Here is a 288,358-nt window from a genome sequence, read left to right as displayed (position 1 = left end):
TGAGGCATGAGAATCGCTTGAACCTGGGAGGCGGAGGTTGCAGTGAGCCGAGATGACGCCACTCCACTCCAGTCTGGGTGACAGAGCACTGTCTCAAAACAAACAAACAAGAAGTCTAAGCAACTGAGCATTTTGGGAGTTGGATGGGAGAAGATAGCTAGGAATGTGTACCAACATCTCGTGTGCTGACTTTCACTTAACTCCCCTACTTTTACTATGATACTTGGAACTTTGTCTCTAGTTCAGAGACTTTCTTTTACCTTTTCCAGAGAATTAGCCTTTTTTTTTTTTGTTTTTGGTTCTGGTATAGGTAGGGGCAGTATATGGGGTTCTAACCTCTATTTTATTTTATTTATTTTATTTTATATTTTATTTTATTTTATTTATTTTAATCTTATCTTATTTTTTTTTACCACTTCCCAGATACCCACTTCTTTAAATGACTTTAGTTGGTGCTCCTCTTTTCAGTCTCACTTATCTCACCTTATCTCTCTTTTCTTTCTTTTTTTTTTTTTTCGGAATTTTGCTCTTGTTGCCCAGGCTGCTGGAGTGCCATGGCACAATCTTGGTTGGCTCACTGCAACCTCTGCCTCCCAGATTCAAATGATTCTCCTGCCTCAGCCTCCCAAGTAGCTGGGCGTTACAGGTGTGCACCACCATGCCCAGCTAATTTTGTAGTTTAGTAGAGACAGGGTTTCTCCACGTTGGACAGGCTGGTCTCGAACTCTTGGCCTCCCAAAGTGTTGGAATTACAGGTGTGAGCCACTGCACCTGGACCTTATCTCTATTTCTAGAGCTATTTAATGCCACCAATTTCTGAGACTCTTAGAGGTACTGGAGTACAGAGTGGATTGCTTTTCGGCTTTTTCTATTGTTGTCTTAGGATTTAGATAGCTTTTTAATTTTTGCTAATATATTTGTCATTCATGTTGCTTTTTTGTTTTCAGAATTCAGTTAATATTTTTTCTTCTCTCGTTCATTTTGACTTTGTAGGTTCATGCCATTTGTAAAACCCTCTTGTCTTTTTATTGGAATTTTGAACAGGAGTTAAATGTCTGTTTTTGATCTACCATCTTTAAACCAAAATCTCAGCTATTTAATTTCAGCATGAAGAATTGCATTAAAAACAGAGCAGTGAATCATTTTTTGAATAATAATGCTGAATTTTATTTTTAAAAATTATCCTAGCCTAAAATGTTTAGGATCATCATAGCATTAAGAGAGATTTATATTTGGTAAGAAATCAAAAGCATCATCAATTTTCATGCTTAAAAGTATTTAGGATCATGATAGCATTAAGAAAGATTTATATTTGGTAAAAAATCAAAAGCATGGTCAGTTTTCTAGTGGAAATTTTTCATGGCACTATAAATCTTTAGTAACAAGATTTTCTATGTTTAGTGTTTGTATCTCTTTTTTTTTTTAAAGCAGTTTATAAGAAGGATGAAAAGCTGCCATAGGGCTGTGCACAGTGGCTCACAGCTGTAATCCAAACACTTTGGGAGGCTGAGATGGAATACTTGAGCCCAGGGATTCGAGACCCGCCTAGGCAATGTAGTGAGACCCCATTTCTATAAAAAAATTTAAAAATTAACTGGGTGGAGTGACATGTGCCTGTAGTTCCAGCTACTCAGGAGGCTGCAGTGTGCAGTAGAAGGGTCACATGAGCCAGGAGGTTGAGGTTGTGGTAAGCTATGATAGCGCCACTTCACTCCAGCCTGGGTAACAGAGCAAGACCCTATCTGTCAAAACAAAAACAAAACAAAACCAAAAAACACAAAACCCCAGAAAACTGTCATAGGAGGCCTAACCTTCAAACCATAGGATTCGAAACTGCTAACCATCTTCTGTGTTTTTTTCCTTTTTGTTCACTTTTTAGTCTTTCACTGAAATGAAATAATCAGTAGGTAGAGAAAGTGATCCACTTGATGAAGATTCATGCCTTTTTAAAAGCAAGTGTTACATAGAAGGAAAGGTAGAAGATAACTGACCCTGGGAAGGTGGGGAAGACATAATGAAAATGTGGGCTTTCAGTTATTGGTGGTATAGCATTTTTTTAAAGTAATTTTTATCCTTGAGGAATGAAGATTGATTTGACATAGTATCTAATATTTGTTTATTTACCTTCCTTTAGGGAGATGCACTTATTTACATGGAACCAGAGAAACAAGTGATGTCCAGGTCGTCAGATGAATGTGTCGTGGCTCTGTGTGACCAGTGGTTAGTCTCTTTTATAGCAAGAAAATTCCCCTAGTCAGTGTACTCATCTTTGACTTAAAAAAAAAAAAAATCAATTTGTTCACTTGTAGGTACTTAGATTATGGAGAAGAGAATTGGAAGAAACAGACATCTCAGTGCTTGAAGAACCTGGAAACGTAAGATGGGAGAAAGTGATGAGGGAGGAAAAAGGAGATGAAAAATGTGGAAAAAATAAAGTTGAAATGCAACAAAAAAGTGAACCAATAAAGATACACTTTGTCTTTTGCTGTTTTCTAGATTCTGTGAGGAGACCAGGAGGAATTTTGAAGCCACCTTAGATTGGCTACAAGAACATGCTTGCTCAAGAACTTATGGTCTAGGTGAACAAACTTGACATTTTTCTGTTTGGATAACTTTGCCAGTTACAAGGAAATATACGTTTTTACCCCCCCCCCCCCCCCTCAATTCTAGTGTTTTCTGAATTGAAAGCAACAAGTTTTCTTTGGATGGTCAGGAAAACCTAGGATATAGTCCACTATCATCTACTATGTGGTAGAAATATGCCTTCTCTAATCTGTATAGAGTTTATGGTGTGTCTTTTTTATAGAGAGACTCCAAGCTTCAACCATTTGTCTTTTTTTTTTTTTTCTTTTTTTGAGACAGAGTCTTGCTCTGTTGCCTAGGCTAGAGTGCAGTGGCGCGATCTCGGCTCACTGCAACCTCTGCCTCCTGGGTTCAAGTGATTCTCCTGCCTCAGCCTCCCGAGTAGCTGGGATTACAGGCAACTACCACCATGCCTGGCTAATTTTTTTTGTACTTTTAGTAGAGACAGGGTTTTACCATGTTGGCCGGTTTGGTCTTGAACTCCTGACCTCAGGGGACCCACCCACCTCGGCCCCCCAGAGTGCTGGGTTTACAGGCTTGAGCCACCGTGCCTGGCCCATTTTGTCTTTTATCTACCATTTTATTTTTATTAATTATTCAAGAATAATTTAAGAACTTCCTAAATAAGTAGCTTTGTAAATGCTATAGCCCTCTTCTTAAAAATGTGGATTCTATAGATGAAATGTCTCTTAGGTTCCTCATGTGTTACTTTTTATTTTTCAGGCACTCACCTGCCTTGGGATGAGCAGTGGCTGATTGAATCACTTTCTGACTCCACTATTTACATGGCATTTTACACAGTCGCACACCTATTGCAGGGGGGTAACTTGCATGGACAGGCAGAGTCTCCGCTGGGCATTAGGTTGGTAAACAGATAAGGGAAAGGAGCATAATTTGTCAGTAAGAGTTGTGATATTTGATTTACATATTGAAATGTTTTAATAAGATTTATGTAGCAGAATTTTGTCATGATGTTTTTGCTTTTTTACTGTTGAACTGGGAAAAATTAATAGATGGCCCCTTACTATCATCATCTATTCTTCATTCTTGTGGAAGCTGTTGTCCTTGTTTGTTCCTGTAACTACATTAAGAAAGAGATTCCTAATCCATCAATACCTGAAGAGATTCAGGTATTGATTCTTCCAAAGAAATTACATATATGTATATATAATAGTTTGTTTTATTTATTTTTAATACAGACCACAACAGATGACCAAGGAAGTTTGGGATTATGTTTTCTTCAAGGAGGCTCCATTTCCTAAGACTCAGATCCCAAAGGAAAAATTAGATCAGTTAAAGCAGGAGTTTGAGTTCTGGTATCCTGTTGATCTTCGCGTCTCTGGCAAGGATCTTGTTCCAAATCATCTTTCATATTACCTTTATAATCATGTGGCTATGTGGCCGGAACAAAGGTGAATGATAAAATAGGTGTGGACTAGATTTATTGATTGTCAATAGTGGTGTTTTGTGGCTTCAAATATCTAAGAAATTATCGCGGACGGGATAGTATAGATTTGCCAGTTATGTTCTTTTTCTTATCTTAAATATGTACTAAAACAGAAAGGCCACCCCCTATCTGTTGCATCCAGAAATCCACATACCTACCCCAAGCACCAAAGCATGTCATATTTCAGGTGCATTGCTGGTCTGCTAGTAATTCATTTGACCTGTTAAATGCAGGAATTATTCTAGAACATTAGAATTGGAAAGAACTTTCTCTTTAGAGCAGAGAGCCCCAAGGTTCCAGCATTAGTTTTAGTAACATTCTGACTAGAGTCTGTTTCTTCAGAGGAATCCTTCTGTCCTTTTCCCTCTTTACCCAGACGTGTCTACTTTTCTCTCTAGTCCCTCAAGTAGCTGAGGAAACAAACCTCTTAGTCTGTTCAAATTTTATTTCATAAAACCAAAACAATTTCTTATGCCTTCTTGTATTTAGAATAAAATTACATTTTTTTTCCTCAAGAATAAAATGAAGATTTTGAAGTAAAGAAATAAAATAATTTTTTTTTTGAGACAGAGTCCAGACTGGAGTGCAGTGGCATGATCTCGGCTTGCTGCATCCTCTGCCTCCCGGGTTCAAGCAATTCTCCTGTCTCAGCCTCCCGAGTATTTTTTATTTTTTATTTTTTTGAGACAGAGTTTTGCTCTTGTTGCCCAGGCTGGAGTGCAATGGTGTGATCTCAGCTCACTGCAACCTCCGCCTCCCGGGTTCAAGCGATTCTCCTGCCTCAGCCTCCCAAGTAGCTGGGATTACAGGCATGCACCACTATGCCTGGCTAATGTAGTATTTTTAGTAGAGATGGGGTTTTACCATGTTAGCCAGGCTGGTCTTGAACTCCTGACCTCAGGCGATCCACCCACCTTGGCCTCCCAAAGTGCTGAGATTACAGGCATGAGCCACTGTGCCCAGCCCAGAGGAATAAAATAAATTTAATGCCGTTCATACACTACTTGTCATCCAGTGTTATTACTTACCTTATTTATTTATTTATTTATTTTTCGACAGATTCTCACTCTGTTATTTGGGCTGGAGTGCAGTGGCACGATCTTGGCTCACTGCAGCCTCGACCTCGCGGACTCAAGTGATCCTCACACTTCAGCCTTCCGAATAGCTGGGACTAGCCACATGTCACCTTGCCTGGATAGTTTTGTTTATTTTTTTATAGAGACGAGGTCTCACTTTGTTGCCCAGGCTGGTCTCAAACTCCTGGACTCAAGTGGTCCTCCTGTCTCAGCCTCCCAAAGTACTTGGATTTCAGGTGTGAGCCACCGTGCCTGGCCCTACTATTTTTCTCTATTGTTTACAATGCATTTTTAGGCAAATTGGATATCTCAGAAGTATTCTTTACCAATAAGTTGAGTCTTCATTCCTTTGCACCAATTTTTTTCACATTTGTTAGGTTTTTAAAAATTACAGATAAGTGATGACATCAAGAGCTTATGCCAGGTACTTTTTAAATCACTTTTAATAACTTTTTATGACAGCTTTTCGAGGAAGGTCTTTAATATCCATGTCTATAGGCAGGGAACTATACTGAGGAATAAAGAGGAACAAATCATAACCCAAAGCTACCCAGCTAATGAATGTTAGTACAAGTATGCAAACCCAGAGAGATTGGCTCCAGAACTCTTGCTCTCAACCCCCCATATGATCTCATTGCTAGAATGAATGAATGGCATGTACATAGTTTGAAAATTTAAAGAGTACATAAAGGCAAAAAGTTAAAAGTGAACTTTTACCCTTGCCTGCACACTACTCTATTTCCCAAAACTCATCATGATACTATTGGTTTCTTGTGATTTTATATACCAGCATCTGATATCTCTATTTATTTGTTAATATATACAAAGGTACCACATTGTTTACACTGTTCTGTCTTATGTTTTCACACACACACGCGCGCGCGCGCACACACACACACACACACACACATATATATATATATGTATATTTTTGAGATGGAGTCTTGCTTTGTCACCCAGGCTGGAGTGCAGTGACGCGATCTTGGCTCACCGCAACCTCTGCCTCCGAGGTTCAAGCAACTGTCCACCTCAGCCTCCTCAGCAGCTGGGATCACAGGCGCCCGCCACCACACCCGGCTAATTTTTGTATTTTTAGTAGAGATGGGGCTTCACCATCCTGGCTAGGCTGGTCTTGAACTCCTGGCCTTGTGATCCTCCCGCCTTGGCCTCCCAAAGTGCTGGGATTACAGGCGTGAGCCACCGTGCCCGGCCTTCACATATATTTTTAAGATCTTTTTATATCCATACTTGTAGCCCCACCTAAGTAGTTACATCATTGTATACGTGTATCCTAGTTTATGTAGCCAGTCCTTTGCTTTGTTTTCATTTCCCATTACAAAAAGGACTACAGTATATATCCTTGCACTTTTATCTCAGCAAACCTTTATGAGTGTATTAGCTTTTACCTCAAAATTTTAAGCCAGAACTATCATCTTTGTTTCTTATTTTCTGTCTTTAAACATTTATCTGTGAAGTGACAAATGGCCTACAGCTGTGAGAGCAAATGGACATCTCCTCCTGAATTCTGAGAAGGTAAGGCTTATTGCATCTTGAAAGTTTAAAATTCTGCGGAAGGCTTTTCAGATTTAGGGTATTGCACTTTTTTTTTAATGTGTGTAAGAAATAATGTGTCCAGATGTGGTGCCTTGTGTCTGTAGTCCCAGAGCTTTGGGAGGCCAAGATGGGAGGATCACTTGAGGCCAGGAGTTCAAGACCAGCCTGGACAACATAGTGAGACCCCATCTCTACCAAAAATTTAGTAAATAAATAAGAAATAATATGAATTAATCAGAGTTGAAAACCTTCTAATTAGCATATTTAGGACTAAGCATAAATTAATTTTTATCTTTAAAATTGAGCAAGGGGAGTAGATAGTATTAATTGAAGGGAGAGATAGGGAAAAGTTACCTATTTGTAACATTTGTATTTAGAGTGGCAAAAGGTGACACAAATTGTGACTGAAGTAAAGAGAGAAAAAGACAGACACAAGGACAGGAATCATAAAGAGCTTAGCATTGTGACCCAGAAGAGTTTTCTTTTCCTTTTTTTTTTTTTTTGTGATGGAGTCTCACTCTTTTGCCCAGGCTGCAGTGCAGTGGCACGATCTTGGCTTACTGCAACCTTCACCTCCCAGATTCAAGCGATTCACTTACCTCAGCCTCCTGAGTAGCTGGGATTACAGACCTATGCCACCATGCCCAGCTAACTTTTGTTTTTTTCCGGAGAGATGGGGTTTTGCCATGTTGGCCAGGCAGGTCTCGAACTCCTGACCTCAAGTGATCCACCCGCCTCGGCTTCCCAAAGTGCTGGGATTACAGGCATGAGCCTTTGTACCCAACCGGTTTTTAATTTTTATTTTTAAACAAATCCACTTTTATTTATTGACTTTTCGTTAGTTTAAATCCTTGAGGGGTATAGCATCACTCAGATTCTGTGTCCAATACCTTTAGCAGGAAGATCATTTAGGAATTTGGCATGAACCATGCTACTGTTCCCGTGGGGCCCAAGTTACCTTTCCCCAGATTATTCTGGTTTTGTTTGGTTTGCTGCCAGGAGTCACTGTCTTGTTCTTTGCTTTGTATACATAAGCCCATCTCTTGCCCAAATAGAATTCTATTTCATCTTGAGCATAAATACCTTCTTTTTTTTTTTTTTTTTTTTTTTTTGAGATAGAGTCTCGCACTGTTGTCCAGGCTGGTATGCAATGATGCGACCTCAGCTGGCTGCAGCCTCCACCTCCCGGATTTAAGTGATTCTCCTGCCTCAGCCTCCCGAGTAGCTAGGATTACAGTTGCCTGCCACCATGCTCGGCTAATTTTTTTGTATTTTTAGTAGAGACGGGGTTTCACTATGTTGGCCAGGCTGGTCTTGAACTCCTGACCTCATGATCCACCTACCTCAGCCTCTCAAAGTGCTGGGATTGCAGGTGTGAACCACCACACCCAGCTGACACCTTCAATTTTAGGAAGAGCTGTGTGTTCTGGAGACACTGCTCATAGCCAGCTAAAATGGCCTTGGACCATAGCCTTCCAGCCATATTTCCTTTTAGAAGTCCTGCTCCCAGCAGGCCTCCATAGGATCCAAGATGACAGAAAGAGCTATTTTTTTAAGTTGAGAAAATGGCTCGGTGCTTTTTGTTTTATACTGTGACTGGCCACTAAATTAGTAGAATGATAGAATTTTGGAGTCTGTAAGATTTTTAGGTGTCACTTAATGCTCCTTCCTAAGCAGTATAGTAGTCCTCTCCATGCTTCTACTGTTACTATCCCTACTGTTACTGTTAATGATATGGGTGATTTTTTTTTTAAAACAGACTACATAGGACTTTATCTTATTAATCAATATCCTCAACATGAGGTTATGCAAACTTGACAGACCCCTCACTTGCCCCTATCATACTTCTGTGCAAATTAGAGAAGGGCACCCCTCCTTGACTTAAAAAAAAAAAAGGTACAAAATTATTTATTCCTTATTAATAAAAATGGTAACAAATTAGGATTTGTTACAACCAGTGAATTTTACTGTAACCAACAGAATAGCAATGACAGTATTAGTTGTATAAGTATCTACGTCATAATGAAAATAGTTGTAGGGGGCTGGGCACGGTGACTCACACCTATAATCCCAGCAATTTGGGAGGCCAAGGCGGGTGGATCACTTGAGTTCAGGAGTTCAAGACCAGCCTGGCCAACTTGATGAAACTCCATCTCTACTAAAAATACAAAAAATTAGCCGGGCCTGGTGGCAGGCACCTGTAATCCCAGCTACAGGCTGAGGCAGGAGAATTGCTTGAACCCGAGAGGCAGAGGTTGCATTGAGCCGAGAACGTGCCATTGCACTCAGGCCTGCGTGACAAGAGTGAAACTCCATCTCAAAAAAAAAAAAAAAAAGAAAAAAGACAATAGTAGATTTAAACAAAGGGTGGATGATATAAATTGCATTATGTAACATCAGACTTAGCCTGTGCCCTAATATTGAAAGGTAATAAAAAAAAATTACTTTAAGATAATCTGTGGCTGGGTGCTATGGCTGACACCTGTAATTCCAGCACTTTGGGATGCCAGGGCGGGCAGATCATGAGGTCAGGAGTTCGAGACCAGCCTGACCAACATGGTGAAACCCCGTCCCGACTAACAGTACAAAATTTAGATGGGAATGATGGTGCGTGCCTGTAATCCCAGCTACTCAGGAGGTTGAGGTAGGAGAATCCCTTGAACCAGGGAGGTGGAGGTTGCAGTGAGCCAAGATTACACCACTGCACTCCAGCCTGGGTAACAGAGCAAGACACTATCTCAAAAAAAAAAAAAAAAAAAAAAAAAAAAAGGTAATCTGTATATTAGACAGAAAAACTGCTGTTTAGAAGCACAGGTGATTTTAATAGATTTTGTTAGATCAACAAGGAACTTTTGATTATTGAACTAGTTTCTTCTTTGTAAGTCAGAGAGGAGCAATACATTTATTCTTGTTAGAACTTGACATTTTCTTTGGTCTGTCTGAATGTTGTACTATCCTGATTTTATTAGAACAAGATATGTATTGCCATGTAGTATAATAGAAAACTGGTATAATCATTTCCTTTTGATATCAGCATAGTTATACTAATGACATACAGTTTTAAAACAATAAAGATTGCTAGGCTGTGAGTGGTGCTTCTTCAGATGCATTGCCCTAAGACAGAGCACAACTTGAACAACCAATTATTGTGACCCTAATGATAGGAGGGTTCCTAAAATCATAATTCCAACCCATGAGCGGATCCGTTCCATTTCTGAATGATTCTAATTGCCGTAAAGCTCTTTCTTAAGTAACCAGCTGGTGTTCCAGAGTTAGAGCGGAATCATTACACATATCTAACCCAATTACCAGGAGACAGTGTAGGCTGAATCAGTGGACTGAGTGTAAGTCTGGAGGTCCTCTCCTAGCTGCGTCACTGAGCTGAGTAACCCAAACAAGCCACTTTATTGGGTGAAATTCAGTTTTCACCTCTCTAAAATTAGTGTAATATGTCTTTTCCTTTCCATATTTCGAATTCCTTTTTGTTTTTATCTGGTCATGGCCAACCTAGTTAATTTATTTGACTGATTTGGTTTATTTTATTTATATTACTACTATTAATGCTTGATCACTGACTCTCTATTTCAGATGTCCAAATCCACAGGCAACTTCCTCACTTTGACCCAAGCTATTGATAAGTTTTCAGCAGATGGTGAGTAAACATTTTTCTTATTGCTGTTCCATAGGGTCCAGTTCTCCTTAGATTATAGAAGACACGTTAAAATTGGTGTTTTAATTTTAACTTTCTGTTTTGCTTTTAACAAAATTTTAAAATATTAATGTTTCCTTTGTTGGAGAGCAACATGATATTTAATATATAAGAATTGCTGACATGATGTGTTCAGGAACAAATCAAGCTGAAGTTACTTTGAGTCTTCTTTTAATGAACTCATTATCATTGCTAAGATTCAAGACTTGTTTTGTAGAGATGTTGAGTATGGGCCAGGCATGGTGGCTCATGCCTGTAATCCCAGGACTTTGGGAGGCTGAGGTGGGTGGATTACCTGAGGTCAGGAGTTCAAGATCAGCCTGGCCAACATGGTGAAACCCTGTCTCAACTAAAAAAAAAAAAAAAAATAGCTGGGCCTGGTGGCGGGTGCCTGTAATCCAGGCTACTTTGGAAGGCTGAAGCAGGCTGAGGCAGGAGAATCACTTGAACCCGGGAGGTGGAGGTTGCAGTGGGCCGAGATCACACCACTCCAGCTTGGTCAACAAGAGTGAAACTCTGTCTCAAAAAAAAAAGAAAAAAAAAAAAAAGTTGAGTATGTAGGAAGCTTTTCCAAGATATTTCCTCTGTATTTGGTATTCCATTCTTATTAACTGAGACAGAGTCTCGTTTTGTCACCCAGGCTGGAGTACAGTGGCATGATCTTGGCTCACTGCAACCTCCATCTCCGGGGTTCAAGCAATTCTCATGCCCCAGCCTCTCAAACAGCTGGGATTACAGGCATGTGCCTGCACGCTTGGCTAATTTTTGTATTTTTAGTAGAGATGGGGTTTTGCCATGTTGAGCAGGCTGGTCTTGAACTCCTGGCCTCAAGTGATCCATCCTCCTTGGCCTTCCAAAGTGCTGACATTACAGGCATGAGCCACCGTGCCTGTCCTGTATTTAGTATTCCTAAAGGTGTCTTGAACCTGGGAACATTGATTTTTTCAGAAAATTGTTTTTTTGTCTGGCCTCAGTCCTATTACATTTTATTATTATTGTGTCAAGAGAAGAGATGCACTATCCTGAAAGAACCATTCATTTCTTATATAATTAGTCATTGGTCTTCATGGTACTTCTTTTTATTGGTCATGGCTAACTCAGTTTGTGTTCTCAGTATTTTGATTGGACACCAAAGTCAAAGAGAGAACTGTATCCAAATAATAGAGTTAGTCTGTTTCTTACAAGTTATATAAGCAATTATAAAACCACTTTATGTATATATTAGGATTGAATAAATAAGTAAACAGGTAGATAATGAGAACCTCTGCCTCATGGAGCTCACTATCAGAAAAAGAAGCTATTAAGTAAGTAAAGAGAATATGCTAGAATGAGCCCAATCATGGAGTCAGATTGGATTTGGTGATAAAAGTATGAGCTCATGATTGTTATTTTGTGTATAGATATATAGATATAAAAATAAACAGCCGGGCATGGTGGCTCACACCTGTAATCCTAGCACTTTGGGAGGCTGAGGCGAGCGGATTACCTGAGGTCTGGAGTTTGAGACCAACCTGACCAAAATGGAGAAACCCTGTCTCTACTAAAAATACAAAATTAGCTGGGTATGGTAGTGCTTGCCTATAATCCTAGCTACTCAGGAGGCTGAGGCAGGAGAATTGCTTGAATCCGGGAGGTGGAGGTTGCACTGAGCTGAGATTGTGCCATTGCATTACAGTCTGGGCAACAAGAGCGAAACTCCATCTCAAACAAACAAACAAAAAACTATACATATGTGTATGTATGGGTTAGTATACAAATATGAACTGTTAAGTGGAAAAGGCAAAGTGTAGAACCTGAATGCTTTGATTGGACACCAAAGCTAAAGACAGAAAGAACTACATAATGAGTTCCCTCTTTTTTTTTTTTTTTTTTCCAACAATATAGTGTTCCATTATAGGGATATCCTACAGTTTAATTGATGGACATTTAGGTTTTTTTTTTTTCAATATTTTAGAATGGAAGATTTTGGTAGTACTGAGAGATGAGAATTGAAAAAGTAAAGTTTTATTAGTAGTAAACTTGTAAGAACCTAGTTTCACAACTGAGAAAAATTCATATGTGTTTGTACACATAAGGCACCAGTGTGTATTCTCATGCATTAAAATATATTTTGCTACCTCTAAATGAGGCTGAGATGTTGATAAGAAAACCACAAAGAAACGTGTATCTTTATCCCCAGTTTATCATTTTCTATCTCTGCCTCATTAAAGATCACTTTATCTCATTAACTCAACATGACTAAGAAGAAACACATATTGGTGCTTAGTGGATGCAAATCAATATGAATGGCTCGAATATTTTAACATCACTTTTAGGGATGCTACTTTTTGGTGATTTTAATTTTTGTTGTTGATCCAGGACAGTCCTTTAAAGCATTTGTTAATTTATATATGGGCTTTGCAAGGTACCCAGCTGCACACAAAGGACACAATTGATACTCAGTAACCATATTTTTAATTCATTGACTTTTTTTTCTTCTTCCAGGAATGCGTTTGGCTCTGGCTGATGCTGGTGACACTGTAGAAGATGCCAACTTTGTGGAAGCCATGGCAGATGCAGGTATTCTCCGTCTGTACACCTGGGTAGAATGGGTGAAAGAAATGGTTGCCAACTGGGACAGCCTAAGAAGTGGTCCTGCCAATACTTTCAATGATAGAGTTTTTGCCAGGTAATCTCTAGATCCCAATCATTTTGTGTTTTAGGGTTACTTAGTCGTGGTGCATTTTTAAGTTTTCTTTTTCTTTTTTTAATAAAATAAACTAATGATAATAATAGCTAGTATTCATTGAAGGCTTACTTGTGCCAAGTACTATGCTGAGTATTTTGTGTCCATTATCTGACTTTAGCCTCAAAGCAACCTTATATAATACAGGTATTACTAGCTCTATTTTATAAATAAAGAAACTGAAGCTTAGAACAATTAAGTATTTCCTTAAATGCCTTAAAAAGCCAGTAGTTGCAAACTTGGGATATGAACTTGCTTCCGTCTGTCTTGAAAGTCTGTTCTCATAACCATTTTACCATGTTGTCTTGTTTAGGGCAAAATGGTTAAAGGAAAAGTAGATTAAAAGAAAAGGATAAATATCTTTGGAGTCATCCTACGCGCTGGTATTACAAAGATGAATAAGACATGATCCTTCCTTATTGTCTCGCAAGAGAGACAAGCACCCAGTTTTTAAGTACAATAATAGAGATAAGGAGAATTCAGAGATATCATGTGACTTCTGGGTTTCTTTCTTTTTTTTTTTCTTTTTCCGATACAGAGTCTCGCACTGTCACCCAGGCTGGAGTGCAGTGGCACAATCTTGGCTTACTGCAACTTCTACTTCCCAGTTTCAAGCTATTCTTCTGCCCCAGCCTCCCGACTAGCTGGGATTACAGGTGCCCGCCACCATGTCTGGCTAATTTTTTTGTATTTTTAGTAGAGACAGGGTTTCACTATGTTGGCCAGGCTGGTCTCGAACTCCTGACCTTGTGATCCACCTGCCTCGGTCTCCCAAAATGCTGGGATTACAGGCGTGAGCACCACGTCCGGCCAAATTCTGGGTTTCTTGAAAAATAAACAAGTGTTTTCAGGGAGAGGAGAAAGTGTGGATAAGCCATGGAAAGGGTCTGATATTTATTTGAAGTACATTATCTGATGGGCAGAGGTAGGAGATGAAACAGGTTGGGGCTAGATTAGGCCAAATTAAGAAGGACCTGGATTGGTATGAGAAAATTTTTTTCTAATGTCCAGTATTAGTTATTGTAAATGCAATAATTAAAACCTAGCTATGGCCAGGCACTGTGGCTCATGCGTGTAAACCAGGCACTTTGAAAGGCTGAGGTGGGAGGATTGCTTGAGCCCAGGAGTTTGAGACCAGCCTGGGCAACAAAGTGAGATCCCATCTCTACAAAAAAAAAGAAATTAACTGGGTGAGGTGGCTTGCGCCTATAGTCCTAGTGCTTGAGAGGCTGAGGAGAGAAGATCCTTTGAGCCTAGGCATTCGAGGCTACAGTGAGTTGTGATCATACCACTGCATTCTAACCTAGGTGACAGAGACAGGACTTGTCTCAAAAACAAAACAAAATAAAACAAAAAAAATCTAAAACTTAGCTACAATATTAGTTAAGCTATTTTCATATTACATTTTGGGCTTTATAAGAATAAAGTGTCCATCAAGAAATTTCTAAACAAGCATCACTTATTATGTCGTAAACAGGAGCCCTAAGCAGTGTCAGATGACAGTACTTAAGGATGGATACACAATAGAGAGACTGCAGTAGTTTGTTTTAAGGAACACAAAGGTGGTGTTGTGTTGAGCAGTTTTAAATGTTTCGGGCATTGTTCTCATTTTACTGCTTAAATAAGCAGTAAATTTGTATATGCAGCAGTTTTTTATAGCTATGTATAAGTGCCTTTAAACTCCATAACCTTTTTTTTCCCCCTATTCAATAGTGAATTGAATGCAGGAATTATAAAAACAGATCAAAACTATGAAAAGATGATGTTTAAAGAAGCTTTGAAAACAGGGTTTTTTGAGTTTCAGGTAGGCTGTTGATTCTTTTGGTAGCTATAAAACATGTCAGTGTGAACATTATGTATTTTCCCCCTTTTTTCTTCCTGCTGTAGCACAATTACTCGCCTAAGTATAGACTGAAAATCCTGCCAGAAAAATTTTAAAGTCTTCAATAAATTGTGATTTTAAGTTATTTTCTTTGGTATTTTTCTATTATGTCCATTCAATTTAAATAATTCTGCTCCTAGTTAAGCTATGAGCATTCATATAAAGGAGATTAAAACTAAAATTCAGCTATACTTTCCAGGAAAACATTTCAAAATTGATAAAAACGAAGGCAAAATTGTGATTAATTGCTATTAGTTTGAGAGCAAGTGTTTTCTGAGGTTTTCCACAAGGTGTCAGTATTTCCTTAAGTTTGGCATTTAAAGTGCTTAAAGTAAAAATGCAGCTTTACGCAATGAGCTATGTAAAATATCACATTGAGATTTATGTAACTTGGTTTTCAGAGATGTGGTTAAATAAGGATAAATGGCTGAGCATAGCAATGTGTTGTATTTATAGTCTTTTTTCATATTTAATATCCTATATGCTGCTAAGAGCAGTCACCCTTAATATACAGTTAAAGTTGTTCAACTTTTATGTCTCAGTTACAAACTGTCTGTAAAAAAATTCTTTTTTTTTTGAGAATTATTAGTATAAAACTACCATGTACTTTGGACAAAGATAAATACTTGCAGATTCTTAAAGTAAAACCTTTACAGTAATTTGTTATGGATTTTTAAAAGACTAGAAACTTAAAAATGTATTAAAACCAAGATACTGAAATTTTTTCCTTTATTTTTATTTTAAAGAAGGTGAGGGAAATGGTAAATAATTTCAAATTTTATAGGCCGCAAAAGATAAGTACCGTGAATTGGCTGTGGAAGGGATGCACAGAGAACTTGTGTTCCGGTTTATTGAAGTTCAGACACTTCTCCTCGCTCCATTCTGTCCACATTTGTGTGAGCACATCTGGACACTCCTGGGAAAGGTACCTTTATGCATTTAAAATGTTTTAAGTGGTTTTTATTTTGGCTTCATTAAATAAGTGTTGTGCTAATATTGTTACTTAAGAGAGAAAGTCTGAAAGTGAGTAATTCAAGAGTGATGCTGGATTCAGCATCATAATTATGACAGGTTAAACCAGAGTTATCTCCTATTCAGATGGATATATGTGCCCTTATTTATATATACACAGTGTATACATATTTTTAAAAGGTGAAAATATTGAGAAAGATATAAACAATTTTTATGAGCTCCTTATAAGCAGAGATATAGGTGTATATTTGCATAAGTATTCTTGTTTTATATAAAACTTCTGGCATACATAGGACTTAATATTCAGGGATATTAGCATTCTTACTATGAATATAAATTCAGTTATTTCTCCTAGGCTTGCAGATAAATAGTTTGGCTGGTTTAATAACTCCTTTCCAACCATATTAGCTAGGCTCTTTTGTATTTTTAAATGCATGAACAATACAGAAATGTGCTCATGATCTATATACCAAATAGCCATACTTGAATACTGGATGTATTAACAGGATAAAAACTGAGTGTATGCGTAATTTATATTATAATGATTAAATTTAGGCAAATTAGCGTTACATAATTTTCTTTGAAAGTGAGCATATGTGTGTGGGTATTAATACGCTTGTACAAATGGATGCTAATTAAGAATGTAGAGTCAGACTTCACAGCTTGAATTCTAGGGAACATTAGATCAGGGGCTGTGGAAGTGTGTTATGTGTAGTCAAGTTTGAACTCTGAGCACACAATTACAGATGGTATCCTTGGTATGAAACTATAATTAAGAACCATAAAATAGTTACATTGTCTAATCTCACTGAACTTTCTTTGTTTTTCTTTTTTTAAAAGCCTGACTCAATTATGAATGCTTCATGGCCTGTGGCAGGTCCTGTGGATGAAGTTTTAATACACTCCTCACAGTATCTCATGGAAGTAACACATGACCTTAGACTACGACTCAAGAACTATATGATGCCAGCAAAAGGGAAGGTAAAGTCTTTTTTTTTTTTTTAAAGATTATTCCTTAAAAGTTATTGATCATATAACAATTAACAGTAATGAAAGTTAAAAAGATTTTCATTAATGGTGAAGACCATGGTGGTGTATATTGGGGGAGGGTTCTTCTCATTTTTGGTTTATATAAAAGCTATTGAATGTTTTTCCTTTCTTTTACCATGTAGAAGACTGACAAACAACCCCTGCAGAAGCCCTCACATTGCACCATCTATGTGGCAAAGAACTATCCACCTTGGCAACATACCACCCTGTCTGTTCTACGTAAACACTTTGAGGTGATGCTCTCAGTAGACTTTCCCCCCGATGGTGTTGTATGCTCCCTATGTTGTTTTTGTTTTTAGGATGTTGGCAATGTCTGGGAGAAGAAATATAGGCAGCTTTGTGTCATTCCCTCTAGGCAGAGAGCATCCTTTTGTTATTCTTGGTGACTCTTAAATGGATGCTGAGGAAAAAGCTGCTGTTTTTCTCTCATTTTTGAAACATTTATACAAAAATACATTGGATCTAGTTGAATGTAATCAAAAGAATTGGGGGTTTTCATATGTGTAGTTGAAATAATGAAATGAAAGGACAGAGTTTGCCTTTGGAATTTGTTATAACTTGAGCAGTGGGAGTCATTCATTAAATTTATTCATTCATTAAATTATTTCAAACCATAACCTCATTATTGTTTGGAAAAAAGTGAAGCTTTGTTCTTGAGTACCTTAAATGTTGTTTGGTTTGATAATTACCTATAGAAATGTAGAACTTGAAGACATTTTTGGCTGTGCCAGATAATGATAAATCCATTTAAAGGGAACTCAATAACTTAGATCTAAGTTTTCCTGAAAGAAAAAAATCTATTTTTCCTCTGCATTCAAAATGTAGAAACAAAGTGTGTTTGTGGACTTGGGCTTTTTTGCTTAGGTTATTAAAACAGTTATTGCTAGATGCAGACTACTAAGGTGCACTTAAAAAAGAGAGACAAAATATGGATTGTGGTCAAAATGTAAAGAAGAAACATAAAGGAAAAATTCTTAGCTTTGATATTCTAGACTGTTATTGGAATTTTGCCTGAATACTTTTCAGAGTTATTTAAGAAATGCTAAGAAAAACTGCTTTTACATTTGTAAAATTTCAGAGAGAAGAGCAAATGTTTTTGTATTCCTTGTGAGTCTATTTTATGGAAAACTACTTCCACCTTTGATTGTGTATGTTAGAAATAGAAGGTGGCCTTTAGAATCTGCTTGCAGATTTTGAATTAAGGTAAATAAAAGATAAAAGCTACTTTGGTTGGCAGAAAAGTGAAACTACCTCAGTGGATTATATATTCATACCAGTAATTTCAAGGAAGCAATGGAAGAACCCAAATATAATATGTAATGTCTTAGGTATTAAAAAATGCATCACCTCTGTTCTTTTTGAAGTTGTATTTTTGCTTAGTATTCATTGACTAGATAATTGAAAACAGTGGTATCTTTTGGCATTAGCAGCTTTCTTTTAGATTTTTGTATGTTTTCATCCACAAGAATGAAAAGAATGTTCATTTATAATCACGAAGAGTGTTCTTATGTTGAATGTGGCACCTTTTTGGTGACATAAGGCAAAGGAGTGTTTCCCACCCTTTTTCTTTTTTATGTGTTTCAGAGGAATACATTAACAAGTAGAATATCTTTTCCCATGTACTTTAGTAAAATTTGGAATTGAAAATAGATTTTTTGAAATTGTGTTATGTGTTCCTTTTCGTTTAGATTCATTCCCAACCCTTCCTTTTACAATAAGGAGAAAATAAGTCGCCCAAAACTTTGAAAAGACCACTTGCTTTGTTTCTCACTCTGTTGAGGGGACCATTAATATCTGTAGAAAGAAATGAATTTAGATTCATTTAAAGCACACTTGGATTGTACTCATTAGTGACATATGATATAGATATTTATTTTTGAGTAGATAGAAATGATTCTGTTTTTAACAGGGCAATAGCTAGGGATTCTTTTCACAAGTGTAACAATTTCTTTCTAGTGTCCAAAAGCAGACATTATATAAACTTGTATAATAGTTGTGTAATTTTTTATTTTAATATGACTAATGAAATGCTTTTAGAAATTTGAAAACAAGTTTTTATGAGACCATTTAGTTTCTGAACAGGAGAAATATTCAACACAAATCACTTTTTTTCCTCCTCTGAACTAAAAAGTATGTGTCATCAGTTTATAGAGAATAGGAGACTTCCTTCTGCATTGTTCATTCACCTTTCACTTCTCCATGATGCTAGGGCTGGACACTTTTCTGCTTTTCTCTAAGGATCAGTAGAGGCCACCATTCTATGCCTGGCAGACTATAGTCAAATCTACTATTCTGTCTTATTCTTGAGACTTTTTTTTCTACATTACTCTCCCTCCTTTCTTTTTTTAGGCCAATAATGGAAAACTGCCTGACAACAAAGTCATTGCTAGTGAACTAGGCAGTATGCCAGAACTGAAGAAATACATGAAGAAAGTCATGCCATTTGTTGCCATGATTAAGGTAAGCTATGGACCTTATGCAGCTGTGACCACATGAGTAATGGTTAGATAGGACAATAGAAGGATGGATAGGAAAGCCTTGGACATAGTCTCCTGCCAGAAATCTGCTGAAATAGCACTTTTCAATCAATGGCTGTGAGAAATGATCTATCAGATTTTGGGTTTACTTGTGGAATCACTGAGTATGTGAAAAATATGTATTGTGGAAGAAAAATTGGTTTAGAATTGCTGCACTGAACTGTTCCCTTCATATTCTACCTTCCCTTCTTTCAAGTTTGGGAAAGAAACATACTCTTTTGGCTTACATTAGGCTTATAGAGGCTTGCATTTCCTAGACCCTATTCCTGGAACCAGGATTCAATATTTGTATAGGTACAGCTTAACAGGATAAACACTGGTTTTAGTGGTTGGACCAGGGTTTCTCAGCATAGCTCTATTGGTATTTTGGGCTCGATAGTTCTTGTGGGACACTTTAACGGCATCCCTGGCTTCTACCCATTAGAAGCCAGTAGAACTACCTTTCCCGCTAGTTACGACAATGAAAAATATCTCCAGACATTGCCAAATGTCCGCTGGGGGCAGAATCACCTTCCACTTCTTGCCATTGAGAATTACTGGGTTAGACTCTTAGTTTTCTTCATATACATAGCTGATGTATTGTTGGATTTCTTGACAAAAAGAAACCGAAAGAAGGCTTATATTGCTTAAGATCTCAGACTATGAGGCCAGAAAAATCTTGGTTGAAATTCTGTGTATCTGTCATTTCTTAGTTTTGAGACCTTGGTCAAATAACTTTAATTTTTTGGGCCATAGGATTTTTCATCCATAAATGAGGATACTATAGAACCTAACTTTTTAGGAGTGCTGCGTAGTATACCTAACACACCTAAGTAGCACCAGTCAAGAAGTAGGCTTGGTAAATGTTGTTTGAAAATGCAAATTAGTATCTTCCAGCCTACTAAGCATATCGTGGTTATTCTTTTACTGCCCTTTAATTCTTGTGTCTTCTTGGCTGCAGATGCCTGATGGAGACCAGACCTCTTAACTTTTCCAATACTATAATAGATTGGTATTCTTGGAAAAGGTTTTTAATTCTCTTAGACCAAAGTCACTGTTTGATCCTCAGGGTATTTTAGGTTTCAGAAGTAATTTAGGATCCTGGATTGACCTACACCAATCAAGTTGTAATATAAGTGCTGGTATGTTCATAGTTCATTGGTTCCCCATTGGCTAGTGTCATTGGTCATAATGCCAAATCACTGTCAACATGTGGATCCAACAAAATATTCCATTGGTGTTTGCAGAGGCCATTAATTTTGATGACATGTTTTAAGAGAATCCAGGGAAACCTATTCAAAAAGTAGTTACGTGTATATATATAGCGAGAGACAGAGAGCGTGTGTGTGTGTGCGTGTGTATAAAATGATATTAGATTCAAAAGTTGGCTTCTTTAGGATCTCATTTAAATGTGAAGAACCATCATCAGACTGTTTGAGTGGTGATATATTTTTAAAATTATGTTGGTGATTTGCCAAGCAAATTAGTGGTTTTGCAAACTTTGAAAGGGATTAATAAATCTGGGAATAAGAAAATGACTTTCTAGCACTTTTCATGGGAAAAAGAAATAGAACTTGCATAGTAAGCTAAAACAGTGAGTAGCAGGAATAATGTCAGGTCACTTTCATTAAGTATAACGTGTTCTAGGTAGTTGTATCTATGCATATGTACTTGGATCTCTAGGATTCTATTTTGTGCAGCAAATATCGACTATCCAAGAAAATTAAGAAATTATTTTTTACATGCCATGTTTGAGTACTCATGTAGTATGAGTTTTTTTTCTTTAAACTTTGCAGAAATATCTTTGGGGATTTTTTGTTTGGATATTATTAATTCATTATTCTCTGAAACAGCTGTAAGAAGGTGGTATCTCAGAAAATTAAAATTTTGGTTTTTTTGGTAACTTAAAGGGATATTTTCATACATTTGGTTGATTCTCTGTCAAGTGAATTCTTTGGGCTTGCAAATTAAGTCAGTCTAAATAAACAATCATAAAACCATATTTACTTTATAAATCTGAAAACCTTGTGTCTTCCCATCTTTTCATTGCTGCCATAATCTTATAATACTTTAAATGATAACTATTTGGAGCTAGTAAATTTCATTAACAAGCAAATGTAGGTAAAGGAAATCATGAGTCCAAGGCCTTTCCTTTAACTCCTGAAATCTGAGATTTTATCAACTAAGAGAAGAATGATTACTTTGAAGGAAGTATGTTTTCCAACATGTTCTTACTGTGATTTTGTTTTTCCATACCATTTTGGCTATTAGGAAAACCTGGAGAAGATGGGGCCTCGTATACTGGATTTGCAATTAGAATTTGATGAAAAGGCTGTGCTTATGGAGAATATAGTCTACCTGACTAATTCCCTTGAGGTAAGAGGTCCAGGGATTGTAATAACTATTTAACAGTAGTTAAACCATAATCCAGCTCTTTTATTTTACAATAAATCTTTTTATAAACTTCATCTTCTGTGTTTAGTATCTTTGTTAAATATGTCAGTCAGAAATATTTTTGGAGAGAAAAAAAATGGGTGAGTATAAAAGTTGCAGGAAAAAAAGATCTGTCATCTTATTTTATCAATTCTCAATTTACATATGATCAATTATACATTAAAAAACTGTATGTCTGGATATGATACTGCAAATTTTTTTTTTTAATTATACTTTAAGTTCTTGGGTACATGTGCACAACGTGCAGGTGTGTTACATATGTATACATGTGCCATGTTGGTGTGCTGCACCCATTAACTCGTCATTTACATTAGGTGTATCTCCTAATGCTATCCCTTCCTCCTCCCCCTCCCCACAATAGGCCCCAGTGTGTGATGTTCCCCTTCCTGTGTCCAAGTGATGTCATTGTTCAATTCCCACCTATGAGTGAGAACATGCAGTGTTTGGTTTTCTGTTCTTGCGATAGTTTGCTGAGAATGATGGTTTCCAGCTGCATCCATGTCCCTACAAAGGACATGAACTCATCCTTTTTTATGGCTGCATAGTATTCCATGGTGTATATGTGCCACATTTTCTTAATCCAGTCTGTCACTGGTGGACATTTGGGTTGATTCCAAGAAGTCTTTGCTATTGTGAATAGTGCCGCAATAAACATATGTGTGCATGTGTCTTTATAGCAGCAAATTATTTATACTTTATTTATACTTTATACTGCAAATTATTTATACTTTATACTGCAAGTTATTTTTAAGAGACCTTATATTTAAATGCTTTCCAAACCTCTTATGTTATGGAGTACTCTGAATTGGTGCTTTTTTCCCCCCTCCCTTTTGATTTGCAGAATTGGATTAATTATAATGTCTGGTTCATGATATATTATGATTGTTCCATATCTTCCCATGTTTTTTTTCTCTCCCAATTTATAATAAAATGAACATTCATGAATCTACTACCCAATCCAAGAACTAGAACCGTACCAGTAGCTTTTACATATCTGTGACTTTCTCCCCATCCAATCTTTGTGCCCCAGTCACAACTTTATATATAGATTGTAAATAAGCTGGTCTCAGACAACTTAGGCCAAAGGAAAAGCCATTTGCTCTAGAAAACTGTTAGAGCACTCAAAAAGTGGTCCTAGTAATAATGAAGACACTCAAGTAAAAAAAAATACAGGTTTGGAGTTTAAGTAAAATTGTTTTGTGAAATATGGAGATGGAAGAAAGTTGTTTCTAATTAAGTATTTTATTTTAAATGAGTTAATGAAATTAATAAACATTAAATGACATCCATTTTATATATATCTAAATATTCATATATATTCATGTAGGTCAAAAAACTTCCTGGATCTTTTCACTTGGACCATGCGGACACATCTTATGTTTAGGGTCATCTTATGTTCAGACATATGCACTGTGCTATATTTCTGAGCTTTTCTTCCATTTATTTAAGTGGAAGCCTTTTATTCTCAAATGATAGATATCTGAACTTCAATTTGTCTTAAGTGGAAGCCTCTTATGCTGATTTTCATTTTGTTTTATATGGCAGATAGATGCCAGATTTCATTATAGAAAATGATAAACATGACTATATAAATAACAATACTATGAGACATCTAAAATGAATATTAAATAACTGATTACAGATTTCATTTAATATTTATATGGAAAATAATAAAATTGCACAGACCATTTCATGTTAACTGGAGAACCTAGTTTTGTTCTTGGTGAAATGAGGTGGTGATTAATTTGAATCACATTAAGTGATACTAATAACTTCCATTTTTTCCCCTCTATTTAGCTAGAGCACATAGAAGTCAAGTTTGCCTCCGAAGCAGAAGATAAAATCAGGGAAGACTGCTGTCCTGGGAAACCACTTACTGTTTTTAGAATAGAAGTAAGTTGCAGGAATCTCACTGAATCATTGCATTTTAAAACTAGAAGAGACCTAGAGATCATTACATCTAAATCCACATTTAAAAAATAGAACCAAGTAAGGTCCAGAGATATTAAGTGGTTGGTTTGTTGTAGACCCCATTGTTTGCTAGAAATGGGGATGTACCTGAAATGCCCCAATTCCTTTGTTCAGTGCAATACTTACTTTTTCCTCACTTTACTGTTACAGGAACTATCAGATGTTATTTGTGGGTTTTAAAAATAAAAAGTATGATTTTCAGTATCTGGTTTTTATTTAAAAATACTGGAAATGTAGAACCTTTTTAGACAGTTAAAAGGAGCTTTTAAACCTCAGATGAGTCTTGGTTTGATTGTTATTCAAGGCTGTTTTGTTTTTGGTATAAACTGGATTGATGCATCATCTTAAGTTATGCTGCAATAGCTTTTTTTAACCCCTTAGTTTTGGGCCATTATTGGTGAAGACAAAAAGGTTTTGGAGATTCTGGGGTTTTTTTGTTTTTATTTTTTTGAGACGGAGTCTCGCTCTGTCGCCCAGACTGGAGTGCAGTGGCACAATCTCAGCTCACTGCAAGCTCCGTCTCCCGGGTTCATGCCATTCTCCTGCCTCAGCCTCCCGAGTAGCTGGGACTACAGGTGCCCACCACCATGCCTGGCTAATTTTTTGCATTTTTAGTAGAGATGGGGTTTCACTGTGTTAGCCAGGATGATCTCGATCTCCTGACCTCATGATCCACCCTCCTTGGCCTCCCAAAGTGCTGGGATTACAGGCTTGAGCCACTGCGCCTGGCCTTTTTTTTTTTTAAGTTCTGGGATACATGTGCAGAACGTGCAGGTTTGTTATATAGGTATACATGTACCATGGTGGATTGCTGCACCCATCTACCTGTCATCTAAATTAGGTATTTCTCTTAACGCTATCCCTCCCCTTGCCCACCCCACCCCAACAGGCCCTGGTGTGTGATATTCTGCTCCCTATGTCCATGTGTTCTCATTGTTCAACTCCCACTTATGAGTGAGAACATGCGGTGTTTGGTTTTCTGTTCCTGTGTTAGTTTGTGGAGAATGATGGTTTCCAGCTTCATCCAAGTCCCTACAAAGGACATAACTCATCATTTTTTATGCCTGCATAGTATTGCATGGTGTATATGTGCCACATTGTCTTTATCCAGTCTATCATTGATGAGCATTTGAGTTGGTTCCAAGTCTTTGCTATTGTGACCCATGCTGCAATAGACATATGTGTGCATGTGTCTTTATAGTAGAATGATTTATAATCCTTTGGGTATATACCCAGTAATGGGATTGCTGGGTCAGATGGTATTTCTGGATCTAGATCCTTGAGGAAGGAGATTCTGTTTTTTCAGTCTCAAAGAATCCATTCAGATTGGCAGCATTTGGCAAAGTCCAGGGGACTGCAGTTGGGAGAGTCTATAAACTGCCCTCCTTGTCTTGATAAGCAGAGGACTTAGATATGTTTTGTTACTTCTGCCACATTTGAAAACCCAGCAAACAGAAAAGGCCTAGTTTGAAAGAATAAGGAAATCATGATCATGGATACCTCCTGAATTCAGCGTCATGTAAGGAGTACACTCATTGCATTAAGATGTGGTAGCTTTTAATAGTTCAGTCGTTTGAGCCATGAAGATAGGTATATGAAAATGTTCCTTATACAAATATATTTATTTCAAGTCATTTTCAGGTATTCCATTAAGATACTATGTATTTAAGTCTTTCACAAGACTCATTTGACTTTTTTCCACTTAAAAATAATAAACAGGGTTTTGGACTATGTAGCTTCTATAAGTACAACATAGAATTATGTTTAATCCTGACCTTGCCCTTTACTAGCTGTGTGACCTTGTGCTGATTTTTAATCTTTCTGGTTCTCAGCTTCTCATTTGTGAAAAAGGGTCAAAAGAACGACTTCAGGGATCTAGAACTAACGTCGATAAAGTGCTTAGTACAATGCCTAATACATAGTAGAGATTCAGTGAATGATGGTGGTTGTGGAAGAGAAAATGTAGTTATTGTTAGTGTCCATCATCAGTGTTGATATATATAGTCATAGTCATCTTTACCTAGGCATTTGGTTATAAGCATGAGCTTGTACAGCTTTTCTTTTGTATTTGAGTATGCCTTAGTCATGATTTTAAAATACCACAATTAGATCCATCTTTCATTGGGCATTGAAAACGTAGCAGAGATTCCTCCTCCCTCAGCAGTATTCAAGTTAAACTATTATTTTCTTGTTGTTTTCCTAGCCTGGTGTGTCCGTTTCTCTAGTGAATCCCCAGCCATCCAATGGCCATTTCTCAACCAAAATTGAAATCAGGCAAGGAGATAACTGTGATTCCATAATCAGGCGTTTAATGAAAATGAACCGAGGAATTAAAGGTAAGTTGTTCCCCCAAACTCCTATTTGTCAGTAGCTTGTAGATTTGGTGAGTTTTAAGTAGAAAGGAAAAAGAAAAGAAACAGGCTTGCTTATGGACAGCTGTGTATTATTATGGAAAAAGTATTGGGTTCAGAATCAAGAAAACTATTCTTTTTGGGACTCTGTGGCTAGGTAACTTAGTGACTTTGCCATGTCACTTAAGCTTAAAACTGATTTTTCGTTTACTCATGTGAGGACAATAGAGGGATTAGATATTTTTCCATCTTTCTTTCTAGCTCTAAAACTGTAATGAGTGATTTCTGTCTCAGAGATACTCAGAATCAAGGAACACATACCCTTAATATTCTAAACTAACCTGTCCAGCAGGTCTGTTCCTTGAGAAGGAAGAGAAACAGAGTAAAAGTTATTGAGTGTCTTCCATGTGTTAACCATTTAGTCCTTTTACAATTCTATAATGTAGAGAGTGTTCTTATTATTTCCCTTTTACAGATGGTGAAATGGAGGCTAAAAAGGCTAAGTAACTTGCAAAGTTTGTTTAGTAAGTAAACTCTAGAGCTGGAATTCAAACAGGTCTGTTTGCCTCCAAAGCTCATATTCTTTCTTCTAAACAATGTGACTCCAGGTAAAATATGTCAGTAATCTTAACTTACTATCAAGAATAAGTCTGCATCTTTTGTGATTAGATTCAATGTAATAATTTATGGCTTTTCTTTTCATCATCCAGCTAGGTCCTACAGTGAGCAGAGTGTGAAGGGAGATAGTGTGTCTTATTTTTCTTCTGAGCTACACAACAAATTAATGTTGTGATTCTCTATTTTGTATTATCTGTCTTTTTTCTTTTTGATAGCAATCAAAAGTTGATTGGCCACTTTCCATCACTACAAAAATTTTCTAAAAAGATTTATAAATCCCAAACAACCACCTAATTTATGGAACTATATTAGGGTAGTAACATTAATTAAAATAGGAGACTTGAAATAGCTCTTTGGAATTAATTCTGTCATATATTTTGTGTTCTCTTGAAGTTGTTTCCCTTCTATGGACACTTATTGAGACACTACTATATGTAGTGTTTGTAGAGACAACTGTGTATGTAGAGACTCCTTTGTATATACTGGGGCTTTGGGGAGTCCACAGAGTTCTGTTCATGAGGAGCTGCATCTAGTAGAGGAGTAGGGAACATACACTATTGAAGTGTATGATAATGTAAGGAGAAATTGCTGAGTGTAGTAAGAAAGGTACAGGTAAAATGTATAGAACAGAGGAACGTGAGATTATTTCCACTTGCAGTGATCAGGGATTAATTTATGGAGAAAGTATTGTTTGGATGGGGCCTTGAACGTTATACCCATGAAGGTAAGGGGAAAGGGTATACTAGGAGGGAAATACCAGTTTATTTTGTTTCCCTCTGTACGGAGCATCAGCAGCAAGAGTATACTAGGGTTAGGGATGTTGTTGTTTATAGACATGTGTTTTAAATTGTGGTAAAATATACCTAACATAACATTTACTATTTTAGTCATTTTTATGTGTACAGTTCAGGAGGCTTGAATACATTCACATTGTTGTGAAACCATCACCACCATCCATCTCTACAACTTCTTTTTTTTTTTTTTAATTATGCTTTAAATTCTAGGGTACATGTGCACAATGTGCAGGTTTGTTACATATGTATACATGTGCCATGTTGGTGTGCTGCACCCATCAACTCGTCAGCACCCATCAACTTGTCATTTACATCAGGTATAACTCCCAGTGCCATCCCTCCCCCCTCCCCCCTCCCCACAATAGGCCCCGGTGTGTGATGTTCCCCTTCCCGTGTCCAAGTGATCTCATTGTTCAATTCCCACCTATGAGTGAGAACATGCGGTGTTTGGTTTTCTGTTCTTGCGATAGTTTGCTGAGAATGATGGTCTCCAGCTGCGTCCATGTCCCTATAAAGGACATGAACTCATCCCTTTTTATGGCTGCATAGTATTCCATGGTGTATATGTGCCACATTTTCTTAATCCAGTCTGTCACTGATGGACATTTGGGTTGATTCCAAGTCTTTGCTATTGTGAATAGTGCCACAATAAACATACATGTGCATGTGTCTTTATAGCAGCATGATTTATAATCGTTTGGGTATAAACCCAGTAATGGGATGGCTGGGTCATATGGTATTTCTAGTTCTAGATCCTTGAGGAATCACCATACTCTTTTCCACAATGGTTGAACTAGTTTACAGTCCCACCAACAGTGTGAAAGTGTTCCTATTTCTCCACATCCTCTCCAGCACCTGTTGTTTCCTGACTTTTTAATGATTGCCATTCTAACTGGTGTGAGATGGTATCTCATTGTGGTTTTGATTTGCATTTCTCTGATGGCCAGTGATGATGAGCATTTTTTCATGTGTCTGTTGGCTGTATGAATGTCTTCTTTTGAGAAATGTCTGTTCATATCCTTTGCCCAGTTTATCATCATCCCAAATTGAAACCCTGTACCCATTAAATAGTAACTCCCATTCTCCTTCCCTCCAGTCCCTGGTAATCACTGCTCTGCTTTCTTTTTTTCTTTTAAGTTTTCTTTTTGACACATAAATGTACATATTTATGAGTACAGTGTGTGGTTTGGTACATATTTACAATGTGTAATTATCAAATTAGGATAAATAACATATCTATCACCTCATTTATCATTTCTTTGTGGTGAGAACATTCAACAGCTCCTCTTATAGCTATTTTGAAATGTACCATATATTATTATGAACTGTAGTCATCTACGGTATAATGGAACAGTATAACTTATTCCTTCCATTTAATTATAACTTTGTACCTGTTGACCAACCTCCTTCCAGTCCCCTCTCTTCCATCCTTCCCAGCCTCTGATAACCATGATTCTACTCTCTACTTCAATGAGATCAACTTTTTTAGATTCCACATGTGAGTGAGATCATGCGATATTTGTCATTCTGTGCCTGTCTTACTTCACTTAATATAATGTCTTCCAGCCTCATCCATGTTGTCACAAATGACAGGACTTCATTCTTTTTTATGTCTGCATAATATTTCATTGTATACCACATTTTCTCTTTTCATTCATCCGTTGATGGACCCTTAGGTTGATTGCATATCTTGGCTATTGTGAATAGTGCTGCAATAAACATGGGAGTGTAGATATCTCTTCAACATACTGATTTCATTTCTTCATTTCTTACTGGATATATGTCCAGTAGTGGGATTGCTCCATCATGTGGTGGTTCTATTTTTAATACTTTGAGGAACCCGTATATGTGTTTTTTATAATGGCTATACAAATTTATATTCACACCACACTGTTCTACTTCCTACCCCTATATATTTGACTGTTCTCAGTACCTCATATAATTGGAATCACACAATATTTTTCCTTTTGTGTCTAGCTTATTTCACTTAGCAAAATATCTTCAGGTTTCATCATGTTGTTATATGCATTTATTATGTCCTCTCAGTGAACTGGGTACCATAGAATGATAGCTTCATCCTCAGAGCTTACAGGCCACAAAAAGCAGAAAGAGCATGGTAGTGGCTTTTAAAGAAAATAGATATTTGTGTGAACCCGCTGGATAGGATTGTATTTATTTACTTATTTTGATATAGAGTCTCCCTTTGTCACCCGGGCTGGAGTGCAGCGGCACAATCTCAGCTCACTGCAACCTCCATCTCTCAGATTCAAGCAATTCTTCTGCCTCAGCCTCCTGAGTAGCTGGGATTATAGGCATGAGCTACCACACCCGGCTAGTTTTTCTGTTTTTAGTAGAGACAGGGCTTCGCCATGTTAGCCAGGCTAGTCTCGAGCTCCTGGCCTCAAGTGATCTGCCTGTCTCGGCCTCCCAAAGTGCTGGGATCACAGGCGTGAGACGCCAGCTCTGCCTGGATAGGATTATTATGATGTTATAACACATGAAAGGATGTATTTCTGTATTGAATATTGTATTATGTTAAATCTACCTCTATTTCAAATGTACTCAAATATAGCACTGACTAGGTTCTGCAGAATTGTACTGAAATGTATTTCCTATTTCTTGTCTTTTCTCATTGAGCCTTTGGCATAATTCTTATCTCCTTTGTCTTACTAGCTGTGAAAAATATTATCTAAAGTGTCTTAAGTTTGATGTTAGTAGCTGCTGTAAATTTTAGAAAATAGAAACATTAGAGGGAGTTTGAAATTGCTATTCCTATAAGTATCTGCAGAAGAGATCTAACCTTGATATTTTACCAAAAGCCCTCAGGATGCCTTGATATCTAAAGGGCCTGAGTATATTGAGTATATGAGATGGAAGAGGAGTTAAATTCAGTAACATAGTTATTGGTCTGTTTGCTGCACTAGACAGCAAATTGGCCAATTAGTGCTAATTGTATTGAGGGTGATTATGATCTGGGTCTGGGAGGAACTGGACTAAAACTATCATTTCATTCCACAAAGGCCACTGAGTGAACTATTTGATGATAATAAATTTGAATCACTCACAACTCATGTCATATATAAACTAATAACTTGGAAGTGAAAGCCTTCATTTCTCATTATCAGTCCCTAGGGACTTAGAGTCACTCTCATCTTTTCTCTAAGAGCCTTAAATCTTACGTAGTTGCAGACTTAAATTTCAACAGTTTCAATGGTAAGAGAAGTCTGAGATAAAAGACAGTTAAACCACTAAGAAAGCTCTACGAATCTGTGGACAGTAATGAACTACATGGTGAAACATCAAAGCAAATATGTTTTGTCACTTAGAAGCCTGAATGAGTATTAAGGTTTTTTTGAACTAGTTTGATTCAGAATTGCTTGGAATGATGAGGGAGGTCTGTTTTAGCGAGAAAGAGAGTGTGTGTGTGAGAGAGAGAGAGGCAGAGGCAGATCTGCAGTAAAAGGCCTTATGCATAAAATCTGGCAGAACTTGTCACTGCGTCTATAGCAAAATATTGGTACCACTGAAGTTGAATTGCAATAGCTGTTAAAATGAATTGTATTCTTCCCCAAAATAAGATCGTAGCTGTCATGAAGATTGCGCCTGCTCCCTTCCCATTTTAATTTTCAGGGCTTGTACTGTGTCTTGGAATAGATTGTATAGTCTCTGCAGAAACTCTCCAAAGACTCTTATACAGGGTTTGCTTTTGTGGTAGTCGCAGGTAATTGTTCTATAAGCCCCTTCTCTAAACTTGCAATCCTTCGGTCTTTGTTTCCCAAAGAGAACATAATGCATGGATAACTTGTATTCTTGGCATAGCCGCCAGCTGCATTAACGTCTTCTTTTATCTCTTATCCTTCTTATGCTAAGCTTTGTACTCTCAAGTCAACATGAGGGAGTGTAGCTCAGGTGTGTTTCAGAAAGAGGTGGGAGGTAATTCAGAAAATATCTTCTATTTCTATGGATCAGGTTAATTATAACTAGCCATACTACACTTAGAATGAGATATAAACCCAGAATCAGCATTTGTAGTCATTTCTGGCGTTTTTCTGCCATGTGAAATAAAACCATTTGATGTTGGGAAATCTCAGAATTGCTGAAATAAATATACTTCTTTTGGGCTCAGTTGTTGGTAGGATTGTTGAATTATAAAGTTGTTCAAGGGACAGGTGTTTTTTTTTTTTGGTCAGGCGCTATTTTATCAGCTTGCGTAAGAGCAGATTAGGAAAATCTCAAGCAGGGTGGGTATTAGAGCTCATCCTAAAGCTTAAAATCCTGAAAGCTTAAATTTCTGTCCTTTCTCTGCCTTGTACCTGCTCTCCTTGTCTCATCAACTTGTTAATATAAATACTTTCATCTTTTGAGCAAATGAGAAACTGTTTTGAGCAAATGAGAAACTGGTAATGCCATTTCTTAGAGTAGTCATTATTTATCCAAAAGTATCTCCGAGAAAAGCTACAATTCTTGCAGGTTTAGTGTATTCCAGGGAGCTCGAGAAAGGGATAAGTTTTAGATTTTTCGATACTCTGTACAATGGTTAATTGAAGCATATAAAAATGATTTGAGAGACCAAATAGGATAATGCTAAAAAATACACACAATTCTTTCTCTCTCTTAGGTTATAATTCCAGGAGATGTCAGAATCTCTGACACTTTAACCTGGGTAAAAGCTGAAAGGGGATGAAGATTTGCTACATTTTAGCTTTGCTCCTGAGATTTTTTTTTTTTTTTTGAGATAGAATCTCACTTTGTTGTCCATGCTGGCGTGCAATGGTGCGATCTTGGCTCACTGCAACCTCTGCCTTCTAGGTTCAAGCGATTCTCCTGTCTCAGCCTCCCGAGCAGCTGGGATTACAGGCGCCTGCCACCAGGCCCAGCTAATTTTTTTGTGTTTTTAGTAGAGACAGCATTTCGCCATGTTGGTCAGGCTGGTCTTGAACTCCTGACCTTAAGTGATTCACCCGCCTCAGCCTTCCAAAGTGCTGGGATTACAGGTGTGAACCACCATGCCTGGCGTGGCTTTTATTTAATAATCTGAAGAAAATATTTTTGATTAGATATAACAACCAGTGTGTTTAAAAAGTGAGTTCTCAGACTGCTTCCAGGGTTTGAGTCAGTGACTGTAATTAAATGCTTATATTGATAATTTATTTTGTTGTAGACCTTTCCAAAGTGAAACTGATGAGATTTGATGATCCACTGTTGGGGCCTCGACGAGTTCCTGTCCTGGGAAAAGAGCACACCGAGAAGACCCCGATTTCTGAGCATGCTGTTTTCAATGTGGACCTCATGAGCAAGAAAATTCATCTGACTGAGAATGGCATAAGGGTGGATATTGGCGATACGATAATCTATCTGGTTCATTAAACTCATGCACATTGGAGATTTATCCTGGTTTCTTAGGAATACTACTACTATGATTGTGTCTACTCATTGGCGATCAGGACCTTAGGCTGGACCTAAATAGATTGATTTCATTTCTAACCATCCAATTCTGCATGTAATCATAATTCTATCAAGTCATCTTTGATTACTGGACCTAATAAATTTTTTTCCCTTCTTTGGGTGTCTAAGAGAAATGGTTTTTGCCAAACTCTTCTTAAAAAAACAAATTGTTGCTGTTTCCTAGAAGTTTCTAGTTTTTAAGATGAACATGGAAGTGTTAGTATGCTTCTTTTCTGAGGTGTACTTTATACTGTTTATGAAGGCTGAAGTGTACCTAACAACTTTTTATAGTATATTGATTTATGGAGTTCGCTGTATTTTTTTAAAAAAAGAAAAATAGTAAATTAGCTTTTTTTTTTTAAAATGAGAACTTTCGTGATGATTTAAAAGAACAAACGAGAATATTTTGACTTGACTTCAATTACTAAGTATTTTGTATAAAGAACAAATAGGTCCTGCATTTTATAAGACTTTTTAAAGCTTTAATATATTCAACTAAGGACCAATAATGGCTTCTTCAAGGCTAATATCAGTAGTTTATAAGCAGTGTATTTCACCTACACTAAATTTGGGCATTTTAAAAGAAGATTCCCCCGCCCCTGCCCCCCGCCCTGAAATCTGCATTTACTAAATTTGTCTTGAGTCCAGTTGTGTTTAAAGGTCATGCTGGTCGGGTGCGGTGGCTCATGTCTATAATCCCAGCACTTTGGGAGGCCGAGGTGGGCAGTCATCTGAGGTCAGGAGTTTGAAAACAGCCTGACCAACATGGTGAAACCCCATCTCTACTAAAAATACAAAAATTAGCTTGGCATGGTGGCGGGCACCTGTACTTTGGAGGCTGAGGCAGGAGAATTGCTTGAACCTGAAAGACAGAGGTTGCAGTGAGCTGAGACCATGCCATTGCACTCCAGCCTAGGCAACAAGAGCGAAACTCTGTCTCAATCAATCAATCAGTCGATAAAATAGAGGTCATGCTGACCGTATTACAGATTTATACTTTTATTCTTGATGGAATGTTTTTTAATATTTGCTTCATCTGTCTTCATATGAGGAAAAAATGTAAGGCATTGACTAACAGGAGAAACATTTCTAATTTTGATGGGTTTAATATGGAGAAAGAACAATTTTGTTAACCCAAAGGAACCTGAATTCTAACTTTGAGGTTATGTAAATAGTTTATTGAGCTTCCTTATTTTGCTCTCCACAATTAGAGGCCACTAGGTCCATGCTTTATCACAGATTTATTGAAGCAAATCATAGGATGTTAAAACTGCAAATCCTTAGAAATCATTAAGTGCAAATAATCACTTATCTACTAGGGACAGGCAGTATAGCATAGTGGGGTAAGAACGCATGCTCTGAAATCAGACTAGGTAGGTTAGATTTCCAGTTCTTTTTGCTGCTAGGGTGCTCTTGGCCAATTACTCAGAGCTGCAGTTCTTCATCTATAAAATGGAACTAATACTGGTACCTTGTAGGCTTATCGTGAGATGTTTAGATGAACTGATCTAGGAAAATCATAACACAGTGCCTGCCAAGTAGTAAGTCTTTAGTGAATGTTACTGTTGAAGAAGTTGGTGATAGATACCAAGGTATATTGGCTTCAGATTACTGTAGTCTGTAATCATGTTCTTTGTATTGGTTGCTTTGGGGCAACTGATTCTTTCTTTGCACTCCTCTAGATTCTTTTGCTGTCCTTTCTGATCTGCAAAGCCTTAATTATTTCTGAAATTAAGTAATTAGCTTTCTGTTGCCTAAACACAAACCTATTTATGTTTAACTTAGGAAAGCTAAACTATATGTGCTTGGCCAGAAAAAAAAAAAAAAAAGAGAGAAAGGAAAATAATACTGTGATTGTGTTTATTTTATGAGTCTATTAACCTGTACTGTTTTGGTTTTTCAGTCTCAATTTCTGTGTGTCTCTCTTAGAATAAGCTTCTTGCCAGGCTGAATATGCTTCTCATGTGTAGAGATACAAATGTTTTGTATAAGGAGTCGTCTAAGCATAAGCCCATTACTTCATCTAGTACTCAACAGAAGAAACAGCAGTTAGTTGAAATGCTGAAGGAAAAACAGGCTACACTGGGCTTGTTCTATTATTAGCAATAATATAATTGGGTATATAATAATAATAATGTTATTATATATAACTTAGTATGTTAGTGCCTTCCTAGAGGATTTTAACTCTTCTTAAGTTTTGAAATATAATGCACATACACAAAAAGTGAGCAAAAAATATATAATACACACACACAAAAAATGAACTCCCTTTCTCCCCCCACCTCCAAAAAAAGAATTTATTAGTAAAGCAAACACTTGCACAGTCACCAAACAGTTGAAGAATGGCACAGTGCCAGCACCATGGAGGTGTGCCTTTTGCCTCCTCTGGTCACTAGAGATAAGCTTTCTGGACCAGTATATGTCAGTTTTTATAAATGCTGCATTTGAGCTTGAAAAAAAATATGTATTTTGTAAATGCAAAGTTCTGTATGTATCCATTAGGTCAGAGTTGTGGATTGAATTGTTCAAACCTATACCCCTACTGTTTCCTCTGTTTCTGTTTTTGAGAGGTATACCAAAATCTCTCATGACCATGAATTTACTTATATCTTCTTATAATTCTGACGGTTTTTGTTTTATATATTTTGAGGCTGTTTTGTTAGGTACATATAAATTTAGATTGTATTCCTTCTGGTAAGTTGAACTTTTTCGAGTTAGAAAGTGTTTCTTTCTTTTTTTTTTTTTTTTTTTGAGACAGGGTCTTGCTCTGTTGCCCAGGCTAGAGTACAGTGGCACGATCTTGGCTCATTGCAACCTCTGCCTCCCAGGTTCAAGCAATTCTTCTGCCTCAGCCTCCCAAGTAGGTGGCATTACAGGTGCACACCACCACGCCTGGCTAGTTTTTGTATTTTTAGTAGAGACAGGGTTTCACCATTTTGACCAGGCTGGTCTCGAACTCCTGACCTCGTGATCCACCTGCCTTGGCTTCCCAAGGTGCTGGGATTAAGGCATGAGCCACCGCACCCGGCCATTTCTCTTTATTTTTTTATTTTTATTTTTATTTTTTATTTATTTTTTGTTTTGAGACGGAGTCTCGCTCTGTTGCCCAGGCTGGAGTGCAGTGGCCGGATCTCAGCTCACTGCAAGCTCCGTCTCCCAGGTTTACGCCATTCTCCTGCCTCAGCCTCCCAAGCAGCTGGGACTACAGGCGCCCGCCACCTCTCCCGGCTAGTGTTTTGTATTTTTTTAGTAGAGACGGGGTTTCACTGTGTTAGCCAGGATGGTCTCGATCTCCTGACCTCGTGATCCACCCATCTCGGCCTCTCAAAGTGATGGGATTACAGGCTTGAGCCACCGCGCCCAGCCTTCTCTTTATTTTTAATTAATTTTTTTTTGCCTAAAGGCCACTTTGCCTAACAATGTAGTAATACCAGCTATCTTTTGGTTAATGTCCATGCAGACTATCTTTTCCATTGCTTTACTTTTAACCTTCAGTAGTTTTATTTCCTTTTAACACTTCATTTCCACAAATTTTAAGCCTACAGAAAAGTGGAAAGAATTGGCCAGTAAACATCCATGCACTTTTCACCTAGATTTACCAGTTGTTAATATTGTGTCATGTTTACTTTATCTCTCTAAATATCTATTTTTAAAATAAACTTTTAATTTTGGAATAGTTTTGGACTTACAAAAAAGTTGCATCTTTAATATGGAGAGATCCTGTACATCTTTTACCCAGTTTCTCCTGTTAACATCTTACCTAACCTTGGTTTAGTTGTTAAAACTAAGTAATTAATATGAGTACATTATGATTAACTAAATTGTATACTTTGTTTGGATTTCACCAGTTTTTCTACTAATTTTTTTTTACTATTATGGGATCCTATCCAGGATAACACTTTGCATTTAGAATATACTTTTTAAAAATTCAGAACCATTTGACAGTAAGTTACAGACACCATGACGCTTAATTTTCTCATAGGTTATCACGCAACTCCTGAGAACTTGGACATTCTCCTATATAATCACCGTGTTGTTATTGTCCCCAAGAAATTTAACATGATACAATAATATCAGGTAATAAGCTTTTCTAATAAAACTTCTCCTATGTCTCATCAATAATGTGTTCTTTGAAAAACTCCCAGGATTCAATCAAAGATCAAGTATTACATTTTGTGGTTATGTCTGTTAATCTCCTTTAAACTTGATCTTTCATGACAGTGACATCTTTGAAGACATCAAGCTGGTCATTAGCATGATGCCTTACAATCTGGATTTGTGTATTTTCTCATGGTTATAACCAGATTTAAAATTCTTGGCGAGATTACTACATAGGTGATATTTCCCATTGCATCATGTCAGGATTAATATACTGTGGATTTCTTCCATTATTGGTGATGCTAAGTTTGATTAGCATCATATTTCTTTTTTTTTTTTTTTTTTTTTTTTTTTTTTTTGAGACGGAGTTTCGTTCTGTCGCCCGGGCTGGAGTGCAGTGGCCGGATCTCAGCTCACTGCAAGCTCCGCCTCCCGGGTTCACGCCATTCTCCGGCCTCAGCCTCCTGAGTAGCTGGGACTACAGACGCCCGCCACCTCGCCCGGCTAGTTTTTTGTATTTCTTAATAGAGACGGGGTTTCACCATGTTAGCCAGGATGGTCTCGATCTCCTGACCTCGTGATCCGCCCGTCTCGGCCTCCCAAAGTGCTGGGATTACAGGCTTGAGCCACCGCGCCCGGCCTTAGCATCATATTTCTGAGTTGAAAAGCTACTCTTCCTTTTTTGTAATTAAGTAGTCTTTGAGCTGATACTTTGAGACTTATGTGAATATCCTGCTGTTTTGATGTGAATGTTCATGTCCCCCCAGAATTTATATGTTGAAAGTTAATCTTCACGGTGTTGGTATTAAGAGGTGGGGCCTGTAGGAGGTGCTTAGGTCATGAGGGTTGCTTCCTCATGAATGGGATTAGTGCTCTTATAAAAGAGGTTGAGGGAGTCTTGTTGCCTTTATGCCATGTGAGGACACATAGAAGGCACCAACTATGAGGAATGGGCCCTCACCAGAAATTGAATCTGCTGGTGCCTTCCTCTTGGACTTCCTAGCCTCCAAAACTAGCATTACATTTCTGTTGTTTATAAATTACCCAATTTAAGGTATTTTGTTAGAGCAGCCTGAAGGGACTAAGACACTTGTTTATCAGCTAACTTTCACCAAGTGGTAGCATTCATGGATAAGCTGTCAGTTATTGCATTGATGGTTGTAACATGGTGAGTTCTTAAAAATGATAAAATTATTATTTCTTCTACATTTATTAGATATAATTCTTTTGTGGAGAAGATGTTTCCTTTTTGCTGCCAATTTCTTTTCTTTTTCTTTCTTTTTTTTGAGACAGGGTCTGGCTCTGTCACCCAGGCTGGAGTGCAGTGGTGCAATCTCAGCTCATTGCAACCTCTGCCTTCTAGGTTCAAGCCATCCTCCCTCCTCAGCCTTCTGAGTAGCTGGGTCCACAGGTGTGTACCACCACTCCTGGCTAAGTTTTTTGCATTTTTTGTAGAGATGGGGTTTCACCATGTTGCCCAGGCTGATCTTGAACTCCTGAGCTCAAGTGATCTGCCTGCCTGAGCCTCCCAAAGTGCTGGGATTATAGATGTGAACCACTGTGTCCAGCCCCAATATTTTTTCTTTCATCATCATTCTTTTAAAATCACTGTGGACTGATGGATTTATTTTTTTCACGTATGCTATAATCTGTTACCATCATTATTCTTTGAATGCTCAAATTCTTCCAAGTTAACCAATGGAAGCCCCATTCAAACTGGCTTGAATACAGTATTTGTCCTTTTATAACTCCACATTAATTTTGGGGCATTTCTTCGTATAATGGCATAAGAAGTTTCCAATTTGCCTTGTGTTTTCTGTTTCAGAACTAGAAATCAGTCTTTTCTCCAAAGAACCTTGCTTCATTTTAATGCAGAGTGTTATTAAGAAACCAAGATCCAGGCGCTACTAAGGACCTTGTTTTTTAGGCCCTTCCAATAGACAGAGCTAAGAAATGCATACAGTAGTGTTTTTTAAATCATAATTTTATCTAATACCACTGAATTCTCTCTCATCTTTTCCCCTTTACAATTATATTTCCCTTCTCACACAGTAAGAACTCTGGTTCTCAAGAACCTCAATATATTTACTCATTTAGTCTATTAAAAATTTCAGAATTGCCAATCCAATTCTGTTAGCAATAAATAAGTAGAGTACAGTATTTGGTTTTGTTTTGCAAGTCTTTGTGTCCTTAGAACATATCTCTCTAAGGGATATAGTCAGAGCACTATTTAAATAAATATATATATATATATTTTTAATGGTAGAATGATTTTTTTTATTATACTTTAAGTTCTAGGGTACATGCGCACAACGTGCGGGTTTGTTACATATGTATACATGTTTAAATATTTCTTGAATTCTTTTTTGTATGTAGTTGCTTTTTTTTCCTCCCCTCCCTTCCCCTTCCCTCCCCTCCCCTCCCCTCTCCTCTCCTCTTTTTCTTTCTTTTTTTTTTTTTTTTGTGACAGGGTCTCACTCTGTGGTCCAGGCTAGAGTGTAGTCATGCAATCAGAGCTCACTGCAGCCTTGATCTCCCAAGTGATCCTCCTGCCTCAGCTTCCCAAGTAGCTGGAACTACAGGCAGGCAGCACCATGCCTGGCTGGTTTTTTTCTTTAATCAAGAAATGTTTCTTAGATTCTTTCTTGTATGTGCTTTTAATGTAGAATTAAAGCCATTCATTTCTCTTTATATTCAGTTTTATGGTTTGTTTTTTCTTTTTATCTGATTTTTGAATAAATAAAAATACATGATTCAGCCAGATGTGGTGGCTTGTGCTTGTAATCCCAGCCCCTTGGGAGGCTGAGGTGGGAGGCTTCCTTGAAGTCTGGGCAATATAGTGAGACCCTGTCTCTAAAAAAAATTTTTTTTTTTAAAATTAGCCAGGTGTGGTGGTTCATACCTGTAGTCCCAGTTACTTAGGAGGCTTAGGCAGGCAGATAACTTGAGCCTAGGAGTTCAAGACTGCAGTGAGCTCTAATCATGCCACTACACTCCAGCCTGAGTGACAGGGTAAAACCCCATCTCTTGAAAAGAAAGTTCAAAAGTCAAAACCAAGAAAATTCTTACTCTCTGGCACCACATTCCCACTTACTCTATAGCTAACTATTGTCATTGGTTTCTGGAGTATCTTTCCTGTGTTTCTTTTCCCAAAAATAAGTGAATATTTATACTTTAGTTTCTCCTTTCTTATATAAGAAGTAGCATTATATATATATATAAAATATCATGTTTATATATAAATTTATATATAATTTGCTATATATATATTATAATTATTTTCTATCTTGCTTTTTTAGTTAACAACGTAGCCTGGACAGTTTTCTACTTTGGTTCATAGAAATCTTTTTCTTGGCCAGTCATGGTGGCTCATGCCTGTAATCCCAGTACTTTGGGAGGCTGAATGGGGAGGATCACTTGAGCCCAGGAGTTCAAGACTCACCTGGGCAAGACTGCGAAATCGTGTCTCTACGAAAAATCTAAAAATTAGCCAAGTGTGGTGGCATGGGCCTGTAATCCCAGCCTCTTGGGAGGCTGAAGCAGGAGGATCACTTGAACCTAGGAATTCGAGGCAGCAATGAGCTATGATTGTGCTACTGCACTCCAGCCTGGGTGACAAAGTGAGACCCTGTCTCTTTAAAAAGAAAAAATCTTTTTTTCTCTTTTTTCTTCCCTCCTTCCTGTTTTGCCCCTCTTCTTTCCCTCGCTCATGTAATACTATTGTAAAGGTGTACCATAGTTTATTCAACCAGTCTCCATGGATGGACATATAGGTTGTTTCTAAGTTTTTAATATTTTATAGAATTTGTATAGAATGATACAGTGAGTGACCTCATGAATATGTCATTTCACTTTTGTGGAAGTACATCTTCAGAGTAAATTTGTAGAAGTGGGCTTTGGGTCTGAGGGTAAATGCATGTGTAGTTTTGTTAGCACATATATGGTCAAAAGCCACATATTTTTTCTTTGATGGGGGGGCATGTAGCTGGTGGTGCTGAAGGAATAGCAAGGAAGCCACATGAAGAAACAGGTCAAAGTGACTCGCTCAGTATCCTATATATTAGCAGCAGAGTTGAATTAGAGCCCTGGCCTCCATCTTCATTGCAGTACACGTAGACGACTAGGAATTCGTGCATGGAAAACAGGAATGTATTTGACTAAGGCCAGTGTTACCAGGGCCATTAGGAGGTCAGAGAAAGGAGAAGTTTATATGGACCCCACTGGGGTAGAAAATACTTCACCCCAAAATTTACAGCACCAATAAGGTTTGTAATGGCCCTCTGCTGTGTGCATAGAGCTTGTATTAGTGTGTTTTCTTTTCTTTCTTTCTTTTTTTTTTTTTTTTTGAGACAGAGTCTTGCTCTGTCATCCACACTGGAGTGCAGTTGCATGATCTTGGCTCACTGCAACCTCCGCCTCCCGGGTTTAAGTGATCCTCTTGCTTCAGCCTCCCGAGTAGCTGGGATTACAGTGCCTGCCACCACGCCTGGCTAATTTTTGTGTTTTTAAGTAGAGACAGGGTTTCACCATGTTGGCCAGGCTGGTCTCAAACTCCTGACCTCAGATGATCTGCCCGCCTCAGCCTCCCAAAGTGCTGGGATTACAGGTGTGAGCCACTGCGTCTGGCCTAGTATGTTTTTATATTGCTATAAAAAACTACCTCTGAGACTGGGTAATTTATTTAAAGAAGAGTTTTAATTGACTCTTCTCCACAGGCTATACAAGAGGCATGGCTGGGGAGGCCTCAGGAACCTACAATCATGGAGGAAGGGTGAAGGGTAATGTTAAAGATACATTTTGATCACTTCTAGGACCTTCTGATGTAAAGGCGTATTTGTTAAAATCACACCCAGAGCTTTTATTGTAAGGGTACTTTTTTTTTTTTTTTTTACACTTTCAGAACTTTCCAATGTAAACATACATTTTGAGTACTTCTGGAACTTTTCATAGTTAAGGTACATTTTCTATTTTGCAATTAGAAATATGTGGAATAGTTATATTTTGGCACCTTGAGAATATTCAGTTCTCAATCTTTTTTATCTAACGGTTTTAATGCTTCTGAAGTTCCTTCCTGGTAAATTGTTATGTTGGGAAATGGTGATATTCTAATGCTATTATTTCTTTTTCATAAATATTTGGCATTCTTTTGTAAAGCACATGCCTTTTTTATTCTTTTCATTTTATTTTTAAGTGAAAAAGCTGTGTAGCATGTGGATTAGTCACTTCATACAATAGACATTTGATTAGAAAAGTTGGGTGCAAATGAAATGTAAAAATATGGAGTCATAGCTTACATGTACAATGGTGGTTTATTCTTCAAAGGAATCTTACTGTAAATCTTTTTTTTTTTTTTTTGCAAAGCTAGTATCACCTCTTAATGTCTGTTATTTTTATAAACCTGAATTTTCATGTAGGGCACATTTATTCAACAAATTATTGAGAGCTTTTTATGTGCCAGAGACTTTGGTAAGCACTTGGAATAGAGTAGTAAGCAGAAAAAACATACCTGTCCTTAATATAGGGTGCATCCTTACAGTTAAGAAGACAATGAAAGTTGCCCAGGCTGGTCTCCCTTGATTGAAGGCAGTTATGAAACTGTTTCTTGTGAGGAATCTTGATTTGGAAGGTATTATAGGCTTTTCCTAACAAACTGGTTCAAGTAAATGCTTTGAAGTTCAGAACCCTAAACAACCATTCTCTATGGGTCTGATGAAAAGAATATGTGGTATAATTGGCAGTATCCTCCTGATGTCTTTCTAATGTAATGTCGAATTATGATTGCAGATGCCTTTCCTCAACGTGAAATTTTGCCTAATTTTTTGTCTTAGGATATTTCCCAATGTTTCTAGGGTCCACACATCCATAAGACATGTTCTAGAAGCATGATTCAGAGGTGTTGTGAGGACATCACCAGGCAAGCTCTGCTTTGGTTACTAGATTCCATATGGACTGGGTAGGAAAGAAGAAACACCACTTTCCTGGCATTACCAATGAAGTTAATGGAAGAGCAGAGAATTTCTAGAAGTTCTGAAAAGGCTTTGAGGCTTGTGGCAATCTACCATAGCTCAAACTTGAGGAGACCACCTTTCATAAGTTGGATTCAAATACAATACCTTCCCTGAAAGACGTTTTTTTGCTCCACTTTTGGATTGGCTGTGGGACTTGCATTATTTTGCTAAATTGGACCAGCAGTTCTGGGGATGAAGAGAGGTCCCTGCTGCTTCTCAGTCACATGGCATGGCAGAAATCTGCAGCCTTCGGAATCTTCCAAGGAACAGTCAAGTGGCACTTAGCTAGATAAATGTTTACTAGAGGCATCTCTTAAAACAAAGAGTTTTCCACCAAAGATAAGTCTTTTTCTTTTTCTACTTACTCTATAATCCAGCAGTATCTCCCTATAGATTAGTAAGATGAATGTGTCCACAGTTAGGTGTATACCTGTCTTTTAAGAAAAAAGATGTCTGTCAGTTACACTGCTATGACCTCAGGTTCCAGAATATTAAGGGAACATTCTTTCAAGAGATGTTTCACTTTGGACTAATCCTAAGTTTAGAAGCCAGCTTATTGCCGAAGGGAAAAAGGATAGCCCAAGCGACAAGAAAACACTTCTCACTATGAATTGGTTTGGAAGTAACTTCTTCAAGTCTCCTGAGGATCTTTCCTTACTCAATATACACTCACCTCTGTTGTCATGTATGTCATCTGAAGATGAACAATATTTTATTTCCAGCTTGAGGTAGGGAATAGGATGAATTTTTCCCCTAGCTTTTGCTCTTTAGTTGGTCTATCAAATCAACCTCTGCTTACAAGGAGCCAGGGAAAAGAAAACTGGGCTTGGGAAGAAAGTGGTTGATATCTTTTCTCCATGTAAACTTGAAAAAGGGCACCTGATTTGTTCCTTCTGGCCTTTCTTGGCTGGTGACAAGAAAAGGGCTGGCTTGGGTGAAATGGTATTTATTTATTCTTAACTTAAAATGTGGAACCCTGACCAAGCAGAACTTTATTTTTAGAGACTGCCAATCATTTCTACCCGTTTGAAGTAAAAACTCAAGGGTTTTGGCTTCAGCTGAATTGGAAATATTCAAGGAGGCCTAGGTGCAAGGCAAAATGATTTCTCAGTACTTCCAGGTGTGATTACGGAAGAGTGACATGAAACATCAAGGCCGAAGGACCAGGCATGTGGGAGAGGTGGTAGGGCTTGTGCTAGAAGAGGAAGAGGAATTGAGTGAAGTCAAAAAGGGGGAAAAGTATGTATCTCATCTATCAAACTTTAGCAGGAGTTAGCCTCCTACCTCCTGAGTTAAAGCCTCCCTCAGCTTCTGAGGGTTAGGGTCACCAACCATCTTGGTTTGCCTGGAACTGTACTGGTTTTAGCACTAAAAGTTCCCTATCCTGGGAAAACCCTTGGTCCTGGGCCAACTGGAATGATTGGTTACCCTGACTGAATCTTTTTTTTTTTTTTTTTTTTTTAAGAGATGGGGTCTGAGGCCAGGCGCAGTGGCTCATAACCTGTAATCTTAGCACTTTGGGAGGCCGAGGTGGGCAGATCACCTGAGATCAGGAGTTTGAGACCAGCCTGGCCAACGTGGTGAAACCCCGTCTTTACTAAAAATACAAAATTAGCTGGTGTGGTGGTGCATGCCTGTAATCCCAGCTACTAGGGAGGCTGAGGCAGGGGAATCGATTGAACCCTGGAGGTGGAGATTGCAGTGAGCCCAGATTGCACCATGGCACTCCAGCCTGGGCGAAAGAGTGAAACACTGTCTCAGAAAAAGAAAAAAGAGATGGATCTTGCTCATGGGTTTAAGCAATCCTCTCACCTCAGTCTCCCTTGTAGCTGGGATTTTAGGTGTGCACCACCATGCCTGGCCATCACTCTGAATCTTAAGGCATTTGGGTAGCACATATGACAACGGAAAACCTGGTCCAGCTTTCCTTTCTCCTTCCTTTGTTTCTGAGAAAAGTATACAGAGTGCCCTAGAGCATACACAAGATCCTGAAGTTAGAATAATAACAGTGGCCATCAACTTCATGCCTACTACGTGTCAGGTACATGATCTTGTCTAATACTCTGGCAACTGAGGAGCTAGGATATTTTAAATCCAATTTTATGGAGGAGGAGACCAGAGCTGAGGGTTGTGACAAGTTGTGTTTTCTAAGGTCAAACAACTAGAATGTAACTATTTGAACTTTTTTGTGTCTGAAATTAAAATCTTTGCTCTTTCTACTAGATGAAGAACTTGTGAAATTTGATAGGTAAATGAGCATCTTCTCTGGTTTAGCAGAGCTTTGTGGCCATAAGCTTCATCCACTGTTTGCATACTCATTCCTGTTCTTCATGGTAGCATAAGATTCCCTGAGTGTAGAATATAGAAAATCTGTCTAGGAAGCTACAAAAACTACTTGAGTCTGATACCTGTAGCAGCCCCTGAATAATCTTTCAGTTCTTAATGAACTACTGAGTTCCTGGTACATGGAAGATACTCAGTGAAAGGTAGCTATGGTTGTTATTTTAATCACAACACGTGAGCAATCATTTTGAACTGAAATGTCTTAGCCAATGTATGTCAATTCAAACATTTTAATATAAAAATAACCGAAGACTCGGTATTAAGGAAATAAATAATATATTTATCCTTGAGTTCAAAATTAGACAAACAGCCTAGACAATAAAGCAAGACCCTCATCTCTACAAAACATTAAAAAAAATTAGCTGGGGATGGTGGCATGTGCCTGTGGTCCCAGCTAGTTGAGAGGCTGAGGCAGGAAGATCTCTTGAACTCAGGAGTTCGAGGTTGCAGAGAGCCATAATCATGCCGCTGAACTCCAGCCTGGGTGACAGAGCAAGACCCTGTTTCAAAAAAAGAACACACACACACACACACACACACACACACACACACAAAAGGTAAACACAGAAAAAAACCATTTTTTTTTTTTTCCACTAAGGAAAAGCTGTCCTCTTAGTTATTTGATTTGGAATGGATAGAACACAGTCTTCCTTGCTATAATAAATGGTGTCACACACATAATACTGAGTTAGAAGCAAAAAATTCTGTTCTAAGGCTGCAAGCTATAAATGGTTCATTCCTAATCCATGCATTTAGCCCTAAGAAATCCCTCTACTAAAAGATGATTGAAGCTCTTAGCCTAATGATGGAAGCACCAACTTGTGGCCATCACATTGAAAGGTAAATGCCTTTGTATGGAGGCATGCAGAAAGCTAAATTTTAGGCTACGTTCTGCTTGTATTTCATCAATTCATGCCCAAGACCTGTGGCTTTACTAGAGAATGAAACACAGTAAAGTTCACATAAATTTGTAGCTAGCCTTGAGGAGGACTCAAATATAACAGAAGAGACAAGCGAATCTATTTGGTCCAATTCAACAAATACTTACCATGTATCCATGAGGTTTCAGGGTAGTGTGCGGGATACTGGGTATACAGGGAGGAACAGCATATGCCCCCAACCTCAGGGAGCCATATGGAGGGAGAGGAAATAAGACATATAAAAGGCCGGGCGCGGTGGCTCAACCCTGTAATCCCAGCACTTTGGGAGGCCGAGGCGGGTGGATCACGAGGTCAGGAGATCGAGACCATCCTGGCTAACATGGTGAAACCCCGACTCTACTAAAAATACAAAAAACTAGCCGGGCGTGGTGGCGGGCGCCTGTAGTCCCAGCTACTCGGAGGCTGAGGCAGGAGAATGGCGTAAACCCGGGAGGCGGAGCTTGCAGTGAGCCGAGAACGCGCCCCTGCACTCCAGCCTGGGGGGACAAAGGGAGACCCCGTCTCAAAAAAAAAAAAAAAGACATATAAAAGTAGTTTCTTCAGGGCCAATTCAAATCAGCATAGATGTCTTAGTCTATTTCGGTTGAGGTAGCAAAATACCATAGGCTGTGTGGCTTAAACAAAAGAAATAATTTTCTCACAGTTCTGGAGAATGGAAGTCCGAGATTAGAGTGCCAGCACAACTGAACTCTGGTGAGAACTTTCTTCCTGGTTTGCAGTGTGCTCATGTGGCCTTTCCTCTGTACATGCATGTAAAGAGACAGCAATCTCTCTTAAGGCCACTTTCTTTTTTTTTTTTGAGACCGGGTCTTGCTCTGTTGCTTAGACTGGAATGCAGTGGTGCAATCTCGGCTCATTGCACCCTCTTCCTCTCAGGGTCAAGAAATCCTCCTACCTCAGCCTCCCAAGTAGCTGGGACCACAGGTGCATGCCACCATGCCTGGCTAACTTTTTGTATTTTTAGTAGAGATAGGGTTTCACCATGTTGCTCAGGCTGGTCTCGAGCTCCTGAGCTCAAGCAATCCACCTGCCTTAGCCCCCCAAAGTGCTGGGATTATAGGCGTGAGCCACTGTGCCTGGCCTAAGGCCACCAAACTTACTGAATCAGGATCTCACCCCTACAACTTCCCTTAACTTTCATTACTTCCTAAGTGCCGTGTCTCCAAATGCATTCACACTGGGGGCTAGAACTTCAACATACATGCATTTTGGGGAATGCAATGCAGTCTGCAGAAATGGGCCCTAACTTACATCATAACAAACATATTAAAATGTACTCATACATTTGTTATATCCACATATATATATATTTTTCTGTACAATACTTGAAAGAATTTTTATAATTTTGTTTTTGAGATTGTTTGACTATGAATAACTCATTTATTTATGACTAGTTGCTGCTTTGCAACCATTCATATTTGGGAATTTTTGCGAAATGAGAACTTATAAATTGTTTTCAAAATGTTAAATATTTGTATATTCTAAATTTGGCAATTAATAAAATTGACATAATGCTAGGTTTTTGTGTTTAATTGAGCATTAATTTATTTGCAGTTTTTATATTTTGAAGCTAATTTTTTTTCCACGGTAGTTTCTTGAAAAGCTTGTCAGACCGTGAGAACTGTCTACAATGCTTAATGGATAAAAGGGCTGGGGGTATTTCATAGTTCCACTTCACACTTCTAGACAGGTCACTTCCAACCTAACCTCTCTTCCAAGCTCTGGTACATCATTTCCAGGCCTTTGTTAAGTATTGTCTTGATTCTCACTGACATTTAGACTGAATATGTTCCAAACATCCCTACATCGTATTCTCTTCTTCTTTTTTTTTTTTACTTTTTGCCATCTCTCTTGCATTGACATCACCACCTAGCTAGTGGGAGACCACTGCAGTCACCACTACTAGTGTCCAAATCTACTGGTATCAGGTTTCAGAATGGCATGAATGCTTAAAAATTACCTGAAAGCCTTGTTTTATATTGATTTCTGTACCTCATTCTTGGAAATCTGTGCAGTTGGTCTGAGGGAAGGCTTGGGAATTTCTTTTTTTTAACAAGCTAATGTGCTGTCATCTTTGGGAAGGTGTGGACATGATCAGTATTGATGGGATGAAAAAGAGATGTGGATCTTAATAAGATCCACAGTGTAACTTATACTATAATACCATGAAATTCCATTGGCTGTATTGCCAGAAATCTGAGGTAATGGGCTCCACAGCTGTTTCGAAGATGCCCCCAGGGTGTTGTCTTAAGGGTAGTTAGGAGCGTTCTGCTTTGGCCTCCAGGCCATGTGTCCCAGGTGCTGAACTTTGGTGACTATTACTGCAACAACTGTTTTTTTTTTTTTTTTTTTGAGACGGAGTCTTGCTCTGTCGCCCAGGCTGGGGTGCAGTGGCGTGATCTCAGCTCACTGCAACCTCCGCCTCCTGGGTTCACGAAATTCTCCTGCCTCAGCCTCCTGAGTAGCTGGGATTTCAAGTGCACACCACCATGCCCGGCTAATTTTTGTATTTTTAGTAGAGATGGGGTTTCACCATGTTGGTCAGGTGGTCTTGAACTTCTGACCTTGTGATCCGCCCGCCTCTGGCTACCAAAGTGCTGGGATTACAGGCATAAGCCATCGCACCCTACTGCAACAACTGTTATAGGAAGAAATGCTGCTATCTCTTATTTTGTCTCAACTATGAGGCAGGCTCTTTCTTTAATTCTTCTTAGCACATCAGAAATCAGGTGCAAACTCTTAATGAGGTTTGCCGAAAGAGAAGCACAAAACAGAATAATTACCACACTGCACAGGCTCAGACATTCTAGGGCCCTTCTACCCCACTCTTGACCCACCCCTTCTATGAGGCCAGGTGCGATTTACCCTTCACTATGGAAATCAGTCCAGACATGCCCTTGGTTGAAGTTCAGGCAAAACTGATTTTCAGCCCCAGAAAGAGAAGTTTTTCCTTACCTCACTTTTGAAGCCCAGCCACCAGGTTTTCATTTTCTAATTCAGAATGATTGACAATAGGAATATTCATTCCTTTCTGGGAAAATCAACCCAAAGTATACTTTGTGGTACCACTAGGTCAATCATACAGTAATTTGATATCAAGACATATTCTGAAGTCTGGGTTATTCACTTAAATGATACCCATGTCAACTTCAACAGCCTAGTCCAGGTTTCAGTCTGCCCACTCAGTTCAGTTCCTTCTCAGTATCCCTTCAGGAAAGGTTAAAAATCCTTGAGATGCAGCTCACTCAGAGTTACTTTGTCACACATCCCCTGGGCACAGTAAATGAATCAGATATCCTTCAATAGACACAATAATCTCATGAGGTAGTTTTTTCATCAAAATCAATGGAAAGCAGAGAGGTAAAGTCGCTTAACCAAGGTCAAGCCTCCAGGAATGCTGGGATTTGAACTGAGGCCTCGATTCCACATTTGTGAATTTAACTATTTGAAACACTGAGGAAGTAGACTGGACACTGAGCTTGAATTTGCATGTCAGGATTTAGAACAATAATTCTATTAATAGAGATGAGGCAAAAAGCCAGAAGAGAAGGTATGATGGAGGAGGAGAAGGGAGGGAGATGGCAGGGTCTATCTGGGCTATGAATTATGAGCCTCTTGGCATCATTGGGTCCCTATCTCTTCTTTATGGTTCTGACTTGGCTTAATGGTTATTGTTCTGAAACACCTTTGTTTCCAAGTTAATCATCATCCTTGACTCTCCAGGGCCCATGTACCAGCCAGTGCTGTGGTGAAGCAGCCTGTTCGGGGAGCCAGTGGCAGGACGACAATCACAGCAATTGTCCAGACTGGCGGGGGCTGGAGCACCGGTCTCTTCAGTGTCTGCAGAGATAGCAGAATTTGTACGTTTTTCCTCCTCATTTAAGTTCCTCCTTACAATTTTCTTTTCCAAGACATCAGTGAGTGGAAAAGCCACAGCAGGCACAAGGAAAGAAATTAAATGGTTTCAGAATAACTGGACTAATCGTTCAGTGACTCAAACGTACTCCTTGTCTGGAAAAATCTTGCTTTTCAGAGATATGGATGCTTTTATAGAATAAGTGGTGCCTTCAAAGATTTCTAAATGACAGACTCCACTGCTGGCAAAGTGCATAAAATGAGCTTTCTTATCCAGTGCTGGTGGGAGTGTAAATTGGTACAACTCTTCTGGGGGATGGTTTAGCAATCCATATAGAAAGAACTTCAGCTGTTGCACAGCTTTTGACCCAGTAATTACATTTTTAGGAGTCTAAGGAAATAAATCATGTGCAAAGATTTAGCAGGAACATTAAATTTTGCAGCATTAGTTATTACAGCAGAAACCTGGAACAACTTAAATGTCCGACAAGAGGAATCCACACAATGAATTATTATACAGCCACGAAAAGTCATATTGTAGAATAATATTTAATGAGATGAAAAGATGATTTGGATACATTTTTAAGTTAAAGAAACACATTGCAAACCTGTGCACAGTAGATACCATTTTTTTTGGAGAGAGGAAAACATTTTTTAAATGTCTGGAAAAATACAAATACAAATATTTATAGCAGATGTCTCCAGATGGTAGGTTAATGGATAATGTTTATTTCCTTTTTGCTTTTCTTTTTTCAGTTGTCTTGGAAGAATACGTAGTACTCAGATCAACAAGAACAATCACAAAAAGAAACTCCCTTCCTTGACTGAAATCCTTTCAGACACTGGTTAGACACTTTTCAGCTCTAAAGAGGGGCAAATAACACTGTCTTTTGGCTACATGAGCCCCCCCTGGGCTTAGAGTTCAAAGCTCATCAATTCTATTTTTACCTTAGGACATTCTGACCCATCTTTGGTACCACATGTCAGGATCCCCTTCCAGGACCTGATGGTCTTGCCCTAGGGAGCAATTGGATCACAGCTTCTCTCTGGGAGGAGGGAGGGTATGTGTGATGGCTGAGGGTCAGTCTCTTAAGTTCAAAATCCAACAGACTCCGGGTAAAATATTTTTGAAGGATATAGCAGCCTTCTGGGAAGATCTGAATTTGTACTAAAGCCTCACAGGACATACCAACCAGAGAACTCTGAGTAAGTACTCATTCAGCTGAATCTTCCCTGTGACCCACAGCTTGGCAAGTCTCTTCCTGTCACTGCTACCCATATGGATTTCTGACCAGACAATTATGGAAGCTGTTCTCTGGTTCTCTCAGAATTCTTCCTGATTCTCTGCTCTTTTCATGACTTTGGTAGTCACCCAGTACTAAGGTACAGAGAGCATAGAGTAGCCATGCACAAATGTGCAGATCTGGTCCCAGAGTAATAAGTGGACCATTTTCTTTCATAGATTATGGTTGGCGGTTGGGGGAACTTCAGTGCACTTGTAACTAGGGCAAAGCCTGGACTATGGTGTAGTGGTTAGGAGAACAGCTTCGTATCATATACACACCTTGAATCCTAACTCTGGCTCTTACTGGCCATGTAACGTTGAACAAGTCCTTTGGGTCTTCATTTTTCCACCTCTAAAATGAAGATAACAAAGGTGCCTACCTCAAGGGTTACTGTAAAGATGAAAACAGATCATGTATAGAACCCACTCTTAACACTGGTTTTAGGCGTAACTGGATCAGTCAGGGATTTAGGGTTGCAAGCTGTACTAGGTTGAGTAGTGTCACCTTGAAATGCATGTTCACTTGGAACCTCTGAATGTGACTTTATTTGGAAATAGAGTGTTTACAATGTAGTTGAATTAAAGTCAATCCTTATTTATACGAAGAGAGAGATTTGGACACGGACACACAAAGAAGAAGGCCATGTGAAGACAGAGGCAGAGACTGGAGTGACACATCTGCAAGCCAAAGAGCTCCAGCAATTGCCAGCAACCCCCAGAAGCCAGGAAAGAAACAGGGAACAGATTTTCCCTCGGACACCCCAAAAGGAGCGAACTCTGCCAACACTTTGGTTTCACACCTCTAACCTCCAGAATTCTCCCATGAGAGAATAATTCCTGTTGTTTTAAGCCAACCAGTTTGTGGTATTTTGCTACGGCAGCCCTAGGAAATGAATATATAAGCCAACATCGAATTTCATTAGAAGGCCATAGGATAGCTCATAGAATCAGTGAGCCAGCTAAAAGCCAAGCCCAGAAAGGGACAAGACGCATTGTTATCAGGTGCTAGCTGACAGTCCGATCAGCTTTAAATGTTTTTATCTTTGTGTCATCCCCATCTGAGAATTGATGTTTCAGTGGAAGCAGCTCAATTTGCTCAGCTTGGATCATGTGCCTACTTCTTGACCAGGCCAGGGTTCTCTGAATGATAGTCCTACCAAATGGTTCACAATAAGGAAGGGATAATTTCCTAAATTTACTATTGGGGTGCAGCTACCAGGAAAATTCAAAAAAATATCATTACAATGCCCTTAGTAAATCTTAGCTATTAATATTACTGTTATTTAAAAAAATTATCCTTCAGCATTTGTTGAGAGCAAAGAGTGGATGAGTCAGAAGGTTTCTATAAGATGCTGCAGAATGATTTCTACATAATTCTAAGAGCACCTAGAAAAGCTGGTCAAGGAGTTCTCACTTCTCAGCCATACTGTTTGCCTCAAGCATTCTTCACTGTTCACCTCTGCTCTCAACCCGCATCAACGCTCAGGAACACCAACCACACTTCCTGAGGATTCCCTGGTTGTCCACTTGAGAGCCCATTCTAGTGAGAAGGGGAGAAGAAAGGATATGTGGAGAAATACAATATTCTTTACAATTGGCACGAAGGAAAGGCCATGGATAGGGTTCAAGGTGATTTCCAATATTGTGTCGTAATTTTTGTTCCCTAGTTGTGCTTCCATGTTGTGACTGCTCGTAGTGTTTTAAAGTTAATTGTCTTAGAAGAAAACCTAAAGGTAATATATTACTGTGTACACTCATTATCTGCACTGTAATGCCGAGGATGCTGCTGGAGTGTGAGTGCTACAAGTCTTCGATTTCTTCCCCTCCTTATTCAGAAAGACTTTTAACTGGGGATTGTTTTGTCCACAAAGTTTTATTTCGAGTAAATCACTGTGTACATCGTTTTGACAGACTTGGGAACAAAGGGAGATCTTCTCATGACTGTTCCATGCCAGATTCCCATCCTGGGACATTTTTCCTTCAATTGCTGAGAATTATTGCTACAATTTGTCATCCATTAAGCAAAGGGTACATTATGAACAGCAGTGATTTCCATTTCTTTTTGACATTTTGCTTCTTCATTTTATTGTAATTACGTATTTTAAGTGCCTCCTTCTTCCCACCTCTGTGTTTTCATCTGAATTCACACTGCACTGGGATTAGCAAATGGGTGTCTCTGTGTCCTTTGAAGATAGGGTAGCTGAGAGCTCAGATGTGAAGATTAAACTGAAGTGAAATAAGTGGCTGCTAAGTGGCATTGTGAGTAAAAGACTGGGCAGTCCAGCTTTGGGAGTGTTTGTGATATGGCCTCAGAGAAGGTTTATGCGGAAGGTGTAATCAACTCCTAATTCAGCTCATGATTCAACCATGTTTACTGAGTTTCTTCCCATGTATAGGCACAAGGTGGGTGATACAGACATATTAGTGAATAGGTCAGAGACAGTGTCTTAGAGGAGATGGATAATAAACAAATCTATAGGCCGGGCACGGTGGCTTCCCACCTATAATCCCAGCACTTTGGGAGGCCAACGCGGGCAGATTACCTGAGGTCAGGAGTTCGAGACCAACCATAGCCAACATGGTGAAACCCCATCTCTACTAAAAATACAAAATTAGCTGGGCGTGGTGGTACATGCCTGTAATCCTAGCTACATGGGAGGCTGAGGCAGGAGAATCTCTTGAACCCGGGAGGCAGAGGTTGCAGTGAGCTAAGATTGTGTGACTGCACTCCAGCCTGGGCGACAGAGCGAAACTGTCTCAAAACAAAACAAACAAAACAACAACAGCAAAAATCTGTGAACAAAACAATTGCAGTTGTGAGAAATGCCATGAAGAAATTTAACAGAGTGTTATGAAAGGCAATTACAGGAGAATGGGGTAAAGGACAGCCTCTCTGAGGAGCTGACTTAAGCTGTTACCTGAAAGATAGGAAAGAATCAGCCACTCAAACAGCTTCCCTGTAGCGAGCATTGTAAGCACCAGGCAGTAAAGAGACTGATGTGTAGTAGGAATTATCAGATACCCAAGGTGGGAAGAAGAAAGCAAACCAGAATTTTCCCTGGTTTTCTGGAAAAGGAAGGAGTCATGAGAAGATGTTGGACTGGGATTTGTGTCTTCACACCGCATCTCACGTAACCTGTAGACTCCCTGAAAGCAGGGACCACAGTTTTCTTGTTCAATGCTCTGATGCCCAGCAGAGCACTTAGACCATAGGAGACACTTAAACATATTTGCTGAGTAACACGTAAATGAATTTTAACTTGTATTCTCACTTGCTTCTTTGTCGTATTTAATTGAAAAACTCATAGAGCCTCAGAGTTAGAAGGGATCTTGCGAGTCAGCTTGTCTGGTCCCCCATCTGTTTGCCTAAATCCCCTCTGCAACATGCCAAGACCTGACAGCCTTGACTTTCTGAGCACTTCCAGGGAGGAGGGCTCATTTTCTTTGGGCCAAGTTCACCACTTTAAAAAATTATTTTGAATAGACTGCCATGCACATAATGCAGAATTCAAAAGTACCTACCTTTTTCATATATGAAAAGCAAGTAGTACTCCATCCTTGCGCTCTATCCACCTGGTTTTTCTCTCCAGAGTCAAACACCTTTACTTGAGTCCAGATATAGTCTATATACTTATACAGATATAAAAATCTAAAAAGTTAAAATAGATGTTTAATTATAAAAGTATTATATAATCATTATAAAAAAGAAAAACGCAAAAAACTATAAAGGAAATAAACAGCATCCTGTAATCCCAGCTCTTGGAGATAAATATTGTTAATATTTTGGTATCTGTCCTTCTAGATGTTTTGCTTGTGTGTGTGTGTATAATTTATACAAGTGGTAGCACTGTAAACACATACTGTCTAGCACCTTTGGCTTATTTTAATTTAATAATATATCTCACATCACATTCTTCTGAAAGAAGTATAAAAGAAGAAAAACATATCTAGGTGATCAGACCATATCAACATATCTGGAGCTAATTTCTTAAAATTCGGCAAAGATTCAGCTAGGCGCTGTGACTCGGCCAAGTGCTGTAATCCCAGCACTTTGGGAGGCCGAGGCAGGCAGATCACAAGGTCAGGAGTTTGAGACCAACCTGGCCAATATGGTGAAACCCTGTCTCTACTAAAAATACAAAAATTAGCCAGGATTTGTGGCGGGCTTCTGTAATCCCAGCTACCTGGGAGGCTGAGGCAGGAGAATTGCTTGAACCCAGGAGGCGCAGGTTGCAGTGAGCTGAGATTGTGCCACTGCACTCCAGTCTGGGTGACAGAGCGAGATTCTGTCTGGAAAAAAAAAAAAAACCTGCAGAGATTCCATTGTATGAATGTACCATAGCTTATTTATCTGAAAATCTCCATTGATGGACCTTTATGTGGTTTCCAGACTTTGCCATTCAAACCAATGCTATATGACTATCACTGCACGGATGTCATTTTGCATGTGTGTGAGTATGTCTGTTGGATAACCACTAAAGAGTAAACCTGCTGGTCAAATAGTATGTGCAATTTTTTTTTTTTTTTTTTTTTTGAGACGGAGTCTCGCTCTGTCGCCCAGGCTGGAGTGCAGTGGCCGGATCTCAGCTCACTGCAAGCTCCGCCTCCCGGGTCCCCGCCATTCTCCTGCCTCAGCCTCCTGAGTAGCTGGGACTATAGGCGCCTGCCACCGTGCCCGGCTAGTTTTTTGTATTTTTTAGTAGAGACGGGGTTTCACCGTGTTAGCCAGGATGGTCTCGATTTCCTGACCTCGTGATCTGCCCGTCTCGGCCTCCCAAAGTGCTGGTATTACAGGCTTGAGCCACTGCGCCTGGCCTAGTATGTGCTATTTTAAATGTTGATAGACGTTGCCAAATGACTTTCCATTTGGAAGTTGTACTAATTTACACTCCCACCAGCAGTGTATGAATATGACCCATTTCTTTTCTGAGCATCTCATTGTTAGAAAGTTCTGCCTCTTTTGCAATAATTGATCTGAAATGTGCCTCGCTGAAATTTCCACCCACCTTTCCCACTTTTACTCTCTGGGGCTCCACACTCTGGTTTTGTGTAGGTTTCTTTTCTTTCTCTTGACTTTCCTATGAGTTAGAAGGATGAATAATGAGCAATATTCCACACATGTGGGTGGAGCCCATCTCAGAGAACAGGCCTGGATCATTTATACTGTGGGTGCTTACATAACCACCAGGCCTTTAGGTGTAAGAGGAAGAAGCTAAATTTACCCCTTTTGAACCTGAGCTCCTTAAAAAAAAAAGACAAAAACAATTTTTTTCTTTTTTGCTAGTAACAAATGAATACATTTACCTTGCAAAAAACGAAACATTACAGAAAAGGGAAGCATGTCCCTTCTTTTAATTTTATTTATTTATTTATAGAGGTAGGGTGTTGCTTATTGCCCAGGCTGGAGTACAGTGGCATAATTACAGCTCATTATAACCTTGGACTCCTGGGTTCAAGTGATCCTCTTGCCTCAACCTCTAGAGTGACTAGGACTACAGGTGTGTGCCACTATGCCTGGCTAATTTTTAATTTTTAATTTTTTTTTTTTTTCTAGAGATGGAGTCTTGTTATGTTTCCCAGGCTGGTCTCAAACTCCTGGCCTCAAGTGATCCTCCTGCCTTGGCCTCCCAAAGTGTTGAAATCTTAGAGAGTTTCCTTCCTGATCTTTTTCTCTATATTTCTCTATATTTATAATGTAAATGGTATTATGTATTCTGCTGTGCATATCATTATGCAGTTTGATTTTTTTAAACTCAAAATTTGTCTTAGAGATTTAACTCTGTTGGTTCTTTTTTTTTTTTTTTTTCAGTTGCCCAGGCTGGAGTGCAGTGGCACGATCCCGGCTCACTGCAAACGCTGCCTCCCGGGTTCACGCCATTCTCCTGCCTCAGCCTCCCAAGTAGCTGGGACTACAGGTGCCCACCACCACGCCCGGCTATTTTTTTGCATTTTCAGTAGAGACGGGGTTTCACCGTGTTAGCCAGGATGGTCTCAATCTCCTGACCTCGTGATCCGCCCACCTTGGCCTCCCAAAGTGCTGGGATTACAGGCGTGAGCCACCGTGCCCGGCACTCTGTTGGTTCTTAATTGATCTTTTGTATTCCACAGTATGTATTGTTGTACCGTTATAGTTTATTTGTACTTCAGTCTATTAATATACATTCATGTTGTTTTAAATTTAAAGTTACAAGTAATGCTGCAGTGACTTTTCTTGTACCTGTTGTACCTGCCTCTTTGTGAGCATGTATAAGCATTGGTCCAGGGTGGACACTGATAAGTGGAATCACTGGGTCCTAGAGGATGTAACATTTTCATAGATTCAGCAAAAATGCCTTCCAAAGTGACTGTGCTAATTTCTACTTCCATCTGTGTGTGGAGTGCCTATTTCTTCATGACTCCCCACAATATATCATATTAACAATTTTTTTCTTTTTTGAGACAGAGTTTCGTTCTTGCTGCTCAGGCTGGAGTGCAGTGGTGCGATCTCGGCTCACTGCAACCTCCGCCCCTGGGTTCAAGCAATTCTCCTGCATCAGCCTCCTGAGTAGCTGGGATTACAGGCACCTGCCACCACGCCCGGCTAATTTTTTGTATTTTTAGTAGAGACAGGGTTTTGCCATGTTGGGCAGGCTGGTCTTGAACTCCTGACCTCAGGTGATCTGCCCTCCTTGACCATCCAAAGTGCTGGGATTACAGGCGTGAGTTACTGCCCCCGGCCTGACAAATTTTTTAAAATTGGCATTATCATGGATAATAAGTGGTTTCTGGATGTCTTAGTATTCATTTTCAATGACATTGAGCAACCTTTTGCCTTCATTATTGGCAATTTGTATTTGCTTTTCAGTGAGTTACCTACCCATGTCCTATGCCCATTTTCTTCTTTTGTTTAATCTTCTATATGGTGATGTGCAGAAGTAGGTTTTTTTTTTTCTTCTTTTTTGAGACAGGGTCTCATTCTCTTGCCCAGACTGGAGTGCAGTGGCCCGATCTCGGCTCATGGCAACCTCCACCTCTCAAGCTCAAGGGAGTCTTCTGCCTCAGCCTCCCGAGTAGCTGGGATTACAGGCGCACGCCACTACTGCCTGGCTAATTTTTGTATTTTTCGTAGGGATGGGGTTTCACCATGTTGGCCAGGCTGGTCTTGAACTCCTGACCTCAAATGATCCACCCACCTCGGCCTCTCAAAGTGTTAGAATTACAGGCGTGAACCACTGTGTCTGGCCAAGAGTTCTTTATATATTCTAGATACTTATCCTTGGCCTGTGATATGTGTTGCAAAGTCTTTTCCTAGAGAGTCTTTAGAACAAAGGATCCCATCATCCTGATTTTGTGCATCCCTTCTTGGGGTGTGACCTGACAGTGTGTCCATATCCCACTGCATTCCTCACAGTACAGAGTAGCAACACTTGATGAAAGGATCTTTCTTAAAGAAGTTGAGGCCAGGCGCTGTGGCTCAGCCTGTAATCCCGGCACTTCAGGAGGCTGAAGTGGGCGGATCACCTGAGGTCGGGAGTTTGAGACCAGCCTGGCCAACGTGGCGAAACCCTGTCTCTACTAAACATAAAAAATTAGCCGGGCATGGTGGCGAGCACCTGTATTCCCAGCTACTTGGAAGACTGTGGCAGGAGAATTGCTTGAACCCAGGAGGTGGAAGTTGCAGTGAGCCGAGATTGTGCCGTTGAACTCCAACCTGGACGACAGAGGAAGACTTCATCTCAAAAAAAAGAAGTTGCCTGACTTAAGACTACCCCACAGGAATAAATGTAAAGTAGTGATAGGATACTGTCTAGCACACCAATCCACAACCACTGTGGCATAATAGATACATACATAAAACATGAGAACATAAGGCAATATGTATAGTAGTTCAGACTTTGGAACCAGACTACCTGAGTTAAATCTCACCTCTGCCTTTCAAATTGTGTGAATTTGGACAAATTACTTAAATCTTCTGGGCCTCAGTATCCTCATCTGTAAAATGGGGATAAGAAGAGTACCTGTAGGATTGAAGAGTACCTGTAGGATTGTTGCAAAGATTAAATGAGTTAATATGTGCAGAGTGATTTTAACAGGGCTTGGTACATAGTGAACTCTGTATAAATATTAGCTATTATATAATAAAAATTTGTCCTTCATAGTGTTTTTTTAAAATCACATCTGATTTCTGCTTCAAAGTACAGTAATTGAATTTGAGGTATGTTTCTTTCAGCATCTAGTACTACCCCCTAATGAACACTTAGATAACATGATTATATGACAAAAAAGATTAAAACTAAAAACAAAAGCATGTTTTTTTTTAAAAAAAGCATATGAGTCATAAAAATATGGTGCAAGAGTTCAAATGCACTTAAACAATTTCTGTACAAAATACTTACTGAGAATGGTGGGCACTTCTCTTTGCCAGTTAAAGTGGTGCAGCTGAGGCAATCGTGTAAACACTATTTATTAGTCACTTAGTTTGCCAGCTTTACAATTAAGCATGTTTTGATTAATTTTTTTTTATTTACAGGGATTTACACTATTTTGTAATCCACACATAAAGTGAGAGTCAATTGATTTTTATGTGCCATTGATTTCAAAATCCCCTAATTCAAGGTTGCATACAGTGTGAGTACTCTGTACTCTCAGTAAATTTACTGGACCATTTGCTGTCCTCTAAGCTGTTCATACAAGTATCCAGGCTGGGTGGGACCTGCTGATCTACCTGAGATTACTTTTTAAGTGTAGGGTGAAGTATCCCAGTCTTATTTGAGACTGAATTCAGAGTTTGCTTTGGGCCAAGAGATGTCTACAGTGGATGATTTAGTGACTCTCTTGAGACGCCCAAATAGATGAAATAGACATTCTGATCTTTAAAGGCAGGCTGCTTCCTTCCCTGCCCCCACCCCTCATGCCCTTTGTATGCTTGTGCTACTTCATCCACTATTCGAAGTTGAAGTTCAGAGTCCTGGAGGCTTGGAGAGTCTACGATACAGAATTCCTAGCTTTTTGCCTCTTTGTCACTGAATTTGGGAGTGGGACTTTGAAGTGCTCACTGTGGGAGAACAAGGGGTAGCCAGAGGCAGGCCATTGTCAGGAAGCTCTTCAGTGTGCTGGTGTCATGGTATGTGAGACTTTGCGTCTGGTGCACTAAAAGACAATGGTGACTACTTCACACTCACTAGAGTAGCTAAAATAAAAATGACTGACAATAGCAAATGTTGGTGAGGATGTGGAGCAATTAGAACTCTTGGCCAGGAGTGGTGGTTCATGCTTATAATCCCAGTACTTTGGGAAGCCAAAATGGGAGGATTGCTTGAGCCTAGGAGTTCAGGCAACATACGGAGACACCATCTCTACAAAAAATAAGAAAAAAGGTTAGCCAGGTGATATGGTTTGGATCTGTGTCCCCACCAAATCTCATAGGATTGTCATCCCCCATGTTGGAGATGGGGCCTGAGATTACTACATGGTACCAAGGGGGGATGGTGCCAAACCATTAGAAGCTGCCCCTGTGATCCAATCACAGTTGGATCCGTCCCCCATTGGTACCGTATAGTGAGTACGTTCTTATGAGATCTGGTTGTTTAAAAATGTGTAGCACCTCTCCCTTTGCTCTCTTCCTCTTTCCCTGGCCATGTAAGACATGCCTGCTTCTCCTTAGCCTTCTGCCATGTTTGTAAGTTTCCTGAGGCCTCCCCAGAAGCAGAAGCTGCTATGCTTCCTGTACAGCTTGAGAAACCGTAAGGCAATGAAATCTCCTTTCTTCGTAACGTACCCATTCTCAGGTATTTCTTTATAGCAATGCGAGAACAGATTAATACACTGGATGTGGTGGTGCATGCCTGTAGTCCCAATTACTCAGGAGGCTGGGATGGGACGATGAGAGGATCGCTTGAGCCTGGGAGGCTGAGGCTGCAGTGAGCCATGATCATGCCACTGCACCCCAGCCTGGGTGACAGAGTGACACCCTGCCTCAAAATCAATCAATACATAAATAAATAAATAAATAAACAAAATAGAACTCTCACGCATTGCTGATGGGAGTCTAAAATGGTACAAATATTTTGGAGAACTGTCTGTCATTTCTTGTAAAGTTAAACATATATCTACCCCATAACCTAGCAATTCCCCTTCCAGGAACCCACCCAAATGAAAAAAAAACATACGCCTGTGTAAACACTTACAGATGAGTCTTCATAGCAGTCTTATTAATAATAGCAAAAAATGAAATAATCAAATGTTTATCAATGGGAGAATGGAGAAACAATTTGTGGAATATTGATACAATGGAATATGACTCAACTCTAAAAAAAGAGACATTCACACAATAGCATAGATGCATCAAAAACATGATGTTGAATGAAAGAAGTCAGATACAAAAGCAAACATGATTTCATTTATGTGAAGTCCAAGAAGAGGCAAAACTCATCCATAAGAATAGATATTGGAACAATGGTTGCCTCTAGTGGGCAACGGGAGGGTTGGGATTGATTGGAAAGGGACACAGGAGCTCTGGGGTGAGAGCAATGTTCCATACGTTTGGTTACTTGGGTATATGTGATTGTTGACGCTCATCCAACGAACACGTATGGCCTGTGCATTTTCTTATATAAAAATTATGACTCCATAAAATATTTATTTAAAAAATTTTTAGAGATTATGGTTAGCTTGGAATTTTTGAGGTTTCACAGTCCTAATTATTTGCATTCATCAGAGTTGTCATCTTTTACAATGCTAGGTGACATAACATCTTAACTGTATATCAGGGGTTTTTAACCTGTGGTCTGTTAATAATTTTCAATGAATCCATGAACTCCGTGAAATTGAATGCACAATTTTGCATGTCTATGTGCGTGTAGTTTTCTTTTCCCTTGTGGACTGAGTTCATAGCTATCATTGTACTCTCAAAATGGTCTGTGACCCAAAACATATTTAGAATAGAACCCCTGCGTTGGAAGGTTCACGCAGAATGTGTAGAAAACAATATCAGTAAAGATGAGTGAACTAATAAATGACAAATTGTTTCCAGTCGATGTTCAAGGAAACAAGCCCCTAATAGTTTGCAGATTGAAACTGGCAGATGTCAGTGACTCCAAGACACTAACATAAATTTGAATAACTTGGTCTGAGAAATAGAATAAAGCCCTGATAAGAATAGGAGGCAGAGTCAGTGTACTATAAAAAGACCTTTCAATTACACTTATAGAAATAGATGTCTGTTATTCAAGAGTATACCGTGTTTATTTTAAATATTGAAATTAGATAGATGAACATAATGGAAGCAACAGTTATGATTCAACTGTAAAAAAATTATTTGATGCTTTTTCTCTTAACAGGAACAAAACAATTACCATAGTCAATGCTAACAGAATTGTATCAGGTTTAACAAAAGAAGGCAATTTTGATGTGGCTCAGTTATGGCAGTTTTCATACAATGAGTTTTGGGAATTGGTTATTTATTCTCAGTGTCTGATAGTAGGGAGACAGTGCAGCATTAAACTGGTGGCATAAAGTTGTAAATATTCTTTGAGATGTGAAGTTGCTCCAAGAAATCTGAGAACCTTGGCTTTTTTGGATGTGGTTATTGACAGGTTTCTGTGGTCTATTCTGTCCTATGTGTCTTGAGTGTGACATCGCCAGGCATTATGGAGAGTGTCTTTGTTGGCCGTTGTTACCTGGGTCCACCTTTGCACTGAGAATTGGCACCAGAGAGAGACATAAAATACAGGTAAGTGTGTCTGAAGGTATAAGTGAACCTGAATCTGTATGAAAACCTAGATGCCTTCCAAACCTGTGATTGTTCAAATAAAAAAAAGGGTGGGTGAGGATGTCGAAACACACCATGCCTTAGTGGGAAACTTTGAGAAAGGAAATACATTTAAAAATTTTATTCTTTACCAGGAAGTATAAGTTAATTAAAATACCATATTATTTTAGTAGGGATGGGGTTTTGCCACGTTGGCCAGGCTGTTCTCAAAGTCTCAAGTGATCCGCCCACTTCGGCCTCCCAAAGTGCTGGGATTACAGGTGTGAACCACCATGCCTGGCTCAGACTGATACATTTTTAAGTGGGAAAAAAAAAAGTAAAGCACAGAAGTATGGAACTATTTAAAAAGACTTTATATGTGTATGTTTCTGTAGACATAGAATTTATCTGGAAGTGGTTACGAGACACTGGTAACAACGATTACTTCCAGGCAGGCAACTGGATGGCTGGGGACAGCTGGAGAGAGGGACTTATTTTTTACTTCCTGTCCCTTCTTACACTGAAATTTTAGGCCATGTGCACTTATTACCTCCTCCAAAGAAATAAATAATTATACATATTAGGTCCTAAGAGAAAGAACCAAGAAGTTGATAGAGAAATCAGTGGTTTCAATTATAAAGGCCCATATCAGAGGTCCTAAGGGCAGGGCTCTGAATCGCAGGTATTGATTAGCAATTCAGCTGCTTGGCACTTATACAACTTAGTGTCCCTGGGCATTGGCTTAAGGATGTTGGTGAACCTTTGAAGTCGTGGTTGAAGGGCCAGGAGGTAATACTGTACAGGTCCCTGGGGAAGAAAAATGAGCCTGTGTGACTACAACAGAACAGACTCTGGTCTTGCCCTAGGGCACGCTGTGTGAAGACTGGCTGGCGGTGCACTGCTGTTGGCCTTTTTCCATCTGCCAGGTGGCCCGCGAACTCAAGATGAGGACCTCCCAAGTCTATGAAATCTGTGCAGTGCCAATGACTAAGGACACCCTGGTTTGACAGAGCGAGATAACTCTTCTTCCTTACTCCCCAACACCCTCCTTCCAAACGTCTGAGTAGAACAACTGCTTTTTCCTAAGTTTTTACTGAAATGGTATAAAAATAAATGATTTTCCCCCTATTGTCTCTACTGTTCTTCTTTCTCTACACATGTCCCTGTTGATGACTTTATCATTTGTCTGAATTTGCTATTTCAGTCCAGCCATATAAAGCAGATCTAGAGGTGAGTTTTCTTGTTTGTTTATTTTCTGAGACAGAGTCTTGGCTCTGTCACCCAGGCTGGAGTGCAGTGGCACCATCTCGCCTTCAAGCGATTCTCCTGTCTCAGCCTCCTGAGTAGCTGGGATTACAGGCATGCACCAACACACCTGGCTAATTTTTGCATTTTAAGTAGAGACGGGGTTTCAACATGTTGGCCAGGCTGGACTTGAACTCCTGACTTCAGGTGATCCACCCTCCTCAGTCTCTCAAAGTGCTGGGATTACAGACGTGAGCCATTGCGCCCCGCCTAGGGGTGAGTTTTGTGCCTCCCCTCCCCTGCTGGAGTTTTGGAAGCTAACATTTTCCCCTCCAGATTTCTACTGCCATCCTTTCTTTTTTTTTTTTTTTGAGACGGAGTCTCACTCTGTCGCCCAGGCTGGAGTGCAGTGACCGGATCTCAGCTCACTGCAAGCTCCGCCTCCCAGGTTTACGCCATTCTCCTGCCTCAGCCTCCTGAGTAGCTGGGACTACAGGCGCCTGCTACCTCACCCGGCTAGTTTTTTGTGTTTTTTAGTAGAGACAGGGTTTCACCGTGTAGGCCAGGATGGTCTCGATCTCCTGACCTGGTGATCCGCCCGTCTCAGCCTCCCAAAGTGCTGGGATTACAGGCTTGAGCCACCGTGCCCGGCCAACTGCCATCCTTTCACGAGAGATGTCTGAGAAGCTGGAAGAGTTGTTATGTGGCTTTCTTATGTCAAGCCACCTTCCTCAGAGTATCAGGGATGGGGCAGGAGGTGGTTAACTTTAGTTAGCATCTGGACTGGCTGGAAATGTCACTGAAACACATCAGCCATTGTCTTTCCCTTGTCCCAACTCTTCAGGTCTGATTGTTTCAAGGAGAAAGTCTCAGGTTGGTGCCCATCTTGAACACCTCTGTAACACTTAACAAATCTTCAGGCCCCAGGTTCAAAACCTCAGGTAGCAACAGCTGTGGGTGGAATTGTGTTCCCCACCTCCCACTCCTCCACCAAAAGATATGTTGAACTCTTAACCCCTGGTAACTGTGAATATGATTTTATCTGGAAATAGGGTACTTGCCATTGTAACTAGTTTAAAATGAGATCATTAGGGTGGGTCCTAATCGAGTACGACTGGTGTCCTTACAAGAAGAGGGGAAAAGACACAAAGATAGAGACACAGAGGGAAGACACGTATGTGAAGACAAAGGCAAGGATGGGAGCGATGCTGCCACAAGCCCAGGAATGCCTGGGGCTACCAGAGGTTGGAAGAGGCAAGGGAAAATCCTCCCTCAGAGATTTTGGAGGGAGCATGGCCCTGCCAACATCTTGATACTGGACTTCTAGCCTCCAGACCGAGACAGAGTAAGTTTTTGTTGTTTTAAGCTACCCAGTTTGTGATCACTTATTTTAGCAGCCCTAGGAAGCGACCATCTACCATGTTTGGTAGATGTTTTTGTAGGGCAGCAGCACCAAACAGTGCCGAAGAACCTGGGTTCCGCAGCCTGAAACGCCTCCTCTATTTACTAATTATACAACCATAGGCAAACTTGCTAACCTCTCTCTGTTTCGGTTTCCTTATCCGGGAAGTGGGATGGTGATAGTACTGATCTCGTAGGGCATGAAGATTGTAAATCAAGACATTTAGCACATGGCCTGGCAGGTAGGATGGACTCAGTAAATATGTGTGATCACTGTTTTATGGCTACTTTGTATTTGTGGCAAATTATACTAATTTTCCTTTTTTTTTTTTTTTTTTTTGAGATAGAGTCTTGCTCTGTTACCCAGGCTGGAGTGCAGTGGTGTAATCTTGGCTCACTGCAACCTCCACCTCCTGGGTTCAAGTGATTCTTGTGCCTCAGAGTAGCTGGGATTATAGGCATGTGCCCCCACGCCTGGCTAAGTTTTGTGTTTTTAGTACAGACAGGGTTTTGCCATGTTGCCTAGGCTGGTCTTGAACTTCTGGGCTCAAGCCATCCACCTGCCTTGGCCTCCAAAAGTGCTGGGATTACAGGCGTAAGCCACTGCACCCAGCCAAATTATACTAATTCACCATTGGAACATATAGTTTTCCTTTAAATTAAATTCTAGATGAAAGTTGATACTAGAGATGAAGTTGCCCCCACCTCAAAAAAGAAAATTGAATCAATTAAAATAAGAATTTTAAGTAAATAATAACACAGGTGGTAGATGGATATGGTAAACATTGTGAAGGTGGTAAGATACTAATATTAGTAAGCACTTATATGTGCCAGGCACTGTTCAAATCACTCTACGTGTTTTAAGAAATTTATCCTTAACATCCCTCAGAAAGGTGCTATTATACCTCCATTTTCTAGAAAAGGGATCTGAGCCACAGAGAGGTTAAGTAACTTACCCAAGGCTAAACGGCTGGCAACACAGGAAATCAGGCACTTGAGGCTGTGCACCTAACCTTTGCACTCATCAGGCAGAGAAGACTTCCAGCCAAGAGGGCTCTCATGGTTGTACAAACCAGAGTTTGCTCCACAGAAGTGAATTCAGCCTGCTCAGCTTTAAAAGGAAGTGTTACTTGCCTGTTTCTCCACCTACCTCCACTGGAACTAAGCAATTCCCATTTGACAAAGTGATTTCCTCTCCTAACCCTCCCTTTTGGATGTCCAGAACAGCTGCCAGGAGCTAAACCCCTTTGGGAGAAATTAAATGCTCACTGTTGACATTTAATTTATGACAAAGTGTTGCCCTCTCCAAACCAGCTACTGAAAAAAGAAAAAAAAAAAAATCCAGGCCTGAGGAACAACCTATTAAATGAAAATAAAGGTTTTATTGTTTCATGCTAAAAGACGTATTAGGTTTCACACACTTACAGCTGGGAACAATGCACGTTTTTGGCAAAGGAGGCTCGAGCAATCTCTACACGTTCACACGGTTGACCCCTCCCTGCATGAAGAGCAGATGGTGTTTCATGCACAGATTTCTGGCACAGTTCTCCTCTCGTCTGATGTAAAAGGTGTGAGTGGACCTCTAGCCCCCTTTCCCCTTTTGCTTCTTCTGATCAGTCTCGGCGGTAAAGAGAAAATTTAGCACTTCATTAGGGCCACTAACCCAAGTCAATCTCTGGACTCTGAAGCACTGAGTCGACCACAGAATCACAGAACATAAAACAGAATTAACATGTGGATAGTTTTTTGAAAACCGATGGTAGAAAGTGGTCCTGAAGGGAGGTGGCTTAGGGTCATGACTTCTGATGTCTTCTAGAAGAACATGTTAAGTCCAGGAAAAAAGGACTTGAAAAAAAAAATCTGTGCTCCCAGGAGAAACGTTAGCCAATACTAGATATTGAAGTGACACAATAACTCTGACATTAAACATTCCATTAGCACAGTTTTACAAAAAATTCAGAGTGCCACAAATTTGACAGTTACCCAACAGTGAAGACACATTCTGTATGTTTTTCTTCTTACTAGAAAATTCCAGACCGGGCGTGGTGGCTCACACCTGTAATCCCAGTATTTCGGGAGGTCGAGTGGGCAGATCACAAGGTCTGGAGATGGAGACCATCCTGGCTAACACGGTGAAACCCCATCTCTACTAAAAACACAAAAAATTAGCAGGGCGAGGTGGCATGCGCCTGTAATCCCAGCTACTCGGGAGGCTGAAGCAGGATAATCGCTTGAATATGGGAGTCAGAGCTTGCAGTGAGCTGAAATGGCACCACTGCACTCCAGCCTGGGCGACAGAGTGAGACTCCGTCTCAAAAAAATGAAAATTCCTTTTGGTTTTCCAGGATACAAAGTGTGGAACAAATCCCTGATGACTCCATATGGGTAAACAACACCAACACACATGCAACAGACATATTACAGTAATCTATACAGATTATTACAAATTACAAAGCCAGAAAACAAGCCCCTACACCTCTTGGCTTTACAGTGGAATATACTAAGGAAATAAGTTGCCAGCCCTGGAACGCGCTATTTTTTGGGATGAAGATATGAAAATTTTGGAAGTCCTTAAGTGTTCACTGCCCTAAGCAATCATTTTTTTATGTATGCTATATATGTAAGGTTTATTTATATAATATTCCATAATGACTAACACATTATACCCCTTTTATAAACATTATTCACATACATATTAACTCATAGAGATTCTCTTTGGTCTGTTAAAAACACTGTACTTAAAAAAATAAGCAGAGACACAAGAGTCTATAGTTTTTCTGCTTATGTTTCCATGGAGGTGTGAATTTTTCTCTTTATTTTCTCCTTCCTCTTTTTACCCTTAACACCCTTTCCCCTTGACCCGAAGTGTAGTAATAAGAAACAAATAATTCCGGGAGATGAAACTCAGATGTCACCATTAGCAAACTATTCTACTGCACATTTCCGGGTTGGCTCTTTGTGATCATTCAAGCCCATCCTTGCCTCCTCCCTGACATCCCCAACACTTTGTGGTCCTTGATCATTTGGAATCTGTATGCTGTGTTTTAAAAAATATCTGGTTTACTGGCTAAGCAGGTTCGAAGGAAGAGCTAAATCCTTATGAAACCCTCCACTATACCTCGTGGAAAGTTCCCAGAGACTTAAAAAACAGGACGTGTTTTTTAAAAAAATTAGGAGTGGTGGTTTAGGAGTGGTGGTTTCCTATTGTTCAGTTGTAAGGCGGAAGCCAGTGCATGAAGATGGAAATGTGACTAAGAGGGCTTTGAAGACAAGGTGTAAATAGCCAGTGTGCTCAATCACACCTCTTCCCTTCTCACCTGCCACGTAGCAGATAAAGCCAGAACTCTGAGGCTTCTGGTGGTGTATTATCACTTCCTCCTGTGGTTAACCGAGAGAAGGGTGTGGCTAAGAAGTCCAAATTATTCATCGCATTAAAAGATAGCTGCCAGTTTAACCCCTGCATGTGACAGTTTCACGTAGAAGAAAATATTTCTGTAACCTACAGATGCAATCCTTACTCTGATCCTGGTTTGGCTGATGCTGGTTCCTGTTTACAAGCAGGGCTGAATGAAAAACTGAGGATGCTTCAGTGTAAAATTAGGATCTGAACTTTAAAACAACCAACATATCCAGTGATGCTGCACTTGTGTTATTGTCTTTGATAATCAGAGCAGCATGTGCTTTTAAAAATCAAATTCTTATTGATGTCTTAAGAGAGGAGGAGAAGATGAAAATACATGGTTCAAATAACATCAGGGTATTTATGAATTTCATTTATGTGAGCAATGTCTCTTGCAGGTTAGCACAGGTAATTTTAAAATTGTATTTTAGATTATAGCCTTTTTTATTTTAAAAAAAATGTCTTCTAATGGCTTATTCTTTATGATGACTTATTTATGAACATAAAGGATGCATAGTTATAAGTGATATTTATATCTTTCTACTTGAAATAGCCTCTTTGTAAGCATTACAGTTTGGTATCTTTCATATAACATCATGAATTTTTTTCTTGTCTGAGACTCTTTATGTACCAAGTCTTTATTTCCTTGATCACTATGTTCTATTAGAAATCCCTGGGGTCAGAAGGTATCAGGGGGAAAAGAGAGAATGGAAAAGAATGAACATGTGGCAGAGGGCTGCAGGTTGCTTGGTGGGGATTTGGGCTGGGGTGATGGCTAGGGGACATTGTGCTGAAGCATTGGCCTCTTCGGATTGAACACCAAAGAGAATATGATGTCATCTGCTGCATCACTCTAAATCTGATCTGGAGAGACAGGCCAGACCACAGAGCTGGAAGGCATTGGATGTCCTGTCTTGTCATTTGTTAGGTGCCAAGCTGTGAGAAATTAGCAAGATAAAGTTTGGCTTTGACAACAGCAGTGAGTAACAGAGGGATGGGAGTCTGGTGTAACCTGTAGCAGCACATGACTCACTTGCTTTTCTCCATTCTGGCCCACTACCCATTAATACTGTGGGTGAAGACAGATTTGCTCTTCCTCCTATTACTCTGCTGTCTTGGAGGCCAGACTATTGGTATCCCTGTACCATCCCTGATGTTCAAGGAATATCATGCAGTCCACAAACTCTCTATTGAGCAGTTTCCATCCCGGCAGATCGTTTGCTGTCTTCTGCATCCCAGTTGTCAGGAACTCGTCCTGGGAAGATGACCAAAGCAGGCTCTGTAAAGTAAAAAGGATTTCAGAATCTGTTGTGTGCGAATGCAGTTGGGAAGAACTATAATTCTTCAGAATTCTTACACCTTTTGGGCAGAAAGTCATCTTCTCACAGAAGAGATGCTGTGTTCTTCTGAGTGCATCATATCAGGAGGCACACAGTATCTGTTTCCCCATTGCTGGTGATGCTAACTTTGGTGTTTTGGTTAAGGTGATTGTCTACTGTAAAGTTGTGATTTTTTTTTCTTCTTCTGTGACTAATAAGTATCTTGCGAGCAGATATTCTGAGACTTTTCAAGTTTTCATCCACTAGTTTTAATATTCATTCATGGTTATTGCATGAACCAATTATTACTGAGTGGTTGCCAAATGGTTTTTTTTTTTTTTTTAATTCCATAATTCCTTTTACACTTAGAGGTTGGCACTTGACCATAAGGGAGAGCTTTTCCTTCTCCCATATTTATTTATTTATTTATTTATTTATTTATTTATTTATTTATATCAGTATAGGCTCAGGGATTCCTATTTCGTTCTATGGGTTATCATCTGTTACTGCCAAGCCCCCTTCTCCTGCTCTAAACCCTGAATCTGATGATGAAGAAATAACAGACACACACATATTGAGAGACATTCCATAAAACAAATGGCTTATACTACTCAAAATTCCAAGACCATGTAAGAAAATGAATCTTGAGGAACTGTTCCACATTAAAGGAAACTAAAGAGGTATGACAACTACATGCAAGATGTGGTCTTGAAAGGGATCCTAGAAAAGACTTGTGAAATAATTTTTCTATAAGGGAAAATAGGACAATTGAAAAAATAGTAGGGCAATTGAATAAGACCTGTAGACTAGTTAATAGTACTATATCAACATTGATTTCCTGATTTTCCTGGTTTTATTAGGGTTATGTAAGAGCATATCCTTATTTAAAAAAAAATATACACTGAAATGTTTAGGGATAAGTGGGCATTTAGTCTCTAACTTACTCTCAAATGGTCCAGAAAAAATAAAAATGAACCTGGTAAAATGTTAACTTTTGGGGAACCTAGTGGGAGAGTTTACAGGAATTCTTTGCACTATTTTAGCAAACATTTATAACAGTCTGAATTTATTTCAAAAATAAAAAGTTAAAATCCATGAGCCCCCAGAATTTCTCTGAGGTCTCAAATATTGTATTTTGATGACCAAACTCAACCTGCATTCCTATGATCCTCACACATGGAATCAATATCCTTCCCTCCCTGGCCAGTCTCTCACCTCCTTTCTCTTCCTAGGCTGAGGATGCTCCAGAGGAACGTGCAGCCAAACCTGTCTGGCAGTGCCTTGTGAGGTGAGGGCAGGTGGTTTGATTGCACATAACAGGAGGTCGCTCTTTATGACTTTGTTGCATGGCTCTTGGCCCTTCTGAGTACAAATAAAGTCCAAACTAACCATGCTGGAGGAGGAAAGGAGAAAGCTAAAAGGATGATGGGAAATTGGTTCGATAATTTTCTATCTCCTGTCCAATTTTCTTTCATCTAGACCCTGATTTCTTTTCTGTCCAGGGACTCGTGCTGATGTAACAGGCTAGTTTTCTCTTTGGGGAAACTTTAATAATGATCACAGCCTGATTCTTTGTGGGGGTGGTGTGGAACAGTCAGATCTTACAAGCCATTTGTGGAAGTCTTATCACATCAATTTGGGGAGTCTTACCTAAACTCCCAACTTATGAAGGCAGAACTAAGATCTGTGGCTCCAGAGACCCAATGTACCAGAGAAGCCCCAGCTTTCAAGCAGGCAACCACATTTGGGCTCAAAACTGAGTTGCTCTGAGCTCCCAGTACCTGCAAATGCAGTGCAGCACTTCCTCATTAGCTAATGTGCTCCACTCAGCACAACAGCAAGTAAGAGCTGTCAGAGGCTCCAGGTGGCTGCTTTGCATTCAGCGGGAGAAACAGGCATTCTGTGATTACGAGGATGCATTCTGTGTCTCACCATGTCAATAAATTACACAGGATTTGGAGTTATGTTGTCTTCACTACACACCACTGAACATGGGTGGGGGTTTCATTTGGTTATTCACCAATTTTAGCCCTCAAAAGGAAGGCAGTCTGCCTTAGACATACCCTGCCTCTCCTCCCTGTGCCTAGGTTGGTGCCAGTGCTGATACTGGGAGTCCGCCTATGGAGAAGGTTCACCCTGTTAATATCACAATGGGCTCAAAGATGGCCGCTTTGATCTGTACTATCAGTCTTGGTGTCGGCAGCTGTGAGAATGTCCCTTCCAGATTACAGCTTCTGCATTCCAAGCGAGTAGCAGTGGTTTGTTTGCTCTTTTTAACTACCTTTATTGTGATGTAACATTTCTGAGAACAAGTGCAGGGGCAGGGAAGTAATAAGGAAGTTACTGCCAAGGGAAAGCTGGATGCCACATTAATCTGACCTTCCAGGTTGTGCTAAATGATGTAGAAAGAACTTCAACTCCAAGATCAAGTGACATTTTAATAGGCACCCAAAAAATCCCATCAATGGGAGGAGGTGTGACTTTTCCTAGGCTGGCATTGTGCGGTATGAAGTAGCAGCCCTTATTAGCACTGTGTCTACAGGCCAGGGGGTTTGGGATTAGGCAGGTAATAATTCTTTGTTTACTGAGTACTCAGAAGACAAGTCTATTTGAACTAAAAAACAAAAACAAAAACATCACCAAACCCCCCTGATGCCTGGAGATAACTTTTTCATCCAATCTTTTTTAGATGGAATTTCACCCTTGTGCCCCAGGCTGGAGTGCAGTGGCACGATCTTGGTTCACTGCAACCTCTGCCTCCTGGGTAGCTGGGATTACAGGTGCCCGCCACCACGCCCAGCTAATTTTTGTATTTTTAGTAGAGATGGGGTTTCGCCATGTTGACCAGGCTGGTCTTGAACTCCTGACTTCAGGTGATCCGCCTGCCTTGGCCTCCCAAAGTGCTAGTATTATAGGCATGAACCACTGTGTCTGGCCTTTCGCTCCACCTTAACTGAGGTGGAAAGCAGTTAACAGCCACAGACTGGAGCCAGACTGCCTGGGTTTATTTCCAAACCCCACAATTCCTAGCCTTGTGACCTTATGGAAGTTTCTTAATCTCTCTAGGCCTTAGTTTCTACCAGTAACATGGGAGTAGTAATAGTATTTATTTTGTCTGTTTGTGGGAGTTTTAAATAAGTCGATGTTTGATATCAGTAAAGCACATGGAACAGGGTCTGACACATAGCAGGGACTCTATAATTGTTGGCTCAAAATTATTATTATGGATTAAAATACCTCCTGAAGGCTATTTCTTGTGATCCTGCTTCGTAATTATCTCAAAGAACAGAAAACCCTACAGGTAGAAACATGTCATTAAACAGTGGCTGTCACACTTGTTACTAGAATTTCTTCTGTCCTAAAAACCTGTCCCAGTTTCCTAAGTTGAGTTCTGTAAATTTTACATTCCTATCTATCAAAGGATAATAATGGACAGTAACAAAGATAATAATACCTTAGTGTTTATTTTGTATGGTGTTGTGAGATGTCTTCTATTATTATTCCCTTTATATAGATGAGAAAACTGAGACTCAGATAGGTGAAGTGACTTGCCTAAAGTCACACAGCAAGTCACACTTTAGGTACAACTCAGGTGTTCCAAATCTATATCCTGGGCTCTGAAATCCTGTGCCAGAGACAGGCTGGGAGAGTGAGGGGCAGAGAGAAACAGAGAGAGAGAGAGAGAGAGAGAGAGAGAGAGAGGACAGAAGGCTAAAAGGGAGGAAGAGAAGAGACTCACAACTAGTAATAAGTATTTTCTGAATGAGTAAATGGGTGCAGAAATTCAATAACTATACCCTAATGATAACAAAGGAAATGATATTTTATGTCTCATGTATACAATTCCAAACAACCATTTTGGCTGTTTTTTTTTTTTTTTTTTTTTTTTTAAGATGTCAGTTTGCTTTTTGTTTGCTGCATAGTTACTGCTTTAAAGAGCTACGAGGGCCAATTCCTCTAAAAGGTGAGTTCTTAAGATCTCACAGTCCTGAATGCTAGTGCCTAAGCCAAGTCCCTTGTTTTAGAGATTGGGAATGGGGTGGAGAAAAGGGCAGTCATTTGCCTCTCCGTTTGTAATAACTCCAGTAGCATCTTCCCTATGTTCATCCTTCCTATGACAGGCCTTCTTGTCAGGATAAAAGGGAATTCATTTATTCTCCAATTGTTCATTGTATGATCAAAAATGTTTGATAAATGAAAGACTGCTAGTGGCGGTGAAACCCTGTCTCTACTAAAAACACAAAAAATTAGCCAGGTGTGGTGGCGGGTGCCTGTAGTCCCAGCTACTCGGGAGGATGAGGCAGGAGAATGGTGTGAACCTGGGAGGCAGAGCTTGCAGTGAGCCAAGAGCACGTCACTGCACTCCAGCCTGGGTGACAGAGCGAGACTCCGTCTCAAAAAAAAAAAAAAAAAGAATGTTAATGGAACCTACCCCATGGAGAGTTTCCTGGACAGGTTGAGCTTGTTCCTGCTCTTCCCACTATGCTGCATGTCTGGTTCCTTCTTAGTCTTCAGGTCTCAGCTCGAATGTCATCCCTTTGGAGAACCTTCCCTGGCCACCCTACGTAATATAGCTTATGCCCGTCAGCCATTCTTTGTCCCGTCACTTTGTTTCTTTCGTAACATCTGACATGTAGAAATTCTCCTGCTTGTTTACCATTTTACCTTATCCGTGTTGTTCACTGCTGTATCCCAACTGTACGGAACAACAGCTGGCACATGGCCGATAGTAGATGCTCAGTTGATATCGTTGAATGAAAAATGAATAAATGAATGAAGTGACATTGGTTTTTGCCCAGGAAGAAAACATTCTGCGACTTTAAATGGAGATGGAGTGAGAGCAGCACTTGCCTGGAGCCCATAGGTCATAATGGACGCCTAGCGGGGGTTTAATCAGTACACGCATTTTCTGAACTACAGAGTGTGCCAGGGACATTTAATTTCTGTTAATTGGCACCAAGGAGGAGGGGTTGTTATCGAAATCACCAGCCAGCTGGAAGCATGTCCGTGTCAGACCTATCTGCAAATTAGAATGGACATTTCATAAACCGTGTCAACCTTGGGAAGCGGCAAGCGCCCAGAGGGGCAACACCAATATGCTTGCTGGCTGTATCCGGGGGTACACACAGCCCTAAATCTGCAACCTTCAGCAGATGAGGCGGTGAGGTGGTGGGGACCACCAGATGAGAAGAGATTGGCAAGGATTACGGCATAAAATGCATTTTAAAATCGTTGTCATATTGCCCCAGCCCTGGCACCACTGACCAGCTTCTCTGAAAGGTCAGAGAACAAAGAAACTGAGATTTCTCAGCCTTCAGAGCCGGCCCCACCTTTGCTACTGGTTGCCCTGGACAAGTGATGTATCCTCCGAGCTTCAGCTGTTTGATCTATACGTAGGGGAGAATAACACAACTCGTGGGGGCCTTGTGAAGATTAAGTGAGAAAATGAATGTAAATAACGATAATGGTAGTGAACATTACAGTATTTTCTTGTGCTGGGCACTGTGCTAATGACTATTTACATTGTCTCACTTAATCCCCACCAAACCATTAATTGTGCTTTTGCACAATTAATACCTGCATTTTACAAGGGAGGGAAATACAGGTTGGAAAAGTTAAATGCCTTGGCCATGGTGACACAGCAAGGAAACATGGGGCCTGTATTTGGATTCAGGTCATCTGACTCCACTGGGCTCTTAGCAACCCTGTTGTAACAAACCCTCTAAGGGATTCACAAGGTACCTGGCATTTAGCCCACAACTAATGAATGGCAGCTAGTAAGAGATTCTGTTCTTTTTTTTTTTTTTGAGATGGAGCCTCGCTCTGTCGCCAGGCTGAAGTGCAATGGTACAATCTCGGCTCACTGCAACCTCTGCCTCCCGGGTTCACGCCATTCTCTTGCCTCAGCCTCCCAAGTAGCTGGGACTGCAGGCGCCCACCACCCCTGGCTAATTTTTGTATTTTTAGTAGAGATGGGGTTTCACCATACAGGCCACCAAACTCCTAACCTTGTGATCTGCCCGCCTCGGTCTCCCAAAGCGCTGGAATTACAGGTGTGAGCCACCGTGCCTGGCCTGAGATTCCATTCTTATATTTAGCATTCTTCCTGCTCATCCTGCTTTCAAGCCTATGTCATCCTGCAAATTTCTCCAACAGCTACCACTTCTGGGTCCCCTTCTGCATACCAACATCTGGCCTCGCCTCACTCGATTTTCCCAGTCACAGTGTGAAGTGCTGATTATTGCTCCCACTCTTCTGATAAGTAAAGAAAGCTCGGAGAGGTTTGTTAACTTGGTTCAAGGTCAGATAGCTGACACGTGGGGTCAGGATTTGAACCCAGGGATGTATGACTCCAGAGTCCAGGCACTCCCCTCTTCATGTCACATTTCTCTGTGCTGCTCATGTTTCAAAATCTTTTTTCTGCAGGAAGCTTTCTTGACAACTAAAACACTCTCATTGTTCTCCCCTCTCACTTCTGTCTGATAGAGCCTAGCTTGCCGTTGTGCTCTTTGTTTTGAATTGTGCCTCTACATCTACATAAATGGTAATAGGTACCATTTATTGAACACTTCTATGTACCCAATACCGTACTCAGAGCTGGACATGCCTGAACTTGTTTAATCCTGCTGAGAACTCTACTAGGAGGTGCATGGTCTGATCCTCATTTTACAAATGAGAAAACTGAGGTCTAGGGATGTGTCACTTTTCCAAGTTTCTTTAGTTATTTGCCAAAGGAAACATAGCCAGTAACAAAGCTGTGAGAAAGCCCCAGGTGATCCATTTCCAAATCTCATCATCCCAGCTATTATATTAATTACTTCTCCAGATCTTGTGACATTCTAGTGGACTGGGAACATAGCTGGTCCTTGACTGATGCTTTTAGTTCTCTGTTGGAGGCCGCCATAACAAAGAAGTCCTAAGCTCCAAAACTTGCCAACATCTAAAAACAACTTAAGCTTAAAAAAGAATTCAGCTTATAAATAGCATGTGCAGAATAGAATATTTAGAAATGTGGTTCTGATATCTAAAATTAGCCTTCCCTTCAAAACAGTATCACCCCTTCTGACTGATGTTTCATTCCTTGTCATGGAAGCTAGTGCTATCTCTCTCTAGCTGTGACTGACATGTCCTCTTTGTGCAATGTCATCCTCTACCCTCTCCTTGACAGAGACATAAGACATCTCTTACAGAGTTGGAGAGAAGGTGGTGATGGGGCTAGCAGGAATCTGGGTACCACCTTTTGAAGGCACTATTTATTTGAATTCCTTTTTGGACCTCCAGGCCTGTTTTAGCTGCCTCCGTACGTTGTGACTCAAGCTTCCTTTCTACTTATTTGTGAGGGTCTCCTGAATGCAAATAGCCTTCACAATCCTCTTGGGTGGTCAGGGAGTTGTGATTCTCATGGGAAGGTCATTAGGATGGTGCTAGCCTCCAGGACATGTGTGACCTACAGCAGTCAAACCCCGACATCAAAAATGGCTCTCATCAAGTCAGTCAGTCATGCTAGCACTGATTCCAAGAGCATTAACACAAAATGCACAGTTACAAAACAGCCTCTGCAGATGTCTTTTGCCTTTCTCCCTAGGTCTTGGCTGGCATTCTTTTAGTCCTTATCAGGCTGCAGCTCTTGTCCATCCAGCAGTGACCCCGTTTGCCTAATTAGCTTGCATATGTGGGTGTGTATCTACCCCCAAAGGAAATTGCATTTGAACTTTGGATAAACACCAGCAAGGAACACTGGAAGAAGATGTCAGCTCTCTGAGCCCTTTTGTTCCTGCAGAGGAGATGGAAGTGGGGGTCATTTTGGAAATCATATCCCTCTTCTTGTGGGACTCTGCTCTGTATCATTTAGAGTGAGGACAGGCAAAACCAGAAATAATCTCACGAAGACAGAGCGACCTGGGGAATGCAAAATGATCACTGTGTTTTGATGTCAGTGACCCAGAACCACATTGCAAGCTTCAGTTCTTTTTCAAGTGGTTTGGCTGTGTCTGGTAACTCCGGGAGCAGCGGTAGATTTGCTTTTTGGATTTCTCTGTGCATAAAACTCTCAGTTATCTTACTTCCCACCCCTACTTGTTGGACAGCAAGACCTAACCTCATGGATTTTTTCTGGGAGGGCTTGACCCTCTGTGATAAACCCTCCTCCATCTCCATCCCCATCCTAGCTAGCTCAGCAGCACATCTCATTTGTCCATGCCCTCCAATCTCAACCATGTTGATAGTTGCCATTGAAGAAGAGGGATTAAGGTTTTGGCTTAGAGCCCTGGGTTCCAGTTCTTGTTGCCTTGGACAGGTCATTTGACCTCTGGGCCTCAATTCTAATCTTTAAAATGAGAAAATAGCAGTACTTCTGTCATAGGGTTGGGTAAAATTAAATGATACCATGTATGTAGCATGTAAAGTACTTGGCATATAGTAGGTGCTTGACACATGATGGCAATTATTGCTGGATGAGGAGTCAGGGTTGTTACTTTTTTTTTTTTCAGTTTCCATTACACCTCAAACTAGTTTTGTGATCTTAAGCAAGAAATTGAAACATTCTGAGTCTCAGTTTTCTGATCTGTAGTCTGGAGACAAAAATAGCATTCCCAGGCCAGGTGTGGTGGCTCACACCTGTAATCTCAGCACTTTGGGAGGGTGACGCAGGCAGATCGCTTGAGCCCAGGAGTCTGAGACCAGTCTGGGTAACATAGCAAAGGCCTACCTCTACAAAAAATACAAAAATTAGCCGGGTGTGGTGGCACATGCCTGTAGTCCCAGCTACTTGTGGGGGTGAGGTGGGAGAATCTTAAGCTGGGGCTGCTGAGGGTGCATTGAGCCGAGATTGTGCCACTGCACTCCAGACTGCGTGAGGGGAATGAGACCTTGTCTCAAAAAACAAACAAAAAATAAACAAGCATTTCCCTGCATACTCACAAGGTTCTTATGATAATTTATTAGAAGATTAGCAGCAGCAGCAGCAAGATCTCATTTCAGTTTCAGATTCTGAGAAGTTGCTTTTGGTTTCTATGGTTGGCTACCTTGAGGTCCCGGGCAAGGCCCAGAGGAGAGTTACTTTAAAAGCCCCCAAATCACTTGAAAGCAATTTGGGCATGGCCACAGCCTGTATTTCCCCATTCGGAAGCAACAAGGTGTCCCAAAACAGGTGTAGTTGGAAAAATTCTTGTCAAAATTCCTCCAAACCAGGATTCTCAAAACCAGACATGTTGGTGCATCAACATCAGTTCCCAGCAATGAATCAAAGCCTTAGAATCTGAGGCACAGAAGCCAGATGGGAGCTCAAACCTTCAGGCAGAATATCTATGGCCTTAGGTTGCAATATTTGCTTTCAGTAGTGTTTACCAAATATCTCTATGGGTTTCACTAAAAATTCCATATGGTACATGTGTGGGAGGATTACACGGGAAAGATAAGTGAGGGATGCAGGGTAGTGGTTGTGGGGGAAGTTGTGGGGAGGGAAGAAAGGAACGGGATTGGGAGAGGCACACAGTGGACCTCTGATATTGACAATTACTATTTTTAAAAAAGCTGGGTGGCAGGTATATGGTTATTTATATGATCCTGTATAATTTCATATCTGTGAAGCATTTAATAATAAAAAGGGGAGAAAAGCAGAAAGGAGGCCCCAAATCCAGAAAAAATTAATAAGGAACAAACAATACTCTATGAGGGATGTATCTATTTTCATCTCTCCCGTCAACCACTGTATCTCCATTGCTTCTCACAGAGCCTGGTCCAGAGTGGGTGATGGATCACTGCTGTTGAGTGAATAGATGGATGGATGGGTGCATCTGTAACCTCCTCCATGCCCCCCATCATCCCCCACCATCTTTGACTTGATGGCACACCTTAGATCCCACTTCGCTGCCTTCTGTTTGTCAAAGTGTAGATCAGTGGGCAGAGGGCCTCCTGGGAACACTGTTTCTGCTTTGGTCTAGGACATAATCTAGGCCTGGAAAACGGTCTGCTTGATCATTTAACATTGATCTATTGCAAATAAAATGTCCTTGTATTATTTATTCTCCATGACATCGATTTGCTGCAAAGATCTTTGGAGTTAATGCCTCTGGTCTGGTCCTGCCTGCCAAACACATTACCTAAGTAACTGTCTTTCATGGTCATCTGAGAGGCTGCTGGAAGTACTAGTACTATCTTCTCTTAGCCAGAGAGTATCGGGGTCTTTTCTCTCAAGATATAAACAAGAGAAGCATCAGTGGCGGCAGCTGCTGGCCCGGCACTACCCCGTGCCAGCTTGCTAAGCACTTGGTCCCAGCTGGAGAGACTTGATAGGACTTTGCCGTTCTGCCTGCCACAGCTGTTCACTTCCCAGGAAGGGAGTCCAGAAGCTATGTGGCTGCCTGTGTGGTCAGACGTGGGTGAGAGGATGAGGATGGATGCTTGCTCCTCTCATGGAAACAGATAATTTCCTTACCTGCCAAACCAATGGCAGAGGAGCTGGGAAGCTCACAGGCATTGCTGAGGCCTTTGAAGGTGTTAGCTGAGAAAGGCAGGCCAGCGAGCATGGAGCTGCCCTCCCTCCCATGCAGCGCCTTTCCTAGGCCAAGGACCAGGTGAAGGTGATTGTCAAGGGCTGGACAGTGGTCAGGAGTGGGCTGGATGGAGTGCTGGGCTTGTTGGCAGAGCTCTTGGCTTCTGAGTGACCTCTCTGGGTCCTATGCTCTACTCCAGGGTCACAGTTAAGATATTTAGCAACCAGGATGGCATAGGCACCGGCCAATTGGAATGGAGAAGGGCTTTATTGCTGGAGGTCTTAGCTGCACCTGGCCTGAGCTTTTAGGTGCTGGATGTTAGAGTGATGGGGAGCACCTGAGGGAAGGACCAGGTTGTGGGTGTGAGGAGGCCTTGGGGAGCTCAGAGCATCCACTGTTCACCTATTAGTACAAACTTCTTTTGACATTCTACCAACCAATGTGGCCACACTCCTGCTGGGTGTCAGGACTGAATGTTGGCTCTGCCATACCATATGAGAAAGGTGGATTGGAGCCTCACACTTTATGTGAATCAGAATCACTTAGGGTATTGTTAAAAGCACAGACACCCGGAACCCACCTCCGAACTATTGAGTGAGACTCCCTAGGGCCCAGGCCAGGCTTACTACACTTCTAAGACCTGACTGTCCTGGATCAGCTGATCCCTAAGTATTCAGCTGCGACTTTTGAGGGGGTTATGAGGACTTGAGAGATGGGGTCCAGCACAGTCTCTGGGGGGAATATGCCTAATTCAGGGGCAGGTCATGTGGGTGAGTGAAGCAGGTTGCTGTGACGCAGACGTTGAAGAATGAATGTTCATTTATTTGAAGCCGCCTTGACCCTGATCCAGCCCCCTGGATTGCTGCTGCCGGGGAAGGTAGGCCTGGTGTGGACGGACCTCCTGACTTTTCAAGACAGACTGGAGGTCACTGAGCTATGATTTGAGTCAGTCCTGCATCTCATCAAGACACAGGTGGGGGCGCTGCTTTAAACTCTTCCTGCTCTGAAAGCCCTGTCCGTGGAATGGGTGAAGGGTGAGGGTGAGGCGGGTTCCACACGCAAAGGGAAAGAGACAAGTCCTAAGTAAAGATCTTGATGCTGCTCGATGGGACCATTTCCTCAGGTGTGGTCCTCAGAGTATGTCCCCAGCTGGGCATGATCCACCTTCCCTACTCAGATGTCTCCCGTTTTCCCCCAATCAAATCCTACTCCTAGCAGTTTTCATAGCACCAAAATGCCAGAGTCTAACCACAGGGCGAAGGGGCACTCTTCCTAGGTACTGTCTGAACCTTAGCTGAGGGGTGATGCTCTCACAAGATGGAATTTTCACCTTCAGATTTGAGGGGCTGAGGTTCTACCTGGGATCTCTGGAATGTTCCTCAAGGGAATAAATTCCTCTAAGTATTAAGTGAATTTGGGTCCATTGCTACATTTAAACCCAAATGCTGAAGATCTTCTCCTGCTTGGAATACCCTTTTTCCCACCACTTTGTGTATCTGACTCTCTCTTGTCCTTCAGGACTCAGCTTAGACTGTGTTCTGACTTTCAAGACGAGGTTTTGTCAGTCTCCTTTCAGCACCACAGTCCCAGGCAGGCCCTTCTGTTAGAATTTCTTCACATGAAATTTCAACAGCCTGCTTGCTTAAAAACATCCCAGTCTAAAATTTGTTAGGTGTTCATCACGCCAGCACTGTTTAAGTCACTTTGTGTCATTATCTCAGATAATCCTCATAATATCCCAATGACGTTGGCACTACACTGTTTTATTCCTATGTAAGAAAATGAGGCTCTGAGAGATTAAGTAACTTGCCTGACATCCCATGGTGAGAAAGTGGTAAATGAAGACCTGAACTGTGTTTGTGCGCAGCGGAGCGTTCTAGGCTCTTTCGCATTTGCAACCAAAAATGCACTCTGCTGCCTCCTGGCAGTCCAGAGTCAGTATCCTAAAGTCAAGGATGGGTTTTTGGTTCATGCAGCAAGTCCCAAGTTGGGCTCTGAAGTCAGACAGTTTGAGACTGCGTCCTTGCTCTGCCATCATCTGTGGTTAACCTTCAAGCTTCAGTTTCCTTCTCTGAAATGGGGACAATCTACCTGTCTTATAGGGATATGGTGGAAATTACATGACAGAATGTGTTTATCATCTTCACTGCTGTGCCTAGCACATAGTAGATGTTAAAAACATGTTGGGGCTGGGTGTGGTGGCTCATGCCTGTAATCCCACACTTTGGGAGACCAAGGCATGGGGAGGCGAAGCCGAGGAGTTTGACGCTAGCCTGGGTAACATAGTGAGACTTCATCTCTACAAAACATGAAACAAATTTACAAAGCATGTTGGTGGAATGAATGAGTTAAAGCTGCCAGTGAAGCCAACTTTTACTTGGAAAAAACATCCTTTGCCCCTTTAAAACCCTCTTAAAACTCCAAAAGGTGGGATTTGCTTTGGGAGAGGGTAAGTTGGATGCTGCACGTGGGTGAAGAGGCTGGAGGGAGTGGAGGTGGCAAGGCTTGGAGTTGTTTGCATCTCTCAGAGAGGTTATCCCATAGAGATAATAAATAGACGGTGGGAAGAATATTTCATTTCATTTGGAAAGCATGGACATCTCCATTCCATTTAAGCACCCTGCTTGTCAGTCACAAAACTTAAAAATTAACTGGATACATTGCCACTGAGGAATAGACTAAATATTTGGTCGGTCAGTCATGCCATCTCTCTGCCACTCTGAGTGTAGAGTAGACAGCTAAACATTGCTAAACTCATTGAGAGTGCTTTTTGGTAAAGATGAGGTATGGGTACTTATACTTTGACCAGTCACACAATGCCTCCCTGTTCTTGGACTTTATCTCATTTCTCCATCTGGATTATTATATGTAGTTCAATGAGGCACGGATTTGGGCATGTTGATTTTGTGGAACTAATGGGTCAGTATCTCATGTTTGAGTCCACAAATGTGAGATATTGACCCAAAGTTTGTGAGATATGGACCCAAACATGATTGAGATCGTTAGAACAACGTGCTATCATGTTGGCTCTACCAGTGCCAAAGGTCTGACACAATGGCAGTATTTTATGGGAGGAGTATGGTTTTGTTTTGTTTTATTAAGGTCTGGAAAAAGTCTGTGGACAATTCCATTTGCCGAGTGTGTGAGTGGGTATGTAAAAGACACATGTTTTGAATCCCATGACCTTCAAGAACTATCTAGGGGAAAGGTCTAATTAGATACGTCTTTCTTTCTCTCTCTCTTTCTTTCTCTCTCTCTCTTTCTTTTCTTTCTTTCTTTCTTTCTTTCTTTCTTTCTTTCTTTCTTTCTCTCTCTCTCTCTCTCTCTCTCTCTCTCTTTCTTTCTTTCTTTCTTTCTTTCTTTCTTTCTTTCTTTCTTTCTTTCTCTCTCTCTCTCTGTCTCCCTCTCTCCCCCCTCCCTCCCTCCCTCCCTCCCTCCCTTCCTTCCTCCCATTCTTCCTATCTTTCTTCCTTTCTTTCTTCTTGCACCCAGCCTTAGTGGCAAATGTTATTTATGCGTTAAAGTGCCTACATTGATGGGCATGCAATAAATGTTAAATCACAACAATTAAGTTTAATGAGACTTAATGGGTTGTCTCACAGCTTTGCCTTGGCTTCCTGGGACGCCTCCTCTATCCTGATTACAAGGCTCTGACTGGCTGGTCCTGCTCCACGTCAGTTCCATCTTTGCGGGGTCATCTAGTTTTGCCCCATTCTTCATTGCAGACCCTGTCCTTTCCTCACCCTGTCAGGGAATGTAAGGTTGCCCCACCCCTTGTCTCCTTTAGCCTCTTCCTTTGTGCTTTCCCTCAATCCTCTTTCACTCTTACTCTTATGCCTACTTTCTTTCCTCTATATTTTCTTTACCCCCCCCTTTTTCCTCCTTTCCCCCGTTTTTTCCTCCAGCCTTCTTTGTCCTACCCCTTTTATAGCAGCTTTCCCCCAGGAATCACTCCCACCCCAACCTCGGGCTGCCATGTTCGCACTGATGTTATTGCCTTGTGGGTGAAACTGCTCATCTGCCCCAAGTCAGAAGAAAGCAGGGAAAGTCAGGAATGTTGCAATGCAAACAATATATATCCAAATATACATTCTAACCCCAACCCCATATAAGGTTGTTTTTAAGCATGTTTTGCTTTCTTTTTTTCTTTCTTTTTTCTTTTTTTTAGACAGAATCTTGCTCTGTCACCCAGGCTGGAGTGCAGTGGTGCAGTCTCAGCTCACTGTAACCTCTGCCTCCTGGGTTCAAGCTATTTTTGTATCTTGGCCTCCAGAGTAGCTGGGATTACAGGCGTGTGCCACCATGCTTGGCTAATTTTTGTATTTTTAGTAAAGATGGGGTTTCATCATGTTGGCCAGGCTGGTCTCAAACTCCTGACCTCAAGTGATCTGCCCACCTTGGCCTACCAAAGTGTCAGGATTATAGGCATGAGCCACCGCACCTGGCCCACGTTGTGCTTTCTTGAAGTCAGACTATATATCTAAACCCCAACCCCATATAAGATTGTTTGTAAGCACACTGTGTTTTCTTGAAGTCAGACTGTAGAGCCAGGATAAATTAATTGTCCATAATGCCATACATGGCCCTATTCACAGCCATATAATTCACATAGAATTATATGTGGGAAAACAGATCGAGAAGATTAAAGTATGATACTCTTTTGATATTTGGTACTCAGTGATCTCTCTGAGCTTCTGAAGTGGAGCATACTCAGGAAGCTGACTCCTTCTAGTTTTATTGGATTCTCAGAATGTTTAAAGTATCCACCTCACACCCCTCGCAGAAATTCTCCCTTTGCAGCCAGGATTATGACTTTACAGAGGGAAAAAGATACGGCAGCTACTAGTGGCTAGTGTACAGGCCCCAGAAGATGGCAGAAGTTGCTCTAATGCTTGTTAAGGACACTGTAAGGTCAAAGAAGCAATGCCAACAATCCCACCATTGTCACACCCCTGCTGCAGCCCCCTTTAGGACACCACAGAAAGTCTACACAGTAACATGGGGACAACAAGAGGCCACATACTCCATGCTGGGGCATAAGGTGGGCACGACAATTTTTCACTCCTTGGTCTGAGTAAGCGAGCCTTGAGGTATCAAATCATTATGTTTGAGTGTTTAGAGGCCACGCCATCTATCCTCCCACCCAGGGCAGGAATTCTTGCTCCCACCTTTCCTTTCCTGAAAGTAAAATAGGAAGCACAAGGACGCATACTCGAGTCCCCAAAGAATGGCAGGATGCCCTCAGTGGAGGCAGACTGTATTTAAATGCAATTCACCTCTTTGGGGTCTAGGAAAAGCCACCCGTAGGTTCATTTGCTGGGAAACACGGTCTGCGTGGCTGAGGCAGTGGACAGCAGGGTTGTGGCCTTGCCAAGAGCTGACTTTCTCCGGAGGTCTGTCTGCTGTCCGGAGTGGCAGCCGCTTCGGTGGGCAAATAGGACGGTCATCTCTGGGCCCAGGGACGCTGCTTCAGGCTGGGATGCCTTGAGGGTGGCCGGCTGTTCAGGCTTTCCGGAGGTGGGATGGGAGGTGTAATGTTTGGTGGGAGGAGGGCTGTAATTCTGAAATCTCACGGTTTTGACTTGCTGCAAGAGAAAGGAGAGGAAATGGACACAGGTGAGGTGGGAGATGTCTATTTCCCTGTGCTTGTCCCCACTTGAAATGCCTCATTTATGCATTCATTCTGCAAATATCTGTGCCTACCAGGAGTGTCAAGTGCTATGATGGAGGAAGTACAAGATGCTGAGCATGCAGAGGAGCATCTAACAGTGGAGAAGCCAGGGAAGTCTTCCCAGAGGCTTTCAATTGAGAACCACAAAAGGATTAGGACTTATCTGGGAGAAATAGGGTAGGCCACCACCTATGAAAACAGCCTGAGGCCAGAGGGTATGATCCCTTCTGGAAGATAAAAGAAATTTACTTTGCCTCTCTCCTCTCTACGTACGATTAAGGCCAATCTCAAGGCTTTCCTTTTCTTTGAGGCCTCTCTCCTGAAGAATCCATTTAGAGATTTCCATAATGGCCTTATAAATCCTTAGAGCACAGTTTGCACACTGGACACCTGCTGGCTGAATTTAGCCTGCAGAATGTTTGAGGGTTTGATCGACTTGCCAACACACAAAAATTGAGAGATTGCATATAAAAATCAGAATTTCATATGTCTCATAAAAAAAAAAATTAGAGCTCTGGCACACTGGCCTATGCCTCATTCTGACAACAGCTGACTGGACCTGAGAAGCAGTGCCCCCTTGACATGAGATGCGAGGTCTCTAGTTTGTGCCAATTCCCCCTCTTCCTCTTTGCTTTCACCTCTCCTGGCCTGTTATATAACTGCCGGGTACCTATAGGTACAGTATTTGCTTTAGCCAGTCTCTGTCTTAGGGCCTAATACAGCGTTCTGTGGTACTGCTCGGGAATGATGTCTTTCTTCCATGTAATTCAATCCTCGTGTCCCCCACTAAGATCTGAGTTTCTTCATACTTTCTGACCCTCGTCATATCTAGCTAAGATCTGGGCATTTATGAAATGCTTGTAGTTGTATCTAAAAGTTTGGAATAATAGGCAACTGGGGCCTAGAAAACTCTGAATTATTTCTGTAATTCGGAAAAAGAACTCCCAACCTTTATATCTGTCGATGCTTTTTCCAACGCCTTTCCCTATGAGCTTATAGCTTAGCAGTAAGAGCATGAGTTTTGTAACAGATCTGGATTCTACTTCACACTTATGTGTCAGCTGTGTGGTCTTGGGTAATGTTCTTTAACTTCCTGAGTTGCCATTTCCTGATTTTAAAATGAGGATGAAACTAATGCCTATTTGAGAGGGTTGTTGTCAGGATGAAAGAGACAGGACACATGAAGTACTCAGCACCGTGTCTGCCAGCTTGTTAGTATTCGGTAACTGGTTAACCAATGGGGGAATCACATCCTCTTTCCGTTGTGAGGGGAATGGTCGATGATGGTGGAATGATGCTGATGGTGGTGGTGATGGAGGTGGTGATGGCGATGATGTGATGATGATGGTGATGTTCCATAAATTAAAAGACAGCAATAAGCATCACTTAACTTTCTTACTGCCTTCTCTTGCCACCATCCCTCCTGCTTCACGGATATTATTGAGAACATAAGCCTTTTACAAAAACTCTTATGTCTTCTAGTGGGAAATGTCCTGAACTAGAAGTTAACAGATCTGACCTCTGCCACGGAGGTCACAATAAGGTAGTTGCAGTCATTATCATTCAGTGTCACCTCGATGTCACTTACATTATCCTGTGTCTCAGTTGCCTCTTTTATACAATGCATAATTATGTGTCAAACCCTATGTAAGCACTTTACATATATCATTTAATCTCCACTCCAATACTGTGTGGCCATTACTCTTTCTACCTCCATTTTACAGATTATGCAAAGTAAGTGTCTCAGAAGGGTGAAGTATTTTGACCAAAGTCACCCAGCTAGCAAGCAGCAGAGCTGGAATTCAAAACAAGATTCGTCTAATGCCAAAGTCATGCTTTTTTTTCCAGCCACTTTTGGGCCTCAAAAGATGTACAAAATATTCAGGAAACAGAAAGGTGAATCAGTAACACATGTAAGGAGGGCGTGGGTGACGTGGGGATGTTGGCCATGGCTCGGTGGGGAGTTGGAGGGGAGGAGTGTTGTGTGTGAGGATTCTTTCAAGGTTGCAATTTTGGTTCCTTGTTCACCAACACTAAAATCTCAGAGCTGAGACACTATGCGTAGTAGGCGATTGAAAGAGTCGGGCCCCCAATGTCACTCTGATCCTACCTTTTCGATGCCATTTCTTGAGTTTTCTGGTTTCACCAGGATGGATGGTGGGGCAGATGCAGGTGGTTTTGGCAGAGGCTCACTCTTGATGGGGATTTCCTTGTCTTCCATGATGAGGGAGCTGGCTGCCGAGTGGATCCGGGCCTCACTGCCCCTGCTGATGCATGTGAGGGCAGGCTCCCCCGTGAGGGCAGGCTTGGACCCCATGTCCACCACCATGGTCGAGGGGGAGGAGGGGACCCCCTGTGGCTGGTAGAATTGGAACTGCTGAGGCCGAACAACCATGGTGGGGCTGCGTCTGAGGGAGCCTACCACGAGAGTGGGGATCCCGGACTGGATGGGTCTCTGCAGGGATCCATCTGGGGAATTATAGGACAGAAAAATCAGCAGCAGGGGTGGCTGGCAGTAGGTTGGGTGGGGCTGGGAAAGCAGTGCATCCTGATATCCCAGAATAGACAAGTGCTTTCCTCATCTGACTGCACTCGCTTTCTCTCGGGGTCTTTCAAAGGTGACTTTATTCTTTTTTTAGTGCTGTTTGCTGATGCTGGCAGCAAATAGCTATCCGGCTGAATGGGGTGTGTGTGTGTGTGTGTGTGTGTGTGTGTGTGTGTGTAGGGGAGCTGTCAGAAGGTATATTGCTTCCATTTGCCTTGTGACACACACACACACACACACACACACACCCCCCATGTGAAGCAGACACAGAGGCAGGCAGACCAAATAGGAAACAAATGACAGAATCAGAGACAGGAGATAGAAGAAATTGAGAAACACAAAGGAGAGGCAACCAAGAAGAATGAGAAAGAGGAAAAGGAGAAAGAGGAGGAGAGAGGAAAATTCTGCCCAGCGACTTGCCGTGAAAATCCTAACAGAAGCTTTAGGCATATGAGGGGTGGGGGTTGCTTTTTGTCGGGGGCTGCAGGGAGGAAGGGTGAGTGGAAATAACTGTGATTGTTAGGCAAGCACAACAGCAGATAGAGGCAAATTTGGAAAGGTTATTCCACAGTTAGTCCTGTGACGATGGGCTTTGCAATGTCTCATGACAGAGCATCTGGAATCGGACCTCCTCCTGGAGAGCCTGGGATGAGTTAAGTCCCGTCACCTCTCTGTACCTTCGTTCTCTCATTTGTAAACTAGAGATAATAACAGTACATCGTTGGGCTGTTGTGAGAACTGCATTCTATCAGGTGTGCAAAGTGTTAGGATAGTGCCTGGAATATGATAAATGCCGTATGTTTGTTAGCTCTTATTATTTTTGGGTAAAGGATTGCATATCCTAAAAATGCAAGGTCCAAGAGCTTGGTTTTGTCCCTTCCTGAGCTCATTCTTCTTCTTCTCTCTCTCTCTCTTTTTTTTTTTTTTTTAAATTGAGATGGTCCTGTCTTAGGAAAAGGTCATTTCTTCCCCTCAAATTATCTGGAAGGCAGGAGATCCCCGTCCCTTGGACATATGTCCTGTAGGTGACCTGGGGAATCAGGAGTTCATTGCATTCTGTGGGGAGGTGGAGGAGACACCCCTGAGAAACACAATGGGCCATTTCTCCATAAGGGTTCCACAGCATTTAGAGAGCTGTAGGTTTTGTCCCAGCCAGAGTTGTTAGTCCTTTGTGACACTCCACAGACTCGAGTTTGAATCAAAGTCATTTGTGTCCAACACAGAGGGTCTGAGCCAAGGCCACGTTGGCACTGCGACTTCTTATCAAGCCAGTTGTGTACATGACAAAGCAGGACACTCGCTAAACACAATTGGTGTCCTCAGCTGCTGCAAGCAAGCCAGTCACCATTTACACAAGTGTGACCTTTCCATTTAGACATTTATTTCTCCACTGACAGCCCTGTGAGGTTCACGTGGTCAGTTCTCCTGCCATTTCTTTTTGCTCTGAAGAGACTGAGAGCTTGCCAGCCTCACTTTGGGAAAAGAGAGAAAGAGAAAGCCTCTGGGACCTGGGAAGTCAAAGCAGCACCAGGCAGACATGTCCTCAGGCTCTTGTAAATGTGTGAAAAATTGGCTTTATGCCTTATCTTTTTATCTTGTCAATTCCTAATTTCCAAGAGATTTAATGCTTTCTTATGACATGTGCATACAATGCAAGCAGTCAAGGCTCCATGCCAATCAAGATTTTGCAAAGGTGGAGAGGGAGTATGTTAAGGAAAGTGTGAACAATTGCTTTCAGGATGCAACTCTGCATACCTAAGTGGTCTAGACTGAGTGTGAACATTTCTTCTTTTTTAAAATCAAATATATATAGATACTAACAGCCCAGACTGGAGTGCAGTAGGAGATTGTAGCTCACTGCAGTCTCAACCTCCCTGGCTCAAGCCATCCTTCCGCCTCAGCCCCAAAAGTAGCTGAGACCACAGGCATGTGCCACCATACTTGGCTTGTTCTTTTAATATTTTTAGAGATGAGGTCTCACTATACTGCCCAGGCTGGTCTTGAACTCCTGAGCTCAAGTGATTTTCCCACCTCAGCCTCCTGAAGTGCTAGGATTGCAGGTGCGAGCCACACACATTCAGCCATGTATGAACATTTCAACCTTAAGTGAGTTTGTGCTCTGGATGGACCAAAGATGATCTTGATTGTAGTAGCAATGATAGTAATAAAAAATATTATAAAAAACTAAAGTTTCCTGACAGATTACTATGTGCCAGGCACTGTGCTATCAGCCATGTTTGGGTTGTTTTATTAAGTTAACCCTGATGAATTTTTATTTCCCATTTACAGAAGAGTGAACTGAAGGCGGAAGAAGTTAGTCATTTTCCCAAGGCTGTTGTGGTGGGATTACTTATTGTGTGTGTGTGTTGTGGGGAGAGGTGGAGGGAGGTACAGGAAGGTGATGGAGGGAGGCATGGTTGAGTGGAATGAAGTGCCCAGAATTGTGGGACTGGTGGTCAAACAGGCTGTCAGATGAAGGCACTGGACAGTGAAGCTAAGATATGTGCTTTCTTTTTAAGGGGAGATCTTTGCTTAAAAAGGGGCATATTGTCCCACATGTTACTCTTCTGCCTTGACCAATCATACTGCGTTTTCATGTTAATTCATCTGTTAAGTTCACAAGAGAGATTGCAGAGCTTAGTTTAATTCAGGGAACACAGAACAAATCATATTTACTGGGCTTGGCTTGTCTTCTTCTACAGAAGTATAAGAAAATAAAGTCTTGATGTTTTGTAGAAGAACTGGGTTTCAAACACTTTTTACAACGCCTGAAAAGGAAATCTTATGGAGAAGTTCACTATGTGAAGAGACAAAAGCATGGTTCTTGAGAATCGGTATGTATTGCCATGTGTGCAATGTGGATGTTATGATGGTAAAAATAAAGCAAGGTGCAGAATAATGCAGTGAATATTGTTAACAGGTATGTGTGTTTCCTATCTATCTAAGGAAGAGAACTTGGGACTCAGGGTTAAGGATATGAAGGAGATTTGCTTTTGTCCAGTTCGTATACTGTAAACCTTTTTAAAAAAGTTCTATGCATTCATTACTTAAATAACATAGTGGGAATCAGGGACTCTGATCACTGCCTCCTTAATCCTCATTTCCTACTCCCATGCCCTGCCCACCCACCCCATCCTTCTGTTTCTCTTGTGGCACCCTCTGAGGGATTCCCTGAGGTACAGTTTGAGAAGCACTGACCCAGCAAATGCTTTCATCACTCTAAATAAGAGCCAGTGTCCACACTGGCCATGTTCTAATTATGTGTTGGCACTCAGGGCTGCCATCACCCCAGTCATTCAACAAGCATGTATGAAGTAACCTAGGGCCATGACCTTGAGTTAGTATGACTTCATTCAATAAAACTCATCATTTGGGAATTGTACAATACCCTTTGCAGGGGCTTAGTTTAAAGCCAAGATCCTGTTTTTGCAAAAAGCATCCTGTGTACCCCGGGGTCAGATCCCCCCATCACTTAGCTCTAGGCACGTACCTCTCTGCCACCACTTACTCTTTCTCATGCTGCTCCGCCCTTTCCGAAGAGACCCTTGTCCTAAAGTCCCAGGGCCGGCTGTGCTCTTCACGGGGTTGACTATGGCAGTGGGCACAAAGACGGATTTGAATGGACGGCTTTGCCGGGGATCACCTTCTGAAATGCTGCCTTGGGAGGACACAGAGGAGGTGGATAACGTCCATGTGGCGTAAAGACCAGGGCTCCGGGAGTCTGGAAAACTAGAGGTCTTTCTGGTTTTGGACATTTTTTTTTTTAAAGAAAGAAATAGAGAAAGAAAATGTTCAGTCAAGAGTCCTATTTAAAAACCTATCAGCTCCCAACCACATACCAAATGTGGCTGCTTCTCACCTTCTTCCCACCCATACACACCCGTTTTGTCAACTACAGGCTTAACTAAAGTTTGCCCCACCTCCCTACACCCAGATAACTGTGAGGGTGTGCTGAGGGAAGGAAGGGGGCTCATATCAAGGCCTTGGTGGAGTTAGAAGACTTGAATTTCATCCATTTTCACTCCAGTTCTGATCATTCCTCACCCCACATCCCTTTAGCCCTTAAGCTCAGAACATAAGATCCTGTACGTGTTTATTTCGTTTTACGGTGGCAATTTCTCGTGGAGTCAGTGACTTTCACAAATTCCAAAGTCTTTGAAGGCAGAGATTTCATATGACTTATATCTCTGTGTTCTGCATATACTGTGGATCAATAAACATTTGTTATATGGCTGCCATGCTGCTTTCAGCACTGATACGTCATTTTGGCTAACACATATAGAGGGCTTACTGTATGCCAGGTATTGGCCAAGTGCTTTGCCCATATTTTCTCATGGGTTCTTTACAATAGTCTTTTAAGGTAGGTACTCTTAGTGCCACTATTTTATCAATAAAAAACACAAAGACTTACAGTTGGTTGCCCAAGCAACTACTTGAACCCAGGTTTAGGCTGGCTCTCTGTTCTTACCAGTGAGCTACACCACCTCCTGGCTAGTTGGAACATTCATCATAAAGGCAGGAAAAGTCCTTTATTCTGCCTGAAATAAATGAACTAAAACAGCCGGTAGGCCCTACATATGCCTCCATAAGACTTTAATTCTTCAGCCTTGGGCTATGATTTTCAAGAATTGCATTAAAGTTTTATGAAACAACAACCCCTTATCCACTGTTTCCAGCCTGCAGCTCCCTGAACTCCATGGGGAGTGACTGTCATTTTACATGCCTTTCTTGCCCTTTTACCAACCCATTCCCAACATCACATTTCCTATTGAGCAGTCCTTTAATCACCTTGTCACCCTGTTGATTAAGTAACCTCTGCTAATTTCCTGGGAATAACCAACTCAACTAAGACCCCAGCACAGAGATGCCAAGTGGTTTCCTTCTTACCAATGCCTCCAAGTTTTCCTTTAGGTCATTTACCCTCATTTCTCCTCTCTCTCTTTGTCTCTACTTCTTTGGATTGACAAAGTAATATGTAGTTTAACAACAAGCCAGTATTGTATAATGATAAGTAAGGCATTGTTTGTGGTCAATGCTGCCCAAGAAGTATATTCAACCAAATGCTCTAGGAACTGATGCTCGCAGCAAGGGGACTTCTACCCATAGCTGTCTACCCAACCTGTCTGGTCCCCATGATGGTGTAGTCAGTGAAAACAAGTAGGGCCATTCATTAGAGACAGGTCAGGCTATATTCTGGGGACAAGGCCTGGGCAGTGGGGAGAAATCCCCAGCATTGGCTTCCATGGCAGAGTGCAGCTGATCTGCCTATTTTGAACAGAGGCCTCAAGGTGTTGGATGCTGCAAAGTGGATTGGAAATAGGAAAGACAAGTTCCAAAATTTTCCCAGTGGTAGCAGCAGCAGCAGCAGCAGCAGCAAGGGCAGAATACAGCTAATTAGGCCCACACCAGCCTTATTCCATCAGTCCCTTTTATGAATGACTGTTTATAGACCAAGGTGTGACCTCATTTTTCTGAGCTCAACACTGAGCTGGATTCCAGGAACTCCTAAATCCCAAGTCCCCCATCCAACACTGAGTGCCTCTATGTCTTTTGGCAGAAAGCTCAGCACTTATCTAGCACTTTCTTCCAATGTCAAAACACTTTGCTATCATTTTTAATCCTCGTGACACCCCCAGACCTGCAGACATTATGATCTTTGTTTTCCAGATGGAGGGACTGAAAGACATTCTGGGCTTAGGTGGGAAGAGTGGATGTTGCCTCTGATTTGCTCCACTGTGCACGTCCCTACATCCTTTTCTCTAACTGGGATGTTAGCCCTTAAGAGCTGGCCCAGTATTCAAAAAGGGCATCACAAACAGCAGCTGTGCTGTGTTCACCACTGGCAGCAGCCTCCCAGTAAGGAGAACAGTTGGACCTTGACAATTTTTGTATAGCTCTGTGTAGAGTTAAAGGCAAATGAGTGGTGGCCCATTTGTCACTTTTCTCCACCCATAAGGCACCAGGTAGGCATATATGTTTGCGAAAGTTGCAAGAAAGAGGAAGACCCTGGCTAATTGGGCAGAAGGGAATTTATCAGGAGGACAGGAAGAAGAGTAGAGGACTTGGAAACAAGATCCAAGAAGGCTACAGGGAGCTCAGCAGCAGGAAGAGTCCAATCATGTGCTGTGTCTGGTGCTCTCACTATGAATGGTCTTCAACTTTACCCACATCTTTTCCTCCCTTGTTCAAGTTTCCAAGTCCCGAGAGGGAGTGTCATATTGGCTGAGCCTGACCCTTAGCTGTGGTGATGAGTTGGGGAGGAGGAGGATTGCATTTCTTCAGCCTCTGAAAACAAAGGAAACCTCTGCCTCCCACCAAGACTACACACAATAGGGGAGACCCAAAGGGATGTTGCTGCTATTAAAGAGGGATTTAGATGCTGGACAGATGAAAACTTGACAAATGTTCTGTATAACCTGAGGATCTGGGAAGAGGCAACATGGTGGCGGAGATTTAGCTGTGGTCAATAACAGCTGGACAGGTTGGTGTCATCATCTAGCACAGAGGGCTGGACCACAGAATAGCACAACAGACTTTTCCTCTCCTGGTAGCTGAAAGGCTCACTTGCTGACTCTTAAATTGAAATCCTAGCATTCTGGTCAATTATAATCTCTAGTTTATCCCCAAATTCTGGCTGGCTCAGTTCATTAGGGGATGATGTTAATAAGAACATAGGCTCAAATGCTCACATCTTTGGGCCCTGGCTATTTTATAAAAGGCTGCAGTATATACCAAGGGGGCTGGATGGCAGTTAAAAGCCATCACTACAAACAGAAGACAAAGGCTAGGGGGAAAAGGACCCAAACACAGAGAATCAAAGAGCAGAAAGGGGCCTTGCACATGTAGCCCAATCCACTCAGTTCTTACACAAAACTTGCTAATAGTAGCAGAAACTCAGCTGACAAAGGACAGTATTATTCATCCCTGAGACATGGGAAGAAGTAAACTTCCCACCAAGGAAAGGGTGGTTAAGAACAAGGGTTACCTGCCCGCAGATAGACAGACTGGGTATATATCATTCATGTCAGAGATTAGTGGGGATGGGAGCTTTTTTTTTTTTTTTTTTGCTCATCAGAGGGATCATCAAGGAAACAGTATAAACACATTGAAAGCATTGATCCTCTGCCACCTAAGAACTCTCAGGAGCATATCCTCTATATGCACTTGTTCTTCTTCAGGATGTTGGTTCCCCATAAACAAAACCATGCCTCAGTGTTAGCAGCACCTCAATATTTGCATATGTTCAGATTTCCTTGAACTGGGAGTGAGGGGAGAACTCAATGGCAACCTATTGTGCTGAAACTCCATCCATTGCCTGACACGTAGGCATCTCACAAGGGGTGAGTAGAGATGCTCATGACTTGCCCAAGAACACAATAGACCGACCTCGGCCAAGGAGAGAAATGAAAACTGGAGCTTTGAAATACACTGGGATGAAATTCTATACACACTCTACTTAGGATGACCACACGGCTCGATTTTCCCAGGAGAGTCTCAGTTGATACCTGCCCAAAAGCGTCCTAATTTGGATGATTAAGCATATGGTCACTCTTATTCTATTGAATCTTTGATGGTGTAACCAGTATTTGGGACTAAGGCCTGATGGATAAGCAAACGCCCTAGTCGTAGGGATGGGCCCTGGGAATTCATGTTAAAGCCATGGAAAAAACCTTTCATAAATTAGGGTAGGCATCCTCCTTGCTCCTCACTGTCAGTTCTAGGGCATTTCCCACCCTCCTGAATACTTCCCAACTTTGACTCATATTATCAGGCTCGACTGCCCACCATTCCACCATCCTGCAGTCAGCATTTACTCTCCAGGTTTCTCCTCTCACTCCTTGAAGATTTCAGCTTCTGGCTTGTTGTCACTCTCTGGATACAACTCATCCCACCATGATGATCTCATCTCGTTTCAGGGCTTTAAATAGCATCTCAAGGCTGGAGTTCTCTCTTAAATGCTAAACTCATACATTCAGCTGCTTACCAACATCTTTACTTGGATTATTAAGAGGCATCTCAGGCTTAGTCTGCTGTGAACTAAGCTTTTACTTCCCTCCATACCCCCAAACACGCTCCTTTTATGGAGCAGTCGCTATCTCATTTAAAGGCAACTCCATCTTCCAGTCACTCAGGGAAAACAACATGGTCTCACCTTGGATCCTCTATTCTTTCACACCTGACATTTTATCTGTTAGAAAACCCTGTTGTCTAAGGTATATTCAGAATCTAACCACTTCTCCCTACCTCAACAGCTAACACCTTGGTTCAATTCACCATCACCTCTCCCCAGGATTATGGTATCTTCTTAGCTAGTTTTTCTGCTTCCACCTTTTCCTTTGTATAGTTTATTCTCAACCCAGCAAATAGAGGGATTCTGGTTAAATGCAACTAAGATTATGTCACTCTTCTGCTCAAAACCCAGCAACAGGCTTAAAGCCAAACCCCTCATTATGACCTAGGAAATTCTTTATGACCTGGCTACCCCATTACCAGTCTCGCCTCCTTTCTAATCTCCCCCTTGCTTGCTCTAATCCAATCCTGTTGGCTTCATGTAACCTGTGTCCTCCCGGTTCAAGCAATTCTCTTGCCCCAGCCTCCCCAGTAGCTGGGATTACAGGCATCCACCATCACGTCCGGCTAATTTTTGTATTTTTAGTAGAGGCGAGGTTTTGCCATGTTGGCCAGGCTGGTCTGAAACTCCTGACCTCAGGTGATCCACCCACCTCCGCCTCTCAAAGTGTTAGGATTAACGGCGTGAGCCACTGCGCCCAGCCTACTACAGGACCTTTGTTTGTACTTGCTGTTTCTTTAGCCTGGACATTTGCCTCAGAGATCCACGTGGTTTGGTTCCTGCCTGCCTTCTTACTTCTCAGCAAAGCCATCCCTGACCAACCTATGTAAAATTGTAACCACCCCCAAAAATCCTATCATGCTTTCCTAATTTTTTTGTTAGCCAGTATAATTAACACATCATATAGATTACTTAAATATCTTGGCTTTAAAAATATTCGTCTCTCCCACTACAATGTAAGCTCCTGTAAGCAGGAATTTTGTATATTTTGTTTACTGGTATTTCTCCAGTGCCTGGAAAAGTTCCTGCCATGTAGTTAGCACTCAATATTTGCCAAATAAATGAATTAAAGCATCAATTGTAGACCTCAGTTTGCCCTTAGGTATTTTACAGCTTTGTAACCAATTTCAAGAACTTTCCTTTGAAACGAATAGCTATGATCTTTCATCCCACTTTCTGCCACATGAAGAAATCTTTTTATACAACCTTAGAACTATGAGGACTCAGGCCAACTTTGCCTGCACTCTTTCTAAAAAGAGTCCACCATCTCACCAGCTAGCCTGGTTGGAAAAATCTATGCACTAGAAAATGCTGCCTTTTATTGAACCAAGATGTTCTTGAACATCTTAGTTTACTGAACAAGACCAGTTGCATACACTGGTCCACTCCACTGCCCCCTCTCAGAACAAATTTACTGCCCTATTTACACAGTATCTTACGATCCCTCTGCCCCTTGTCTTCTACAGGTTAAATAATCCCAGTTTCTTTATCGGTTTCTCCCATGACGTAGTTTGCTGTCTCCTCACCATTATTGCTGCCCTCCTCTGGACGCAGCGCCTCACCTAAATGAAGGTCCCCAAAAGTGGGCATATGACTAGGTCTGACCCCCACAGAGTACAATGGGGCCCTTTCCCTGTGATTGTGACCCTCTGGTATGTCATAAAGACAGTACTTGATGTGTGGTGGTAGCCTCACTGCCTTGAGACAGGATTTGCTTGGGCTGATGTGGGGTGGAGGCAGGAGGAGTCATGGATAGTTTTGGGGTCTGGGTGCATTTGTGGCAGCGGTATGAGGTGGCAAGACAAAGAGGGGGTCAATGACATGAATAGTATGCCACACAATGTAAAAGATCGGGAAAAGCTGTGAGGGAGGAGGCCCTGCAGCGTGACTAGCATTTCATCTTGGGTGTGGAGGAAGAGGTCGGGGTCTGAGTTCATGGAAACTCTGATTAGGGGTCACTCTAGCAGCCTGAGAAGTTTCCCAAGGTGCTCTGGGGAAGTCATCTGACCACATTTTCCCATCACGCCACTAGATGGAGCATTGGGATAGAGGATGTGAAGTGGGGTTCCTGGGATTTGTGCAGAAGAAAACCTGACATCCAGTTCTTGAGCAAGTTGCTTAACTCTGCACACCATTTTCATCTGGAACATAATATCTACCTTACAGGATTCTTGGGCACAGCCAGTGAGCTAAGAGATACAAAAGTGCTTGTAAGCTGTGAAGGGCTACAAAAAAGATAACTAGTTTTGCTATTTTGTTTAAAAGAGATAGGCGAGTTAGAGAGCAAAAAGCACTTTCTTGGCCTGTTTGCTGAAAGAGCATTGGATCCTCCACCAGTTCAACCCACCGATGGCCCCTGGCCTAGGGTGGCCTGAGCTCCCAAAGTCTGAGATTGGAGGTGACGCACCTGAAAATGGGGATGACGTAATTGTTTGGGAAGATGCCAACTCGCCCGGTGACCAAGGAGACGCCCCTGAGCCAGCCGTCCTGGCACTTCCCCAGCACCCTGACACCTTCTCCCTTTTGCAGGTCCAGCTCATCGGGTCCATGGGCTGAGTAGGAGTGCAGGGCTACAAACCTGGGAAGACACAGAAAACTGGTGAGGAAGGAAGATGTGCCTGACGGGGGGCATGGAGCGGGGGAATGGTGGAGGGAGACTGCCCGGTGGTTAGCAATAAGAAACTTCTTGGCCGAGCGGGTGCAGTGGCTCTTGCCTGTAATCCCAGCACTTTGGGAGGCTGAGGCAGGTGGATCACCTGAGGGCACGAGTTCGAGACCAGCCTGGCTAACATGGCGAAATACCATCTCTACTAAAAATACAATTAGCTGGGCATGGTGGCACGTGCCTGTGGTCCCAGCTACTCGGGAGGCTGAGGTAGGAGAATCACTTGAACCCAGGAGGCGGTGGCTGCAGCGAGCCGAGATCGAGCCACTGCACTCCAGCCTGGGCAACAGAGTGAGACTCTGTCTCAAAAAACAAAACAAACAAACACCGCCCCCCCAAACAAAAACAAAAACAACAAAGAACCTTCTTAACACAGAAACCTGGACATGTAAGGCAGATAAACGTGGAACACCTTTGTTGAAATAGTGGTGGAGGAGGCCAGGTCCCTGCCTTCATCTCCCCATCATCCTCCATACAGTGCACAGCAGCAAATCACTAATTTAGGCCAATCTCGGCACTTTAACCATGGGGAAACAGGCCTCCAACAAAGAAAGGAGTTTGCGACAGGAATTCATGTCAGAGACGAGCCTCAAACCTAGAAGGTGCTGCTCTACCTAGGATACTTTTGCATTAGTGCTTGCTGGGTCCCCAAGGAAATGGTGGCAGCCAGCAAGGCTCAGGGGAACAAGAGGTCGGCATAGAAGCCTCTCTGATCCAGAAAGCAGGGATGTGTTTGACTCCCGGGAGTGGCCTGAGGAGCCAACTTAATGTAGGCGGGGAAGTAGATGCTGGGAAGTGGGAGGCAGGAGGTAAGTTTTGGGTTTGGCACCCAGGGGAATCCTGGCTGCGTGGTGGGACTGTGAAACTGGCCTGTGTCATGGCAGAAAGTCCTCAACTTAGAGCAGAGACTTTGCTCCCTGAAGTCCATACAGGAATCAGGCAGGTAATATCCAGGTATGAGTCAGAGGGGTAAAGGCAATCAGGACGGCTGAGGCTGTGGAGGTGAGAATAGCTACCTGATCCAAGGCGTTCAGGAAATAATCCATAGGTTTGCCAGATTCAGGGGTCACCAGTATATGGCCCCCAGGCATCTCAGACATCAGGAAGCCCTTCCAGACTCCAAGGACTATGAGACACTGGAGCATTTTATCAAAGGGAATGGGGGAGTGTTCTCTACAAGGTTTTTTTTTGTTTTTTCTTTCTAAAATGCTATATTTAGTTTTTGCTGATTACTAAAACAACATCTATTTATGACCCAACATTTTGAATCTAAAGCAAGACAATAGAAATTGCTCAATACCAATCTCCCAGTGATGTTGTGGTATATAATCTTCCAGTCTCTTTCTACTTTTGTAAAATAATGAGCTAAGAGTGATGTGGTTTGCTAATTTGTGTTGTCTTTTTTTTTTTTTTTTTTTGAGACAGGGTCTCACTCTGTGGCCCAGGCTGGAGTGCAGTGGGATGATCGTAGCTCACTGAAGCCTCAAACTCCTGGGCTCCAGTCATCCTCCTGCCTCGGCCTTCTAAGTAGCGAGGAAAACATGTGCACAACCATTTCTGGCTAATTTTTAGATGTCTTTGTAGAGATGGGGTCTCACTATGTTGCTCAGGCAGGTCTGGAACTCCTGGGTTCAAACAATCCTCCTACCTCAGCCTACTGAAGTGCTGGGATTACAGGTGTGAGCCACTGTGCCTGGCCTTAATTTCTGTTTTTCACCATTATTTCACTTGGAAGTGGTAAAGGAAGGTGACCTATTGTCTCTCTGGATGGGACGGTTTGGGAATGGTGATGCTAGATCACCACTGCACATGGTAAAGATGACCCTTTTGTGCCAGACTGGGGTGAAGGGATGAGCCTTTTACTCACATGTTTGCTGAGAGGTGTTGCTGGGAGCCCGGCAGACCGACCATGGCTGTGCAGTGTCCTGGAGAGACAGGTGCGGGGTGATAAGTGCTGACCTGCACAAACAGAAAAGACAGCCAAGCAGGACCAGTGAATGCCACAACCCAGGCCCACAGCAAACAGAGCAGCTACACAGAAAGACCTGACACAGCTGAAAACCAACAGCCATGCCCGGTGCCACCCATTGTGCGTCCTCTCTATGGTTTGTGGCTGTGGGCACAGGGAGGTGGGGAGGAGCTGGTTTATGGCCTGCTGGGGTGGCATGCCAGGACCGCATTCCAAAAGACTGCTCAGATAGGGTGGAAGATGAAGAGCCGTCCAATTTACAGTCCACAGGGCACTAGCAGGCTCCTCCTCCTGTCCCTCTTCCTACCCCACCCATCTCCCTCTATGAAAACCTACTCTTGGAAAATGAAACAGTGGATAATATTGATTCAGAACTGAGCGCTTGCAAGGCAGTTTGAAATGCTTTATAAGTATCAGCTAAGTTAATCCTTATTAAAGGAACTGTTGTAATCCCCATATTTGGATGAGAAACTGAGACAAAGACAGAAAGAAAGGTTACACAATTAGTATGAAACAAAGAAAATCTAAAATCAGGCAGTCCAAGTTCTGAGTCCATACTCATTATCGACTATTGCTAGAATTACACACACACACACACACACACACACTCACACACACACATGCCTATCCAACGAGTTATAGAAGTTGAATTTGAATCCCTTTCACTTTTCCAGGATAAAAGAGGAAACAATAATGATAAAACAATAAAAGCTCCTGGAAGGCTGGGCTCAGTAGCTCATGTTTATAAACCTAGCACTTTGGGAGGCTGAGATGGGAGGATTGCTTGAACCCAGGAGTTCTAGACCAGCCTGGGAAACATAGTGAGACCCCATCTCTTTAAAAAAAATTAGCTGGTTGTGATGGCAGGTGCCTGTCATTCCAGCTACTCAGGAGGCTGAGATGGGAGGTTCGCTGGAGCCTGGGAGGTGAAAGCTACAGTGAGCCATGATTGTGCCACTGCACTCCAACCTGGGTGAAAGAGTGAGATGCTCTCTCAAAAAAAAAAAAAAAAAAAAAAAAAAAAGTTCCTGGAAACTGCCTACTATCCTAGGGCTTTGGCAAACATATTGCCTTGCTTACTTTCTTCTGAGCACATATCACAGTTTATGAGTGTTTCCTTGCTAGACTGTAATTCCATGAGGGCAGGGACTATGTCAGTCTGGTTCATCATTGTATTTCTGCATGCTCAATATGTAATTGTAGCTTAAAGAACAAAGGGATGAGTAAAGGAATGAATGAAAATGTCTTCCTACCTAGTACACCAAGGATAATGAAACCTTCTCCATGCCATCCAGAGTAAATACATTCAGTCTTTTCAGTCATCTATGATGGCTACACTGTGTGTGCCTTTTTAGGACTATGCTGTTGTGGGTATAACTATTGTTTGTGTATTTGTGTTTATGCAGGTGTGAGTGCATTATTAAATACATATGTCCCTTTGTTTTGAGCAAATGTGTATGTTTGCTCAAAGCCCATGTCAATTCAGTATACATGTGTGATGGCATTGGGCCATTGCAAATCTGGTTTTGTTCACACATGTGGTCTATGGATTGATGTGTGTATGCTGCATGTGCTGTGTGAGATTGCAGACACAATTGCCTAATGGATTGTAAATATCTGTATGAGATTCTGTGTGTATGCACATGAACTCTAGAGATGTGTACAGGTATGCCCACCATGTAATTTTGTACACGTGTCTGTATCAATGATTGTGTAAATGTATATGTGGTCATGTATGTATTTGTGACAGTCCAAAGATCAAGTTGTAGGATCAAAAAAACACTTTAGTCAAATAATAAGTGTTGGTGAGGAGGCATAAAAATGGAAACCCTCATACATTGCTGATTGTAATGTAAAATGGTACAGTCTCTTTGCAGAACAGTCTGGCAATTCCTGATATGATTAAACATAGGATTACCATATGACCCAGTAAATCCATTTCTAGTATATGCCCAAAAGAAATGAAAACATGTGTCCACACAAAAACTTATAGGCAAATGTTTCAGCAGCATTATTCATAATAACCCAAAGAGGGAAACAACTCAAATGTCTACTCAATGATGAGTGGATAAAGAAAATATGGTATAACCATACAATAAAATATTATTCAGCCATAAAGAAGAATGAAGTATTGATACATAAGAGAACATGAATGAACCTTGAAAACATTATGCTAAGTGAAAGAAGGCAGACACAAAAGACCACATATTATTTGATTCCATGTATATGAAATGTCCAGAATAAGTCAATCTACAGAGATAGAAAATAGATGATCATTTCCAAGGGTTGGGATGATGGGGAATATGAGGTGATAGCTAAAGGGCACAAGATTTCTTTTTGAAATGATAGAATATCCTAAAATTGTAATGGTAATGGCTATACATCTGTGAATATACTAAAAACCACTGAGTTGTACACCTTAAATGGGTGAATTGTATGGTAGGTGAATTATATCTCAATAATAAAGAATTAAGAAGAACGAAACCATTCCACAATCACCCTCCTGAGGTACTCTTAGTACTACATAAAATGTTCTGAGTTTGTAATCAGATATTGTCACACTGGTTCCTTCAAACAGACATGACAAGGAGCTGGCTTTGGGCTATGCTGCTCCTTGCCTATGACTGGGGAAGGTAAACCCCTACAGGGCTTATGTTTGTGGAAACTGTTGAAGCACTGATTAAACGGGATGGACTTCACTTAACACTCTTGGATTTCCAATATTATGTTTGAGTAAAGGAACTGCTATCCACAAACACCAGTAATCCTTTAGGGAGGGGGAAGATGCCAGAATGCAAAGCCATCTTCCATTACACTAGGGTCTGTCTTTTTACTTCTCTGGGCCTTTATCTGGGGAGGGCATGTTTCCCCCATTTGGAATAGTGAGCCTGGCTAGGAGAGTAATCTGTGGGCTTGTGATGGAGTTATTTCTAATAGGGAATGGGAAAGTATGTTAGTTTCTCAAGTTTTAAAGTGTCATGGAGGAGAAGAGAAAGGATGACATGAGAAGGAGGAGGAAGGAGACAATGAAGAAGGGGGTGAGGGGGAAATAGTGGAAAACCCTGAGAATAGAATAGGGTAAAACTAGAACAGAGATACTGTGGAAGAACGGTAGCTCCAGAGGGACAGAGCGAGGAAGGAAGGAGAAAAGAGGGAGATAAAAACAGTTTGAACAGGCCATGTTGGAAAACAGATTGGCCATTTTTTATAAAGTTAATTATACACTTTCCATACCACTCAGCAATTGTACTCACAAATATTTACTTAAGAGCAATGAAAACATATGTCCATACAAGGACCTGTACATGAATGTTCAGAACAACTTCATTCATTTTAATGAAAAACTAGAAACACCCCAAATGCCCATCAACTGGTGAATCACCTGGCAAATTGTGGTATAACCACAGCGGTGTACTCCTTAGTGATGCATGAAACAGCAGGATGAATCTTAACATCGCCCTAAGTGAAAGATGCAGGATGCTGAAGACTATATACTATATAATGCCAATTATATAAATATTTTTAAAAAGAAGCCATAACTATAGTGACAGAAAACAGATTAAGGGTTGCCAGGAGCCAGGGTGGGGAGAGAGGACTGATAGCAAAGGGGCACAGGAGAGCTTTTTGAGATGATGCAAATGTCTGCTATCTTGATGTTGGTAGTGATTACATGCTGTATGCGTTTACCAAAAATTATTGAACTGTATACTCAAAATGCTTAAATGTTATTGTATATAATTAAACCTCAATAAAGCTGTTAAAAAACGTGAATACATTATGTAGTTAAGGCCACAGGAAACATCCGAGTAACCTTAGCTTGAGTCAGCTCCAGGTCTGGAATTAGTCAGGAAGGGGACGAGAATCACTCAGCTTCATAGAAGGCAGCTAGCAAGTAACCCTCATGGTAAGGGGCCACCTGAATAGGAGAGAAACCAAGAACAGGAACCTATGGATCAGAGGCTCAATCAATAAGGCAAAGGAAAAATGAACGAATGAATGACTGGAGAAACAGGAAAAGAGAACACGATAGACATAGGCAGAGAAGAGAGAAACTGGGTGGGAAAGAAGACAGGCAGAACAAGACAGAAAGGAAGGCCCCACCCGGTAAGTGAAGACAACCAGACAGATGGCTAGCTTCTGAAGAGGCAAGTCTGCTCCTGTCACTGGGATCGAAGAAGGAGGCCCAGCCTTTCTGAGTGAATGGGCCTGGCCCTGGTTCGTTTCCCTGGGGTCAAGTGTGACCTCAGGTGCCCATGCCACAAGGGGTTTGTGAGGCTGGGTGGGAGGTTCTCCACCAACTGATGCTCCCTGGCACAGGGTTCCGAGTCCTGAGCAAGATCAGGGTAAGTATGGGTGTGTGGGTGTGGTGGGGAAGCGCATTCTTGCTGAAATCTAAACACATTTTTTCCCTCCCTTTTGAAGGAAATGACTCATTTAAAATAAGTCTTTATCAACCACAGCAGAATCCACAGCTATATGGCTCCTGGGAATTTCCAGGCCTTCAGGTGCTAAGTGAGGGAGTAAGAGGGTATGAAGCCTCCTGGCACAGAGTTGCTGGCAATGCTCTGCCCTGCTGGTCCTGCTGCCTTCACCATCAGCCACCCAGGTATAGAAAGTGCAGCTACCTCTTAGGAGTCCAGGGAGGAGGTCTAACTTAGGACTCAGGCCAGTGGCTCTACCATCTACCAGGACCTGTGATCTTGGACAAGTGGTTGAATTCTGTGGATCCTCCATTTCTTCAAAATCTATAAAATGGGGCAATGATGGTATTTCTCTTTTAGAGTTGTTATGAGGTTTAAGTAAAATAATCCATGTAAATTATTTAGCACAGGATTTGACACACTGTAAGTGCTCAATAGATGCTACTTATTTTGATCTGCAAAGAGATTAGTTACTGCGTAGGGTGGGGACAGAGTGGGTGCGGTACCTCTTATGGGACAGCCTGGCAAGTTCTTGGACTGAAAGCAGGACCCAAGAATGTGGTGGGTATGGGGAGGAGGAGTGTGTGTAGCAACCTTGCTCCTCTCTTCTAGCAGAAAACCTCCCCGCCTTTCCAAATGTAAGTCTGTTTTTCTCCATTCCGTGCTGTGGCTCTCGGCTATTTCCTCCAGGGCTTTGCCTTTTGGTAACTTGGCGGCTACGGGGTGACTGTCTTCCCCAGCGGAGTGTGAACTACTCTAGAGCTGGTTATGGTACTACACCTGGTATTCCCCAAAACTAACAAGGGCCTTGAACCTACAGTGTTCACTCAGGGTTGAGAGAAGGGCTACATTTTATTTTATTTTTTATTTTTTAGAGACAGAGTCTTGCTTTGTCACCCAGGCGACAGTGCCATGGTGCAATCACGGCTCACTGCAGCCTCAACCTCCCAAGCTCAATCGATCCGCCCCTCTCAGCCTCCTGAGTGGCTGGGACTACAGATGTGCAACACCATGCCCAGATAGTTTTTTGTGTTTTTTGTAGAAATGGGGTTCTACCATGTTGCCCAGGCTGGTCTCCAACTCCTGGGCTCAAGCGATATGCCCTTGGCCTCCCAAAGTGCTGGGATTACAAGCGTAAGCCACTGCGCCTGGCCTAGGGCTGCATTTCAGAGAGAGAAAATTAGGTATTGGTGGTTTCTGTACCCACCACTAGGGACAATCTGGAGCTGACCATCTGACTTTATAAAGTTAAAAGCTCGTTCCCCTCTACAGACTCAAAACAAGTTAAGAGCCACATTTGGTAATTGCTGTGTGTGGACCTTCTTGCGTCCTAGGCACTGTGCTAGGCACTGGGGTTACTGCAATAAGCAAGACACACAGGGCTCCATTCTCATGTGGAGCTCACAGTGTATGCCAGGAAGCTCCTGTAACATACGTGTAACGTACTCATACTCAGTGACACCTATGACTATGCTGTGTAAGCCTGCGCATGTTGGGGTCGGGGAGGATCGGGATGCTCTGGGAGCTAGCAGGAGAGGCTTGCCTGGACCTCCAAGGGCTGCTTCACCCTCACATGCTATGACTCCAGTGCTAATTTATACATGGGCCCCATGGTCATTATCCCCATTTTTATAGATGGGGAAACTGAGATAAAAAGATTTCACAATTTTCAGGCAGTGGCCAAATGGGTGGACAGCTTGATACCAGAAGCAAGGACCCTAGGCTCAGAGTCCTTTCTGTAGAGCCGAAGGTTAACATTTCCAGATCTCAGTGTGGCTGAAGGGGTCATATAGAGGAGGCATATGTGTTTATGCTCGTGGAGAGGATGACCACCGTTCCTGTCAGGTGTCCCTAGTCATACAGAATAGGTCTGCAGGCAGGTGGAATATGAAGCTGTCTGTGCTTGTTTTTCTTTTCCTTTCCCTGGCAGGGCAGAGCTGAGGGAGTCAGAGCTTCAGTTGCCAGGCGGCTATCAGCCCTTCACCATCTACGGCTGTCTCAGGGCCAGCCCCACCTGCAACCTTCCCTGTTCTTGATGAGCAAGGAGCAGCCACCCAGAGCTATTTATTTGTCCTGAGAGTAAAAACACTGTCTGAGAGAGAGAACTCATTTATGAGCTGTCAGCAGGTCCCTTTAGGTTCATCTCAAAAATGCTTTTTTTCCCCGAAGTACACGGCTAGGTCTGCAAGGGCTATATTGCATAACGCTGTGAAGACTACTGAATTTACACTTCCCAAGGAGTCAGCAAAATTTGGAAGATCCTCTGTGATCTGCTCCCATTTTGCTCTCCAGCCTCACCTTTCTCCATTCCCTTCCCCCCCACTTCAGTGGGGTCTTTTCTTAGTTCTTTGAGCAGGCCACACCCGTGACCTTGTGCCTCTCCTGGCCACCCTGCTACCCTGTTACTTCCCACTTCCCACTTCTGGTCTGACTGTAACTTCCCTTTGTTATTAAAATGTAAGATTATAAATATATTATGCATACAGATAAGTGTATATATTTTGTGTATCATTTAAAGAATAATAATGTAACAGATACCTGCATACATACTACCCATAAAACAGATACCTGCATACATACCACCCGACTTAAGAAATATAAAAAAATAGAAGTTGAATATTGTGCTTAGAAGCCCTCTGCATATTCCCCCATAACCAAGTCTCTCTCCCAAGTTATCCCAGAGGTAACTACAATGCTGAAGTTTGTGTTAATCATTCCAAGGCTTTTCTATGTTGTTACCACCTTGGCATATATCCCTAAACAGTATGCTGTTTAGTTTTGTCTATCTGTGAACATTGTATGAATGGACTCACAACGTGTGTATTCTGTGACGCACATCTTTTGCTTAATGGGAAGTTTTTGCATGTATTTATGGCTAATTTTCACTGCTGATTCTTATATTTCATTCTGTGACTATACCACCATTTATGTGTCATTTGGGCAATTTTCAGTTTGGGGCTGTTGTGAGTGATGTTACTATGAACATTTTTGTACATGTCCCCTGTGCACATGTGCAAGAATTTCTCCAGGATATACATCTAGGAGTGGAATTGATGGGCCGTAGGGTATGAGCCTGTTCAGTTTTATTGGGCAATAACACACTGTGTCCCAATGTGGCTGTAACAATTTACACTTCCACCAGCAGTGAATGACAATTACTGTTACCCCACAGTCTCACCAGCATGTGGTAAGGCCTGGCTTTCTAATACCTGCTGATTGGGTGGGTGGAAAATGCTATCTTATTGTGGTTTTAAATTAATTTCTCTGAGTACCAGGAGCTTTCATTTTTTTTTTTTAATATTTATGGACCATTCTTGTTATACGAAATGCCTGTTCATGTCCTTTGTCTCCCACTCCTCCATGGGGTTATTTATTATTTTTGTATTAAATTGTGAAGTTCTAATATATTGGATATGAATTCTTTGTAGCTTATATTTTTACTCCGTGGTGTCTTTGGATGAACTGAAGTTCTGATTTTTCATATAGTCAAACTCACAATATATTCCCTATGGTTCACGTTTTTAAACAGTCTTCAACAAGTTTTTTTCCTCCCAAGGTCATACGGATAAACTTCTATACTGTCTTCTAAAAGTTTTATAGTTTTGCCTTTCACATTTAAGTCTTTAATCCACCTGGAATTGATTTTTGACAAGGGAGGAATCCAATTTCATCTTTTTCCACATGGATACCCAATTAGCCCAGCACCATAGTTCATCCTTCCCTTCTGATCTGCAAAGTCTGCTCTGTCATAAATCAAGCCTCCATGCTGTGTCTGCTTCTAGGTTCTCCAGCATGTTCCATTGGTTTCATAGAATCTCTGTGCTAAATCCATGCCATCTTAATTAGCTTTGAAATAAAAATGGAAATCTGATTGGGGAAGTCCAATTCTTTACCCCAACCAAATTCCATCTTCTTCGTTAGAAGTGTCTTGGCTCTTGGCTTTTTGTTCTTCCTTTTGAATCTTAGAATCACCTTTTGAGTTTCATAAAAACAAACAGCAAACAGACCCACTGGGATTTGAATTCATGGTTAAATTTGGGGGAGAATCAACCTCTTTAAATATTAAGTCATCCCATCCAAGAACATTGCATAATTCTCCATTTATGTTAGAGCCTCGTTAATGTCTTTCAATAGTGTTTTATACATTTTCTCAATAAAGGCCTTGCATGTCTTGTTATATTTATTCCTAGAGATTTAAACAATTTTGTTGCTCCTGTAAATGGTACCTTTTTAAAAATCATTTTTCTATTTAGTGTATAGAGATGCAATTGACTTTCTTATATTGATTTGTATTCAGCAACCTTGATAAGCTCATGTTTATTCCTATTACATTTTTTCTAGGTTCCTTTGAGTTCTCTATATAGACAATAGTATCATCTGCAAATAATGAGAGTTATATTTCTTCCTTTCAAAGACTTAACCTTTTACTTCTTTTTCCTGCCTTGCTGTGCTGGCCAGGCCCTCTGGGACAGTGCTGAGCAGAAACATGAAAATGGGCATTCTGTTCTTTTTTTTAACCTTAAGGGAAATGCCTTCAGCATTTCACCATTAAGTATGATGTTCGCCGTAGATTTAAGTAGATTCCGTTAATCACATTAAGTACGTTTCTTTTTATTCCTAGTTTGCTAAGACTTGTTAATATATAATGAGTGGACATAAAATTTTATCAAACATTTTCTGTGTCTATTGAAAATGTCACATTTTTTTCCTCCTTTAATCTGTTAATGTGATAAATTACATCAGTTAATTTTCTAATGCTGAACTAACCATTCAATCTTGGAGAAAAACCCAACTTGATCATGATATATTCCATTTCCGTGCATTTCTGGGTTTGGTTTGCTAATATATACTTGAGGATTTTTGCATCAGTGTTCCTGAGTGAAGCAGAAGTATACTTTTCCTTTCTTATGTTGTCTTTTCCTGGTTTTGAAAGTAAGGCTGTCCTAATCTTATGAAATGAGTTGGGAAATGTTTTCTTCCATTCTTTGGAAGAATTTGTATAATAGTTAAATTATCCCCTCCTTGCAAGTGTGAAAGAACTCACCAGTAAATCTGTCTGGGTCTGGAGTTTTCTGTATAGGAAGATTTTAAATTACTGATACTATTAAATGGTTGCAATGTTATTCTAAAGGATTTCCAAGAGTTGTTTACCAGTTGTAAAATGTTTTTCCACAAGCCCTGTTTGTTGAAGAGAAGTTCCTGTGGGAACACTTGCTGGGTGGCCTCCCTGTTGGGGAGAAACGGTGGTACTTGGAGTATCTACATAGAGCCTTGGAAAACCCCAGCCTACGCAGACCCCCATACGTCATCAATTCGTCCTTAGAGAACCCGAGAGTCCCAGTGCCTTACTTAAGAGGAACCCCATGGGGGCAGCCACAATTAGGAGGATTTTTGTAGCTTCTTGAGGCACTATGCAGCCATGGCTAACAGAATGGACTTTTGGGGCTGTCTGATGAGGGTATGAGTTTGGCATTGTAACTTACTGGCTGTGGGAGGCTCAGACTTAATCCCTCTGAGCCTCATTTCCTCATCTATGAAAGGATGCAAGAATAGTGGCTACCTCATGAGGTTCTTGTGAGGGTTTAATCAGAACATGCAAGCAAAGTGCTTTGCATAATGTCTGACTCATATGAGGTACCCAATAAATGGTTACCATTGTCACTATTATGACATAGGAGACATACAAAGCAGATGTCTGGGGAGAAGAAGCAGACAATAGGACTTCCTCAGTTGAACTGGATTTAAGAAGGAAAGATTCATTCTCTAGGATACAAAGGCCAGCCACCATAGTCCAGATTGCCTTTGAGGAAGACCCAGTGTGGGGTGGTTTAGCCCAAGTATGGGGGACATGCATTTAGGAGTCTTTCTTCCTTTTCCCTGATGATAGGTTGGCCATTCTCATGGATCCTGAGGCTTCCATCCCTGGCACTTCCCCATAGCTATGCTCTGCATTGGCTTCTTGGGAAAAACAGAAATGTAACCCACACTTCAAACCACAAAGACAAATATGCTTTCTCCTTTGGTTGGACACAGAATGTCTCCTGCCCTGCTACTCCCCTGCCGTTTTCTTTTTTTTCAGATAGAGCCACTCTGTCACCCAGGCTGGAGTGCAGTGGCGTGATCTCGGCTCACTGCAACCTCTGCCTGCCACATTCCAGCAATTCTCGTGCCTCAGCCTCCAGAATAGCTGGGATTACAGGCGTGTGTAACCAGGTCCAGCTAGTTTTTTAGTTTTAGTAGAGATGGGGATTTGCCATGTTGGCCAGGCTGGTCTCAAACTCCTGACTTCCAGCGATCCACCCACCTCGGCCTCCCAAAGTGCTGGGATTACAGGCGTGAGCCACCACGCCTGGTCATTAAAAAAAATGTTTTTATTTTAAGTAGAGACAATGTCTCACTACGTTGCCCAGGCTGGTCTCAAACTCCTGAGGTCAAGCGATCCTCCTGCCTCAGCCTCTCAAGTAGCTGACACTACAGGTGTGAGCCACTGCGTCTGGTCTCCCCTGCTATTTTCTACCTCATGCTTTCCTGAGACCAAGGGTCCTGCTGCTTTCAAAGCAGGGTTTGGGCATCAAAGCAGAGTGTGATGGGGTGGGTACTGTTAGGGCTTTTTGAAATGCCAGGGTACACAGAAGTCTTAATTAGAACCCTTGCCCTCCTCATCCTAACAGTCCGCTTGAAGAAGTAACTGTTTGGCAGTAATTATGGTTAAATCCTCTCACCGGGCCTCATTAAAGGCCATAAAAACTTCAGTATGCAAAGTGTCTCTGAAGTCTGCTGCAGATCTCCTCAGGCATTTACTCACAGAAGATGCTTGCTAAGCATCTGCCAGGTACCAAGCACCGTGCTAGGCCCGGGGGATCCGTGATGAGGCCACTGCACTCACAGACAGTGGAGACTGTGCCTCCAACCTACTATCCGTCCTACCCCAGGCTCCTGCCCTCACATTCCCCAGACAAGGGTATCCCAAAGATGGGTAGTCTCTGGACATCTAGAAATTTTCATGCTCCACTCACCTCTCATTTGGACTAAAGGACCTACGTCCTTATAAAGTAGCTTTTTATGGTGGAGATATTGGTGATGGAGGTTATTTTCCGAACTAAGGAATATGGACCCACAGGGAGAGGTGGATGAGGGAAAGCAGCAGACCAAAACAGGAGACACTGGAGCATAACTGTTAGGAACTTGGGATCTGAATTCAGATGTCCCTGGGTGCGGGTCCCCACTTTGCTATGCTTTCACTGACCATGTCACCCTGGGCAAGTTACTTAACCTGCCTGGTCCTAAATTCCTTCATCTGGTTTAGGGGAGCTTTAATAGGTTTCTTCCTAAGGACTTGTCAATTTTTAAAAATCTAAGGTTTCACTTCAGGGGAGATAGATGGCTGGTGAAGCAAACTGAAGTCAGAATGAAAAAAAGTAAAAAAAAAAAGTTAATTAAAAAAAATCCTTTCTAAGGAATTTAGTGAGCCCAGAAATAATTTGGCAATGTCAAGTTCATCTCAGCATCTTCAGAAAGTTTACTTTCTGCCTTGTGTTTGTTGTCTCTTAATTTAAAATTTTCTCAAGGATATTATAGCGACAACAATGAATATTTTTATTTTAAAAAAGAGAAAAATTAATCGCTTACCACCAACAGCCATTATCAAAGCAGTTGTCTCTGTTCTTTTTTTTTTTTTTTTTTTTCTGAGACAGAGTCTCACTTCATCACTCAGGCTGGAGTGCAGTGGCATAATCTTGGCTCACTGCAACCTCCACTTCTCAGGTTCAAGCAATTCTCTTGCTTCAGCCTCCTGAGTAGCTGAGATTACAGGTGTGTACTACCACGCCTGGCGAACTTTAGTATTTTTAGTAGAGGTGGGGTTTCACCATGTTGGCCAGGCTGGTCTCCAATTCCTGACCTCAAGTGATTCGCCTGCCTTGGCCTCTCAAAGTTCTGGGATTATAGGCAAGAGCCACTGTACCCGACCTCTGTTCTTTTTTGAGTAATTAAGTGCCCTCAATAAATGAAGGATTTACATTCTTGGAAACCTAGGCTCCATTGCTGTCATGGTTCCTGGAAACACTCCCTGACACTTTCCTGTTGGTATGTCTGCCTTCATCTTCTGAATTATTATCACTGGATACCCTTGGGAAGACACCCCATACTGAGGCTGAGACCTTGGTTGGTCATAGGACAATTTTTCCTTCTCACAGGATTATTAGAATGTGGCCACACAGTCCACCAGGGTCCCAGAATCCTTTCTGAGACAGGCTCAGTGATATCAGCAAGTGAAAAGGGCATGTGTTTCCAAAGCCATCACTTAAAGCTCCTTCTGGATGGCATGCCTGCTGGCTCTGTGGTTCCGCAGATATCAGAAGTTGTCCTTCAGAGTCTCAAATGAGATTTAAACAGTTTTAATTGGCTGTCCCCAGAGACTCACCATCCCTGCCCCGAGGGCCCAGCTCGTGGTGCCTGGAGAGGTTCCACTTCCCTGCAAGCAAGCCCTCTGCTGTCCTCTCCCATCACTGGGTGAGCCACAGAAGCTCAGGACCCAGGCTGTTTGGACAATCAATGCAGCTCACTCTTCAGAGCACTGCATTTGATGGGAAATAAAGGGAGAATAAAACTCTTCAGATAATCTTTGTTTTCAGGTGTCCTGATATTTTTATCTCATTGTGCTAAAAAGGAATGAAAATATGCATTTGCATTAAGAAGGGGAGAATCCCTAATTTTGGCCCATCCTTATAACAAACATAACTTTTATTTGTATCTCCACCTTTTAGAACAATACCTAAGCACTCAATAAATGTTCGTTGAGTGTGCTTTTAGGAAGATCAGTGTCTGCACCATCTGGGATGGATGTGAGAAAACCATCCTTCCAATTGTCTCTTCTGTTGGTAATAAGACTTTCATAACAACAAACAATGGGGATATATTTGTGGGGGAGGGGTGTTACTTTTGTTCTTTACCTTTTCTTGATATTCCCTAACTGAGCCTCTTTTTCCACAAAATGTGGGTGTCATTTTTCCCACAAAGAGGCTTAGGGCATGGCCAGGCGCAGTGGCTCATGCCTGTAATTTCGGCACTTTGGGAGGCTGAGGCAGGCAGATCACCTGAGGTCGGGAGTTTGAGACGAGCCTGACCCACATGGAGAAACCCTGTCTCTACTAATAACACAAAATTAGCCCGGCGTGGTGGCGCAGACCTGTAATTCCAGCTTCTCGGGAGGCTGAGGCAGGAGAATGGCTTGAACCTGGGAGACGGAGGTTGCAGTGAGCTGAGATCGGGCCATTGCACTCCAGCCTGGGCAATAAGACTGAAACTCCATCTCAAAAAAAAAAAAAAAAAAAAAAGGAAAAAAAAAAAGGCTAGGGGTTAGTGCTCATAGATTTTCACTAAGGAACTTCCTGTAACTTCTAAAGAGACATGATTTGGGAATATCTGGTCTCCTCTAATTGACAAATGCTCCTAGGTAAGACAATGTGAAAGACAAAAATGGTTGAAAAGAAAGCATAGTCCTTGCCCTTAAGGAGTGTGTAATCTCACTAAGATGGGAAAAAAGAAAACAGAGTTGCAAAATCAAGAGCTAATGATTACAGTATACTTGTCAGAGGCCACACATTCCTAAACACTCTATTATCTCATGTAATCCTCACAACAAACCAAAGGGCTAAATACCATTATCATCACTTTTCCCATTTGACCTTGAGAATGTCAAGGCAAAAATATATGTTTAGTAACTTGCCCAAAGCAAGGAAGCTGAGCTGGGATTCGAACATACATGATGTGACTGTGACTTCAGAGCCTGTCCTCTCAGCCCTAACTACAGCACACAAGTCAGTGTGTGCATTTTGGAGGGAGAATCAGGTGGTGCTGGCTCTAAGGGCTGGAAGGTTCTAGAGGGCAGGAGTCGGCGAGGGCTAGGATTCTCAGAGAAGGGCTTCTTTAGCTCCCTGTGCCTCATTTGCTGGGCTAAGCCAGGAAGGGTTTGCCCCATTTCTGGCAACTCTGAAAAGACGCCTGAGAAGAGATTTCTCAGTCATGTCTCTGTTACCAGAGAGAAATGTGATTTACGGGCACACGTGTATAACTTTCCCAAGGCATGGGCAGTAGGATGTCAGGCTGGGCTTTGGCCCCGAGCTGAGGCTTGGCAAAGCCTGAAGGAGCGCCAAGATAGCATCTGGATTGTCTCTGTCACCACACCTAGTGTCACCTCACCCCTCGGTCACTGGCCAGATGAAATTGCTGCCTCTTATGTAATAGACAATGTTTTTTTTCAAGAGTTGTGGTCAGGGAACTCAGGTTCATATTACCTATATGAATCTTGGAAAAATCTGAAGCCCCTTCCCCTGGCTTTAGGATCCTAGTATGTAAGAGCTGAAGATCTTGAAGCCATAAGAGCTTCAAGATCACCCAATTCAATCCTCTGAGGGGAAGTGGCAAGTTGAAGGTCATCACCCATGGGGCTTGGCCACAGAGTCAGACCTAAGTTCATCACTGGGAAAGGGTACCATGTCTGGGTAGCTGGTTCCAGAGGTTGGTTTGCTTGACTTGCTTTCCAGACTACGTTTCACTAATTTTCAGCAAATATTTATTAGGCTTTCCATATGCCTCATTCTGTCCTTATGGAGCTTATATTCTAGGGAGATGGCAGGTAAAACAAGATACACATATACAAAACAAAAACCAAGAAAACAGACTAATAAAATATACACCTTAAAGGAAGCAGAGATAGATGATGGGAGACCGGCTTTGGATAAGGTGTTTTCCATTCCATGCCCTCCTACCTGGCTGGGTGACCTTGGCTATGAAGTTCATCCAAACCCGACATGCTGCTTGTCTCTTGCCCCTGGAGCACGCATCACTGGGGGGTGCTTAGCTTTGGGGTGGGTCTTATTTACCTGGGGCACGTGGAAGGGATGGGGCTGGGGATGCACCAACCAAAGGTGTATTTTTCCATATATGGGAGGCTACAGTCTTGGACAGTGGCTGCCTGGCCTCAAGCTTAGGGTTGCAGTTGATTTTGTGCTTCTCACAGAATCCAGATATCAAAGCACTAAAGCATGGACACACCCTTCATGGGGAAGGGTATTGGTTAATCTCAAAATCCCCAGGGCTGGCAGGACAAGAGCAAGCAAGGCAAAATGATGACACAGCAGAAGTTGGCATTGCTGCCCCTTATACCCTTTATGGGCCTGTAGAGACCCCATGGCCCGCATTCACTTCTCACTCACCCACCCTGTTGATCCCTCCCTCCTTCATTCACTTACATATTTATTTCTTTATTAAATTCCTCATTATTATAAGAATTCCCTCACAATTCATTCACATCTTTCTTTCATCAGATTCCTCCATCACTTAATCATTCATTCAGTCTCTTCTGTTTATTGGGTCATGTACATAGCTATGTATGTGTTCACTGGGTTTCACTCTCTTCATCACTCATTCATTCAACAAACATTTACTAGCCATCTCTCCTTGCCAGGCTCAACTGGGCTTAACCCTGGAGGGAGCAGGGGGACATCAGTCACCCTGTCTTTAAGGAGTTGAGGGCATTAAGGTACACTTAGGTAAATTCCAAAACAAGGTGGTAAGTGACAGAATTCCACCTGGAGGCATATGTCAATTGTTTGGAAGTGCAGATGGGATGGTGCCTCCCAGGCATCCAGTGCTCCCTCTTCCCTACAGGGCCCAAAGTGACCAGGTACACACATTCTCACAAAGGCATTAGGGACCTCAGAAGTGGCTAGACCAGAGGAGGGTGTTTACTTTTTATTTATTTTATGTTATTATTTTTGAGACTGAGTCTTGCTCCGCCACCCAGGTTGGAGTGCAGTGGCGCAGTCTTGGCTCACTACAAGCTCTGCCTCCTGGGTTCACGCCATTCTCCTGCCTCAGACTCCCAAGTAGCCAGGACCACAGGCGCCCGCCACCATGCCCGGCTAATTTTTTGTATTTTTTTTTTTTTTTTTTTTAGTAAAGACGTGTTAGCCAGGATGGTCTCAATCTCCTGACCTCGTGATCCACTCGCCTTGGCCTCCCAAAGTGCGGGGATTACAGGTGTGAGCCACTGTGCCCAACCAGGTGTTTGCTTTTTAAAGGAAGAGGGCAATCTTTTAGCCCAGGGATCTGCAAACTCTCTAAAGGGCTAGAAAGTAAAACTTTCAGGCTTTGTGCAAGGTCTGTGTCACTACTACCTAACTGTTTCCTTGTAGTGTGAAAGCAGCCATAGATGATATGTAAAGAGCGAGACTGGCTGAGTGCCAATCAAACGTTATTTTTGGACACTGAAAATAGAATTTTATATAATTTTCACAGCATGGAGTTTTATTCTTTTGATTTTCACCCCTGCCCCCACCACCCAATAAATTCAAAATCACATCTGTAAAAACCATTCTTAACTTCCTGGCTATATGAAAACAGGCAGCAGGTGCATTTGGCCCATAGGCTGTAATTTGCTAATTTTGTTAAAGCTCAAAGAAATGAATGAACAGTGCATAATTTCCAGATGCCAATAGCAGAAATAGTTTAGGGGTTAGTAATTCTCCTGGTGACCTGGTTACTGCTTTCTCTACAGATGTAGACAGATGAGGGCCCAGCAAGGGCCTAATCTCAGGCACAGGGAATCGGATTTTAAAAATACAGGATAGGTATTCTCTGACTTTATCATTGTCCTGCCTCCTTGAAACGAATGCAGACAAATGATTAAAGCAGTAAACTCTCTCTGTGCTCCAGTGTGTCTTGTTCAAATCTGTTTAGGGCTTGTCACTTGAGTATATAACCCAGGCCTAGCAAAGAATAGGGCCTCAGTAAATCTTCACTGAATGAAAGGACACGGGCACATGGTAGGCGCACCATATTTGTGAACAGAAGCAAGGAAGCAGCAAGATTTCTCTCATCAGTACTGGTTCAGGTCAAGTCAAAGGCAGTGGGGGAAGGCGCAAGGGCTCAGTTAGGCAGCTTGAGCAGACCAGCGAGTAGAAAGATTTGTTCTTATTTCTGACTCTGCCCTTTTTGTCCTCAGAGTTGCCCTCTACTCAGTGTGGGAAAACAGGGCTTCCCTATCTGAAGTGTCTTGGAAACAAACTGGTGCTTGCAATATTCTTTGCATATGTAAGCAGTTTTTACTTCACATCTAGTTGTGCAATTTTTCATCAGGGCTTGATTGTTTTGGGATGGGAAGAGAGGGAGAAGAATGGATATTACATATCCCAAAGCTTGGGCATTAAGATACAATAAATGGTTTTTTTCTTCGATGAAAGGAAATGGTCCATTTTCTTGGAGTTTTCTCTTTATCTTTCTTTTGTTTTCTTTTCTTAACACACTGTCGTTTATCAAAAATAAAGTTCCCGAGGCATTCACAGAGGGCTGTGATAGGGGCCCGTATCTTGTTTTTCCATGAAAACAATGGAAGAACGTGCCCCTTTTGTGCCCTCCGTAGAAACTCTCCCTTAGGAAGAAGGCCTGATTTTCAGCTTATGTGCAGAGAAAGCAAATAGCACAGGAGCTCGTTTGCTGAACAAATCCAGATGTACCCTGAGCCCAACATAGCCCCCAGGGAGTGCCCAACAGAATGATATGGACTCACCGAGTCTTAGATGATGGGCCTGCGTGGGGATGGTGAACACACGGCACATGTGTCCATTTCCTACTCCAGGGCCCATGACAGACATGGATAATCGATCCCTTTATTCCTTCTCACTGAGTCTGGTTGCTGTCCCAGAATCTCTCCTCAATCACCTCTGGGGACAATTGAGTAAGGATGTGAGATGCCCCACTGCTCCCACTGCTCTGGCAGGGAAAGAGCACGGGCCCGGAAGACAGCCAGACCTGGGTTCTGACAAAAACTCTGAAATGTACTTGCTAACTGAACTAAATACTTAGCCTCTCTGAGTCTTAGTTCCTCCATCTGAAATGGAAAGAAGTAACAACTGTTAACAACACTCACAGAGGATGTAAGACTGTGGCACTGGGTCTGTCACAAAATGAGTTCCTTTTTTGCTTGGAGCTGAGCGGGGATGGAAAGTGGGCCTGAATTATGTATTTATTGTGCCTTTGTTTATTGCTGTGGGGGTATGTTTCTCTGCACAATTTGTTTTTCTTTTCACTACATATGTATGTTTCTCTGTACAATATGTTTTTCCAACAATCCGCTTAGTGCACAGATCCTTTCAGCTTCTCCAGCCAGGAGCGCGGTCGTGTTTTGGCACATTTCCAGGGACAGGGCACTGGCAAGTCTCCCCATCGTACCTGTGCAAAGTGTCAGGTTTCCCCAAAGCCCTTGTATTCTCCCTTGTGTTTGGGAAGAGTGGTCTGCTGGGGCTGTTCAGAAAGGGCATCTTTTTCACACAGCCCTTGACTTAACTGCCCTGTATTCTGCATTTACTACAAGCCAGATCCTATGCTACGTCCTGCACATCAGCTGTTCTCAGCAGGAGGCAACTTTGACCCTGGGGAACATTTGGTAATGTCTGTTGTTGCCACAGGTGGGTGGGTGGTGGGTGCTACAGGCATCAGTGGGTAGAGGCCAGGGATGCTGCTAAAAACCCTACAATGCAGAGGGTAGCCCCCACAACAATTATCTTGCTCAAAATGCCAATAGTGCTGAGGCTGAGAGAGCTTGCTGTACACGAGTATTTCATTCATCCCCTAACAGGTCTGTGTGGAAGATGCTATTAATTTTCCCATTTGAGATGGTGAAACTGAGGTCTTGCAAGGTTGAGTCACTTGGCCGAGGTCACTGTACCATCAAGGTCTGTCTGTGTCCACATGTCTGTACTACCCTCCTTGTTCCCAGAATGCTACCCTGTGACATTGCTTTTCCCTTTCTTTTGCCCTTCTGTTTTATTTTGCTTCTCTTGTCTTCCTTTCTTGTTGAATTACCTTTCTGTGTGTGTGTGTTGCAGGCCCCAGTGGCCTTGGATATCAATGTCCCCTGCTCCCGGCTCCCAGAGCTATAGCGTCTATGTTAAAATGTCTGAGGTGCAGGCTGGGCCGCTCCCTTTTTCACCCGGGCAGGGTTGGGTCTTCTCAGTGGCGCACCTGCCAGGATTAATTGGGCAAAACGATGATGTAAAGTTTAACCTCTTGCTGGAGAAATGCTGAATCAAGGAAGTAAGCAAAGTTAATTATCAAACCTGCTTTAGTCACCAGAAACCAGAAAGGTTTTTTCCCCAGAGGACCTCAGGGAGCTTGGGCAGGGCTGAGGATCCAAGTACTGTAGGAGCCACTGTGCCCCAGGAGTACTGGCGCTTTCTGGAGTGACCTCAGTAGAAAGGCAACTGGGCTGCAGCGCTAAGGACAGGTGCATGCAGAACCTCAGCTGGCTTCCTTTTTTTACCTGGCTGACTGCTATCAGCCTCCAGGTTTTCACCTGAGGATCACTTCTTCCAGGCAGGCTTCTCTGACTTCCTAGACTAGGTGGGACCCTCCATTACATACTCCCTTCATCCCTCATCATTGAACCTCACAGCACTTTGCACACTTAATACCTTGTAATCAAGCATGTTAATAATTGTTTAGTTTTTGTCTTCCCTGCTAGCTTGGAGGCTCCATGACTGTAGCGACCATGTCTGTCTTGTTCTCTGTATCACCTGTGCCCAGCTCAGTGTCCGGTGGGCATTCAACAACTCTGCTGACTGGCTCACTGACAGGCTGTGAGGGGCTTTGGCAACTAGGATTCACAATGGGCTTTGGACACTTGCCAGGTGAGGACAGGGTTCACAGAAAAAACTGCGAGGTGTGTATAGGAAATGGTGGACAGATGGCTGGCTCTGCCTCAGTCTCTATCTTGGTCTTTTTTATTCAAAGTCTTTTTTTTCCTGCATTCATTTTTGGCTTCTCTCACCTGGGTTGACATGGACTGACAGCTGAGGGTCTGAACTAAGCAAGTGCAATTGTCCCAGGGGGCCACCTAGGTACAGGCCAAAAGTCACACTCCTTCCCTAATTCTGGAATTGTCACTGCTTATTAAGAAAGCAAAGGCGTTTTTGGAAGTCTTTGCACTTCAAAGCAGGCTCCAACAGATCATCTCTGAAGTGTGTGGCTGATCAATCTCATTCTCAGTAGGGCCTGTTTGTACAGGCTGGCCCTGGGGTGGTGGGGATGGGAGATGGTTTTAGCTTCCTGGCTTGACCTGATGATAATAATAATAACAGAGTGAACATTTATTGAGCCATTTACCACTGCTAAACCCTGGCCATTATCTCATGTATAAGCATTGCCTTGTTTTATCCTCGCAGCCATCTTATAAAAATTACCATCATTAGTCCCATTTTACAGATATAAAAACTGAGGCTCAGAAACAGTAAAGTATCTTGCCCAAGGTTATACTGTTTGGTAAGAAGCAGTGTGAGTTCCATCCTAGATCTAGCTGACCCCAAAGCCCATATTTTTATTTCCTTACTATACTGCCTATGCTGAGAAGCTCTTTGCCTCAGAGAGTAGCTCTACCCAATACCTGTGGGGCCTGACAAAACTTTGCACCAGCCAGAAAGAAAACAGGTCTCTTGTGTGAATGTGTGTTCGGGCAGAAGACAGGAGGAATCACAACAATAACCATGATTCGTTAAATAATAGAAACAGCTCTTTCCCAGTGTTACCTATCCTCAGAGTGTGCTATTAGCCAATTAAGGCACATAGTACTCTGTCAAGTCAATTTTGTCATTCCAATGAGAAAACTGGGACCCGGAAAGGCAAAATCCCTTGTCCAGGGCTACACAGTTAACTATGAGAGCGCTAGGATCACATTCTTTGAGGCCTCACTGGTGATGTATCTATCACCTTTCTTGTGCAAATAATGGTTACTGCCACTTGGGACTATGTGGCTCAAAGATGTGGCATTCAGTTATATTTTATAGGGACTCTTAGTTATATCCTAAATTACAATTCATGTATTTATTTAATTTTGGGGGGAAGACCTTGAGTCTGTTAAGGAACTACCTTTTCCTGCCAGTTTTTTTCATATAAGAGGCAAGATCACCCCCTCCTCCATATCGGTTAGTAGTTGTGAAAAACTACACCTTAAAACATTCAGATTGGAATGATCATTTAGATTTTAAAACATTTGGCCCATTCCTTGTGTGAATTCAGGGGTTCTCCCCAGTCACACAAATGACAGATTCTAAAAGCTCTCCTTGCAGGAAAGAGGGGGAAGGTAATAGCAATGGCTGCAGCTTGATTTGTTGCTACCATTGCCAAGACCCTGCATGGAAGGAGTTATCCCAGTTTGCAGATGAGGACACTGAGGCTTAATGGGGTTAGATACTTAATTTCAATGTCATTTAGTTACCAGATGGCAAAGCCATGACAAGAAACTTTGCCTGACTCAAAATCTTTTTGTTTGTACTAAACTACCTTCCTCTATAGAATAAATAAAAACCAAACCAAACATAATAACAACAACAGAATCCATAGATTCCACTTCAGCATTGGAAATATTTAGTTTCCATTAGTCTATGCAATAGGAGAGATTTCTCATTGTACTTCCCCAAATCCTTCATGTTTTGATTTATGTTCCTTTTCTCTTCAGAACACAGGAAAATAAAACTGGTATATAAACGCAAGTTTGGAAAAATAAAGTCATCATTCAACCCCACATCAATCTTTTCTTCTCCAGGCTGAACAAACTTGGGCCTCTTTCTCCTGATCTTGGCACAAGTGTGGGAACCAGACCTCAGGAAGGCAAGGGAGGGAACATGTGGGCCAAGGAGGCCCTGACTAGGGGCCAGCCTAGGGCAGTAGTAAGGATGTAAACAAGGAGACTGCACAGGCAGGCAGTAAGATTAGCCCAGCTGGCAGTGGCCAGTGGAAAAAGGGGTAGCTGTTCAGTGATGGCAAACATGCAATGTGGGAAGGTGGTGAGAAACGAATCTTGTCTTTGAGCTAGGGGAATGCCCAGGAACAAAAGAGAGAGAAAGAGAGAGAGAGAGAGTTAGGTTAAGAATATGAACTTTGGACTCTCCAATGTATGCTGAGGGATTATGATGTGTAGGTGTGGAGATCAATAGTGAGATAAAGCTCACAGTGCTGTGTCTTATACATAGCTCAATATTACAGAAGAATTGTGGCATAAAATATTCAGGAGTGACAGATTTGGAACACCACCATTTTGCAACCCCTAATGAAATAATGTTCAAGCTACCAGGTGAAAGGCTAATGGGGACCCATATAATGGATGGAGCAGGTTGACATTTGAATAGAATCAATTTTCATACAAAAAAGGAGGCAATTAGGCATTATATGCTTCCTGATGTGTTGCTATAAAAAGTACTTAATTTTTAACATATGTGTAAATATAACAAAATGGGAAAAAACAGTCTTTTTCAGTAAATGATGCTGGAACAACTTCATATCTACAGGTAGAAGAATGAATCTGGATCCCTACCTCACAACATATACAGAAATTAACTCCAGCTGAATCATAACATCTAAAATAAGAGTGAAAACTATAAGCTCTTAGAAAAAAAATGCAGTGGTAAATACTTATGAATTCGAATTAGACAATGGTTTTTAGATATGACAACAAAAACACAAGCAACAAAGGAAAGAGTAATGTGATGACTGGACATTATTATAATGAAAAACTTTTGTGCTTCAAAGGACGTCACCTAGAAAGTGAAAAGGCAACACGCAGAATTAAAGAAATATTTGCAAGTCATATAACTGATAAGACTTGAATCTAGAATATGTAAAGAACTCTTACAACTCAATAATAATAAGAAAACCTGATGATAAAATGGGCAAAGGATATAAAAAGACAGTTCTCCAAAGAACACATGCACAATAAACGCATGAACAGATGCTCTTATTAGCCATGAGGGAAATGTAAATCAAAACCACAATAGGATATCATTCACATCCCATTGGATGGCTGCAATAAAAAAGACTGATAATAAAACAAGTGTTGGCAAAGATGTGGGGAAATTGGAACCTGCATACACCAAGGCTGAGAACGTACAATGGTGCAATCACTTTTGAAAATCATTGACAGTCCCTTAAACACAGAGTTACTATATGATCTAACCGTTCCACTTCTAGGTATACAATCAGATGAAAGCATATGTCTACAAATGTTCATAGCAGCATTATTCATAATAGCCAAAAAGTAAAAACAACCCAAACGCTCATTCATTGATGAGTGGATAAACAAAATGTGGTGTATTCATGCAATAGAATGTTATTCGCCATAAAAAGAATGAGTACTAATACATACCACAATATGAATAAACCTAAAAACATATTCAGTGAAATAAAACATCCACAAAGATCCAAATATTCAAATACTGTGTGCTTCCACTTACAGAAAACATCCAGAATAGGCAAATCTATAAAGACAGAAAGTAACTTAATGGTTTCCTAGGGCTGGGGTTAAAGGAAATGGTAATTTGGGAGGTGATGGCTAAGAGGTGTGGGATTTCTTTTTGGAGTAAAGGAAATGTTTAAAATTGACTATAGGGATGAATGCTGCACAGTGTGAATATATGAAAAGTCATTGAATTGTACACTTAAAAAAACCCAAACCAAACCAAAAAACAAGTACTTAGTACTGCCTATGAAGTATTCTTGACAAAAAATTGAGCCCGAAGCTGTCAAGCCTCTAGTTCTATCAGTTTACAGAAAGTACGGGGGAGGCTGGGCTCAGTGGCTCACACCTGTAATCCCAGTACTTTGGGAGGCTGAGGCGGGTGGATTACTTGAGTCCAGGAGTTTGAGACCAGCCTGGCCAACATGGTGAAACCCTGTTTCTACTAACACCACAAAAATTAGGCAGGTGTGGTGGCGCATGCCTTTAATCCCACCTTCTTGGATGGCTGAGGTGGGAGGACCACTTGAACCTGGGAGGCAGAGGTTGCAGTGAGCCAACATCACACCACTGCAGTTCAGCCTGGGTGGCAGAGTGAGACTCTGTCTAAAAAAAGAAAAAAGGAAAAAAGAAAGTACGGGCTAGAGAGGAATGTATTATCACTGCAAAAATGCAACTAGTAATATCCAGAATTTGGAAAATTCAAAGGGCAAGTGACTTTGTTTTTTTAATGTGTACATGGTTAGGGGAGAAGGAGGGATGTGTAGAATAAAAGAAATTTGCTTTTTTCTGCCCGTGGACGCCGCCGAAGAAGCATCGTTAAAGTCTCTCTTCTCCCTGCCGTCATGTCTAAGTCAGAGTCTCCTAAAGAGCCTGAACAGCTGAGGAAGCTCTTCATTGGAGGGCTGAGCTTTGAAACAACCGATGAGAGCCTGAGGAGCCATTTTGAGCAGTGGGGAACGCTCACGGACTGTGTGGTAATGAGAGATCCAAACACCAAGCGTTCCAGGGGCTTTGGGTTTGTCACATATGCCACTGTAGGGGAGGTGGATGCAGCTATGAATGCAAGGCCACACAAGGTGGACGGAAGAGTTGTGGAACCAAAGAGAGCTGTCTCAAGAGAAGATTCTCAAAGACCAGGTGCCCACTTAACTGTGAAAAAGATATTTGTTGGTGGCATTAAAGAAGACACTGAAGAACATCACCTAAGAGATTATTTTGAACAGTATGGGAAAATTGAAGTGATTGAAATCATGACTGACCGAGGCAGTGGCAAGAAAAGGGGCTTTGCCTTTGTAACCTTTGACGACCATGACTCCGTGGATAAGACTGTTATTCAGAAATACCATACTGTGAATGGCCACAACTGTGAAGTTAGGAAAGTCCTGTCAAAGCGAGAGATGGCTAGTGCTTCATCCAGCCATAGAGGTCGAAGTGGTTCTGGAAACTTTGGTGGTGGTCGTGGAGGTGGTTTCGGTGGGAATGACAACTTCGGTTGTGGAGGAAACTTCAGTGGTTGTGGTGGCTTTGGTGGCAGCTGTGGTGGTGGTGGATATGGTGGCAGTGGGGATGGCTATAATGGATTTGGTAATGATGGAAGCAATTTTGGAGGTGGTGGAAGCTATAATGATTTTGGCAATTACAACAATCAGTCTTCAAATTTTGGACCATGAAGGGAGGAAATTTTGGAGGCAGAAGCTCTGGCCCCTATGGCAGTGGAGGCCAATACTTTGCAAAACCACGAAACCAAGGTGGCTATGGCGGTTCCAGCAGCAGCAGTAGCTATGGCAGTGGCAGAAGATTTTAATTAGGAAACAAAGCTTAGCAGGAGAGGAGAGCCAGAGAAGTGACAGGGAAGCTACAAGTTACAAAAGATTTGTGAACTCAAGCACAGTGGTGGCAGGGCCTAGCTGCTACAAAGAAGACATGTTTTAGACAAATACTCATGTGTATGGGCAAAAAACTTGAGGACTGTATTTGTGACTAATTGTATAACAGGTTATTTTAGTTTCTGTTCTGTGGAAATTGTAAAGCATTCCAACAAAGGGTTTTAACATAGATTTTTTTTTTTTTTTTGCACCCATGCTGTTGATTGCTAAATGTAATAGTCTGATCATGATGCTGAATAAATGTCTTTTTTTTAATGTGCTGTGTAAAGTTAATCTACTCTGAAGCCATCTTGGTAAATTTCCCCAACAGTGTGAAGTTAGAATTCCTTCAGGGTGATGCCAGGTTCTATCTGGAATTTATATACAACCTGCTTGGGTGGAGAAGCCATTGTCTTCGGAAACCTTGGTGTAGTTGAACTGATAGTTACTGTTGTGACCTGAAGTTCACCATTAAAAGGGATTACCCAAGCAAAATCATGGAATTATTGGTTATAAAAGTGATTGTTGGCACATCCTATGCAATATATCTAAATTGAATAATGGTACCAGATAAAATTATAGATGGGAATGAAGCTTGTGTATCATCCATTATCATGTGTAATCAATAAACGATTTAATTCTCTTGAAAAAAAAAAAGAAATTTAAGAGCCATATTAACTCAATGCAATGTGTTTACTTCATTTTGTTCCCATTTGAACAAACACTAAGAACATTCATAAGGCAAATATAAAAATTCGAACACTGACTATTTAATGTTTTTAAGAAATTTTTATTTTTATTTTTTGAGGCAGAGTCTTGCTCTGTGTCACCCAGGCTGGAGCGCAATGGCAAGATCTCGGCTCCCTGCAACCTCTGCCTCCTGGTTCAAGCCATCATCCTGCCTCAGCTTCCCGAGTAGCTGGAACTACAGGCATGCGCCACCATGCCTGGCTAATTTTTGTATTTTTAGTAGAGACGGGGTTTCACCATGTTGGCCAGGCTGGTCTTGAATTCCTGACCTCAAGTGATCTGCCTGCCTCAGCCTCCCAAAGTGCTGGGATTACATGCATGAGCCACCGTGCCTGGCCTGTTGTTCATTTTTTAGTGTGTGATAAAAAATCATGGTTATGTTAAAAATATTTTTAAAGAGACATTTGCTGAAATTTTTCTGGATGAAATGATATGATGTCTGGGCTTTGCTTTAAAATAACCCAAGAGGCAAGGCGGGCAGATCACTTGAGATCAGGAGTTCAAGACAAACCTGGCCAACATGGCAAAACCCAGTCTCTATTCATAATACAAAAATTAGCTGGGCATGGTGGCACACACCCGTAGTCCCAACTACTTGTGAGGCTGAGGCAGGAGAATCGCTTGAACCTGGGAGGCAGAGGTTGCAGTGAACCAAGATCATGCACTGCACTTCAGCCAGGGCAACAGAGTGAGACTTTATCTTAAATAAATAAATAAATAAACAAATAAAATAACCCAGGAGGGGAGCAGGTGAATGAAAAGATAAATATCTGAAATAAGATTGGCCCATTAGTGGATAATTGCTGAGACTAGGTGATGTGTACACGAGGGTTCATTATACTATTCTTCCAACTTTTAAATACTTTTGAAATTTTTTGTTGTAAAAAGTCCAAAAAATAACAGGATAGGGATTGAAGAGCAATCCAGCAACTGATTGCTAAGACATTTTGACTGCTAAAAAGTTTTAAAATAACAACAACAACAAAAGTGGTAGCCAAGAACTTAATATTCACTTTCTATTTTTGATCTTCCCAACAACCTTGTGAGTCAGAGGTGAGTTCTCATTTTTTTTTGCTGGGAAACAAGCTCAGTATTGATTGGTCCTACATCCCACCATTGGGCTGGGGAAGAGGTACCTGGGTCTAAGGCTGCCGTGGTTTCTCCTGTACAACACTGTATCTCTGGGTGGCTCATGACAGTTCTTTACTCAGGGGGCTCTGGCAAAATAGAGAGAGAAGTGGGAGGCCTTCTGGTCCTTTCTTGCTTTCAGCCATCTGCCTGTGAAATCCTGCTAAGGCCTTACCTGGTAATTTATGAGAAAGTTTAAGGGGTTATCTTCACCCAGCGGGTACATTTTCAAAAATTTGACAAACACATTTTAGACACTCAGTAGTCCCCATAAAAGGCATTATGGGGGCAGATAATGATAACATGGAACAGAGCAATGGGAGGGGATATGTGTTCATCTAATGGTACCTCTTCTCTTTTCTACCCACAACTCTTTGGGAGTGCTCAGTGAGTTCTGGAGTGCTCTGACAACATCACTTATGAGTATGAATTTGTTGAGTGAAAATTGTAAAATAAAAGAAATATCTATCTTGGGAGATATCATTATAAGACTCTAAATGTAGGGTTAATTTATCTCTGTAAATTACCTCAAGAAGGAAGATTAACTAAGAATCTTAAATATAAATTTGAACTGGGAGAGTGTCCAAAGAAAAAAAATATGTATACTAGTACTAAGTAAAACCATTTCTCATGGCAGCCCTGAGTACCATAAAGTTGGGTTGGGACTCCTATGAAAGATAGTGGCGAAGGAGTACCCTGGGAGAGGATCTGGACTTGTAATAGTTCAAGCTCCCAGAAGCTACTTTATTCAGACTATTTCAAATATGGGGTTAAAAGGACCGTCAGCTTTATAGACCTCAGAATTCCCCCAGGCACATGACAGCTCATCTTCCCAGATGAGGAGCCCAGGAAAGACACTTGGACTTGTCATTATCATCCTGGCATAAGATGGAGGACAGTGGGGGAAGGAATCACATTCCTTACACTGACTTAAGTGACCCCCACCTTTTTCTCTCTCTTATCTTTTTTGTTCTGTGTAATCAGAAGAGGGGTTTGGAAACTCAAGGGCACATAAGTGAACAAAACATCAAGCCTTCTCTTAAAAGATTTTCAATCTTAAGCATGTTGGTAAGATATATATGTGGTATTTATCGTGCAAAGAAGGTGTTATATGTTCTAACATATATGTTACAACACAAGTATAAATAATGTGCTGTGAATACAAGAGAGATGTATATGAGAGAAATAATTCTGTGGAGGAGTGGTGGCAAGAGCTTCCTTGAAAAACAATATGCTTATAGGGCCTTGGGGTATGGATATGAGTGTAACAGGTGGATGCAACAAAAATAAATTCCAGAAGGAGCAGCAATTATTTATTCAAAAAACATTTGTTCATTGCCCAGAATAATGCAGGCATTGTGCTGGGTACAAGTACAAAAAGCAAAGAGGTGGCCTAGTACATGGTGTGCATATAGGAATGTACATACACCACTGTACTTTTATGTGTATGCACGTGTGTGTGTCAGCAGACCTAGGAGACCAGGAAGTGAACTGTAGCCAGATCCCGGAAGGTCTAGAATATCATACTAAAAACTCACTGAGGGAAGGGAGCACAGGTCTGTAAGTCTGGGACCTGTTTCTACCCTTGAGACGTTGTGCAAATTACTTAATCTTTTTGGGAATTCCTAGCCAGCACAGTCAGGCAAGAGAAAGAAATAAAGGGCATCCAAATTAGAAAAGAGGAAGTCAAACTATCTCTGTTTGCTGATGATCTTACACCTAGAAAACCCTAAAAACTCCTCCAAAAGACTCCTAGATGTGATCAATGAATTCAGTAGTCTCAGGTCACAAAATCAATGTACACAAATTAGCAGCATTGCTATACAGCAACAACAAACAAGCTGAGAATCAAATAAAGAACTCAATCCCTTTTACAATAGCTATTAAAAAAATACCTAGGTATACCAAAACAGAGATATAGACCAATGGAACAGAATAGAGCCCCCGGAAATAATGCCACACATCTACAACCATCTGATCTTCGACAAACCTGACAAAAACAAGAAATGGGGAAAGGATTCCCTATTTAATAAATGGTGCTGGGAAAACTGGCTAGACATATGTAGAAAGCTGAAACTGGATCCATTCCTTACATCTTATACAAAAGTTAATTCAAGATGAATTAAAGACTTAAATGTTAGACCTAAAACCATAAAAACCCTAGAAGAAAACCTAGGCAATACCATTCAGGGCATAGGCATGGGTAAGGACTTCATGACTAAAACACCAAAAGCAATGGCAACAAAAGCCAGAATTGACAAATGGGATCTAATTAAACTAAAGAGTTTCTGCACAGCAAAAGAAATTACCATCAGAGTGAACAGGCAACCTGCAGAATGGGAGAAAATGTTTGCAATCTACCCATCTGACAAAGGGCTAATATCCAGAATCTACAAATAAATTAAACAAATTTACAAGAAAAAAATCAAACAACCCCATCAAAAAGTGGGCAAAGGATATGAACAGACACTTCTCAAAAGAAGACATTTATGCAGCCAACGGACACATGAAAAAAAGGTCATCATCACTGACCATCAGAGAAATGCAAATCAAAACCACAATGAGATACCATCTCACACCAGTTAGAATGGCGATCATTAAAAAGTCAGGAAACAACAGGTGCTGGAGAGGATGTGGAGAAATAGGAACACTTTTACACTGTTGGTGGGACTATAAACTAGTTCAACCATTGTAGAAGACAGTGTGGCGATTCCTCAAGGAACTAGAACTAGAAATACCATTTGACCCAGCCATCCCATTACTGAGCATGTACCCAAAGGATTATAAATCATGCTGCTATAAAGACATATGCACATGTGTGTTTATTGTGGCACTATTCACAATACCAAAGACTTGGAACCAACCCAAATGTCCATCAATGATAGACTGGATTAAGAAAATGTGGCACATATACACCATGGAATACTATGCAACCATAAAAAAGGATGAGTTAATGTCCTTTGAAGGGACATAGATGAAGCTGGAAACCATCATTCTGAGGAAACTATCACAAGGATAGAAAACCAAACACCATGTGTTCTCATTCATAGGTGGAAATTGAATAATCAGAACACTTGGACACAGGGTGGGGAACATCACACACCAGGGCCTGTTGTGGGGTTGGGGGAGGGAGGAGGGATAGCATTAGGAGATATACCTAATGTAAATGATGAGTTAATGGGTGCAGCACACCAACATGGCACATGTATACATATGTAACAAACCTGCACATTGTGCACATGTACCCTAGAACTTAAAGTATATATATATATATATATATATATATATATATAAACCTAGGTATATATTTAACCAAGGAGGTGAAAGATCTCTACAAGGAGAATTATGAAACACTGCTAAAAAAAATAATAAATGACACAAACAGAAATACATTCCATGTTCATAGATTGGAAGAAACAATATTCTGAAAATGACCATACTGCTCAAAGCAATCTACAGATTCAATGCAATTTCTATCAAAATACTAACATCATTTTTCACAGAAGCAATCCTAAAATTTATATAGAACCAAAAAAGAGCCCAAATAGTCAAAGCAATTCTAAACAAAAAGAAAAAATCTGGAGGCATCATATTATCTGACTTCAAATTATGTTACAAAGCTACAGTAACCACAATAGCAAGGTACTGGTATAAAAGTAGGAATATAGACCAATGGAATAGAATAGAGAACCCAGAAATAAAGCCAAGCACTTTTTTTTTTTTTTTTTTTTTTTTTGAGATGGAGTCTCACTCTGTCAACCAGGTTGGAGTGCAGTGATGTGATCTCGGCTCACTGCAAGCTCTACCTCCCAGATTCACACCATTCTCCTGCCTCAGCCTCCCAAGTAGCTGGGCCTACAGGCGCCCGCCACCACGCCCGGCTAATTTTTTTTTGTATTTTTAGTAGAGACAGGCTTTTACCGTGTTAGGCAGGATGGTCTCTATCTCCTGACCTCATGATCTGCCTGCCTTGGCCTCCCAAACTGCTGGGATTACAGGCGTAAGCCACCACACCCGGCCAGCCAAACACTTTTAAACAAGTGATTTTTGACAAAGCACACAAAAGCATAAACTGAGGAAGGACATCCTATTTAATAAATAGTGTTGGGAAAACTGAATAGCCACACGCAGAAGAATGAAACTGAATCCTTACCTCTCACCATATACAAAAGTTAACTTGAGATGGATTAAAGACTTAAGACCTGAAACCATAAAAAAATCTAGAAGAAAACCTAGAAAAACTCTTCTGGACATGGGCCTAGGCAAAGAATTTATGACTAAGACCACAAATGCAACAAAGACAAGTAAACTAAAAAGCTTCTGCACAGCAGAAGAAATAATCATAAGAGTAAACAGAAACCTACAGAATGGCAGAAAATGTTTGCAAACTATGCATTTGACAAAGGACTAATATCCAGAATCTACAAGAAACTCAAATCAGTAAGAAAAAAGCAAACAATCCCATTAAAAAGTGGGCTAAAGAAGATATACAAGATATATAAGCAGCCAACAAACATATAAAAAATGCTCAATATCACACTAATTATCAGGGAAATGCGAATTAAAACTACAATAAGATCCCACCTTATCCAAGTCAGAATGACCATTATTAAAAAGTAAAAAAACAGTAGATGTTGGCATGGATGTGGTGAAAAGGGAGCGCTTATATACTGCTGGTGGAAATTTAAATTAGTATAACCTCTATGGAAAGCAGTTTGGAGATTTCTCAAATAACTAAAAGTAGATCTACCATTTGATCCCACTACTGGGCATCTACCCAAAGGACAAGAAGTCATTATAACAAAAAGACACCCACAGGCATATGTTTATCATGACACAATTCACAATTGCAAAGATAAGGAATCAACTGACAAGTGGATAAAGAAATGTGGTGTGTGTGTGTGTGTGTGTGTGTGTGCGTGAGAGAGAGAGATCTGGAGGCTATAATCCTAAGTGAAATAACTCAGGAATGGAAAACCAACATTGCATGTTCTCGCTAAGTGGGAACTAAACTATGGGTATGCAAAGGCATACAGAGTGGTATAATGGAAATGGGAGACTCAAAGAAGAGAGGGAGGGTGAGGGTGGTTAATGGAAGAAAAATTATCTATTGGGTACAATGTAGGCTACTCTGGTGATGGGTACATTAAAATCTCAAACTTCACCACTATACAATTCATCCATGTAACCAAAAACCACTTGTACCCCTAAAGCTACTGAAATAAAAAAATTAAAAAAAGACTAAGAAAAAACGTAATCTTTCACTCCCAGAGTTTCCCCGTTTGGTAAAATGAGCATACCAGTACCTACTCTGAACAGTTTTGAGGAGAGTCAAATGTTTGTAAATCACTTATTGTAGTTTCCGGCTTGTCGCGATCACTCAATAATGGGATCCATTAATAGTTTGGGGAAGAGAAGTGGCTGAAGGGATTTGGGTTTTGCAAGAGGTCATTATGGAGGCCATTACTGGAAGTATGGATGGGGGTGGGAGGGATTGGGCAGGGTGAGGCGAAGTGATTGAGTGTGGGCTCTGGGAGGTCAGTGAGGAGGCTGGAGCAATAGTCTAGGCAAGGGATGCAGACCCAAACTAAGGCAGTGAAATGGGATGGGTAAAAGCAATGACTATTTAGGTGGCACACTGAGCTTACTGACTAGCTGAATGTAGGAGGTGAGGGAAAGAGAGCTTTCCAGTTGCAGAGCAGTTCTGCTACCCTGCATCTGTGATACAGAAGGAGGGAGGCTGAAGGATAGGGATGGGGAGGGGGAGGGGAAGGGGAGAAAGAGGGCGTATTGAGGAGCAGAACTTCTTAGGAAAACAAGAATGCTTCATTGCTCTGTGAGTGTGGGAGGCAGTGGGGCGAGCAGGCTCCACATCCTGAACCAAGTCAACTTTAGAATCTCCAGGGAAGGCCCTGCACATGTGACTTTCCCCAAACAGGCATTTCTGAAGGACTTCTTTCTAACTTGTGTCACGTGCAGTTGACTTTCTTTGTCTCCAGGACTCTCCTAGAGGCCAACTGCATTGGTTTCAATCCACCCACTTAACTTCCTGCACTGTAGTTTTCCACAGAACTTACTCAGCATCTTCAGGTCTAATCCTGAATTGTTTTCAAGTGCCACTGTTTTTGTCTGTAGTTGCAGTTCATCTGTGAGGTCATTTCCTGATGTTCTATCCAGAAGTTTCAAGTGGTTTCCCACAGGTGGAAAGACACAACGACAAAGGGGAAAAAAAATTCCTGGCTCTGGCTCCTCAATTGCTACCCTTTTGGGTTTGAGACTTGAGGGACAATCCAAGACTTGTCTCTACCACAGGAGGAGAATGAGGCAGCAGCTTATTCTTGGTGCCATCAGCACCATACACAATGTTCAGACACAACTGGTAATTCATAAAGAAACAAAGTGATAGTAAATGGAAGCCTTTTTCAGGTGCAAAAGACTTAGGACAAATTCTTGACTGAGGGGGTGGGTGGAGAAGAGAATGCTGGAAGGCCTTAGCGTTCAAAAGGAGTCAAGTGAAGACAACCAAGAAAAGGGAGGCTGCAGACATCCAGGATAAACTACACTGGCAGAATGTTGCCTAACGTGGCCTTAGTTGATAGTACAGTATAGTGATAGGAGGTTACGTTCTGCAATTAGACAATTCTAAATTCAATCCAGACTCTTTACTAAATTACACGAACTTGGCTTAATCATTTTTCTTTTGGGGCCTTATTACCTTGCTATAAAGTGTTGATAATACCTCCTCTACCAAGGCTTTTATTACAGTTTTGGAATGGAGGGGAGGCTTAGGAGACTGGGAGTAAAAGGAGACTTTTCTATTAGAGGATATCACTCACTCACTCACTCAATCATCTATCCATCCATCCATCCATCCATCCATCCATCCATCCATCCATCCATCCATCCATCCATGCATCCATCTACCTACCTACCTACCTATAGATCCATCCATCTCATATTAGTTTGAGGTTATATTACTCTTCTTGCTTTGGTAGTGGAATCTCCAATACTCACTATGGTTACTAGCACATCGTAAGCATTCAACAGATGTTTATTGGCTGGAAGAGTTACACTAATCTGTAATCTTTCTTTAAGAAATTAATTTTTTCTCCAGTCTTCCCTACGTATATGTCACCACCACCTGCCCAGATATCTACGTTAAAAGTCTTGATTCCTTGATTTATTGAGTACCTGCTAGGGTCTAGGCACCATGTGGGTTGCTGGAGTGGGGAAGGCAGGGGGAGTGTGATGAACTAGACCCAACCACAGCTCTCAAGAATGTTAGAGAAAAGGGAAGAACTTGTCATTTGCTCAACTTCCTGCTTGTCTTTAGATAGAGGTCATAAGTGGGCCATTTCGAGTGTGCTTTTACAACCTTTGGTCAAATACGTAGAAATCCTTCCAATCTACAGCCATCTGAGTGGAGAAAAGACTGCTGTGAAGTGGTTCCCTGGTCATCGGATGTGTGAATGCCATACTGTGGAATTCTCACTATTTGTGAAAACTACTAAGGAATAATACGTGTTTTGAATCCTACTAAGCTTCTCCCACTCTAGTCCAGCCTCCATAGATGACATAAATGCCCAGAATAAGAATTTTAAAAGCACACGGAAAATGACTCTGGTGAAATCTTTTGCGAAGTCAACTTAGAGCTAAGTGAGCTAGCTTATTTCTACTGAGTGTGGGCTGCACTTTATATATCTATGACTATATATAAAGAATCCTTTCAAAAAACTCTGTGACTCTTTGGCTTAATTGTGAGTCACAAGGCTCCCATTTTAGAGAGAGAGAGAGAGTGTGTGTGTGTGTGTGTGTGTGTGTGTGTGTGAAGGAGAACTTTGGGCATAAAGCATATATTAATATGTACTTGTAAAGAAGTGCAGTGTGTATGTAGAAAGTTTTATAGCTTTTGTTAAAGCAAGGGAAGTGTAATGGAGGAGAAAGAGAGAGAAAGTGTGTATGTGTGTGTGTGTGTGCATGTGGTGCAGGTCGTGGGCAGAATTACATGAGCAGCCAATTTCTTAGTGACCCAGACAGTGGTATAAGATATGAAGCGTTGTAGGAGGTGATTGTTTTCCTTTCAGAATAGCACACAGGTCTTTGAGGAGCCCTTGACTTTCTCTTTCCTCCTTGTCTTGTTAAAAAGGGATTAGAGTCCAATTAAGCCTTTTAATCCCAAGGTAGAAATTCATGTTTAAAAACAAAATTTATGGCTCCTTAAAAAAAAAAATATCAGTACAAGTTGAGTTTTGCCCTTTCAAGTTGCCACCTGCGTGGTCCCAAAGAGTGTTTTCAGCTGAATACCCAACATTCAGCTCTTCTTAATTACTTTGCCTCATTCCTCCAACTCCTTCATCTTTTAAAGTACCCTTCAACATAAATAGCCATATGCTACTAGAAATACTTCAGCCTCTGGATTGCCACGACCACCCCAGGTTTATTTCTCTTCAGCTGGCAACACAGTGACCAGGGTTAACAACAATAGCATTAAGAGCTAACACTTATTGGATGCTTAGTATATGGCAGGCATCATGGTGCTAGGCACTTTACATGCATTATCTTATTAGGTACTCCATCTGGAAACACCCAGGGCTGGCTTCACCAGTGTGTGACTTACATAGCCACACAAGGCTCCTTGCTTGGTTTAATGCTCTGCTGTTCCCATCTTGAAATTCTTGATTATTTTTGAGCAAAGGACTTGTATTTTCATTTTGGACTGGGTCCTACAAATGTAGGTAACCAGTCCTAAGAACATTCAATAACCCATAGTTTCTTTTTGTTTCTTTTGCTTTCTTTCCATCTGATGCCTAATACATTGCCAGAGGATGGGACAGTGAATCTCAAATTATGATGCCAAAACACTCTTGAGAAAATAGGTGCCATCATCTCTTTGGAGGGAAGTTCTCTAAGGGACAGGAATGATATCATGGCTCTCAGCAAGGGAAAGAAAAGTATCTGTGAGAATTTGGATAAGTTGTTTAACCCCTCTAAACCTAAGATCCCTCATCTGTAAAATGAGGATAATAGTAATAACACCTAACTCACAGGGTGTTCAAGGATGAAATAAAATGTTTATACAATTCTGACATGGAATACATACGGCATTAGTTACTAGTAGGGCATTCTGGGTGCTTAGCTAGTAGTAAACATCAAATATTGTTTGTGACATGGTATGAATCACTTGCCCAATTCAAAAGTGCCCTAATCTCAGGAGATTCTTCCCTACCTGTCCCGCTGAGCTGGAAGGAATGTCTGCTTTCTCCACGGGCTGGGTGATCACAGAGGGGTTGCTGGAGCTGATGAGCACTGGGGTGCTGATCTCTACCATATGGCGTCCTGAAGGAGAATGGACCATCCGGTTGAGAGTGTTCAAGGCTGTTGTGATGGAAAATTGCCCGGGCCCCTTCCTCCTGGACCCTGGACCCCTACGGAGGGTAGATGTGTTGCCTCTGGAGGATGAGGACACCAGGGACAGGTTTTTTGTGCGGGATGACTGGCGACCTTTGTTCTTCTCTAGAAGGTGTCTTGCGGTGAGGTTTGGCTGAAAAGACAAAAGGTCCAATGAGAAGTTTGTCTTCCTGATCTAATGTACGTAGCCAGTTCCTACCCACACCCATCTGAAACCAGGTCAGATGCCACCTCCTTGGTCACTGGCTCAGATGCTCATTCCTTGGTGAGCACAGTAACAGCTTCCATCTTCTATCAATGCATCCTCATGACTTTGCTCTATTAATGCATTCTCCCAACTTTCCTGCAAAGTAAGTATTACTCTTTTACTTAATAAGCCATGATGCTCTTCCCTGGCTGGGTATATTTATTCTTCGTTTACCCATTTTCCCCAGTCATTTCTGGCTGTTTTCACCTAGTGGACTTCTCCCCTCTTCCTTTAGCCATCCTGGAATCCCCCGCTAGGTTGGCCACTTCCCCTTCCTGGTGCTCCCAGCAGCCCCTGTGTTTCCCGATCATTGTATTTTTCACTCCCAACCACAATCCTTTACTTGCCTTTCCCCCACTAGTCTGTTAGCTATCTGGGTTGCAGGGACCTTCTACACATGATTCTCTCCTGTACCCCAGAGTAGATGCTTAGTGCTTGTGGAATAATGAGTGAACGAAGTTGCTCAAGTTCATACATTTCATAAGTGTTTGGGCCAGAATGTAAGTGCATTCAGGACCCTGAATTCTTATGCTAAGACTGTCTTTTACTACTTCCTTTAAATATGTTCATGTAATCACCCTTCTTCCTTGTTCTATGTCTCTTAGTCAGTGATGTGTTAGTAAATCAGCTGTCAGAAAAAAAAAAAAGTAACAAGGAAGAAAGAAAAAAAATCCCTGATTCGTAGAGTTTTTCAAGCCACCAATGGTTAAACACCCGGCTGGAAAAATTCCTGAAAATGTAACAACCAGCTCTTGTGATCTAGTTCCAGCCAACTCCAGTACACCACTGTGTTATGTCTGTCTTCCCCACTACATTGATCCATTCTCACAAGAAATACATAGTAATATTTTGAGTACCCTACTCACTGAGGGCCCCTGTGGGTTCATTTCCTTTGGAAATCTGAAACATGTTGACAAACAAGAGTTAGTGCAATAACTCTTAAATTTTTGGATGATTACCTAAATTTTCGTTTTTATAATTGTTACCAGTTGCCCTCTAAAACCATAGCTCATTCTAATTTAGAAATCCAACTATAGGGGTAAAAGAAATTTGCCCATTAAAGAATTTTTTAGCGATAATGTACAGAGGATTAAAATAACTGAGACAGAAAATTTTATTGAATGTGACTTTTGTTGAGGAATAAATAAAGTTCTTAAAAAGAAAATTTTAAAAAAGATGTGGTTCTTACCTCAAGAAGCTTATAATATTGTGAAAAACTCATTCAATAGGGGAATGAGGATTATTATGTCCACTTTAAAGATAAGGAGGCCGAGGCCTGGAAGGGGTGACTTATAAGTGACAGAGCCAGCATGTAAACAACTAAACAAGAAACCATCATATAATTATAAGTGCTCTGATGTGATAGAGAGGGATTGGGGGAGGGAGCTACTTTAAATTAGGGGGTCGAGGAAGATCTGCTGAGAAGAGGGCATTTAAGTTGAAACAACAAATGACAAGAAGGAGCTAGCTATGTGAAAATGGAGGCAAGAACATGCCCAGAAGAGGCACCATAAGCTAGTGTGAAAGTCTGAAAGAGGGAAGGAGCTCAGCTTGCTTGAGAAAAAGACAGAAGAAAGAAACAGAGAGAAGGCTGGAACAGAGCATGTAAGGAGAAGATGATAAAAGAGGCCATAGAGACAGGCAGGGGCCAGATCACAAGAGCCTCGGAAGCTTCCATTTTATTCTACATATAATAGGAAGTCTTTGGCAGGACTTAGGTAGAGGAGTGATATGATCTGCTTTATGCTTTTAAAAGCTCATGCTACTGTTTGGCAGTTTCTTAGAAAGTTAAACACATACTTAGCATCTGACCCAGCAATTCCACTCCTAAGTAATCACCCAAGAGAAATAAAAACTTGTGCTCACTCAAAAACCAGTATGCAAGTATTTATAGCAGCTTTATGCATAGTTACCAACAACTGGAAAACAACTCCAACGTCTTTCACGAGGTGAATGAACAAACTCTGGCACATCTATACAACGGAATATTACTCAGCATCAAAAAGGAATGAACTACTGATACATGAAACAGCATGGTAATTCCAAATGCATTATCCAAAATGAAAGAAGCCCGACTCAAAAAGCTACATTCTGTATGATTCCATTTATATGACATTCTGGAAAAAGAAAACTACAGGAGCAGGAAACAGATTGGTGGTTGCCAGCGGTTATGAGTTGGGGAAGAAACTGACTATAAAGGGGCAGCATGAGAAATTTCAGGGCAGACTACTGGAACTATTCTACGTCTTGATTGTGGTGTGGTTACGCAATTGTATGCATTTATTAAAATTATAGAACTGGACGTTAGAAAGAGTAACTTTTGCTGTATGTAAACAAACAAGCAAAAAGAAATAAAAAGCTCGTTTTCGTTGCTATTTAGAAGTGCCAGAACAGAAGTAGGGAGACCAATTAGGAAGTTACTGAAATTTTTTAGGCAAGCTCTGATGGCAGCTTGAACTAGGAACAATGACTTAGAGGCCCCAGGGCACCTGCCCCTCCATTGTTCACCCAGTAAAAGGGCAATATGCACTCTGAATTGAATGAGTAAAGTTCTTTATACAGCCATTCGTGGCTATAATGAAATAAGTTAATTTTTTCTGCTTCCTTAAACCTAATTGTTCTGTCCCCAGGTGAGTACCACCATCAGCTTTTCTAACATGAACACTGACAAAGGGCCCCGGGAGACTCTGCATCTGCCCTGTCCTCTGCCAATATGATTAATAGCTCTGCTGGGGAAGAATTGCAGGTCTCTTAGATTTGCACCTACTCATTTGAAACAATATTGTTGAGGCTCCTTGGGCTGAGCAAAGTTCATATAACCCAGGCAGGCTCTGTTGGAGGAGTCCTGATAAGAATGAGCATAGGCTCAGCCTTTGTTTTATCACCTTTTAATGCAGGTGCAATTCAATAAGTGAAATGATACATTAACAAGAAAAATCCTGTTTATGCCAAACACACCCACACACATGCACACACACATACATCATGCTCATAGGAAAGCCTCCCTTCCTTCCAATTGCTTTCCATGACACTGGTAATTCAAAACTTATTTAAAGAGTTCTCAGCAAATGCTAGTCTTAATGAAATGACTGGAGTCAAAATTTAAGTGCTGCTTTAAAAAGCACAATTTAGATTTCAGGTAATTTTTGAAAACCAGGTTTCCAGAGTAGAGCAACCACTTGATTATCTTTTTCCCCTCCGAGCAATTAGGAGAACAAATGAAGCGCTGGCTAGTTTAATGATAATATTGACGGTTCTTGTACTCGCTAATTTTAGAGGTGAAGTGGCCGGAAAATGTATCCAAATGAATAATCATTAAATGGAGAAGTTTTGGGAAATGGGTTTCAGAAATGGGTAATAAGATGACTGGTGACTTCCCCCCAGCCCAGAGTTATGAAGAAGCATCTCAAGATAATGCAGGACACCAGGGAACAATTTCCATAAATATTTAAGCGCCTCATATGGGTCCAATGAGGTACTAATTGCAGCTGACCTCTGTCCTTGGAGAGTCAACCATTGACTCTGAATCATCCTAACTTCCTCCTCAGAAAAGGCTCCTACCCAGCAGATGGCTCTGCCACTGATCTATGTCCATAAATCAAGAAGTGGGGCTGTCCTTGACCACTTCTCTTCTCTATCCCTGCCTCTGTGAACCCCAAAGTCCTGTGGATTCTACCTCCTGAAAGGTCCCTGAACCTATGGGTCTAATCCACAGTCATCTAACTGGGCAATGCAGGGGCCTCCTACCTGCACTTTCTGCTTTCTTCTCCCTCTTCAAATCATTCCTCCCACTGCAGCCAGGGCAGTCTTTAAGAAACCCAAATCTGGTCACTTAAAAAACCTTTCAATGGCTTCTGTTGGCTTTTGGGTCGAATCCACACTTCCTATGAAATGGCAGAGGCAATGATACCCAATGTTTCATGTGTTCCCTTATACTTCTCAGCTGACTTGACATCAGATCAGGCTATGTGACTGGTTCAGGCTAATGGGCTGTGAGTGGGAGTGACAAGTGTCACTTCTGAAACGAGGCATTTAGTTGGTGATACAACTCACTCTTCTTCACACGTCCCTACTGTGGAAACTAGGAAGCCCACAGGTTCCAGATGATGCAGCTACCAGATGGCCCAGCCATATTAGTCTGGGTTCCTGAGTGACTAGGTGAGCAGAGCCCTTCATCACTCTGCACTGAACATGGAATGTAGGCGAGGAATAACATTTTCTTTGTTCAGCCACTGAGACTTTGGTGCTGTTTATTGCCACGGCATAACCTAGCCCATCCTGACTATACGGGATGGTTTACGATGTCCTCTGTGATCTGTCTTCCATTTACTTCCCTGGCTTCGCTTTTTGTTCCTCTTTTACTCTCTAAGCTCCAACTCTGGTACTTCCTTTCTCCCCTGGCCACACTACACTTCCTCATCCTGCAGGACTTTTGAACATGTTAGCTCCATTACCTAAAATGCTCTCTATCTGTCAGATCTTGGCATAAGTGGCATTTGCTGAACTTCTGCCCTGGTAAATTGCATATCATAACTCCCTAATAGTTTCCTCTACTTCAGTCTTTTTTTTTTTTTTCCTTTTTTGAGATAGGGTCTTGCTGTGTTGCCCAGTCTACAGTATAGTGGCACAATCATGGCTCACTGTAGCCACGACCTCCTGGGCTCAAACGATTCTCCTGCCTCAGCCTCTGGAGTAGCTGGGACCAGTGTGGGCCACCATGCCTGACTAGTTTTTAAATTTTCTGTAGAGAGAGGAGTCTCACTATGTTGCCCAAGCTGGTCTCAATCTCTCAGGCTCAAGCAATCCTCCTGCCTTGGCCCCCAATGTGTTGGGATTATAGCCATGAGCCACTACACCTGGCTACTTCAGTCTTTACATGATTCATCACACTTGTAATTACTGGAATACTTTCTGACATTATAGTCTCTGAGAGTAGGGACCCATGTTTGTCTTGTGTCTTTAGAACTAGGCACAGGTCCTGGCATAGCAGGCACTCAATGAAAAATTAGTTGAATAATTAAACATATGTTTAGGACAGGGTCACAGTGAATGGTTTGCTCTAAAAATTTTTTTCCCCTGGGAGCTCTGACTACCTTCCGAATTATTTTCCATTCATTCCCTTGCTAAGCTATTTTTTTTTTTTTTTTTTTTTTTAAAACAGAGTGCCTGTTCTGTGTTAGGCTAGCCTGTGAAGTACAACTAACCACTCTTCAGATATTCAGAGGCAAGAGGCCATTGAGGGTTTAACTACTTGCTGAAATTTTATGAACAAAGTAGGTTTCTATCTGAGCCTTATAAAATAAGTGAAATTTGAACAGGTAAAGAGAATTGGGTGTTGCATCTGAAAGGGGCCCCAGCAAGAGAAAAGGCATTAGGAATGAGAATTAGGAATGAGTTTACCAGAGACAGTAAGAAGACCAGCCTCTCTGGACCCTTCTTCCATATCTTCCTTCAACACTGATGGAGTAGAGGAGGTACAGAGAACCCTGAAAGCTGTGCAACGCTCTGGGTACACCGTTCATTTCAGAACCTGCTTTAGCTCTTATGACTAGAAGAATTGGTTGCTTCTGCTCAACTGTGGTCTGTTCTGTTTCAAACATTCCAGCCCCTAGGGTGGACAGCACGCCTTTTACTTCTTTCATAGCTTTCTACTACTCATTTTTAATGCTTTATGCATGTTAAGCACCCAGTAAATGCAGTTAAACAATGAAACCTCTCTTTTAAATATGTAATGACTTGCTTCAAGCTAAAGTGAGGCTCATGGCTAATGAGGTTATTATACTGGACAGGTTATATTATGCTGGAGATGTACATAGCCTAGCATGTTTTCTTTCTTTTTTTTTTTAAAGAAGATTTTTCTTTAAAAAATAGAAGTAATAAATATATGCTAATTTCAGAAGATTTAGAAAATACAACTTGGCAGAAGAAAATGAAAAGCATCTAGAATCTCATCATGCAGTGATCACAAATGTTAACATTTTGGTACATATCATTCTCTAGTCCTTTATCCATTTATATAAACACACATATATTTAAAAGCTAGTTCCATATGGTCCAACTTATTTTTTTATTGTGATAAAAGACATGTAACATAAAATTTACCTTCTGAACCATTTTTAAGTGTACAGTTCAGTAGTGTTAAGTATATTCACACTGTTATGAAACAGATCTTTAGAACTCTTATCCAACAAATCTGAAACTCTATACCTATTAAACTTTAAAAAAACTTAACAATGAATCATAAATCTTTCCATATCAAACACTTTATGATATTAAATATTATTCTCCACGTATTATAGTATTATCCATAGAGAGACACTTTTTTCATTACCACAATTAAAAAAATGAAGTCCTTATTGTTGACTATTTAGAGTATTTCTTTTTTTTTCATAATTATATACCATCACCTAATGTTATGGTGAACATTTTTGAATATTTTGTACATTTATCTTTGCATACTTATTTAAATATTTACTTACAATAAACTCTCAGATGGACTTACTGACTCAAAGGAGGCCCACATTTTTAATATTTTTGGTATAAGTTTATTTGAGTTTGCATGTGACAGATTTCACTATTTTACATTCCCATCAGGAGAATGGAAAAGGCTCATTTCCCCAGACGCTTGCCAGAATTGGGTATTATTGTCTGGCATCTTTTCTTTAGAGATTTTAGTTAGTTCTGAAATAAGCCTCATAGCAAATAGCAATTGCTCTCAGGCATCACTGTAGCACATGCATATATCTGTATAAGCGTAAATCAGATGTAGACTTGATACTCACGTACCTCTACAAACAAGATGGGGAAGATGCCTACTTTATCTCCTAACTTGCCTTCTGCCCAGTTCTCATCCACTCGGCTGATCACAGTGATGATATCATCCTGAAAGAGAAATTCTCATGGTCAGCATTTACTCTCATTTTCAGGCAGTAAAAGCTCTCAGCAGAGATCAGTTTGGAGTCTCAGATGGTGTAAAGTGTGAGGAATGTACCTTGTGCTTGATTTATTTGGGAAGTCTTTTGCTAAAATGAACTTTCTCCATAAAGGGCAGTGTTTGTATCACTGAGACCATAGGGGAGTAGAAATAATTTGGAGAATCAATGGAATCCAATAGGAAAACTTAGAAATGTTTCTAATTTTTAATCACCAGTAGGTCCAAGCTTTTCACTTAAATTTATCTGATGGAGAAATAAAGATGGAAGCCATAGGGACAAGGACTTTTAGCTTTCCAAAAAGAAAAATGAATTTTATGCTCATTTTGAGGACTTTTCAGAACCTATTCAATTTTTAATGCATCAAACATAAAGCAACTTTTTGTTCAGATTTTTCTTACTCACTATAAAAGGTTATATGTAAATTTGTAGAAACATTTGAAAATACAGGTAAGCAAAACAGGGAAAATATTGTATCACAATAAAGATACATTCACTGTCAACAGCTTGAATAACACATTTTTTCCAGATTCTTTTCTATCAAGACAAAACATACACACATATAAACATACATATTTTTTAAAAACCTTTCCAAAAACATACACACATGCATACAATAAAGTGCACACATCTTGAGAAATTTTACATTTGAGTATATCCATGAAATCCCTGTTCAGATGAAGGTATAGAATACTCCCAGCACCCAGAAGGTTCCTTTGTGCCCTTTCCCACCACTTGTTAAGAGGCAACCACCACTCTGACTTCTAGTACTACACATTTATTTATTTATTTATTTATTTATTTTTTTGAGACGGAGTCTCGCTCTATCGCCCAGGCTGGAGTGCAGTGGCGCGATCTCGGCTCACTGCAAGCTCTGCCTCCCGGGTTCACGCCATTCTCCTGCCTCAGCCTCCCGAGTAGCTGGGACTACAGGCGCCCGCCACCACGCCCGGCTAAGTTTTTGTATTTTTAGTAGAGACGGGGTTTTACCGTGGTCTCGATCTCCTGACCTTGTGATCCGCCCGCCTCGGCCTCCCAAAGTGCTGGGATTACAGGCGTGAGCCACCGCGCCCGGCACCTATACATTTATTTTGTCTGTTCCTGTACCTCACACAAATGAAGCCATATGGGACACAGTGATTATTTTTATTTAATGCCATTTTAGAAACACCTTGCTGTGTCCATACAACATTCAAGTTCAACCTGTATATTCATCCACTAAAGACCTTCTGATCTGTCTCTGACATTCTGTTCCATGAGCCTCAGGAATTAGGATTAATTTAAATTTAAATCTGTTACTGCATTATACCCTTTCTTAGCTTCCTCTTACACAGCGGTACCTGACCTTTTTGGCACCAGGGACCGGTTTCATGGCAGACAATTTTTCCTCGGATGCGGGGGGTAGAAGGTGGGGATAGAGGGTAGGGAATAGGGGATGGTTTCAAGATAAAACTGCTCCAGCTCACATTATCAGGCATTCGATTCTTACAAGGAGCATGTAATTTAGATCCCTTGTATGCGCGGTTCACAGTGGGGTTTACGCTCCTATGAGAATCTAATGCTGCCACTAATGTGACAGGAGGTGGAGTTCAGGCAGTAACGCGACCCATTACTATAAACACAGCAGCTATAAATACAGATGAAGGTTTGCTTACTTGCCCACCACTCACCTCCTGCTGCGCGGTCCGTTTCCTCACAGGCCACGGACCGGTACTGGTCAGTGGTCCGGGAGTTGGGGGCCCCTGCTCTTACACATGTGCAATTATGCATTTATAGGTTTTTATTTATTTATTTATTTATTTTTTAAATTTTTAGTCGGAGTCTCGCTCTGCTCCCCAGGCTAGAGTGCAATGGCGCGAACTTGGCTCACTGCAACCTCTGTCTCCTGGGTTCAAGCGATTCTCCTGCCTCAGTCTCCTGAGTAGCTGGGATTACAGGCACGGGCAACCACGCCTGACTAATTTTTGTATTTTTAGTAGAAGTGGGGTTTCGCCATGTTGGCCAGGTTGGTCTCAAACTCCTGACCTCAGGTGATCTGCCCGCCGCGGTCTCCCAAAGTGCTGGGAATGCAGGCGTGAACCACCGTGCCAAGAGATTATTATTTATTTAATGTCTGTCTACCCTATCAGACCATAAACTCCATGCGTGCAGAGCCTCTGTTTTGTTAATCTTTGTTGTCCCTAGCACCTAACATAGTGGCTCCCCTTTAGTAGTCAGCCAATAAATATTTATTGAATGCATGCATGCAGGAATAAATATATGATATTGAATAAATTACACAATTCACTGAGCTAGAAAGCACTAGGAAAAGAACAGCTTTGGGAAGGAAGATCTTGAGTTTAATTTGGATATGCTGAGTTTAGAACATGAGATTTCCTAGAAGTCTGTGTATTCCACAGCCTTCCAGAATGGGTCAAATCCTCTCTTTTGGTTTCTTTGTCATAATTTCCCATTTATATATCTGTTTCTTCCACTAGATTGCCAGCTCTGTGAAGGTAAGAACAGTGACTCATCACTTTATCTCCAATGGCCAGCTTGGCACATGGATGGGCTCAAGAAATGAACGAGTGTGTGAAGTAAGTGCCCCAGTTTACAAATTCCCAGAAAGGGTGAGAGACACAGACGATGATACTCCCTTATGTCTTCCTCCAGCTGTGTGTCTAATGCCTGGCACAAAGTAAATACTCAATAAATGTTTGTGGAATTGAACTGACCTTCCTCTAACTGTAGTCTAGGTCTACACTTTGCTGTGTGGGCTGCAGAATGACCTTTCTTAGGAGTCTTGCTCTGAGGTTCCATAGCAATAATAAAGATCGTTATCTCAGAATATGGAGGACAGAGAGGTTGTCTAGTTTGAGAAAACCTGAAGTAAATCTCCTTTCTGGTAGTGGTAGAATAAAAATATTTTGTAAAACGAAAGACCTTGCCTAAGCTATTGTAGCAGTGCCACTTTTTATACTTACATTTGATCTACTTATCACGAGTGGTGAAGAATGAAAATAACTCTAACTGTGGTTTCTATGAGAGATGTGAATGTTTGTGGAATAACAAATACTGAATACAGAGAGTTAAAGTAGTGTAGACTTCAGTACAACTGTCATTACTTGCAAATGGTGGGGAATCATCTAATGAAAAAGAGAGGCACAAGAAATCTTAGGGTAATTAATGTTTGGAAAACATGTCTTATAAGAGGTTATTTATGGAGAAAGGCACGATTATGTTATTGTGCGTGTCTGGAGTGTTTTGAATGTGATGTTTACAACAAGATAGAATGTTGTACATGAGAAGAATTAGGTAACCATAACTTGGTCGCAAGAATACCCTTACACATACGTAATAAAGAGGTAGAGGCTGTAGTTTTACATAGCATGTTATCAAATTGTTTGTAATTTTCTGTCCATGTATCTGTTCTTCCCATTACTCTGTGAGGCCAGCAGAGACTCTGACTTATTCATGTCCTATTCCCAGGGCCTGCAAGGAGTAAGTGCTCAAAAGTGATAGAATGATAGAATGAATAAATCAAATGTGTTATTCAAGCTATTGACAGTGATTGTATCTATATTGTGGTATAATATTTTCCTTATTTTGCTTATCTGTATTTTCAAATGTTTCTACAATGGTTTCAGGATAAATGAATGAATGAATGAATGAGTGAATACTTCTGTAATTACAATAAAAAAGGCTTACAGACTTCTATCACTTATTTGTAGATTTCTCTAGAGATTTCACTTGCATGTAGTCTGAATTGTACACACATATTACATATAGATGCACCACATATATACATATATAATTTATGGACAAAATATATTTTATGAATAAAATAATAAATAATAATATATTTAAAATACAATTTTTAAAAATCAGCAAATATTAAACAAGCAACTCTGGTTCTGCTATGGTCTCTATGTGGTCCCAGGTAACTCTGGGATTCACCCAGAATCCTACCTTGAGGAAGGTCAGGCAATCCTGGTTCTCACTCTTGTCCTTGCCTCGTAGGTCAAAGTTGTAGAGGGCCCTGCAGAGCGGGGGTGGCTGGGGCAGCTGCTTGATGACTTCCACGGAGCTGGCTGGGAAGATCCCGCTGATGCCATTGATTTCCCCCTGGTACCAATTCTCATCAAGCTGTCTCCGGAGAAGGATGACATCTCCCTTATTAAACCTTAGGTCACCAGGATTTTGCCCTCTGTAGTTGCATAAGGCCTTTGCTCGAGGTACCTGCATTGGCACAGACCAATAAGATATGTACTTAGCTGAGAGTCTGGAGGAACAGAAGATACAAACATTCTTCCTTTTATTGTACTTTGCTTTAACATGCTTTGCAAATACTGAGTTTTTTACAAATCAAAGGTTTATGGCAACCTGTGTTGAGTAGGTCTATCAGCGCCATTTTTCCAACACCCTGTGCTCACTTTGTGTCTCTGTGTCACATTCTGGTAACTGTTACTAACTTTAAATATTTTAAACATTTTCATTATTATTATGTCTGCTATGGTGATCTGTAATCAGTGATCTTTGATGTTGCTCTCGTAATGTCTGGAGGCGCGCCACACACTGTGCCCGTACAAGACAGCAAACTTCATCGATAAATGTTTGGGTTCTGACTGCTGCAGCAGCTGGTCATTCTCCCATCTCTCTCCCTCTTCTTCGGCCTCCCTATTCTCTGAGACACAACGATATTAAAATGAGGCCAATTAATGACCCTACAACTGCCTACAAATTTTCAAGTGAAAGGAAGAGTTTCACATCTCTCACTTTAAATCAAAAGCTAGAAATGATTAATCTTAGGGAGGAAGGCACGACTAAAGCTGAGATAGGCTAAAAGCTAGGCCTCTTGTGACAAACAGCCAAGTTGTGAATGCAAAAGAAAAGTTCGTGAAGGAAATTAGAAGTGCTACCGCAGTGAATTCATAAATGAAAAGTAAGTGAAACAGCCTTCTTGCTGATATGGAGAAAGTTTGACTGGTTTGTGTAGAAGATCAAATCAGCCACAACAGACCCTCAAGTCAAAGCCTAATCCAGATCAAGATTCTAACTTTCTTTAATTCTGTGAAGGCTGAGAGAGATGAGGAAGCTGCAGGAAACAAGTTTGAAGCTGGCAGAGACAGTCTGAGGTTTAAGAAAAGAAGCTGTCTCTGTAACATAAAAATGCAAGGTGAAGCGGCAAGCCATCAATATTGAGTCAAGACCCACTGCCAGAAAGAAGACTACAACTTGCTGAAGACTCAGAACATCATTAACTTTTTTTAGTAATAAAGTATTTTAAATTAAGTTAGATATATTGTTATTTAGGCATAATGCTATTGCACACTTAATAGACTACAGCATAGTGTAAACACAACTTTTTTTTTTTTTTTGAGACAGAGTCTTGCTCTGTCGCCAGACTGGAGTCCAGTCGCACGACCTCGGCTCACTGCAACCTCCACCTCCCAGGTTCAAGCGATTCTCCTGCCTCAGCTTCCTGAGTAGCTGGGATTACAGGCGCGCATCACCATGCACAGCTAATTTTTGTATTTTTAGTAGAGACAGGGTTTCACCATGTTGGCCAGGATGGTCTCCATCTCCTGACCTCATGACCTGCCTGCCTTGGCCTCCCAAAGTGCTGGGATTACAGGTGTGAGCCACCGTGCCTGGCCAAATACAACTTTTATATGCACTGCGAAATAAAAAAAAATTGTTTGACTTGTTTTATTATGGTATTAGCTTTATTGTGGTGGTCTGGTACTGAACCTGCACTTTCTCTGGGGCATACCTGCATAATATTTTTTTCCCCATGAAACATGGATATTTTATTCCAGCTCTAGGAAATCAGCAAAAACCCCCCCCCCCAAAAAAAACAAAACAAAAACAAACAAATACGGAGGGAAACACATCTTTCCACACACCATTCTAATTTAACTGACATTAATTTGGGAAAGCTGGAGCAGAAATATATGTTTATATGTATATATATGTATGTGTTTATATACACATATATGCATTTTCAGATTTTGGTCTCACTGGAGTTCATGTCTTTTTTTTTTTTTAATAAATGCCCCTAAAGGTCATCGAATTCAAGCTAATACGTCTACCTATGTCTCCTCATCAATCATTTAATATTGTTTGCATTGCATTCACAGTTTGTGTGTTAATCACTTATGTAATTTATCAAATTGCACATTTGGAGAGGTAAGGGAAAAACTTGGTTTAAGTAATACTCTATGTATCAATTACCCATTACATGATTTTTTTCATCATTATTTGCAACCTCACACATCTGTAGTTTTCTACGTAGTCTCTCTATGCAGTCTACTTCAGCTTCCAGTGCTGTACTTATCTATATCTTCTGGGTGGGACCACCCACGATCCATGAACTTGGGGTCGGGCATGAATTGTGTAGCACCTGAGTTGGATTCTGATTTGGTCTTTGCTTCTAAGCTGAGTTCTGTTGGCAAGGCACTGCGTGTTTCAAGACGTGAGTTGTTTTTGCAGGTACTTCTATTTCGGCGGAGGATCCTAGCTTAGTTTTTTTTCTTTAGGTTTAGGGAGTGACTCATTTTTGCTACTTTTGTCCACAATGATTTAACTGCTCCAAAAATGTGCTGGTTTGTAGCATATACCTTTTCCCCTGTTACCTTAGCAATTATTACTGACCAAACTGGGTAGCAAACAGTTGCTCATAAAGTAGTCAGTCCCAGAGGATAAGTAATTTTCTTACACTTAGAACCTTTTCTCGCTGAAACCAAGCCCACCAATCGTGAAACCGTAATAACTCCCATTTTTGGAAGAAAATCTTGAGGAGGATTCTTCAGATTGACATGAGCATCTTTTCCAAATTGTACTGTATCAATTATCCCATTTTTCACAAAGACATAAACACCCTTGCACCAGCCAGTATAATGACCAGTTGCAGTGCAGATGGAAGCAAAACCCATTTGTAAATGACCAGGTTGCTCTTCAACATATTTAGACTGGAGCGGTGGTGCAGTATATATGGGGACTTGCTCTGGTATCACTAGCTTTTTGGATTCCTCTTCTTTGGCTGCATGTACACTTACAGATGCATGTATCAGACCTGCAGGCATGATTGTCAGTTTTCCCATCTACTAGCAGGGTGAAAATCTGAAACACTGACAATGGTAAATGTTGGGGAGAAAGAGGAGCAACAGGAAGTCTCATTCATTGCTGGGTGATGAAATAATCTGCACAACAAATGCCCGTGATACAAGTTTACCTGTATAACAAACCTTCACATGTACACCTGAACCCTGATGACCACCATGTCTATGACCCTTTCAGCCAAGGTTTTCAGATGACAACTGCATAATATTAATAACTAATTACTGAGCACTTCCTGTGTGCTAAGTGTGTATGTGGGCCATCTCATTTAATCTAGGTAGTCCTTGGAGATAGACACTCATTATCCCCATTTATAAGATAGGGTGACAGAGACACAGAGTGGTTTATTAACTTGCATAAGATGACACAGCTGGGAAATGGCAGATATGGGGCATGAACTCAGACTACCTGATGCTAGAACCCTTTTTCTTAATCACTATGCAAGGCACAGGGTCGTGAACTTGACTCTACATCTATGAGAGGGGAGTCAGTGACCCTTTCTGGATCTGAATACTGATTTTGAATTCTGGCTCCACTTCTTTCCATTTGTGTAATCATGGCCAAGTTACTTAATCTTTCTTAAACTGTATTCATTTATAAAATGAGCATTTGGATCATTAAGAAGCTCAGCTGAGACAAAGAAACAATTAGTCAGAGATCAATCGTCAGTTTTTAAAAAAAATCAGCTCAAGCATAATCATTTGTCAAATCAGTTGTCTAAATAATTATTTCAGTCAAATGCATTTTTACTAATTGAAATTGTTTTTTTCACATAGAAATGGCCTCACTCCAGTCTTGCTTGAAGTCTGCTTGGCAAACTGCAAGTTCTAACAGATTAAGAGGAAGTGCTTCAGTCACCTAGTGTCGTGTTTTATTTTGTGCTTTTCCAAGCAGTGGGATTATGTAATCACCTCTCATTGTAGCAGCCTTGCTATTTATAATCTTGCTATTCATGCAATGGGGTATAGAGAGGCATTAATTTAGGTCTTCATAGATCTCCTGAATCCACAATGTTCATTTGAAAAAAAAATTCCGAGCAGCTTAGTGGTAGAGATAAGACCTAACAATACTTCGCTGATGGAATGGTGGAGGTGCCCTTTTCTGCTGGTCCCGGGATACAGTAAGGGGACCCCAGGGATGAGAAAACCACAGGAACACAGCTCATCCCCAGGAAACTGGTGGACAAATGAGCAAAGATGTATGTACTAGGGGGCTTAACATAATGCTGTGGAATAAACAGGGAATTGGTTGAATAAATTATTATATACCCATACCCATACAATGAAAAACTTTGCAGTCATTAAAATTGATGTTTTTTTATAATTAATAACATTGAGCATTACTGATAATATACCATTAAGTGTAACAGAAGAGGTTAAGAACAATTATGTAGACTAGATTTTCATTATAAATACACATGTATATTTTTACCTAGGGAAAATGTTAGATGACTGTAGGCTAATATTTTAGAAGTGGTTATCTCTAAATGGTGAGATTTTTGAATGTTGAAAAAAACACTTTTTTTCCTAAATGCTTAGCTGTGTTCTCTAACTTTTCTATAATAATTGTATTGCTTATTAAAATTGGACAGTTAGAAAATGAATGAAGTTGGTGGATGAGAGGTAAAAGGTATAAGAGGAATTTAGAAAGAAAGTAAGCCAAGCTGAGTAGGATAAGCAAACTATGCAACTACCTTTTTTGAGGAAGGTGTTCCCTACCTGAGAAATAAGCAGGTAAAAGCTGGATGAGAATGGATTTCTGGGGAATGACCCAAATCTGTTAGACTCCTAGGGTTGGGTACATGAGGGAACAATAATTGTTCCTCCATATTTCTTCCTCTCAGTTTCCATTGCAATATCACATTTTTCTGGGTACATGACTACCTGGAATATTGGTCACATTTTCAGCCTTTCTGGTGATTAACTCCAGGCCAGTGTGGGAGTAAGCAACCTTTAGGAAGTGTCCTTCCTGAGTTTTCTTTTCCTCTCCTCCATCTTGCTATGTGGAACACAGACATGATCCCTAGAGCTCTAGCTGCCATCTTGAATATTGAGGATGAGGGCCACACCTAACAGGAGGGAAGAAGCCTGGGTTTCAGAGCTGCCACACCCATCCTGGATTACTTCACATCCAGACTTTTGTCTGAGAGCTAAATAAACTTCCACCTTGCTGAATGAATTGTGAGGCTTTATTATTATTATTATTTATGGAAAAAAAAACAGAAAAGAGAAAAGGAAAGAAAGGAAGAATGAAAAGATAAATAAGAAAATATCTAAGCCCCTTTGGATTTGCATGATGATAATATTAATAGCTAACCTTTACTGAGTGCTTCTTTCTTGCGCCATATTCTTTGCTAAGTGCTCTAATTCTCTTTGCTAAGCACTCTCTAATTCTCACAACAACTTTTGAGGTGTGTATTATTTCAAATGTCAATTTTTAGATTAAAAAACTGGGGATCAGAGAATGATATGGGTTGGCTGTGTCCCCACCCAAATCTCATCTTGAATTCCCACATGTTTGGAAGGGGCCTGGTGGGAGATAATTGAATCATAGGGGCAAGTCTTTCCTGTGCTGTTCTCATGATTGTGAATAAGTCCCATGAGATCTGATGGGTTTATCAAGGGTTTCTGCTTTTGTTTCTTCCTCATTTTCTCTTGCTGCTGCCATGTAAGAATTGCCTTTCACCTCCTGCCATGATTCTGAGGCCTCCCCATTCATGTGGAACTGTAAGTCCAATTAAACCTCCTTTTCTTCCCAGTCTCAGGCATGTCTTTATCAGTAACATGAAAATGGACTAATATAGTAAATCGGTACCAGTAGAGTGGGGTGTTGCTGAAAAGATACTTGAAAATATGGAAGCAACTTTGGAACTGGGTATCAGGCAGAGGTTGGAAAAATTTGGAGGGCTAGAAGAAGACAGGAAAATGTGGGAAAGTTTGGAACTTCCTAGAGACTTGTTGAATGACTTTGACAAACATGCTGATAGTGATACGAACAATAAGGTCCAGGCTGAGGTGATCTCAGATGGAGATGAGAAATTTGTTGGAAACTGGAGCAAATGTGACTCTTGTTATGTTTTAGCAAAGAGACTGACAGCATTTTGCACCTGCCCTAGAGATTTGTGGAACTTTGAACTTGAGAGAGATGATTTAGGGTATCTGGTGGAAGAAATTTCTAAGCAGCAAAGCATTCAAGAGGTGACTTGGGTGCTGTTAAAGGCATTCAGTTTTATAAGGGAAGCTGAGCATAAAAGTTTGGAAAATTTGCAGTCTGACAATGTGATACAAAAGAAAATCTCATTTTCTGAGGAGAAATTCAAGTCCACTGCAGGCTGCAGATATTTTCATAAGTAATGAGCTGAGTGTTAATTCCCAAGACGATGGGGAAAATGTCTCCAGGGCATGTCAGAGGTCTTCATGGCAGCCCCTCCCATCACAGGCCTGGAGGCCTAGGAGGAAAAAGTGGTTTCATGGGCCAGGCCCAGGGTCCCCCTGCTATGTTCAACCTAGGGACTTGGTGCCCTGTGTCCCAGCTGCTCCAGCTGTGACTGAAAGGGGCCAATATGGAGCTCAGGCTATGGCTTCAGAGGGTGCAAGCCTCAAGCCTTGGCAGCTTCCACTTGGTGTTGATCCTACAAGTACACAGAAGTCAAGAACTGAGGTTTGGGAACCTCCGCCTAGATTTCAGAAGATGTATGGAAACGCCTGGATGCCCAGGCAGAATTTTGCTGCAGGGGTGGGGCTCTCATGGAGAACCTCTGCTAGGGCAGTGCAGAAGGAAAATGTAGGGTCAGAGCCCCTACACAGAGTCCCTACTGGGACACTGCCTAGTGGAGCTGTGAGCAGATGGCCACTGTCCTCCAGACCCCAGAATGGTAGATCCACTGACAGCTTGCACTGTGTGCCTGGAAAAGCTGTAGACACTCAACACCAGCCCGTGAAAAGCAGCTGGGAGGAGGGCTGTATCCAAGCTGTCCAAGACCATGGGAACCTACCTCTTGCATTAGTGTGATCTGGATGTGAGACATGGAGTCAAAGGAGATAATTTTGGAAACTTTAAGATTTGACTGCCTTGCTTGATTTCAGACTTGCGTGGGGCCTGTAGCTCCTTTGTTCTGGCCAATTTCTCCCATTTGAAATGACTGTATTCACCCAATACCTGTACCCCCACTGCATCTAGGAAGTTACTAACCTGCTTTTGATTTTACAGGCTCATAGGTGAAAGGGATTTGCCTTGTCTTGGATGAGACTTTGAACTATGGACATCTGAGTTAATGCTGAAATAAGACTTTGGGGGACTGTTGTGAAGACACGATTGGTTTTGAAATGTGAGGCTGTGAGATACAGGAGTGACCAGGGGCGGAACAATATGATTTGGCTGTGTCCCCTCCCAGATCTCATCTTGAATTCCCACATATTGTGGGAGGGACCCAGTGGGAGGTAACTGAATTATGGGGGCAAGTCTTTCCCATGCTGTTCTTATGATAGTGAATAAGTCTCATGAGATCTGATGGTTTTACAAAGAGGAGTTCCCCTGCACAAGCTCTCTCTGCCTGCTGTCATCCATGTAAGACATGACTTGCTCCTCCTTGCCTTCTGCCATGATTGTGAGGCTTCACTAGCCACATGGAACTGTAAGTCTAATTAAACCTTTTTCTTTTGTAAATTGCCCAGTCTTGGGTATGTCTTTATCAGCAGCATGAAAATGGACTAATACAAAAAATTTAAAAGTTGCCCAAGTTCACAAGTTAGAAAATAATGAATTTAGGATTTGAACTCAGTATCCCCAAGCCAAGCCTACAATTCTTTTTCTTTTTTTGAGACAGGGTCTCACTTTGTCACACAGGCTGGAGTGCAGTGTTATGGTCTTTGCCTCTGTAGCCTCAACCTCCCAGGTTAAGTGATCTTCCTGCCTCAGCCCCACAAGTAGCTGTGACTACAGGTGTGTACCACCACGCCTGGCTAATTTTTTTGGTATTTTTTGCAGAGACGGGGTTTCACCATGTTGTTCAAGCTGGTCTCAAACTCCTAAGCTCAAGTGATCCACCCTCCTCAGCCTCCCAAAGTGCTAGGATTCTAGGCATGAGGCATTGCGCCAGGCCTGTTTCTTAAAATATAATCTGTGGTTTCCCTGTATGAGAATCTGGGAGGTGTTAAAAATGCGAATGCCTTGATCCCACCCCTGACTGATTTGATCACAATCTCTTGGAGTGGGATTCAAGTAGCTGCATTTTTATCAAGCTCCCTCACCAAGTTTGATGCTACTGAAAGTCTAAGCTATATCTTATTCTAACTCAAATGGGGGCAATGAATGGAGTTTTGACATAGGCTTTGTAAATTGCTAGCTTTCTTTCTTTCTTTTATTTTTTCTGAAAGATATTTGCCATGCAAGTAGCTTGCATATTTTAATGACTTACTGAGAGAATATATTAAACTAAAATTGCACAAAATGCTCAAATTGCTTTGAAGATGCCTAAACCTTGAAACCCTAAAATAGTACTAATTGCCTATTTTCATCTTTTCTCCATCTCCCCTCAACATAAATAAATATTGTGGGAATGAATTATATATAGATTCTATTTTTAACAAGAAGACCCTCTTTCTTGTTTCTCTCCATTTTGAATAATCCCTCCTCTGGTAGTCTCATTTTTATGTTCATACTCACAGAAAACATTGGCTTCCATAGTGCAAAGCAGGGTAGAGGGAAGCAGGAAGGGGTGGAGTGAGGGGAAGAGAGAGGGAGAGAGTGAATGACTCTGAAGAGGAAAGGAAATTAACATTTATTGGGGTTCTGCCAGGCCACCGACATTTTTCTTACATTATTGCACTACTGCACTTTCCATGTATTATTTCATTCATATGCTCTCAAAACCCTATGAAGTAGGTGGTATTACCCTATTTTATGATGAGGAAACAGAAGTTCTGAGATGGGAAATGTCACCAAACAAGGTCACACAGCCAGTGTATGGCAGATCCAAGATTGGCTGAGGCACATTTGACCTGAAAGCCTGGGTGCTTTTAACCATTCTCATTGTCTGCCATCCAGTTGAAGTCACCTAGCATGTTTTTCCATCATAAAACTCATTTGGGGCTCTGTTTTGTAATCAAAATCTGAATTGAATGTGAATGCAATTTGCTTGCTGCTGGCTGTAATAGCATGAATTATTGAACTCTAGAGCTCTCACATAAAAGTTAAGCACCTGAAGAGACTCAGCTGGTTGATTCTATCCAGTCCCCCACTGCTCTCTCAAGGGAAAAAGATTCCAAGTTCCACATCAGCTCTCACCTGTTGTATTGTTAGCAATAGCTTTTCTCACCCATCACTGTTTTCTGTCTCTATAGATGCAGGGGCGAGAAGGCACAGGGATAAAGTTTGTGTGGAGATCTCACAGTCAGATCATCACCAAACTCTTTTTCCTTGTGTATACCTAAAAAGCTTTCCTTTTCTGATATTAAAACTCAAGACTCTATGCTCCTGTAATTCGCCTATTCATTTGTCTCCTCAGTAGAGTCTGGAAGCCACAAGAGGCATGATTTTGATAGAAAGATAATGCATAGGCTTCAGAGACAAGAGCTTGCAGACTCTTTAGTAATAAAATTATGTTATTGCTTTGCCAAGCATCCCCTTCTGTAAGGAACCACCTGTTCTCTCTTTACCTTCTGATGGGCAGGTTATTCACCCTGGCCACATCATACACACAAGGGTACGTGGGCCAGGCTGGCCCGTTAGAATATCCCAAACCCTCAGCACAGTGACGAGGCATGTACCTCAATCAGGGATAATTAGTATTTTTCTCTGAGATTTGATATATAGATACTGAGAAATAATCTCTATTGCTTTTGAATTATGAGCGTTCAGGTTGTGGACCTTGGACCACCAGTGCAATATGGTGTAGTTCAACGTTGGCTATAATATTGGTGATATTTCCCAACCAGTAGATGCGCTTTCCTGAAAGAAGCTGTAGAAGGCAACAGAACTAGATATAGCAAGCTAGATAGGTAACTAGATAGCTAGAGCCCTGACAATAAAATTTGAACTCCTAGATTAAATGGTGCCTGAAGGTTATTCAGTGAGATGAGCTCTCCAATTGTCTATATCCCCAATTTACTGTTGATTACTTAAACTACTTGGAGTTATTTTTTGACACCTGAAACTGGACCAGTCCTAACTAGTATATATTTGAAACACAGAAACAACAAACTTCATAACAATGTAATATTCCAATAGCAATATTCAGAAACAGCAGGAGGTTCAGCTGCCAGTGAGTCCTGACTTTATTTCCAATTTTAAAAATAAAGGGAGGTATAGGCTGATAACAGGATAAGAGAAAAGGAATGCAAGGGGAGCAGAATCACCACAGTGACACACACAAGGGAAAAAGCAGAGCTGAGATGAGAACTCAACCTGCTACTGTGTAACGAGCTCTTTGACACACCCTGGAAATGCTTCCCACCAATTTAGAAAGGTTGGCCTGGTTCTCTCTACTCCTCGCATCAGGTGGGACCAACATCAATATGCTGAGCTATTGGCTTATCAATGGTTTACTTCCCTGAGTTGGTCATGAGATTGCCCATCACTGGAGAATGGAACCCAAAACCAACACCATCCTGGCCTTTGACCCAAGTTATTTGTCATTTCCCAGGTTAAGTTCTCTGCTGCTGGATAATTCAGGATTTGTGTCTCAAGCATCTCTGCCTCTCTATCTTTGAACACTGTACACAAGTAGGTGTTTAAGAAATGCTCAGTGAATGAATGAATGAGTGAATGACAACCTTCAAGAATTACTGTTCTCAGATACATAGAATGCATGCAAGGTTCATACATATGGTTGATAATAATTATTCAAGTGGAGATCTATTGGATGAGCTAGGGAAAAGAAGGATTGTTTTCATCATATTTTCTAAACACCCCCCAATTTTAATGATTTGGTGTTATACACACACACACAAAGGTTACATACTCAAATAAGGTTAGGTGTCACTGAATCAGCAAAGTCACACAGGTTTCTTTGCTGACTCGCTTTTCAGAAGTTTTATTTTGTGAATGTGATTTGCATAATTGCATCTGGGGCACTTTGCAGGAAGAGCCCACGTGTCTTGGGAATGCTGGGCAAGGGAAATGTAACTTCCCTGTGAGTTCACTCTACGGATGAGGTAAAGGGTCAAAAATTGTACTGTACCCTAACTTTGTAGTTGCTGCTTAACCAACGAAGCCACCTTTCCTCCCTCACTCATAGTGATAATCTTTCTGGAGCAGATTTGTTGGGAGAAATGGAGCAATTAGTAACTAGAAAGTGGTGGTTAGCCCTTGTGTATGTTTTCTCTTCTCTGGTGAGGAGGGAGACACTACGCAAACACCAGTGCTCACCCAACAGGAGGATCAGATCCACCTGGCCTTGGCAGATCCCAGATGATCCACTGCTGGGGTGCTTGAGATCAGCAGAAAGCTCACGGTGATCTTACCAAGTGGAAATCCCTAAATCCGACATTCAGATTTGAGACCAGTTTTAGAAGAAACTCTGCATGAGTTTTTTTTTTTTTTTTTTTTTTTCATAGAAAATTTTACTTCAGGAGAGGTACTAGGATGCAATAGTCAGGAACACATATGTTAGAATCACGTGGGATGTTGGTTTGCATTCTGGCTTTTGTAAATTTGGCCAAATCATTTAGCATCCCTGATCCTTAGTTTGGATCATCCAAAAATTGGGGCTAATACTATTATTTCCCTGTGCAGCAAACTCAGCGAGTCTGGGTTATCCAAACCCTGTGTATTCTGACAATAGTTTTGGCTCTTGCCTGGGAGATAACCTCTAAGTCCTTAGAATATTTTGGCTGATCAGAGAGACTTTGTCTACCTGGAGGCCTTGGGTCACACGAGATAGTCTAAACTAACAATGTGATTTATGGTGGGGGGCTTTGGGCCAAACAGTAGAAGCTTGACCTCTGGAGGGGCTGGAGACTGAGGGCAGCCACATGGGTGGTCTGAGATGGTAAATGTCATCAAACAATGAAATCTCCAGTAAAATCCTGGACAGCAAGTCTCTGGTAAAAAGAAATGCTGTCTGCATGACTCCACAGGGAGAGGACAACTGGAAGCTTTAAGGAAGCTCCTGGACTCTGCCCTAATGGGCCTTTTTCCATTGCTGACTTTAACTTATATTCTTTAACTGGAATAAACCATAACCATGAGTATAATGGCTTTGCTGAGTTCTGTGAGCCCTTCTAGTGAATCACTGAAAGTGAAGGTGGTCTTGGGACCCCTGAGCACACTTCCTCATGGCTTTGGAGACGATTGATGTGATAAACAATGTAGAGTACTTAGTGGAATGCCTGGAAAAGAATAAGTGCTCGATAAATAAGGATGCTTAGGAGAGAGGGGTAATAGGCCTGCTGTGATAGCTTCTGGTCTGACTTCCCAGCTCTACTCGTCATTCATTCCTTTTTTGCTTTCAACAAACATTTTTGAGTGCCAACCATGCCAGGTATGTTCAAGACCCTTCATGGAGCTTACAGTCTAGTTGGGGAAACAAAGATCAGACTTATAAACACACAAATAAATATATAATTACAGGCTGGAGTAAATGCTATGAAGGAAAAGAATGATGTTATGACCTCAAGGGAGGTCAGAGACTCGAGGGACGGGAAGGAACCCAACGTAGGGAAGATTCTCTTTATTAGCTGCTTATTTGTATTTGAAATTCTATTATGTTGTGTGACTTTTGTTACGTGTTTCTCTATGTATTTTAGTGTTTTCTCCATTGTATGTTCTCACTGATATGTGGGAGCTAAGCTATGAGGATGCAAACGCATAAGAATGATACAATAGACTTTGGGGGCTTCGGGGGAAGGGTGCGAGGGATAAAATACCTCAAATAAGGTGCAGTATATATTCCTCGGGTAATGGGTGCACCAAAATCTCACAAATCATCACTAAAGAACTTACTCATGTAACCAAACACCACTTGTACCCCAATAACTTATGGAAAAAATTTAAAAAAAAGAAGAATATTTTACTGTTTTCTCATTCCTGGACTATACTAGCAAGTATCTCTCTCTTTCTCTCCCCTCAGTCTTTTGCTGTGGCCTCTCTTCTTCCAGTCTTTGGTAGAATGCTAAGACATCATAGGCTCAATTTTTCTTCTTTACCTAACTCCTGCCACTTTGAGTCTGTGGGTATGACATCCTTTCCTTCCTCCTTCAAGTAAATATTAATCAAACACTGAGAATATGCCAGCCTTTATCTCTTGGTCCCTCCTCCATCAGTTCCAGGGGTTCTGCAGCAGCGAAAAGGGAAGGAAGCAGGAGTTTATACCACATGGGCAGAGAAAGAGCTGCTTATAGTCAGCAGTGCCTTTTCAGGGCTGCCATTGGCATATTTTCCTTTTTCCCTCCAAACATTTCCCTGAGATTTCTTTGGGGTGATCTCATTTCCCTGTCCTAGGAGGTAATCCAAGATATGTCTAGAGCCATATCCCTGGCTCCAAACCTAAGCTGGTTCTCAATAAATAGCCTGGGATTGTTTTTGAAATGGGCTAGATGCCAATGCCCAGAGCTGTTCAATGGGATAGGACTGAACTCCCCAAGGAAGTAAAACATTTCCCTCACCATCTCTTCTCCACCAGGGCACAGGGCACCTGTGGAGAAGGGCAAGGGGTACGTGGGAGCCTGAAGGATGAGGAAAAGCGCCATCTCATTCGGCCTGGGAGGCAATTCTGCCCTCTTTCATTATCCCCCTTTCCAGAATGAGCTTTTCCAATAGGTGTGGCACGTGGTGGGTGAGTCTTTTTCCATATGGTTTGAGAAACTGAGCCAAATACACCATGCAGAGTGAGAAAAAGTGAGTCAAACAACCCTCCCACCACTACTTCTCCCCTGGCTTAGAGGAAAAGCAAAGCTCTGGTTGCTCTACCCCGGCTTTCTCCTCTGAGAGGTTTTTGGAGCTGAAGGAGGAATGACTAATGACGTGGAGCTTCTCCTAATGCGACCAGCTGGCCTGGGGGCTGGAGGTGGTCCCTGAACGTGATTCACAACTTATACACTGTGTCCTTGAGTGAGGCACTGAACCTCTCTGGGCCTGTTTCTTCAACTGCAAAGTGAAGAAGATGAGTTTTACCATTCTTCCCAACTCTAAAGATAACAGACATTTATTTATTTATTTATTTGAGACAAGTCTTGCTCTGTTGCCCAGGCTGGAGTGCAGCAGTGCAATCATGGCTCACCGAAGCCTCAAACTCCTGCGCTCAAGAGATCCTCCTGCCTCAGCCTCCAAAGTAGCCAGGACTACAGGCACATGCCACCATGCCCAGCTAATTTTTATTTTTGTTTTGTAGAGATGGGGTCTTGCTATATTGCTCAGGCTGGTCTCAAATGCCTGGGCTCCCTCTTCAGCCTCCCAAAGTACTGGGATTATAGGCATGAGCCACTGTACCAGACCCAGAGCTTTTTAAAGGTGAATTATGAAAGCTCCAGGAGTATCTTTGAAATACATCAGAAATAAAGGTGACAGGTGAGATGAAATCAAATTGGCAAAATGGTAATAACTGTTGAAACTTTAGTCATGGGTTGAAGGCAGTTCATTACATTCTCTGCTTTTCATTATTCTGCAGAGTTGATTATTCTCTCCACTTTCGTGTATGTGGTCCTCCTCAAAATTGCCAGTGAGGTAAAGGTGCCACAGCCTGATAGGCTGTTGTGTGAGGAATGAAGTAACTGTAAATACTCCCAGGCCCTTGGGGAAAATGACCTGGAAGAGAAGATCTGAAGGGGCTGGGCTTGTCCTCAATTGTCAAAAAGTTACATCTTGATTTCAAGTAGTTTACTTCTTAATTAATCTCCATCTTTTAAGGTTTACATGTTTGTATGTGTGAATATTTACACTTATTTGCAGTTTAATTTTGTGATACCAAAGGAAAAAGCCTAGCATGACCCTTGTTGGGGACCACAAGCCCTGGGAAGTTGAACTTCTTCCCTCTCAGTTCAGTGGTCCATGAAGCCAAGACGTTTTTCTTTTTTGAGACAGGGTCTTGCTCTGTTGTCCAGGATGGAATGAAGTGGTGTGAACATGGCTCACTGAAGCCTGGTCCTCCTGGGCTCAAGTGATCCTCCCACCTCAGCCTCCCAAATAGCTGGGACTATAGGCATGTGCCAACATGTTCAGCTAATTTTTTAATTTTTTGGAGGGACAGGGTCTTTCTATGTTGCCCAGGCTGGTCTTGAGCTCCCAGGCTCAAGCCATCTTCCCACCTCTGCCTCCTAAAGTGCTGGGATTACAGGCATGAGCCACCATGCCAAATCTTGGCTGAAGCCAAGATTTTTAATCACCAAGACTTTCTGCAAATCTGAAGTTTGCCTCTTTCAAATCAAAATTCAGAGCATTCTTCTCATTTATACCAAGTGAAATAGACATGACCTTGGAGAAGAAGTGCCCTGCCTGCCTATAGAGCTAAACTTCATGGAAGGAGCAAGTGACTGTGCATCAGAGGCATGCTAAAGACTCACACACCATTTGTCCACTGGACATAAGGTCATTTCTTTCAACAAAAAGTCTGAACTTAGGAAAACCTCCTGAAAGTCTCCAAGAAATGGAAAAGATCACTGATGGGTAAGTTATAGAAGTTATTTGCAATCATTTTTCACTCTGAGATAGAGCCAAAAGTCTTCCTTAGGAATATGAGATATGGCGGAATATATGACAGTTTTCTTTTCCATAAGGTTATATCTACATAGGTGCCAATATCTTTGGCATTGTTCGCTGAGTCTTTTGCATCTTTATCTTCAGAAAGCCTTTCCTGTCTCCTTCCCCAAAGGCTGGGTTGGGTCTCCCTTTTTTGTGAGCCATTGCACCCTATACTTCCCCTATCATAACACTCAACACCCTGCATTGCAACTGCTGTTTTACTTGTCTGTTTGCACACCAGATTGTGAGCTCTGTAGCAGCAAGCCTTATGACTTATTCATCTTTATACTCCCTACTTCCACTCATTCATTCAACAAAAAAGTACTGAGTGCCTACAATAAATGAGACAGACACAATATCTGCCTTTATGGGACTTACATTGTAGTAGCATCTAGTAAGCACTCATTTATTTGTTAAACAAACAAATGGATGAGTAAATCAATAAATGAATATTAAATCACACTATACCAGTTAAATCCAACCCAAACTTTGGTATTTAGTCAACGCTACTCTTAACAAAATAACTCCAACATACCCAACTAGTTATTTCCCCAAGATTGGGGAGTATCCAAGCACGCTAGCCAAAGATAAATATAGTATTTTTCTAGGCCACCCTTTAAAAAGGCTCCATTATTTAAAACATGCCTTGAGCTATATCTACATCCCAGTTTTTCCAGTGGGTACTTGCCTTGGAGACTCTCGCTTGTTGAAGACTTTTTCTTTCCCACATGCCCTCTGCACTGGGTGTATAATCGCCACTGCAGGCAACCATGATGAGTGACAAAAAGTGCCAGCTGGCAGCTCCAGCAAAGGGAACAGGAGAGAGCAAGGAGGTATCTTTTTCTGCCTATTCAGAACATTGAAACTCAATTTATCGCTGGCCTCATGAGCCAAAGAAAGTAGCTCTCAGCAGCTGTTGATCTGAGAGGCTCCAATCTCATTTCCATGAGCTGGGTGTCATTGATACTCATCTGGCTTGTCTGGGAATGAATTGGCATGAAGGAGTCTTCCTTTTTTCATCCCTGAGGCTTTGGGTGGGCCTGTTACAAATGGCAGAAAGAGTTATATGGTCACTCTTTGAAAATCATGCCAAAGACTTTCTTGTTTTTGTTGTGAGCGGACATTCCTTAATAACTGCTGCCCTGGGGTTCTACTCTTCTCATTGCTTTCACCCTCACTCAATAAAAGGTGGTAAGTGAGCTCTCAAAAAAAAAAAAAAAAAAAAAAAAAGGCTCTGGTTTGTAGCATTTGCCAATTTCCCTGGTATAAATACTCCTATTTTGGCTACCAACAGACATTGCTGAATGTGAAGTTGGGAAGAGATGTGCCCTATTGCCTCCTAAGAGCTGGTAGAAGCTGGCTCCAAAACACCACTACCTAGCTCTCTAATTCACACTTGTTCCAGAGTGAAAGATTGCTTCTGGCTAGCACCATTGCCTTTCTACAACTGGGATTTTAGGATACAGTGTATTCTTTTGCATCTGCTATGTCACTGGGCTCTAATCATGACATTGTGGGGTATTATGCCTATTTGGTGGATCTAGAATTCTTAAGATCTAGAATAGATCTTAAGAATATTCTTTCTACACTCCACCCTCTCCCTCTCCTCCCCAATCGCCACTTATCTTTTAGATCTCAGCTTAAATATCGCATTCCCGAATGTCCATGTCAGGGTCAGGTTTCCATGTGCTTTTTTGATGCTCTCACGTGCTCTCATGGTGGAATTTGACCAGTGGTGTTGAAGTGGCTTGCTTATTTATCTGCCTCCTTCACCGACTGTAAACTTTGTGAGGACAGAAACTTCTACCCAGCCCACCACTAATCTCAGTGCCTAGTGCAGTGTCTGGCCCAATATTGTGAGAAGGAATGAATCCATGAATGATGGTCTTAATTTCAAAATTTCCAAATATGTCCTACCCGAACCCCCAAATACCAATTTCTTCATAGATTGGTTAAGGTTTTCAAGAATGAGGGGAGGCTCCTGCTAGAATGCATGGTCAGCCAGACTTCTCTGTGGGCTGGGTGCAGGTGTTCGCCTCCTCTCTCTTGACATGGATCCTCGGCTTTGCAAAGTGTCACAGAAGCAAGCTGAGAAACCTGTTTGGTGTGCTATGAAATGTACTCATTACCTGCATGCCAAGACAAAGATATAGTCAGGAAGAAGCCTCCAGAAGCACCTGCACCTTGATGAGAGGATCAATGTTTATGAATATCCTGGAACCAGCATGTCCTATAATCATTGCAAGACTGAGCCTTACGGATTAGCATGGATTCCCTCCACTTTCCTTCTAGGAGGCTAGGAAAGGGTCCAGCTGCTTTGCATGCTGCGGAGCTGCTGACCTTTTGTCACCACAGAATGTCATACATACCTGAGGCACTCATGCAAATACTTAATCATCTTCTGTAAATACAGCCACTGCCACTTAAAACAGGCAGAAGTAGAGTCTGCCACACATTAGTTACTTCCCTTACATTACGTAAGCCTGCAATACAGACAAGTAATGCAGACTTCAGGGTGTTCAGCTTTGTTCTCAAGCGCATATGAGAAAAAATAATTTAACAATTATCAGAGGATTCCATGATGCCTCCAGAAGCACTGCTGTTCAATAACACTATCTGCCGTAGTGGAAATGTGCTATTCTATGCTCTTCAATACAGCAGCCACTGCCCGTGTGTGGTTATTGAACATGTGCCATGTGCTAGTGTGACTGAGGAATGGAATTTCAAATTCTATTTATTTTTAATTATTTAAATTTGAAGAGCTGCATGTGGCTAGTGGCTACTGTGTTAGACAGCATAGTTCAAGATCTAACTATCACTTACAAGAAACACAGAGACTGATGAACATGTGAAATAACAACACAGGGACGCAATAGGAAAAATTCAGAAAGTGGGAAACTACAAGGCAAATGACCCAATCTCTCTAATAAACTGCATGGGAAAAAGCAAGAGGAGGTATGTGTATGGGGGAACCTAGAGCTTAAGAGATTTAGGAAGTTTATCAGCCAGCTGCAATGTGTGGACCTTGCTGAATCCTGATTCAAACAAACCATCAAAAAATTATGAGACCGTCTGGGTGCAGTGGCTCATGCCTGCAATTCCAGTACTTTGGGAGGCTGAGGTGGGAGGATCACTTAAGCCTAGGAATTCAAGACCAGCCTGGGCAACATGGTGAGACCCTGTCTCTACAAAAAGTAGCCAAAAAAATTAGCTGGGTGTGGTGGTATATGCTTGCAGTGTTAGCTACTTGGGAGGCTGAGGTGGGAGGATCACCTGAGCTCAGGAAGCTGAGGCAGCAGTGAGCCATGATCATGCCACTGCACTCCAGCCTGGGTGACAAAGCGTGACCCTGTCTCAAAAAAAGAAAAAAGAAAAAAAATCATGAAGCCATTGAGGAAATTTGGACACTGACTGCATATGTGAAGACATCAAGAAATTTTTAGATGTGATAATAGTGTTGAGGTTATGCTAAAAAATAGAATCTTCATCTTTTAGAGGCAGCTCCTGACATATTTACCAATGAAAGAGTATGATGTGTGGGCTTTGCCTCAGTTTCATCCGGTAGCGGGAGGAAGTGAATGGGATATAGATGCAGTACGATTGACCTTATGTTGATAATTGTGGAGGCTGGGTGATAGGTATATAAGCATTCATTATTATTATTTTCTCTATTTTTATATTTAGAAATATTTATAAGAAGTTTGAACAATCAAATCATCAGAATAATCCTAATGTTGGTGTGACAGTATGGGCAAAAAGCCCCTTCCTTGAATATTGGGAGCTTAAAATTTCACAGTGAGGAGTAACTGGGTACATTGGTCAAGATTTACATTATGTGTTTTCTTTGACTTACAAATCCTAAAAATCCTAGTTTTAGGAATTTCTCCCATAGACATATGCTAGAATCTATGTAAAAGATCGTGGAGTGCAGGATCATTTATAATAGTGAAGAATTAGAAATAGCCTAAGTGTCCTTCTGTTGTGGATTAAATAAACGATAGCAAGTAACTACTGTGGAATGCTAAGCAGCTTTAGCGAGAATGAGATAGACTGGTGTGGACTGTCATGAGAAAGATTCATGATCTAGTCTCAGGTTTAAAAGAAAAGCAAGTTGCAAAAAAATATGTACACTCTGATCCGATACAAAATACATATGTGTATGTGTACACAAAGATAAAGCCTCGAAAAACATACACCTAATTGATCTGGGGAGGGGAGGAGTTTACAACTGCCTCGTTACCTGTGGATGTCAATTAGCTTCAACTTTTGTCACTTGTTACTATGAATAATCAACAGCTGGTCCTCCCATCAGGCACCCTTGCCCTTTCTCCTAGAAGAAAATGAATGTGTCTTCTGGGACAGAGAGGTTTCATCCAACACACACTGTTCATCCCTACTTCCAAAGTAGGGCACGTTTCAGAAGTTTATCTTATGATAATAGCTCCCAATTACTGAGCGTTGACCCGTGCTGAGCATTGGGCTAATGTCCCTGTTGCCTTAGAGGCTCTGGAGTAAATTCAGATTCTCCCACTTGCCGCTGTGTCACTTTGGACCAGTTACTTCAGCTCAACTTCCTCATGTATAAAATGGAAGGAATATCATTACCTATTGTATGGTTTTGAGAAGTCAGTGAATAATGCATACTAAGTGCCTGGTGGATAGATATAAATACTCAATAAAAGTCCACTATCATTTTCTCACTTCAACCTTCCAACAATTCCCTAAGAGGTAAACACTATTATTCATCCATGTGACAGATGAAGAAACTGAGTCTTAGAGACAGTGGTGTGCTGGAGCCAGCTTCCATGGGCTTGTGAAAGCCAATTGTTAAATTTTCACAAGTTTTTGGAGTTGGCAGACATCAGGTTGATAGTTTGAAAGTAGCCATGATGGGGTATTTCTGCCGTGAAAATGAGCAAACCCACTTCCCCCACAGAGCCACTTGTTAAACATTTACCAGCACACCACTACTTACAGCAGTAAGATAACTTATCTGGGGCCCCATGGCTCACCGTGGTAGAGACTAGTTCTAGCTAATTCCAAAGGTCTTGTCTGGATATTTGTAGATATGCTTTGTTTGAATAAAGCTCTCTTTAAAAGTAACTCTTATCTCCTGGAAAGGCTCTTTAACGTCACGTCCCTTGACAGTGATTCTCAAATTTTTAGGGTGCATTGGAATCACTTGGAGGGCTTGTTGCAATACATTGCTGGGTCCTACCCCAAGAGTTTCTTCTGCAGTAGGTCTGGGGTGGGGCCCATGAATTTGCATTTCTAGCCAGTTCCGCCAGGTGACAGTAATCCTGCTGGTCTGGGGACCACACTTTGGGAACCATTGTTCTAGTGCAAAATCTGAAGTTTTGTGCTATAAACCTTGCCATAATCTTACTTAGGGCCAGGACTTTTGAGTTCTTTTCCAACAGAATTTAGATTCTAGGCCCCGAGTTTTTCACAGGTGACCATTTTGGTAGGATATCTGTGTTCCCAGAAGTTTGAGCACAGAAGAACAGGAACCCAATCTTGGTGCCTGTTTCTCCAGTTGGCCCCCATTTAGCTCTGGCGGGTATCCCAGGAGCCAGGGCCTGTCCCCACACACAGCAGGAGGCAAATGAAAAAAGGAAGATTTCAAAGTCTATCTTTAAAACCTGGCAGAAAGCTGCCCTATAATTACCCTAAGTGAACTAGTTACAACTTCTCTGGTATTGATGTAGGATTATTATGAGATTGTTCACACAGTCTGGTGGAATTCAGCTAATGAATTTAGAGGTTTTTGTTTTGTTTTGTTTTGTTTTTTTCTTAAAACCACCCTCCTAACCACCTCCTGCCTCCTAAATATTGTAGAAAACAAAACCAGGAAGGAAAATGAGGTAAACCCTGAATGAATGTTCTCAATCAGAACATGTTTATTTACTGAAATGATTGCTGCTTTTGGAAGTGCAACTTGCTAAGTCTGGTTTTCTAACTTAAGTATTTCATTTTTCACAAACACTTAGATAGGGCATGTGGAGTAGATGAAGCAGGAGGGCATGAAGACATATATAAAATACCCTGTGGACATCGCTGCAAAGGAATCTAGAGAAGCTAAGGTGGGGTGGGGCGTTGGCCATCCCAAGTTTGCAGAGATTTGACTTATCCCTGCAACCAGGTTCTATGAATGTGCTGGCCAGTGATGTAGAAGGAATAGACCAGGGTGAGGGCTCTGGTGGCCACTTTTATAATCTTAGGTTTGGGAGATAGGAAAGGTACCCTTGGCTTAAAATGTACCAAGGGCTTATACCATATGGACTTGCTTTCATTTAGGGTATCTGATTTCAGGAATATGATTTTTTGCAGATAATTGGAATCCCAGTTTCTTGAGAGTAGGAACCAAATCTTACAAATATTTCTGGCCCTATGTTCCTGAGCACACAATTAGTGTGTAAGAATCTCAACAAATGCGTATGAATGACAGGATATTAATTTGGAAAGAACAAGGGTTTTAGAGTCAGTGATTTGCTTTCAAATCCCATCTATACTTTCTATCTGTGTGACCTTAAGCAAGTCATTTAACTTTTTTGACACACAATTTCCTCATCTGTGAAACAGGGGTCAATCAATCAGTCCACAAAATTTACTGACTGCCTGTGTGTGCCAAAACTGTTCTAGATACAGGAGCTACGTTAGGGAACAAGGCAGTTAGAATTTCTGTGCTTGAGGTATATGTGTATGTAGCATTAGAGCCTATCTCAAGCTGCTTCTTGGGAAGGCTAAATGTGAGCTAAGGGCCAAATCCTGGGTTCAAGTCCTGCCTCTACCACAAACTAGCTGTGACATCTCAGCAAGCTGATGGTAATAGGACCAGCCATATGGGGACACTGTAAGACCCACCACATGTCCATACCTGTCTTTGTGTACATTTGGATAGGGCATCTTTTTGAGCACAGGAGTTACCTGAAAAGGCACTCTTACCATGGGGCTGATGTGGTCCCATTTCAGAGCTTGGTAAGCAGAGCTGAATTCAGCCTACAGAGTACTTTCTTGGCTGGGAACCTTGCACAAATACATGTAAAGGCCCTAGAACTGTGCCTGGCATATAGTAAGTACTCAATAGGTACTAGCTTTGATTACTGTATGTGATAAGAATTAATGTAAGCAAGGCATCAATAGTATATGATTGGTGTTCAATAACTGTTAGTTCCCTTCCTCATGGTCTGTGGAAAAATAGTAACCATATATGTCAGAACAAAGTGTAGGTGATAAGCGACTATAGCTTTCCTTGTCTTTTGTTTTAGCATGTGCAGGAGGTAGTTGGGCCTAAGAAAAAGAGCCCTGGACTAGGAATCAGAAGATATTGTTCTTGCCCCAGCTCCCCCTTGCTTGGCCTCTGCCAATGCAACTTTCACCAAGCCTCAGTTTTTCCATCTGTAAATGAGATGAAGGTGTGGGCTGGCTGAGGTCATGAGCTGGCATGATCACATGAGTGCATTTCACTGTAACAATTTCTTTCTTTGCCTAGAGTGTGTATAGACAAATAAGGGCATGAGCCAGACTCGGGGGAAGGGGAGACTGCATGAGTGAGTCTTAGAAGGACTTCCTCTTCCAACAAGCCTTATTATACAGGCTCTAATTGAGATCACAGGATTTGCCCACACAGTGGGTGACCTCTATATGGTGTCAAATGACCTTTAACTGAGAACCATGGGGGAGAACTGGCTAGGAAGCCCAGCTGTTAATCGATGGCTTAGACATGCAAGGTTTTGTATTATGTTCTAATCTTGCCTGGGCTAGCTATGTGACAGTGGCTATGTCACTTCCGGTCAATATGGTCTAAGATTCTATCCAGCTCAGATATTCTATCAGTCAATGACTGATACCTTCCGTTTTTCTTGACTTTTCTAGTTAGAACTAGTTCAAATTCCTAATCAGGCACTTGAATGAGGCATTCTTTCTTTCAATTTAGGGAGTGAAACTACTAGGTGGTTTCCAAGCGACAGTCAGTGTTTTAGACTTTAGGCAAGTACATTTCCAAAACCCCCTTTTTTGTTTTTCCTTCTTAATTCCATTAGTTTGCAAAATAGCTAATAAAAGTCACCATTTATTGAGTTTGTTGTGGGTCCGGAACTGGGCTACATTAGATACATTAACTCACTCAGTCATTACAACCAGCTGATGAGGCAGGTATTACTACCATTTTACAGGTGAAGAACTGGAAGCTCAAGGAGGTGAACTAACTTGCCTACGGTCACACAGCTGATATGTAAGTGGTGGGGTCTGAGGCCAAATCCTGGCCTCTTTCCCCTGCAATATCCTGCATTTGTTAATTATTCCTCTTTATGTAGCATTATGTGAAGTGGCTTCTCTATTGTAGTTGTTCAATATTCTAAGTCGATTAATGTTCCACAAATATTTACTAAAAACCCACCTCGTTGCAAAAGAAGATTCTCCATTGGTGTGTATGTGACCTGTCATTATCTTATGCAAGCTGTATAATGATGTATGTGAGGCAACACCATTGATCTCTTATTGAGTGCCTACTGTAAGTAACATTTATTGGTTAATTGATACTGTGTCTTAATGTACTATCTCATCTAAGCCTTACAACAATCCATGAGGCAGGGCCTCTAATTATCTCCAGTTTACAGATAAGGGACGTGAGGCACAGAGCAGGGATTTGTCTACAGCCCTGCAGCTCCACAGCTAGGCACTGCCCCAGGTAGGGGAATGATTCAACATCTTCTCTTTCCTTTGGTTCTCTGCCCAGGGTCCAGTGGCCCCGTGTTTAAGTTTGAACTTAATACGGTTAATTGCTTGGTTAGACTCTAGCAGGGTTGACTGTGAACCACCAAGATCACAGATGATCTTGCTCACCTCCCACTCTGGAAAGATGGGCTTGGAAGTGCACAGAGGGAATCAGCTGGGGCCGTTACCAAGTCAAAGAGTGCAGGCTGTTGGGGTGGGAGCTGGGACTAGCACACCTGCCTCTCCTCACTTGGTAGAAGGGGGATCTGATATCCAAATACCTTTCTTTCCTCTCACTGCTGTGAGTCACCTTGTGTCTGCATGAGGAGGCTTCCCGTGATGTCTGCAGCTGCTCCTCTAAGACAAGAGACTTGGCCAATTAAGAGGAGTCAAGGATGTGCCATATTCAACCAGCCCTCTTAGAGTAAATGTTGGAAAAGTCTAGTTTCCAACGACTAATGCTGAGTGGCACTTTTGGAGCCATTTTGTTAAAGTGGCTATTGGGAAACTGAGCTCCGGTGTCAGTTGGGAAGGATGCAGTGTACAGAAATAGAACAGGACATTGTAAATGAGCCATGAAAAACAAACCCAGGCCCTGGCCTGGCTGCCTGGGCCCAGATGTGCTCCCACAGAAGCTTGGCAGAACATGCGTGTAGGGCACTGCCTGGATGAGCCAGGTGTCTCCAAGGTTCTGGACACAGCTTGGCTGTAGTGTTTGGCTCCAGGTTCTGAAACTCAGGTTGGCCAGAAAAGAGTTCAGACACATGAGACTCATCTGTGGTCCCACAGGCTTCAGTTCTAGATTCTATTTTTTTAATTGGGTGGTTCTTGGGAAAACCAATTCAATATATTGTAGACCTACACATTTCCTTATTGATTGTCATCTCTTTTAGGAATAACTTTGCATATGTTTTGAAGCTCTGTTATCTTTCATTTCTCCATCTTTCCTTTTCTCCTTTTCTCTTCCTTCTCCCACCTCTCTTAAAGTGTAGTAGGTAAAGCTTAGGCTATAGAGTCTAGTAGAAACAAGTGTGACTCCTAGTTTTACTTTTTGCACTGTACAACCTCAGGAAACTTGCTTCACGTCTCTGAATTCGAGTTTTCTTTTTTTGTAAATGGTTATAATGGTAACACCTACCACATGGGGTTTGGAGAAAGATTACATAATAAAATGCATATGAAGATAACTGGCACAGTACCTTGCACATAATATATGGTTAATAAATGCTATAGATACATTCTTCTTCTCCCTCTATTTTTATTTTCTTCTTGCTCTCTTCTTTTCCTTCCCTTCATATCCATCTTTGGCACACAGACTCTAAGGTGGCCCCCGTGATCTCTACCATGACCAAAGGTGCTCATGCCCCCATGAAATTCCTTCTCCTTGAATGTAGGTGGTATCTGTGACTTGTTTCTAATCAATGGAACATAGCAAAGGTGATGAGATATCACTACCCTATGATTAATTCATGTTATATAAGATTCCGTCTTGCTAGACATTCTCTCCCTTGCTGGCTTTGAAGAAGTGGCTGTGTTAGGAGGTCACACAGCAAAGAGCTGAGGATAATCTCTAGGAACTGAAGGCAGCTTCTAGCCAACAGCAGGCAAGAAGCCTGGGTTCTCAGTGTTACAGCCACAAGGAAATGTTCTGACTACAACCTGAGCAAGCCTGGAAGTGAACCCTTCCTCAGTTGAGCCTCCTGATGAGACTCCTACCCTGGCCAACCTCTTGATGGCAAAGGATTCAGCTAGACTGTGTCAGACTCCTGATCCACAGAACCTATGAGATAATAAGTGTGTGTTGTTTTATGCCTCTAAATTTGCAATAATTTGTTACACAGCATGGAAAATGAGTGTCCCTTCTTTTCCAGTTCTCCCTCACCCCTTTTTACTCATTCACAACTTCCATAATTCTTCCTCATCTCTTTCCACTCATTCACAAGCTCCATAATAAAATCACATGTCTAAGTAGAAAATGCAGTAGAACCACTTCCATATATCGCTTACTGAACTATTTAGGAGAAAACTATTTTGTCTTAAGGTCAAAAACAAAAATAAAAAACCCACAAAGAATAGAATTGAATTTGGTTGAACGGGCTCAAGAATCCTTGGAGAAAGACATAGGGAAGCTGCAGTCATTTTTATGGCATAATGGAAGCACTGTCTCTTTCTTCCTATATGGGCCAACAGAGAATTCTACGACTTCTCATTCTTCTTAAAAGGATAAACCTGTTTTGGGACATTTCAATATCCACTGCATAAATGACTCAGAACTTGAAAGAGTGAAAGAGCCTCAAAAGACTTACTTTTGTGGGAAGTTCAACTGGTTTCTGACTCACTGTTTTTTTGGGTGGTGTGGAAGACACTGTTGAAAATGCCCAGTTCTGAAATGATCATATCATTTTCCCATGCAGAACTCTTTAGCAGTCTCCCCACTGTCCCCAAGATAAAGTCCAGACCCCTTAATTTGGCTTAAGGGTCATTGCCAACTTCTTTAGCTTCATTGTTTCCCTTTCTGCCTCTGATTTCTGAGTTCTGTCTTACTTTAGAGCCTTTGTACATGCTGTTCCTCTGCTCTGAAACCACTTTTATTTTTTCAACTGGCTAATTCTTCATCATCTTTCAAGTCCCAGTTGAGGAGTCATTTACTCTAGAAAGCCTTTCCTGACTCCCAAGCACGGGTCAGGTGTCTTTCCCTTTCCTTCCCTAGCCATAGGCTTCATTATACGGCATTTAAATTGCATGTTTACATGTCTGTCTCACTCCAGTAGACCTTAAAGGCAAGGTTCATACCTTGGTTCTTCTTGTAGCTCTCCTGTCTACTTGTGGGCCTGGTACTGTGACTGCAACAGCAAAAAGAACAAAGTTCTTCCCTCATGGAACTCAAACTAGGATCAGAGTATTGCACACTGCCAGCCCAGCTCTACAAGACCCTATTTACCCTCAAGGTCCTTTTACCAAATAAGCCACATGACTCTCCATGATGCCAAAACTAAAGATAATTTATGCAGCCTCTGGATTAAAGATAATTTATGCAGCCTCTGTATCTCCTGGAAACGCATAAAGGATATAGGAGCAATCACCTCTGGGGTGATGGGGCCCAGCAGACACTTGCACTTCCTGTGACACTCAGCTCTTGAGTCAGTGTTCAGTTTAAGAGGGGATATCACATCTAGCCCATTGCCTCTCCTATGGCTGTGGGCTGTCACTGATGATTGCTGTGTGCATGGCACCCTGGAGCCTGATCTATGGGGAGCAGGTCAAGTACCACGAGTGGGTGAGTGGGTGGTGGTGGTGGTGGTGGTAGTGGTGGTGGTGGTAGTAGTTCTGGTGGTGACGTGGTGGTGCAGCACATTCTTCAAATGTCTTTGCTTCTGCACTTGCTCCATTAGGAGGTGGCAAGCCCATCTGTTTTGAAGAGTAGAAACAGAGCCTCTGCTATTCCGATGGAAGGCTGGAAATGTTCCCCATCCTCTTCACCTATTGTAGTTAAGGGCATGACCTTTTTTTTCTTTCTTTAAATGTTTTTTTCAATTTTTTATCAAAGGTTTATTTTCCAGATGAATTAATGCTAAGTTAAGTTAAATAACATGCCTAAGATAATCAGATAGTGAGTAGTACACAAGGATTCAAACAAACTATATTTGTTCTGCATTCCAAGCAGCATATATTTTTTTAAGAGATCTGGATTCACATCCCAGCTTTTCCCCTTACAGCTACTGACCTTGGCCCAGTCTCTTCTTTAAAATGGGAATGATAATAACATCAATTTCATATCACTGTTGTGGGACTAAATGAGATGATCCATGTACCATGCTTAGAACTAGGTAAATGCTTACAAACTGTTAGCCATCATCATCATCATTATCATCATCATCATCATCATCACTACAATTATTTCTTGGCTATTCTAAGCCTCATGTTTCACCTTATGCCTTAACCTTGGGGTTTCATCTTAGTCTGGTTATTCCAGAGGTGGTAGCTTTGTTTATCAATACTCTGCTAGGGTTAGCTAGGGCTGTGAAATTTTCTTCTTTGGCACCTGCCAGAGCAGTTAGCACATGAAGGCCACAGCTGGTCAATCCTTGTGGACTGACTGATAGAATGACTGAACTTCATTCATTCCTACCTTGGCCTGCATGCTTTATATTTCTGCTGGGCCTTTCCCATCCTAGAAAGCAGCACAGTGTGTATTGAGGAATAAACACTGTATTTGGCATCATTTGCCATCTTGAAGGCATTAGAAAAACAACCTGTTTGCTCTAAGCTTCAGTTTCCACATTTGCCAAGTGAAAATAATAATCCTGACATTGTACAGCCATTCTGAAGGTGAAATGCACACAGGTAGGAAGCCACACATGCGCTGGTCCCTTCTCTTTTTTCCTCAACTAGCTTTTTTCCTCAACTAGCTCCAGTAACCAGAACAGGCACCTGCCAGGGGCTGGATCCAGAGGGGAGGGAGAGAGGCAGACTACTCTTATTGGCTTGTTGCATCATTTCATTACAAACCAATACAGCCAGCTGGTCAGCTTTAGTCAGATAGGAAGAGTTTCCAAGCCCAAGGGCTCAGTTTATAAATAGAACAGACATCGGTCCTTGCAGAGTTCTCAAGTTGAGAGGCAGCCATGCAGGTAATATTCACTGGTTGCTTTGGGCAGGATTTCTGAGTTCTTGCAGGGTAAAGTAGAGCCCTGATCAGGGAAGACCCAGCCCAGTGCAAAAGATGCCTCAAGACTAGAGACTTCTTAGGTTTGGAAGGCTTTGGAATGAGGTTCCCGTTAAAATTTCTTATGACCTCCAAATGACTCAAAGTTTCATAAAGAGGTTGCTTTCCTCCATTTTTTTTTCAATTGCTTTGAGAATAATGTAGAGATAAAATTGCATTTGTGGCCATATCATTGAAAATTACAAGTTCATAAATTATCAGAACCTCTTCTGATATACACCAAGTCTATAAGGTTAACTTCGTTCTTAAAAAAAGTATCACAGCTCCAAACTCATGTAGTTTTCAATGTCTTTTAAACTGTCTCTTCAGTTTACTAGGTGTCTTGGTCTGTTTTGTGCTGCTTTAACAGAATACTGCAGGCTGGATAATTTGTAAACGATAGAAGTTTATTGGCTCATGGTTCTGGAGGGTAGGAAATACAATGTTAAGGGCCTTTTTATTGCATCATAACATGGTAGAAGACATCACATGCATGTTTATAGCAGCACAATTTGCAGCTGTAAAAATATAGAACGAGCCTAAATGCCTATCAACCAATGACTGGATAAAGAATATGTAGTATATATGTACCATGGAATACTACTCATCCATAAAAAGTAATGAAAAATGGAATTCACAGCAACTGGATGGAGTTGGAGACCCTGATTCTAAGTGAAGTAACTCAGGAATGGAAAACCAAATATTGTATATTCTCACTTATAAGTGGGAGCTAAACTATGAGGATGCAAAGACATAAGAATGATATAATGGTCTTTGGGGACTCTGGGGGAAGGGTCGCAGGGGGAGGTGGAGGATAAAAGACTACAAATTGGGTACAGGATACACTGCTTGGGTGATGGGTGTACCAAAATCTCAGGAATCACCACTAAAGAACTTATCCAAGTAACTAAAATCACCTGTTCTCCAAAAAAGATTGAAAAAAATAAAATAAAACGGAACAATAACGGTACATCTGTGAAGATTAAATGAGTTAATACATGTAAAGCTAACATGAGTAAGGGCTTGGTCACAGTTAGCCATCATCATTATTAGGCAATATGAGTAGGTTTATTTTGCACTCGAATCTCTTCTTTCTTGAGAATGTAGAGAATTTTCAGATTAAGGGAGTGGGGAGGGAATAATGTAGAACCCAGGGAAAACGTACTCATGTTCAAGGCTACCTCATGAACAAGGTCACCAGCAGGCCAAGGAACCACATGCTGGCACTACAGTGTATATTGATCACCCTCATCGCAATTTATTTGGTATTCTTTGCCAACTCATGGCTTGGATCCCCTTTTTAAAAATAATGATTTGTTTGTACACTTTATTTTATTTTTTTTAGAAATAGTGTCTCGCTCTGTCACCTAGGCAGGAGTGCAGTGGTACAATTACAGTTCACTGCAGTCTTGAACTCCTGGGCTCAAGCAACCCTCCAGCCTCGTCTCCTAAGTAGCTGGGATCACAAGCGTGTACCACCATGCATGGCTGGATCTCTTTTTCCTCTAATATGTTTTGCCCTCTAATGTCTATAGCTGTTACATAAACCAGGCAGAGAATCAAGGGCTGTTGGAATCTGCCTTCTGCCTCTTTTCCGTCACCACTCAGTGATGCAGGGATATCTGGGATCTGCCTGCTCCAATATGCTGATAGCGAACATCTTTTGTTGTCTCCTTTCCTCCTCACCTTTCTTCTTACTTCCCACCAACTCCCCTTCTTTTTAATTCTGATTGCACTATCAACTCTGCACTGTCTATTTGGTGATGACATTTAGACTTGAGAGTGTTTTCCTCTAAATGTTTCATAAATAAGTCTTTTCTTCCAGTAAAATTCTAAACTCAAGTGCAGGAATTGTGCTTCACTCCCTTTCATAGCCTCTATAGGGTGCAGCTCACATGGTAAACTTTTAATAAACACTTGTTGGCTTGGCTTGTCTGTTTGGCAACAGCATGTAAATATTTGCATACCCTTGGCCATGTGTCCCTGATAGCCAGTAAGTCCTAGCCTGGGTGAATTATCTGGTAGGACCTGAGAAGCAAATTCAGATACTTACAAGTTGTTCTTAAGAGTTCTTTAAAATATATATATATATATATATATAATTAAAAAGTAAAAAAGAATTATATGTTCTCTATATAGAGAACTAGACACTATAGAATGTATAAAGAAAATATGCATGTATTATTTCCTTTCTCTTTTAATTCCACTTCCTAGTGAAGACAACCTGTGTCCATAGTTTGAGGCATATACTTCTAGATCACACTGTCCAATATGGTAGTCACTAGTTCTATGTGGCTATTGAGCATTAAAAATGTGACTAGTCAGGACTGCAATGTGCTGTAACTGAAAAATACACACTGGAGTTTGAAGACTTACTATAAAAACATGTAAAATATCTCATTAATAGTTTTTGTATTGATTACATGTTGAAATAATATGTTGATATATTGGATTAAATGAGTTATTAAAATTAATTTCACCCTTCTTTTTACTTTTTACAATGTGGCCACTCAAAATTTAAAATTACATATGTGACTCACATCATATTTCTATTGTAGCAAAACATTCTGGATTTTTTCTATGCATACACAAACCCACATACATGCACAAATGCATATACACATAAGTGTTAACAAAAATATGTAGATAGGTTCTGCCATTTGCTTTCCTCACTTAGCTGTACTTTTGGGACATATTTTACTAGAATATTTAGAGCTAACTCATTTTAGAAAATGACTATAATATTCTGCTGTAAAGATATATCATTGTTAATTTAATTAAGTCCCTATTGATGAGATTTGGGGTTGTTTCCAATATTTTTTGCTATAAACTATGCTGCAATGTTTGAGCATCTGGACATAAACATTGTTAGCCACTCTACTAGTATTTCACAGTGACATTATTAAATCAATAAGTGCATACATTGTACATTTTGATAGATTAGGCAGACTTTTTAACATTTGGGTGTCATGGATCCTCTGGAGAATCTGATGAAGGCTGTAGTTTCTCCCAGGAAACTATACATAGGCAAATATCCATACAGTTTTTTACAGTGTCAGGAATTCATGGATATCCTAAAAGTAAAGTTAAGGAGATCTTTTCTGGAGAAATAACTCACCATAGGGCTGGGTGTGGTGTCATGCCTGTAATCCCAGCACTTTGGGAGACCACGGTGGGCAGATCACTTGAGGTCAGGAGTTCGAGACCAGCCTGGCCAACATGGTGAAACCCTGTCTCTACTGAAAATACAAAAATTAGCTGGGTGTGGTGGTGCACACCTGTGGTTCCAGCTACTCAGGAGGCTGAGGCAGGAGGATTACTTGAACCTGGGAGGTAGAGGTTGCAGTGAGCTGAGAGGTTGCAGTGAGTTGCAGTACCACTGCAACTCCAGCCTGGGCGACAGAGTGAAACTCTGTCTCAGAAAAAAAAGAAAAGAAAAGAAAAAAAGAAATAACCCACAATAATTCCAGCTTCTGAGTGTTCTAATTGTCGACTAGAAAAGATAGAGACAGTCCCACATTGTGGTCAAGAACCTACACCAAGCATTAGGCAGACCTGGGTTCACATTTCTAATCTTTGTAATCACAGGGATTTACCTGAAACTCAACACGCCTCAGTTTCCTCCTCCATGAAATCTGGGATCTGGCATATGGCAGGTACTGAATAAATACTGCTTTCTTTTTACCACTTCGGTGGGATTGTTTTTTCTTAAGGTACCTTAGGGTTAACAGGATGCTTTCAGTGCTGGTCAGAGACTGACTAGGGCAGGATTCATAAATGGGCCAATTAGAGGAGTCGCTTGATATTTAGATAGAGAGTTTACTTAAACATTTGCAGCCATTTCTTCACCCAAAGCTATTGCTTTGAAGCAGTTGCCCAAACGGGAACTTTATACAACCTCCAACTCATACTAGGATTTCTGTTCTAATATTATTGTTTCAATAGGATGATTTTCACCTAAATTATGAAAGCTGAAGAGTTCTCATTCCTTTGAAGGGTCTCTGGGTCCCTATTATAAAGTAATTATTTCTTTTTCTTTTTTAAAATTTGAGACAGGGTCTCATCCTGTCACCCAGGTTGGAGTGCAGTGGTGTGATCTTAGGTCACTGCAGCCTCTGCTCCTGGGCTCGAGCGATGCTCCCACCTCAGCCTCCCTAGTAGCTGGGACTACAGGAGTGCATCACCATGCCCAGCTAATTTTTGCATTTTTTGTATTTTTTGTAGAGACAGGGTTTCAACATGTTGCCCAGGCTGGTCTCAAACTGCTGGACTCAAATGATCCACCCGCCTCGGCCTCCCAAAATGATGAGATTACAGGCATGAACTACCACACCCAGCCTTATAATGTAATTATTTCAATTTGTTCCCTGAGTATTCCTCTTATTATCTCTTTCTTGCCATGCACAAAATTTGGATTGTTCTAAGGGACAAAGAGATCTTTCTCTTGCTTTCCCCCCACAGCATTTGGTGCAGTGCTGGATAAAGAATGCGTATTTTAATCCTAGTGAACTAGAACCCCTGTCTTGACAGTTCTCAATAACAGAAGTCAGTTTTTATTCAAATGATTTCCATTGGCCTGAAAATAATAAAAATGACAACAATAGCGAACATTTATTGAGTATTTACAGCATGTCAAGCATTGTAACAAACTCATTATATTCATTGTTTGTCTCCTTTTATTCTCACTACCCCAGGATGTAGGTGTTATTGATTTCATCTACATCAGTGAGGAAATTGAGTCTCCAAAATCTATCTCAAATTAGTCATTTCACTCTGTCTCTGCTACCACCATCATACCTCTTTGCCATGTTCTCCGGATAGGTTTTCCCATTTCCACTTTGTCCTCATCCAATCCTTCACACCGAGGCAGCCAGAATGATCTTTAGAAAATATAAATTGATCAGACCAGCTCCTGGTTTCATCTTCCTAGAGGTTTCCTGTTGTCCAAAGAACCTAATGGGTCCCTGCCTCCCTCACACCTCCCCCGTATCTCCCTACCACTTCTGCACAGGAAGGAGGTCATGGCTTCTAACAGCTCCACCTCCCTCCTCCCACTTCTGCACAAGCTACTGTTCCCTTTGCCTCAAATACTCTTGCCCAACTCTTCGGCTGGCTCATTCACACTCATCCTTCACTCCCTTAGGGAGTAGCTTTTTCTGATAAAAATACTTCTCATTTTAATGGAGTCTCTTTCCTCAAATAGGTCAGAGCTTTCAGCCTTTTTTCTTCTTATCACCAACCACACTTTAAATATTTATTTGTGTGTTTTACTTCTTAACATCTCTCTGATGAGACTGCAGATTCTATAAGAGTGCCTACATTTTTCTGCACTAGATAGCCAATGGCCTAGTCTTCTGGCTGGCTGGCATATGGTGGCTGGTATTAATAAATAAATATTTGTTGAAAGGATGAATGATGCTTCAAGTAGTGAGTGTAAACACCAATTACCTCAGTTCTTTTCCACTTTCAAAACCTTATAATGCCTATTCTAATACTCTGTGCAAAAGCCAGTGTTCGTTGAAATGAATGTAACTGAACTTCAACTTTTTTTTTCCTCTTAGTTTAACAGGAAATTGCCCCACCCTAGTCCAAAACAATGATGGCTCTAGATGGCAAAAAAAATGATGATGGCTCAGAACAGATTTAGGAGGATTTGTAACACAGCTTATCAATTACTCTGGGCCTAATAAAGGCCCAGATAACCAAGTGAACTCACAAGACTCTTCACTTAGTCACTACCTACAGAATCAGACATTGCATGAGGGTAAACACCATTGACAAAATAGGCCGTGCCATTTCTGGGAGAAAAAACAAAAAATTGCAGTGGGTAGGCTGGGCACGGTGGCTTACACCTGTAATCCTAGTACTTTGGGAGGCCGAGGCGGGCGCATCATGAGGTCAGGAGATCGAGACCATCCTGGCTAACATGGTGAAACCCCGTCTCTACTAAAAATACGAAAAATTAGCCAGGCGTGGTGGCAGGTGCCTATAGTCCTAGCTACTCAGGAGGCTGAGGCAGGAGAATGGTGTGAACCTGTGAGGTGGAGGTTGCAGTGAGCCGAGATTGTGCCACTGCACTCCAGCCTGGGCGACAGAGCAAGACTCTGACTCAAAAAAAAAAAAAAAAAAAAAAACATTGCAGTGGGTGACTGAAATACAGTTCTAGGTTATTTTTTTATTTTTATTTTTTTTTGAGACAGAGTCTCACTCTGTTACCCAGGCTGGAGTGCAGTGGCGCAATCTTGGCTCATTGCAACCTCTGCCTCCTGGGTTCAAGCAATTCTCCTGCCTTAGCCTGCCTAGTAGCTGGGATTACAGGTGCATGCTGCCATGCCCGGCTAATTTTTTGTATTTTAGTAGAGGCGGGCTTTCACTGTGTTGCGCAGGCTAGTCTTGAACTCCTGAGCTCAGGCAATCCACCTGCCTTGGCCTCCCAAAGTGCTGGGATCACAGGAGGCTGCTGCGCCTGGCCTACAGTTACCAGTTTTTGCTTTTTGAACAGCCTTGTCAGAAATAACAAAAGCCTACAAAATGGGTTTGCCACTTCATTTAATTAATCTCAGGACATATGAGAAAATGACTTTCTGCTGGAGCATGCTTTGTGAGCACCAAAGGGAGCCCTGTGGTGGATAATTTAAGGATCCACAGTCAAAATGGACACAGGGCAAATCTCTACAGCCTGCTCACCTCTCAGTTTTGCTATAAAGGTAACTTAATTATAACTGCCGTTTATGGACTTTCTGGTAGTATGGTGATGCAGCAATAAAAAAACCAAAACCGGCCGAGCGTGGTGGCTCACGCCCGTAATCCCAACACTTTGGGAGGCCAAGATGGGTGGGTCATCTGAGGTCAGGAGTTTGAGACCAGCCTAGCCAAGATGGCGAAACCCCGTCTCTACCAAAAATACAAAAATTAGCTGGGCGTGGTGGCGTGCATCTGTGGTCCCAGCTACTTGGAAGCCTGAAGCAGGAGAATCGCTTGAACCTGGGAGGTGGAAGTTGCAGTGAGATGACATGGTGCCACTGCACTCCAGCTTGGGCAATAGAGCAAGACTCTGTCAAAAAGAAAAGAAAAGAAAGAGGGAGAGAGAAAGAGAGAAAGAAGAAAGAAAGAAAGAAAGAAAGAAAGAAAGAAAGAAAGAAAGAAAGAAAGAAAGAAAAGAAAGAGTGAGCGAGAGAGAGAAAGAAAGAAAGAAAGAAAGAGAAAGAAGGAAAGAAAGATAAAGAAGGAAAGAAAGAGAAAGAAAAAAAATGAAACTATTAAGGGAAACTCCAAGAAATCAAAGAGCTGGGGCTGAGGGACAGCGTTGCAGAAGGTTACCTGATACCATTTAATTCCAGTCTGTGTCTCTAAGGGACTTGGAAAACAGTTATAAATGATGATGGGAAGAATTTGGGTGTCTAATCGGTCTGACAGGACAGTAATTTTTTTTATTAAAACAAACTTTCTTGTGCAATAGTTTAAACATACTGTGTTCTGTTTTCAATATGGTTTTGATATCTTCCAGTATAAAATTTTTCATCCCTCACTCAGCTAATCCTAATCCCTTCATTCTTTGGAACTCTTACTTATTGGGACAAGAGGAAGGTTATGTTGTTGTTATTGCTTAAATAAAATGAGATGGAGTCTCACTATATTGCCCAGGCTGATCTTGAACCCTGGGCCCAAGTGATCCTTTGGCCTTGGCCTCCCAGAGTCCTGGCTGGACAAGAGGAAGGTTTATGTCAGAAACTACAACTAACTCTATAAATATGTAGTTATTAATCTATCCATCCATCCATCCATCCATCCATCCATCCATCCATCCATCCATCCATTCATCCATCCATCCAGTATTTATTTTGTGCAAGCTATTAAAAAAAAGTGGAATAAGGCCAGGCACCATGGCTCATGCCTGTAATCCCAGCACTTTGGGAGGTCGAGGTGGGCAGATTATGAGGTCAGGAAATCGAGACCATCCTGGCTAACACGGTGAAGCCCAGTCTCTACTAAAAATACGAAAAATTAGCCGGACGTGGTGGCGGGCGCCTGTAGTCCCAGCTACTCGGGAGGCTGAGGCGGGAGAATGGGGTGAACCCAGGAGGTGGAGCTTGCAGTGAGCCGAGATTGTGCCACTGCACTCCAGCCTGGGCGACAGAGCGAGACTCCATCTCAAAAAAAAAAAAAAAAAACCAAAAACAAAACAGTGGAATAATAGAGTGATTGCCCTTAAGGAACTCTGAATTCAGAAGGAGAAACAGATAAGAAATAGATGCCAATAAAGGGAGATAGGTGTTACAATGGAGGAGGTATGAAGTCCTAAGGGGGTCTTGACTCAGACAGCTCCTTCATGTCTTCCTTCTCTTGTTCCCTTACTCTCTTTAAGTATTTTCTGAGCTTTTAATCTGGTGGAGCGGTGGGAGAGGAAGGATGGCCTAAGGCAAAACCATGAATATATAAGATGTAGAAGGGCAGGATGAGGTAGGTGCCAGGGAAGTCCTGCTGCAGGAACTGAAGAGGGGGACAGAATCAGAGACCAACTGAGAAGATTTTCCAAAGAGGCAGCGTTTGAGCAGAACACTAATAACTGTGGACAGGATCTTGAGAGATTGATTTATTGAATAGTGAAGAGGTTGGATAAAAAGTCAAAGGGTTAAGAGAATTAATAAGGCATTGGGAAGTACTTTGAATTTTCGTTTCTTTTTGGTTTTAATGCTCATGTATAAAATGTTTGTAATCCTAAAAATGCACTTAGGACTTAAATGTGTTCTTACTGAGATATTTGTCGCACAGGATCTCTTCCTTTTGTGAGCCGTTTCTCCTTTACTCTCTAGTAATTTTGCTCCGGCCATGTGGTGCAGGAGGGCTGATTCTGCCCATACCTCTGGCTTCAGGGGTGGTCACATGACCGAGGTCCAATCAATCAGAATATGCCTTATACCTTTTGTAAAGCAATTGCTCTGAGGTGCATGCAGAACCCCGGGTAAGCTAATTGGAGTCTCCTTGGCAAAGCTGTCATGAAAAACACCCATAAGATTAAGAGCTTAAAGAATGATGTAGGCTTTGGCTGTCAGTATATTGCTGCTGGAAAGAACTTGCCTGGGAATGAAGAAAGCAGTAGGTAGAGCTGAGAAATGATGAAAGATACAGAATCCAGATGACCATGAGCCCGTGGATCCTGCTGGGTCTGAGGTCTACCCTCCAAATCCCCATGAAACTAACTCTCCTGCCTTTTTATTTCTTAAGCCAGTTCGAAGAGGAATTTTGCAAATTACAACTGAAAAGGTCTTCCTACACAGAGCAGATAAACTGTATAGACACAAGGGAAATAATATTCCTGGATAAGTTAGTCTGATCAGTATTAATAAAAATCCACACCTCAGGCTCACATCTGCCCTGATCAACTTATCCTTCTTGCTGAATTGATGGCCTCTATTCACGACTTCAGTTAAAATGATAAAACACCACTGTGGTTATAGAACATGGCCAGGTGGCTGCCCAGACTTCTGTTGTTCAGATCAATCCTTTTAACAACTATTCACCATGATTATGTCCTGTATTTTAGGCATTTGAGTCCTTTCATCCCAAAGAATCCTGAAATCATTTCTTATCTGTACCAAGAATCCTATGAGTGTTAGTCACTTTATTCATATCTGAAATGTTATCTCTCTCCTCAGCTCTCTCCCTCCCCTTAGGCCAGAAAGAAGCAGTGGTTCTCAGAGGAGAGAAATGTTAAAGAATGTACCACCTTCCTGAGAAGGAAGAAAATTCTAATTAGTCACCACATTCTCATTTCTATTGCCACATAAGGGAGATTGTCATAAGTGACAACTAAAGATGACCCCTCAGAACTTTCCCCCACTACAAACTCTTTCAAGTTGACATGAGGCAAAAAAAAAAAAAAAAAAGAGGACGCAGGAAGGCAGCAGCTCCTGAAAAATCCCACTGTCTTCAAGAACGTTATCAATTTGCCCTCTTCATTTTATCTCCACGGGCAACTTTGCAAGAGTCAAGGCTGGGTGGTGTTCACTGTAGGAGTATGTGTTAGCAAAACTTATTTCAGCATATGTATAAAAAATTTCCATCAGCTGCTTGCTGCTATCAGATATCACACTACCTGTGAAAGCTCTTTGAGGAAACTGCATTTTAACTTCCTGCTCTGTTTTTCAATGAAACTGAGATTTCTATTTGCTAGCTGCCTTGCCTGTTGGGTTCTTTTTGATCCCAGTTTTGACCCTGCTAATGTATCTTTAAGTGCCAATAGCAATTTTACATCCTGTTAATATTCTTCCTAGGTAAGAATCTCATTTTCTATCTCTGTAGACTTCCATGGGTAAAAATGCCAGGTTTCCATTTTTCAGAAATATTAAATCCTTTTCCACCCACTACAAAAAGAAATTAGACAGCCATAGGAGTTAAACACAAGTGGGGCAGGTCAGCCTACCCCTTTTAAACAAAAGTTCGGGGAAGAAATATTTCAGACACTAGGAAACCAGGGGGCAGAGCACTTTAGTTCCATCTTAGTTTTGTCAGTATTACATACAAAGGAGTCTTAGGACTTAGAATCAGGCCTTTTTGGGGAAGCTTCTGGATCATTTAAGTCCAAAATATGTTGATTAAGGACCAGGCATCGAACTAGATGATATTGAAAGATCCTTCTTTTCTAGGCCAGTAGAGCTTCTTTTCTGGGCTGGTGGAGACTTTTCTTCTCTTCTGAGCTGGTGGAGTATGTAAGTCTGAGCTACCTGTTGCAATGTTTGTTTGTTTGTTGGTTTGTTTGTTTGTTTTTGGTCGTAAATATTTGTGATTCTTTTGAATGTCCCACATCTGAATCCCTTTTCTGTGTCTGGGAACTCATCCAGCTTATAAGTTTAGGTAGGTGGCAGAACTTGCTTCAAAATTTAGAATTGGAACAGCTAGGCATGGTGGCATATGCCTATAGTCTCAGCTACTCAGGAGGCTGAGGCAGGAGGTTTGATTCAGCCCAGGAGTTGGAGGCTGCAGCAAGTAATGATCACTACGGCACTTTAGCTTGGGTGACAGAATGAGACCCTGTCTCCAAAACAAAATTAAATAAGTAAATACATACATAAATACATACGTACCCAGAAAAGTTGAAAATGCCAGCTTTAATAGCATTGCTTTCAGCCAGGGATCCAGGTTTTGTCAATGAGATGTACCTGATTTGAATTTTGAATTGGGAGTTAGTGACCCATAGAGAGGACTAGGGAAGATTCCTCTGCACCTCCGTGTGATGCTGGTGGAGGCTAAAGCAGGTTGACCCCCAACTACAGAAATAGGAGGCGGACCAAGGCAGACCTGGAAATCAGCACTTAGTCATTTGGGGCTTTGGTCCTGCAAGGTGGCCTCAAACCAGTCCTTCAGCCCTCCCAGAGGTTCTGTGAACAACCTAATATTCTTTTTATTATCTTGCCTCTGCTGATTTTTTTTTCCCTGTAGATTTTATTGTTTGCAACTAAGAAGCCTGGGGGATCTAAGTCATGAAGAGTGCCCTTTGTAAATGGAGAGAATGAGGTCAATTCATATAAAGAAGTGGAGTTAAGGCAGAGCGGGGTGATCTGTCAGAGCTATCTGGGTCCTTGTAGGCTCTTAGTCTGGCTCTCACTCTAAATTTTCCAGCCTGTGAGCTATCAAATACCCAGTTTTGTTTGAGCTAGTTTGAGGTGGTTTCTGTCATTTGCAACTAAAAGAGTTCTGGCAAACACAGATGACAGCAAATTAATATTACGTATCAGGAGTCTCAGAAATGTTCATCCCTTTGACCTGGTAATCACTTTTCTATTCTCTGGAAATAATTAAAAATGTTAAAAAACAAAACCAAAATAGTTGATGGGATTGGGCAAATGGTTGCATAAAAAGTGCCTTTAGATGACAATATCCACAAAGCTGGAGGTACTTGCTGCCAATTCCATGGTCACCTTTTTCACCCCTTTCATGTTACCTTTTGGAGATGTTTTCATTGCTGTCTCAGTTTTATTCTGTGTCTCTCTGGATAGCTTTTCCCTGCTTCTCTACATGGAGTCTTTGGAAACTGCTTTTTGAGGCTCAAAATTGCCATAAACTGTGAGACCATGTAAATGCTTATTTGCTTTTCAGATCAAATTGCAGTTGAGTGCCAGAGGTCTGAAAGTGCCGTAAACAGGCCACATTGTAAAACATTACACATGATCTTGGATGTGTTCGTGTTTCTAATGGAATTCTTTGTGTTGAGGCTTCTGACCCAAGCCCAGCAAACTGATTACAATGACCCGGGCAAGAAGCAAGGCAGTTTGGTGAAATATGAAATGCATGGACCAAGAGTCAGGAAACCTGGAGTTTGGTCCTTGTGTGTGTTCCTTGCAAACTGGGTGACCTTGGAAAGTTCCATTTTTCTCGTTAGGCCTACGCTGCACATTGGTATAAGAAGACATTGGACCAGATGTGTTTTATGGCCCTTTAAAGCTCTCAGCACCTATGTTTTATGATTCCTTATAAGGTGGCATTTTAAAAGAAAACCCGTGATAAACTTGGTTTAGGAGTGCCTTTGATGTAATACCCAATCCAGATCAGGCCTCAGGCAGAGTCATGAGAAGAATTTGCTTGAATGCATTCCCCTGGGATGAAAAACCTGTCCTTGAGTGCTTACAGCTGAGTCCCCTGAACCAACTCCTAAGAATGTTGACCTGACTGCACCTCAATTCTGCTCCGCTGGAGCGATTCAGGGAGGTGGTCTGAGTTGACTCTGCAACAACTAATGATTCAGCCTTACAGGGTTCCATTTAGTCTTGAGAACAACCATCTGAAGTAGGTGCTATAGTTTTACAGAGGAGGAAACTGAGGCTCCAAGAGTTCTAGTGACACTGAGCATGTGAGAGACCTGGATTCAAACACAGGTTTTGTTTTGTGGTTTTGTTTTGTTTTGTTTTTTTTTTTTTTTGAGATGGAGTTTTGCTCTTGTTGCCTAGGTTGGAGTGCAGTGGGATGATCTTGGCTCACTGAAACCTCCGCCTTCTGGATTCAAGCGATTCTCCTGCCTCAGCCTCCCAAGTAGCTGGGATTACAGGCATGCGCCACCACGCCTGGCTAATTTTTGTATTTTTAGTAGAGACGGAGTTTCACCATGTTGGCTAGGCTGGTCTTGAACTCCTGACCTAAAATGATCTGCCCACCTCGGCCTCTGAAAATACTGGGATTACAGGCATGAGCCACTGTGGCCAGCTGGTCCTCGGCCTCTGAAAGTATTGGGATTACAGGCGTGAGCTACTGCGCCTGGTTGGTCTTTTGGTTTTAATACCTGTGATGTTTCCCCTGCCTGAAAACATCCTGCAGGTGAACACTGTTGAAGTGAACGGTGAGGTGCTCATTCAGAGAAGGTGACATTAGACAGACCCCCACCCCAAGTTTTTTTAATGTTATAGTATAGCACCTTCAGAGCATCAGCTTTGCCCAAATCCAGATTTGTCTCTTGCTCTCTGTATGACTTTGAGCAGGTTAATCTTTCTGAGCCTCAGTATCCTTACCTGTAAAATGGAAATAGAGATAATAGTACGCACCTCACACAAGGGCTGCAATAGTTAAACAGAAGTGCTTAGCATACTGGGTTTTCAGTAAGGTTAGCGAAAGATAAAGGGTCCAATGTACATGTTCAATTTGCAGCAAGTTCTACTGCAAATTCACTCTTCCACTTTCAATTTACTCTTAAATTCATCCACTTCTCTGCATTACGGCTACTATCTTAGTCCAGACCACCCACCCAGAAGACCAGAATTGGTCTTCTACTGTCATTATTGTTTGCAGAAATTCATTTCCCACACAGGAGCCAAAGTAGGGTTTTTTTTGTTTGCTTGTTTTTAGATATTAACAATATTTTGTAATTCAAGATCAATGCAATATCTGTTGAAAGTAACAACTTTGGTATTTAGGGAATACATTTTATAATATGATTGTTTCTAAAATTAGTTTGGTTTGGTATATCATGTTGCTTTGTAAAGGACTTTTATGAAACAGCTGTTATATAAAAGAATTGGCTGTCTCAAAGGAAAAGACAGCCAAAGCTTTCTTAATCAACTTAATTTCATTCGATTAACTCATACAACAAAACTTCTATCTTTGCTGCCTGATAGTTTTGAAGAGGAGACATGAGTTGCTACAGTTTATACCAATTCTAGCACAACCTTCTTCTTCAGTAAGATCTGGAGCAGGAATAACCCAATCTTTTGTTTGAGAGCGGATATACTGAAGCCATCTGAAGTAAGCTCTGTCATATTTCCTTGTCTTTAACTCCCAAATTACCTAGGTAACTTCTTTCTTTCTTCCCTCCTTCCCCCTTCACAATCCTTCTTTCTTTACAGAAGTAACCTCTAGATCTGTGGTCTTGATCCTTCCCTTTCTACAAACTTTTTACGGATTATTCCCATCACTTCTTTCCTTTTCATTTAACAGTAGTATACATCTATAATTTCTATATCTTAACTCCTTTGCTCCTTCCCCTCTACCTAGAAACATGTTTAGACACAAAAGCAAAAGATGGCCAGGTGCAGTGGCTAACAACTGTAATTCCAGCACTTTGGGAGGCTGAGGCGGGTGGATCACTTGAGGTCAGGAGTTTGAGACCAGCCTGGCCAACATGGTGAAATCCTGTCTCTACTAAAAATACAAAAATTAGCTGGGTGTGGTGGCACGCACCAGTAATCCCAGCTACTTGGAGGCCTGAGGCAGGAGAATTGCTTGAACCTGGGAGGTGGAAGTTGCAGCGAGCTGAGATTGGGCCACTGCACTCAGGCCGGGTGACAGAGTCTTACTCTGTCTCAAAAATAAAAAAAAAATAAAAAATAAAAAAGCAAAAGAATGCTTTCTACCAATCCTGTTATATCTTGAACTGTTATTTAGTGACTCTTCTTCCAGCTTTCTCTATGATGTCTATACCCTTGCTACTCTGGATATGGTTCAAGGACCAGCAGCAAAGGCATTACCTGAGAACTTATGAGAAATTCAGATTCCCAGATCTGCTGAATCAGAACGTACATTTTTACAGGGTCCTCAGCTAATTTATTAAAGTTTGGGAAGTTGTGGTCTATTCCGCGCATGCTTCCACTCTCCTTTATCTTAACTTATCCTTTTGGAATCTGGCCTCAATTTCCTCCCTATCATGTCTTCCAAACATAAACTTCATTCCAAGTTATAAAGTTTGAATGGCCTTTTTATCAGACTACAGCTTCCTTGATCTCCCCATAACTAAACTTACCCTGCTCTTCTTTCCAAGTCTCTTCTTTTGGACTATATGATATGATCACACAAAGTAACATTTTATATGACATTGAATTATAGACATGTATGGCTGACCATATATGCTATGTTCATCTGTGGTAGATAAAACATAGCTCTGCATGGTCAGGTACCTCAATCCTTAATGCCCTTCCAACAGGAGAAAGACAGGGAGAGAGGGAAAATTTTGCTCTACTTCTCTGACAAATTTCGGTACTGGAAGCTCATTTTATATTCTTCCCACCTTTCTAATACCCTGATCTTCCTTTTTCTCTTCAATTTTTATTTTAGGTTTCTGTCCATGTGCAGGTTTGTTACCTGAGTGTATTGTGGGATGCTGAGGTTTACAGCACAAATGATCCTGTCACCCAGGTACTGAGCATAGTACCCAATAGATAGTTTTTCAATCCTTATCCCTCCCTTTTCCTTCCCCACCTGGTAGTCCCCAGTGTCTATGGCTGCCATCTTTATGACCATGAGTACCCAATGTTTAGCTCCCACTTACAGGAGAGAACATGCAGTATTTGGTTTTCTGTTTCTGGATTAATTCACTTAGGACGATGACCTCCAGCTGCATCTATGTTGCTGCAAAGGACATGATTTTGTTCCCCAACTGATATTTTGAACAGAAAATCAGGTCAGGTTATTCCCGGCTTTAATCTTTCTCATTACATCTAGTACCCAACCCCCTTCATTACTGATATAGTTTGTATATTTGTCCCCGCCCACATCTCATGGTGAATCATAATCACCAGTACTGGAGGTGGGACCTAGTGGGAGGTGATTGGATCATGGGGGTGGATTTTTTATGAATTAGGTTTAGCACCATCCCCTTGGTGCTCTCCTCATGAGATCCAGTCATTTAAAAGTGTGTGGCACCTCCCCCCACCTCTGGTCATTTAAAAGTGTGTGACAACTCCTGACCCTCTCCTCTCCTCTCCTCTTTCTCTCTCTCTCCCTCTCTCTCTCTCTCTTGCTCCTTGCTCCTGCTTTCACTATGTGACATGCCTGTTCCTACTTTGCCTTCTGCCATGATTGTAATCTTCCTGAGGTCTCCTCTCTGGCATGTTCTCACTTATAAGTGGGAGCTAAATGATGAGAACACATGGACACAAAGAAGGGAACAGTAGACACTGGGGTCTACTTGAGGGTGGAGAATAGGAGGAGGGAGAGGAGCAGAAAAAGTAACTATTGGGTACTAGGCTTAATTCCTGGGTGATGAAATAACCTGTACAACAAACCCCTGTGACACATGTTTACCTGTATAACAAACCTTCACATGTACCCCTGAACCTAAAATAAAAGTTAAAAAAGTAAATAAATTATCCAGCCTCAGGTATTTATAGCAATGCAAAAATGGCCTAACACAATTACCACAGCTTCCTGGTCCCTCTGCATCTTCCTGTGCAGCTTATCTCATGCCACTCGCCTCAGTGCTTATCACCCTTCAGGCATGTGGGTTTTCTCTCAGTTTCCAGAACTCAGAACTTGCCAAGTCCTCTCTGCTCTCTGAGAACAGGGTCAGGATGTTCTCCCTCATTGGAACCCACTTCCCTGCCTTCCTCTCATCCTTCAGGTATCAGCATAAACGGCTCCCTTAGAAAGGTCTTTTTTGACCACCCTAATCAATTATCTTTCCTTTTATCCTCCATTTCATACCCTTGTCTATATTTAGTTTATATAACAGACACATTGCAATTTGCAATTATTTTTATTATGTGTGTGTGTGTGTGTGTGTGTGAGAGAGAGAGAGAGAGTGTTGGTGTTCTGCCTATATTTCTTCAGAGCCTTTACCATTTCTGTGCCATTCAGCTTCACTTCCAATAGCTGACACCTATGATTTTGTTGAATGCCTTCTATTGAGCTTCTAGAATGTACTTTTCCTTTGGGGGCAGCTCTTAACCAATGACTGACAGGTAGGAGGGTATAAATACCCCAGATGTCTCATCTCTTGGCCAGCATAGTTCTAAGGTCTGGGTTTTATACTGTCCCCAGAGTTTTCTCAAAAGATTAAGCTTTATTGCCCACTGCAGTAGCTGGCCTCATAACACAGCTTTCTTGGTCACCCTCTCTTCCCTACATGATGCCACCACTCCCCTGCCAATGTTCTTACACCTCCCAAATAATCTATAAGTATTAAATCCTCATCTCAGGGTCGGCTTCTGAGGGGAACCCAGCTAAGATCATAAACTTTTTGTTCTTTTTATTTATCCCAATAAAATATATATAACATGTCTGTCTTGTTCATGGTTCTATCCTAGAGCTTCGTTTAGTGTCTGACACATAGTGAGCACTCAATATACATTTGTGTAGTGAGTGAATATTAGTGGTTATTATTATTGAAATGTAGAATTTCTTCCTTTCACTGAGTTGTGTTATACCGGTAGTTTACCATGCTCCACAGAATGTGAGATGTGCACTGCAGAACTTAGAGGAAGAAAAGTTGTTTTTTCCTATAGTGCTCTTAAAAGTAGCACTACTATTAAGATACTGTTTTAGCAAGGTTTGTTATGGCTAGAGGCTCTTTATGAGAAGGAATCCCAAGAAAGATTCTCTAGGATTGTGGCAGTTCTTCCTGGTATGACCTGAAACCCCAGCATGTGGATACTTTAGAGATGTTTTAGGCAACAAAAGCCCATTATGCTTATTTGCAGGTGGTTTAAAAAGAGAGCAACTGAACCCTGGACCAGGGACCTTCAGTGGAATAAGATGGATACTTATGCAGAGAGAGTGGCAATAATAATATTAAATAATAACAAAAATAATTAACATGTACTAAGTGCATTTATGGGCCAGTCCTCAAGTGTATTTGTTAATCTCAGAACCAATGTAGGCGGTAGGTTACACACTACTCCCATTCTTGATTAAGAGATTGGGGCTCAGGGAGGTTGACTTATCCAAAGTCATACAGCTATCAAAAGGTAGAACTGAGATTTGAAATTAGCTTTATAACTTCAGAGCCCCTGTTCTTAACTAGTCCTCTATCTTGTCCCCAGGGTTAGAAATACTTAAAAGCAGTTCAATAGGAGAACTAAGTGAAGTAGTCCAGCCTGGAGAAAATATGATTGAAAATAAGGTGTTAAAATAAGATGTAACCCTCCTGAGTTGCCTTCAAAGAGCGGCAGATGCCCAAGGAAGAGTGGGCAGATGTGTTTCATGTGACTTAATTTCAGGGAGACTTTTCTAATGTTGCTTTTCAGAGGTGGAGGAAATAGTACGTGCTTAGACACAGAAAACTTCCCCAAACTGGAGATTCAAATGGACTGGGTGTGTGGACCTATTGAGATAGGAAGTCAGTGAGAGGACTGAAGCATAGTGGCTTGGAGGACTTTCAAGATGTCTTGCAGATGTGAGATTTTAGAATGCAAAGGAATTAGAAGACTCGCTCGGTCCCTACATATGTGGCTGGTACTATGCAGTTTTGGAGAACCAAGATTTAAACCGGTAACATGACTCGGGAGAAATTTACTAATGCCATGTTAATAAACAAAAAAGATATGTGCTATGCATACTCTTTGCATGAGGGAAGCAGAGCTACTGTGCTGCAAGATGAGCCAGCAGAAGTGACAGTTAAGAATGTGGGCTTAGAGTCAGTCTACATGGGTAGCTTGCCCAGAGTACTCCTGAGCCTCTTATCTGTAAACAAGTGTTGCTCTGTAGATTAAATAAGCTTTTGCGGGTAAAGGATTTAGCACAGGCTCTTGAAGATCGTAAGCGTTCAAAAATATTAGCTATCTTTCTGAAAACTTTTAAATTTATAATTTTTTCTTAAAAACATAAATGCAAATATTTCTATATCTTCTGCATACTCTATAAAACATGAAAAGAGAAAGTTTTAAATTTGGGTTGCTGGAATATTGAGACTCAGAGAACTTGAAACTTTTTCCATAACCGCAGTAAGGCTAAGATTTATTAAGCACTCAGATACATTTCATGTCACGTGGTTGGTTTTCAGCTAAGACAGGATTGGAAGCTGAGTTTCCTGAATTTCAGGCTCTATTTTTCCTCATCTACAATGGACCATTTTGCTTGTGCACATAATGGGTTTCTGTTAGAATGAAATATATTTTGTCCTGAATCTGTTTACATTTCAGGAAAAGCAGACCAGTTCTGGACCAGAGCTTGTCATATTCGAGATAAAATATCTCTCCCAAATATCCCTCCCTCACACATTTGATTTCTGATTGGCTTCCCTCCCTTTTATACTCCTTCTCTGGTTTTTATTTCTACTGTCCAGATCACATATATACCTTTTCTGCCTTTTTTTTTCTTCTCTAGCTCCCTCTTTTCTCTCACTGAATTTCTCCTTCTCCTGTTTCCCTCTCTATGCACCGACACTGATTTTTACTACTTAGGTTCTTAAATTTCTGACCAAGAAGTACCCAGTGAAGATGCAGCATATAATTAACATGGAGTTAGATTGGCTGTGGATTAAATCATGCTCCAGAAGCTTAGCAACAACATTAGAATGGTAACGTTGGTGCCAAAGGATTCAACCAGCAATGGCAGCTAGCGCAGGGCTCTATGAGGTTGCAAAAGGGAACACCACACCAGTCTTGGTCACCTTAGTTAGAAGCCAGCCCTTGGATTCAGGCAGACCTGGTTCAAGTTCTGACTCCGCACTTCCTAAGTGTTTCCTCATCTGTAAAGTGGGAAAATACCACAGACCTCCAAGGACAGTTGAGAGGATGAAAGAAGACATGGTTCTTTGGCTCAGTTCCTGCCACATGGTGTGAGCTACATGATGGTAGCAGTTACTAAGGTGATGATTGGCAACTATATCCACCTCTTCTTTGACTCCTTTCTTTCCTGCTCTCTCCCTCCATGCCCAATCAGTGAGAACAATCATTCCACTTGGTTACACTGGCTTAATTCTCCAGGCTTTGGGATAGCAACTGGAATGGGAAGGTAGGAATCCCAGGAATATCTCAGCTACAAAACTTTATGTTGTGAAAAAAATCGTAGTGTTTGAAAAGCTGCAGAAAACAAGAACAAAACAATAAAAAGAAATATGTTTAACTGCAAATTATTTTTCTTTCTAATACAAAGAGAAGTAAAAGAGGGAGATAGTAAATGTTTCTTTTTCCCCTGTTAAAATGCAGCCTCCTGCATCCTGGATCCTTTTTAATCACCTCTCAATAGGAAGAGAACACTGCTGTCTTCTTCCATTGTTCTCTCCCTCTATTCCTCCTTCCCTTACGCATCAAGCCAATCTACTCGGCTTTCTCTCATCTGTGGGAATTCACGACTCTGAGGAGAAATTTGGAATCCAGAAGATTACCTCTCCTGCTTCTCCGGAGAGTTGGGAAGGGAAGTTTTCTCTTCTGCCCCTCCATTTCTCGGCCATTCCTGTTTATTAAGCAAAAGTCCCAGATAAGATTTACTGCCACTCTGCCTTTCTCATATCCAGGCAGCTTGTTAATATCACAGACGAACACCTTTCCTGAACACAGCCCTGCAGAGTTCTATTCCTGCTCTGTGCCCCGTGATTCTGCCGTATCGCCTTGGCAACCAATTAAAATACTTTAATGTGTACAGCGATATCATTCTTAATTCTGCAAAAACCAGGGCAACCTGCTCAGAAGGCTTTGGCATGCCAGTCAGTTGGTGTTCTCCTTGGTATCCGGCTGTATTCTGGTTTGACTTCTTTTTTCACCTCCCAATTACCTCTGAATCCCCTGCAAGCACCTACGTGTCATTCCTAACACACCTGGCCTCAAGTCAAGCAACACCCTCATCAACAAGGCAGGGGCTGGAAGAGATCCTGGGGACAAAATGGCTGATATGTCTCCTTTCGTTTAGCCTCAAGGGAAGATACCAGGAGCTCAGCCATGAGGCTGGCTAATCTAACTGCAGTTTCTTGCAATATGGCAAACATTATGCATTCAATAATTAAGTATTTAGTAAATGCTGATTGCATTTCAGGCCCTGTGTTAGGTACAAAGGAGGACAAGACACTTCCTTACCCATAGAGCTTATAGTCTAGTAGAAAAGAGACGTGAACAGACAGCACTGTACTGTCTGATACGTGCTGTGGAGGCTGGAGGGTAGCACTGGAGGCTCTGGGAACCTGAGGGGGAACCTGAGGAGGAACCTAAGACCAACCTGGGTTTGGGACAGAGGGCTGGCTTCTGGAGGAACAGAGGCTACACTGGTACCTGAGGATGGGTTGCCGTCAGCCACATGGCGAGTTTCCCAAGTAGCTGGACAGTTTCATTCCTGCCTTCTCTAACACTGGCAGTTTGTCTGATGCTCTCAGCCTGGTGATCTGCTTCAGATACCCTGGCATTATTTGCCTTATTTCTCCTGCTTCCAGGCTAATGTTTTCCTAATAGCCTTGCAGGAAAGGGTAACAGTGAATGATCCACGTTCTCTCACGTCTACTCTTGGTCCCTCTATGCTGTGCATGCAAGTGCTACCTGAGGGGCACATTTTCCAAAGACAGTGGTGTTGGGGCCATGAGGCCGGGACTCACCACCCAACTTACGTGCCCGCAATGCATTCTGAGGTTTGCAATCCTCAGTGTCATGGGTTTCTGTTGATGCCTATTTTTTAAAAGTACAACCTCAAAATCTTCCCTAAACATTCCCACAACTAGAGGGATGATAAATTTTGATGTGTAATCATATTTTCCTATTTTGTTTTATTAATATTTACACTTACACAACACACACCTCTTGTATAAAGTGGAGATACCAGTAGCACCATTCTCAGTGGGTTGTGTGTAGAGTTAAATGAGATTCTGTAGGTAGAGCCCAGTGAATGACACACAGTAAGTCCTCCATACATATACTCTGTTTGTAGAGGTGACCAGTTCTTCATCTGTGCTCTTGTAACACATGTGAACACTTATTTTAAGATTAACTGCATCATGCATAATAAGTAGGATGCAGTTAATAACTCTTAAAATAAACTTTAAAACAAAGTTTAAGTGGTATGTGGTTTACATAAAAGATCACAAGTTATTTGAGGACATGGATCCTGTCTCTCTCACTTTTGGAGCCCAAGCAAAGGGATTTTACCCATCAAAGGCATCTTATATGTGTTTGTTGAACAAGTGAGACCTGGGAAATATTAATAACAACAATGTCTGACATTGATTGCCACTGAGCTTACTATGAGTCAGGTCCTGTGCTACGAGCTTTATAAGAATTATCTTGATATATCCTCCAAATGATGCCATGATTTTTATTATCCCCATGTCTATAGCACAGGGAAACAGCAGTCCACCTGTGGTAGGCATGACAGCATGTGAAAAGAGAAACCTACCTGTAGGAATACAAGCAGATAGTTAACCATACTGGGAGCCAAGCCCTGTGCTAGGCACTTTGTAGGCATCATCTCATTAAATCCTCCCAATAACCATATGAGGTGAGCCTTACTATTTCTATTTCATAGTGACAACGTTCAGAGTCACTAAGTAACTTGCCCAGAAGCACACAGCCATTACTTATGAGAAGCATTATCTTGTAAACATTATCTTGTTTACTTGTATCATCAGATGTCTAAGGTCAGAAGCAGCAGAAAATTGGAATACATATTTTAAAAATAATATTAAAATACCTATTCCTATTATTCAGAAATAATTTTAAATATATCATATTTTTACCTAATATTATCAGTTTTTTCAACAATTATATTTTTTATTGTGGTAAAATACACATAGCATAAAATCTACCATGTTAGCCTTTGCTGAGTGTTCAGTTCAGCAGCATTAAGCACCTTGATCTTGTTATGCAAGCGTCACCACTATCCATCTCCAGAACTTTGTCATCACCCCATACTGAAACTTCCCATTATATATATACACACACATATATATATATACATACATATATATACACCCATACACACATTATATACACACACACCCACACACACATATGTACCAGAGGCTGGGGAGAGGAGAGAATGGGAAGTTATTGTTCAATGGATACAAAGTTTCAGTATGGGGTGATGACAAAGTTCTGGGGATGGATAGTGGTGACGCTTGCATAACAAGATCAATGTACTTAATGCTGCTGAACTGAACATTTAGCAAAGGCTAACATGGTAGATTTTATGCTATGTGTATTTTACCACAATAAAAAATATAATTGTTGAAAAAACTGATAAAATGAGGGCTTTGGCAGCACGAGTACAGTGGCCATGTTTCTACTGGAAACACTGTCTTCCCTTCATATGGGAGGCCAGGTCGGTTCAACTCATAAACTCAGGGGCAAATTCTTTCAGAGCCTCTTCCTTTCTGTCACTGGTATCCCTATGACTAAGTGTCAATTAAGATGAAACGTTTCTCTCAAGATCAAAGAGCACATGAAATTTGTGGTGTATGATGGAAGAGTTTAGACATATGCAGTGGCATTGCTATCTTCTCAGGGTTAGCGACTCATGAACTAAGAGATCTTGAAGCTGGCCCACTGTATTCTCCTGAGAATGATGTTCATCACCCAAAAAGGTATTCAATAAGGTGATTCACAGCAAGGATGTTTCAGCCACCACATGACTTTACGCCTAATAAAGTGTGCTACTTGTTTCTCAAATAGCTCTGTAATGGCTCAATTCATAAAGGGTTCATTTCTGCATAATGAGGAGTTCTTTCATGATCCCATGAGGTCTACTACAGGCATGATTGTGTTTATTTATTTACTCTTTCATTAAAAAAAATTCCTAATATGGGTGAAGCTGTGAGCTGGGTGCTCTGAGCACAGTATTCAGAGATAAGATGAGTTGCCTCTTCTGTTTGTGCTTGGAAAAAAGATTAAAGAAATGACAGAGATCTGAGATGCACTCAGCTACTCTTTGAGTCCTGGAGTCTGAGCTCATGAGTGTCCCTGGTGTGAGCTTTCAAGACAGAGCCTGGTACACAGCAGGCACTTAGGAACAGTTTGTCGAATGCTCTGGCTTCTGAGCTGGGGATCTGGAGCAGTGTGACCCTGGGGACTGGCACAGGCCTCAGTTGCAGGAAGCAGCTCATGGTGAACAGAATTATCTTTCCCCGCCCATGTTCTATCACTTGCTTTGGATGTTCTTGCTGGTGTTCATGTGTGCTAGGGGTTTCAGGTAACCTGACATTTCAATGGAAAAGAATGGCTTTGTCTGCCAGGAACATGGAGACTGCTCCTCAGTTACCCAGTAAGCTCGGTCACCTGCTTGGAGTAGAGGTAACTTCTTGTTTGGCTGCACTGAATCCAGGAAGTTGCTGTAGATACAGCTGATAGTCCTCATGATGGCAGGCAACGAGTCTGGCATGAGGGCTGCTGGAGAGACTTCATTACAGAGAACGCTTGACATGCATCTTCCTGGTGGTATCTAGTCACCCTGATAGGAAGGCAAGTATCTAGTCATTCTGTCTCTCCTCTATCTGTTTCCTTCCCTTCTCCTTCAGCTTCCATTCTCATTCAAGATATCCCTGCCCTATCCTGCCTTTTCTAGGTCCACACGCCCAGAACGGACCCTGCCTTTTCTTCCTTTGACCATATACTTCCTGACTTTTAAAACATCTTTTTGTTTTCCTAGGAAGTTTCTTTTTATCAGTCAAGTTTCATTTTGTTCAAACTGAATTGCCTCGCCACCTGATATTTTCATAAACCATCATTTCTTGAGTCTAAGAATTCTTTGTCTTAACCAAGTTTATTGGGTTATAATTTATACGCAAACATGTACCCAGTTTAAGTGTCTACTTTGATGTTTTGGTAAAACTATATACCATTGCATACAACATTTTCATTATCCAAAAAATCACTATGGTTTATGGTTTTGTCTTTTCTACAATTTTATATAAGTGGAATAAGACAATATGTACTCTTTGGTAAGACACTTCTTTTTTCACATCTTAACATTTCTAAAATTGGATGCATCCTACAGTGAGCATGTAACATAGTAGTGTTTCTCTTTCCCTCTAAGAACTGTAACTAAATAGACAATGTCTTATAATGAATACCTTAAAATCAATATCAATATCCCTAATTTTTATATATATATATAGATGTCAATATGTATATGTATGTTTGTATACATGTGTACTGACTGGTTGGTTTACCAATTAGTCGTGATTGGTTTTTGCACTGAGGAGGTGAGAATCTTTGCTTTGCTGTGTACGTTACCATAGTGCCTAGAGCTGAAAACTGGTAGGAACTAAAATACTGCAGAGGGTGGCAATAGTGAGTTTCCAACAGTTTCCTAAAAATATCTTTTGCGTTATAACTGAGCATGTGAAGTCTGAGACAGCGTTTCTCAAATTTTGTTCCACGGACAATTAATATTACTAAGAGGCTAATACAATAAAAGGGAGAAGAAAGGGGGTGTCAATGCCATAGATATTTGGGAAGTGCTTCTTATTAAGATCCCACTTAGAAATTCACAGTTCATTAACATGCTAAAACTTGCAAAAAGTTTTGCAGCAAAGGGAAAATGTTTAGTTTTACTTTAATCTCAGGTTTGTCTGACCCTGGCACTTTGTGGCACACCCATTACCAGAATTCACCATGTGAAAGGCTGGTCTAAAGTACAAGCATGAATAAACAGAAGGAGAAAGAAAGGGAGAGCCAGGTGTGGTGTGTGCCGGTAGCTGCAGCTACTCAGGAAGCTGAGACAGGAGGATTGCTTGAGCCCAGGAGTTCGAGGCCGCAGCAAGCTATGATTGGGCCACTGCGCTGCACTGCACTGTGACAGAGTGAGGCCCTGTCTCTAAAGCATGATTTTTTTTTAAAGGGAAAAGAAATTGAGTAAAGTTATCCAGGTTGAGTATCCCTTGGGACCAGAGGAGTTTCAGATTTCAGATTTTTTTTTTGGATTTTGGAATATTTGCAGAATACATATTAGTTGAGCATCTCAAATTGAAAAATCTAAACTCTGAAATTCAAAATACTTTGATGAACACTTCCTTTGTGCCTCACGTCAGCACTCAAAAAGTGTTGGATTTTGGAGCATTTTGGATGTCAGATTTTCAAATTAGGGCTGCACAACCTATACTTGAGCTGGTCCCAGCTAAGCCCAAAATGATGTAATGGTGCCTGCATTGGGCCAAATGAGGATGCTCCTCAAGAGTCAAGGGCTAAATAGGCACTTTTCTTCTCTCCTAAGTCTTTTTATAGTATGAAGGGACAGGTGGGAAGGCAACTTTTCCTAAGAGGAAATGAAACAACACAAAAATATATATTGGCCAATCCCTTAGGTAACATGTCCCTAATGCACATGGCAGATAATTGAGGTTGAGTAAGAAAATCCTTATGCCCCACCCATTGCCTCAGAGCTTAGGCCGTCCTGTGGGGAATGAGCTGTTGTTGTGTTTGTCCACTGCTTCGCCAGACACCTTTAACTGATAAAACAAAAACAAAAACAAAGAACTGAAGTAGGTAATGGAACGACTGTCTACGACAGGGAGGAGCCCACTGCAGGGATTACCCTGATCACTGAAATGATAGTGAAGTTTTTCTCAGAAATAGCATTGATCCAATACACATAGAAATGAAAGGAAATCAGAGTGGGTCAGGTGAAAATTAGGCAGAGCCTAAAAGAAATGTGCAAGAGCTTACTTTCCTTTCCTAAAATATTGTCATACAGTAAAATAGACTTTTTTCTCTTGGCATTTATTTCTATGAATTTTAACACATACATAGTTTCATTTAATTACTACCACAATCAGGATATGTAACAGTTCTATCACCTCATTCTGCCCCTTTTTGGTCACATCTTCCCCCAATCCATAACCTCTGGCAACCACTGATCTATTTCTTATCACTACAGTTTTGTCTTTTTGAGAATTCCCTTTCCTTTTGCAATAATCTTTGGTTCCTTTTTTTTTTTTTAATGGGGATCCCTGGATGTTTCTTTGTGTGTGCAAAGAACTCCAGTGCCAGCCAACTTTCTCTTCTATTGTTACTCTTTTGTTATTTACTGTTGCTAACGTTTATTAGCTTCTGTTATATGCCAGGCACTTGTGCTAAGCTCTTTATATATATTATCTCATTTTAATCTCACAATAGCTGTATGATATATGTAAGCCTTTATTATTTCCATTATACAAATCTAGAAACTGAGGATCAGAGAGGTTAAGTGACTTGCCTAAGGCCTCACAGCTAACAAACAGTTGAATCCCGGCACAAATACAGCCCACTTCACCATAAATCCTTAAACACTACAGTAAGCAATAAAAGGGAGGAGACTAACTAGAAAAGAGGTGCACTGAGAGAGATTGGAGGCAGTGCCAATGTGGGGCCATGTGGTTATTAAAAATGTTTGTAAATGTGTGTGAAGCTGGAGAACCATCTGGGTCTCTTGACGTCTCAACCTCAGCCCCTACCTTTATGTCTTCCTCCACCTGCTACATATGGTACTTGCTGTCCCGGATGGCACCTATCTGCTGTTTTCAGGGGCCTGGGATGATTTTAATCCCCTTGCAAATTTAGCAAAAACCCCACTGTCGATATCACAGCTCTGTTACAGGACACAACCTCTGAGACCCAGGAAAGGGGCTGGCCCACCTTCTGGTTTCTACCCAACCTCAATTCCCTGATGTGCTTTCTGACCTCATTTTTTTTCCCCCACCAGTTGCTTGCAACAGCAGCTGAAAAGTTTCTAGGACAAAACCACCTGGTCTGTGTACTGGAGGTGGCAGGTGTGTTCTTGCTGATAAGGGGCAAGTAGGACAGAAATGTGTGTGATTGGCATGATACTAGCAATGTAGGGAGAAAGTCCTCCCCTGCAGAACCCATGGCAACATTTGTGTTGGGGAATAGAGTGAGAGGCAGGAAAAAGCAAAAGATAGAAAAGTGAATGAAGAACTGATGATGCTGAGGAAGTAGACCAGGTTCTTGCCCTGTGTATGGTTTTCCTTTGAATGTGCTGTTTGGGGAAAGTGAAGTTAGTTAGGGAGTTTTCTTCTAGAACGGATCATAGCACCTTAAGGGTTCTGGAAGTGAGCTGTGAAGCCAGCACATGCTGGGAAGAATCACACATCTGAATCATGGCCACGGATCACGTGGAGACAAACAAAACAATGCAAAAATCAGGGCACCAAGCACCGTCTTTGGATGGCACTTTCTTAACAAGGGGCTGGAAGGGTGTGTGTAATTTAGAGTAGAAAGTATTGAGTCACTTCAATAACAACCACAGCTAACATTTACTGAGCACTTAATATGAGCCGTCTCTGTGCTCAGAGCTAAGTGACATGAATCATCTCACTTATTTCTCAAAACAACCCTCTGAGGTAGGTACTACCATTATCTCCAATTTACAGATGGGGAATTGGAGGACCTGAGGTTTAAGTGATTCACCCAAAGTGCACAACTGTTGAGGGGCAGAGTCAGGATTTCAATTTGGGTATTTCTCAAACCCAAGTCCATAGATTCTTAACTTCTCTGCTTTACCACCTATCCTAAAACAGAAATATTACTAAAGTGTAACAGAATGAGGAGGAAGAGAGACCAGCTATTCAGGATCCTACAATCCTTTTGAAGGCTTGCCAAGTTCCTTTGCTTTAACTGCATTAGGGAAGGAATAAGAAGAGCCAGTGGGATCTGCACCACCCGGGCCTCTTCCTGGAGGAGTCTGGTGAGCTTGCCTGTTGGTTTGAAATAATTGCACACTGTAGAAACCTACAGCTGTTTCTCAAGTTTTCTTTTTACACAATCATCTAGGGAGGGTTTTAGACATGTCGGCACAATAGGCAATTTTTTTTTCTCTCTATTGGGCTGGCACCATGAGGTGTGACTATTGGTTCCACCCTAGAACACTGGTTGGCACAGGATGCATCAGGCCTCTTTGAGCCAACAAAAAGAGCTTGATGAGCTTGTTTTTTAGATGAGCCTAGGTGAGCAGAACAGACTTTAGGCTTCAAAAGCTCATGGACAGGAAGTTAAATGAACTCCTTCAGGGTGCCGGGTTATCGGCAAGCCCTTTGAAAGAGGTGTTTTACAAAATGGTGCCCTGTGACAACAGGTTATTTATGCTTTCTGAGGGGAGTACTTTATACTTAGTATTATCCTGGCCTGAACTCATCATAGAATCAAGTTCAATAATAATAATACCTATTACCCTCTCCTGCAAGGGCTGTAACTCCTTCTACATTTTGTAGCATGCCTCATGCGTGGCAGGACACAATAAACAGTCAATAATAATGTTCCCTGTGATAATGATCTTCCAAATGCCTTTCATCTAAGGCTCTCAAAGTGTTTTGGAGATACTAATTAGTTAAGCCTCACAGTGGCTGTCTGTTTTCATAAAAGACATCTTCCCATTTTACAGAATTTTAAATTGAGACCCAGCAAACATAAGTGGCTTGCCCAAAATCATACAGCATGTCTAAATGAATCTTAATGATGATGCTTTGCATTTACTCAGCAGATGTTTTCTAAGGCAGTAAGAGTACGTTGCAAAGATAATTTTCACACTATCCTGGAAGAAGGTGGGTAGCAAGTAGCTTTTGGCTACATTGGCTGAACTGTGGCAGAGAGGGCAAGGAACTCAGGAGGATTTGACCAAGGATGCAAGTCCATTCCTCTGACTCTCTGAGCAGACGGTGGCATCCAGATAACCCTCAGTTCTCTGAACTGTGGGATGCATAGTTACTTTCACAGTTGCAAAAAGATAGGTAATATTTTTGGGAGCAGAGACATGTTGCAAAACAACAGCCATATTGACATCCAGAAATGGGTTTGTTCATAGCCCCATTGAGGAAGGCAAAAGGGATGAGAGGAGTCACTTCAAGAAAGGATAGTTAGGAAATAAAGGAATTGGGAGGTGGGGGTGCCAGCTCTGCTCTCTTGCAGAGCAACTTTCTAGCCCAGGTCCTGCCTGAACACAGGAGCCCTTGAGTTTCAGCCTCACTACAGGACTTGGTCCAGAGCACCTTGGAGGGTGGGCACAGACCATAGTCTGATGTTATAAGTCCCTGCAAAAGAATTCCAGAGAGACCCAGTATCTTAATGGCTGTCTCTTATGTACGACCAGCTCTCACCTCAATTCCCTATTCCAGAAGGGCCCTGGGAATCCTCTATAGTTCAAAAACTTGGGAGCTGTGGTTGCATTCATCGCTACCTTTCCTTTGCAACACAGCCACATTGAGAAAGATGAAAACCACAACAAAAATATTCCAAGCTGATAAGGGAACTGCCTGCTCCCAGTGTGACACCGTTTCCTGAGTGAGTGATGATACTCTGCTGAAAGGCAGGTCAGACTTCCGCAAGGTGGGGAAGGGAAGAGGTTGCTAGGTCTTGGAAATTCAAGGGGGATTTGCTGACCCAGAGATAGAGCTCCTTTCTCTACAAACGAGGCATGTTTGAGAACAATTTGCTTCCCTACCCCCACTCTGCCATTTCCAGACCTGTGGATTCTGATTGATGACTGGACCAGGGGTAGTGGAGGGACTTAAAAAGAAAAAGTCCTTTTCTGGAATGTGTTCACATACAAGCACAATGGCAATAAAAAGTCTACAGTGAAAAAATGTCCCGCTTCTTCCCACCCTCATTTCGAATGTTTACACATGCCCTATGGGTGGTTTAAAGATGCAGTGAACCCAGGAAGCGGTAGCCCTTAGAAGGAAAATTTTGGAAAGTTGTTCCAAATGCATATCACAAGCCACTCCTCACTCCTGAGTAAGGAAGCAGTCCTGCAAGACCCTCCCACACACTGTTTCTCTTCCGAGCAGGGAGATGTAGGACCCTGCTGCCAGCATTTAGACTCTAACGCTTGCTCTAGGTAAGACTTCAAGGAATGCAGCTTCGATTTTCTAAGTATGCCAATGGCCCAAGCCACAGCTTTCCGTGTCCACTTTGTTACACTGACTCCAGGGGTGACGGTGCAAATAATTCTGCTGGACTCACAAGGACCATGTCCTTCTTTCCAGACGTGCCCTTACACATTATCCCACAACAAGACTCATAGCCAGGTCAGATGAAGTCCTCGGGGTGTGCTTTCAGTGCTGGACAGAGCGATTCCCATTATCCAAACATGAAAAGCATTAATCTCCTGCGAGGCTTAACTGGGTCTGTTTGGTTTTTTAATTGCAGCGCCTGCTGTGTATCTTCTGTGTATTTCATTCATTTTGCAAAATGAGACACATCTGCAGAGCTTCTATACACAGCTGATGTACTTCACAGCCCAGCCTTCGCTATCAATCAGTCCACCCACATAGACGCTTCCCTCCTGCACTATCTCCCTCGTCAAGTATCTTGATAGCTTCGAACAGATTATGAATGAGTATTGCCATAATAGCACTTTATGACTAGGGGTGGGAAGATGGATTTGGGTAAAATTCAAAAAAACTTGACATTTGGAAATTTCCGAGAGATCTCAAAAGCAACAAGCAGTTGGATTTGTTTTCTCTTTTTTTTCCCCACCCTCCGTGCATTTCCCAGGCACTGGTTTGGCCTCAGAAGAGCAGAAATCAAACACCAAAAATATAATCTAAAAGGCTTTCCTTGTTCTACTACTTTCTGGACAAGAGGAAAGGAGAACCTAGGAAGCTTTAGTAGTTCTAAAGAGAATTCTTAGATAGATTAGGTAGGCTCAGGCTTCCATCGTATTTGAGTAAAATGATCACTGCGCACAGAAACGTATCACTGGGGAATCACCAGCAGCACTCTGGAATGTTAAACTTGTAGTTAAAAGAAGATAATCTCTAGCTCCTTGTATACACAAATCCAACCTCCATGTGGGCATGTTATTAACAAATAAGATCTCTCTTACCCCATCCATGTGGATTCTGATATTAGGCACTAGCCGGAAAGGACTGGCCTGCAGACGTCTGGGGTTGGTCCTGTTTTTCCTGCCATCCTGCAAGGTCATCATGCCGGGCCTGCGGAAGGAGCCTCCTCTCCCGGAGCTCTGCCCTGAGCGCACTCCATCCAGAAGGCGCACGAGCAGCAGGTTGGCCGGCAGCGCCTCGATGCTGCAAAACACAGGCGTCCTGCATTCGGGGCACCGCAGCTCTTTGTGGGCCTTGAAAACCCTCTGTAGACATGGTTTGCAGAAGGTGTGCTGGCAAGGGAGGACTTTGGCTGTGACATCGAGCTTCTCAAAGCACACAGGGCACTCCAGAAGATCAAGTAATGTCAAATCATCCATTTTATTTCAAAACTCCAGTTCCCACCTGGAGGAGCAGAGTCCACATGGTAAGGTCAGTTGAGCAACGGGGGCAGAGCTGGCCTCTTGAGAACGTCAGAATTCTTGCCTGCTTGAAGGAGGGAGAGAAGAGAAAAAAAATGTGACTGCTCCGAGAGGTATATCCCACCTACATCGAGGCAGTGTCTCATAAGGCAGTTTGCAAGTACTTTGTTCCGGCACCCAAGTTTCAAATGACTCATTCTGATTCAATGCTAGCAGGTATAAGACTCAACTCGTGCTTGCTGTGAGGATCAGAGGAACACTGAGCACAAGACTGACTGTTCATTGCCTATGTGGCCAGGAGAGCAGAGAAATAAACTGGCCTGCTGAAGTGGCTCCCCAAGCCCTCTCTACCAGCCAGGGCCGGGAAGAGTTCCTTCACCCCTGCCTGGGGAAAGCTCCTGGACAGTCTCAATTCTTACAACAAAGCCCCCTCCGAACACAAGTTCTGTGAAGTTATCTCCTCCTCCTCCTTCCCCTAAATCTAAGTGTATCTGTTATCTGCATCACATGCAGATTAGTTTAGGTCGGTACGTTTATCTGAATCTTATGCAGATGTAGAATTATTTCCTTTACAATATACCTTCCCACATGATGCTAGCAATGAAAAATTTCCATTAGAAACACATTTCCAAAAATTGTTTTGCCTTAACTACAAGTCAGGGTGCTTGGAAGCTCTGTTTCTTTTCTTTTTTCATCTTTGGTTCTTTTTTTTTTCCTCCTCATTCTGATTACCTTAGGCTCAGAGACAATATTCCTCCCACAAGGTAAAGTAGTGCAGCCTGTTTAGTTACTTTGACATTGTTCTCAGTTTCAAACGAAGCAGATAGGAATTCCGGATTGTGGTCACAACCTGTAAAAACCGTACTGGGGCAGCATATACAGGTAGGGGTCGTGTGTGTGTGTATGTGTGTATGCATGTGTGTGTGTGTGTGGTCTGAAAACAGTACTTATTCCAGAAACAAGTTTCCTTTTGGATGTATGAAAAGAAGCCTCCAGTTTAGAAAAGTGTGGGAAGAAGTCAGCTGTCCCTCACAAGTGCCAGGGCTTCAGTGAGCACTGAGCCCAGAGGTTTGGCAAGAAGGCCAGTGGCTCTACTAGCGACTAGTCAGCAGGACAGATACGACGCGAGAATGAGCGATGGCGCCTCGCCTTCCTAAGACTCTTCTCCAAAGATGTCAGTGCGGCGGCGGGCTGGGGAGGCGTGTGGGGGCCACTAACCTTGTGCGTGTAACCTCTGCTGAGTTCAGCTCAGCCCCCTCCTCCGCGCAGCAGGGGTGCGCGGCTCCCTCCAACCGGCTTCCTTTCCCCCAAGCGCCGCTGCTGCCACCGCTTTGAAAACTTTAACCACTCAGTCTTACTCATTTCAAGGGATCGCCTTACCCAGCCCTGTTAACGCTTTCACCGCCAGGCTGCTGCCTACCAACCACGCTTTTGTTGTTGCGGTTGTTAACTTTATGATCTTTCCTTTAGTTAACTGAATTGTTTCTGGGACAAGATTGTAAGAGGTAAAATATAAGCCAGTCCCTAAGGCCAAGTATTTACAAAGTTCATATTTTCACCTTTCCCGGTTTCTCTAGTATCCAAGGAGTCGGAACCTGCTCCATTATAAACATACCAAAGTTATTGTGTTTATTTTAAACCTTCATAAGGATTTCCTGGGAAGGTCAAAAGTAAAAATGGTCAAGCTATGAAAATAAGGATAAGCCGGACACCTAGAAAATGTTGCTCTCTGAAAATCATAGTCAATCTCTACATTTAGAGATAAGAGGGATTTTAGTGATCTTTTTGCTCAATCTGTTTAAATTAAGAAACTAGTGTCACATATATACACATACGTGAAAAATCAAAGCACAGAGAAGCTTTTTCAAAAAAAAAAAAAAAAACAGTGGCCTCCAAGCTCTCCTCCTGCCTGTTATCCACTGTAGTCTTTTCATATCCTCAGATTATGCCTATATTTCTATTTTTTTATTTATCAATAATACATTTCATGTAAAACTACAAAGGTATCCATTTAAGTGAATAATAATGATCTTAATGCCAGGGTAGTCCTTATCTGTGTCAACCACTGTTCTAAATACCTTACCTATATTAGCCTTTTAACCCTTTAACAACCCAAGGATACACTAAATTATTCTTTACTTTCATTTTGCAGATGAGGGAACTTGAGACACAGAGAGGGTAAATAACTCATCCCGGGAGTCACAGCTCCACCACAGAAGGCAAGTGATCTGTGCTCTTAACAATGTCATGGAGTGATATAACTTTAAGAGGCTGGCCGGGTGCGGTGGCTCACTCCTGTGATCCCAACACTTTGGGAGGCCGGACGTGGGCAGATCACGAGGTCAGGAGATCGAGACCATCCTGGCCAACATGGTGAAACCCCGTTTCTACTAAAAATACAAAAATTAGCTGGGCGTGGTGGCACGCGCCTGTAGTCCCAGCTACTCAGGAGGCTGAGGCAGGAGAATCACTTGAACCTGGGAGGCGGAGGCTGCAGTGAGCCGAGATCATGCCACTGCACTCCAGCCAGGGCAACAACAACAACAAAAAGAGGTGAAGAGGTGGTTCAAGGGAGCTAAGCCTCCTTTAAGAGGGCAAGAGGTTAAAAGATAATGGCCAATACTGGCTTCTCACTTTTTCTTACAGATGAGGCATCTGTGCCCAGAAAGATCAAGAGATTCTTTGAAGTTGTCCAGTGAGTTAGAGGCAGAATTGGGACTAGAAACTAGGTGTTTGAGGCCAGATGCGGTGACTCACGCCTGTAATCCCAGCACTTTGGAAGGCTGAGGTGGGCGGATTGCTTGAGGTCAGGAGTTTGAGACCAGCCTGGCCAACATGTTGAAGCCCGATCTCTACTAAAAATACAGAAATTAGCTCAGCATGTTGGCTGCGAGTGCTTGGGAGGCTGAGGCACAAGAATCGCTTGAACCTGGGAGGTGGAGGCTTCAGTGAGCCAAGCTTGTGCCATTGCACTCTAGCCTGGGTGACTAAGACTCCGTCTCAAAAAAAAAAAAAAAAAAAAAAAAAGAGAAAGAAACTGGGTGTTCTTTCTAAAATTATTGTTATTACTGTATCTTCTCTATAGACATAAGGATGACAATTATTTATTATGCAGAGAGTGCTCAGACACAGCTCAATGGGAAAATCTTAAGAGGAGACCAGGAGGTCTGAAAGCATTGTTTACATGTTTTTCCACGTACTTTCATGTTAGTTCCAAAAAATCAAACATGCATGTGACCCAGAAATTTAGGATGGAGCAGATGGTTATCTATTTTCTGAGCACTGAGGCCCTAATTTTGATGTAGGTCAATTTCAGAGACCACTTTCAGCTATTACTTTTTTAACGTCACTGTTGGGCTTTGATAATATCACATCCCATTCTGCTTGCCTCTCTCCTTCTATTAATGCCAACTCTTCAGTCTGTGCCATAAAGAAGCTCCTTGCGGTTTACTGTCCTCTTACTCTGTTTCCCACTTAGTAAAGCTGAGTCAGTTTCCTTTGTGCCCTGCAGTTGTCTCACTCCTTAAAAAGGGCCACTCCTATGCTGGAACTCCTGTTGCAGAGATTGGCAATTTTTTTCATTATTCCTTCTCTTGTTCTTAAACACACTCTATCTCCCTTACATACTCATATCTGCACCTGTATGCACATGCATGCATACACTTGTGTAAGGGTGCACACACACATAATCTTAATAATAGTAACACCTGTGGAGCACTTGCTGTATGCCACTGACCAGTGCTAAGATTTTAAACATATTATCTCATTGAATTCTCCCCACCACCCCATAAGACACTGTAACATTTCCAGGGTTACAAACCTTGTGATCTGAACTCAGGTTGGTCTAATCCCGGGGCCTGTGTTTCTTTTCATTTTATAAAGTCATGTACATATCATAAGTACACCCATATATCTTTACTATATAAATCCGCATGTTTACACATATGCCCGTGTTGTACATACCAGCTGATCTCAGAGCAAACCCAAGACAAAATATTGATGTCAGAGAAGGAAATTGGGCCCCTCTGGGTTGTAGTCTACCCATCTCATGGCTCCTCCACACCCCTGTATGGTCAGTGGTCTTAAAAGCTTCGAAACCTCCCATCCCTGAGAAAATGCAGTCAAACCAGCTCAGTCCCCGGAAGGTAGACTAGATCCAGTGGGTTACTCTTTTCTAGCAAATATGGCGATTGAAAATCCAGTCAAATGAAATCGTGATGGTAGAATTTTATGTTCTAATGGAGGACAGAGAAAATGTACACTGAAGCGAGGGGTGGTCTTTCAGCATCTCTCAAACGACGCCCTGTAGGTGGTCCCCAACACCGCCCATATAAGGTTAGTCTTGAAGAGAAAATTTCTTTTGAAACTTTTAAAGAAGGGCGAGAGTTTTAAATGGGGATTTGTTCTGGCTTACCCAAATACTACCTTGGCATCAAATCAGATGAACATGTATTCTTTAAAAACAAACAAAAAGGTAAACTATGCATACCTCTTCAGACTCCAGGCCACCTCCCTTCCCCCGCTGTTCCCACCCCACCAACACTTCTGTTTCTATCTGTAGTTATAGGGTAATGATTGGCTGCATTCTTTTTAAAAATCTGTATGATATGTCTGATCTTCTGTTGTGCATATTTATGAGTATATTTAGATTTATGTATGTAAAACACACAAACAAGCAAATCTGGTCATATTGTTTCCCTAGTTAAAACTCTTCAGTAGGTTTCTACGACCTTAGGATAAAATCAAATCCTTCTTCTGACCTGTCAGGCCCTGCATGATCTGGCTTATGTCCACCTCTCCTGCTTCAGCTTATATCCCCATCACCCCCTCACTCAGCATACTCTTGATCCACTGGGTTTCTCTTCACTCTTAGGATAGTGTTTTTGTCATCAAGCATTTGTTCATGCTCTTCTTTCTGTCTTCAACACACCCTCTTCCTCTTCCTCTCTTCCTAGCTACTCTCTTCCTCCCTGTTTTGCTTTTTTAATCCCATTCTCTGCAAATTTGAGCTTTAAAAAATGTCAATTCCTCCAAGAAGCCTTCTTTGATTCTCATGAGTAGAAAGTTTGTCATCCTACACTTCTCCTTTATAAATGCTATCACAACTGTAACTCAGTAATTATTTCATAATGATTTATTTAATGCCCAACTCCCCCAAACAGACTGTAAACTCCAAGAGAGGAAGGACCTTATGTGCCTTGTTGCTCTTCTGTTCCCCTGTATTTAACACAGTGGCTGGCATGTGGTTGATACTCACTAAATGTTGAATGGGTTTATTGATAACTAAATGAATGAGTGATGTTCTTAAAAATTTGTGTTTGGGCAGGTGTATACCAAATGGTTGGTAATGGTTTTATATTAGACACCTCTTGAGTGTCACTTTCAATGTTCTCAACCACACCTCTTATTTAAGCTAAGAAGTTTTCCCAGATTCAGGCCACATACAGAGATGCTACCTGGCAGTGTCTATCCTCAAGATCCAGTCACGAACTTCTTGCCTCCTGCCCTGGAGCTTCTCTGTTGTTGCAGCATGGGACACACATGAGAACTTGCTTCACACACACGTGTGCATGATCCAGAAGTGTGGACCGTCTTTGACTAATGGAAAATCTGTGGATATATTTTCTGATTTTATCCTCTGGGCAGGTGGTCCTGAGATGTCATAAAGTTCTTCTGAAGGTCTCATGAGATGAGTACCATTCATCCACAGGGGGCTGACACAATAATGCATCTTTGTGCTGGCTTTCTCTCATTCCCTTTCACTCCCGGATCCCTAACTCCTGCTCCCAAATAAATCACTTTCAAGGAAGCAAGCCTTTGTCTCACGCTAAGACAGTTTCTTTCCAATTAAAAGTTAAATCACAAACAAGTGTGCAGATAAGTTTTGCCAATCAAATTTACTTACGTATTGGAATTATGATTTTAGAGGTATGCTATTTTCATTTGACTGGCTCTTAGCCACTTGGTGGTCTCAGGCTCTGCCATAAAGTTACTCATTTGTAAAGCACTCCTTAAATCCATCAAAGAAGTTGAGGTATTTGGAAATCTAAAGTCTTAGAGCTGCAGGTCATGAAACCTCTCTTGATCATCACTGGACTTTCGTTGCTGAAGGTCGTGTTTTGTACATCTTTGCTCTCTTCCCTTAGTACCTAGTATAAATCTAGGTATGTTTTTAAATATTTAAATAGACCTATGTTATCTGTTTCTGTGATGTTGACCTTGCTCATAGGATTTGATTTTCTAGTGATACTGAGAAACCTTCGGGACAATTCAAGAGGAGGCATGACTGGAGGACAACAGTGGAAATGTGAAGAAAATCAGACTGACTGGGGTTGAGTGGCTATTAAATACTCTGTCTTTCTTTTAAAGGATACAGGCCCAGGATGAAGTCAGATGTGAGATTTCCTCTCCAATCGAGGGGATGTTTGCAGGTGGGGAGTGTACTTTAAAATATTCCCATGCAATCACCAGGCCCACAGTAAAGTGACCCAGACTCCTGGCCAGGACAAAGAGGCATTATAAATTTTCTGGAGATGACTTATGATTCTTAAATTTAACAGGAAACAGTTTGAACCAGCAGTCAAGAGTGTGGTTTTGGGCCAGGTGCAGTGGCTTATGCCTGTAATTCCAGTGCTTTGGGAGGCTGAGGCGGGCGGATGGCTTGAGTTCAGGAGTTCAAGACCAGCCTGGGCAACATGGCAAAATCCTGTCTCTACAAAAAATACAAAAATTAACTGGGCGTGGTGGCATATGTCTGTAGTCCCAGCTACTAGGGAGGCTGAGGTGGGAGGATCACTTGAGTCCAGGAGGTTGAGGCTGCAGTGAACTGAGATCACAACACTGCACTGCAGCCTGGGTGACAAAGTGAGACCCTGTCCAAAACAAAACATAACACAGCAAAACAAAACAAACAGACAAAAAGCCCCATGGTTTTGGAGTCTAACAGACCTGGTTTGAATCCCAGCTCTGCCAGCTGATAGATAGATAGATAGATCACTTAGGCAAATTACTCTATTCCTCTGTTCCTTGGATTCCTCATGAATAAAGTGAGGACACTAGTAGGACTTACTTCATTGAGATGTTCTGAAGAGTCAATTGAGATGATGTATATAATAGTGCTTAATAGATGTAGGCTTCTTATCTTCTTTCTTCTTTTTCTATAAGCAGATCTCATAAAAGAAGCAGATGCCAGATGGTTCTCATTCTAACGCAAACTAATCCAAAGAAAAACATGCTAGGCCATGTGATTGCTCAGTTCTTTATTGATCAAAATGCTCTTACACAATGTATCCCTAACCTCCGTCATTTGCGTTTTATCTTTATGCCTTTTGCCGTAATCATGTACTTTTTAAAAATGTCAAATCATTTTTAATTGAAATAATTTATTTTAAAGGGAAATTTAAAAATACTACTATAAAAGGGAAACCGGTTTCATTTGCTGCAATTTGAAGGTGAAGGTAAATGCACATTTGATTAAAACAATAAAATGTCATTGAATCCCAGTTAAATGCTATTGCCTGCCTAGATCTGAACTTGAGACCTGAGCAATTTGTGTTAAAAAGAGAGTAGTGGCTCATGCCTATAATTCCAGCACTTCAGGAGGCCAAGGTGGGCGAATCACTTGAGGCCGGGAGTTTAAGACCAGCCTGGGCAACGTGGCAAAACCCCATCTCTACTAAAAATACAAAGGTTAGCAGGGTGTGGTGGCACATGCCTGTAATCCAGGCTACTTGGGAGGCTGAGACACGAGAATCAGTTGAATCTGGGAGGCAGAGGCTGTAGTGAGCCGAGATCACACCACTGCACTCCAGTCTGGGTGACAATGCAAGAATCTGTCTCAAAACAATTGTTTTTCAGTAAAAATAAATACATAAATAAATAAATAAAGACTAGCCCTAAACTGAAGCTTTCTCCTTGGTGTTATCAGAAAAGTGAAGGAGAAATGAAAAGAGAGTAACTTTCTTCTAGTGTGATTCAGCATTATTCCTTTTGGGTTAGGGTACCCCAGGCTATAGGAGACTCTGATCTAGTGTATCATAAAGAAACAAACTGATTATGAAGAACCAAAAGAAAGACAGGAACCTCCCCATTTCTGTGCCATAAATGGGGGTTTACCCACTCTACATCTGGTGAGAGATTCTTAGGTGCACTTCTTCCTCTTGATTGTCAATAAAAAAGAATAGTCTACTAGGTGTGTTTGTATTCTTTACAGATTAGAAGGAAGTTCTAAAGGCAAATTTGTGAGAGGAGAAAGTAGGAAAGTAAGTAAGAATGCATCTTTTCATTCTATTATTATTGGAAAATAATTCTGCTAGTAAAATCCAAGCAATTGGATTTTAACTGTAAAACTGTAACTGGAGTCTAGTTAATTGTATTGTGCCAATGCCAGTTTCCTAGTTTTTATAATCTATTATGGTTATTTGAAAAGTTATCTTTGGGGGGAGCTGTGTGAAGGGTACAAGGGACTTTTCTGTACCATTTTTGCAATGTCTTATGAGTCTATAATTATTTCAAAATGAAAAGTTAAAAAAAAAGTTTAAAAAGCAGTAGATAACTAAAGCCTTAAAAATATGGTCTCACTTCTCACCTCTTGATCATAAAATACCACTTCTATAAATTTATAGTAACATAACAGATATATATCCAAGTGTGTTCCTCATAGCATTACTTATAATAGTGAAAAGTTAAAAAAAAGCTTAATGTCCAACAATAGGGGAGTGCGTAAATAGTGATATATATAGATATGTATATCTATATACATGGGGAAATATTATGCAACTATTAAAAATGATAAGGAGACATATATTTAATGATGTGAAGGATCATTCACAAGTAAGTGAATATTGAAACAAGTTATATTAGTTCAGGTTATTTAAAAATGATACACACACACACACACACATATATATATATGTGTAATATCAAGACAAGAAGAATGTATGCCAAAATGTTAGCAATGGTTATTTCTAGCCACTGGGCTTATTAGTTGATTTTTATTTTTAAAAATTTTGCTCATGTATATTTGTAATTTTTCTATAATGAATGAATATTCTAGTGTAATACATTTTTAAAAGGTATTAAAAATGCTTAAGACATTATAGATTTACTAAAACATCTGCAACAGGGGGAGTTAAATCCTATAACCCTAATAGCTTATGCATTATAGTTGATAGGATAGTCATTAAAAAAATAATAAACCTCACAGCTCTGAAACTGCTGTAAGTAGATGTTAATCCATAGCAGAGACTGTACCTTACTAAAGAAAAGTAAGTGATAAATCATTTCACTCCTAATCTGTCTTTCTCCCTTTCTTTTACTGTTTCCTTTCTGATGAAATCAGTAAATGTTTTGATTCAAAACCAGGAGCAGGATGCAACCTTAATTCTTATTAAACACAGGGCAAGTCTGTGCAAAAGCTGACAGTTTGCCTAGGTGATTGAGTAACCACAATCTTGTTTTTTTTGTCACACAAGTGAGAAAGTTGCAAAACTCAGTAATTCCCCAGGTGCTCTGATTAGTGCTAGATGTCTCTCTTTATGGGTAGGCCTTCCAGGATAATGTGAAATACAAGAGAAACAATTTTTTTTTCTCTTATTAAAAAAGAATTAGAATGATTTTCTACAACTGACTGTAAATAACATCTGTCAAAGCAATTAGACATTTTTTAGGGTGCCTTCTGATGGTGCTAATTATGTGTTAGTTATATGATATATGTTATTTCCTCACTTGTCCTTATAAATTGTCTCTCTCTTCCACACAATCTACATCCCATGGTGCAGGAACCATGTCTGTGTTGTTAATTTGTCTCTGACACAAGTAGGTACTTAAAAACTATTTGCTGAGTGATGAGGATGACTCATTTGTGTTTGGAATTCTTATTGCATTCCTAGGGAGAAAGCTGGTGACTTGGAATCTGGAGACATGCTTTAGAAACTTAGCTTCACCAGTAACAGCTCTGTGACCCTTTGTGTTCAAAAGCTCTAGGCCCCATCCATAAAAATGCAATCAGTAACAAGTACTTCCCAGGCTTGTCATAAGGAATACATTTCCTAATACATGTTGGTAAAACAATGTCTGGTACATAGAAAGTGCTCAAAAGATATAGATATTAACGGACAATATCTGAATTTTTTCTGTTTAGGCTATAGTTTATCTCTTTCTGGCATCACTTCTAACTTATGGTAGTTATGAACATACACTCTGGAGTCAGATGGCCTGTGCCATCTTATTAAATAAGAGTGTGACCTACAGCAAGTTACTTAAGCATGCTGTATTTGGTTTTCTCATCTGTGAGACAGGAATGGTAATAATAGCACTTGCTCCTTAGGATTATTGTGAGCACACACTGAGAAGATGCTTGTAAATGCTTCAAAGAGTGTGACAGGAGTAAGTGCTCAGTAAAGGTTAGCCATTATCTCCTTATCAGGCCTCTTATCTATTGTGCTGCATCTAAAGTACAGTTGAAAATTGAGCCCAACTGCTGGCTTCTCTTCCTGAAGCAGTTATTTATTCTGATTTACCCATTTCATGACTGTCAACTCACAGAATGGCTGCCCAGAGGTTTATGTGGTCTGGGCATTGCCACACCCTGTAAAACTTTTAAGAGGGAGTGGGATTGGTTGTTGTGCTAGAATAAATAATAACAATTAACATTGTTTTGTGCAAGATTCTGTGCAAAGAACCATAGCCCTGTAATTACCCTCATCTTACAGATGAGGAAACAGAGGCTGAGAGAGGTTATGTATTATCCCAGCCAGTGCATGAGGAACTCAGAACTTACACCCAGGGAGTCTATGCTCTTAACCTTCATGTCATCCCATTTGCCACATTTATTAAATAAAAAAGAAGCTATTTTAGTCAATACTTTATTGCAACTTTGATCTTAGACTTTTATTTTTGGTTCCATTCAGTAGAGTTCAAACCTTGGCAACATACAAAGTCGTCTCACAGTAACATCAGGTTAATCTCCAAGAAACACAAAGGGAAATAAGCCTGAAACAGAAAGAGAGAGAGCATACGGGGAATTATTATTATTATTTTTGAGATAAAAGAGTGAGAGAAATGTCAACAAACCAGACAAAAGCATTTAGATAAAAATCCCTTTGGTTTTCAGTAACAAATGAAGACTTCTGTAATATAACCAGAATTATTTCATTTTGTTTTTATGCTCAATTTATGATGATGAATTAACTGTTCAACTAGAATTATAAAATAGATTGCCATGCTAGATCTAGCTCTGCCATTTGAGATATTACCTTTGTGGTCATCAACTGTGGGTACACTAGGGTATAGGAGTATGGTTGCTGAAGAAGAGGGCTCAGATGATGGGCAGTTCATCTCTCCATGCCACTCTCCAAACTCAACCACTCCTTGCCCCCTGCTTGGTACTAAACATGGCTTGTATTCTAAACTAACATCAGCATTCTGGCATTATCTATCAAAATTGTAAGTATGCATTCCATTTCACTGAGTAATTCTACATCTAGAAGTTCATTCAAGAGAAATGCTCACAAAGTATGCAAAGAGATATATACAAGGACATTCACTGTTTCGTTGTTTGTAATGGAAAATAAATGGCACTAACTTAAATATCCATCAGGAAGGGATTGGTTACGTATACCATAATGTAATCATACAGAAGAATACCTAGGTAAATTAGTGTATATTGATATGGATATAATGGAAAAAAGAAGATTGTTGGCAGTGCTCATAATACTTATAATATTATAGAAGGATTTTGTAAGGATAAATACCATTTAAATTTACAAACTTAAATGCACGCAGGGGATCAGATTTTGGCTTTGTGAATGGGTCAAATAGGGACTGTGACAACCTTGAGAGCATGCCTCATGTTAAGCAGCTAGCACCACTCAATTTCAGCAAATTGTTGCTAACCTGGTGGCAGGTCTTTGGATTTTCCAAGAAAAGCCGGGAGTCAGAGTACTTTTTATGTTGGTTTGTGGCATCTATTTACTTCTCTGTCACTTCCAAAGCTGTGAGCTCCATGAAAGTATTTTAGTCATGTGAAACCTCTTGATTTTCATTTTGAGACAACACATAAAAATATTTTAGAAATATATTGCGTATGGTCATCTGTTAGCTGCATTTTTTTCTTGCAGGCTCATTGCTTATCACCCTCTAAAATACTCTTAGCAAGGGCTATCTCTGGCGAATCATATTATAGGCCGATATCAGGTTATGGCACTTATTATATGTAAAGTAGACAGTTCTCAAGTGTAGTCCCGGACCACCACATCAGTGTACCTGGAAACCAGTTAGAAGTGCATAGGCCCCACCCAGACTTATTGAATCAGAAACCCTGGAGATGGCACCAGCAATCTGTGTTTCCCCAAGTGCTTCAGGTGATTCTGATGCATTCTAAAGTTTGAGATTGAGTGGGGCTTATGCATTTCTAACTAGTTTCCAGGTGACACTGATGTGGTGATCCAGGGCCACCTTTTGAGAACTGTCTATTTTATACATTGCTTTATGTTTGAAGTTCCTGCAATGCTTGCACCACTTGCAAACCCCACAAGTACACAGGACATACTTACACTGGCCTTACATTAGGAAGGTCTGAACTAAAGTGAGTTTCCAGACCATTACAGACTAGGGGTAGTTCTCGGAGTTTGGTCTAGCTTTGGTTTTGTTACCAGTCTTCAGGACTCAGCTAAGCTATGTTTTAGACTAAGGTTTCTGTAGCCTTGAAATGCTTCTGGCTATACTGGACCATATGAGTCCCTGGGGGTAGAAACAGCTTTTTAAAGGTGTTGAAAGAGAAAAATTACATCTCTCATTTCCATGGTATACCTGGAGCCTGTGGGAAAAATAAATACCTAGGTGATAACCATTCATTCTTTGATTCATTCACTCATTCATTCAGCAACAATGCTGTGAGTGCTTACTATGTGCCTGGCATTGTGTTGAGCCTGATGACACTGAGATACCTTCATGGAGCTCCCAGCTTAGGAGGTGACACAGAAGTAAATAACCATCATGAACCAGTGTTAAAAATAGTGTGATGAGGGTCAGCACATGGTGCCTTGGAAATCCCCACTGGAGATGAGGGAAGACTTTCCTGAAGAGGTGGCACCTGGCTGCATTTTGAGAGATGAGCAGGAGCAGAAGAGATGAGGAGGAGTCAGCTTGGTAAAGAAAGGGAGAGGATATTCCAGGCTGAGAGCCAAACAGATGCAGAGACATGAAGGGTGGGAGGACCCAGGACTTTCTGGGAAATGCCTGTACTCTGCCTAACCTGGGCAGAGGGTGTGTGGCAGGAGTGTGAGGCTCTGGGACTGGAGTGTGGGCAGCTACCTGATCACAAAATGCTTGGCAAAGCAGTCTAGGACACCTGGACTCCATCCAAAAAGCAACTGAGAGAGCCGATGACAAGTTGTAACTTACCCAGTGACAGAGATTCCCTTTAGATTTAGGGGCTGTTTATATATTTATGACAACAAATGTTTTCACCCAGAGTTTTTCATTTTTCATGTTATGTCTCCTTGAATCTATAAATTGAGGTTTAAAAATACCATGCCTTTAAGTGAAAATAAATAGCAACTTATTTAAAAAAAAATAAAATCTACAAAATGATGGCTGGGAAACTTAATAAAACGTGGATTTAAGTTTTGTACTTTCCCTTGCTACTTGGTTTCAGAGATGTTTCATGACATGTCATACACAGCCTGTGAGTTAATTAAGTTATTGATTTGGAAGGTTGCTGGTAAATCCCATGCTGGTTTCAAGGGTGTGTATGTATTTTGGGTGAGGAGCTGGTTAAGGCATTCATAACATTATTATAATCCTCACTGAATGTTGCTAGGGCTCCAACTGGCAATGCATCCCATTCCTGGCATCATTACCCACGAAGGGCTTTGCTTCTCCGGAAAGTTGGGTGAATACTCAGTTAATAGGAATTGAATCAACATGTTCAGTTTGGTAAGAACTTGTCTTCCTTCATCTCACAGGGAGAAAGGGAAAAGTCAGTGGTTTTTCAAGACGGAAGGAAGGAGGGGAGGGAGGAGCAGACTGGGGTGACTGGTGGTGCTGTCAAAGTCCCACAATTGCTGTAGAGGTGGATTTTCAGCCTTGGAGCAGGGTGACCTCATTTGCTGCTACATATGCATTCACCCTTGGTTTCCTGGCCTTTTTGCCACGAGCACATGTATATGTACTGAATGTGTAAATGTGCCCCAGAGAGGCTGTGAGGACTTTTGAGACAGACTAAATGGGATTTAAACACTACCCTGCAACTTACTGAGTGTTGAGAGCTTGGAAAAATTGCTCACCTACCTGATATGTGATTTCAGAATGCCTACCTGACATGGGCTTTTTGGTGAGAATTAAATGAGATAAGATATTTATGTTTAGTGTCTTAGTCTGTTTGGGATGCTATAACAAATCGCCAACACTGGGTGGCTTATAAACAACAGAAATGTATTGCTCATAGTTCTGGAGGCTGGGAAGTCCAAGATCAGTAGGCTGACAGATTTGGTGTCTGGGGAGGGCCTGCTCTCTGGTTCATAGACAGCATCTTTACCTTGTGTCCTCCCATGACGACAGGGGTGAGGGGTTTCTCTTGGGCCTTTTTTTATAAGGTCTCTGCCCTCATGGCCTAGTGGCTTCCCAAAGGCCCTGCCTCCTAATAACATCACCTTGGGGGTTAGGATTGCTACATATCATTTTTAAGGAGACAGAAACATTCAGACCATAGCACATGGTGACTGACACGTGCTGATGTTCAGTATTTCTTTCCTGACCTGGAACTGAAGCTACCTTTTCTGGTTTCCATAGGAACAATTGTTTGTCACCCCCACTCTCTGTCATGCTTGGTTTCCACCAGTAAGGAAACATGTTTGGGGAAGAGGGAACTTGAGTGGCAGAATACCTGCATTCCAATCCTGGTATAACTACTCATTTCAGACAAGTTACTCAATATTTTTGAGACTCAGGTTCCTTCTCTATAAAATGAAAATGAGATAATATCAATAATTTCCATACCTTCCACAGTCATTGGGAGGGTTCAGTGAAGTAAGGCAAGGGTGCTCAAACTTTAGAGAGCATCAGAATCACCCAAAGAGCTGTTTAAGGCACAGATTGCTGGGCCCATCCCCATGGTTTCTAGTTCAATAAGTCTGGGCAAGGCCTATGCATCTCTAACTAGTTTTCAGGTGACGCTGATGTGGATCCAGGACCACATGTTGAGGACAGTGCCTGGCAACAGTAAACACCAGGCAGATCTGAGTTACTATCACTTTTATATTTTGAAGCAGGAGTAATCATGTAGACACCTCCACCAGGCTGCAATTCGAATCTTAGGGTCCTTATTTTGGCTACATCAATAATTGCTTGATTTTTAATTTTTTTTAGCACTACTCTAAACAGTGAGGAGGAGAGACTCAGTGTTCTAGGGGGTTAGGATCCACAAGTCATTGCTGCTGCACATCCAAGTGACCCAAGTACAAGAATCAAGGCCCTGGGTGCCTAGGTTTCAATGTAGTTAAGTCGGCCTGGGACAAACTAAAAAACAAATTTCTGGAACATTCTGCTACCTCACAAGGCCCTCTACTATGTGTTGAGGACATGTTTTGGGGAGGTTTGGGCAGAAAACAGGAGACTTCCACAGCCCAGAGTCTTCTCTTCTGTTGTCTTCTTTGGTCCTGCCCTCCCCAGGGGTTTTAAGCGTGTGAAGGATGGATCTTCCCCCTGAGGAAATCACAGGCCCTGACTCTTATTTTATTAGGCGGATGGCAAAGATAAGGGGTACAGTGACACCTCTGTCACCTAATGATCAGTCTGAATTACACATCTAAAATTAACAGCTTCTCCTCCTCCCTCCCACCCACCCGCCTACCCAGTACTTAAACCCTCCTTTGTCATTGTTTCTCCAAGCAATTGATTCGTCAGAAATACTACCTGGATTGGCAAACCCTTGAAACTCAGTGAGTGGGATTCAGCAGTGCACTGTTAAAAGTCGAGGGGCTGGGGTCATCTCCTCACTTGTTAGCTTGGAGAATGAAGTTACCATTTTCTTATGTAAATTGAGGGAAGTAAGGGTACTTGTATCAAAGTGTTCTTGTGAGGGTTAATTAGATATGCGTGCAAGATCTCAATAAATAACAATTGTGGTTGCTATGGAGGATTTTTAAGAGTTCTTCATTGGGATCCTCTTCTGCATACCCTCCCAGGGCTGTCACTTTTCCAGAATTATCCAGCAATGTTCAGTTGGTTTTGGGGGTCCGGATTCTCCACTTTCACTGATTTGTTTATGTGGCTTTGGACTGAAGGTGAAGGGAGGAGCCTTTGGTGTGGGACCTGGGGAAAGAAGTGAGGAGACAGGGACAGTGTAAGCTCTAATGAGGAGTCTGCCCCCCACCTGACCCCAAGAGCGGATGCTCAGTCCCTGTGAAGCAGGAGCCGTAAACTGGAGGATCTGTTCTCCCTAGGCAATGTGGGAAACTTAGTAGCTCAGAGGCCAATTGGACAAAAATGCAATGCAGTGTGTGGGGGAGGGGCTCACACACAGCACTAGGTGTGCACTGAGCACAGAAGGGAACCAAGTCCGTTTGGCTTTTCCAGCATGTGAGGTCCCAGGCAGGAAGGTAGTGTTTTAATGGAGGCCATAGTATCACAGGGATGCCAAGGTAATTCCCATAGGGACTTGTAAATGGGCAGTAAATATTAATGGAGAGCATGAGGGGGCTTGTTCCTGAGCTTCTTCCTCTAGATGAGGGGAAATCCCTAAGTAATGGGGTGGGAGGGACTACAGTTACACAGGTGGGAGCAGGTACAGTTAGGGACATTCAGGTGACACAGCTGAAGCCTGCTTGCAGCGCAGTGCTGGGCATATGGGAAGCACCCAGGAACTGGTCATAATTACCAGCTTTTCCTGGACAGTTTGACCTTTCCCCACGCCCACAGGACTGGGCAGTCTCTGCTGTGAGTATCGAAGAATGTGAGAACTCTCAGTCCTTCTTTCCATGGAACTACAAAATATTTACTTTTGAGAGGAAGGAGTAACTTACGTCTAAGTTCCTAGGGGATAGCAATGATCTTTGGCTGGCTTTGTTGAGCTGCAGACTTGGAGTGAAAAGACCCTGTTCACCTCCCAGCTATTTCACCTTTGAGCTGTGAGGCTACAGGCTGATTATTTCCTCATCTGTAAAGTGGGAACAAAATTGCCTGCTCTACTACCAGATCATAAACATGAAAATGTTTTGTAAGTTGTAAAGTTCTGTTAAGGCAGTTTGTCGTGGCTGATAACGAGGTCTCCTAGGGATACCAGCATTCAACCGAAAAGTGGCAATCACAGGGAACTGGCATTCCCTTCTTCTGAAATAATGAGGACTAATAAGAGTTCAGCCGGCTGGGCACAGTGGCTCACGCCTGTAATCTCACCACTTTGGGAGGACGAGGCGGGCAGATCAGGAAATCGAGACCATCCTGGCCAACATAGTGAAGACCCGTCTCTACTAGAAATACAAAAATTAGCTGTGTGTGGTGGCGCGCACCTATAGTCCCAGCTGCTTGGGAGGCTGAGGCAGGAGAATCGCTTGAACCCGGGAGGCAGAGGTTGCAGTGAGCCAAGATTGCACTACTGCCCTCCAGCCTGATGACAAATTGAGACTCCGTCTCAAAAAGAAAAAAAAAAAAAGAGTTCAGCCATGGACACCGGTGAGGGGTGGGGAGGTATTTGGTTTATTCCTGGATGTTCACCACCTGCTCTTGAGGCTGGTCCATGGGACATTAACCTAATAATCTCATCAGAAGCTGTCATTGGGACAATCTTGATGATGCGACAGGTGCCGCTCCTTGCTCCACACCCCTAGGGTCATTCCTCACTGTCTTCCAGGCTGTGAACTTCTAGATGAAGGTCTGCATTCTCTTCTCCTTGTTGTCCAGCACTGAGCACAGGACCTGGCACTCAGCAGACATTCTGATGCTGTTTACAGAATGATTCAGTGAGTGGGAGGGTGCGTTTTCTTTTTTTGGATCATGGTCCTCGTCTATATTCTGCGCACTTACTCTCATTCTCACACTTCTTCTATTTCTGAAATGTCCTTACACTGATCCCCAACTCTGGGGAGACCAGAACATGAAAGTTCAAATATTTGGGTCTAAAACACAGGAAAGCCTGAGAAAGAAGAGCAAGAATTGCTTTCCTTTCTGAGCCATGTGTGCCTTGGGAATCCACTTTGGGGAAGAAAGAAGACTTGCGAATTAATCTTGAGGGGTGAGTGGGAGTAACAGGCAAATACTGTGGAGAACGTGTCCATCTTGACATAATACTGTTTTGTATCTTAAAAGGAGATGTGGATTCTGGAGGTTTCCCACCCTGGAAATAACTGCTTTTCAGAAAAAAAACGATACTTAGGAAATAAATCTGGCAATGGCTCCCATTGTTATTAGGGTTGAAATGCATGATTTGTATGTTTTCTGGATGTTTCATATGATTTTAAGTCAGGGAACTTCTTGATTTTAAGTTGGTATCCATGCTTGCTCCTATAATCTCTTAGCTGTGTGACAACAATGACAATGACAAAAAAGGTGATGACAGTCACCGAGGGCTTGCTCTTGACCACCATTCATGCTTGTTCCCTATCTCACAATGACCCTCTAAGGTTGGTCATAATTTCAATTTTATTTTACAGATTGGGAGACTAAGGTTTTGAGGGTTCAGTGATTTCCTCAAGGTAATATAGGAAGTCACCTTAATTTGAACTTTGTTTGAATCCAGGCCTGATAGCTATGTCTATACCCTTCTCCATGCTCTAAATTGCCTCCTTTGAAAAGTATAAGGTTGAATTTATGATGAGATTATATAGATCTGTCTCTGAAGTATTTTCTAGGCAGTTCAAATGAAGCTCTTCAAAATACAAATTGCCCTCTGTGACAAGGAGTCCTACCCCTTCCCAATGCCTTCCTTCAAGAGCTTTTTCATAGACTCCCCTCAGGGTTCAGCCTGGGGCCTGGTGGAGAAAATGGGGCAACAGAACAATAAAACAAAAGAAAGCAACAGACCCTAATGCCTGCAACTGATCATGAATGAAACAATACTTCCCCAGCCTGGAAAAATGTCAGTTTGATGCTCTTTGTTCTAAAAGCTCTGGTTCCACAGAGCATCAATTTCCCTTAATAATCAGCTTTTTTATTCCTCATCTAATGATGCAGCCTTGTCTTGAGGATTCTTATCATCTCTATTGCTCATCCACGATGACAGACACACGCACAGTCAGTTTGTCACTTCCCTTCTTTTCTTTTTCTTTCTCGTCACACATGATTCCCGCCCCAGCAGAAGCAGGGGCTCTGAGCAGTGCCCCCCCTTCCTCCACCTCCTCGCCTCCCACACAGCCATGCACAGCTCCTAGAATTCTCTGCAGAGCATCATCTGCTTCACCATGAATAAGCTTGTCTTTCTTTTCTTCCCTCCCCGCATGGTGACTCTGTGTCAGTTGGGTGTGCATGGGTACCCTGCATTGTTGACCAGTTGTGCATTCGAGCTAATATTTACCATGCATTAATTCTGTTCCAGGCCTGTGCTGAAAGCTCTGAATAGGTTATCTCATTTGCTACCCATGAGGTGAGTCTTAGAGGTGAACCCACTGTGCAGATGAGAAAAACTGAGGCACAAGGAAATGTCCAAAGACACACAGCCTTCTAGTGTCTAGATCCTAGAGCCTACCATTTTTTTTTTTAGACGGAGTCTCGCTCTGTCACCCAAGCTGGAGTGCAGTGGCATGATCTAGGCTCACTGCAACCTCTGCCCCCTGGGTTCAAGTGATTTCCATGTAATTTTTGTATTTTTAGTAGAGTCAGGGTTTCACCATATTGGCCAGGCTGGTCTTGAACTTCTGACCTCAAGTGATCCACCCACCTCGGCCTCCCAAAGTGTTAGAATTACAGGCATGAGCCACTGCGCCCGGCCCGAGTTCTACCTTTGTAACCAGCAGGATTCACTGGCTTGAGGTTGTTCTGGAATCTACCACATGAAAGTTGGAGAATGTGGAGAGCAGTCTCTGGCTTTTGAAGTTCTCAGCCCAAAGGGCCCTACAGAATCAAAGTGGACAATAGCCTCAGGAAAGGTCAGGCCAAGCAGGAACAATATCTAGACAGGTTTGCAAAACATCCACAGACTAACACTACCCAAAAATAACCATTCTCTACCTGTAATGAGTGCACAGGAATGGCCTAATAGGACATGGCCCCATGGACCTGCTCCATCCTTCACCCTCTGTATAACCTTCTCCCAGATCATTTGCATATTCCCCACCCTTCACTCTCACCACAGCCATCCATAGATGGGTGGGGAGCCTGTGGGACAGCGGCTCTCAAGGTTTCAGGTAGGTTAAGATCACTTAAGGGGCTTATTTAAAACACAGATGCTGGAAATTCTAATTCAGGATGCCTGGAAAAGAGATCTAGGATTTCTCATTCTTACCAAGAACCTCTGGTGATGCTAATGCAAGTCCCCACGCCACTCTTTAAAAGTAACCTGTGCTCCTAAGACTATAGCATTAGGAAAAGGAAGTAAAAAGCTCCATTGTCTGGTGGCCTGACTTTGCCTCTGGCAGTCTCTCACAGATGCCCAAGGACATAATCCCGCAACTCCAGCATCACTCAATTGCAGTGGCCTTTTTCTCTTGACCACTCTGCTGCTGGTGAGAAGGCAGTGGAGGTACTGCCCATCTTCATCTGGTGTGCTTATTGTAGAAACTCAATCAGATTTTTTAAAAATTTTTTATTATTTATTTATTTATTTATTTATTTATTTATTTATTTATTTGAGATGGAGTCTTGTTCTGTCACCCAGGCTGAAATGCGATGGTGCGATCTCAGCTCACTGCAACCTCCACCTCTAGGGTTCAAGTGATTCTCCTGTCTCTGCCTCCTGAGTAGCTGAGATTATAGGCACACACCACCACACCTGGATAATTTTTGTATTTTTAGTAGAGCCAGGGTTTCACCATGTTGGTGAGGCTGGTCTCAAACTTCTGATTTTGGGTGATCCACCCGCCTCGGCCTCCCAAAGTGCTGGGATTACAGGTGTGAGCCACCACGCCTGGCCAGATTGGTTATTTTTTAATCTTCTTGATGAGGATCAAGATTTTTGTCATTTGCCCTAAGAGTTCCTACCAAAGGATCCCAACTTAGACCAAGTGAAATGATCGGGAAGAAGTAGGGAAGAGATAGTACTGTAAAGACAGCTGCTTGTTGAGGTGTAGACACAACTGAGGTTGCCCTGAAACTTGGTTTCCTCTGACTAAATTACACTGGAAGCCCCAACTTTGACAGGAGGTTTTTTTTCCATAAGAAGAGGAGCAGCCAGCCATCCCATCCCAGGCATCATCTCCTGTGCAGCACGCCTCAGTTGCTGTGCTCGTCTTACAGACAACGCAGAAATGTTGACTTGCCTTTACTTACCAGCTCCACGAGCTTTGTAGCAAATCTCCTCTGCAATTCGATATTTGATTTTCCTTGGTCTGTAGCATGATTCTAAAATCAAAAATCCTGAGTGTGTTTCATAGTGCCTGACACATAAAAGGTGCTCAGTCAATATTTGTTGATTAAGCCGTTGTAATTCTGTGATCCACTTTTTTTTTTTTTAGGATTATTGTCCCCAGCTGGGTGTGGTCTCATGCCTGCCTATAATCCCAACACTTTGGGAGGCTGAGGCAGGCGGATTACTTGAGCCCAGGAGTTCCAAACCAGCCGGGCAACATAACGAAACTGTATCTCTATTTATTTAAAAAATTTTTAAAACTTAAATAAAAAGATCATTGTCCCCAGAAAAGCTTCTGTGGGCTGGACAGACAAATGAGAAAATTTCGGGTAATGTGTTAAGTTTTTCATAAAGCTAAATTTATCCAGCCTAAAAGACTTCTATTTTGAGGCTGTTCTTTCTAATTTGGGGTATTAAAAGTACCTTTATTTTATAGTAATTGATGTGACTGTATAAACGAAATTGACTCCCCACCCCGTTTTTATTGAGTGGGCCTTTTTCATCTCTTGCCTAGCTGACTCTGGCAATATCCTTCCTGAGCCCACTGTTTCCCCCTTATCTATCAGGACTTTGAGTTACAAGAAACAGAAGTGGATCCTAGATGATGCAGGCCTTTCCTCAAATATAGAAAAACTATTTGGAAGACCATGGGTCTAAATGCAAAGTGCTATCCTGAGTTGGATCCTGGAACAAAAAAAGGACATTAGTAGAAAAACAGGTGAAGTCCACAGTTTGTCTTTTTGTTAGTGGTAATCTACCCATGTTAAAGTTGCAGTTATGATGAATGTACCATGTAGATGTTAACAATGGCAGAAATCAGGTGAAGGGCATGGGAAGTCTCTACTGTATTACTTTTGTCACTTTTCTGTAAATCTAAAATTACTCTGAAACAAAATTTTGTTAAAAAAGGATAGATGCTAACAATCTATGCATTCAATAATTCATTTGACCAGGGTTACTGTTGAAAAATGTAAATCAGAGCGTTTCCATATCCTCCTTAAAACCTTTCAATGGATTTCCATTGCACTGTGGATTAAATCCAAAACCTGTACCAGGCCCCCATATACTGGCCCCGCTTCTGTCTCTGAGTTCATCTATACTTGCCCAAGCTGCCCTTGGTGAGTGACTGGTCACTTTACTCAGGTCACACTGGCCTTCCTACAGTTGACAAGGCCAGACTGGTGCCACCTTAGGCCTTTCCACAGGCCTCCTCTTCATCGGCCTCATCTTGCTATTTAGAGCTCTTCTATGGCATCTCCACTGCCCACCCACTCCACAGTAGCTCTCCTGCTCTGCCTGTCACTCTCCTTTGCGTTGTTTTGTGTTCTTCAAAACACTTATCACCATCTATCAAATTGTTTACACTATTTACTTGCTTATTATATATCTGTGCGCGGTCTTTCCCCTGCCTCTGGGATGTCAACTCCACGACGGCAGGGGTTTTGTTGCTCATTGCTGTAACTCCAGCACCCAGAGCAGTGTCTGGCACATAACAGGGGTACTGTAGTTATTTGCTGAATGAATGAAAGAGGGGTCATTTCATCCAGGAAGACTTCCTGCTCTCTGGTCAGGGCTCAGAACCCCCTTTTTAGCTCTCATGGCCTCCCGAACCTCCCTCTCCCACAGCTCCTGCCCCACAGGCTGTAACTGCTGGTTGACCCACTATGTTCTCCACTGGGCCCTGGACTCTGTGGAGTGAAATGATATTATGATCTTTGTCCACCCAGCACTGGCAGAACACCTGGAACAAAGTTGGCAGTCAGTGCCTGGGACCTCATCAGGGCTGCTGCCAGGACACTTGCTGGTTGACTTCTGGGAGTCAGGTGAACCTGAATTAATTAATTATTTTTGAGACAGAGTCTCACTCTGTCATTCCAGATGGAGTGCAGTGGCACGATCACAGCTCACTGCAGCTTCAATCTCCTGAGCTCAAGTGATCCTGTCACCTCAGCTACCTAAGTAGCTGTGACCACAGCGGTGTGCCACCATACTAGACTAATTTTGTTGTTGTTATATTTTTTGTACAGATGGCATCTCACTATGTTTCCCAGGCTAGTCTCAAACTTCTGGACTTAAGTGATCCTCCCCACTTGGCCTCCCAAAGTGTTGGAATTACAGGTGTGAGCCACTGCACCTGCTCCGGTGAACCTATTTAAAGGAGGCCAGTCACTGGCCACTTCATTCTCTTTGTGCTGTCAGTGCCAGGAGTAGAATACACTCTATGTGTCCCTTCTGAATGAATTAAAGGAGGAAATGGGAAAAGCAATCTGGCTATGGGATTTGAAGGGGATTTCAGAAATGGATCTTAAAATCTGGCCAACATCTGAGTTCGAGTTCTGCCTGCTCAGTGGACCCAAAGGAAGTGTGAATGTGGGGGCTCAAGTTCATCTGTCTTGGCTTCGGGTCAGTTCTTCCACTGTTTTCATCTCCTAGATATTTTCTTGGACCACTTGTCAGCCACATTTTCTACAAGTAGTGTTCTTGGCCTTGCTGCTTTCCTTTCATTTCAGTCCCTTTCACCCCTTCTCCCTCTGTGGCGGAGCAAGAGCCTTTTCCACTCTACAGACCCATAGCTGCAGCTGCCGCTGCCCTGGGAACCTGGCTCAGCCATCACTGCAATGCACGGGGACGCCAGACTGTGACACCTGACCTCTTTCTCCAACTAAGCACCCAGTCCTCTCTCTTCTCGGATTTAAGCAAGAAACAGCATAGAACCGTGGAAAGGGTGTGTAATTCAGAGTTCGACCAAACTAGTTCTAAAATGTGAACTCAAGGTGCCGATAGATGTGTTCATTAATTTGTGGTGATCAGTACACAACATAGACCTATACCAAATCATCATGCTGTACACCTTGAACATATAAAATTTTAATTTGCCAATTAAGTATTTTCAATAAAAATAAAATAACCCCTTTTTAAAAATGAAAATAAAAATAAATGACATTTAAATTTTCTTCAAAAATACAAAAGAAGCCCTGCCTCATAACATGCGAGTGACCTTGGGCAAGAAATTTAACTTTTCAGGGCCTTGGCGTCCTCATCTACAGAGTGGGGATGTGCCTGTAGTTGTACACACATGTCCGTGCATGCATGTGTGCACACACACACATACTTCATGTAGTTCCCCTTCTTATCTACCCTTTGATTTTAGCTTACATCTTATCTGCTTCATCTAAAGTAGATTTCCTCCTTCAGTCTCAACCCTGTATGAGTTTTCTTCATGGCACTTACCACAATGTATAATTAATTGATTTATATATCTTTTATGTTGTCTTCCCCATGAAAGTGCAGATAGGAGGAACAGCTATGTGTCACTACTGTATCTCAGACACTGAAACAGTGGATAGTATGTAATCATATGTACTATAAAAGTATATACAAAGTAGAAGTAGCTATACAATTATAAGTATATACTTACACAATATAATTATGAATAATTTTAAAAGTTTGACAGTTGGTATATAATTATATCACTATTAATGTTCTCATTATTTTTCTAAACAGTGGGGAAATTATTGGAAAGAAGGAAAAAGAAAATCTCTGGGCAAGAAGGTCCCCTTTTGTTGGTTAATGGGGGAGGGTAATGCAGATTCGCAAAGGTCAAACTGTGGTCTCTGGTCCTGGCCAAGAGACTCTTATCTTCCAATGAGAGGTGGCATGTGTTTCAGAGGTTGTCAGTTTGTGACTGGACTCTGAGTTTCACAAGTTAAAGTTTCTTGGAAATCTCTTCCATTTCAGCCTACTCATGTAGTTTCAATTTATTTTAGTAATGAATTCAGTTGGCATCTTCCCTCTGGAACCCTGGTATTAAAACAAACGTGACAGAGACTCCGCTTGCAGGTACAATAGCGTGGGAACAAAATGAACTTCAGTGTACAATATGACTCCCAATATTGGTTCAGCCACAGCGTGACAGTTCCAATGAGTAAGAGCAATGGGAATCTCGTTAAGCCTCACAATTTAGCACCAGCCTTCAGGAGAGGAGAAATCATGTCTGATCGTACTGTCCTGTTAGCCTTGTAAATGTGCAGGAGAGAGGAATTGGGAGGTGAGGGGTGAGGGGCAGGGTGGGGGGTGGAATATATAAATCAAGAGAGCAGGAATGTTTATCCCAACTTTTTGACTGTTTTCTGATGGATCTGAAGAAAGACTAATTTATTATAAAGGATTTATAGGAGAAGTAAAGTAAGGTCATGGTCAGAAGGTTCAGATGGGTGGTAAAAGAATCATTATTAGTCAGTAATCATTCAATTATTGAGCATCTACTATGTGCCAGGCACTATTCTAGGCGTTGATGAAGAAGCCAGACAAAGTCCATGCTTATATTCCAGTGGGAGGAGACAGACCACAACCAAACAAGCAAGCTAATGGATACCTTCTGTAAAGAATATAAAACAAGGTAACATTACAGGCAGTTACACTGAGGGGGGCAATAGAGGCTGCTTTAGGTTGATCGTCAGGAAAGTCTTCTCTGAAATTGTGACATATAAATGATAACTGGATACTTGGATGAAGGCAGCTGCAGAGAGATGGAAGGTAATAGCATCTTAACTGAGAAACAGAATGAGCAAAAGCGGAAATGAGCCCAACATTAGGGAGAAATCGAAATATTGACCAATCCTTCTAAATACAAAAATACAAATAATTACCACTTCTACATTCTTTACTATTTACTAGTGATGTTTATTATTTACCAGCTAAGTGCCTGGGACAAGTTATTTGATCCTTCTAACTCAATAGCTATAATATAGCAGTAGTAATGACTGCACGCCTCATAGCCTGTTATGAATTACATATGATGGCAATAAATGCCAGTAATTGTTGAGTGAGTGTGATGTGCTGGGTAGTATGTTAAGTGCTTCACATATAATAGCTCATTTAATTTTTTGATAATATCCTTAATAAGACAAGAAGTATTATAATCCCCTTTTTGTGGATGAGGTGCTTGAGTACAGAGAGGATGAATAATTTGCTTAAGCTCACCCAGCAAATGAGTGGCAGAGATGGGATTTGAACCCAGACACCCTTCTTCCAAAGTCCTCAACCTTAACCCACGTCTTCCAGATGTAGAAGTCTTGGATCAGTGCCCATAAGGTACGTAGCCCTGTGCCTGCAGTGGTAGCCCTCAATGCTTTTAGCACTATCATTACTACATACATTGCTTTTCTTCTACCTCCCGGCAGCCTTGAGTAATCTTGGACTCTGCATTTTAGAATGTGACATTCAGAAATCAATGATTGCCAAAGAACTGGAGCTGGAAGCCAGATCTTCTGATTCCAAATCCCCAGGGTCTTTTTCCTACAGTGAGCATCCCTGGAGTTTTTGCTTATTATAATTGGGCATCTTTTGAAAGGAATCCTCAGAAATACACACTGAATTTGCTTCAGTAGATCCCAGCTGTTTGCAAAACAATAAGTTCAATTTTCTTCCTTAATACTGCTTCTATTAACATTTAAAAGATCCCTTCATATTCATAGTTCCTATTTTAAGTAAAAAAAAAAAATTGTCAGAGCCTTTCAGCATTCATCAGCTGATGAAACCCACCAGGATTCTGAATCGACACCTCCTCTGCCACCTGTCAGCCCCAGCGTCACTCTCTGTGCCTGCCTTGCTCCTCCTTGTGTACATCCTGGGAATTTCCAGGCTTCCTTGAGACTTCATAGGTAGGATTCTTTGTTCCTGGGGAATTTGCTTTTATTTTCTTGTACATGGTCATTCCTATTCTCTTGGATTCCTAGAGCTGAACTTTAAACTTGAAAAACTTTTTTTAAAAAAATAGTCTTTTTGGTTAGGATTGTCCAAATTTAGAATCGACTTCTGAGATTGGAGGAAAGTGCATCTCATCTCATTGTCTTACGAGGCAATCACAGTTGGAAATAGGACAAAGGAGACATGACAGGTAAAACAGCTAGAGCATCTTCCTCATAGAACTGATAAGGCTGGAGCTTCCTCTGATCTTTCTCTGAGGTTGGTGCAGACTTAAAGCTGCAGTCCAGACCTTTCCTTTTAATGTGAGACTCTGATATTCAACCACCTACTCCATGTCTCCACTTAGAAGTCTAGCAGGCACCTCAAATCTAACATGATAGAAACAAACACCAGAACTTCATCCTTAAATTTGCTCCTGTCTGTCTTCCCTACATCTGCTAATAACAACTCTGTCCTTTGAGGCACTCAAACAAAAATCTTGCTCAAGTAAAAAATGTCTGGCTCCTCTAACACTCTGTCCCCAATACCTATTCTTCTTCCCCAACACTTCTCTCTTTCCTCCAGGACCCCATGTCAGATTTACCAGGAACTCCTATTGGATTTTACCTTCAAAGTACATCCAGAGGCTGACCATCTCTCCCACCACAGGTCGAGTCACCACCCTCTCTTGGTTTCTGTGGTCTCCCTTATTTATACTCGATGTGGCAGCCAGAGCGATCTTTTTATTATGATGATGATTATTTTTTTTCGAGAGGAAGTCTTACTCCGTCACTCACACTGCAGTGGTGTGATCTCAGCTCACTGCAACCTCTGCCTCCTGGGTTCCAGCGATTCTCCTACTTCAGCCTCCCAAGTAGCTGGGCTTACAGGCGCCTGCCACCATGCCAGCTAATTTTTGTATTTTTAGTAGAGATGGGGTTTTACCACGTTGACCAAGCTGGTCTCGAACTCCTGACCTCAAATGATCTTCCCGCCTCGGCCTCCTAAAGTGCTGGCATTACAGGTGTGGGCCACTTCGTTCCGCTAGGGTGTTCATTTTAAATCTGCATCAGTACATGCCCCTCCTCTGCTCAAAACTCTTCAGTAGCTTCTGTCTCTCAGGATGAAAGGTGAATTCTTAAAAAGACTTCCAAGATTCCCACCTTCCCCTATTATCACTCTAATTTAATCTGATCTACCCCCTTCTCCTCTATGCCTTAGCCACCTGGCCTCCTTGCTGCTCCGCAGACCTTCCAAGCACAGTCCTGCCTTGGCAATAGAAGTTTCCTTTGCTGGAAGGCTTTTCCACTCCACAAGGCTGATCCCCTCACCAACCGCAAGTCTTTTCTTAGCCAAACCTCCCATGATAACTTTATGTGAAATTGCAAATTTGCTTCCATCCCGTGCTTCCAGTTCCCTCCCCTGTTTCATTTCTCAGACCATGGATCACTATCTCGCATACTATATATTTAACTCACTCATTTTGTTTATTGTCTGTCCCCACGACTCCAACTAAAATGTAGGCTCCATGAGGGAAGGAACTTTTATGTATTTTTTCACTCTATTTCCAGTGCCCAGAAGAGTAGCTGGCAGCTGGCAGACACTGAAACGTATTTATTAGGTGAGTGAATGACTGTTTAGGGATTAACACAGTGCCTGACTCTATCTAGTCAGGAATCATTCCGTGACAAAAAGGCAGAAAAGCAATTCAAGCCAGAAAGGAATGTGATTGGATCACTTCCAATGCTGTTGGAAATTCAGGGAACGCTACTTTAAGGGCAGCTCTATCCAGGAACTCAAATGAAGCCATCAGGCAGGGACTTCCTTTCTCTGTTGTCTCTAATTTCTGCCCTGTTAGCTTCATTCTCAGGCAGGTTTTTATTGTCTCCATCAACTTCAGACATCCATGCTATCAGATTAGCAATGCCAATGGGGGAAGAAAAGCACCTCTTTTCTAACATTTTCCCCTAAAGTCCAAGGGCACCATCTCATTGGCCTGGCTCAAGTCAGGTGCTCATCCCCGGACCAATCCTTGTGATGCAGATGAATGAAATGCTTCTCTTGGCCAGTTGAATCATCTGATCATCCCTGGAGGAAAGCGAGAGAGTGGGAGCATCAGGCCCACCAACACTCCACAGACTGAGAAGAGAAGGAGGGGTGCCCCTGTAGGGAGAAACATACATAGGTGCCATTACCAGGCTCGTCCTGCATTACCACCAGAGTGGTTTCTATAAAATATGGTGATGATCTTGTGACTATTATGTTCCAGAATCCTCAATGGCTCCCCATTTAAATAAATGCTGAAATTCTTGATCTGGCGTTCATAACTCATCATAATGTAGCCCCAGCCTATTCCTCTGGTTTTCTCTCTCACCAAGCACTCCCACATTCTCTTTGCTATGGAAACACTGGACTATGTGCTATTCTTGTACCACTATTTGTTCGTTCATTTATTTATTTATTCATACATCTATAACACTTGTTAAGCACTTACTGTATGCCTCCCAACCCTTGTTCATTTAGTGACTGCTCTCCTGAATGCATTTCGCCTCCTCTATGCATATAAAAGCCAATACACTCTTTATGTCTCAGGTTAAGTGCCACATTTTTGAAGATATCCTCATTTCTCTCCTACCCCCTCCATGCAACTTGAAATTATTTATTCCCTCCATCTCTCTCCATAATACTTTATTTCCTCTCTTGAAGCAGCATTTTTGAAGGTGCCTTGGTTTAATGTTATATATGTAAATACCAATTTCCTCTGTTGGACTCTAAATTCTTTGAGGGCTTAGGCATCCCCTCTACACCATACAGGCAGTTAAAATATATTGTGTACTTAGTACATCTCTAATAAAAATGAATGAATAACAAACCAAATTGCCTTAAACTTTCAGTTTCTCTCTTCATCACTGTGGTATGTTTATTTGTATAGCACACATTTGGATTTATAAAGTGTTTTCAGACCTTACATGTTATTTACTTTTCAGAACAGTATTACTGGGTATTATCTCTATTTTAAGGATAAAGAATCTGAATCTCTGATAAGCTAGGCAACTTTGGGCTGCATAGCTAATAAGTGGTAAGGATAATAATTGAATTCAGATCCAATATTGACTCTGTATCAGGTAAAGATACTTTGGTGACTGTGTAAGCACAAAAAGTAATTTATTGGTTAATTGGCAGTAGCCAAAGAACCATGCTTTTTGGTAATCACTCTCTTGGGTCGTTCCCTCCCTCAGCGGCTCTGAGCATGGATGTGTGACTTGTGTTGACCAATAGGACTTGAGCCAGCATGATGTAAGCAGAAGCTGGATAAGTCACTGGTGCATGGGGACTTGCTTGTTTGGACTGCTTCCTTTTGGAACCCAGCTGTTACACCCTAAAAAGCCCAAGCCACGGAGGGGAGAAGAACCATGCGCCCTTCAAGAGCCCCAGTTAAGTCCTCAGCTACTACCAGCATCAACAGAGCATGTGAAGCTCATCCCATCTGGAGGCAACTGGTCCAACTTCTAGATGGCTGAAACTCCAGCTACAGAACCATGAGAGAGAATACAATGATCGTCATTTAAAGTCATTAGGTTTTAGAGCAGTGTGACACTCAACAGTAGGTAACAGAAACATCAGGCCAGCATCTGACTTACTCTGTCTAACCCCGGACCAATCACTGTGGCTGTGGCTGTGGGGTCTTCTGACTCCTGCCAGGACCACAGGGAGCAGGGGAAGAGATCCTCAAGGAAGGGGTATGAGGATTTGTGTGTGACAAATAAAACTGGTGGCTCCAGAGCCAAGTCCAGGCTGCACAAAGGCAACCTGCCTCCTCAGCAGGTCAGGAAGGTGTTCATCTCATTAGGGAACCGTAGATTGTCAGAGGTTAAAAACTTCAAGTCCAAGTCTTTCATTTTACAGATGGTAAAATCAAGGTCTAGAGAAAACCATTTCCAGGTACAAGATCCCATCAACCGTCAGGCCAGAACCGGGGTACTGTGGGCCCTACTCTGGATCTACCACCCCACGTTTCCTCAGTGATGTTGGTTCTCAGGAGAGGGTGGAGGTGGGGTGTGAGGATGTATGTGTGTGCGCATTTGTGTGTTTCCTGGTGTCTGGCCTGGGGTGGGATGGAGGGGCCTTGGTGTGAGGAATGCCATCCTCCCAGAGCTCTGTTTTCAGCACTCTTCTGGGCAGAGACCCACATTCACACACAAATCTGGGGATAGTCAGACCCCACTCAGCTCCAGTTATGAGTTCTCCTCAGCCTTTCCCGACACAACTGATTGTTAAACCACTTCGGGGTATGTCTCTAAAGCGTTGTGAAATTTTCATCAGTGGGGAGTATTTGCAGTCAACATTTGGGACTTCAGGCTTCATGTAATGCCCTGCTTGGTGTGAATTTGTGGCTCTTTAGATAATTCAAAAGCAATTTTTGTGAAATTTCCTGGAACATTTTGTTTCCTCAGGCAAAAAATGGCTTTCACTGCATGAGCAACAGTTGTGTGTCTGCTCCAGAGAAAGACAATCAATTGTGGCCTCTGACACATCAATAAATATTGGTAGGGGGCCAGATTCTTTGTCTTCACTGTATCCATCATTCTCTTCTTTCACATAACTTCCAGAGTTAGAGTTGTAGGATGTTCATCCTGATACAGAATTCGGAGTTTATTTACTCAAACCCATGATCTTAGAGATGAAGAGACAGAGGCACAGAGATGGCTAGAGGTTTGTTGTAGTCACACAGTAATTCTCATCAACTAAGTTGGGATCTGAGCTCTTATTTTTTTTGACTCTGAATCAAATCCTCTTTCCATAGTGCTGCAATGTTTTGGTGACTTCAGTGGCAGCCCTGACGCAGGATAGGGAGTAAGCTTTGGGGAAGACAGATAGGGAAGGAACTGAGTTTCAGAGGAAACTGCCTCTTAGCAGAAGGCCCCAGAGAGTGAAGAGAATGATCTAGATTTCTCCAGTAGAGACTCTGGACTGCACTGCCTGTCTTCAGCCACCAGCGGGACACTTGGATATAACATCTTGAAGAAGTTTTTAAACAAGTCTCCATAGGAAACTAGCCATGCTATGTCTCATTTTCTCAGGGCCCTGATCTGTGTCTCTGAGGTTTAGAGAGGTTAAGCACATTACCCAAGATCACACAGCTAAAAGTTGATTTCAAAGCCTGTGACCTTTACATTACCCTGTACTGTCTTTTAGGGGGCTAGGCACAATCTTTGCTGTCAATGCAACTGAAAGAATTTAGTCAGTGCTTATTTGTTTTAAGGCAAAAAATCATAGGGATATGTAGGATTTGATTTTTATTTAAAAGCTGCATCATGCAGCTGGTTGAGGATGTGAGCTCTATAAGGTTAGACTGTCTAAGTGCAAATCCAAGTTCCATCACTTATGCCTGTGTGACCTTGGGGGTGCACTCAACCCCTCCAAGGTCTCCTTTTACTTCTTATCTATACAATGGAGATAATTTTAACATATACCTTACAGTGTGGTCATGAGGGTAAAAGGGAGATAATGCTTGCAAATCACTGAACATCGTGCCTGACACTTGCTCAAAAATGTTTGCTGTTATTTGATTTTGTAATGCACCGTGTAATTGGTGAGCAGGATGAATCAGGAAGGGAAAATGTAAAAGAGAAAAGACAACCTCTTCTTCATGTTTAACTTGGCATCACTCACTGATTCCTTTGCATGTCTTGAGCACACATCTACCCCCTCTGGTTGGTTTGATTAGATCAGCTGAGTTCATTCATTCCAGAGGAGAGAGACAGGTAAAATTGTTTAGTGGGAAACCCAATCAGGTGTGCACAAAGATGCATATAAGAGTATACTTTTTGCAGAATTATTCATAGTAGAGAAAACCCAGAGGTCATCTATATGTTAGTTTATAAAGAACTGGTTAGGCCGGGCACATTGGATCACACCCTATAATCTCAGCACTTTGGGAAATCAAGGCAGGAGAATCACTTGAGGCCCGGAGTTTGAGACCAGCCTGGAAGACATAGTGAGACACTGTCTCTACAAAAAATAATAAATAAATAAAAATTAGACAGGTACGGCGGCATGCACCTGTAGTCCTAGGTACTTGGGAGGCTGAGGTGGGAGGATTGCTTGAGTCGGACTTCAAGGCTGCTGAGAGCTATAATCACAGCAGTGCACTCCAGCCTGGGTGATAGAGCAAGACCCTGTCTCTCTCTAAAAATAAGAAGACTGGTTATATCAGCTATGGTATATCTCAGTAATGCAGCACAGCGCTTTCAACTGCTTAGGACAAAAACCTCTGAATCATCTTCAATTCTTTTCTTCTCTCACTCCCTCCATGAATACCATGAGTAAATCTTGTTGACTACCTGCGAAATATATTTAGAATCTGCCTACTTCTCATTACCTCCACAGCTACCTTCCTGATCTTGAGACACTATCATTTCTACAGCAGATGTTTGCAATCATCTTCCACCTGGTTCCCCTGTATCCACTCTTGCTCCTTCCAGCTACAGTGGCATCCTTGCTGTTCCAAGAACCTATTAGTTACATTCCCGCCAGAGGGCCTTTGCTCTTACTGTTCCTGCTGCCTGAAACACTTTTCCCTCCATATTCTCCTAGATCCCTCCCTCATCTACTCAAGGATGCTTCTCAGTGAGACCAGCTCTATCCACCTCATTTTTGGTTGCAATTTACCCCACTCTGAGCTTAGTATTCCCAATCCCCTTTACCCTGCTCTATTTTTTCCATAGCTGTTATCACTTTTCATATAATATATGATTTATTTAACATATTGTGTTTCTGTCCACTAGAATATAAGCTCCACAAATGCAAGAATCTCTGCGTTTTTACTTCTGCTTTTGTTGCTTCGTGCTGTATTCCTAACACCTACCATAGTTTCAAGCACATAGTAGCTGCTCAATAAATATTTTCTAGAAGTATAAATGAATGAATTCTTCTTTATAATGGATTAGTAAACAAATCTTAAAATTAATGAGGGAGAGCTATATGTATTAACATGGAAAACTCTTCAAGACTTTTTTTTTCATTTCAACTTTTGTAGATTCAGTAGGTACATGTGCATAATATACTTGGGTATATTATGTGATGCTGAGGTCAGGGGTATAAATGATCTTGTCACCCAGGTACCGAATATAGTATTCAATAGTTATTTTTTCAACTCTTGCCCCCTTCACTCCTTCCCCCCTCTAGTAGTCCCCAGTGTCTGTTGTTGCCATCTTTATGCCCACGAGTATCTGATATTTACCTCCCACTTACAAGTGAAAACATGTGGGATTTGGTTTTCTGTTTCTGTGTTAATTTGCTTAGGATAATGGCCACCAGCTGCATCCATGTTGCTGCAAAGAACATGCTTTGGTTCTCTTTCATGACTGCAGAGTGTTCCACAGTATATATGTACCACATTTAGAAAATACAATCCACCATTGATGGGCACCTAGGTTGAATCCATGACTTTGCTATTGTGAATAGCCCTGCATTGGGTGTGATGAAGTGCATGTGTCTTTTTGGTAGAATGATTTGTTTTCTTTTGGATATATACCCAGTAATGGGATTGCTGGGTCCAGGGTCCAATGGCAGCTCTGATTTAAGTTCTTTGAGAAATCTCCAAACTGCTTTCCACAGTGGCTGAACTCATTTACATTCCCACCAACAGTGTATAAGCATTCCCTCTTCCCTGCAGCCTTGCCAATATCTGCTGTTATTTGACTTTTTAATAATAGCCATTCTGACTGGTGTGAGATGGCATCTCACTGTGGTTTTGATTTGCATTTCTGTCATGATTAGTGAGAATGAGCATTTTTTTCACATGTTTGCCTGGCTGCTTATATATCTTCTTTTGGGAAGTATCTGTTTGTATCTGTATTAGTCTTTTCTCACATTGCTATAAAGAACTACCTGGGATTGGGTAATTTATAAGGAAAAGAGGTTTAATTGGCTCACAGTTCCTCAGGCTGTACAGAAAGCATGACTTGGGAGACCTCAGGAAACTTACAATCATGGTGGAAGGCAAAGAGGAAGCAGGCACATCTTACTTGGCCAGAACAGGAGGAAGAGAGTGAAGGGGAAAGTGCTACACACTTTTAATCAACCAGATCTTGTGAGAACTCACTATCATGAGAACAGCAAGAGGGAAATCCGCCCCCATGATCCAATCACCTCCCACCAGTCCCCCTTCTCCAACATTGGGGACTACAATTCAACATGAGATTAGGGCAGGGACAAAAACCCAAACCATATCAACATCTTTTGCGGGGGTTTTTTATGGGGTTGTTTTTTGCTTGTTCAATTGTTTAAGTTTCTTATAGATTCTGGTTGTTAGACCTTTGTTGGATGCAGAGTTTGTGAATATTTCCTCCCATTCTGTGGGGCTGTCTGTTTACTCTATTGATAGTTTCTTTGGCTGTTCAGAGCTGTTTAATTTACTTAGGTCCCTTTTATCAATTTTTTTTGTTGCAATTGCTTTTGAGGACTTAGTCATAAATTCTTTCCCAAGGCCCATGCCCAGAATGGTGTTTCCTAGGTGTTCTTCTAGGATTCTTATAGTTTGAGGTTTTGCATTTAAGTCTTCGATCCATCTTGAGTTAATTTTTGTATGTGTTAAAAGGTAGCGGTCCAATTTCATTCTTCTGCATATGGCTAGCCAGCTATCCTGGCACTATTTATTGAATAGGGAGTCTTTTCCATGTTGCTTATTTTTGTCAACTTTGTTGAAGATTATTAGATGGCTGTAGATGTGCTACTTTATTTCTGGGCTCTTTATTTTGTTCCAAAGGTTTATGTGTCTGTTTTTGTACCAGTACCATACTGTTTTGGTTACTGTAGCCTTATAGTATAGTTTGAAGTCAGGTGATGTGATGCCACTGGCTTTGTTCTTTTTACTTAGAATTGCTTTGGCTATTTGAGCTCTTTTTTCATTCCATATGAATTTTAGAATAGTTTTTTTCCAATTCTGTGAAAAATGATGTTGGGGCCGGGCGCGGTGGCTCAAGCCTGTAATCCCAGCACTTTGGGAGGCCGAGGCGGGTGGATCACGAGGTCAGGAGATCGAGACCATCCTGGCTAACATGGTGAAACCCCGTCTCTACTAAAAATACAAAAAACTAGCCGGGCGTGGTGGCGGGCGCCTGTAGTCCCAGCTACTCGGAGGCTGAGGCGGGAGAATGGCGTGAACCCGGGAGGTGGAGCTTGCAGTGAGCCGAGATCGCGCCACTGCACTCCAGCCTGGGCGACAGAGCGAGACTCCGTCTCAAAAAAAAAAAAAAAAGAAAAATGATGTTGGTAGTTTGTTATAAATAGTGTTGAATCTGTAGATTGCTTTGGCCAATAGGGTCATTTTAATGATATTGATTTTTTTCAATCCATGAATATGGAATGTTTTTACACTTGTTTGTGTCCTTTATGATTTTTCTTAGCAGTGTTTTTAGTTCTTTTTGTAGAGGTCTTTTACCTCCTAGGTTAGATGTATTCCCAGGTGTTTTATTTTTTGTGTGGCTATTGTAAATCGGATTGTGTTCTTAATTTGGCTCTCAGCATGAACATTACTGGTGCATAGAAATGCATAGTACTGGCTTTTGTACATTGATTTAGTATCCTGAAACTTTGCTGAAGTCAGTTACAGGAGCCTTTTGGTGGTGTCTTTAGGATTTTCAAGGTATAGAATTGTATTGTCCACAAAAAGAGACAATTTGACTTTCTGTCTTCCTATTTCGATGCCTTTTAACTCTTTGTTTTGTCTGATTTCTCTGGCTAGGACTTCCAGTACTATGTTGAATAGGAGTTGTGAGTGTGGACATCTTCCATTTGTCAAGGAGAATGCTTCCAGTTTTTGCCTGTTTAGTATGATATTGGCTGTGAGTTTGTTATAGATGGCTCTTATTATTTTGAGGTATGTTCCTTTGATGTCTAGTTTCTTGAGAGTTTTTACCATGAAAAGATGTTGAATTTTATTATCCTTCCTGTGTCTATTGAGATAATATGGTTTTTGTTTTTAATTTTTTTTTATGTGGTGAATTACATTTATTACTTGTGTATGTTGAACCAACCTTGCATCCCAGGAATCAAGCCTTCTTGATCATGGTGGATTAACTTTTTAACATGTTGATGAATTTAGTTTGCTAATATTTTTTAAAGGATTTTTATATGTATATTCATCAGGGATATTGGCCTATAGTTTTCTTTTGTCTTTGCCAGGTTTTCGTATCAGGGTGATGCTGGCTTTGTAGAATGCATTAGGGAAGGGTCCCTTCTCCTTGATGTTTTGAAATAGTTTCAGTAGAATTGATGTGGTGCCAGCTCTTCTTTGAACATTTGGTAGAATTTGGCTGTGAATCCATCTGGTCCAGGGCTTTTTTTGGTTGGTAGGTTTTTTTGTTGTTGTTGTTGTTGTTGTTGTTGTTTTAAATTACTGATTCAATTTCAGAACTGATCCAATCTTGGGAGATTGTGTGTTTCCAGGAATTTATCCCTTTGCTCTACATTTTCTAGTTTATGTTTGTAGAGGTGTTCATAATAGTCTCTGAGGATCTTTTGCATTTCTGTGAGATCAGTTGTAATGTCACCTTTGTCATTTCTGATTGTGCTTATTTGGATCTTCTCTCTCTCTGTTAACCTAGCTAGTAGTGGTCTATCAGTCTTGTTTATTCTTTCAAAAAGCAAACTTTTGGTTTCATTGATTCTTTGTAAGAATGTTTGGGTCTCAATTTCATTCAATTCTGCTCTGATTTTAGTTATTTCTTTTCTTCCTCTACCTTTGGGGTTAGTTTTATCTTGTTTTTTAATTCCTCTAGGTATGATGTTAGATTGTTAATTTGAGATTTTTCTAACTTTTTGAGGTAGACATTTAGTGCTATAAACTTTCTTCTTAACACTGCCTTTGGTGCATCCCAGAGATTTTGGTATGTTGTATCTCTGTTTTCATTTATTTCAAATAGCTTTTTGATTTCTGCCCTGATTTTGTTGTTTACCAAAAGTCATTTATTAGCGAGTTGTTTAATTACCATGTTATTATGTGGTTTTAAGATACCTTCTTTGTATTGATTTGTATTTTTATTCCACTGTGGTCTGAGTGTATGGTTGGTATAATTTTGATTTTTTTGGAATTGATTGAGACTTGCTTTATGGCTGAGAATGTGGTCAATCTTGAAGTATGTTCCATGTACAGATTAGAAGAATGTATATTCTGTGATTAATGGGTGAAGTATTCTGCAGATATCTATTAGGTCCAGTTGGTCAAGTGTTGAGCTTAAGTCCAGAATTTCTTTGTTAGGTTTTTGACTTCATTATCTGTCTAATGCTGTCAGTGGTGTGTTATAGTTCTCCACTATTATGTGTGGCTGTTTAAGTCTTTTCACAGGTCTAGAAGTACTTGTTTTATGAATCTGGGGTCTCTAATGTTGGGTATGTATATATTTAGGGTAATTAAGTCTTCTTGTTGAATTGAACCCTTTATCATTTACTCATTGTCCTATTTTACTGTTGTTGGTTTAAAGTCTCTTTTATCTGATATAAGAATAGTGACTCCTGCTTTTTCTTGATTTCTATTTGTGTGGCAGATCTTTTCTCAGCCCTTTACTTTGAGCCTATGGGTGTCATTATGTGTGAGATAGGTCTTTTGAAGACAGCAGGTGGATGAGTCTTTTTTTTTTTTTAAATTCAACTTGCCCTTCTGTGACTTTTAAATGGGATGTTTAGACCATTTGCATTCAAAATTAATATTAACATGTGAAATTGTGATCTTATCATGAAGTTGTTAGTTGTCTGTTTTGTAGTTCTATGGTGTTTTCGCTCTATAGGGTCTGCAGGCTATGTGTTTAGCTGTGTTTTTGTGGTAACATGTATCATTCTTTTGCTTCCATGTTTAGAACTCCCTTAAAGATCTCTTGTAAGACTAGTCTAGTGGTAACAAATTCCCTCAGTGCTTGCTTGTCTGGAAAAGATTTTATTTCTCCTTCGCCTCTCTTGAATTATTTCTTCAAATATACTTTCCAGGTTGTTTGCTTTTTCTGCTTCTGTCTCAGGAATGCCAATAATTTATAGATTTGGTGACCTTACATAATCCCATATTTCTCGAAATCTTTGCTCATTTAAAAAAATTCTTGTGAGGTGCAGTGGCTCACACCTGTAATCTCAGCACTTTGAGAGGCTGAGGTGGGCAGATTACTTGAGGTCAGGAGTTTGAGACCAGCCTGGCCAACATGATGAAACTCCATCTCTACTAAAAATACAAAACTTAGCTAAGTATGGTGGCACATGCCTGTAATTCCAGGTATTCAGGAGGTTGAGGGCAAGAGAAATGCTTGAACTTGGGAGGCAGAGGTTGTAGTGAGCCACAATTATGTTACTGCACTCCAGCCTGGTGACAGAAGAAGACTCTGTCAAAAAACAAAAACAAAAACAAAAACAAAACAAAGCAAAAACTTTTTTCTTTATTTTTGTCAGATTGGTTTAGTTCAAAAGACTGGTCTTTAATCTCTGAAATTATTTCTTCTGCTTAGTCCAGACTATTGACAAAGCTTTCAATTGTATTTTGAAACTCCTTACATGAGTATTTTAATTCCAGAGGCTCAGATTGCTTTCTTTTTAAGATGTTTATCTCTTCCTTCATTTTCTGGACTGCTTTAGAAGTTTCTTTCTGTTGATTTTCAACCTTGTCTTGGATCTCATTGAGCTTTCTTGAAATCCATGCTTTGAATTCTTTACCTGTCATTCTTGAGTTTCCATTTTGTTCATGGACCATTCTGGAAAGCTAATGCAATCCTCCGGTGGTATTGCCACATTCAGATTTTTCATGGTGGCAGAATTCTTGTGCTAGTTCCTTCTCATCTGGAGGTGCCGGTACTTCTAATTTTTGTATTTATTTTCCTATGGCTAGATTTTTTCCTCTTCTTTCTTTCCTTCAAAAAGTGAGTGATGTGGAGAGCAAAACATGCCCAGAAGTTCCCAAAATCTTGGAGATGCAACAGCAGATGACAGCTGGGAGTTCCAAGACATATTTTTATTTTTATTTATGTATTTTATTTGCATAGGTTATTGGGGTACAGGTGGTATTTGGTTACATGAGTAAGTTCTTTAGTGGTGATTTGTGAGATTTTGGTGCACCCATCACCCAAGCAGTATACATTTTACCCTCTTTGTAGTCCTTTATCCCTTGACCCCCCACCCAACACTTCCCCCCAAAAGTCCCCAGAGTCTATTGCATCATTCTTTTTTCTTTTTCTTTCTTTCTTTCTTTTTTTTTTTTGAGACAGAGTCTCACTCTGTCACCCAGCCTAAGCTGGAGTGCAGTGGTGCGATCTTGGCTCTCTGCAACCTCTGCCTCCATCTCTCAAGTTCAGGCAATTCTGCTGCCTCAGGATTACAGGCGCCTGCCACCATGCCCAACTAATTTTTATATTTTTAGTAGAGAGGGGGTTTCACCATGTTGACCAGGCTGGTCTCTAACTCCTGGCCTCAAGTGATCTGCCCACCTCAGCCTCCTAAAGTGCTGGGATTACAGGTGTGAGCCACCACACCCAGCCCATTGTGCCGTTCTTACGCCTTTGTGCCAAGACCTATTTTTAAATAAAAGGAAAAATGAAGTTGTAAAGCTATACACACACAGAGTGTATAACTTCATTTATGTTTTTAAGAAAAACCCAACACAATTATTTGTATCTTGCATACATATGTATATAAATGCATAAAATGTTGAGAAGGACACATTCTAGATTTATAGTAATAGTTATTTTTTTAGGAAAAATGAAGACTTTTTTGTTTTTTACCTGCATCTCTAGTTTTTGAATTTATACAAAACACTGTATTCATGTATTACTTTTATAATTTTATGTAGATTTTCTAAGCCGGTGTAAATTTTGAAAAAAATTAGGCATATGTGCCAAAACCTTGGCACCCTTGTTACATTCTCCTAGATCAAGTAACCTACACAGGTTGTTAGCAGAGAGGTTTGAAATGGATCAGGGAGTCTCTGACCAGTGGATTGTTCTTGCCCAGTTGACCTGATCCCTACTTCCCCAGACCCACATATTTTTCTGCACTCCACCGTGAGCTCTTGGGAGAAGGTTCATGTTGTTTGGGTTGCTGCTGTAGCCCTATCTTCCAGGACCCCGTGCTTTAGACTTAGTAGATACAAAATATGTATTTGTTTAATTGAAACAGCTCTTTCCTGTCCTCTGGAGCCACACAATCACATCCTTTCCTAGTGCATTCTGTGATGCAGCCTGAGTTCCCTCTCCTCCCTGCAGGTGGCAGAGTCTTCATCAGCTTTAGCTAACCATGCTTACTAGAGCAGTGGCTCTTAATCTGTCAGACGTAACGCATGCTTTCAGTAACACTTACTTCCTAACCCTCTGCACTATTCTGGAATAACATTAATAAATTAAACAATTACCTACAAATATAACTTCAAAAAACCAATATAATGTCCTTGCTCTAATATAAAGGGAAATAAAAGGAAAGTAATTGATATAAAATACTACATATTTTAAAAACAAATGCTTGGATGTGATTTCCTAGAAGTTATTGTAAAATGGTTAGGTGTTCTGCCTATGTCTAGGATCGCTGCGATTGGGACAGCTACAAATGCTTTCTGATACAGTTACAGTATTTCAACCAGTGAAATAATTTTACAAAATGGTGGACAACTCTTGGTAGAACTCTGAACAAGACAAAGTACAAAATTTCTTTAAGTTATGTGCATTTTCGGTTCCCCAAATGTGCTGTATATCAAAGCTAAGCTCCCCACTCCCACTAATAAAATAAAATAAATAGACAAACAGCTATGTTCTAGGCACAGATAATTATAAACAGGTGTTTTATCTTCTCAGATGTCTGAGGTGAGGGACAATTTTTGTTGTGTAGGATTGCTCTTCATATTGGAGGATGTCTAACATCCCTAGCCTCTCACCCACGAAATGTCTGCGGTGTTCATTCATTTTGAGCACAGAACTAAAAAATAAATGTTTCCACACATTTCCATAATGTCCTCTAAGGGGCACTACTGGCCTCATCAAGAACGTTTGACTAGCTGTCTAATAGAGTAGCCACAAGTAATAAGTGACTACTGCCCTTGAAATGTAGCTAGTGGGACTGAATAACCAGAATTTTAATTTAAACCTGGACAACAGGGAGACACTATGTCTATAAAAAAATTTTAAAAATAGCCAGGTTTGGTGGCACACACCTGTGGTCCCATCTACTCAGGAGGCTGAAGCAGGAGGATTGCTTGAGCCTAGGAGTTCAGGGCTGCAAGTGAGCTATGATCGTGCCACTGCACTCCAGCCTGGGCAACAGAGTGAGATCCCGTCTCAAAGAAAAAATTAAAATAAAAAATAAAATTTTAATTTGATTTACATATAAATTTTAAAATTGATGATCAGTTCAGTTATCGAAAAACTTTTAAATATGATTGGAACAACTTGGGTATGTGAATCTACTGTGTCAATATAAATTTTATGAAATCTGAATAGAGATCAAATATTTCTAACAGAAAGTCTAGTGAATGAATTGAGATGCTCTCTAAGTAAAATACACATAGGAATGAAAAGGTTTAGTAGGAAAAAAAGAATGTAAAATAGCTAATGAATATCTTTCTTATACTGGATTACATGTTGCAATGATAACATTTTGGATATATTGGATTAAGTAAATATTAATAAAATTAATTTCATCTGTTTCTTTTTGCTTTCTTAATGTTTCTACTGGAAAATCTAAAAATACGTATGTGGCTTACATTATAATATTATTGGAGAGTGCTGGAATAGAGAAAACTCAGGGCCATTTTTCAGCCTCTGAGATCTCTTTTTGCTTTTCTGTGTGATAGGAATGCACGGTAAGTTAGAAATCAAGGAGGAGTTAGAAAAATTTGTCCCTTATTCTCTAGTAGGCAAACCAGAGGCTCCCCGGGACAGGGTTTTTGAATAGTAGAATAATCTCAAGTGATGATTATTTTTTAATGAAGTCCCAGATTTTGGCCTGTGGTTTCTGGCAGGGCGGATGTTTTTCCACCACACTCCTCGCCTACTGGGTCCTCTGGAAACCTTCCCTTTACATTCTGACGTGGGGAGTTTGGCCTGTGATGCAAAGACTCCTGCCAGCACTGCTCAGAGGCAGTGAGGAAAAGGCATTTCAAAGTACAAGGAAGCTGGCCTATCTCTACATTCTGGAGATTTACTGATAACGCAGGTGCTACATTTCAGCACAAACTGTGGGGTATCCCCTGAGGCAGAGCTTAGAGAACCAGCTCCATAGGTAGCTAAGTGACACCCAGCCACCAACAGGCTGCACTGATCATATATTCAGAAGCCTGTTATGGATTCTAGGATATGATGAGACTAGTTAAAATCATTTTCTGCCTCATTTTAAAGGAATTGTCTTTCGTTTTCCAAGTGGTCAATTTCATGATGTAAGAGAGAAGCATTAATGATGAGAAGCATGAACTTTGGGCTCAGATGACTGACATTTCATGACTGTGGGATGCCTGGCAGATAACTTAACCTTTCTGCACTTCAGTTTTCAGTTTTCCCAACTGTGAAATACCTTATTCTTATGTAGAACATGCCCAGTAAGCAATAGCTGTTTTTCATTATGAAGGGGTATGAATGGGAGGTGGAGGGAATTTTTAAAGAGGGAAGCATTTCAGAACAGCATCTCCCAGACTATTTTCCTCAGAATACTGACCTCACAAAATCAAATTCCAAAAAGAAAAAGAGTTTTGCGTGCACTGCATTTTGGAAATGGTGTATCCCTCAGTGGAGATTGACAAGGTATATTAGTATCTTAAACATTCTAAGACATCATGCAGTAAAGAAACCAGTTTAACTTGGCTTAACTCAGCATTTTACAAACTTATATTATTAGCATTTTCACGCCAAAATAACTATTAGCTCTGTAAGTTGTACTTTGAGAAAATGTCTTACCTTCTAAGCAGAGCCCCTTGATCCTACACTTTAGATTGGGGGGACTCCCCATCAGAGGGAGAATCGTGGAACAAGCCACCAGACTCTCCCATGACACCTAGGACCACAATGAAAAACCCACTCCTGAGGGAGCTTAGAAAACCTTGGGAAAAAAAGAAAAAGGTGGTCTGAAATATAATAGTCTCTTGAAACATTGCCCTAGAAATTTCTAAGTGGTGGTGGTGGAACAGAGGCAGACTATAAACTTAGATTTTGTTCTTCATATTTTAATAAAGTCCTATGAACTCTTACAGCTCTCTACAAATGATCAATAACTATAAAAACCTTCTGCCATAACAATATTTCAAAGAAAAATGCCATGCTGGAGTTTAAATACACACACACACACACACACAGAGAGACACACACACACAGTGCATGATAATGTATGAGCAGATTAAAAGGATATGTTTAATTTATAAGCCCTGCTCTGATTAGAAATGTTAGATGTGGAAAGATCACTAAAGGATAATGTTCATACTCAATTTGCAATAATTGTACATTTCTTTCATCAAGACACATATATAATCTCCTAAATCCCAAAATACACATAAAAATAACGTCCAGTAAATGACATCAGACAGATAGGATACAAATTCTACTCCTAAAAAGATTCAGAATACACTAGGGTCTAAATGAAAATGCAAAAAAGCAAACCTAGGTATCTGTGAAGATTTTTTCCCAACTCCCAAGTGCTTGGAATGTGAATATTTTAAAAGAGCATCATTTCTCTTCAATTTTTATTATAAACATTTCAAACATACAGAAATTGGAGGAATAGTCAAATAAGCAGCCATCAAGCATTGTGAACATTTTTTTTCATTTTTACTTTGTATACCATATATGCATACATTATTTAAATAGGCATATATATTGAGGGGATAAACTTTTTAATAATAAATTACAGACATAGATATTTCACCTTAAATATTTCGGCATGTATGCCCTACAAAAGGACAGTCTCTCATATAATTATATAACGTTATCTTGCCTAAGAAAACTAACAATAATTCTCTAGTTCCTTCTGATATTAATACCGACCCTAGAGTAAAATTTCCCCAGGAAGAAATCTAGGTTGATATATTGCACTTGGTCATGTTTCTTTTTTCTTTTTTTTCTTTCTTTCTTTTTTATTTTTTTTTTGTTGAGATGGAGTTTCACTCTTGTTGCCCAGGCTGGAGTGCAATGGCGCGATCTCGGCTCACTGCAACCTCTGCCTCCTGGGTTCAAGCGATTCTCTTGCCTCAGCGTCTTGAGTAGCTGAGATTACAGGCGCCCGCCACCAAGCCCGGCTATTTTTTTGCATTTTTAGTAGAGACAGGCATGAGCCATCATGCCTAGCTAATTTTATATTTTTAGTAGAGACGGGGTTTCTCCATGTTGGTCAGGCTGGTCTCAAACTCCCGACCTCAGGTGATCCACCGCCTCGGCCACCCAAAGCACTGAGATTATAGGCGTGAGCCACCGCGCCCGGCCGGTTATGTTTCTTTATTCTCTTTAAATCTAGAAATGTTTCTTCTATCTACAACCTTTTTTCCCTTGATATATTGACTTTCTGATGAGACCTGTGTCTTGTAGGATGTCCCACGGAGTGGCTTTGTCTGGTTGTTTCCTTCTGGGCCACTTAACCATTTCTCTATTCTCTGTACTTCTTGTAAACCAAAACCTAAGCTTGCTTAAATATTGAAGATTTTTGTCCAGAATACTTCATAGGTGGGGTGTATTCCACTTTGCTTCTTCTCCTGCTGTAATTGTAAATAGTACCCCTCTCACCGTCAAGATTTTTATGTGTTTGTAAATGAAGCATCACATCAGGAGACATAATACGTTTGTCCCACCATTAGCAATGTCAAGTTTAATCACTTGCTTAAATGTCCATCAGAGTTTTAAAAAAGTATTGTGCTCCATATTGAGATTTTATAATGAAGGATTTTATTACTACATAAGTCAACTTTGGGTCTCACTCTGTCACCTAGGCTGGAGTGCAGTGGTGCGATCTCGGCTGACTACAGCTGTGACCTCCTGGGCTCAGGTGATCCTTTCACTCCACCTCAGCCTCCTGAATAGCTGAAACTACAGGCATGCCAGGCTAATTTTTATGTTTTTCATAGAGATGGGGTTTTGCCAACTTGCCCAGGCTGGTCTTGAACTCCTGGGCTCAAGCGAGCCACCTGCCTTGGCCTCCCAAAGTGCTAGGATTACAGGCATGAGCCACTGTGCCTGGCTGTCACCTTTACTTTCAATAACCCACTGAAATTTTTGCAGCTGGGTGCAATCCTGAGTAATCAGTTCCTCCATGAGTTTGGCTTAAGTTAAAGTCATTTCTTTTCGCACTAAAATGGCACCCAAAATATATTTTTTACAATAAAGTTGTATGAATTCCTATTATTGAATTCAGCCAAAGGAAAAATGCAAAATGTTGAGGATTTAAGTATTTCCCACCAATTGCATAAGTTTTAGGTACGGTTTACTTAACAAAAACCATTATTTTAATATTAAAAATCAGTACTTGCTTTATTAAGAAAAATTTAGAAAAATACAGAAAAATGTGAAAAAGCATAAAAATCACCCTTAATCTCTCTTTTAAATAGAACCACTGTTAGCATTTTAATATATTTACTTTTAATCTCTTTTCTATACAGTTTTTTTTTCTTTTTCTTCTTTAATTATACTTTAAGTTCCAGGGTACAAGTGTACAATGTGCAGGTTTGTTACACAGGTATACATGTGCCATGTTGGTTTGCTGCACCCATCAACTCATCATTTACATTAGGTTATCTCTCCTAATGCTATCCCTCCCCCAGCACTGCACCCCTCAAAAGGCCCTGGTGTGTGATGTTCCCCTTCCTGTGTCCAAGTGTTCTCATTGTTCAATTCCCACCTATGAGTGAGAACGTGCAGTGTTTGGTTTTCTGTCTTTGTGATAGTTTGCTGAGAATGATGGTTTCCAGCTTCATTCATGTCCCTGCAAAGGCCATGAACTCATCCTTTTTTATGGCTGCATAGTATTCCATGGTGTATATGTGCTACATTTTCTTTATCCAGTCTATCCTTGATGGACATTTGGGTTTGTTCCAAGTCTTTGCTATTGTGAATAGTGCCACAATAAACATACGTGTGCATGTGTTTTTACAGTAGCATGATTTATAATCCTTTGGATATATACCCAGTAATGGGATTGCTGGGTCAAATAGTATTTCTAGTTCTAGATCCTTGAAGAATTGCCACACTGTCTTCCACAATGGTTGAACTAATTTGCACTCCCACCAACAGTGTAAAAGCATTCCTATTTCTCCACATCCTCTCCAGCATCTGTTGTTTCCTGACTTTTTAATGATTGCCATTCTAATTGGTGTGAGATGGTATCTCATTGTGGTTTTGATTTGCATTTCTCTGATGACTGGTGATAATGCACATTCTTTCATGTGTCTGTTGGCTGCAGAAATGTCTTCTTTTGAGAAGTGTCTATTCATATATTTGCTCACTTTTTGATGGGGTTGTTTTTTTCTGGTAAATTGGTTTAAGTTCTTTGTAGATTCTGGACATTAGCCCTTTGTCAGATGGGTAGATTACAAGAATTTTCTCCCATCCTGTAGGTTGCCTGTTCACTCTAATGGTAGTTTCTTTTGCTGGGCTGGAGCTCTTTAGTTTAATTAGATCCCATTTGTCTATTTTGGCTTTCATTGTCATTGCTTTTGGTGTTTTAGTCATGAAGTCCTCGCCCATGCCTATGTCCTGAATGGTATTGCCTGGGTTTTCTTCTAGGGTTTTTATGGTTTTAAGTCTAACATTTAAGTCTTTAATCCATCTTGAATTAATTTTTGTATAAGGTGTGAGGAAGGGATCCAGTTTCCGCTTTCTAATATGGCTAGCCAGTTTTCCCAGCACCATTTACTAAATAGGGAATCCTTTCCCCATTTCTTGTTTTTGTCAGGTTTGTCAAAGATTAGACGGTTGTAGATGTGTGGTGTTATTTCTGAGGCCTCTGTTCGGTTCCATTGGTCTATAAATCTGTGTTGGTACCAGTACCATGCTGTTTTGGTTACTGTAGCCTTGTAGTATAGTTTGAAGTTAGGTAGCGTGATGCCTCCACTTTTGTTCTTTTTGCTTAGGATTGTCTTGGCAATGCAGGCTCTTTTTTTGGTTCCACATGAACTTTAAAGTAGTTTTTTCCAATTCTCTGAAGAAGGTCATTGGTAGCTTGATGGGGATGGCATTGAATCTGTAAATTACCTAGGGCAGCATGGCCATTTTCACTGTATTGATTCTTCCTATTCATGAGCATGGAATGTTCTTCCATTTGTTTGTGTCCTCTTTTATTTCACTGAGCAGTGGTTTGTAGTTCTCCTTGAAGAGGTCCTTCACATCCCTTGTAAGTTGGATTCCTAGGCATTTTATTCTCTTTGTAGGAATTGTGAATGGGAGTTCACTCATGATTTGGCTCTTTGTTTGTGTGTTTTGGTATATGGGAATGCTTGTGATTTTTGCACATTGATTTTGTATCCTGAGACTTTGCTGAAGTTGTTTATCAGCTTAAGGAGATTTTGGGCTGACATGACAGGATTTTCTAAATATACAATCATGTCATCTGCAAACAGGGACAATTTGACTTCCTCTTTTCCTAATTGAATACTCTTTATTTCTTTCTCTTGCCTAGTTGCCCTGGCCAGAACTTCCAACGCTATGTTGAATATGAGTGATGAGAGAGGGCATCCTTGTCTTTGCCAGTTTGCAAAGGGAATGCTTCCAGTTTTTGCCCATTCAGTATGATATTGATATTGGCTGTGGCTTTGTCATAAATAGCTCTTGTTATTTTGAGATACATTCAAGTTTTTTGAGATACGTTCTAGTTTATTGAGAGTTTTTAGCATGAAGCCCTGTTGAATTTTGTCGAAGGGCTTTTCTGCATCTATTGAGATAATCATGTGGCTTTTGTCGTTGGTTCTGTATATATGATGGATTACGTTTAGTGATTTGAGTATGTTGAACCAGTCTTGCATCCCAGGGATGAAGCCAACTTGATCATTGTGGATAAGCTTTTTGATGTGCTGCTGGATTCAGTTTGCCAATATTTTATTGAGGATTTTCGCATCTGTATTCATCAGGGATATTGGTCTAAAATTCTCTTTTCTTGTTGTGTCTCTGCCAGGCTTTGGTATCAGGATGACGCTGGCCTCATAAAGTTAGGGAGGATTCCCACTTTTTCTATGGATTGGAATAGTTTCAGAAGGAATGCTATCAGCTCCTCTTTGTACCTCTGGTAGAATTCGGCTGTGAATCTGTCAGGTCCTGGACTTTTTTTGTTGGTAGGCTATTAATTATTGCCTCAATTTCAGAGCCTGTTACTGGTCTATTCAGAGATTCAACTTCTTCCTGGTTTAGTCTTGGAAGGGTGTATGTGTCCAGGAATTTATCCATTTCTTCTAGATTTTCTAGTTTATTTGCATAGACATGTTTATAGTATTCTCTGATGGTAGTTCGTATTTCTGTGGCATTGGTGGTGATATCCTCTTTATCATTTTTATTGCATCTATTTGATTCTTCTCTTTTTTCTTCTTTAGAAGTCTTGGTAGTTGTCTATCAATTTGGTTCATCTTTTTAAAAAAACCAGCTCCTGGATTCATTGATTTTTTGAAGGGTTTTTTGTGTCTCTTATCTCCTTCAGTTCTGCTCTGATCTTAGTTATTTCTTGCCTTCTGCTAGTTTTTGAATGCGTTTGCTCTTGCTTCTCTAGTTCTTTTCATTGTGATGTTAGGGTGTCAATTTTAGATCTTTCCTGCTTTCTCTTGTGGGCATTTAGTACTATAAATTTCCCTCTGCACACTGCTTTAAATGTGTCCCAGAGATTGTGGTATGTTGTGTCTTTGTTCTCATTGGTTTCAAAGAACATCTTTATTTCTGCCTTCATTTTGTTACTTACCCAGTAGTCATTCAGGAGCAGGTTGTTTGGTTTCCATATAGTTGTGTGGTTTTGAGTGAGTTTCTTAATCCTGAGTTCTAATTTGATTGCACTGTGTTCTGAGAGACTGTTTGTCATGATTTCTGTTCTTTTGCATTGCTGAGGAGTGTTCTACTTCCAATTATGTGGTCAATTTTAGAATAAGTGTGATGAGGTGCTGAGAGGAATGTATATTCTGTTGATTTGGGGTGGAGAATTCTGTAGATGTCTATTAGGTCTGCTTGGTGCAGAGATGAGTTCAAGTCCTGGATGTCCTTGTTAACCTTCTGTCTCAATCTGTCTAATATTGACAGTGGGGTGTTAAAGACTCCCATTATTATTGAATGGGAGTCTAAGTCTCGCTGCAGGTCTCTAAGGACTTGTTTTATGAATCTGGGTGCTCCTGTATTGGGTGTGTATATATTGATAGTTAGCTCTTCTCATTGAATTGATCCCTTTACCATTTTGTAATGGCCTTCTTTGTCTCTTTTGATCTTTGTAGGTTTAAAGTCTATTTTATCAGAGACTAAGATTGCAACCCCTGGTTTTTTATTTTATTTTTGTTGTTGTTGTTGTTTTGTTTTGTTTTCCATTTGCTTGGTAGATCTTCCTTCATCCCTTTATTTTGAGCATATGTGTGTCTCTGCACGTGAGATGGGTCTCCTGAATACAGCACACTGGTGGGTCTTGACTATTTATCCAATTTGCCAGTCTGTGTCTTTTAATTGGGGACATTTAGCCCATTTACATTTAAGGTTAATATTGTTTTGTGTGAATTTGATCCTCTCATTATGATGTTAGCTGGTTATTTTGCCTGTTAATTGATGCAGTTTCTTCATAGCATCGATAGTCTTTACAATTTGGCATGTTTTTGCAGTGGCTGGTACTGGTTATTTCTTTCCATGTTTAGTGCTTCCTTCTGGAGCTCTTGTAAGGGAGGCCTGGTGGTGACAAAATCTCTCAGCATTTGCTTGTCTGTAAAGGATTTTATTTCTCCTTCACTTATGAAGCTTAGTTTGGCTGGATATGAAATTCTGGGTTGAAAATTCTTTTCTTTAAGAATGTTGAATATTGGCCCCCACTCTCTTCTGGCTTGTAGGGTTTCTACCGAGAGATCCACTGTTCATCTGATGGGCTTCTCTTTGTGGGTAACCTAACCTTTCTCTCTGGCTGCCCTTAACATTCTTTCCTTCATTTCTACCTTGGGGAATCTGACAATTTTGCGTCTTGGGGTTGCTCTTCTAGAGGAATATCTTTGTGGTGTTCTCTGTATTTCCTGAATTTGAATGTTGGCCTGCCTTGCTAGGTTGGGGAGGTTCTCCTGGATAATATCCAGAAGAGTGTTTTCCAACTTGGTTCCATTCTCCCCATCACTTTCAGGTACCCCTGTCAAACGTAGATTTGGTCTTTTCACATATTTCTTGGAGGCTTTTTTCATTTCTTTTTACTCTTTTTTCTCTAACCTTGTGTTCTCGCTTCATTTCATTCATTTGATCTTCAATCACTGATACCCTTTCTTCCACTTGATCGAATCAGGTACTGAAGCTTGTGCATGCATCACAAAGTTCTCGTGGCATGGTTTTCAGCTCCATCAGGTCATTTAAGGTCTTCTCTACACTGTTTATTCTAGTTAGCCATTCGTCTAACCTTTTTTCAAGGTTTTTAGCTTCCTTGCAATGGGTTTGAACATGCTCCTTTAGCTTGGAGTGGTTTGTTATTACCGATCTTGTGAAGCCTACTTCTGTCAACTCATCACAGTCATTCTCCATCCAGCTTTGTTCCTTTGCTGGCAAGGAGCTGTGATCCTTTGGAGGAGAAGAGGCACTCTGGTTTTTAGAATTTTCAGCTTTTCTGCTGTGTTTCTCCCCATCTTTGTGGTTTTATCTACCTTTGGTCTTTGATGTTGGTGACCTACAGATGGGGTTTTGGTGTAGATGTCCTTTTTGTTGATGTTGATGCTATTCCTTTCTGTTTGTTAATTTTCCTTTTAACAGTCAGGTCCCTCAGCTGCAGTTCTGTTGGAGTTTGCTGGAGGTCCACTCCAGACCCTGTTTGCCTGGGTATCACCAGCAGAGGCTGCACAACAGCAAAGATTGCAGAACAGCAAATATTTTTGCCTGATCCTTCCTCTGGAAGCTTCATCCCAGAGGGGCACCCACCTATATGAGGTGTCTGTTGGCCCCTACTGGGAAGTGTCTCCCTGTTAGGCTACATGGGAATCAGGGACCCACTTGAGGAGGCCGTCTGTCCATTCTCAGAGCTCAACAGCTGTGCTCAACCACTGGTCTCTTCAGAGCTGTCACACAGGGACAATTAACTCTGCAGAAGCTGTCTGCTGCCTTTTGTTCAGCTATACCCTGCCCACAGAGGTGAAGTCTATAGAGGCAGTAGGCTGTGCTGAGCTGTGGTGGACTCTGCCCAGTTCAAGCTTCCCGGTGGCGTTGTTTACCTACTCAAGCCTCAGTAATGGCGGATGCCCCTCCCTCAGCCAGGCTGCTGCCTTGCAGTTTGATCTCAGACTGCTGCATTAGCAGTGAGCAAGGCTCCGTGGGTGTGGGACTCACTGAGCCAGGCACAGGGGAGAATCTTCTTGTCTGCTGGTTGCTAAGACCTTGGGAAAACTGCAGTATTCAGGTGAGAGTGCCCGTTTTTCCAGGTACAGTCTGTCCCAGCTTCCCTTGGCTAGGAAAGGGAAATCCCCCGACTTCTTGTGCTTCCCAGGTGAGGCAACGCTCCACCCCATTTCGGCTTGCCCTCCATGGGCTGCACCCACTGTCCAACCAGTCCGAATAAGCTGAACCAGGTACCTTAGTGGGAAATGCAGAAATCACCTGTCTTCTGCATTGGTCATGCTGGGAACTACAGACCGGAGCTGTTCCTATTCAGCCATCTTGGAACGGATCTCTTCTCTACAGTTTTATAATCTAAATTCTATGTCACAGGAGATAAAATCTGTTATACCTTTTCCTACTTAATTTGTATCATAAACATGTTTCCATATTATTTTCTTATTTTTTCATATGAGGCGGGAGAATCACTTGAATCTGGGAGGCAGAGGTTGCAGTGAGCCAAGATTGCACCACTGCACTCCAGCCTGGTGACAGGGCAAGACTCTGTATCCACCCCCCCCCAAAAAAAAAAGAATAGTGAAGAGGTAGGATCAGAAGATTTTTTTAAAAATCTACCTTTCTACTAAGAAGAAGTATCTCCTCTCCCTTTTAAAAATGACTATATAACTTTTCATATTGTGGCATTTCTACTGTTGAACATTTAAGTTGTTTTCAATTTTTTTCCCAGTATGAATAATATTTCGGGGAGTATCTTTAAATAAATATCTTTCTTTAAAATTATTTTCTGAAGAGAAATAATTGGGGAGAAAGGAATGGATTTTTTTCATTTATTTTATTCTTGCTTATCAAAGTAAGATGAACTTATCACAAACAAGTAAAATATGATTAAACTGGGAAAGAAGAAACAAACACTCAAAATCCTCCACCCAGTTGCCAGAGGCAACTGATATTAGCGTTTTGCCACAACTTCTTTGGATATATGGAGCTACAATATTTTCTTTCTTAGGAGGTTTCAAAGATATAAATATTTTTAAGGCTTTTGATGATACTGCCAAAATTGCTTTCAATTTATCAATTTGTTCTTCTTCTTGAAGTGTATTTGTGACTATTCTGGAACCATCAACATCTGAAAATTTTCGCATGAGCATGATTGTTTCAAAACTTCCCATGATCTTAGGTTGGCTCACTGAAAATCTGTCTGTGAACATGGGAAATGGCATAAAAAATATTGAACAAAATGTTACTTGGAAAACTCATCTCCTGCTTTGTTTTTGTTGTTGTTACTGGCGTTCATTTTGGGGCAACTGAAAATGTTTACTTGACAAGTAATTGTGGAAGTCAGCTCACTGGTTTTTCTAGATGAAGATAGGCTATTGGTTATTTATTAATATTTGTTTCCTGGGAGAGATAGAAAAAAATAATCTTCTAGTTAGGAGTTCCCAATCTTTTTCATGGCATGGCATAGATAGAAAATAATAATGGTTGCATGCCTTGGTCTCAGCTACTCAGGAGACTGAGGAGGGAGGATTGCTTGAGCCCAGGAGGCAGAGGTTGCAGTAAGCTAAGATTGCACCACTTCACTCCAACCCGGGTGACAAAGCAAGACCATGTCTCCAAAAAAAAAAAAAAAAAAAAAAGGAAAATAATAATTGTTACATTTATATATGTGTGTGTGTATATGTATGTATATATATACACACACAATTTTTTTATATACATATACACACACAATTTTTTAAGAGACAGAGTTTCACTCTGTTATCCAGGCTGGAGTACAGTGGCATAATTGTAGTTCACTTTAGCCTCAAATTCATGGGCTCAAGCAATCCTCTTGCCTCAGCCTCCTGAGTAGCTGGGACTACAGACATGCACCACCATGCCCATATAATTTTTTAAAAACTTTTTGTAGAGACAAAGTCTCATTTTGCTGCCCAGGCTGGTCTCAAACTCTTGGGCTCAAGCAATCCTTCCACCCCAGTCTCCTGAGTAGCTGGGGTTACAGATGCGAGCCACCATGCCCAGCTTGATATTGTTCTATATGGTGAAGTAAATGAATAAGGCTAATGTAGTCCTGGGGCCCACCTGGCTGCCATGAGGGCTGAGAGATCAAGGTCTCAGTCTCCTGTAATTCATTGATGGTATGTCCCAGACAACTCTGCATCCAGGGGGAGTTATAATGTTATGAAAAGTGTATCTTTCTTTTGCTTTAAACATTGTTTCCCTAGTTCTTCTCTCCCACCTATTTCTTGCACCAGTTACACAGGGATTTACAACTGTGACACCTTTCCTTAGTAGAAAGGTAGATTAAAAAAAAAAAAAGTCTTCTGATCCTACCTCTTCACTATTTTTTTTTTTTTTTTTTGATGGTGTCTCGCTCTGTTGCCAGGCTGGAGTGCAGTGGTGCAATGTTGGCTCACTGCAACCTCTGCCTCCCGGGTTCAAGTGATTCTCCTGCCTCAGCCTCCCAAGTAGCTGGGACTATAGGTGCCCGCCACCATGCCTGGCTAATTTTTGTATTTTTAGTAGAGACAGGGTTTTACCATGTTGGCCAGTGTGGTCTCGATCTCTTGACCTAGTGATCCACCCGCCTCAGCCTCCCAAAGTGCTGGGATTACAGGCGTGAGCCACTGCGCCCAGCCCCCTTTTCAATATTCTACACAAAATATGCTCAATTCCTTTTTAAAAAGCTTTGTGTATTTGGTTTCTCTCACCTGAAGTCATTCATTCAACAATTACTGAGTTCTATTATGTACTGGGCACTTTGAAAAACACTGGAAATATATAGATGGTAAGGACAGCTTCTGACTGCAAGGTGTTCACAGTTAAATGGCGGGAAAAATAGGAAGGGCAAGGGAAAGTGAGAAGCACCTGAATGGCGGTAGGTCCGAAAGTCCAATGGCATTCTCCCTGGGGCAGGTGGGAAGGCTGCCCAGAAGCAGCGACATTTGAGGTATGACTTGAAGGAGGAATGGAAATTTGACACTCTAAATCAGGAAACAGAGTACTGGATAAGAGACAGAAACTTGTGGGTTTGAGAAATGGGTAAGCTTCTTGTTGGTGTAACTGGAACATCAATCCCAGGCAGCCCCTGGAAGAGTGACAGAGGGCAAGGCTGGAAAGGAAGGAAGGTGAGGCTGGTTTTTGAGGGGCTTTGCCTGTCACATGGAACAGTTAAGATTTATGCCCTGAACCACTGGAAAAGATTTTTCAGCAGGAGACTGACACCTGCAGACTTGTTGTTTTGGACTATCGCTCTCACATCAATATGGAGAATGGAATTGGTGGTGAGTAGGGAAGTCCTTGGGAGACAGCTGCAACTTTAAAAACAGAAGTGATGAGGGTTTGACCTAGGGCCAGGGTGACAGGGGTGGATGAAAGAAGGCAGTGGTGATAGAATCCATGTGAATGGGCTGGGCGTAGTGGCTCAGGCCTGTAATCCCAGCACTTTGGGAGGCTGAGGCGGGTGGATCACGAGGTTAAGAGAATGAGACCGTCCTGGCCAATATGGTGAAACCTCATCTCTACAAAAAATACAAAAATTAGCTGGGTATGGTGGCGCATGCCTGTAGTCCCAGCTACTCGGGAGGTTGAGGCAGGAGAATTGTTTGAACTCAGGAGGTGGAGGTTGCAGTGAGCCGAGATCGCGCCACTGCACTCCAGCCTGGCAACAGAGCGAGACACTGTCTAAAAAAAAAAAAAAAAAGGAATCCATGCGAATGGCTGTAGGGGAACAGGAGGAGGGGTCAATTTGGGCAACTCAGTGAATGGTGATGCTGGTAGCAAAAGACAGGGAGAAAGGCTTTACTCCACTTTCAGCTCCTCACATCCAACCTACCCTTTTCCACCCAGCCCAAGGACACTTTTCTTTACAAACCTTCTTCCATCCTTATTTCCTTAGAGACCACTTCTTCCCAGAGTGGCGATTCTGGGATTCAGCTGCGGGCAATTTGCTCTCTAAGCATGAGGTTATTATTTCACCTGTATTAGGTCTGTTCCCTGCATGGGATTGTAAGACTGTTCTCAGGCCCAGGTCGCATGCTTCTGTGCTATTCACCCCAGCCACTATTTCAGTGTCGGGCATTTATGAAGTCCAATAGGCAGTGGGGACTTGTGCTGTGCTTTCAAATGAAATCTTAAATATAAAATACATACCAAGTGGAGCTGCTCTGGTTAGTGTAGGGGGAGAAGGCCCAGAATCCAGGACCCTCAGCCTTCTCCTGTTTTTAGCAGCAGCCCCCAAGAACCTCCACTGTACCTAAGACCTCATTTCCTCTTCTAGGACAGAACTGGAAAACTTCTGGTTACGTGGACTGATCATGGGTTTTGAAGTCAGATAGATCTGGGTTCAAATCCTCGCTCTGTCACTTACTTAGGTGTAATAGAGCAGACAAATGATGAAGACAAATGACAAGTGGCTCTAAGCCTCATTTTCCCCTCTGTAAAAAAGATAACATTTTCTTTGTAGGGTTATTGTCAGGATGAAGTAAAATAATGCATGTAACAATCTCTGGCACTTATGAAATGCTCACTAGATTTTAATTGTCATTGCTAACAGTAAGAAGACACTTGTTAACTAATTGAGTGTCTGATCCTTATTGAATTGGTACATGTCCAGTCTAAATAAACTTCTTCATCCTCAGGTTAAGAAAAGCTAGGGTTGGGGTGAAGTCACGGTGAGCTTGGGATTATGAGAAGAATCAATCTTGTCTTACATTCCATCCACTCCATCAAACCAGAATCGCCTGCCTTTTCATGAAGGTCTATCAATATTTAATGTATAGGTGTCAGTTGCTGTAAACTGACCATACCCCAGCAACAACTTGAATTAATTATATGCAGGAGGAGAGAAAATAAAATGCCTTTTTCTCAGAGGCCCAAGTTTCACTGGCTACACGGAAGGCTGGAAACCACAGGGTGAACTTTCTGCAGATGGAGGACCCCGAGAAGAAAGTGAATCAGAAGAGTGATGGCAAACCCCGGAAAGTACGATTTAAAATCTCCTCCTCCTACAGCGGTCGAGTACTGAAGCAGGTCTTTGAGGATGGGCAGGAATTAGAGTCACCAAAGGAGGAATACCCTCACAGTTTTCTGCAAGAGTCTCTTGAACCAATGGATGGTGTTTATGGGACTGGGGAAGCCCCCAGGCCCAGGGAAGCCCCCAGGCCCCAGCTGTACTCCCCTAAGCTGACTGCTCAGAGGATCAGTGTGTTTAGAGAGGGTAATGCCTACACCTTGGCAGGCGGCCAGCCTCTGTTCAACAATTACAAGGCGAATGACCATAAGGTTGGTATTGTGCATGGCACATAGGCTTTAAGAGTAGGGCTTCCTAAAATGTGTTTAGAGAAATGCCTAAATGGTTCAGATTTGTGTCTTGTTCACCCTCTGGTACCAACGAGAGCAATTGGTGCACCAAATGGGAAGCTGTTATTAGACGAATATTTCCGGGGTAAAAATAACATGCTTGTTGACTACTAATTGGAAAGTGCAATGAGCATATATAGTATTCAAATTCCATCCAAGGTAATACATTGTAATTGGATCTTTGACTGAGTTTTCCTGGAATGTAAATTAAATAGAGGTGCAGTGGTTTTCAGGTTGTCAGACTGCGGTTTTAGACAATTATGCAGTCTTTTTGTTTCCTGAAAGAGCTGAGTATTTGAAAGTGCTCATTTTACTCCAGCCAATTATTCAGCTTGCAGTTTATCCATGTCTTGTTTTTTACCCCCATTGCCTTCCTCCTACTGCCTACTTTGTCTCTTTATTTTTCCTTTCCGTTGCTCGTTAGCATAAGCTCTGGGTAGTTGGAGTCCTGGGAAGGGATGGTGAAACGCAAATCAGCCAGAGGACATGTTACGTGGGGAAGAAGTTTGAGCTAATGGTTCAATTGAAACATGTGTTTAATCTATGAATTTCAATTACTTTCCAGTACCACGGATAATCAAAAGTCCATACATGATTTTCTTTTAAGGTAGAACCTGGAAAACATTCACTGATATCCAAAAATTCATAGGAGATGTATATATGCTGTCAGTGGGACCATTAATGCCTTTTTAAAAAAGATAAAATACAATTATGTAATGTATCCATGGTATTAATGAATAGCACACCAGGATGTGTTCTCATCTTTAAAGTGTGAGAGCCAGATAATTACTCTTGAATTATTTTTATTGTTAGTTTCCTAAGGGAATAGATAATGCATCTATTGCAGATAAATGTATTACTGGCTTTACTGGCATTGGTAATTATAGGCATGTTCACAATTACCAAAGATAACAGTAGGCTTGTTTTTGATATTAAAGGGGGCTGAAATGAATGACCTCTTATCTTAATGGGGTGACTTACGCGTTACAAAGTGTCGTCACATGCTATCTCTGTCTGTATCAATGGCATTGGGTCTTCACCATAACCTTGGGGAGAAAAGCCAAAGTATGGTCATTCCCATTTTGCAGATGAGAAAAATTGAGGGCCAAGTTGTTAAGGGATCCATCTGATACTACAGAGTCAGAATAAGAATCCAGATCTTCTGATTCTACAAATGTTTTTCTTTAGGGCATGTTCCTTTTTTTAGAGAACCATATTATTACATGATAATAATAGCTACCATTTGTTGAGTGCTTATTAGGTCCTAGGTACTTGGCTAGTCTTGTACTTACACTATTTCTTTTGAACTATGTCTTACTTGTAGATTTAGAATTCACAAAGTCACAGTTCATTCAAACCTTATACAAGGCCAAGTAGATACATTTTGGGTTGCTTGATCTTTATAAGTCATGTGCTAAATTTAGCATTGATGTAAATGTATAATTTTTTTTTTCTTTTTTAGAGACAGGGTCTCACTGTGTCACCCTGGTTGGAGTGCAGTGGTATGATCATAACTCACAGCAATCTCAAACTCCTGGGCTCAAGGGATCCTCCTGCCTCAGCCTCCCTGGTAGCTAGGACTATAGAATTTATAAATCTAGGTAAATGAGTCTCCACGGCAGCATGGCTCCGTTGGTTAAAACACAGTACTCTATGAGTTTTAGAGGCCACGTTGAAGGTCCAATTCCTGCTTGGCCTCGTTATCTCTGTTTTCTTTGTTTCCTGATCAAGTTCCCCATCCCAATCATAGCCAGCTTCTGAGCATGAGAGTGGCCAGGATGGATTCATGCAGCTCCACACCCTGGAACCGTTTGTCAATGTGGTATTTATGAAAAAGAAGAAAATGAGAGCTAATGTCATGACTTTTCAATAACGAATCCAAGTGTAAAACACCTCCTAGTAAATAGTGACTATGAGACTATATTGGGTAGCAATTAAGTGCAATAATTGAAAGCAAGGGCTCTGAACTCAAACAGATATATGTACACCATTGTTCATAGCAGCATTATTCTCAATTGCCTAAAGGTGGAAAGAACCCAAATGTCTATAGATTGATGAATGGAGAAACAAGATGTGGTTTGTACATACAACACAATATTATTCAGCCTTGAAAAGGAAGGACATTTTGACACATGCACAACGTGGATGACCCTTGAAGACGTTATACTAAATGAAATAAGCCAGTCACAAAAACACAAATACTGTATGATTGCACTTATTTGAGGTACCTAGAGTAGTCAAAATCATAGAGACAGCAAGCAGAATGGTGGTTGGCAGGGGCTGGGGGCAGGGGAGAAGAAGAGTCATTGTTTAATGGATACAGAGTTTCAATTTGGGAAGAAGAAAACCTTCTGGAGATGTATGGTGGTGATGGCTGCACAGTAATGTGAATGCACTTAATGCCACTGAATTATACACTTAGAAAGGGTTAAAATGGTAAATTCTATGTTATGTACAGATTACCATGATGATAAATATATATATATATAAAACAAGGGCTTTGATGCCAGTCAAACCTGAGCTTGATGTTCAGTCCTACCCATTTACTGCCTAAGCTTGAACAAGCTAGTTAACCCTGTTGACCTTCGGCATCATTGTGATATGAGGGTAATCAAAGGACTTGCTTAAGAGAGTTGTTGTGATGATTTTAAAAGATAATACATAAGAAACTCTTAGCATTGTGCCTGGCACATTTTATGCACTTAGCAAATGTTACCCACCATTGTAATAACGAGCAGGTTCTTATCAAAGAAATGTTGAGTCTTTTAAATTTTGTGTGATGGGTAGAGGAAAAGGTTATAAATAATTAAAATATTTTAAGCAATTAAAACTGAAGTTTATAAGGTTCAAAGAAAATGGAAGGGAAAAGGAAGGGAGGTAACATTTACTGAACACCTACTTTAAACATATTGCATAATTTCATCTTCACAAGATGTCTATGAGAGTTTTACAGATTGGAAAAACAGTAGTTCATAAGGGTTAACTAACTTGCAAATCTCACACAGTTGCCAAATAACATTTTAATACAATTTAAACTCAAGTCTGTCTATCTCCAAAGCCACTGAATTTCTAGTACCCAATAAGGCATTTCTGCATTTAAAAACAGAACAGTGGAAAGATGTAATAGTGCCTGATCAATAATCTCTAGGCATGTTGCCACAGACAAAAGAGTATTTACAAGTGCTCAATCACACAGGTTGCCATTCTGTGCACTAGGAGGAAATGAAAAATTCTTGGCTCTGTCCTGGCCCTCTATCATGTAGGAGTGGGTGTTCCTCATTGACATTTGATGTAACCACATAATGTGAACTTTCATTACACCCAGAGAGTTTCCTTAGACACAAGGAAGAATTTGCCTATCAGTGTAACTAAAACTTTTACACCTTAAAAGTGATTTGAGACCCTCCATCTTTGGGGTACATCAAAAAATAAACTTGCTCTCTTGGGTGTCTCACTGAGCAGCTCAGAAACAGGGGTTTGGAGTAGGTGATCTCAGATTCTCTTAGCATATTGAGAGTTTTGTCTTGAAAAAAAGAAATCAGCTCTAGAAATGAAAAGCTTCCTAGTAACTGAACCTCATTGGCTATTACTAGAAGTAGAAATGGAACCTTCCAAAAGTACCACCATCCTTATCTTCTGATATTCAGAAACTGATAGTCCAGAGTGTGAAATAAGAATCCAGCCTGCATAAAACAATAGGAAATGGAAGCTGCTACACGATCCCTTGAAGAAAGGGAGAGAAAATAGGACCAGATAGGAAGCTTGTGGCTTAATAAATAATTATTGCAAACTCCATGGGTGTTTCAAGAAAGAGAGCCTGAATATTGAAGTCTTGCTCAAGCCAGGTTATGGCTGAATATACAAGGGCCTTAAATACAAGACTGCTTAACTGTAGCATATAAATAGATTTGGTTTATACAGTCTTACAAGCAGGGCAGAATATTTCATGCTGAGGTATTTAGTTGTGTAGTATGATTGTGCATGCACTACAGAAGAATAATTTTAAATAACAACAATGGCAACAATACTCACAATCTGCATAGTATCTCCAGCTTTTGTGAACACTGTTTTACAGGTTTTTCATGGCACCTCCCACCCCCAGAAGTTGACACAGGAACCTTGCTCAATCAGCAGAGAAGCCAATAGAGTGTTGGAGAAGGTACTGAGACTTGGGTTCCTAAGTATGAACTCTTACATCGCTAGGTTTAGGGATGTTAGAGGCTCCCTGAGGGGAGGCTGGGGTAATTGGAGGGCACTCAAGAGTCTCAGGACAACACATGTTTACCACTCATTTCTGTATTTTAATTACTAGCTTGTCTGTGGCGATGCTGGATGTCAGTCCCTTTGCAAACGAGCAAACTAAAGTTGAGAGGTTACATGACTTTCCTGTATGTCACAATCACACTACACAACTAAATACCTCAGCATGAAATATTCTGCTCTGCTTACAGAACTGTATAAACCAAATCTGTTTAGATGCTGCAGTCAGGCAGTCTTTTATTTAAAGTAATTTCTAAACAGTTACCCTCCAGTCCTCTTTTCTGCACTGTGGTATTGTCCAGGTTTATTCCTGAGCAAATGATTAAGTAACACATGAAAAATCCATGCAAGAGAACAAAAGCTATTAATAATGATGCTTTAGAAGTCTATTTATTGGCACAGACGATTTTCATATTATATAGGTAATGAAAAAATAGGTTGCAACAGAGTATATATTATGATCCTATTTTTTTGGGGGGGGGAATACTTTTAAATAGTGTGATATAGGTGGTAAAAATATGCGCTTTAGGATGACAGATTGGGTTTCAATTCTAGTCACAGTGCCCGAGTAACTCTGTCACCTTGGTGAGGCACTTAACCCCACTGAGGCTCAGTCTCCTCACCTTAAAATGTGGAAACCATAGCATCTGCCTCATAGGGATGTTTGGGGAGAAACCGAGGCAATGTTGGTAAAATGCCTAGCATGATGCCTGAGACACAAATAGTGCCAATAAATGGTATCTACTAATATTATTATTTATGCTGATAAAAAATTGGAGAGATATTTATATAAAACAAAAAAGTATCCCTCTGTATTTATTAAACACTCATTGTACCTAGTCCTGCATTGGCTGTTGGGGTATGCAGTACAAATAGAAGCTGTAGCCCCTGCCCTCCAGACTCTCATACTGAGTAGTTCAGCTTTGATTGGTCACCAGCAACAGGAAGAAGGAAGCTGGCTTTCATGGCTTTTAGAGAGAGCAAACAGACCAGGGAATGAACTGTGACTTTGGGGTCTGATGGGATCAAAAATGCTGGGTGGTGGAAGTTCCTTCTCTGCTGTTTCCTGGTGTGTTGGACAGGTTCTGCAGCCCTCTACTTGGTGATTGGTGGTAAAGTTTCCATGCTCATTCTCCATTTCTCTAGCCCCTACCTATTATAGATTTTGGAAAGATAATCATCTACACTAATAACCTGAAAATCATTCGAACCCCAATGGACAAGAGAGACTTTGTGAGGAAAATTCTCCAGAAGGAAGAAGAGGCTGAAGAAGAGTCTCTGATGAACAAAGAAGAAAGCTATGGAGGCAGGGACCAGCAAGATAGACCTTTGGTGGAGGCAGAAAGCACATTCCCCCATAACCGGTATACACAGGTGCGTTGGGGAGCTTGACTGTCCTACTCGGAGTTGGCCCTACAGCAATGGTCTCCAAGCTGGCTTGATTGTGCACTGCTTAAGTAAAACCTTTTGAATATGAATACTTAAGATATCTAAATTTGAAGATATGAGGAATTTTAACATTTGTTATATTTTAATGGTACATTGTTAGCAATAGCAGTTATAAGTCCATATTTCAGATACTCTAAATTTTAAATTTTTTGGCTGACTTCTTTTTAGATTTGATTAAATATTTATTGTTTTTGCTGTACAATGTGGTTTATGAACAGCTGGTTCTAGAGGTGGAAAAAAATCAGCCCTATTTTCTTTTTTCTTTCTTTCTTTTTTTTTTTTGAGAAGGAGTTTCACTCTTTTTGCCCAGGCTGGATTGCAATGGCATGATCTTGGCTTACTGCAACCTCTGTCTCCTGGATTCAAGTGATTCTCCTGCCTCAGCCTACCAAGAAGCTGGGATATCAGGCATCCACCACCATGCCTGTCTAATTTTTCTTGTATTTTTAGTAGAGACAGGGTTTCACCATGTTGGCCAGGCTGGTCTTGAACTCCTGTCTTCAAGTGATCCGCCCGCCTCGGCCCCCCAAAGTGCTGGGATTACAAGCATGAGCCACCACACCTGGCCTGGCCCTATCTTTTCTTATAGGTTCACTTGTTCTTCTGTTATTGGTGTTATCCTTGATCCATAGTCTCCTGGAAGACATTATGTAAAGTCATGATTCCATTTGGCAGATTAGTTTAGTTAAAACTAAGGAGTATCCTTTGTAAATCCACTAGACCAGGCACAAGTAAACTGCAATATGTTGCAATGTGCTGAAAGTGAACAAATGAGCTGGACGCCACTGTCAGCAACATTTGAACGTCACTCTTACTCTAGGGTCCCTTGAGTACCACACTTGTCTAGTGACGGCCTAACCTAATATGGCTGTTGGTGTCCACCAGTTTATTAAAAGTTAGTATAAAAATTCTTTTAAAAATGTGAATAAAGCTTAATATCTGCCTAATTGTAGATAAAAAGCAAATATAAATAGTTCCAATGTTTTCCTCTCATACCCCTTAGAAGTGTGTACACACCACCCTGGAAACCATTGCTCAGACATGCTCACACTGGGGGAGGAGGGCTGATAGTCATTAATTCACAGTGTGAGGTTGGGGGTGGAGGAAGCAATTTTGATGAATTTAAGCCAAAAGATTAAAAGCTTGGGTAGCTGGATAAATGAATTTTCTCTCTCTTAGATTCCATCTCTTGGGACTTGATGTTTTCTGTGGGATTCACTTTAATCTCCTGGGATTGCTATGGAAAAATGGGTCAGGGGCTTTCTGGAACTTGAGTGATGTCTCCACTCTGGGAGGGTTCAGATGATGAGAACAAGAAGGTCATGACTGGGCTTTGAGTGATGGCCTTAGACAAGAGGCACCAAAGGCTCCTTCTTATCTCATTTCTCCCATATCATGAGTCTATCTACCTCTCCACAATTTCTCTAAAATCTACTTTTTTCTTTCTTCCTTTCTACCTCTCCTTCCCTTCCCCTAGAGCATAAGCAACTGGGACTCTAGCAAAAGGTTCTGAAAGCTCTGCTCACATCCACTCACGTACTTTCCAACCTGCCCCCACACTCAAAAATATATTTTTAAATGTAATCTGATTAGGTCATCCCCTTTGTCACTGTATTAGTCCGTTTTCACATTGCTATAAAGATGGTACTTGAGACTGAGTAATATATAAACAAAGGAGGTTTCATTGACTCACAGTTCCAGATGGCTGGGAGGCCTCAGGAAACTTACAATCTTGCTGGAAGGTGAAGGGGAAGCAAGGCATGGCTTACATGGAAGTAGGGGAGAGAAAGAGAGAGAGAGAGTGCTTGAGAAAGTACCATGCTTTAAAACCACCAGCTCTGGTGAGAACTCACTTATCACGAGAACAGCATGAGGGAAACCGCCCCCATGATCCAATCACCTTCCACCAGGTTCCCCCCTTGACACATGGAGATTACAATTCAAGATGAGATTTGGATAGGGACACAGAGCCAAACCATATCAGTCACCCCCTCTAAGCTTTCAGTGTCTTTTCATTGCTTGGGATAAAACCCCAAACTCCTTACTTGTCCTAGAAAGCTCTGTGTAGCCTGGCCTCTGTTGGCCCCTCCAGCATCATCTCTTACACATGTCTTCTCATGCTCTTGACCCCAGACACACTGCCCATCTCCCCACCTCCATCCCTCATGTATTATTTTCTCTTTGCTACCAGAGGCCAATCCCCTCTGCCTTGAATGTCCCCAGACTCCCTACCACCTTGCCTTCAGCTTCTGAGATCTCAGAAGAGGCATCACTTCCTCAGAGGGATCTTCCCTGGCTTCCATGAGGAAAAAATCCTATAGGATTGACCTGTCAGTGCACCTTACACCCCTCTTCACAGTTGCAATCTTACTTTAATTTGTGTGATTATTTGGTTGGTGTTTGCTCTTACCAATTAGGTCTCCATGAGGGCAGGCCTGGCCATGTTTACGCTGGGTGCAACATTCTAGTTCCAGTATCAGAAAAATACAGCCTGGCATATAACAGATAACCAGTGAATATTAGTTAAATGTTTGTGGAAAGAATACTGGAATTTGAGACCAAAGTGCCAGCTGGTAAGAAGTCTTTGGCCATTACCTTCGCTCATCTTCTATGCAGAACTATTAAGAACCTATCCTGGGCCGGGTGTGGTAGTTCAGGCCTGTAATCCCAGGCAGAGGAGGGAGGATCCCTTGAGCCCAGGAGTTCGAGACTAGCCTGGGCAACATAATGAGACCTGTCTTTACAAAAAAATTTTTTAATAAAAGAACCTAACCTGGCAGCAGGCAGATGACTAAACATGTTGATCCAAAGCGCTACCTTCCCACTATAAAATTTTTAAATGCTATTATCTATCATACTATATTGTAAGTTGTAGGAGCATGTATTTTCAGAAGAGGACCAGAAATGATAAAACGCAGGTTATACTTCAGGCCTGATTAAAAAAGCAAGAGTAAGCCTGATATGACAATTACCTTTAAGCTCAATTTGGAGAGATCTGTGTTTTTTAGCTGTAATGCTATAAACTAGGACAGAGGTGTGCAGCAGAAGTTTGCTGTGAAAGGTTATATTTCACTTGTCTGTCCTTTAAACTCTGTTTTAAATTGCTATTTGTTTGCCCAATCCCTCATGCAGTAAATGCTCAGACAAGTTTTATTTCAAAAGAGAAGGTCAAAGAACATCAAGGAGCCCCTTCTGACCAAGAGCCTCTTTGTTCTGTTAGATGGAACGGGGCAGCAGTGAGAATCTGATGAAAGAGTAGGGCAAGGCTGAAAGCCGGGCCAGACTTGAGCCTCTGTATTAACTATCAAAGAAGAGGAGAGGAATAATTGAATTGAGCCACAGCAAAAGGTGGAAGGGGAAAAATTTGGCTTTGTGCTCAGTGAATTTGAGGCCATAAATCATCTGGGCTTCTTTATGCTTTATGTGATCTCACTTTGAGATAATAGCAATAATCATCTCATCATAATCAAAATCATAATAGCTGCCATTTATTGAGGACTCACGATAGCTAGGTACCATGACCAATGCTCCATGCAATAGTTCATTTAACTCTTTCAAGAACTCTGTGAGGTAGATATTATTAAAAGTCACATTCTGCAGCTAGGGAAACTGAGGCTTAGAGAGGTTAAATAACTTGCCAGAGGACATTACAGCCAGTAGTCAAATCTAGGTCCATCTGTTGAACAATCTCATGACCATAACCACCCTATTTTGCAGTCTCCATTGGCGTTGGTTACCATCTTCAGGGCTACACAAGCCTTGGAGTCTTCAGTAAAAGATCAAGCCCCTCTTCTTGGTCATGGAGCTAGTAAGAGGTGGATTGGTGGGTCTGTTGGGTTCTAGAATCTAAGCAATGCTGTGCAACTATGTTCTATATCCTACTAAATATTTTCTGAGAATAATTTAAAAGATAGAAAGGAAGAAAGAGGCTTATAGTGTATAAGTCTTGTATAGAGTGGTGCTTATTAAATACTTGCTGAATTAACTGAATGATTAAAAAGAGCATGTTGAGGGTAAGTGGTCAGAGAGTGGTAACCCAGAATAAGAATGGAAACTCCAGTGAAACTTCTAATAATGTAGCGCACCCTAGAACTATATGACATTAGGTATAATTTGATGGAAGACTTGTTCTTATTCTCTACAGCAGGCTTACTAGGTCATTTCATTAATCTTTCAATATCTGATCTGGCATTTTATGCAAATGAATTTTTGGATCACATGTATAGCATTATGGTAGGATTTTACTGTACTTTCCCTCGCAGTGTGGACTTATGTTATTAAAATCTCACTGGTATGAAGTACAAAACATAAAACCTAATGGATTTGGCAGGAAATGAATCGTGGCAATTTGTTTTAAGAATATTTTTGCAAATACGTATTATTTTGAATATTTTAAGAGAAGAAAACAAATTCTCCACTGTTAATATACTAAAATATGGTAGCAATCAATAAAATATTAACAAAAGGGTACATAGACATGATTTGAGTTTTTGTCAATTGGGTAATTACTTTCACTCCTTAAATCTAGAATAAATAAAATTCAGTACCTTCTTAGGCAATTTGCAGCATGATGGAGCTATTTTCAAAACTTATGCCTCCCTTTTCAGGGATTATTTTTATTCTTACATTATAAATGAAAGCTGAATGAGTTGGGTAGAGCTACCCAGTGGACTCCTGCTGTCTTGTTGGTCCCTAGAATTTAAGAACAGGAAGGGTTCTCCAGACATCAGTGTTCATTTGTTTATTCATTTGGCACAAGTAGTGTGCCAGGCACTGCACTAGGTGTTTGGGAAGTGATGGTGAAATGGTACAAGTCCAGAGAGCTCCCTGCCTAATCAACAGGAACTTTCATTGGAGTATGGGATACCTGTCATGCCAGGGGCAGTACAGGTGGCCATGGGGGTGGGGGAACTCCTGGTCCAGAGTGGTGGGTGGGCAAGGCTTCCTGGAGAAAGAGCTGCTAAGCTGATTTCTGGGGACAAGTAGGAGTTGGCCACATTGGGAGTGGGGAAAGGTCCCTAGAGACCAAGTACAGAGAGGCCCATGAACAAGATCCTGATGAAAGAAGTGACAAAAAATTTAAATCAGCTAAGGAGACTGGGTTTTATCCTGAGGTTTTATCTGGAGGGCAAGTGTTCATTAAAAAGTTTCCTGAGTGCTTTCTATGTGGCAGTGATACTGCAGGCAACTTAATGAGCATCAGTGGGGAGAACATACTACAAGACCAGAGGCATGGGTCCACACTCAGTTCATGCCATAGTCAGTGGGCTGTTGGGCTAGGATTGTAGTTCTGGGATGAAGAAAGCAGGATGGATTTGAGATTTTCAGAAGTTGAAATGGCCAGGACTTGGTACTGGATTCGCCAGGTTTCAATCTAGTGTCTCCCTTTATTTCTGGGAAGGTTCATAGTCTATAAGGAGTGCCAAGACCACCAATTTCCTATGGCTTTAAGGGGGACAGCAAGACAATAGCCAAGAAACATTTTCTGAAGAGCGGGAGTCAATAACTGGAGATTTGTTAGCAAGGCTTAGAAGTGAAATAACTGTTATGGTAAACCTATGATCTGACAGATAATATTGCATTATATATATTCTCTCTTTAATGTTCCAGCTACTCAGAAGGGTAAGCATTATTATTCACATTCTATAAATAAAGAAACAGATTGGGAGAGGCTAAGGGAACTATTCAAGTTGCACGGCTGATGGCAGACATAGCCTCAGTCCTAGTCTATTAACTCCAAAGTACAGAGCTCTTAATCACTGGGCCTTAGCTCTCAAAGAGAATAAAGATATAAATACTGCTAGCATTCAGAGCTAAGCTTTGAAGGATTGTAACATTTATTGATTCATTCATTTCTCCACTCAGTCTCTCAGTCACACAGAACAGTCTTTCTTGGGCACTTACTATGGACAACTACAATGAGGGGCTGTGTACATAGGCATTAGGAGCATGCATTCTGGTGCTCAAACCCCTGGGATGAGAACCCACCTCTTCCTCTTTCAAGCTGTGTGTGTGACCATTGGTAAACAACTTCTTAGTATCCCATTTTCCCATCTGCAACACAGGGATAATAATACACTATCTCACTGGGATTTTGTGAGGATTAGATGGATGATATATAGGAAGCTCTTAGAACAGCACCTGGCACCTATCAGGCATGCTACAAGGGTTCACTCGTAGTATTTGGCAATAAGGAAAATAAAGTCCTTGCCCTTTATGGAGCTTACAGAAAAAACAGGTCAGAGATAGTGACAAGGGCAATGAAGATCAGGAAGTCTCGGAATGCAAAGTGTGGTGGCAGGGGATGCCATCTTAGAGATGTCCACCAGGGGAATCCTCTCTGATAAAATTGCTGTGACTGTTCTGGGTCCCAGCCGATTCTCTCACTGACATCCATGGGAAGCATTTTCCTCTATTCTGTCCCAGTCTTTGCTGTAGTCTAGTACTGTTTTGATCTGCGTGTGAACAACAGACTTGAACTGCTGCTTTAACTAAACCCTAACCTGTTTCTTGCAGGAAGGGGATATTCCCGAGGACAGCTGTTTTCACTGCCGAGGGTCGGGCAGTGCCACCTGTTCTCTGTGCCACGGCAGCAAGTTCTCGATGCTGGCCAACAGATTTAAGGAGTCCTATCGGGCCCTGAGGTGCCCTGCCTGCAATGAGAATGGCCTACAGCCTTGCCAGATTTGCAATCAATAGTCCGTGGCTTTTGCATGTCCACTGCTATCTTACCCTCCCTGAAGTTCTTTCTAATAAACCACCCCCTTCTCCTCCTGCCTCTCCCAACAAGGAGGCCGCAGTGGCTGCAGTCACTCCCACTGCTGGCAAAACTCAATTATCTGGTGACATTTTGTGAGGCTGGTAACATCTCTGTGTGGGTCTAAGTGGCAGGGGCATTTTCGAATTAGAGTCTGCTTTGAAACTGGTTCTAAAATTATCCTTCCAGGATGGTGTGAGTGTATCTCACTTGACTTAGCTCAGTTTTCTCCTTGCTTCAGTGAACAAATACATGTACACTCCAGGCATCAGGTTGGGAGTCATTTTGCAAAATTATGTGGTGAGAAAGGAATAAAAAAGGCAGGTTTCTGATAAACTGAATTCTTGTTGCTTATAATGCATCTCAAATGATTATTGGTCAAATTGAATTTCTGATTAAGCAGAAGAGGAAAGAGACGGCCAATGCTGAACGCACTAACAGGCCACAGCAAGCAAAATGGGATGTTCATTCTGGAGACAGGCAAGCCAAAAAGCCTTCCCTTTCAAAGTCCTGAACCTCTTCCATGCGGTGTGCTTGGATAATATTTATGCAGACAGTGAGCAATACTATTTCTTAAGTCAACAGGAGATAAGACATTTTTGCGTGCCTCTAACTACTGAGGTTATAAGCCAAGTCAAAGCTATTTATGATAAATTTGGTGCTCAAATATGTGTGTATGATATAACTTCTTCCAGCCCCTGAATTACTACCAAATAAATAAATCCACTTTAAGTCTAGAACCTAGCTATGATCTCTTCATAAAGGACTGCAGGTATTTTATAGATTACCTACTGGAAATCTCTAAAAGAAAAAAATTAACCAAGGCTGATTTTTAGCAGTAATGTTTCTACTATCCATGAATATGCATAGTAAGGATGATTCTTTCCTCTTGAGGTTGGTTATAAAATTAGAACATACTTTTGTTAATGAACTTTTGTAGCTCTAACACCCACTCCCCAAGCCCTTAAGAATAACACTGCAAAATTTATCTCTTGAGACCTGCTGCGTTCTGTGATAATAATTTTGATTTCATAACTTAATAATTTCTCAGGATTTGTTTGTTATTCTCTAATATTCAGCATTTAATATAATTTAACAATGGAATGCTTTTCAGGCAATATAAATACTTCTAATGAAAAAGATTAAAATATTTTCGAAGCCATGATAGTTTTGCCTGTCCTTTCATACTCAGGAGTTACCATATTGCTCACCAGTTTTCTTTGCTCCTGTCCTTAACCATTATACCTCCTGCTTCGGTTTATGTTTTCTCACAGCTGTTGGCTCTTCTGCCTTTTCAGAAGGAGGGATGTCGAGAGTGTATTCTGCTTTAAAAAATTTTTTTTTATGGGAGACAGAGTCTGCTCAGTTGCTCAGGCTGGAGTGCAGTGGCACGATTTCGGTTCATTGCAACCTCTGCCTCCCAGGTTCAAGCGATATTCCTGGCTTCCGCCTCCTGAGTAGCTGGGATCACAGGCACACGCTACCACTCCCAGCTAAATTTTGTATTTTTAGTAGAGACGGGGTTTCATCATGTTGGCCAGGCTGGTCTCCAACTCCCGACCTCAGGTGATCCGCCCACCTCGCCTCCCAAAGTGCTGGGATTACAGGCATGAACCACCACGCCTGGCCCTATTCTGTTTTTTGACAAGAACATTCCATCACAAATATTGTTTGAGCCCCGCTGCATACAGGACAGTATTCCAAAGTGCTTCATGTATCGTGTTACCCAGAGAGGCATCATCCCTTTGGTATCTCATGGAACTTAGTTTTAGAGGAGGAGATAGATACATAAATGGATAACTGAAATGCACTGTGACAAGTGCTGGGATAGGCTCATTACAGGGAGCATTTGGAGCATGCAGAAGGGGCATCTAATTTAAGCCTTAGTGGGGTTATGGAGGTTGCCCAGAGGAAAAGGTGTGAGCAACCTCAGCTTCTGTAAAGAGCCTTTAATGTTTTTCATCACATAATAAATAATCTACTAATGATCACATTTATTGTGTTCATTTCACAAGTATTCATTTATTATTGTGGTAGGAACATTTGACATGAGAACTACCCTCGTAATGAATGTTTAAGTTTACAGTATGTTATTGTTGACTATCCACAAGTATTTATGGAGCACCGAGGACGAATCAGTAGACAAACTAAATGCTCCTGCAAGCTTACATTTTGGTGAAGGAATGTAGACAACTAAATATATAGATTTATGAAATAATATATATGTTTATGCAATAAATATAGCCTATAGAACAAAATATATTTATATATAATAAGCTATATATAAAACACATAAATTACATATATACATACACACACATATGTAACACATAGTGTTAAAAAGGATAAAAGGCTGGGCGCAGTGGCTCACACCTGTAATCCCAGCACTTTGGGAGGCCGAGGCGGGCGGATCGCCTAAGGTCGGGAGATGGAGACCAGCCTGACCAGCATGGTGAAACCCTGTCTCTACTAAAAATACAAAAATTAGCCGGGCATGGTGGCAGGCACCTGTAATCCCAGCTACTCGGGAAGTTGAGCCAGGAGAATCGCTTGAATCCAGGAGGCGGAGGTTGCAGTGAGCCAAGATGGCGCCATTGCGCTCCAGGCTGTGCAGTAGAGCGATACTCTGTCTCAAAAAAAAAAAAAAAAAAAAAAGGATAAGAGGATTTATCCCTTTTCTGAAGTAAAAAAGAAAACACTAAGGAGGATGGAGGGCTAGATCAGGTTGCAATTTTTGGTCGGGCGTGGTGGCTCATGCCTGTAATCCCAGCACTTTGGGAGGCTGAGGCGTTCGAGACTGGCCTGACCAACATGGTGAAACCCCCGTCTCTACTAAATACAAAAAAATAGCCAGACATGGTGGCACATGCCTGTAATACCAGCTACTTGGGAGGGCGAGGCAGGAGAATCGCTTGAACCCGGGAGGTGGAGGTTGCAGTGAGCCAAGATTGTGCCATTGCACTCCAGCCTGGGCAACAAAAGCGAAACTCCGTGTAAAAAACAAAACAAAACAAAACAAAAAACAAAAGGTTGCAATTTTAAAATTAGCTTGCAGGGAGGCTTCTTGAAAAGGTGCCATTTATCAGGTTGAGATTGATGTCTAGGACTACAAACTAAAAATAAAAATAAAAAATAAGAAAAGATGTCATTTAAAGACAGGCCTAAAGGAGTTGAGGGAGCGAGCTGGGAAGGTGTCTGGAGTAAGACTATCCCAGGCAGAGGAAACAGCAAATGCTAGACTCGGGAAGAAGAGCGCCCGCACCTTTGAAGAGTAGGGAAGGAGCCCGCGTAGCTGGTCTGGGTGAGCATGCGGACAGCAGCGGGGATGACGTCGGAAGGGAAGGTTCTTGTGTGTCACGGCAGGGGCGCCTCGCTCAGAAGCCACCATGAGAACTCGGGTTTTACTCTGAGTGAGGGCCTGCTGTGGATACAGCCTGTTTTCTGTAACCGCCCTCCTCACTCCCTTTCAATCCCCCGCCCCCTTGCTGCTGGGGCAGGAGAACTGCAAACTGCAATTCCCAGACCCCCTGGCCCGCTGGCTTCCTGTTAGGTGCGCCAGGACGCTGGGAGAGGAGAGGAAAAGCCTTCCTTTTTTTGAAACGGGTTCCCGGCAGCCTTCCCGTAGGGCAGCTGTAGGAGCAGCAGCAGCTGGGAATGCTGGCCGGCTGCTTGCTTCCACCGGTAGCTGCTTTAGTGACTCTGGTTGTGGGCTCGCTGTAACACCATTTTCCCTTTTGTTCCTCCTTCCTAGGGGTGGTAGTTGGCTACCTGCAGTCACTAATCTTTGTAACCAGTTCCCTGTATTTCTTCTGTTGGAAATATCTGGAATGGTTTCTGTTTTCTTGATTGAACATTGACTGGAGCAGAGGAGGGTCGTGGTCTGATGATTTATGTTTTAACAGGCCACTCGGGCTGCTGTCTTGAGAGGAGACACCACTGGCAATGGCAGAAATGGTAGGCCAGCTAGGAGATATTGCAGTAATCTTGGTGGCAGCTAATGGTGCCAGTGTGGTATCAGTGGACGTGATAAAAAGTGGTCGGACTATGGATATATTGTGAAGATAGAACCATAAGCTCTACCATCCTTTGAACTCAGGAATATTGCTGTGACCCCTTGTATGCAAAACATACATACCTGAGTTCTTTGCCTATTACTGGAGACAAGTTTGCACTAAAATATCCACTTCCTGATTTGTGAACTATAAGTATTTGCCAGTGGGTTGGGCAGGGTTAGGGGTAAGTTTAAACAAGGTTAGCCAACTGGTACTCCACTAAGACTACAAGAATCCCTTCAGAGCTAGAAGCAAACACGAAGGTTAAAAAAATATCATCATGATGCTGTGATTAAAATAATACTATATCCTTAGAAAGCTAAAAAAAATTTAATAAATACACGTCTTAAAAATGTAACATTTATTCATTCATTTATTCATTGAATAATTTTTTGTTAGATTTCTACTATGTTCTGGGCATTTGTACTAGGTCCTCATAAGACAAAGATGAAAAAGGATTTAGTATTTATCGTTAATGAAATTACAGTCTTGGGCCTCTAGTTGGCATAGTAACTGAATTTGGCCCCACAGTTTGGGGAGGACACTATTGCTACCCTTTGCTACTTAGTCCAGTAACTTTCATTCGTCTGCTTGAGGTCAAGTTAGATTGGCCTGGTTTGGGGGCTGTGTTTGTTACAGAATGTATGTATGCATTTATTTAAATTATCAAGCACCTATTAGCCTTAACTGCAAGCAAGGCATTGCTCTAAGCAGTTCACACTTATCCGGCTCCTAAATCGTCTTAAAGTTCAGTTTATTGACCATCTCTTACTCTCACTCATACTGTTCCTTTCCATGCCATGCTCAGCCAGAGTAAATACACAGGTCCTTTCTGTGATCCTCACAAACATCTTGCCTTACTAGGCCTTTGTGGGTGTAACTGTACTGAAACTGGGGATCTACCTAGGGGACTGATACTGCATCATAGTAATGAGAGGACTTCACAAGACTTCTGTGGACTGTGCCAGCCACTTAGCATCCTTCTTCTGGTTCCCCCTTCCCTCCCTGCCTTCCCATCCCAGCTGACCCTTATTCTTCTTACTTTGTTGCCAGAATGACTCATCTTTATGGCTCCTATTTCCAACTGTGGCTCAGCCTCAAGGCTTATCTACTCTTCACACACAAAGATCTGCAGAGACCAGGAAACTTCTTTTTCACAGACCTCACCCTCCTTGAAGGACACTTGTGGTTTGAAATGGCAATATGTTCCCCTCCCTACCTGTCTAAGGGGCTCTGTGCAGCGGGAAGGGCAGAGTCCATAGGCCTTAAACCTTTGCTCCTATAGCAACTCTACTTTTTCTTCCTTGTTTTCATTTTGGTTTCCAGGTAAGATCCCTGCTGAAGACAGCATAGTACATTAAAAAATTTTTGAAAACAGAGTTAACTATTTACTTTGTGACCCGTACTTTACTTTTCCAAATTAAACTGGCCAAAGACATCATTTAAACTTCAGTTCATAGGTAAGATGATGTTTTCCTAGTTTAACTCTTCTACAAATATGAATTGCTCTGGTAATATATTCATTTAGATGAGTGCTGGCAACATTTATAAAAAAAATTCTGTGGTTCACTAGAGCTTAATCGGAGTGAATTTTATGCTAAAGGTAAATTTGAAAGAAATGTTCGCAGTTGTTTTTTAATCACCTGTCCTCATTAGTTGCATCTCCACATTTTCTAATTAAACACAGTAATTATAGAGAGTCACATTCATGCAATTATGTGAGAGAGAAATGGAGTTATGTCAGTGTCAAAATTATGGCATATAATTACTGCCTGTGTTAAAAAACACATAAAACCAAGAGAAGAAAAGACCTAGAAACATAATACAGTAGAACTTCCTTATTGCTCGAGAGTTGGGGAAAGGAGGGAGGAAAGGGGCAGTTAAATCAGACCTTGACAAAACTAAAATCTATGTTTATCCCCTTTCACACTATGAGTTTCCTGTGTGGATAGTCCGCTTAGCATCTCTTTTATCCAGCTCCCAGACACATTTGCCTCCATCAGTGATTATTTCCCAGAAGATTAGGACCATTAATTCACACTAAGGTGTAGATGACTAATAGATAATTGA

At 41.3% G+C, this 288,358-nt stretch overlaps 4 protein-coding genes and 3 pseudogenes across 9 annotated transcripts in view; 4 read left to right on the top strand and 3 right to left on the bottom strand.

Annotated features, from left to right (window-relative positions):
* The window catches only part of LARS (leucyl-tRNA synthetase), a 71,044-nt gene extending 36,911 nt beyond the window's left edge, over positions 1–34,133 (top strand). For 3 of the 4 annotated variants that reach the window (XM_025387070.1, XM_025387068.1, XM_025387069.1), the window contains exons 15-31: positions 2,135–2,220; positions 2,310–2,375; positions 2,497–2,579; positions 3,307–3,445; positions 3,783–3,995; positions 6,582–6,639; positions 10,249–10,312; positions 12,854–13,037; positions 14,808–14,898; positions 15,761–15,901; positions 16,789–16,929; positions 17,121–17,231; positions 19,348–19,458; positions 21,786–21,890; positions 23,766–23,861; positions 26,143–26,275; positions 32,864–34,133. In XM_025387070.1, coding sequence (XP_025242855.1) covers positions 2,135–2,220; positions 2,310–2,375; positions 2,497–2,579; positions 3,307–3,445; positions 3,783–3,995; positions 6,582–6,639; positions 10,249–10,312; positions 12,854–13,037; positions 14,808–14,898; positions 15,761–15,901; positions 16,789–16,929; positions 17,121–17,231; positions 19,348–19,458; positions 21,786–21,890; positions 23,766–23,861; positions 26,143–26,275; positions 32,864–33,069 — 2,028 coding nt within the window. In that variant the 3' untranslated portion in view covers positions 33,070–34,133. The remainder of the gene's footprint in view (positions 1–2,134; positions 2,221–2,309; positions 2,376–2,496; positions 2,580–3,306; positions 3,446–3,782; positions 3,996–6,581; positions 6,640–10,248; positions 10,313–12,853; positions 13,038–14,807; positions 14,899–15,760; positions 15,902–16,788; positions 16,930–17,120; positions 17,232–19,347; positions 19,459–21,785; positions 21,891–23,765; positions 23,862–26,142; positions 26,276–32,863) is intronic. The other variant, XM_025387067.1, reaches the window with a different exon arrangement.
* On the bottom strand, positions 7,504–8,549 carry LOC112625770 (annotated as a pseudogene).
* A 9,627-nt stretch (positions 34,134–43,760) lies between the features above and the next one.
* Positions 43,761–64,533, top strand: PLAC8L1 (PLAC8 like 1). The gene is made up of 4 exons (XM_025388863.1): positions 43,761–43,981; positions 50,261–50,397; positions 63,251–63,387; positions 64,272–64,533. The coding sequence occupies exons 1-4, from the start codon at positions 43,860–43,862 to the stop codon at positions 64,410–64,412; spliced, it is 537 nt and encodes a 178-aa protein (XP_025244648.1). The 5' UTR covers positions 43,761–43,859; the 3' UTR covers positions 64,413–64,533.
* A 2,880-nt stretch (positions 64,534–67,413) lies between these two features.
* SH3RF2 (SH3 domain containing ring finger 2) lies at positions 67,414–213,114 on the bottom strand. 2 transcript variants are annotated; one of them, XM_025388668.1, is made up of 11 exons: positions 212,984–213,114; positions 211,346–211,832; positions 150,172–150,441; positions 146,078–146,173; positions 138,863–139,177; positions 102,083–102,174; positions 99,958–100,128; positions 92,988–93,220; positions 89,045–89,403; positions 86,540–86,848; positions 67,414–70,730 (listed from the first exon to the last, which is right to left on the bottom strand). In XM_025388668.1, exons 2-10 carry the CDS (start codon positions 211,721–211,723, stop codon positions 86,573–86,575), a joined length of 2,190 nt encoding a protein of 729 aa, XP_025244453.1. In that variant the 5' UTR covers positions 211,724–211,832; positions 212,984–213,114; the 3' UTR covers positions 67,414–70,730; positions 86,540–86,572. The 2 variants fall into 2 exon arrangements, with proteins under 2 accessions (XP_025244453.1, XP_025244452.1); XM_025388667.1 differs by lacking the exon at positions 67,414–70,730 and having other exon boundaries at positions 86,504–86,848; positions 211,346–211,829.
* LOC112626531 lies at positions 126,679–127,744 on the top strand (annotated as a pseudogene). Its single transcript, XR_003119909.1, has one exon. The product of XR_003119909.1 is annotated as a heterogeneous nuclear ribonucleoprotein A1-like (transcript).
* LOC112626532 lies at positions 152,517–153,305 on the bottom strand (annotated as a pseudogene).
* Positions 213,115–269,338: 56,224 nt separating the features above from the next.
* Positions 269,339–282,178, top strand: GRXCR2 (glutaredoxin and cysteine rich domain containing 2). Its single transcript, XM_025389299.1, has 3 exons — positions 269,339–269,692; positions 275,177–275,404; positions 281,996–282,178. The coding sequence occupies exons 1-3, from the start codon at positions 269,339–269,341 to the stop codon at positions 282,176–282,178; spliced, it is 765 nt and encodes a 254-aa protein (XP_025245084.1).
* The last annotated feature ends 6,180 nt before the right edge of the window (positions 282,179–288,358 follow it).

Source organism: Theropithecus gelada, chromosome 6, assembly GCF_003255815.1.
Source record: "Theropithecus gelada isolate Dixy chromosome 6, Tgel_1.0, whole genome shotgun sequence".
NCBI lineage: Eukaryota > Metazoa > Chordata > Mammalia > Primates > Cercopithecidae > Theropithecus > Theropithecus gelada.
This window is presented reverse-complemented; position numbering and strand designations above follow the sequence as displayed.

What these genes read in the sequence shown, in the direction of transcription:
- PLAC8L1 (XM_025388863.1), top strand. Translation starts at nt 43,860, where the DNA reads ATGAATTGGTTTGGAAGTAACTTCTTCAAGTCTCCTGAGGATCTTTCC. An exon ending in CTGCAGAGATAGCAGAATTT is followed by an intron (nt 50,398 to 63,250) that starts GTACGTTTTTCC and finishes GGTTATTGACAG; the next exon opens with GTTTCTGTGGTCTATTCTGT. An exon ending in GAGAGAGACATAAAATACAG is followed by an intron (nt 63,388 to 64,271) that starts GTAAGTGTGTCT and finishes GTCTTGCCCTAG; the next exon opens with GGCACGCTGTGTGAAGACTG.
- SH3RF2 (XM_025388668.1), bottom strand. Translation starts at nt 211,723, where the DNA reads ATGGATGATTTGACATTACTTGATCTTCTGGAGTGCCCTGTGTGCTTT. An exon ending in TACGTCATCCCCATTTTCAG is followed by an intron (nt 93,221 to 99,957) that starts GTGCGTCACCTC and finishes GTCCAAAACCAG; the next exon opens with AAAGACCTCTAGTTTTCCAG. An exon ending in CAAGAAATGGCATCGAAAAG is followed by an intron (nt 86,849 to 89,044) that starts GTAGGATCAGAG and finishes TTTCTCTTGCAG; the next exon opens with CAAGTCAAAACCGTGAGATT.
- GRXCR2 (XM_025389299.1), top strand. Translation starts at nt 269,339, where the DNA reads ATGGAGGACCCCGAGAAGAAAGTGAATCAGAAGAGTGATGGCAAACCC. An exon ending in ACAAGGCGAATGACCATAAG is followed by an intron (nt 269,693 to 275,176) that starts GTTGGTATTGTG and finishes CCATTTCTCTAG; the next exon opens with CCCCTACCTATTATAGATTT. An exon ending in CCCATAACCGGTATACACAG is followed by an intron (nt 275,405 to 281,995) that starts GTGCGTTGGGGA and finishes TGTTTCTTGCAG; the next exon opens with GAAGGGGATATTCCCGAGGA.